This window comes from Pteronotus mesoamericanus, unplaced genomic scaffold, assembly GCF_021234165.1.
Source record: "Pteronotus mesoamericanus isolate MK-2021 breed Mesoamerican mustached bat unplaced genomic scaffold, CSHL_Meso_final contig_221, whole genome shotgun sequence".
Classification (NCBI taxonomy): domain Eukaryota; kingdom Metazoa; phylum Chordata; class Mammalia; order Chiroptera; family Mormoopidae; genus Pteronotus; species Pteronotus mesoamericanus.
This window is the reverse complement of record NW_026555092.1, coordinates 16,977,695-17,266,052: the sequence shown is the minus strand read 5'-3', so window position 1 is coordinate 17,266,052 and position 288,358 is coordinate 16,977,695. Positions and strand designations below refer to the sequence as shown.

General features: G+C 42.4%; 10 protein-coding genes across 13 annotated transcripts; 4 read left to right on the top strand and 6 right to left on the bottom strand.

Moving 5' to 3' along the window:
* Positions 1-2,514: 2,514 nt before the first annotated feature.
* Positions 2,515-11,594, bottom strand: CUNH1orf50 (chromosome unknown C1orf50 homolog). Its single transcript, XM_054572078.1, has 5 exons — positions 11,476-11,594; positions 11,242-11,357; positions 7,171-7,257; positions 6,520-6,651; positions 2,515-6,186 (listed from the first exon to the last, which is right to left on the bottom strand). The coding sequence occupies exons 1-5, from the start codon at positions 11,549-11,551 to the stop codon at positions 6,001-6,003; spliced, it is 597 nt and encodes a 198-aa protein (XP_054428053.1). The 5' UTR covers positions 11,552-11,594; the 3' UTR covers positions 2,515-6,000.
* A 193-nt stretch (positions 11,595-11,787) lies between these two features.
* On the top strand, positions 11,788-28,837 carry P3H1 (prolyl 3-hydroxylase 1). Its single transcript, XM_054572077.1, has 15 exons — positions 11,788-12,310; positions 15,080-15,232; positions 16,336-16,525; positions 16,742-16,873; positions 18,382-18,521; positions 22,860-22,949; positions 23,273-23,325; positions 23,499-23,620; positions 25,321-25,448; positions 25,584-25,679; positions 26,148-26,298; positions 26,947-27,064; positions 27,506-27,581; positions 27,823-27,963; positions 28,364-28,837. Exons 1-15 carry the CDS (start codon positions 11,840-11,842, stop codon positions 28,517-28,519), a joined length of 2,217 nt encoding a protein of 738 aa, XP_054428052.1. The 5' UTR covers positions 11,788-11,839; the 3' UTR covers positions 28,520-28,837.
* Positions 28,838-34,476: 5,639 nt separating this feature from the next.
* On the top strand, positions 34,477-39,253 carry CLDN19 (claudin 19). The gene is made up of 5 exons (XM_054571595.1): positions 34,477-34,724; positions 35,888-36,052; positions 36,151-36,235; positions 37,925-38,077; positions 38,780-39,253. The coding sequence occupies exons 1-5, from the start codon at positions 34,502-34,504 to the stop codon at positions 38,826-38,828; spliced, it is 675 nt and encodes a 224-aa protein (XP_054427570.1). The 5' UTR covers positions 34,477-34,501; the 3' UTR covers positions 38,829-39,253.
* Positions 39,254-54,239: 14,986 nt separating this feature from the next.
* Positions 54,240-75,123, bottom strand: YBX1 (Y-box binding protein 1). Of its 2 annotated transcripts, XM_054572075.1 has the most exons (8): positions 74,803-75,122; positions 74,056-74,119; positions 61,643-61,676; positions 59,155-59,244; positions 58,551-58,853; positions 58,181-58,263; positions 54,919-55,184; positions 54,240-54,289 (listed from the first exon to the last, which is right to left on the bottom strand). In XM_054572075.1, the coding sequence occupies exons 1-7, from the start codon at positions 74,966-74,968 to the stop codon at positions 54,950-54,952; spliced, it is 975 nt and encodes a 324-aa protein (XP_054428050.1). In that variant the 5' UTR covers positions 74,969-75,122; the 3' UTR covers positions 54,240-54,289; positions 54,919-54,949. The 2 variants fall into 2 exon arrangements, with proteins under 2 accessions (XP_054428050.1, XP_054428051.1); XM_054572076.1 differs by lacking the exon at positions 59,155-59,244 and having other exon boundaries at positions 74,803-75,123.
* Positions 75,124-78,797: 3,674 nt separating this feature from the next.
* On the bottom strand, positions 78,798-97,741 carry PPIH (peptidylprolyl isomerase H). Its single transcript, XM_054572074.1, has 10 exons — positions 97,653-97,741; positions 97,228-97,292; positions 96,879-96,902; positions 96,566-96,610; positions 96,261-96,303; positions 93,282-93,374; positions 89,913-90,000; positions 89,369-89,409; positions 88,479-88,568; positions 78,798-79,988 (listed from the first exon to the last, which is right to left on the bottom strand). Exons 1-9 carry the CDS (start codon positions 97,716-97,718, stop codon positions 88,500-88,502), a joined length of 534 nt encoding a protein of 177 aa, XP_054428049.1. The 5' UTR covers positions 97,719-97,741; the 3' UTR covers positions 78,798-79,988; positions 88,479-88,499.
* A 4,770-nt stretch (positions 97,742-102,511) lies between these two features.
* On the bottom strand, positions 102,512-189,276 carry CCDC30 (coiled-coil domain containing 30). The gene is given in 15 exon segments (XM_054572073.1): positions 102,512-102,626; positions 102,628-102,757; positions 103,106-103,173; positions 104,983-105,097; positions 106,977-107,113; positions 110,621-110,762; positions 123,260-123,372; positions 129,552-129,714; positions 140,813-140,967; positions 143,933-144,142; positions 146,882-147,061; positions 171,362-171,477; positions 173,883-173,954; positions 177,475-177,628; positions 189,111-189,276. Coding segments are annotated over 15 exon segments (1,989 nt in total). The 5' UTR covers positions 189,273-189,276; the 3' UTR covers positions 102,512-102,554.
* A 4,422-nt stretch (positions 189,277-193,698) lies between these two features.
* On the top strand, positions 193,699-194,154 carry LOC129069084 (small nuclear ribonucleoprotein G-like). The gene has a single exon (XM_054571594.1). It carries the CDS (start codon positions 193,772-193,774, stop codon positions 193,958-193,960), a length of 189 nt encoding a protein of 62 aa, XP_054427569.1. The 5' UTR covers positions 193,699-193,771; the 3' UTR covers positions 193,961-194,154.
* A 15,602-nt stretch (positions 194,155-209,756) lies between these two features.
* Positions 209,757-214,056, bottom strand: PPCS (phosphopantothenoylcysteine synthetase). Of its 3 annotated transcripts, none has more exons than XM_054572070.1 (3): positions 213,229-213,760; positions 212,955-213,058; positions 209,757-211,009 (listed from the first exon to the last, which is right to left on the bottom strand). In XM_054572070.1, exons 1-3 carry the CDS (start codon positions 213,734-213,736, stop codon positions 210,686-210,688), a joined length of 936 nt encoding a protein of 311 aa, XP_054428045.1. In that variant the 5' UTR covers positions 213,737-213,760; the 3' UTR covers positions 209,757-210,685. The 3 variants fall into 3 exon arrangements, with proteins under 3 accessions (XP_054428045.1, XP_054428046.1, XP_054428047.1); XM_054572071.1 differs by lacking the exon at positions 213,229-213,760 and adding an exon at positions 213,802-214,056 and having other exon boundaries at positions 210,116-211,009; XM_054572072.1 differs by having other exon boundaries at positions 210,116-211,009; positions 213,674-213,708.
* Positions 214,057-214,296: 240 nt separating this feature from the next.
* Positions 214,297-241,349, top strand: ZMYND12 (zinc finger MYND-type containing 12). Its single transcript, XM_054572209.1, has 8 exons — positions 214,297-214,406; positions 223,324-223,465; positions 224,698-224,869; positions 232,324-232,493; positions 235,473-235,595; positions 236,574-236,685; positions 240,433-240,578; positions 241,221-241,349. The coding sequence occupies exons 1-8, from the start codon at positions 214,297-214,299 to the stop codon at positions 241,347-241,349; spliced, it is 1,104 nt and encodes a 367-aa protein (XP_054428184.1).
* Positions 241,350-255,912: 14,563 nt separating this feature from the next.
* On the bottom strand, positions 255,913-283,474 carry RIMKLA (ribosomal modification protein rimK like family member A). The gene is made up of 5 exons (XM_054571593.1): positions 283,312-283,474; positions 268,524-268,754; positions 265,293-265,379; positions 258,438-258,641; positions 255,913-256,403 (listed from the first exon to the last, which is right to left on the bottom strand). Exons 1-5 carry the CDS (start codon positions 283,472-283,474, stop codon positions 255,913-255,915), a joined length of 1,176 nt encoding a protein of 391 aa, XP_054427568.1.
* Positions 283,475-288,358: the final 4,884 nt, after the last annotated feature.

Below are 288,358 nucleotides of genomic sequence, written 5' to 3'. Positions count from 1 at the left end.
ACTGCACTCTCAAGAACTCAGGAAGCTGGGAGTCTGGTAGGGGACTCATGTGTAGGGACAATGAAGGCAGCATGGCAAGAATTAGGTTGGACAAAGGGATATCAGCTGCGGCAGGTGCAAAGAGAAAGAGGCTAAGTCTGGGGGAAGGTGTCTCTAATGTGCTATTTGTGGAGGATCTCTTCGATGAACAAAAGAGGGCGTCTTGGCAAAGGGAATTGCAGATGTGAAGGCACAGTGAGGAGGCTGGATCCCAGGGAGAAGGAGGGGGCCTCGAGGCAAGGCAGCAGGGAGGCCACAGTTGTGACTCGCCCTGTGTGCCCTTGAATTGCAGTCTGTGGGTGGGCAGTGATGTTTATTTTAGTAAAGCGGGTGTCTTGGTCAGGTAGGGTTGACAATGGAGGGTCTGAAAGGGAGAGACTGCAGAAGAGAAAACCAGGCATGAGGCTGGTGAGGAGATGTGAGCCAGCAGAACTGGCAGGGCACTGGGGCTATCTGAGGAAGGCGAGGGGAGACTTGAGTGTTCCCCGGTCAGTTCTCAGGAAAGGAAATAAATGGCCAAGCCGGTTGCTCGCCCAGAAACCCCGGGGCTGGCACTGGAGTGAGTGGCTCCAGGTGGAGCGGTACAGCAGGCGTGGGACACGGGGCACAGTCACTCTGGTTAGAGGCGCTCCCTCCTCAACACTCCCGCCCCCAGCCCACCCCTCTGCCCTCGAGGCCAACAGCCCCCAGGAACAGAGAGCCGGCCTCTAGAGCTGGTCCCCTAGGAATTGGAGCCGCCACTGCTCGGAGTGCACTCCTGGCTCTATTTGACCACGACCCACCCACGCAGACAGACTCAAGAAATGGATCCGGGGCTGGATGCCCACTCTTCGGAACAACTCCTTCCCCGGGGGCCTGGTCGCTGACAGCACTCGGGGGAGGGACACGCGCTGCCCTGCCCGGTCAGCTCACCTGGGAACAGGACATTCCTAGCTGGGGTGGGGGCCGCACTCCTTCCCTGCTTCCTGTGCAGGGGAGGGGGCCAGCCCTAGCGAGAGGCAGTGGCGCCGGTCCCAGGCCTCCTAGCCCTGGCTCTTAGCTCACAATCCCCGAGGCAAGGGAGGGGCAGGCGGGCGTTAGCTGACAAAAGAGGGGCCTCAATTTGCAGGGAAGCCCTAGGACTAGGTCTTGTAGTGGGCGTGGTGGGGCTGGGCGGGTCAGACAGGAGAGGTCTAGCCTCCCTCCCCGGAGTGGCGAAGGGTCTGGCAGGTGAAGAGCCCAGAGCGCACGGTGAACGGGAGTGGGCTGGAAGGGAGTTGGGGAGACAAGGCTGTAAAGGGATGGATGCCGGGCTCCAGGCTGTGAAGAATGAAAGCTCCGGGTGGGCAGGGCTTTGCTCTGTGCGGCTCACTATATGCCTATAAACGTTTAGGCATGTAGAAGTCCCCCTCACCCCAGTATCTGTTGGATGAAGGACAAGCTGAGTGATTTACACTCCGTCCTGAAAACAGTAAGTTTTAAATAGGAAAGCGACATGGTCAAGTTTGTTTTAGAAAGAACATTGTGGAAGCCATTGCGGGGAGGGGGAAGCCTCCGCAATATTGCCTGAGATGAAGGCGCAGGCTGGAGCAACGCTGTATTGTTGGTCAACAACGGAAGGAAATGGGAGGTAGCCCCACTAGGAGCCCTGGTGAGATGGAACCGCAAGGGCAGGGGCAAGGGATGAGAGGGAGAAGTCAAGAATCTGTCTTAAGGGGCCTAGTTTTGGCCACTGGATGAATAGTGTGCTACAGAAAGAAATTTGTTAGTATTGGGTAGGATCCCAGGCACCAGTTCTAAAACCCGCCCCACATTCTCCTACCTACCCTAATGCTAAGGCAGAACAGGGATAGCTTCCCGGACCCACAAAAACATGCAGAAGGAGGAGTGGAGATAGGAGCTCAGGTGACACTTGCCTCTCCTTGCAACCTAGAGGGGAAAGAACAGTAGTGTGTCCTGAGTGGCAACTAGTCACAGGGCACTGTGCTCAACGCTTTACAGATACTATCATTTACTGGATTTTCTGAAATGCCCCTGAGGTGTTAGCATCCCCATTCACCAGAAGAGAAAATAGGGGATTTGCTGATTTTATCAAGGGTTACACCATTAATAATTAGTGAAGCTGAGACCTGAATGCAGTCTGATACTCAAGTCAGATCTCGCGTGTCTGAGAAACTAAAAGGGAGAACAAAGGTGTGCTACAAGTCCAAGCCAAGAGTCAGATTGGCTCCTATCACTTGTTTCTCTTAATTTGACATGCCATGTAGACCGTTAAAAAGGTAAATTAAAAACTGTTGCATAATGATTACAACACTGGCTGTAACTTTTAATCAAGCTACATTCCAGCTCTAACATAGACCATGTGTAAATTTGAACGTTATTCTGTTCCTGAACCTATATTCTAATATATAAAATGAGATTATATGAAGTGCTTAGCACAGACTAAAAGCTCTATTAGTATTATTACATGATCATGCATTTGCTAGCCTGGGCATCCCCAAGGCTTCCTCCAGAAGAGGGAGAGAAGCAGGGGCAGCTAAGAAAGCCCCTCTTCTTCACCTGTCAGGTTCTAGCTTCTCCCCACTCTGGATGTCACAGGAAGTGAAGAACAAGAACAGGAAGGGTAGACTATCTACATTTGTGGTAACATGTTAGCCACTGGCTGTATCTTGTTCTTAAGCATTTAAAACATGGCTAGTCCAAATTGCAATGTGTTGTATGGGTAAAATACATGTTAGAATACCCTATTAAAAAACAAGAATTTAAAATATTTTTTAGTGTTGTTGAAATGTATTTTACATATACTGGGTTAAATAAAATGCATTAATGAAGTTACTGCCACCTGTTTCATTTTTTTAATGTAACTACTAAAAAAATTTAAAATCACACATGTGCCTCACGTTGTATTTCTACTAGCTACATTGACTGCGATCCTTTGCAGGCATAAGTGAAGAGCTCCAGGTGTCCACCCATCCATCATTAGAGTGTTTTTTATGTACCAGGCACTATCTTAGGTGCTAGGAATAGAGCAGTAAATAAGACGGACACCGTTTCTGTCCTATGGGAAAACACAGCCAGTAATGACTGGTTGTGGTAAGGGCTTCAGAAAACAGTCGGAAGTCATTTTGACGTGAGAGTTTGTATTTCTGACAGGGTCGTCAGTGAAGCAGTATTTGGGTAAGACCTAAATGGTGAGAAGATACACACCATGCAAAGATCTCAGGGGATATTCCAGGCAGAGGGAACAGCAAAAGTAAAGGCTCTGTAGCAAAAACAAGCTTCATGTGACAGAACAGAAGGGTCACTGGGCACATGGTGAGTACTGAGAATAGTAAATCACATATTACCTTGGCAAGAAGTTTGGACTTTATTCTACGTATAATGAGGAATTATTGGGTTGTTTTTATACAGAAGCGCTGTGACCTGCTTTATAATTTTAAAAGATGATGCTGACAGTCTCTGTGGAGAACGAAGGAGAGTGAGAGTAGAGGCAGGGAGCCAAGGCAGGAGGCTACGGCATCAGTCCAGGCCAGAAATGTCGGTGTCGTGGGCTAAGGGGTGGTGGTGGAGGTGGTCTGAAGCAGTCAAGATTTCTGATGTATTTGGAAGGCAAAGCTAACATGACTTGCTGATTGGGGTGGACAGAACGAACAGAATCGGGGATGGCTTAGGTCGATAGGTGCTGATGGAAACATGTAGAGAAAACTGGTGATGAAACAAGTTTTTGGGTAAAACCTAAGGCTTTTGTTTTGGACATGTTAAGCTTGTAATGACTTCAGGTAAGGCTTTTTCATGAGTGAGCCTGCACGAAACTTGAGGGAGAGCTCAGGGCTGGACATGCATGTGAGTCAGCAGCACATGGTGGTATTTAAAGTTAAGGGAGTGGATTAGATCACCTAGTAGAAAGGGAAGAGGGCCAAGGATTTGGACCAAAGCAGTTTACGTGTCAGGAGACTGAAAAGGTGCAATTGGTGAAGTAGGAGAAATGTAGATGGTAATTCCAAATCAAAATGAAGGAAAAAAACCTTTCAAGAAGGGAGTAGACAATTGAATCAACTGCTGCTTGGCACTACAAAAGTCTAACTGCTCCAGGCACTTAGGTGCTCTTTCCTCTCAAGTGCTGGCTCCTTAATAAACACTATATTGTGAAAGAGACAGGTGCTCAATGCTTATGAGTTGTGTGACCTTAGGTAAGATCAAGCTGATCTTTGCAGAATGGATTGGAGAAGGGAAAAAAAAGAGTTGCATGTTCAGGAGACCCACGTGGCAAGGAACTAAGGGCAGCCTCTGGCTAAGTCTGTTAGTAAATAAAGTCAACAACCTCAGTCCAACCCATGAGGAACTAAAATTCTGCCAACAACTTAAGTGAGCTTGGTAGTTGATCCTTCCTCAGTTGTGTCTTCAGGTGAGAACCGAGCCCTGGTCCTGACCAACGATTTGATTGCAGTCTTGTGAGAAACCTTGAAGTGGAGAACCTATCAAGTGTGCCTGAACCCAACCCACAGAAACTATGAAGTAATAAATGTATGTTGTTTTAAGCCACCAAGTTTGTGATCTATACAGCAATACATAATTAATAAAGCACCCATTAAAAATGTATCATTACCAGGCAGGTCAGAAGCTTCTGAAAACCTGGGGATCTTTCTGTAGCCAGAATCAACCACTATACCACCAGAGTGCGTGCGTCCCAAAGGCTTTTGCAGCTGACTCCATAGAGATCCTCTTGTGAAATGAAGTGATCAAGTTTATCACCTGGGTGACCTTGTCAGGTTCTAGGTTCTAGCACCAAATGCTCACAAGGAGTACATCACTTAAGGAAAGGCCAGGAAAAAGAAGGTGGTGTTAAGGTTTACCAAGCAGATCAGCACGGGGAACATCCATCCCCAGAATGGAACTTGGGCAACTGTGGTTCCGAGTACACACCTCCCCTTTTACAGCATGCTGTGATGGATTATAGGGCACTGAAGGAAGTAGTGCCATTATGCTATACAGTTAATTCCACTGAATAAACAGGAAGTGAGATAGAGTCCCACAGGTGTCCAGTCAGGTTCAGAACTACAGTAACTCAACCAAAAAGTCTGTTACGTTCTGGAATAATTCAGGACAAAATGAGTTTCAATCTGACTTAACTCATACTCAACAGGTTGGCTATTTTTCTTGTTCCTCCCCCACTGCTCTATTCTCTTTTCCACAATATTTTAAACTTTCCATTTAAATGGATTTGTCTTGCTGCAGAGGCCTGAACTCTGAATCTCTTCCTCAGTGAAGCTATAGAGTGGCTTATATGATGGTTAGTAGCAGCCTCCAAGATCTCTTCCAAGTCTAAAACTTGGTGAGTTTAGATGCCAGCTCTCCCACAACCTGGCCATTGCTGCTTCCTCAGATTCTCTAGTTGCTCTAGCGAGGCAGGAAGAGCAGAGGGGGGAGCGAAACCTCACCAACAGTGCAGAAATACCAGAATCACTCACTCTGTAGTGCAGCCAAGTTGGTTATCCTCCTCCATTACCCAATATTTTTGTTCCCAGATGAATTTGAAATTGAAGTTGTATCAACTGTTAAGTAGTCTAAACCCAATCTTAAAGACTAATTACAAAAAAAAAAAAAAAAAATTTAAAACAGTTCCCTCTGGTAATCCTTGCCAACCTTTTCACAGGAAAAAGAAACTCTTCTTTCTCCAATGCTCTGACTTACAAGCACAGAGGGAGACAAAAGAGAAGGTAGGTACACTGGTCAGTATGCTGAAACTGACTGGCTGGGTATCTGTGACCCAAAGAAGATCCTGAAAAAGACTGATGTGATTCATTACCACCCCAACTGAAACTAAAAATGACAGCACTACAGTCACACACGGCCTCTCTGCAAGAAGTTCATGATTCACCTACACACCTTCAATTCTCATGCCATCTCCCATCAAGGCAGAGAATGGGGGTAACAAGGAGGTGGCACGTCCTTGCCATGAGAATTGTTTGTCAGAGTCTGTTCTCAATGAGTCAGTCCCTGGAAGTTGGGGTCAGGACTTGGAGGCAGGGCCACTGGTTGGCTTAGCAACTTGTCCACTATGCTGATTTTGGCATCTTGCTTCTCAATGTCCTCATATGGAGTCCAGGACAAGTCATGCTGTAGCTTGTAGGCACCAAGGAAGTCATGTGGACAACTTGCTCCCCATTCCTAGAGAAGGCAAAGGAGTCAGTTCTGATTAGGACAAGATATAAAGACATTTCTTAATTATGCCACAAATTTCTTTTTTGGCTTTTCACTTCAGAACAGTCAGAATCATCCTGGAAAGCATTACATCAGACATCAGATTCCTCCCTTAACAGAGATAATGGCTGTGAAATAACTTAAGCACATGTATATTTTTCAGAGTCATATCCAGGCTCACATCACCTCCCATTTTCTTGGAAACCATTTACCAACCCCTATGCCTACATAATCACACACACACGCCAAAAATTTCTCAAAGCCTAGAGTAGATGTTTGTGCAAAATTAAATGTTCTCACCTTTGGAGAAATAATAGAAAAATACTGCTGACCACTATCTCGTTTATAAAGGTAGTAAATGTTGCCAGGTTTTTTCACTATATTACAAGCTGCATGGTGCAAGTCAGCATCTCTGCGAGCATCTTCTAATACCTAAGAACCACAGAGAGGTAACAAATTAGGTATTGAAGGTAAGAGGCACTCATATTCATTGATGAACCCATCTGAAATCTAGAAACTGTTCAATGCTTAGGATCTTGCTTTCTCCCCCATAGCAATAAATCACTGCTGACAGCCAAATGATTCTGAAGACACAAAAATTAGACTATAACTTTACTATGTTTTAAAAATTCCTTTAGAACAATTATATTTAAAAATGTTACGTATTACTGGCTTTGGTGGTTTTTGAAGTTCTTCCCTACCTTTCTGAAGTAAGTATATTACTTTTATAACTGAAAATATATTTTCCCCTCAAAATGCTTTACCTCACTGAACTTTCTCCTAGTGAAAAAACTTAGCTTATACTTAACCACTTGGGCTTATTCTATTTCACGCAGTACCTCTCTATTTCTAGGACGTACTGGCGACAAGCTAAAATGATTATAAGCAAATTCAGTCAATCCTATAAACTAAATGAAGAAAATGAAGGCCAACCTAAAAGCCATGACTTACCTTCCTGGCTTGTTCTTGCAAATGTTGGATTTGCTCAGCTATCACTGTCAGCTTGTTGGTGGCATTTGCTCGGACAAATTCATCAGCCTAAAGGTGAGAGAAAACTGAACTGTGGGTAGAAAAAGGGTCAGATTTCTGCGATGCTTTTAGTTAGATCCCCGTGTGAAGAGTTACGTCAGTATCTTTGCTTGTGCCTAAAACATTCTTCCCATCCTCACCATTCCCCCATGAACTCCCATTCATCTCAAAGCGCAGCTCAAACAGCACTGCTTATGAGAGGCGAACCCTGATAGGACCGCGCACCACAGGATTCAGTGCTCCTTCTTTCCTCCTTCCCATAGCTTCCTACCCTTGTCACTCTATGTTCTAGTCACACTGAACTTCTCCGGTCCACCAACATACTCTATTCCGTCTTGCTACCAGATACATTGATTATGCCCTCTTCTCCATCAGATACATTTTTCCTTTTGCTCTTTATTCCTCAGGTCTCCATTTATTTTCTCATGTTTAAACATTTCTGAAATCAGGGATGTTTTACAATGAAAATCCAGACACTTGTGATAGACCTCTTATCACCCGTTATATAGGAATCTAGCTATATGCAGAAAGTTTCTGTTAACATGACCATTATTTGAGTTGAACTTATAATTACATTATAACTGTTACTTAAAATGTATTTTAAAAGATTTTGCTATGGCTTAGATCTGAAAGTTATAATGTATACACAAGACTACCTGTCATTGCTAAAAATGTAACTGAAGGCAAGGGAAATTGCTTAAAATAAATCAAATCAAGTTGAAAGCTAGGAAAGATGATGTGACCAACTGATGTATTGGCAAGGTTATCACTCAGGCATCAGAGATCTGTCAAAAACTTTCAGCTTACTTTCAAGAACAGTTGATTCCTTAACAATTAAGTTAAGGAAAAAAAATTAGGAGGTTAAAATTGAACTAATTTGCTGGTTAGTTGAGGGAGATTAAGATAAAAGTCAGGTATAAGCCAGTGTTACAAGTGAACAGGAAAAATTGAATAAGTTGAGTCAATCATTTATCTGTTCCACAAATATGTATTTTACAACCACTGTATGTAAGACATCATGCTCAGCACTGGATACACTGGCAAAAATGAGAAAGAGGTCCTTACCTTCATCAAGATTACGATCTAATGCAACTGTCCTTTAGAATATAAAGCAAGTTGCATACGTAATTTTAATTTTCTTATAGCCGTGTTAAAAGTAAAAATAAGTAAACTGAATTTTAATAATATATTTTATTTAATCCAATATATCAAAAGCATTATCACATCAACATATATTTTAAAAATTGTTGAGATATATTACATTTCATATTAAGTATATATTTTATACTCACAGCCTATATCAATATGGATGCTAAATTTTCATTGGAAATACTTGATCTATATTTAGACTTCAAAAAATTTACAGCTGAGTCAATTCACATATTCAAATTGTTCCAAATATACTTAAGTCTCCAATAATTATCAGGTTTTAACCTTTCGTTAAAATTACATAAAATTTAAAATTCAGTTTCTCAGTTGCACTAACCATACATTCCCAAGAGCTCCACAGCCATTTGTAGCTAGTGGCTACCATATTATATGCAGAGCCCTAGTGAGTAATACAGATACCAAAAAGAAAGATAATTAAAAATAATATTATACGTACTTGGAACAATGACACAGTATTAAGAAGGAAACAGCCATAATTATGTAGTAGAAACAAATTAAAGAAAACCAATTAATGAAGTAACTGGTTTAATAACAGGGAGTGGTATCCAAGTGCAGAAGCATTCAAATTAATACTGACATTTAGATGGGGTAGGGTATAGTCTTCTACAGACTAAAGGCCCCACTGAGGCTGTGACGCTGACCTGGGTCTGAGTGAAAGGAAAGGGCCAGCCATGCAAAAAACTGGAGAAGTTTCCAGGCATTTTTTAAAGATGTTATTTATTTATTTTCAGAGAGAGAGGTCTGGGGGGAGAGAGAGAGGGAGAGAAACACTGATTTGCTGCCTCTCGAGCATCCCCAACCAGGGCCCGACGCTGGCTGCCCTGACTGGGAATTGAACGAGTGACTTTTCTGTTTGTAGGACAATCCCCAACCCACTGAGCTACACCAGTCAGGGCAGCCTCCAGGCATTTCTGAAGCTACTGCTACCGAAGAAGAGTAGTTAGTGGTGGTGGGGTGGGGCAAGGTGTAAAAAAAAAAAAAAAAGGGCAGGGCCCAGATCATGGCCATAGCAAAAAAATCTGCATTTTGTTCTAAGGATAGCGAGGCACCTTACAGACACAATGAAAGAGTAAGTGGTTTCTAGAACTAAAGTAGTTCCTTTTTCTTAAGGTGGTGGCAGCAAATCTATTCCTTGTAAACATAAGGACCTAATTAGAACAGAGACGAGAGTACCTATGATTACTAAGCACAAAATCTGGCCTCAATCGTTGAGATCCTTTACATATATTATGATTTAATTCTCATTAACACCTGATGAAGTTGGAGATGGTAACTCCACTTTCTCATTTTCACCTCAGAAAGGTGAAGCAACCTGTCCAAGGTTTCACAGCTAACAGAGATTTAAACACAGATCAATCTGATTGCAAATTTCAGAGCTTTCTGAACACACATTAATACGTATAACACATGTCAGAGGTCAGTCCTGCTGGAAAGCACATTTCAGTACACAGGCAGTGAATACGCTCGCTTCACCTTGTCTCTAGAGTGTTTCTTCTTCAGAGTCTCAAAGAATGAAGGCATGGGGGAAATGGAGGCAGCACAATAACGGATCCTTTATATTTCACTACAAAAACTGTTTCTTCTTTCTTTCTTTGAGGCCATTGCAACAAACACGGTGGTTACTCAGTAACCCATGAAAATGTTTGCCTAAAATTTGGCCCTGGAAGCCTCCCTCCCAAAGAGTGATCTGATTAAACAGACACATGACATTCTTCTAACCCATGAAAGTTTTCCTTTGCCCCCCACCTCTCTAGGAAATAGAAGGCACAAGATTTGAATTAAAGGAGCTTTCCTAAACATTTGAATATTTTTTTAATCAAAAAAACTGAAGTACAGAGATGTTTATGCGAGAATTTTAGCACATTAATTATTAAATATCTTGAGCAAAATAAAGACCTTTGAACATAATCAAGGCTAAATGTGACAGCGTATACAAGGGTTAGTGGGTACCATGAGCTTTAAAGCTGCAGGGACCAGTACAAATGGAAAAGCGTTCTATAACTCAAAGTCTTGGTAAGAGATTAGATGGAATTTGGTTTTTCGGAGCTTTAGCTCTAGGAGCTCTCCTGGTTCAAACTCTGCATTTTATAAAGAAGTTGAGGTCCAGAGAAAAGTAATTTGCCTCCAGCCACAGTGCAAGTTAATATCAAAAGTAGGATTAAAGCTCATGTGTCCACATTCCAGTGCTTTTTCTGTTTATTTCACATTTTCTTCTTATGTTATTTCTTTTAGCAATCAATGTCTAAGCACTAGGCTTGTCCAACCAATACTGTGTCCAATGAATGAGGGCAAACTTAAAGAGTCCTTGCCCCTGTAGAAGATGTTAAGTTCTAAAAGCTCTCAGGTCACAAATATCTTAGAGAAAACAGTTTTAAGTGGACTATCCATCCCTGCAGAATATGCGTAAGAGATCTTGAAACTGCCCCGGAAACTTCCCTTCACGTGTCAAATAAGAATAGCTTCTGCACTGCCTACCTCATAGGGCTGTCCTAAGGCCCAAATGAAATAATCAATATTAACATTGCTGTGCAAACCTTCCCACGAATGAAGATTATGGACACTCAAATTGCAGCTGAAGAAGCCTTTGGTCTCAGATCAGAGTTCGAGTTAGGCCATTGACGCGCAATGACAATCAGTTTTTCCCTTGTGTAAAACGGAGACAGGAGCAAATGCTACCCCACACTTAGTGGCCGTGACATCCAAGGCGTAAGACACAAGAACAAATGCTACCCCACAGCAAATGGCTGTGAGATCCGAGCCGTAAGACGCAGGGCCGAACGTGAACGAACACGGTTATTTACCTCCCCAGCCGCGCCTCCTCACCTTCTGCACCTGCTCTGCGAGCGCCACGAGGTCTAAGGGGTCCCCGGCCCGGTGGGTGTGGTAGGGACTCACTAGGGCCACGCCGCCGGGGGTCGGGGTGAGCTCCACCAGGGCTCCTGCGACACACACCCAGGAACACAGGCCGTGAGGGCCCGCCCTCAGCCTCCCGCGGAGCCCGGCAGACTAGTTGCCCCGTGAATCCCTCTTTCCCCTTTTGACTCCCGCCCGGCGTACCTCCCCGATCTGTTGCTGACTGAACTTGGTTTTCACGGACTCCCTCAGTCGGCCCGGGCAGTTCAGCGTCGTCCATGTTTGCGCCTGACCTACCCACCACCCCAGCGACGGAAGAGCATGCGCACAAAGGCTCATGGGCGGAGATTCCGTGTTCCCTGGCCAGTGCGCGTCGGAGCTGAGTAGGTCGGAGGCGGGGCTCCGGCCTATGCACAGGGGCGGAGTCCATGCAAGCCTACAGTATCAGCAGCCCCTAGCTTGGGAGGCGGGGCTTCACTCGGGGGCGGGCACGGGGCGGAGCTTCCAGGGGGTGGGGCTCCGGTCTCCGTGGCGGGTGGCGAGCAACCCGGTTAGGTCCGAGGAGGTGATGGCGGCACGCTTGCTGAAGCTGCTAACAGGACTGCTGGCAGTCGCTGTCGCTGCCGCTGCCTCCCGGGCCCATGTCGAGTCCGAGGCAGTGTGGGACTTGTCGGCGCCGGATCTGCTCTTCGCCGAGGGGACCGCGGCCTACGCGCGAGGGGATTGGCCCGGGGTGGTACTGAGCATGGAGAGGGCGCTGCGCTCGCGGGCCGCCCTGCGCGCCCTCCGCCTGCGCTGCCGCACCCGGTGTGCCGCCGATTTCCCGTGGGAGCTGGACCCACAATCGGCCCCTAGCCTGATGCAGGCCTCGGGCGCCGCCGCCCTGCACGATCTGCGCTTCTTCGGGGGCCTGCTGCGCCGCGCAGCCTGTCTGCGCCGCTGCTTAGGTCCGCCGGCCGCCCACTCTCTCAGCGAGGAGCTGGAGTTGGAGTTTCACAAGCGGAGCCCCTACAACTACCTGCAGGTCGCCTATTTCAAGGTGCAGACCTGTCCTGGCCGGGGTTCTTCTGGGCGGGGTTGAAGGCGACCCAGGGGAACTTGGGAAGCCTGGGAAGTGTCCGTGGAGAGGGAAGATGGTCTCTTGGCCCGGGAGCTCTCCTCGGACCCCGGGAGAGCAAGGACCCTGTCAAGAGACCTGCCTCACCCGCTTCGCCTAATCAGACGGTAACCCCAAAGGTCCAGCCTAGGCATCCACCAGGCAAAACTTGGCCTGTGTTTCCCTGAAGGACCACCTAAAGGGAAATAAAGCGGCAGCTTGGGTCTCTCATCCTGATCTCAATGTGAGTGTCCGAGTGAGAAGCTAGGACCTTTCTACACTATCTTCCTTCCGGTTCGTTTTTCAGTGATGCTTTTCCTGCTGCCCGAGTGCCTAAGCTTTCTTTCAGGACGTGAGGTTGCCACGTCGCCAGTAGGGGCGGTCTGGCCCCTCCCTGTGGGGGACCCTCTGTCTCGTCTATCAGGTTTCCAAAGAAAAGGAGTAATTTTAGGAATGCCAGAGTGCCTTAAATTCAAGTGTATTCATGGATTTGGAGTGCTCCTGGCATGCTTGATGATGATGATGAAGATGATAGCACATATTTGCAGGCACTACGTATTTAGAATACCTTTGCCCAGACCCTGGCAATATCCTCTAAGGTAGGTACTATTATTAGCCTCATTTCATTGGGTAAAAAAAGAAGAAAGCTGTGCTGCACACCTGCAATATTCGTAGTTTAACAGGCCTTCAATTCAACATAAAGGGAGACTTAGAAAATCTTGAGTATCTCAGACTTCCACCTCTCAAGTATTTTGTGTACACGGTTCTGCCCCATTCCTCCTCCTTACTCAGAAGACTACTGGGCTGGAAACCAAAATAATTGGGCTGTCTTTGCTCATGTCACCTAACAGCACTTTTTACAATTCTTTGACAAACGTTTATTGAATACCTCCTACGTTCCAGTTCTTGTACAGGTAATTAAAGTGCTGGACTTCATGGTTTTTTGTTCATCTTGCTTTGCTGTCAAGAATCACTATAATGAGGGCTACTAAAAGGTGTGTACCTAGGGCTGTGGTTGCACAAAGGAGGGAGAATCTAGCTTTGTCTCAGAAATTAGAGAAACTTAAAAGAAGAAGTGACATTTGAAGCTGATTCTAGATATTGCTAGTCTTCTAGAGCAAGGATGGCCATTCCAGGTAGAGGGAGGCCAGACTGGAAAGAGACCTGTAGGCTTCAGGGAGCCATCATTAAATTGTTTTAAAACGTTAACTAACCCTGGAAGCCATGTGGATCAAGCCTCGGAAGGAGAAAGTGGTGGCAGGACGAACCATTAGGAGATGAGTGCAGTTGTTCCTATGAGAGAAGGAAACTGGCTGCCTCAGTGCTTAGGGCTGAGGGTAGAGAGAGGAGTGAGATGAGGGGAACAGAGAAAGCAAGAGCAATTCCGAAAGATGAGAAAGAGAATAAATCCATAGAAGGAATGTATGAGAGAGTGTAGTTTTATAATTAAGGAAACTGAGGTACAGAGCTGGGAATTATTGACTTTGGGTCACAGTCAAGGCTGACTCCTTGTTTAGTGTGCATTTACTAGTAGCAGTGATCAGAAAAGAAAAATTTCTAGCATGTTAATATGCTAAGATTTACATTTTTTGAGCATTTACTATGTGCCCAGCACCATGTGTTAGAAGCTGTATGTATATTATCTGGTTTAACCTTCCCAACAAGGCTATGAGGTAGTGCTGTCTCCAGATGCCAGATTAGGGAACTGATCTGTAACCTTTAATTTGTCTAAAGCCCCAGTAAGTGAATAATTAAACCTAGGTTTAGCCCTGCCTAAGTAGCTCATTAGGTTGGAGGGTCGTCCCAATACGCCAAGTTTTCGAGTTCAATCCCCTGTTAGGGTACATACAAGAATCAACTAGTGAATGTATAAAGAGGTGGAACAGCAAATCGATGTGTGTGTCTCTCTCTCCCCTCCCCACTCACTCTAAAATCAATAAATTTTAAAAAAAGCAAACCCTAGATTTATCACTGGTTCGTCTGACATCAAAGCCTATTAATTAATCATTAGATCATCAGTGATTTCTTTTGGATTTTACATATGAACCTGTGTAACTTTAATATGCTAGAGACCATTGCTATGAGCATTATTGGGGGCTGTAGCACATTTGCCCCCACTCAGATATCTGTATGGCAATTTACTTTAACCTCATGAGTCAGAAAAATGCCATGTCTGGATTGTATAAGAGCTTAGAATTTTTCAGCCACCCATCTTTTCCTTGAATGTGTCAAACACTTACTTTTATGCAAAAAAAAAAAAAAAAAATTTCTATGCAAATTCTTAGGCATGATCTAGTTAACTGCTTTCTTCCCTAACCCTAAATCCTTAAAGCCTTAGATTTTCTTCAGCTTAGTCAATATATCTGAATCTTGAGAATATATATTTGGGCACTTCTGTAGTGTTCTCCCTGTAATACAACCTTTATTTTAAAGCATAAAGTTTACATTGCTGAAGCATTACCTCCTGTAATTTGGGGAGCCCCTAAGCCTGATTTGGGAAGTAGCTGAAAATCTGCCCAGGGCCCTGTGTTCTTAATCTCTTGTATATACGTAGTTCTTGCCATAGGTGTGTTTTCTGGGGCAGGCAGGGGCTGGCACACTGAATGGGAGGCTCAGGAAGGCTGGGATTTCCTGTTTACTGTGGACTGCACATTTGGACACAAACCTTCAGGACTGGGATGTAAGAATCACGTTCTTGTGCTTCATTCATAGATAAATAAGTTGGAGAAAGCCGTAGCAGCAGCGCACACTTTCTTCGTGGGCAATCCTGAGCACATGGAGATGCGTCAGAACCTAGACTATTACCAGACCATGTCTGGAGTGAAGGAGGCCGACTTCCAGGACCTTGAGGCCAAACCTCATATGGTGAAAAACTTTATCCCCTTATTAAAAGTGGCGCTAGGGTTGTTTTCTGATTACAGAAGTAATATATGTTCATTGTACACCATTAGAGCAATGCTGCTAAGTGTAAAACAGAAGGTAGTAATTTATAATATTGCCACCTTAGAAAAACCAGTAGTTGATATTTTGGCCTGTAGTTTAAGTTTTCTGTGTAATTTTTAAACATAATTTGAAGTCATATTCTGTGTGTATTTTTCCATCATCCTTTTTGAACGAACATTATATCATGAGCCTTTTCTCGTGTCTTTAAATTTTCTTTTAAAACACATTTTTTAATGGCTGCATGATGTCCATCTTATACATAGATTGTATTAATTCACTAGTCACAGTGTTTTGGTTGTGTGTGCAGGTTTTGCTTTTTACTGCAATAAGTGGTACAGTATTCCTGAACGTTCTGGTTTGATTGGGTTGGCAGGAAAATTATGTATTCCATAAGAGATGTCTGTAATGATATAGCATTTTTATAAAGAGCTTATGTTCTCTTAAGGTTTAATAGTTTAAAAATAGAGACATTCATATTAGAAACAATATCAGAATAACTTTTATATGTAAATCGTGTACACATAGTACATTACACACTACACACAGTCTTGAGGAGGGTGTTGTTTGTTTTTTAGTGATTCTGTGACAAATGAACATGGTTATTGTCCACGAGAATGAGAGCTGTGTCCCACAGACAGCAAAAGCAAAGTCTGCAATCAGCTGCTTGCAACCGCCCCAAATCGTTCTTTACCGCTGGAAAGATTGCTCTCATCACCACAGGCCACATTCTAAAGTTTAAGAGTTAAATTTTTTTCATTAAACTTTTATTTTGGAAAGCGTAGCCCTGACAGAAAAGTGAAGCAAATTACAATGAACTGGCACGTCTTTCATCTAGATCTAGTTAAATGTTTTTAATTTTCAAAAGAAGCAAATCAAGACCACTTACAAAAGCCTTCCAGTGCGTAGCAGCCACCCTTTCCATCCGTCACCTGAGAGGAGCAGGCTTGGACACGCTTGTGAAGGTGGCGGGGGACAAGGAGTGGGCTGTGTGTGGCCTGCGTTTGAGTACTCCTTCCTCCCAGTAGGACGAGTTCCGACTGGGAGTGCGACTCTACTCAGAGGAGCAGCCGCAGGAAGCCGTGCCCCACCTAGAGGCAGCCCTCCGGGAGTACTTTGTGGCGGACGAGGAGTGCCGGGCCCTCTGCGAAGGACCCTACGACTATGACGGCTACAACTACCTCGAGTACAACGCAGACCTCTTCCAGGCCATCACAGGTGCGCGGCTCAGAGCCCAGTCCGCGGCCGGGCCTGTCCGAGCGTTAAGGACAATGTCGTGATAACACCCACACAGCGTCTTCAACCTCACTTCTACATTTCTTAAATCTGGGAATCTGAATTGAAATTGGTTCCATTAGAATCTGTTCATCTTAACCAGAATTTGAATCCTGAAGATTGGCCTTATGGTTATTCCCCCTTTTTGGTTCTTTTCAGATCATTACATCCAGGTTCTCAGCTGTAAGCAGAGCTGTGTCACTGAGCTGGCTTCCCACCCAAGTCGAGAGAAGCCCTTTGAAGACTTCCTCCCATCACATTATAATTATCTGCAGTTTGCCTACTATAACAGTAAGGCCGACTTTCCTCTTTCTTTGCTGCTTTTAAGTAAGAAGACAAAAGCAAGATAGGCAGGGATCGTGGCCACTATGCTTCAACTCATGGCTTCTGTCTGTGGCTCTGGAAGGCACCATGCCAGGTGACCCCTGGGTGCTTTGTCACAAGCCACTGACCAAGGAAGCTGATATCAGCAGCCTGAAATGCCAGGAGAGGGAGACTCTAGCACCACTCTCTTGTCCCTTCTATGACGTGTAACCTAATTTTGCATCTGAGTTAAGTTACAGCAAAGGCTAGGGTGTACTCCCATCTAAACCAGCCATAGGATATTTCTCAGCCCTTCTCCCTTGTATAGTACTGATGCTGTGGGTGAGGGAAGGGTGTCAGTATCCAGCAAAACAAGTCAACGGGTCTTTACTGAGTTCCTACTGTGTGCTAAGCATTACAGCATATTCATGAGCACACAGTATGTCCAGAAAGTATCCAGCCATGTACTATGTAAAGTAGAGACATTATTGAAGAAGATACAAGGTGCATTGTACATAGGACAATGATGCCTCAGTCCCCTTCCAAGTAGGCACCTTGGAACCTCACATAATTCTCCCAGTCGTTATCAGCTACCCCATCATATTTTCCTGAATCTCATTGATGGTTTGAGATCTCTTTCCTTTCAAAGGTGATTTTAGTTTTGGGAAAAGCCAGAAGTTGCAAGACACTAAATCTGGGTTGTAGGGGGGCTGTGTCACCTGGGTGATTTGATATTTCACAGAAAACTCTGCATGAGACGTGATGCGTGAGTGGGCGTGCTGTCGTGATGAAGCTGCCAATCACCGGTTGCCCATAGCTGCAGACTTATGAATTATCTGAGTAGTTTCCGTGGAGGAATGTTCAAGCTTAATGCAAAATCTGGTGCAGATTCATTGCTCTACTCGTTCAGTCATTTTGAATGCCATGGCCACACGGTACCCATGCTCACACATTGGCGTCGACAGCCCCTACTGACTAGTATAGTGAAGTCATCATTGTTCACACATGCACATTCCAGTCCACTCTCCTTGGCTGCCAGGTTACATCAACGTTGTGCAAACTGTTCTTGTTATATGAACAATGGCCAGACTTTTCCCAGACAGACCTTATATACAGTGTGTATAGTTGAGTTGAGGAGACTCTAACACATACCAACAAAGAGGCAATCTGCTATTGTAAGATCCATAGGGAGAGGAAGGTAGTGAGACGGGAATATTTCTGAAATTTGTCTAATTTTGAGGCCAGTGTTTTAATTACTTATGAATTTTTGAAAATGTGGGCACACAGAGGGTTCACATTCTTTTCTGTTTCAATATTAGACAGCCCTGAGGATATAGAGCACATTAAAATCAATGCTGTATTCTACATTTATATAACTTCTATTCTTCTTCTTCTCCTCTAATATCTCCCCCAAAATCTATGTTGAGAATGAACACTACTGGTTACTTGTACCTAGGATTAGACCCTTCTCAGCCATTTTTTATTTCACTTTACAGTTGGGAATTATACACAGGCTATTGAATGCGCCAAAACCTATCTCCTCTTCTTCCCCAACGATGAGGTGATGAACCAGAATCTGGCCTACTACACCGCCATGCTTGGAGAAGAACAAGCCAGGTCCATTGGCCCCCGTGAGGTGAGAGATTTGTATCATTTAGGGAAGCTGCCAGCAGAACCCAGACCCAAGGGCTGAGTGAGGTAGAGGAGGGGAGCTGGCACTGCTTGTGCTCAGTGGGGACAGTTCCCAGGAAGGTGGGAGTGCACTGAGCACTTGTCCCTGGGAGAGTAAGGGAGCACGGGAATGATCTGGGCCCAGAAGTGTGTTCTGAGTTGTCAAAGCAAAGCAGAATTGCAAAGCAGCATGTCTTTCCCTTTTTGACAAACCCCTCTACTTTGAGACTTGATGCCATTTGGTCAAGATTGATCATTTTTAACATCACACCCACTTTTTTTTCACACTCAAGCTTTCTGTCTCCATTTTCCTCCCCATCCCCTCTTTTTTCTGCCATTGTCTGATGTCTCCCTCTTTCAACAGTATTTCTACCCCCTAGAACATAAGGAGAAAAATGAAATGCACTGAAGTGTTAGTATGGTTGTTTCTGGGTAGTAGAATTATGGGTGATTTTTGTATTTTGCTCATTTGTATTTTCTAAATTCCCTGCAGTGGTTGGATATTACTTTTGTAATTAAAAATATGAAAAGTTGTCTGTTTCTAACTTAATGAAGAACTATACTATAAACCTCGATATTTGTACGTATGTCTTGCACAGACCCTAGACCTTTGCCTTCTTAAGCCCAGAGCAGTGAGGTGGCTTTGAAGTCACTGGTCTGTGCTCTGATCCTCGCTCTTCCACTTATGAGCCAGGGGATCTTTGGCATGTCATGGAGATCGTAGGCATGCTGCTTTGCCCCTCTGCATCTGCTTCACCCCCCTATAAAATCGGATTATGGTTCTTGCTCTGTCTTTAACACAGAATGAGTATGAGGGTCAAGTGAGATAGTAAGCTGACAGGCATGGCACTGGTGTGTACAATGTGTTTCATGGACGGGCGGCATCATGGGGGTCTTGCTCATGGAACACACGTAGCAGGTGGCCAGTTTCTTCACCTCTAAACTCAGCCACCTCCTAAAACAGGTGGCTTTCCACTGTGACCTTTAATCACCTCTGCCCTGCTGGCCTCTCCCAAATACCGTCTACAATGTATGAAAAAAATGGCTGTGACTTTGGACCAGTTTTTCATTTTGTCCAAAAAAATAGTAAAGAGCTACAATTACTCTAGAGGCCACTCAGTTGTTTATACAACAAATGCATTGGAGAAATATAGGGGGTGGGAAAGCAGGCTATACATTGGACTGTTCATTTAAGCAGCAATGGGACTGCTGGGGATTTACCTTGCAGCTGCACTGAGCAGGCGTGCAAAGGTAAATGTGCACAGGTGTGCATCAGAGCATTGCTGCTGAAAGCAAAAAACTGGAAACAGGCTAATTGCTGTCAGTTTGGGGACTGATTAAATAATGCTACATTCATTCAATGACCTACAAGACAACTGTTTTATTGTATGAGTAGATTACTGTGTTCCAATATGAAATTGTCTCCATGATATGATTTTTTAAAAAGATTTTTATTTATTTATTTTTAGAGAAGGGAAGGAAGGGAGAAAGAAAGGGAGAGAAACATCAATGTGTGGTTGCCTCTCGGGCGCCCCCCACCAGGGACCTGGCCAGCAGCCCAGGCATGTGCTCTGACCAGGGAGTCAAACCAGCAATGCTTTGGTTCACAGGCTGGCACTCAGTCCACAGAGCCACACCAGCCATTATATCATGCCATTATATCAGGGCATGATATAATTTTAGATAAGGAAAAAAAGATATGTTAAGTATATAAATATAAATAATTGATATATTTTAGTAAGTCCTATTTATGATTTTTTTGAAACACACATATTGGCTTTAAATTTTAAATTACAAACTTGCGGTACAGACAGGTAAAAAACTGTTCATCAGGATCACCCCTGAGGCATGGGCCTGCAGGTCAGGGGTGCAAAGGTGAACTAAACATTTCTTTTTATGGCTGTTGACACTTTGTGGATTTCTTTTAGCTATATATGTATTACTTTCATGTCTTTTTGATTAGGGCATTGATTATACAGAAAGATATATAATCTAAAATTTATAGAAGAGTTTTGTGCAAATAATAGTAGACAGTGAGTACAAACTTTCGTGGAAGAAAAGTAGTCAACTGGCGAGTAGGGAAGGCGTCACAAGAGCAGTGTTGACATTTGGCTTTAAAAGCCCTCAGTAGGTGAATGAAGCAGGAAAGGTCCTTTTAGACAGAGAACAGCATGTACAAACAACATGGACTGTTGTCCCATCCTAATGAAAGATGATACTGGGGAGTTACAGGAGAGGAAGCCCCAGGTGGGTCAGATTTTGAAGGGCCTTGAGTGCCCCACTAGGGTGTCTCAGCATGGGAAGGTGCTGGAAGCAGGTGATCGGCTGGAGGCTACCGTGGTGGTGTGGGGGACAGTCGCCAAGGCCTGAGTAAGGCAGTGGCCAGAAGACGGGACGAGGTGGAAGTAGGAGATGGAATTGGCAGAATGTGGGGGGCGTTTTCACTCCTCCCTCCTTTTCCTGTCTAATTAGGCAGCAAGTTCCCGCTTGGGAGACACACGCATGGTGCTGCTCACCTAGCTCAGGAACACACCGGGCAGCAGGAGGCTTGCCTCAGAGGTCTCCTGGCCTACTGCCCCTCCAGGCCAGGGTGGCTAAATTTTCTCTGGTCCCTGGGAGAAGGAGGGAGATGACGAGGCAATAACAGCCTTCCCATTCTGGCTGTTGCGGCGCTTACTATTGAAAATAACCACCCTTCAAATGTATGTGGCATCATAGAGCTTACAAAATTCTTTCACAGCTTTTATTTTATTTGATTCTCAGAACAACTCAGTGAGGTGCGGCCACCCACCTACCCTGAAGAAAAATACAAAGGTTCTTCCTAGCTCTGGAATCCTGGCATTCCAATAGAAATAACCATCTGACCATCCCAACCGTCCTCTCCCACGGGGAGACGGGCTACCTTGCAGTTGCCCACGTTGGCCGCTAGATGGTGATCATCTGGATTTGAGATAATGCTTCTCCCAGTCTCTTTGTCTTGCTGAGGAACACCTTTTTTTTCTCCCGCCCCCCCTTGATGGTCATATTAGTGAGTCAGGGCTAGAGAGGAAAATGAGCTCATGTGGTCAGCCTGCCATTTTTAACTAGAACTTTTCTTCTAGAAGGAAGTAACTAGCATTTGTTGAGCCAAGCACTATGCTGGGTGGTGTCCATGCATCATCTCTTCTAGTCATTGTAGCCACCCTGTGAGGTGGGTGCTGTTCTGCCCATTTTAGAGATGAGGACATGTAGCAGCGAGGACATGAGTGAACTCGCACAGTGGCCTGTGACGGGTAATGGTGACTGGAATCTCTGTTCCCCTGCTCGATCCCAGTGCTGGCACAGTTCCGGACACAGAGCTGATACTCAACAAATCAGTGCTGAGGGAATAAATGCTAGCAGGGGGAAGTGCTCCCTCGCAGCCCCATGGAACCGTTGGGAGGGCTGGATGAGGTAACATCCCTAGCCTGGTGTCTAGCACCTGGTAAAGGAAGCAGTCGCCTAAACTCTGTAGGAGAAAATTCCCATCTTCCTCCTGGGTAAATATAATAGATGGGATAGGACTCATTGACACCATTAACATTTTCCTTACTGCCCTCATCTTTTATTTCAACTGATGATGTCTTCTTTTTCTTTTCCTCCCTCTGCTGCTTGGAGACTAGCAGGGCACCTAGGGAAAGATGTGACCCCGAAGGTACTTAGTTTCCCAGCCCTGGGTAAGCCCTACCTGTGAGCACTTGTGGGAAGGGCCAGGTACCCCAGCTGCTCTTGCTACAGCCACACATCTATCCCGAGTCTGAGGGGAGGCAGTGTCTCCTAAAATGGGTTGTATATCTCCCCCCCCACCCGCTGCACCTCAGTGTCTTCGTCTATAGAATGAGGATAATAGTATCAATCTCAAACGTGGCTGTAAAGAGTCAGTGAAAAACAATCAAGTCACCTAAGCCGGAGCTTTCCTTTCTGAGGGTTAATTAAACTGCAGACGTCAAGAAGGAACTCTCCTTTGAGAAATAGTTCCACACCTCCCGGGAATCATCATATTTTCTATCTTGGAGACGAATGGGGGTCTCCAGGGAGGAAGGCGGCTTTTTCCCTTCAAAGGAAGCCTGGCCATGCGACCCTCAGAGGTTTTGCTTGAGCCAGGCAAGAGGAACCCTTGAGCACAGAAGCGAGACGTGTCCACGGCTGGGGAACAGACACACTAGTGACGGGGGAGAGGAGCCTCAGTTCCCACTGGGAGTGACACGTAGGATGCCGAGGTGGCACCCCCGAGAACTAACAGACAGGGCTAAGTTCCAGGACGTCTTCCACTTTGTTTCTCCAGAGTGCCCAGGAGTACCGACAGCGGAGCCTACTGGAGAAAGAACTGCTTTTCTTTGCTTATGATGTTTTTGGAATTCCCTTTGTTGATCCGGTGAGCCAGGGTGCAGGAGCTGGGGGGATGGGGAGTGTGAGCGGGCAAGGGATGGGGGTGAGTGGTGCACGGTGAGCCCGGGGAGAAAACTGTTGGGGGTGAGCCAAACATGGGATCTGTGAAACCTGTGGGTGAGAGAGAAAATGACACAGCAGAATTCTGGGCAGCTAGCTAGAGCGAAGGTTCAGAGACCTCTCACTTCCCCTCCTAAGACCAGACAGGTGATAAGGTGGATTCTCCTTTAGGCCGTATTCTATGCATCAAGACCTGGAAGAGTAAGTAGGTCAACCTGCACTGTTAATTTTTTCCTGACCTGTTTTTAGGATTCATGGACTCCAGAAGAAGTGATTCCCAAGAGATTACAAGAGAAACAGAAGTGAGGGCCTTGAAGAAACTGCATGCTTGGATCGGTCTGATGAAGCACTGAGGCTTCCTGAGCCCAGGCAGATGTGAACCCCTGGCAAGGGGCGGGCAGGTCCAGTCTGGGAAGCTGGGGTGGGAGCCAGGGCCAGCCCCAGAACACAGTCCTCAGAGCGGCTGTGCTCACAGGTCCGAACGGGAAACAGCCGTCCGCATCTCCCAGGAGATCGGAAACCTGATGAAGGAGATTGAGACCCTTGTGGAAGAGAAGACCAAGGAGTCGCTGGATGTGAGCCGGCTGACCCGGGAAGGTGAGAGCGCCGCGCTGGGGGCATCTGCGGCTGTCCCGGCGGCCCCAGGGCAGGTCCGCCCCACACTCACTGGGAAGCACCCCCGGCAGCACCGAGCTTGCCTCACGGTCTGAGCCCGCAGGGGTCAGGGCTGAATCTCGCCTCAATGTCCCTCCTAACGCACCAACAGGACTCCCACCTGGAAAGAGCACTGAGACTTGTTAAAGAAATTAGACTCTTGTGTCACAGTCACGCTAGTTTAATACATATTTCTAGGACAAAACTCAACCTGCCTCCTGCTTCCAGGCTGTTTTCTCCTGATTTCCATCATTCATCCTGTTATCAAGCCCCGGAATCTTCAGGTCTCCTTTGGTTCCTGCCCCCCGCCCCTCACCCGGTGCCATCCCCTCCAGTCCTCAAGGGCAGCCTCCCAGTTACCGCGCTGCTCTTTCTCCTCCCACCACAGCCTTTTCTCCCGTTGCCTCAAGCCTGCTTCAGGCCCCAGCACGTGCTGTCTGCGTTCTCTTTCCTCTTCCCATCTGTCCTTGCCCCTTCCCACATGGGGTCCAGATCAGCCTTCCAAACACAAGCACTCTGACCTTGTCTTCCCTGCTGGCCCCTTGCATGTTCTGCTCCCCTCACCCCTGCCCCGTTACACCCTCCCTTCACCCACGCTGGGCTGCTCCTGCCCCGCTCTCTGCTGACCCGTCTTGTTCATGCCTGTCCCTCCTAATCCACCTGCCGTCATCTCTGCCTGTGCAGCGTCTCAGATGCACCCTAGAAAACCTTCTTTGATCTCCCGGCCAGTTGGGACCCCCTCCCTTTTCCTGTTGAACTTGCAGAGCCCTTATTTATTTATTTATTTTTGTATTTTCACATCAACCTTATGCTGGTTATTTGTATAAATGTTGGAACAGGTGCTGTTTTCGGGTGTTAATGCCTTGCCTTGTCTAGCACAGTGCCTGGCACACTCGGTAAACAGATGGAGTGGGATTGAGTCTCTAATATGTCCCCAGCACAGACAGACACCATGAGACATAGAAGACACAGGTGTTGGCCTTTCCTCTACAGGTGCTGAAATTAACAGTGATTAATTTAACAAGATTAGCACGTGAAAAGAATTTGTCTGGACTTCCTTGTTTTCAGAGTGGTTTTAGTGTCATTTGTCCTGATTCTCTTAATGGCCTGGGAAGTGGGTTGGACAGATTATAAGATTCTCATATTAAATAGATGATGTTGATGATGGTGGTAGTGGTGGCGGCTAAGCTTTTGAGCTTTTGCTATGTGCCCAAGCATTGTGGAAAGCGTTTAACTTATTTTTCTTTATATCAAATGGACATCATATGAGGTAAATGCCATTGTACAGATGAGAAAATTAAGGCTCAGGGAGGTTAAGTAACTAGACAGTGTCACACAGCTCATTAACGCAGGAGTCAAACCCAGTTCTTTCAGATTCTGGAGCTCATGTTTTAGGGATGTGAAGGGCCAGAGAACCAGCACCTGTTTGGGGGTGAGCTAGGACTGGAACTTGGATCTCCTATCTTTCAGCTTCAAGTTTGGTCCTTTGGACTACCCTACCTGTGGAAGTGACCAGGTGGAGGGTTTCTCTGGTGAACAGGAACAAACTGGAGTTTCTATTCCTTACAGGGAAGCACTGTCTGAGGGAGAGTCTCTCGACAGAGTGGCACTGGATTGAGCCGGGTCTTGTCCTTGCTTTGCAGGTGGCCCGCTGCTCTACCAAGGCATCCGGCTCACCATGAACTCCAAGGTGTTGAATGGCTCCCAGCGGGTGGTGATGGATGGAGTCATCTCTGATGAGGAGTGCCGGGAGCTGCTGCGACTGAGCAATGTAAGGGAAGCCCAGTGACAACACCTTCTCCCGAAGGCTCCGCCTCCCCTGACTCAGTGCGGGGGCGGGGGGGGGGGGCAGCTGAGAAGAGGTGATCCACCGCCAAGGCCAACCACCCGTTTTGTGGGCTTGTAGGCAGCAGCTACTTCAGGAGATGGCTACCGGGGCCAAACCTCCCCACACACCCCCAACGAAAAGTTCTATGGCGTCACTGTCTTCAAAGCCCTCAAGGTAGAGTCAGTACTCAGCGTCCTAGGGCATGGAGAGGGCGGGGGAGGCCAGGCTTTGGGGAGGAGCTGGGGATGGTGGTAGGAAAGATTAAAGACGTCTGCCTGTCGACTTTCCAACTGCCACAGAAGGAGGGAAGATTACTGTAAGCTGAGTAATTGGAATTTTGGCTATTAGATCAAGAGTTATAAAATGAGTCAAGCATGGTAAGACCAATGCCCAAAGCTCTGAGAGTGCCTTCTGAAGAATGGCTGACTCCAGGGGTCTGTACTTCTGCGTGGCACGCGTGAACTGTTCTTAAAGAGAAGTGTGAGGGAAAGGGAAAGTGGACCGAAGGTGGGGTGTTGTGTGTGGGAAGCAGAGAGATTGCACCTTCGGTATAGGGATGAGGAGCGGGGCCTGGGGCCTCAGGGGTCCCTGCCGGCCCAGGGAGGGGCGTTCAGGGCAACTGACCACCAGTCTCCTTGGCAGCTGGGACAGGAAGGGAAAGTTCCTTTGCAAAGCGCCCACCTGTACTACAACGTGACGGAGAAAGTGCGGCGTGTCATGGAGTCCTACTTCCGCCTGGACACCCCCCTCTACTTCTCCTATTCCCACCTGGTGTGCCGCACTGCAATAGAAGGTGGGCCTCCTTCACCCCTGCAGCCTTCACAGAGCACGTGCTGTGCCCGAGCCCTGGCTGGACGCTGAGGACATGAAAAAGAACAGGATATGGTCCCTTTCATCCTTGTTGGGGAACCACCAATGTAAACATATGAGTGGCAACCCAGTGTGATAGTGCAGCGGAGGAAGTTACAGCCATTCTACCCAAGCAGCCAGGAGGGCTTTCTGGAGGAGGTGATGACCTTCGTGCAGGAGAAGAGGAGTGGCGGAGCGCACGGGGTTATGTGCAAGCCAGAGACAACAGCATGTGCAAAGGAGCTGAGGCACTGAGCAGGCCGGTAGTTAGTGGAACTAAGAAAGTTGCCATTCTGGAGAGTACAGTTAAAGGGGGGAGCAGTCAGTATGGGTGGTGAGGTCCTCAGCCAAATTATAGAGGGCTACATCCAAGGGTTTGTTTAGGCCAGTGATTGCCAACAATGGTGCTGGGCATACAGGTGATTCTGTCCTGACGCCTGGCTGACGTAGCTTAGCTCCAGACGCCCCCCCCATTCACTGGGCATCCCGATGGACCCAGACTCATTTTGGGAAGCGCGGCCCCCACGGCAATGGGAGAGCTGCAATGTCTCCTGAGGCGCCTCAGCGCTAACATGTGCTGCCTTGGTCCCAGAGGCACAGGCTGAGAGGAAGGACAGCAGCCACCCAGTCCACGTGGACAACTGCATCCTGAACGCCGAGGCCCTTGTGTGCATCAAGGAGCCCCCTGCCTACACCTTCCGGGACTACAGGTGCCAGCGCGCCCTCTGAGCCCCCCAGTGCTCTGCACTCCCCTCCCCCAACGCATGCAGACACACACACAGAGGTTTTGGAGCAGCTGTTCCCAGAGTCCAGCCCCTGTCCCCAGACCCTCTGGATGGGAAGTCAGACAATATGGAAATCGTTATAGTGTAGTGTGACAAGTAGGACAGTGAAAGGTGGACTCAGTACAGAAGTGCCCCAGAAATGGGTATGGTGGATTCTGGGCAGCAAGCGGGTAGGGTGGGAAGATTGGGAGTCATTTGTGAGGCTTCAGAGAAGGTTCTAGAAAGCTTTCTTCCTGTGAAAGCCCCCCCCCCACCGCCAGCTGCTGGCTGAGGGCTTGGAGATGAAGGCAGTGGGGCTGTGGGTTGTCTGGGGGGGCGGGAAGGGGAGGAGGAGGTCTGTGTCGAGATGCTCTGTGCCTTTCCCAGCGCCATTCTTTACCTGAATGGAGACTTCGATGGAGGGAACTTCTATTTCACTGAACTGGATGCCAAGACCGTAACGGTAAGTGTGCCTTGTCCCGCCCCTGATAGAAACGCAGGGCGGATAGGCAGTTTATCTTCCTGGTGGCCCACGCTCTGCTCCCCAAACCAGCGGGTCTCTGAGGTGTGTTGGTTGCTCCTCTGACTGGTCAGCTTTACTCTTCAGCTCTGGTCTTTGGGGAGCCACCCTTGATCGTAGACCCTAATGACCTGTGTGTCTTCTGAAGGCAGGTCACAGTCCTGTGTCCCCCTTTGACCCTCAGGCAGAAGTGCAGCCCCAATGTGGAAGGGCCGTGGGATTCTCCTCTGGCACCGAAAACCCTCATGGAGTGAAGGCCGTCACCAGGGGGCAGCGCTGTGCCATCGCCCTGTGGTTCACTTTGGACGCTCGACACAGCGAGAGGGTAAGAGCAGCTGGTGCCACAGGGACCCGGAGGGACCGCTGTTCTGCTTCTGCCTCCCCAGTCCCCTTGCCGATGGTTTAGGCGTAAAAGGCGCTCTGGGCTTGGGGGCTTGGGAGTCCAGAGAGACTCCATGTCATTGTGGTCACTTTGCCTATCCCCCCGGCCCTTCCTCCCTGCCTATAATGGGGCTCCAGGAGCAGGGGGGCCAAGGTGGGGAATGCCCCTGGTTCTTGGTTCCTCGTTGCGTGCCGCCTCAGCTGGCTTTGCCCAGAGAGCAGGACCTGTGGGGAAGGAGGTGCACTCGGAGGCCGCTGAGGAAGAGCCTTCTTGTTCTCCAGGAAGAGAGGTGGTGAGTACTGGTCCAAGGGCCTCTCTGAATAGCAGGGCTTTGTCCTTGCAGGACAGGGTACAGGCAGACGACCTGGTGACGATGCTCTTCAGCCCAGAAGAGATGGATCTCCCCCAGGAGCAGCCCCAGGAAGCACAGCAGGCCACCCGCCAACCTGCAGAGGAGTCTGTCTCCAGCAGGGAGTCAGGGCCCAGGGATGAGCTCTGACAGCTTCCGGCTCGCCGTGGACTGGTGATGAGACCCACTGTGGAAACTGCGTCCTGCGGCCTGGGCTGGCCAGCCGCTGGGGGCCATGGAGCAGCGGGGCGCTTACATCTGCTGTCCGGCAAGGGGACCTGCTCACAGCCATCCACACGGTGCCGCTGCTCTTGGAGTGGACATGGCAGGACGGCCTCCTACCCCGTGGGCCTGGCTGAGGGCTCAGGATGCAGGCTCAGAGCCACCACCGGGTGCCTGTACAGGCAGCCACGTGGCCGCAATACAGTATTTAAGTGTCTGTGTAGACAACCAAAGAATAAATGATTTGTGGGGTTTTTTACTCAGTAGTTTGTTCAGAGAATAGAAACATGCCCACCTGTCACAGAGGACTCACTTGATAAAAACAATTGCCCTGGGCAGGATGCAGATGTCAGCGCAGTGCAAGGAGGTCTGGCTCAGTACCCTGCTTAGCCACTTCTTGTGCAGCCTTGGGCCAGAACCGAACCTGGGGGACCTTGGAGTTATCACCTGTATAACGAGGATCATGGTACTCGCTCCGCCCAGTATGTGGGCAGTTGTGCGGCCCCGACGCAATATCGGATATGGCAGCACCTTATGAACCGGAATGCTCTGGGTGAATGGTAAGGATTATTATTAATCCTTCCCTGGCAAGGAGCAGCCGGTCAGCAGTGCTGTGGTGCGCCGGCCCCGTGTCAGCCACATGCGCCCTGGTCTGCTGCCTGGCCGCGGACCGCGTTCTCAGGGCCTCTGTGTGCAGGACAACACACACCTCTAGGAGACAGGGAAAGGGCAGAACTGGAGATGCAGCTCCTCCGGCCACAAGCCCCTCTCCTCGCCTGGTGGGGAGGCGCTGTGGGGCGGGGAGTGCCGCAGCGGGCGCCCAGTGCTCGCTCACTCAGCCGGCCAGTGGTTAGGGAGCACCAGGGGGACGTGGTCGCAAACAAAGCAAGCCCCCGCCCTCTGGAGCTTATTACATTTTAGTAGCGGAGATAGGTAAGAAAAGTGTGTGTGTGTAATCCTTTGAGACATAAAGGAGAGCAGGTGAGGCCCTGAGGAACGAGGAACGGCCGGGAGGCAAAGAGCAGCACAGAGCGGGTAAGAAGGCGGCAGCCATCAGCCAGACGCTCAGGACCTCGTCAGCCACTGTGAGCACTTGGGCTTTGCCTCAGTGAGACAGGAGCCCTTGGAGGGCTTGAGCACAGAGGTGGTGGCATCTGGCTTAGATTTGTGGAGAAAGGGCCCCGCGGGCAAGGATGGAGCCGAGGAACTGCTGCAGAAACCCCGGGGAGGGAAGGAGGTGGTGTGGATGAGGGGTCAGCGCTGAAGGCAGCAAGTGAGCTCAGGTGCTGGACCTGCCACAGTGGAGCCAACAGGAGTGGCTGGTGGGTTGGACTGCAAGCGAAAAAGGAGCATCCGGAAGGATTCCAGCCTAAGGCATCCCTCAGGAGGGATGGTGATGTGGAAACCAGGAGTTTGGTTTTGCACATGTTACGCTGAAGTTTGAGGAGCCCATTAGGTATCACATACCAAATAGAGAGTCAGATATGTAAGAGGAGTTGAAGGAGAGGCGGAGGTAGCCTGACTGGCGGGGGGGGGGGGGAGTCATGTGGTCTGGATGGTGTTCAAAGCCAGGAGACTGAGGTCAGTGTAGGCAGAGGAAGAGTCAGAAGACAGCTTGGTTGGAGGTGCCAGGGGCCAGAGGACAGTGGAATTGAGCAGAGTCATGAGCGAGGAACCCAAGAGGGATGGATGTGCTGGAAGCCGAGGAGAGGTGCGGGAGGGAGGGAGCAGCACTGTCAAATGCTGCTGAGAGGTTGAGCCAGGGAAGGACCAAGAATCCTCTTTGGGGTTTGGCAACACGGAGATCGGCGAGGACTTCAGCAAGCGATGTTTTGGTGAGGTGGTGCGGGCAAAAGGCTGCAGTGAGTCGGAGTGAGAAGGGAATACGTGGTGCTGGCGGGTACAGACAGGTCTTCTCAGGAGTGGGCTCTACACAGAACCAGAGAGATGAGCTGGAGGGAGATGTGCGGGGAAGGAATGGTTGTGTTTTTAAGCTGGGAGATAGCACCACGTGTGAGTATGCTCATGGGGATGATCCCACAGGGATGGTCCCCGTTCCTTTCATCATTGGTGATGCTGTGTCTTGTTTGGTGACTCACTCGCCCTATGGAGAGAGGACCACGTTAGTGGAAAGAGCATGAGCTTCGCCCATGTGCTGAGTGGGTGAGACTCTCACTTCAGCCATTCGGAGTTGCCATCACATGTTTCCCGCCCAGTAACCTGGGCTTATGGTCCTCCCTGGATGCACAAGAGTATTCATGAGAGGATGCTCATAAAGCAACTGGCATGATGCTTAGCACATAGTAGATACTCCTCATTACAGAAAACTGTACCTGCCTGGTTCTTGTCTTCCAGAAGTTTCCACATCAAGGCAAATGACCTTTCCCATTTCAATGTATGCTAACCACGTGGAGACAGCAGACTGTCTTAACAGAGCTCACAAAAGGCCAAATGTTTTCAAGAGCAACAGGATCAGGAAAAGTGCGTATAATTAGGGCGGGCAGGTCAGCTCAGATGCAGGAGGTGATGGCGGATTCCAGGCGGAGACGCAGCTGTGATTGCTCAATCTGTGTCTGTGACACGCAAGGGCACGTCAGCCATGGTGGGGGGGTTGTTCCAGCTGAAAAGACAGTACCCGCAGGGGCACGGGAGGCAGCTCAGCAAACACAGGGAAGATGTGGGCACAGACCGTAGTCTCAGGCACCCCAGGTAGTTGGCAGCGCTCTCAGCATGGGCACCGAGAGCCTGTGCTCAGGGTTGTTGGGGGTAGGAAAGGGCACCCCACCCTGAGAGAGGCGTGGGACACAGAAACGAGGCGGTCGTGGGGCTGTGAGGTGCTTACAGCCCGTCGGTCCTGTGGAAGGAGGCGAACAGCACACCAAGTGCTGCGAATGGAAATATGCAGAGCATTCCGAGATCCCAGCTCAGGGCGCCTGACCCGGCCTGGGCAGGCTGGACGGCTGAGGGCGGCCACCTTGCTGGCTGCGCTGCTTTCTAGCTGTGTGGCCTGAGGCAAGTCCTCTCCATTGCCAGCCCGTGGTTCTGCAGGGAAGTCACACTGCGCTGGGGGCAGTAAGACCAGCTCCACCTCCAGTATTGCAGGTGGTGGTGGCAGAGAATATGCCGGATGGCAACCGCCTGAGTCAGAACCTCCTGACCGTTGGTGGGGCAGGACCCAGGAAGGGCCTCCAGTGTCCCTCTGGAAGGGAGACAAAAACGTGGTCCTCATGCCAACCAGTCAGTGATCAACATGTATCTACGCAGTGCCCACTCTCTGCCAGGGACTCCAGCCAGGAGGTGGCAGTGAGTCTTCAGCCAGTCAGCCCACCCCACCTGGGAAGAGGGGGCACAAAGGGGAGACCCGGCCAGGGGCTAGTCTTGGGGACAGAGCTTTCATTTCTTCAGGCATATTATGTCTTCCAAAAGCACTTCTCACCCATTATTTGATCCCTGTAAATGGCGTCACGAACCAGACGGGACAGGTGGTATCGGCCCTGCTTTTCAGTTAAGGAACCAGGCCCAGAGAAGCTAAGAGACTTGCCTAATGTCACACAGCTTTCGGAGACGGAGGTAAAACTAGACCCCTACGCTTCTTGCAATGTATGTGAAAGCACTTTTCAGTGAAGTGTGACACCCCAGGGCAGCTTGTAGTTAGGTCTTGCCGGAGGCTGGGCCCTCCAGCGTGCCTGGGAGTCACTGGGCTGGGCGGCGCGAGGCGCCAGGGCGGTGGGGGCCCTGGGAGGAGGGCTCCGCCGGGTAGGGCTCTCCATCCAGCCCAGGAGCAGGACCTGGATCCCAAAAGGCTTTGGGACGGCAGTGGGTGAAGGCCACCCGAGGACACTTTGATAGAACAAACTCAAAACCTTCATTAACAAAGAGAAGGGATACCCAGAAGGGCTTCGGCGGGAGATGCGAGCGTCATTCTGGATCGCAAAGGTCTCTGGGTCCCCAGTGTGGGAGAGGCTCCGGGGGTGTCCGGGACGGAGGCTGGGGCACACATCCTGTCAGGCCTCAGAGCCTAGAGGCTTTTGTCCCAGGCAGCCACTCGTCCCCCCTGGCTCTCAGCTCCTGTAGTCGTCGGTGGAGAAGGTTGCAGGTGTGGTCTTGAGGGCCTGTGGGGCCCTGACACTCAGTTGCTGTGTGGCCTTGATACTAAAGCTCAGAGACATGCCCCAGGTGCCCAGTGGGTCCCCGGGAATGGCCACCCTTGACTCTGGCAACATCCTTTCACCCCTCAGGCCTGCTGATTCAGCATTGTCTGTGGTGGAAGAGGAAGCTGAACTCAGCACTGACCTCTACAACTGTTTAAACCCTCTGTTTGATTTTGGGGACCCACAGGCCTTCCCAAGTACACGGATCTGTGCGGTTCTGGCCCTGACAGCAGGAAGGGCCACAGGAGGCCCAGTGTGCAGAACTGCACACCAAACAGCACCCACCCCTGACCCTTCCGAGGGCTGGCTGTTCCCCCGGCTCCCACTGCCGGGAGCGCCAGGCCATACCAGGGGCCCACGCCTCGGGCGGGCGCACAGGGCAGCCATTGTCCCCGCAGGGCCTGGCACCCTCTCGTTTGCATAGCCATGTGAAGAATGCAAGGGTGCAGGCTGGGGACGTGCCCCTGTGGAGGGGGGCCGGGGCCACGGGGGAGGAAGCCGGGGTGGTCAACGGCAGAATCCTGCCTCCCCCCAGTGCAGTCCAGCAAAAGCAGGTGGCCCCTGGAAATGCGGGGGGCGGGCGGCTGGCAGGAGTGGGAGCAGGGTGGCGACATTCGCCCTGCACCCATGGCGAACGGAACGTGAGGGGATTGCTAATGAGGTCCAGGAGAGTTAAATATTCCCCGGCTCCTCTGGAGGGCTGAGCTGGGGTGGGAGAGAGAGGGGAAGGTGGGTGCGAGGAGGGTGAAGCCTGAACCCCAGGAATGTGCAGAGGCTACGGCTCCCTCCCCGCCAGGCTGTTCCTAAGCTGGGAGCCAGCGCTCAGTGCCTCGGCCCCAGCCGGAGCTGCAATGCTGGCCGGAGAGGGGATTAACGGGCTGAACCTGCTGCCTTCCTTCAGGCCGATGCCAGAGGCGCCCGCTATCTCCTGCCTCCCTGCGGGGCCCCTCACTGACCAGCAGCCAGGTCTGGCCCAGCCTTGATGGGGCCCCTCTTCTGCCCCCCTCAGACCTCGGACCCCACAGTGCATATTCCCTGGTCTGGCCGCCCCTGTCTTCGATACACGTGGCCCTCAGGCGCCCAGGACCCCCTCTCCCCAACACCCCTTCCCCAGCCCAGTGTCTCCTCCATATCTGGCCTCAAGGCCCTCTCCAAAAAGTCCTCCCTGATGTCCTACTCTAGTCTTACCTGCTGCAAACTGGAATTCCATTTCCCTTCTGTCCTACAGGCAGAGAGGACTGCAAGCCCCCAGGGTCAGTTCAGTCATGCAAGAGCAAAGTCCGTCATCTCAGGGTTGGGGCTTGGGGGGAATTAGGAGAATTTAGGCACTGGTACCAGATTCCTAAAGGGGTTTTCCTGGCAGAAAGGCCCTGAGGACAAGCAGAGTCGCCCCTTCCAGCCCCTCCCTTCTCCATCAGGGGGGCGGGCGTCAGGGGAGGTGGCCCCACCTGCTCCACGGCCAGCTCCCCACCCCCAGGGGGCTGAGCAGGAGTTTTGCTGGGACCTGTCCTGGCTTAGCTGGCTGCTGTGGGCGGGCCCCTGGCCTTGTCAGTGCCTAGGCCTCCCCCTGCATTCTAGAGCCCCAGCCACTGCCTTTGCTGCTGCTGTGGCTGGGCTGCCACCGCTCCTTTTCAGCCTCTTGCCACCGCTGCACTCCACCCCCGCCCAGCAGCTCGGCTAACTTGGCCATGCCCCTGGCTCCCCCAGGGACCCTGGCCCAGCCCTGAGCTCTGGGACCCCCAGCCCTCTCCCCTGGGCCATGGCCAACTCGGGCCTCCAGCTCCTGGGCTACTTCCTGGCCCTGGGTGGCTGGGTGGGCATCATCGCCAGTACAGCCCTCCCGCAGTGGAAGCAGTCCTCCTACGCGGGCGACGCCATCATCACCGCTGTAGGCCTCTACGAAGGGCTCTGGATGTCCTGTGCCTCCCAGAGCACCGGGCAGGTGCAGTGCAAGCTCTATGACTCGCTGCTCGCCCTGGAAGGTAGGCCTTGTGCTGGCTGGGTTGGGGGTGGGGGTGGGGGTGGGGGGGGTCGCGAGCAAGCTTTTACACAGTCCGCCATCTGCACGGGGCTCCACCCTTCAGCCCCCTGCCCCGTGCACTTATGATAATCTAGGTCAGCCCGGTGCCCCATAGCAGGCAGGGGCTCTAGGTTCTGGCAGCCTTGGGTTAGATCCTAGCCACTGACCCTCTCTGTGTTCCTGTATCTTCATGCGTAAACGGAGTACTATGGCTTTTACAGGCTGATGGGAGGGTCAGGTAAGATGAGTGCCTGACACCGGGAAAGGCTCAGTCAAGACCCTCCCCTCCACTTCTCCCCATGCTTTGCAGGCAGACATGCTTGTGAGCACATGCTGGCCCCGCTGGATAGAAAAGCATGCTGGCATGCAGGTGTATGTGCACACATGTATGCACACACATACACATGCATGTGCGCACACAGGTGCTCCGGCCCACAGGTTCCTCTTCTCTTCCTCCTGGGGTATGGAATTGAGCCTGGCAATTGGCTCATAAACAGGCACCACTGCGGTTCTGTTCATGGCTCAGGGCCCAGACACCCACCCTCTGCCCACAGCCCACAGGCCAGAGCCAGGCTGCCCCTGCCACGCTGATCCAGGAAGATCATCTGGCCTCCCTGAGCTCCCCCCGCGCCCCCACCCCCGGGCTCCCCCCACCCCAGCCCAGGGCTGACTCAAGCAGCAGGCACACGACTGCTATGGTGACTCACCTGGCAGAGGGGAAGATGACCAGAATCAGGGTAGCCAGCGGGGGTTGGCATCCTTGCCTGCGGGCCACCCGGGCTGAATTGGGCCTCGGCCGCCCTTAGTTCCTCTTTTTGCTGAAGATGCCTCTGCTGCCTGGGTGCAGAAGGACAGGCCCAGAAGGGGATCCCCAGCCAGAAAAGAGCTGATGAGAGAATTCAAACTGCCCCGTCACCACATGCCACCAAGAGGAGCCTGCAAGTGCGAGCGAGCGGTGGGGTTACACAGGGAAGCTCGGCTCCACGCGTGTTTCACTAACCCCATACCTGCCCAGGTGGCAGTCCAGGCGGAGTTTCCAGCTCCTGTTCCAGCCCCTCCCACCCTGGGCCTCCCCCATCCACCCACCTCCCCCACCGCCTGCTCAGTCCCTCCCGCCCCCCCCAGGTCACATCCAGTCAGCACGAGCCCTCATGGTGGTGGCCGTGCTCCTGGGCTTCGTAGCCATGGTCCTCAGCGTCGTCGGCATGAAGTGCACCCGGGTCGGAGACAGCAACCCCATCGCCAAGGGCCGCATTGCCATCTCTGGGGGCGCCCTCTTCCTCTTGGCAGGTGAGAGCCCTGGGCTGCTTCTACCAGCTTAGCCACAGCAGGGGGCCCCGCCCTGGTGGCCAACTGGGGGCAGGGCTGAGCACCCCCTCTGCCCTCAGGCCTCTGCACCTTGACCGCAGTCTCATGGTATGCTACGCTGGTGACTCAGGAGTTCTTCAACCCAAGCACACCTGTCAACGCCAGGTGAGTGCCGAAGCATGGCTCGGGCCAGGGGCGGGCTGGGCCTCCCTTTCCACGGCCCCTGGAGCCACTGGCCTTCATCCTGCAGGGTCCTCAGAAAGGGAAGCAGGGGACAGCCCCAGGTGCTGTCACTGAGAAGCTCTCTGGAGCAGGAAACCAGGCAGGGTGTGGCTGGGCCCGTGGAAGGAGCAGGAGGCCTGTGGAGGACGCCCCAGGAGCTAAGTGCCTCGCTCTGGGCTTAAATCCCAGCTCTGCAAGTGCTCACTGTGTGGCAGTGCTGGTTCCTTAGTCTTTCTGTGCCAGGTGTGCGCCCTGTAAAACCCAAGGACCCAGCCCACATGTGGTTGTGAGGGTGCGATGCGATGGGCAGGTAAGGGACTTGGCACAGTGCTGGGTCCTGGTGTGCGCCCGGCCAGGCCGAGCCGTTCTCTTCCTGCAGGAGGCGGCAGTTCCTTCGGGTGGGAAGGGGGTAGGTTAGGCTGGAGAAGAGAGAGCCTGGCAGCCAGAGGAAGCCTTTGTTCCCCAGCCCGGGTGGAAAGCAGCCGACCATCGCACCAGCCGTGGGGTAAAGAATGAGGGGGAAGGGGCAAGGCCAGAGAGGTACTGTTGCAAAGGCCTGGAACAGAGGGCTGGGGCCAGGGGCAGGCAGTGGGGAGTAGGTCAGAGATACTTAGAGGGCAGAGTGGTCAGGGCGTGTATGACCAGGGGCTTGGGGGCCGAAGAAGGGATTCTGTGAAGGGCGTGGGTCCCTGTGGCCCCTCCCTCACCTCTCAGCTCTGCCAGGCGCGGAAAATGGGACCTTCTCAACCTCAGACATCCCCACAGGCCTTGAGTGGGAAGGAGGGGAGGATAAGAAAAGAGATGCCTGGGCTTTTGCCTTTGGGAGGGCTCCCTGGAGGAGGTGGAGGAGTGGAAAGAAAAATGAGACCTCCGGTGTGCTGCCTGAGGCAGGCCGCTCTAGCCACGAAAACCTGCCAAGTGAGAGGCAGCTCAGCTTGGGGGTGCCAGGCTGGCTCTGCCCCTTCATCCCTTCAAAACTCCCCCAGGCCGCCTGGGCAGCAGGTCCTGTGCTGGGCTCTGGGGATACTGACAAATCGGGTGCTGTCTGCCCTCGAGGTCCTCCCCAGGGGGCTGAGCAAGCAGGGGACTGAATGGCCACCTATTGAGAGTCAGCGCCATTGGCCCCTGACCCTTCTGTGCAACCCTCCAAGGGGTAGTTTCTTAGCCGGGCCCTGAGGGCGGAGCACAGGAGGCACAGAGAGAAGACTTCCAGGAGGGGGCGCCTCGTGCAAAGGCACAGACATGGGGAGCCGCAGGGCACCGCAGGGGCGGGCGGGCGAGCTGGCCAGGAGTTCTGTGGGCCAGATGGTGATAGAAATGGCAAGGATTGCCCTGCTCTCCCCACAGGACTTGCGGGCCCTCCCACGCCCCTCCACTGACTGGCTGAGGAAAGGGGCCCCAGGTTGCACTGGGTCACTGTGTGTGGGGTCGACCTGCTGGAATGGGGGTGGAGGAAGGATGAGCATTCATCCCAGCTTATCCAGAGAGGCTGCTAAGACATGCGAGGGCCCCATCTCAGCTCCTCACACCCTGCCTGCCTCCTGCCAGGGCCGAGGCTAGGGAGCCCCCACTGAAGGCTGAGGCGGCCAGGGTGGCAGCCGCGCCTGATGACATCCTCCCTACCCCTTGCAGGTACGAGTTTGGCCCAGCTCTGTTCGTGGGCTGGGCCTCAGCCGGCCTGGCCATGCTGGGGGGTTCCTTCCTCTGCTGCACATGCCCGGAGCCCGAGAGAGTCAACAGCAACCCACAGCCCTACCGGCCGGGCCCCTCAGCTGCCGCCCGAGAGTACGTCTGAGCCCCAGCCCCAGCCAGCAGCCTTCCCCAGCACTCCACGGCCCCTGCAGTGCCCAGGGCAGGCCAGGAGGACAGAGGATGTCCCCTGAGCTCGGTTAGGGCGCTGAGCAGCTTGTTCCCAACATAGGAGTCCACCCATCGCTCTGAGAGAGGCCAGAGGCAGGACCTAGCCCACAGGGGCACTCACACGTCCCGGTGCACACACGCATCCAGGTGCAGGCGTGGGCCCGTCCACGCAGTCTCTTGGCACCTGTGTGTTTCTTTCACTGACGGCTTATTTACTCACTCAAGGGCTTCTTGAGTGTCTGCACTACGCTGGGCCCCGTGGACAAGACGGACCTTGGCTCCTTGCAGCCACCCCATGGAGGAGGCAGTGCTGGCAGGACACGTGTCCCCACATTACACCCAAGAAAACAGGTTCAGAAAGACCAAGAGGCTTGGCCCTACTGTCTCTGAGTTTAGGTCTCAGCTCTTTTGCCCGCCCAGCACTGCTGGACAGCCACACAGGGGGCCGGGCCAGGCCAGACCACACCCCTCCCTCCCTGGAATGGGCCCCAGGCAGGGCTGCCGTGAGGGCCCGTCTGACCCCACTGGTCGGTCCCTGGGCCTGGGCCCGAACCCCACAGCCCCTGCCCCTCTTTCCCCGACTGCTGCTCACCCCACTAACCAGCTCTCCTCTCTTTTGACTTTCAGACCAGTTCTTAAATTGTCTGCCTCCTCCAAGGCCCCTCTGGGGGTGTAATGTCCGGGTCCCCAGCCTGGCTCTGTCTCCCTGCCACACCTAGACTGTGTGTTTGGTCTTTTTTTGGAAAGAGAAGTGAACATCCAGCCCCAGTGTGGTGTCCTTTGATCTGTCCCTGGCATGGTCAGGGCGGGGGCTGCCCCAGGAAGTCAGAGCTGTTCCCTGGGGTTGTTGGGCATAAAGGAGGGGAGAGAGGTCCAGGGCGGGTTACACAGCAGGGCCAAGGCTGATCAGGACTCCTGCCCCCCACCGCCCCAGTGACCTGCGCAGTCTGGCCTTGGGTTGGCTCCAGGACCTCCTGGATGGGAGACCCCATCCTGAGGCCTGGCCCAGCACTGGGCTCCGGCCCCGGAGTCAGGGAGCCCTTGGCCTAAAGAGAGACACAATCCCACCCCGTTACTCAGCCTGCCCTGGGAGCCCCCCTGGGACCCCTCCCCACCCCGAGAGGGGAAAATCCCTGGGAGGCCCTCCAGCTGGGTTCTGGGGGTCAGAGCCAGCATGAGGCAGCACTGTAGGGTCGCTAAGGGGAGAGGGGCCTGGAGGAAGGCCACTGGGCCCCTCAGTCGTTAGGGGCATCCTGAGGAAGGTTGGAAGCCCCAAGCTCTGCTCCACCACAAAGCCGCTCCTTTTCTCCACCCACCGCTCCTCCTCTCCAGCCGCTGAGGCCCCGCTACATCCCTGCCCAAGAACCAGAGCAGGGAGGGAGCGGCCCGAGCCTGCCCGAGACAGTGGCCAGAGCTCCAGCCTCCCTCGGAGGTGCAGCCAGAGCTGGAGGGGCCTTTGGTCTTAAGGTACAGGTAACCATCCCCCTAGTCTGAAAGGGGGAGGGTCCTCAGATCGGTTCCTCCCCTCAGGCTCAGGCCTCTCCCCCTCAAATGCCCTTGCTGGACCCTGAGTCTCTCTCTGGCCCCTGCCTTCTCCCTCTCCCGCGGAAAGGGCTGAGCACGACTGTCCCTTGCCTTCCCCGTGCCCTCCTCAGCCAGCTTCGTCCCGGCTTCCTCCACCACCTTTCTGTGACCGCATCTCTCACCAAATGGCAAATCCCAAGGACAGACCTCAGCCTGCTCCCTGAGTTTGAGAGGTGGACTCCTCTGACAAGTGACTGTCGTGGAGGCTGCGGGGAAGGGAGGGAGGAGAGGAGAGAAGAGCTGCTATGGGACAATCCCTGAGGCGCCCTGGCCAGGCAGCTGCCACACAGCCAGGGGCCGCCTTGGGAATGGATGGCTGCTTCATGAGGCCCGGCCGGCCGCTGGACAGAGGGGGTACCTGGAGGGTGACCCTAAATGGGTTTACTGGACTCCTGGCCCTCGAGTCATGACTGAGAACTACGAAAGAGCCCGCCTGGGCGCCTGAGCTAAGACTCAGCGCTTCTTGCTTCTGGGTGCACATTCGAGACACCTGGGGAGCTGACTCCCGGGCTCCACCCCCGACATCCCCACTGAAACGGCCTCGGATGGGCCCGGCCTCTGCGTGCAGGCAGCTCCCGTGGGCCTGCAGTGTGTGGGCAGCACCTCTGTGAGCCTGAAAGTTGGGACCACATTTTTTTGCCACTCTGAGGGGGTCTCAGAGGGAGAAAGAAGAGGTGAGGAGTGGAAACACGAGAGGAAGCCCTGTCTCCCTCAGCCTTTCCTGAGACCAGGCTGTTCCACGAGAGTCCTGCCGTCTCCCAATAAATACACCCCTTTTTGAGGAAACAGTTCTGAGTTTGGCTTCTGTCACATACAGCCAAAAGAGCCCTGACAACACCGAATTTGGAAGCTGGGACCTGAGTATTGCGGTGGAGGCTCCTGTCACAGGTGCGACCTGAGCAGGTGCGATGGGGCCCGGAGGCTCGGCCTCCCTGTCCCGGGCTGGGGATTTGGCAGCCCCTGCTATTTGGTCGTGAAGCGGTTGGCCAGGAAACCGTGCGTCATTTCTTGCGGTCCAGGGTCTACCAGAGGTTTAGGACTGTTACCGAGCAAGGGCCCACTGCCCCACACACACAGAAGCCAAACTATGGCGCCAGCTTTTGAGAAAAGAAAGGAGCGTCATTTGCCAGTCAGCTGGCAAGGAGACAGGAGACACGGCTCTAATCTGTCCTCCTCAATCCAGGATACGGGCAGGATTTTAAGGGGTAGCAGTTGAGGGTTCATAACTATTTCACAAGTGTTACTGACAAGTGCTGTATCCAAGGGTTAAACTTTTGTTCTGGGTCTTGTTAGAAACAAGATGGAACCCGGTTCCGCAGGGCCCCCAGCAGGAGGATGTCGGGATAGAGTGTGCAGGCGGCTTGCTGAGGGCTTCAGGGACAGGCTGCGAGAGAGCCAAGCCCCATGCCCAGGGGCTGCCTGGCAGCAAGGCAGGACCAGCTTCAGTGTGATCCTTCCTGAAGGGAAGCCGGAGACGGGAGAGGCGGAGGGCCAGGTCACCACATACAACCCAGTTCACACACTGATGAACAGCGCAGTGGGAGGCTGGCAATGGGACAATGTCTGGGAGAAATCAGAGGGTTGGAAGCTGGGAGAGTTTGGAAGAATTTGGGAAACCTGATCCCCCAGGCCTCTGTTAAAGCAACCTCTCTCCTCAGGGTCACCTGGTCAACTTTGCAGACCTCAGGGCTGGGATCCTGTTTCCGGTCCCAGCCTCAAGGCTAAATAATAAGCAGGAGCCAAAGATGTGATCCTAAAGCTTCTGCCATTGTTTATTTGCCAGAATGAAACTGGCAGGTCCAAAAATATGGTTTGGGGAAGAAAAATAAAGGGTGCACTTGGCCCCTGAGGAAACCCAAGGAACTGAGGGGGTAGACCCATGGCCCTGGAGTAGCGGGCCGGGCACCCCTCTGTCGCTTGGCCCTGAGGATCTGGACATGACTGAGTAATAGGTGATGACCTGGGGTTACGGTTAATTCTGTGTTATAGGTATTGTTCATTTTGTGTGATAATGACCCCACGGTTATTTTTTAAAAACCCTTACCTGTTAGAAGTGCACACTGACATAATATAATGGCTGACTTTGTTTTAAAATATTCTAGGAACAAAAAGGTCAGGGGCAGGTAAAGTTATTTATAAGACTGGTAACTATTGGTACTTAGGGGTTCACTCTATTCTTCTCTCTGTGTCGGCATTCTCAAGTGAAACAAATAAAATGCTAAAAATCCCTCCAAGTTTGTCGAGTTGTACAATTTCATTACGATTGTGAAACATTGCAGATATGTCTTAATCAGGTGATAGGAGTTAACACCAGCAGTAATGGGAAAAAGTCAAAATTGTCCCTCAGTAGAATACATTGAGAAGAAAAACAGCCTCATTTATGTGATATTCCTGCTAGAGGTACATAAACTGAATCTACTTATGACAAGACAGGAAAATCTAAGTTGAGGTTATTCTACAAAATAACAACCTGGATTCTGCAAAACCATGCAAGTTGATGAAAGACAAAGAAAGGCTGAGAAGCTATTGCAGACTGAGGAGATCAGAGAGAGAGAATCAAGTGCTGTGAGTGATCCTGGATCGGATTCTGAACCTGGAACGGACATTCTTGGGACAACCAGTGAAATTTGCATGGTGTCTGTGGTTTAGATGGTGGTACTATGTCAACAGTAATTGCTTGAGCTTGATAGTTTACTGTGGTTTTGTAGAACCACAAACTTTCTTTATATGTTAGGAAATACAGACTGAAGTAGTAAGAGGATAATGAGGTATCAGAAAAAACCTTCCTAGGTACACATGAAAGCAAGGCGAGTATTTGCAGTATAATATTAATTAAGCAATCTGAGTGAAAGGCATGCAGGTATTCTTTGAACTAATCTGGCATTTTTTCTCTGAAGTTTGAGATTATTTCAAAAACAGAAAGTTCTCTTAAAAAGTCTAAAGAAAAGGCTAGAATACTGAGAAGCTGCTCCTTTCAGAGGGCACTTGAAAATCCAGGCGAATGTAGGAAAATCCAGGCGAAAAATGGAGCTGGGAAGGAAAGCTTTGGGTTCACCTAGCATGACAATTTAAAAAATCTTTATTTCACCCTCCTTTTTAAAAAAAGGTTTTATTTATTTATTTTTAGAGAGAGGGCAAGGGAGGGAGAAAAAGAGGGAGAGAAACAGTGATGTGGTGATGTGATGTGCAAGGGATATTTTGATCGGTTGCCCCTTACATGCCCCTAACTGGGGACCTGGCCCACCACCCAGGCATGTGCCCTGACCAGGAATCGAATAAGCGACATTTTGGTTCGCAGGCCAGTGCTCAGTCCACTCAGCCACACCAGCCAAGACTATTTCGCCCTCATTTTTGAAAGCTCTTTTCACTGGGTATAGAATTCTGGGTTGACCCCCCAAACCCACCCTGTTTTTAGGAGTTTATAAATGTCATCCCAGTGTCTTCTAGCTTTCATAGGATTCAAATGAAATGTCTGCCATTGTTTATCCCGACTGGTATGGCTCAGTGCAGGGCTCCCAGCCCCCGGGCCATGGACTGACACCCGTCTGTGTGGCCCGTCAGGAACCGGGCCACACAGCAGCAGGTGAGCGGTAGGCGAGTGGGCGAAGCTGCACGCACATTACTGCCTGAGCTCCACCTCCTGCCTCCCCCTACCCTGCCACTCCCATCCATGGAAAAATTGTCTTCCACGAAACTGGTCCCTGGTGCCAAAAAAGTTGGGGACTGCTGGCTCAGTGGATTGAGCGCTGGCCTGCGAACCAATCTGCTGATCGTTCGTTTCCTGGTCAGGGCACATGCCTGGGTTGCAGGCCAGGTCCCCATTTGGGAGCATGTGAGAAGCAACCGATCGATGTTTCTCCCCGTCTCTTGCTCCCTTCCTTCCCCTCTCTCTAAAAATAAATAAATAAAATATTTAAAAAAAGAGAGAAAAGTCTGCTATGATTCTTATTCCGGTTCCTTTTCCTGCCCCTCTGGTTGCCTTTCAAATATCCTCCATCTTTTTTTTGGTTTTGAGTTCATTCTATTTGGGGTTTCCTGAGCTCCCCACACCTGTGATGCCCTATCTTTCACTGAGTTTGGGAAATTTTCAGCCATTTTTCTCAAATATTTCTGCGGCTACACTTTCTCTGTCTTCTTCGACTACTTCAATTACACACGTGGTATCATCTCACTATTCTTAAATATCGTGTTCTGTTTTACTTTTTCCATGTTTTTCTCTGTGATTTCTACTGATCTTTCATCAAGTTCACGAGCTCTTTCTTCTGCTGTGTCCCCATCTGATAAGCCCGTCTGAGCCATTTCTCATTTCTGGCGGTGGCAGGCTGCTGCTTCCAGCGCCTGGCTGGACACCTGGAATCCAGTTTGTCTTAGTGTCCAGAGCCGCAGCATCCAACAGCCCCCGCATGCCTGCACTACAGAGGGAGCCTCTTTCTCTGATCTTGCCCCTTCCCAGCAGTAGTTTGCCATCATTTGCTTTATGGCTCAGGGCTCATGCTGGTGGCCCGGGAGTTTTCTCAGTTCTCCCGCTCCAGCCTTGGCTGTAGCCAGGCCCTGTGCACCTGAACCTCAGGGGCGGGGCCTTCTCCTCCCTCACAGTTTCTGAACTCAGAGTAATGACGGTGGGTCTTGGGTGGGAGTGTTTCTCGTCCTCGCGTCAGGTAGCAGTCGCACCTGTTCCTATCAATGCAGGAACCTAGTCCTGTGTGGGTTTCCTGCTTTCTCCTCGTGGCAGGCAGCTTTGCCTTCTACCCCACCTCGGCGGCAGGCCAACTTTTTGGGGGACTTACCTATTTGCCTTTAATTCCTTTTGTATCTCTACTATTCCAAATGGGGTCATTTCTTCTGCTCGTTAGTGCAAGTCTGCTGCTTGTGAGTGCTCTTTGTTTTTTTGTTTCAAAATGCCTTTTTCCACCTTCATGCTCTGTGTACAGAATCCTCTGTTGGCAATATTTTCTTTCAGATAACTGGAGATATCATTTCGTTGCTTCCTGGCACCCATTGTTATTGTTGAGAACGCGAACATCAGCTTAAATGTCACTCCTTTGAAAGTAATTTTTTTTCCTGGTTCTTTGTAATATTTTCTCTTTTTAAAAATTGTGGTACCATTATTGATGTTTTTAGATACGGATTTCTTTGTAAAAATTTTTTAGATTTTACTTATTTCTAGATAGAGGGGAAGGGAAGGAGAAAGAGGAGAGAAACATCAATGCACAAGAGATATGTCGATTGGTTGCCTCTCGCACACCCCCAGCTGGGGACCAAGCCCACAACCCAGGCATGTGCCCCAACTGGGAATCAAACCAGCAACCCTTCAGTTCTCAGCCAGCACTCAATCCACTGAGCCACACCACCGAGGGCTATTAACATCTTTAAGACAGTGATTTTAAAATCTTTGTCTAGTGGATCAGTCACAAGGTCTTTCTCAGGGACAGTTTCTATTGATTTATTTGTTCTTTTGAATGGGACACATTTCCATTTTTCTTTGCATGTCTTGTGGTATTTGTTGTTATTGTAGTATTTTTTTTTAAGTGGTCATCTGAACCCTGGCTGGTGTAGCTCAATGGGTTGAGTGTTGGCCTGCAAACCAAAAGGTCAGTGGTTCAATTCCCAGCCAGGGCACATGCCTGGATTGTGGGCCAGGTCCTGAGTTGGAGGTGGGCAGGAGGCAACCAATGTTTCTCTCGCACATTGATGTTTCTTTCCGTCTCTTCCTCCCTCCCCTCTCTCTAAAAATGAAATAAAATCTTTTTTAAAAACTTGGTCATTTGACCTAACAATATGGTAACTTTGGAAATCAAATTTTCTCTCTTCCCTAGGGTTGCTGCCATTTTTTGTTGTTGTTTTCATTGCTCTAGGCTGTCTCTATGCCAAGCATCAGCATAAGGTTTAAGTTCAAGGTCTTTGCAGGTTTTATCTGAACCTGTGACCTTCCTTGCATGTGTCCAGTGAGTTTCTAGTTTCCTCCACATATGTGGTTGCTTTAATTGTTCTCTAGTCATTAATATCCTGCTTCCAAAAAGAGGAAAAGATTAAAATAAGTGGGGTGCAGGGAGGCACCAGACCTTGATATCCCCTGGAATTCCCTTCAGCTGGAGGAGAGAGAAGCAGCGACGGGGGCGGGTGCAACAACAATGGTTGCTGCCTCTGTGCCTGCACCTGCTTGATCGGAAGCAGCAGTAAACAGCCAGAACACAGATCCCTATTATTTGGAGGACGGGGTCCTTACTGCCCGCTCTGGCTCCTCAAGTTATGCGCAAGGCTCTAGGAACATGTACACAGCTGCCTTCCACAGGGGTGGGCCGCACTGGGGAGGAGTAGCTGCTGTGGCGCTAAGAGCTGAAATTCCCAGCATTAACCTCCATTTGCCATCTAAGCCTTCTCTGGAATGTTGCAAGCCTTCAACAGACTGTAGGGTTTCAGAACAGCCACAGCCGACCCATCTGGCCAGTGTCCTTGTTGTCTGGGTTGCGGAACAGATTCCTGGTGCTTCATACTCAGCTTTCTTCCCAGAATCTTTTCTCACTTCCTCACTTTTTAATCATTTTTTTAAAAAGATTTTATTTATTTATTTTTAGAGAGGAGAAAGGAGGAAGAGAGGGAGAGAAACACTGATATGCTAGAGATACATCAATTGGTTGCCTCTCACATGCCCCCAACTGGGGACCTGGCCTGCAGCCCAGGCATGTGCCCCGACTGGGAATCAAACCAGTGACCTTTTGGTTTGCAGGCCGGTTCTCAATCCACTGAGCCACACCAGCCACGGCCAGAACTTTTTTTTTTAAAAGATTTTATATTTAGACAGAGGGGAGGGGAGGAAGAAAGAGCGGGAGAGAAACATCAACGTGTGGTTGCCTCTTGAGCGCCCCCTACCGGAGACCTGGCCCACAATCCAGGCATGTGCCCTGACCGGAAGTAGAACCTGTGACCCTTTTGGTTCGCAGACCAGTGCTCAATCCACTGAGCCACACCAGCCAGGGCCTTTTTAATGATTTTTCATGTTACTGTGTCCTCCAAGCAGTAGACTCCCAAATGAGACTAATGTGAGGGAAAATGGGGCAGGAGCTTGGAGATCCATCAGATAGTCCCTGAGTGAAGGAGTATCAATGGAAGCATCCTAGACCACCACGCAGTCTAAAGAAAATTTGGCGAAGTCATCAAGGGAGTCCCTGAGCCAAAGTCGGCTGTCAGAGGAGACCCGTGTCAGAGGAAGACTGCTCTGAGTCGCTGCCAGGCTCACTGATTGACTTGGAAGCCCTTGGGGAGTGCGGCCTCAGGGCAAGCATAGTGGTAGATTTCAGCGCAAAGCACCTTGGTTTATTTATATTCCCTGTCATCAGAGGTCTGCAAGCCACATTCTCGTGGCCATCACACTTTCAGTTTACAATTTTCACAGCTATTTTCACAGTTGGTTTTACAATATTCCTGTAACAATAACAGCCAAGATTAAAGGAGCACTAATAAAATGTCAGGTATTACTGTCTAACGGATTTTCACTTAATCTTCATGAGAACTTTAGGAAATTGGTACTATTTGAATCTCTATTTTAAAGTTAATATAAAATGCTCATTCTCAGGCTCCTCTCCTGCATTTGGATTAGGCAATGTGATGGTGGGACCCAGGAATCTCTTGCTTCTTCTGTCGATGGTCCATAGGCCATCCCTTGAGAAATACTTCAATGTTCCAAACTGACTTCTATGTGAGCTGGAAGGTGGGATTTCACTGTCAGGATTAGAACTTAGGTTTTGACTTCAAATCACCTTCCTTCCTGGTGCCTCAAAATAATCTATTAAAATTAAATTTTATGCGCAGGGTAAAATGAAGCATTTTGTTGTACCGTACTCCTAAAGCTGTCTTCTTAGTCGACACCTTCTCCCTCCCCTTATTCACACATCTCCTCATCCTGAAAAACCCCTCCCTCAATGTATCTACCTCTAGAGTGGCCCAAACTCCCATGTTGCCAAGGGCAGTCTTTTCATTCCAGTATAATTGATAATCACATCTCTTTCATTCTCACGAACACCCAATTTGGCTAATACATAAATCAATACGGTCACAGTAACATATCTGCCCTTCCAGCAACAGCCCACTTCATTCCACTTAACCTATCTGTTGAGCTTCCACTCTGCACACTTTCAGCCCTGTTGGACATAGCAACAATGAACAAAACATACAAAATTCCTTTACCTTTTAGCAAAGAGACAGACTAAAGTAAATGTAGATTAGCAGCTGAGGAGAGGCCCTATGGAGAAAAATCAAGCTGGGTAAGGAGGTTGGGAGACCTGGGTGTGCGGAAGAGCCGCTACATTAAACAGAGAGGTCAAGGAAGGCCAGAGCAGTCAGAGACCTGAGAGGTCTGAGGGAGACAGCCATTTCGTTCTCTGGGGAAGCCGTCTTCCTGTCAAGAGGGAGAAACATGTTAAAGGCCTTGAGGTGGGATTGTGCCTGGACCATTCTGAGGAAAAGGCCGCGAGGACGGAGTGGAGTAAACCAGGGGAGAGCAGTATGGGAACAGGACAGTGGGGCACATTGTGAACATGACACTGAAAGCCTCTGGAGGGTTTTGAGCAGAGAAGTGACCCAAATTCTGACATGGTTTTTAAGACACCTGGCTGCTGTGTTAACTGACTGCAGGAGAAGGGTGGGGGTGGGAAGAAAGGTTGCAGGGACTCACCTAGGAGGCTGCTCCGATAACCAGGCGAGTCCTGGCTGGTGTGACTCAGTGCACAGGGTGCCAGCCTGCAGACGGGAAGGTCCCCGGTTGGATTCCCAGTTGGGGCACATGCAAGAGGCAACCAACCACATCGCTGTTTCTCTCTCTCCCTCCCTTCCTCTCTCTCTAAAAGTAAATAAAATCTTAATTTAAAAAATCACAAAAAATAATCCAGGTGAGATGATGTGATTGGAAGCGGTCATAAGTGGACGGATTCTGGATGTTTCAAAGGCAGAATCAGAATCAACAGGATTTGCAGACTCTGTGCATGTGGAGTGTCAGAGTAAGTGAGATGACTGACAGGCTGGGCTGGGACCCGGCAGGACGGACTGACTGTCCCGCGGTGGGGCCAGCAGCCCACCTCCCTCCCCCACGGGCTGCCGTCTGGGGCCCACCCCCACATCCTCACAGGCCTGCTCTCACCAGTCGTCTCTTTGGTGCTGTTCAGCTTCCACCTTCTTGGCACTCTCGGCTTTGATGCCAGCTGAACCATTTCTACTTTGTTCTTTAGGATTCTATGATGTCCACCTTTCTGGATTTAATACATCATTTTCTGGTCATCAGTTTTATGGCCTTGGCCTTGATCCAAAAGTTTGGGCCTCTACTCTCTGCTCTTCACAGATGCTCCTTCAGTAATGGGACTTCATCCATGACCATGGCTTTCCACAGCCGCCTACTGAGTGCCGAACATGCAGCTTCAACCTATACCCTACTCAGTTGCAAATCCGCTTCCTGCATCCTTCCCATGGATGCTCCAAAGGCACCTCAAACTCCATGTACCTAAAACTAAACAGACCCTTCCCCCGCGTTTGCATTGTCTGTTCCAGCAGATGGTACTGTTTGCATCAATACTCTGTAACATGCTGGGTTCTCCCCTTTCTCATCCCTCCATTCACCTAGTCACCTAGATCTGTCAACTTCATTTCTGAAAACATCTCAAATTGGACCTCCTTTCATCCTGCTGTTATCTGTGGTCCAGGTCTCATTATTTATATGGACTTCTGCAACAATGACCAAATTGGTCACTTCTGATCAAATTATTATTATTTTTTGCCCAGAGTAATCTTGTTGAAGTGAAAAGCATTCTATTTTTAAAAAATCCAGCTCAAGGTGGTGTGGTTCAGTAAATTGAGCACCAGCCTGTGAACCAAAGGGTCACAGGTTTGATTCCCAGTGTAGGGCACATGCCTGGTGTGGGCCAGGCCCCCAGCAGGGGGCGTGCGAAAGGCAACCACACATTTGATGTTTCTATCCCTCTTTCTCTCCCTTTTCCTCTCTAAAAAAATAAATAAAATCTTAAAAAAGAAAAAGGAAACCAAGGGAAAAAGGAAATTAAAAATATATATATATATAAATATATAAAAATAAGAATCCAGATTCCTGATCACCAGCTCCTGAGCCCAGACAGAATTCAAGTGCAAGGCTGTACAGCTAGTTGCCCTAAGCCTGTAAGAGGTGATAAAACATCACTCCAGCAGGTGTTTCAGTCTACTCACTTCTCTGGTATCACGGACAGTCTTTATAAGCAGAGAGCCAGATTGAAAGGATGTAAGTGGCCCTCCTCCACCTGTTCCGAGCAGGGAGAGGCAGAGTTCCAAGACTGCTCCTTCCCAGTCACAAGCCAGCCTCACAGGTCCCTCCTCCAGCAGAACCGCAGGACTGATGTTTTTCTTCTCCTAACCCAAGTACCACGGTGCCCTGTGTGGGGCTAGGTTTCCCGGTTCACCGCTGCCACTTCTAAAGCATCTTCCTCCGTTTTAAGGCCTCAACAACTCCAACTGCTTAGAAGCCTGCACCTTCAGACTCAATGTTACTGAGCAGCATTCCTTGAAGATTTTAATTTCAGGGTTGTCACACCTCCTTCTACCCTCACTTGTGGCAACCTCAGTGCCCACAGAGAGGAGATCCTTTGAATGCCATTGTTTGACTACTTCCAGTAGGGTCTCTCTTCTGTCTTCCACTCACATGAAAATAGCCCACATATCATTACCAGCAACTGTTCAAAGTTAAGCATGCCAGTCTATGACCAGCGCCTCCTATTCTTCCCACACCCTTAAACTAGCACTTCTAGTCAATTAAGAACACTTGCCAACTCTGGGACCAATACCAGTCACCAGAGAACCACATGCTTATTTGCTTTGACTAATCCGGACCCATTCCTGTCAACTCTAACCCTACACTCACTTTCAATACTTTTGTTCTCTTCTTCCTCTGAAGTCAGCTGGCAATGGCCTTATTAACCTCCCCCCACCCCACCTGCTGGCAGTTCTATTTCCCTGATACTTGTTTTCCCATTCCCTAAGACAACTATTTCAGTCATATACCACACAATGTTCATCCACGACAGTCCCGTAAGACTAGAAAGGAGCTCAATTTCCTCTACGAAATGGAAGGGTATGTGGCTCAGGAACTTTTTCCACTGGGATAACTATCTGCAGCACTTGGCACTAGATTCCATCACTCATAGGACCTCAATTATCAGTGCCCAGGTGACATCCCAGTCATTGATCTGTTTCAGCAGAGGAGCCTGTCCCCTCAGCACTACAGCCCTCCCAGCTCTACCTTGATGGTCTTCAGGGTACGTTGCTGTAATTCTCTGTTGGAAGACCTCGGATCCTGTGGAAGGACACAGGTCCACAGGAGCTGCCTTAGCAAGTGTTAAGTGCCACTGCCACGTTAGTAAAAGGTTTCTGTGGCCGTGTGGAGCCAGCCTGTCCCTCCCTGTACTTTGGAAATATTTTTTGGTTTTAATAGTTGGGGTAATGAAGCAAAAAAATTTCCTACGTCAAAACACCAAGTTGTCAGTTCCACACCCTCACCGTGAAAACACTCCCTCCCTTTTTTATGCTTCCCACCAAGTTCTTTTCTCTCTTGCTCCAATGCGCAGTAGCCGAAACCACATTGCTACAACAGCCCCCTATGTTCCTCTCTCCCCATCTTCGTTATTCCTCCTGACCCTAAGGCCAAGTTTTGCTCTCTCCTTAGTCACTATCACGGTGAGTTATCCCTTGCCCCGTTTGTCTTTGGTACTTCCAATCAATCCAGCTGACATCCCTGTTCACGGAGCAGCACGGATAGCCTTGACATGCTGTTTCTGGCCCTGTTAGAAAACAAGCAGGGGGATGGCTTGGGGACAGTGTCTACAAAACCTACAGTAGTGTTCAGCAATGTCCAAGACTTTACTCACCATTCTGGCTCACCCAGAGCAACTTCCAGTTCAGCAAGCTCCATTCCTAGTAAACACACTACATGAATGTGCCACATTTAACCTTTTATATCACGTTTTTACTGTACCTTTTGTTTACTTACCATTGTGTTGCACTGCCTACAATATTCTGTACAGGTTTGTAGCCTAGAAGCGGTAGGTAGGTTTGGTAAGTGCACTCTGATGTTCACAAGATGAAGTCACCTAAAAATGTACTTCTCAGAACACATACTCGTGGCTGGTGACACATTCCTGTACATCTTTTTCTCTTCTAACTTCCAACGTCTCTTAAGATTCACCAAGATTCTTTTAAATTTACCAAACTTAAATCAACAGACGAATTGACATTCTCAATATCCATGAACATAAAAGCCTTAATCTTTAATAAATCCTCACCCAAGGACACATTTATTTAGAAAGGGGGAGAGACATTAATCTGGTTGCCTCCTGTACACCTCTCAACCAGGGATTAAACGCACAACCCAGGTATGTGTCCTGGCGGGGAATTGAACCTACCACCTTTTGTGGTGTATAGGATGATGCTCTAATTAGTGGAGCCACAGGCCAGGGCCAGCCACTTCTGTCTTCAATACTTTTGCTTCCTCCTAGATTTTGAAAATACTATATAGTCCTAAATCCATTTCCTTGATACTGCCATGGTTTTTACTAGCTACTACTACAAAAGTTTTAGCCATTTACTGATAGATTATCCATTAATTTGACTGCAAATACTTGGTTTCTGTTAACAAGTATCACTGATCCATGACTTTTCCTTTCCACTCACTGTATTTCGCTGTACTGCCTAGGCCCACCAATATGACCAATAGACACCATCAATGTCCTCACACCTTCAAGGGTAACAGGATATACCATATGCCGGATAATATGGTACCTATGGTGCCTACTTCTCATCATTAAAGGCTGCAGAACCAGGCTCAAGGTCTGCCCAAAGTGAAGAGGCAAAGCTGCCAGCTAAGCCACTGCTGCTCTTGTTGCAAAGCATGGCTTCCACCCTCCTAACTGCCGATTTCTCCAAAGTCTTACGCTGGTGCTCATCTCCTTGGCTGACCAATGTTGTGAACGTGGCCTTCTGGCCACAAGATGAATGCATCCTCTGGGTCCTCCTAAGGTTGTCAGAGCTAGCTAATCCTTACCCAAGGTGAAGGAATTCATAGAAGTGCTGAGCAACAGCACACACACACGGAAAGAGGCCCTGGCTGGTGTGGCTCAGTTGGTTGGTGTTGTCCCGTACACCAAAAGTCATGAATTTAGTTCCCAGCCAGAGCACATGCCTAGGTTGCTTGTTTGGTCCCTGGCTGGGGTGTGCACAAGAGGTAACCAATGTTCTTCTCCCTCTCTCTAAAACCAATAAGCATGTCTCAGGATGAAGATTTAAAAAAAAAAAAAAAAAAAAAAGGTAGTTTTGTGTCTAACACTGGCAAGAGGATTATCACAAAAACCTTCCATTGTACTCTCGCCAGCACAGCATTTCCCCAAGACCAGGAGTTGGCCCCAGGTTTGGAATCAGAGTTTCAGAGTGTTGAATGGTAGGTCACAGCTTAGCCCACTGAGGTATTATTTCCCCACTTTATTCGCAGTCCCCTAGAACCAAAATATTAGAGCACTGCCAACCTTGAGCACATTCTGCCAAGGGGAACCACCACCTGGATTCACGCAGCACTGCAGGACGCCTGGATGTGCCAAGCTAGCCTGTTCTATATCCCCATCATCTTTTGCCCTGCCCCCCCCCCCCAAGCTGGCCAAGGATGATTCAGGGTCTCTTAACAGTAGCCACCAATTGTTTCATAAAGGTGCATTTAAGACATCATAAAAAACATAGCCAAAACAGGCTTAGGTTAAAAGGAGTGAAGACCGCAAAATCAACTTCCCTGACCTCCAGCTTCTTTAGCAGCCTTCTCATCAGCATTACGTTATTTGTTGTTACTGCCTCCTCTGACTACTCAAATGAGCAGCGTTTGAGTTTACTAAGCTCATCAGGCCCTAAGGCAGACACTGGTAACTCTAAGGTGCGTATCTAACTGGCACTGAAATAACTCTCCCACAGGAACAGAAGTTGCTAGAGCATGACCTGGCTCCTTTACCACAGCCTCCCAGCAAAAGGAACTTACAAAAAAGAAAATGACCAGACTACCACAGCAAATTATTTTGTGATTTTTAGTATGTGCCTACATTAAGCTAAGGGTACTATTAAGGACTTACAAACCAAAATAAAACAAGACAGAAATTTACACAAAGACAATTATTTAAGACCTTTATTAACAGGTGCTTGCAGTTTGTTGACTTTTTTGAAAAAATCAAGTTGTAAACTTTTATTACAAATTAAAAATGAGGTTCTTAAAAATCTCAACTTGACCAGATATGAAACAATTTAAAAACCTTTAAAGGTGTATTGAGAAAAACCAGGCTTATTTTTTTTTAAAAAACACGTTTGTCATTACCAAAAAGAGACGTCTTTAGATAAAAATAATAAAAACCCCATGCTGCATAGATAATGCAGATAGTTCTAGTCATCTGGTCAACGGGCAAAAAGCAAGCACTTAAGGTCTTCAGCTCCAATCTTTTGTTCATTTCTTATTGCTGGAATTTCATATTCATTTCTTCTTGTTGGATGACTAAACTGTAAAAGGAAAAGAAAAAAAATTATCTTGTATAATTCACTGCAATGTTCTTTCAACATACCTGATGGCTTCAGATGACACTAACTAAGCAAGGAGGGCATTCACACACCTCCAACTGTTTACCCCAGCACAGTGACTTACAACAGGGGTGGACACTGCTGTCCCTACGTGGTTACTTGGAGGTTTCGGCATGACCTTTGCCACCTCCAAAATACAAAGGGGTAAAATCCAAAAGCATCAATGGCTAAAAAATGCTAATTCCAACAATTACAAACCTCTCAGTATCACAATAAAGAAGGACTATCTTACTTTTGAAATTGATGTCAAAGTTGCCACTTTCCCCCAAGAGGCTATACTGGTCATCCTGATCTAGGCTATTAATTCTAGTAGCCACCCCACTTCTTTTTAAAAAGGCACAATAACACAATGTATAACACACTTCTTAGGCCAAGGCTAACAAGACTTTTCTCAACTGGTGAAATCACAGAATACGTTCAGAAAAGTTTGAAAAAGCCCTAAAATATTTTAGATAACAATGTGAAATGGGTTTTTCTCTTGCATTAATGAACACTACTCTTGACTGCTCAGAGGCCAGAAGGTCACTTAAGGTTAATTTAGGTTAACTCACCCGGATGATGGTAGAGATGGTAAGCCGGCATTTACTCAGCCCCGCCCTGCTCAGCCTCGGGAGCGGACGAATTCTCAGCTGGTGGATCGGCTGCTTTTGTCTCTTTGCCATCTTGTGGTTTAGGGTTTTCTGGGCGTCTGCGTCGGTAATTGAAGTTGCGGCGGTACCGACGTTGAGGTGGCTGCTGACCTTGGGTCTCATCTCCTTGATTTTCCTTATCTTCTTCATTGCCGTCCTCTCTAGGCTGTCTTTGGCGAGGAGGGCCCCTGGAATAAACATTGTGCAAGCCTGCAATGATGAAACTTCTTTCTTTAAACCACCCGCTAATGTAACACCATTAACGGGTTCTTTCTGTTTATTAAGTCGTCTGCAAGCAGTTTAGCAAAAACAAGAACAAATGTGATTTACATCTCATAAACTGAGTGAAGACTTTGTATAATACTTGGAGAAGTGTAAACTTATATTTTCTTTTTTTAAAGCTGGGGACAGGGAAGCAGGAAGAGCCTAGGACAGAAAAAGCAAGACAGGGACTACGTGAGGAAATGAGCCCAGGCTGGGCTGTTCTGACTCATTATGAAGTCAGAGAAAAGGGGGTCTTGGGGACAGGTTCAGGGGGTGAGCCCTGAACAAGCTGCCACTGCCCACTGCTACCTGGTGCAAGTCTCATGGGGACCCTTAAGAGTTTAGGAGATGCCCACCTGTTGGGAAGAATGGAGGGAAAAGGGAAAAGGCCTGGGTGTGTTCTTAGGAGGGAGAGCACACTGGAAGATGGGTATTTAAAACTGGTTTTTGGACTAGCAAACTTTTACCAATAGTTTAATCTATTTCAAAATTAACCATGAAAAGACTTCAAGAGTGGCACAAATATAACAGCTGATGTCATTTTATAACATTTTAAATGAGCTCTATAGTAACCATGTTTGGGAACAAATGCTACTTAACCTTTATAGATGAACACTAGCTTAAAGGCAGGAAATCAAAACCAAAAAGATGCTCTCCTCATATAAATGAAAATATAATCATTGAGGACAGGTATGCAATTCCACTTCATACCCACTAGGATAGCCATGATCAAAAAGCCAAAAAATAACCAAGGTTAGTGAAGGTGTGGAGAAATTAGCTTTAAAAAAAGGGGCAAACAATCCAACTGTGTATCCACTGATCAGTGGAGAACCAAACAAAAAAAGATAGCCACAGAACAAAATATAACTGGCCATAAAAAGAAATGCTACATGCTACAACATGGTCTGTAAGTACAGGCTAAGTGAAAAAAGTCAAATATATCAGGACTACAGACAACAATACCCGGACTTTCAATCGTCCAAGACATGGATTTCTTTTGACAGTGATTACAAATGTTGACAAGTGATGTTTTCTTGGTCTTCTCCTCCATCCACACTGAGCACCCCACAAAGTCCCAGGAACACCAAGATTATTATCATGCCTTTGGTACATACATTCTGGTAACTATGGACTTTAATTCCCATTTAGAGTTCTACATTCCATTTTCTACCTCTAAATCCCCCAATCCCCCATCTACTTCTCCCAACCACTCCTTCCTTTCCTGAAACCCTTTAAACCTATCTACCTATAAACACACCCATGGTCTTTGGCAAAACTGCTGTGGCTTTCCCATGCAGCCTTCAAATGGTGGCCGTCTCACCCCACCACTGTGGCTTCTAAGTTAATTCTCCCCATTTCTGTCTAAAACCCCATGGCTTCAAATTTCATGTTAGGCGCCGTTCCCTTTGTGATCCTTTTCCTGCTGTAGTTATGACAGACCCAAGTAACCTTGGCTTTTACTCTTTACCTCCCATCCTGTTTTCTCAATTTTAAGCATTCCACCATCCAATCACTTCTTCCTACTTTCCCAGTTTATTTCTTCTTGTTCTCCCATCCTTTATTTCCACTAGGATCTATAATCCAGTGGATCCTATCACCTATGTCCCTAACTCTCCCTTAACCTTTTTCTCTCTTTACCCAATACAAAGTCCACCATTAATCATTATAACCAACCCCAAGCCTAGTTACCTTCATTTGGATAAACAAATACTACACAAATCCAACTCTGCCAAATCTGCACCTGTTGTCCAAAATGGCTAGAAAAACATAACCATGCTGGCAGGCCCACTTTAAATTTGTAATCACTATTCTATTGTTTGATTCCATGTTTCTTCTAGAGATACTTTAACATCTTTGACCCTAACTCCCCAAACCTTCTCTTACTTCTCCTTCTGACTCTACTAATATATTAGTGCCCATGTACTCTGGGCTTCTTATGCATGAAACACTCATGATTCCTAGCAAAAGACCAATCTCCTACTTGAGTATACTGCCTGTTAGTTTTAGAAATCACATTTGGAGACTTAACCGTTACACCATTTTATTCTACCACTTTAACACCAGCAATATTGCTTCAAAGTGTACTACAATTTGTGTATTAAACATGTCTGGCTGATGGAGCTCCTCCCCAATTACTCTATACTCTAATATTTAAACACCTGTTAAAAAGGATTTTCTTCCTAATACCCGAGTAGGTAGGTTGGTCATTCAAGTCTGAAACTGGGTTTCTTTCCCGCAAAATACAGATTTAAAAAAAGAAAAAGATTTTTAGAGAGAGGGGAAAAGAAAGGAGGAAGAGGGGATGAGAACCACAAATGTGAGAGAAAATCATCTATCAGTTGCCTCTCCTATGTGCCCCAACCAGGGACCAAACCATGAACACTTCACTTTGCAGGATGAGCGCAAACAAGTGAACCACACTGGGTCAGGGCCCACTAACAAAAAGAGTACATACTTAAATTGAGGAATTATTAATGAAAAATTATGCCATCTCCAGAGGTAAAACTCTCAATTCTTCATTTATGGTACAATACAGGTCAGATACTCCTCATACTTGAAAGGTAATGTTCACCTTTACCCTTCTCCCTACCAAAGAAGGTCTTTAAGATAAATACAGTTTAAACTGTTTTCTTAACCTATTCAAGAACAGAACATTTGAAGCTCTATACCCTCATTACAGAGAAGAAAAAACAAACACCCCCAAAACAAATAAGATCCCAATCCTGTAGAGCAGACCCCATCTACAGCAGGGGGGGCAGAGGAGGGAGAGTGAAGATGCGAAGAACAGTCTCAAAGATAACTGACTTCAGGTTCACCTTAGACATCTGACTAAAGAAAATGTGAAGTATTATTCAAAAACACTACAGGAGAAGCACAAGCCCTAAAATATGCTTGGAAATTTTGAAAATAAAACTCATACCTGCGAAATCGTGGTCTGTAGCCCCGATACATATTCTGTCTCACTGGTCTACCTTGTTCTCCCGCACCCTGGTTGTCAGCACCCTGAAAGGACAATGGACGACCAAGCCAACTGGGTCAGTACTGGATCAAAAACCCAACAAGACATATCCAAAGTCTTAAGGTAGGGTTAAAAAATGAAATTATCTAGTAACTGTGACTATGCCATCGATTAGTTATTAATCCTTTTGGTTCTTACTAGGAATTAAAAAGTACCTCCCATTATGATTAATACAGGCCCATACAGGGAAAACACCAAGGGCCTAAAACGCAGTCCTACCATAAGTTATTGTATGCTATTGTTGATCCTTTTACTTTTCCACAAAACTTACCTCCATCACTTCTCCCTGCACAGGAGGGTTGGAATATTGTGGTCGACGCCCATAGGGTCTCCGCATGTAGTAAGGTGGGAACCGTCGCCTGCGGTAGGGCCGGCGCTGTTGGGCCTGGCCTTCAGGAGCACTCTCCGATCCCTCATTCTTTTCCCCACTCTCACTATTCTGGTAATTCTGCTGGTAATTGCGTGGAGGACCCCTGCGACGTGGATAGCGTCTATAATGGTTACGGTCTGCTGCATATTTACTGCCTTGCACCGGAACTCCACCAGGGCCTGTAACATTTGCTGCCTCCGCACCCTACAAAAAGTCATCATATATATTGACAGTGACAATGGAATTAAGCACATTAAATAAAATTTACACAAAGCAAATAAAAAAAGGGTCTGTGGCCAGGGGTGCATAGAAATGATTAGGTATTAGTTCCTCACTGTTCTGATGAGATTGCCCTCTAACTGCAGCCAGCACATTAGGCTTGATGCACCTGTGTTCATGTGGTCACCTGACCCATCCATCCACATTAGAGCCACCATCCTAACGGATGAGATCTCCAAAATATTTCCACACTGAAGTCAAACCTTTACACAAAAAGCATCCTCACCTTTTCTCCTTCAACAACATCAAACTCCACAGTCTCTCCATCTCCTACACTGCGAAGGTACTTCCTGGGGTTATTCTTCTTTATGGCAGTCTAGTAATATCACATTCCAAAAATAGATTAACAGGGGATAATAATGTGCTTTTTCATTTAAAATGTACCAGAGTCAATATTATTTTAGCTTCTATATATTCACTTAAAATTAACTTTAAATAACACCAAACCATCAATATAAATATACAGAAACAGGGACCAATGCTACCCCCAACCTCAACCAAAATACTCCAGAGTCTTACAAGGTCCCAACATTTTACCACAATTTTCCAAACTAAAACAAGTAATTTAACACTCAAGACACAATATATGCATTTTTAAATGCTTTAGCAAAAGCACTGTATGTTGCTTTGAACGAAATGAGGACATCAATCTATCCCCCAAAGACTGCACTTAGTAGTAGACGCTAGCCCACCCAGGGCCAGTTTAGATGACAGGCGAGTTTAGTTTTGCATGCTTCAAAGTTGACCAAACCAACTTTGCCCTGTGTTACCATAGCAAACTCAATTACAGATGTCAACCCAAATCCTTTCAAACCTGCCTGTGATAATACTTCGATGGGATGTAATTCACTTTTTGTGTTATCTGACTACATGGGACAATTGGGTTATTACCATCCCCACAATGCATCTCACCTTTCTTTGTTCTCCAGACTGCTATGACAAAGTAAAAGGGGAAGAATAACACCTCACATCTGTGGGTAATACTTCCACAAAGTTCCTTCACACGTTACCTATTACTCTCATTACTACATGATGTGAGGTATTAGTACTCGTTTAACAGATAAAACAGGCTTTAAAGTTAGGTGACTTGCCCAAGGTCACAGAGATAATTAGTGGCAGAGTGTAGACTTTTCTAAATCCAGGTCTTAGGACTCCAAATCCCATGTTCATTCTACTACATCACAGCAGTATCAGTACAGGATCATTCATGCATTTCCATTCCAAAGGAGGGAGGACAACCAACAATCCGAAGCTAATTAAGCTAAGTTGCCCGGAACTGCAGTCTCCTTGATACATCACTATGACCTGAGCAGCCAAAGTCCCACAGAAACAAGTAAATGTTGAAACCACTTCCAAAAGAGAACATATTGGTGACACCTTGTGGTTCAGAACAAGTGGGTGACACACAATCAGCCAAATAAATGATCTCATCTGTCATCTAAACTGTCACAAAGTTTTCGTACCTTTCATGTATAGCCAACTCTAAATTACCTGCAGTCATAGGGGATAGCAGAAGTATGGATAATTAAAATCCCTAAACTCTTATTTCAGTCAGCACCTTCAACACCCTCCCCAATCTGCCCCCAACCTTTTAGTGTTGCTAACAGGCAGCAAGACTGAGAAATCTTGCTGTCTCTTAGTCCTAAGTCCGCATTTTTGAACATGCAAAAGAGAAGGAACAGCTAAAAGTTGGCATTCAATTTTATAAAACAAATACTTGTTTTAAAATAACATTTTGCCTGAGCAGCCCTGTATTTGTATTTAGAATTTAAATGTTTCTATACTTATCATTGATCCTGTGATTATCTGATAGGGCTTTGGATGTACCAGAAATTGATCTGGCTTCCCCCTTGATTGCCAGTGAATGCTTTATAGGACACTTCAAGAGAGCTACAAAGCACCAACCTTCTAAGGCAGCCCTTCTTAAGTATGTTGCCAGGTTCACACTGGCTTGAAAAAAAAGGATATGTATGGAAATTGGCTTGTTAACAAAAGTCCTTAATGCTCAAGTATTTTCCAAAATATTTTCATTAAATGGCACTTGAGAAAGTTCAGCATGTAGACCCTACCCAGTTTGTTTTTTCCCTCTCAAAACACTGAAGTCAATTGAAAAGTTATTTCAAGTTCCCAATCTGCCACATTGCCCCTTCATTTAGCCTTAAACCAGGCGAGGATTTCTATAATTTCCAAGCCAGCCAAAACTCTCCAAAGGTAAAAACATATCTTACCCACTCAGTGCTTCAGGAAAAAAATGAAAGGAACCATGTTACTTTGCTAGTTTTCTAGGATTCATTTCAAATTAATGTCTTCAGCTTTGTCCTATTCCCCCCTTCATGATTATTGTGTTTTCCTTACCATAAAGGCAAACCTAACGGCATCCGAAAACAACTTATAGTTCAAAGTTTAGGTTAATGGAGGTTTATTGCTCATCTGAAATTAGGTTTAAAAATTGAGTGTAATGGGTTGAGCAATTCAACATTTTAAACTATTAAACTATTAAAAAATACCAATTTGAAACATCTATCTTAAGTGAATTGCCAGTACATTTATACATTCAAGCATGCTAGAACTCTTACTATAGGAATTAAAGACATTGCTTGGTGGTTGGATTTAAAATGCTTTTTGCAAGGAACAATAGTTGAAAAGACAACCACCTTCCCCCTACTTCTCAAAAGCCTCTAGCCAGAAGCATTAACATCCACACAAGCACCCACCTGGTGTACAAATACATCTTCCTTGGTGTCATTCCTGCAAGACAAAGAACCAAGTTGAACAAGTTAAAAATGGAATAAATTTCATGTTGCCAAAGATTAAGAATACACTGAGTCTTTTATGCATCTCCCGCCCCTTTTTCCTATTAGAGACCTTTGGGCTCCCAACTGGCCATATTAAAAATGAAACAAAACAATAAAATAACAAGCCACTATGATTTCTGCTTTAAAGACTAGGCAGTTGCCAACAGTTAACTTTATCACCTGTAGGATAAAACAAAGTCTAAGACACCAAAATGTGACCTATTAAGCCATGCAGAGGGTAGAAGTGACTAGCAACATGTATTATCACTCCTCATCCTACTAAACATTACCAATGTTCTAGCACACTCCACTCACCTCTAGAGCACGGTTACTAGCTTAAATAAGAGACCACAAATGTATTTCCACCCATTAATTACTAGCTTCCTTCTTTCTCCCTTCATCCTCAATCATTTCCTCTTCACCATTTCCTATTCCCAAGTCTCCTTGAGGTCATAAAAATGACCACTAAGAATCCCACAGAACGTACAACACTAGGAGCAAATCCTAATGTAAACTATCGATTACAGTAGATAATGATGCGTCCATGGAGATTCATCAACTTTGGTACAGGATGGTGGGGGACTTTGTGCACCTGTGGGCATGGGGTACACAGGAACTCTTGCTTTTAGCTCAATATTTTCTGAAAAATAAGGTATTAATTAAAAAAACACCATAATGAATCACAAGTATGGACATCAATATCCACATCATTCACATGACCAGCATTATACTGGAGAACTAAGCAGATAAAGGTGAATACAATTTTTAACTAGCACACACAACACTTTTGCTTCATTTTACATCAATCATTAGTCTAGTCAGTCTACTGACAGGCTTTTAGGTAGAAGACTGTGACATGATACAAATTATTGGATATTAAAATCCAATGGCTGCTATTATGAAAAGCCAAGAGGTGCCCAGTTAGTTCCAAAAGCTACTCCAGAACTCTAGGCCAGAACTGATGGAGGCCTGGACACAACAAAGTGTATTTGATGTGTCTTGAGGTAAAATGGGAAAACTTTGTGGATAAAAAGATGTTAGAAGCAAGAGGGAAGTGGAGAATTACTTGTGTTTTTTAGCTTGGGGGTTGGGGTTAAGGTGATGACACTATAAACAGGAAGAACCATCAGAAGCGAAATCCGGTAGTTCTAGTGCTGAATTACAAAAGGAACAAAAGTTACAAGGAACTAGACTGACTCACTGACTGACTGTTGGCTCTTTGTTGCTTCATGGAGCAGAGCATACACCCAAGAATCCACACAGCCTGGAGTATCATTAATATGAGGATATATTTAATTTATGGAAACAGGACAATTTTAAATCTTTAAAACAAACAAAATGCACACACAAACTGCAAAAGCTACTCAAAGTATATGACTGAAAACTGACCTTAAAAGCTAGTTGAATACTAGGGACACTAGGGAATTAATGGCTGGTTATAATGTCCATCTATGAACAGTTTCCGTAGCCATCACTAATTACTTTTCGTGTCCAATGATGGATTTTCAATCCCTAAGGTTATATGTGGACTAACAACAACAAAAAACTGGTAGAAGAATTTAGGAAGAGAGAAATAGGAAGTTGGGCAAAGTCTAGAAGAATGATCCTCAACAGGGGCACTACTGGCCATCACAAGGCATTTAAAATTGTTCCAAAGACTGGGGGCACTATTTGCATTATGGGTGAAGAGTGTCAGCCTTCTGGATGACTTGGTAAATAAGCATATGGTATTCTACTTGACTTTCATAAAAGCAAACTTATTATTTGATTTTTGAACCCAGTGTTTTTTACTTTTAATATACATCAAATTTACTAACTATGCAACCTCCATGGAGAGGAATTTTTTTTTTTAAAGTTGCCGATAATGCTGCTACTGTGTCTGGGTAGCCAATACAGTGCTCCTTTTATCAATCCATTATTTGTGGTAGCAATGACTATTCATCATGTCTCCTAATGAAGCTGGGAAGTACTTCTAGACCAACACATTACACATTGAAATAAAAATAATAGTTTACCTATGAATTTTACTTCGGTGTTGTAGGAGAAATATTTACAACTTTACCAAAACTACTTATCTAATGAGGGCAATTTTTAAAAAAATAGTACAAGGTGGCTCTCCACTCCTCCCAATCAAGACAGCTGCAACCCTGAGACATGATGGTGAAGGTCAAAGTGAATAGATTTGTCTGTACTGGGTGCCTTATTACTAAGGGCTTCTTTTAACCCTGGCCAAGTGGATATTGCCGCTATCAATGGCCCCTTATTGACCTCAACTACATGGTCTACACATTCTAGTATGATTTTACCCGAAGTTAGTTCAAAGGCAGTCAAGGCAGAGAACAGGAAGCTTGTCACTAACAGAAAGTCCATCTCCATCTTCCAGGAGATCCCACCAACATGAAATGGGGCAATGCTGGTGCTCAATTATGCTGGTTTCCACTAGTGTCTTCACTACCTTGGAGAAGGCTGGGGCTCACTTGAAGGGTGGAGCCAAGAGGGTCACCCATCACCTTTGCTCCTTCTGTAGATGCTCCCATGTTTATGATGGGTATGAAACAACAGAAATATAACAACTCCCTCAAGGTTGTTAGCAATGCCTTCTGTACCACCAAATGCTTGGCTTGCCCGGGCAAGGTCACTGATGACAAATCTGCCATTGTGGAGGGACCCATGACCACAGCCCTCTATGCCATCACTGCCACCCAAAAGACTACAGATGGTCCCCCTGGGAAGCTATGGTGTGATGGCCAAGGAGCTGCCCAAATTATCCCTGAGATGAATTAGGAAGCTCACTGGCATGGCCTTCTGTGTCCCCACCCCCAATGTGTCAGTTGCAGATCCCACCTGCCACCTGAAGAGAGCTGTTAAATACGACATGAAGAAGGCAGGGTAAATCAATCCCTGTTCAAGGCACCTGCAAGAATCAACCAATGAATGCATAAATAAATGGAACAAAGTGACAAGGGGGTGGTTGGGGGCAAGAAGGTGGTAAAGCAGGTTTCAGGAGGGGCCGAGGGAAGAAGAGGGTTATGTTGTTGCTGATGTGTGATACGTACTATGTAGGTAGGCCTACAATAGTTGCCATCTATATCGAAGGAACATACAGATATTTTTGTCATTACCTAAGTACAGTATAATGCTATTTGTATAGCATTTACTTTGTACAGTCATGCGTTGCTTAACAGGGATACATTCTGAGGAATGTGTCATTAGGTGAGTCTGTCGTGCAGAGAGCACTTACACAAACCTGTACAAGATGTTACTACAGGCAACTGTAAACACAGTGTTAAGTATTTGTGTATGTATACACAGAAAAGGTACAGATAAAGGTACAGATAATATGGTATAAAAGATTAAAAAAAAGCTACACCTGCATAGGGCACTTACCACAGATAGTATAGGACTGGAAGCTGCTCTGGGTGAGGTGGTGAGTGAATGTGAAGGCCTAGGGCATTACTGTACACTACTATATATTTTATAAACATTGTACACTCAGGCTACACTAATTTTAAAATATTATTCTTTCTTCAATAATTAACCTTAGCTTACTGTAACCTTCTCTATAAATTTTTAATCCTTTAATTTTAACTTAATTAAGTTGGCTTTTTATAACACTTAGCTTAACATAAAAACCTTTTTTATGTCCTTATAAGCTTTTTTGTTTAAAAAAATTTTAAAGCCTTTAAACTTTCATGTTAAAAATCAAGACATAAACACACACACAATTAGATCGGGCCTACACAGGGTCATGATCAACACTGTGGTCTTCCACCCCACATCTTGCCTCACTGGGAGGTCTTTCAGGGTAACTCACAGCACAGAGCTGTTGTCATCTGTCACCTTGTACGATAACTAAGCCTTCTTAATGGAATACCTTCTGAAGTACCTGCCTGAGGCTCTTCTTGAGGAGGTGTCACTCTTCAGAAATTTGTCTATGGTTTCTTTCTTCATCTTAGATTTGCTTGTAAGCAGATAATGCACGATGAACATTACTATTAATGAAAATCTTTTGGTGTTGGGATCCATGTTTTCAAACTTTTTAACAAGCTTATTGAGGTCTACAAAAGCTTCTGCTAAACAGTTCACTGTGAATTTTCTTGGGGGAAGGGTTTTTTCCTTTTACAGTTTTTAATTTTCTCTCACCTCTTCTTCATCTGAGTGTTCCTGTTTTAGCTCCAGCAACTCGTTAGTCAACTCCTCGGGAACCACATCTAGGAGCACCTCAATGTCATCCTCACCCACACCCAGGTTTAAAATTGTTTGCCATCTCAACCACAGTCTTGTTGACTTTTGCAACCTTCGCGCTAAAATGCTACGACAATTACAAAGACACTAGGCAATAGGACCTGAGCATCCTCAGGATTTCAGTATCTGCAGTTTGTGTGCGCGTGCTAAAACCACGCCCCCACGAATACTTGGACCACTCTGTGTAGAAACCAATACAGCTTCACAAATGATGTCATGTCAGAAAACAGTGTTCATTTATCCTAGCCTACTAGGAAATATAGTATAGCTCCCCTCACAAAGTATCCCTTCTGCAGAGAAAATATTAAATGGAAAATTCCAGAAATAAACAATCCGTAAGTTTTAAATTATGCACTGTTCTGAGTAGTGTGATGAAATCTTGAGCGATCCACTCCATCCCATCTATTATCTGAATTGTTCTCTTTTGTCCAGCATCTCTGCAGTGTATATGCTACCCATTAGTCAGTCAGTCACCTAGTAGTTGACTCGGTTACCAGACTGACTGCTGCGGTATCACACACAGTGTGTGTGTTCAGGTAAGCCGTATTCTACTTAAGCATGGTCCCAAAATGCAAGAGTAGTGATGCTGGTAATTTGAGTGTACCGAAGAGAATCTGTAAAGTGCTTCCTTCAAGTGTAAAGGTATGTATGTATAACTGGGGGGAAGAGGTATGTATAGGCTTCTGAGACTTCAAGCATCCACTGGGGAACTTGGAATATATTCCCCACAGATTAGGGAGGGGAGGGGAGAGGGAATTACTGCGCCATGACCAAAGTCTATCTGGATTTTTACAGAGAAATTTAACAGCAAAAATTTCAGTTTTTAGCCCTGGCTGGTGTGGCTCAGTGGATTGAGCGCTGGCCTACAAACTGAAAAGTCTGCTGGTTCAATTCCCAGTTAGGGCACATACCTGGGTTGTGGGCCAGGTTCCCAGTTGGAAGCTTGTGAAAGGCAACTGATGTTACTCTCCCTTTCTTAAAAAGTAAATAAAATCTTTAAAAAAAATTTTTTTTAGCCAAGACAGAATACTATGGTTTAGATGCATTAAATCAATCTAGTTTCAACTTGCTAAATGACTACCCAGAAATTATAGCTAACAGAAAATCTGATTTTTAGTCCTCATTCCACTATTAACAGTTGTGTAACTTGGAAAACCACCTACTCCTCAATGGATCTTCTTCTTCACCTGCAAAATGGGAAAAACTAAATGAGATACACAACAGCTTACATAACTGAGGGCTTAAATTCCAGAAACTGTGAGCCAAGTGCTTCAACTATCTGTATTATTCAATCCTCACAATCCTGAGGTAGTGTGCTATTATTATCCAGCATTCTACAAATGAGGAAAATGAAGTATGTGGCCTTCTACTCACAATAGTAAAGTTCAGTTGTTCACCCCTCATTTATATAGTAATACTGGGGAAAAAAATGCATGCTGTGGCCACTAGGGATCTCGCTGAAGGGGGTAAAAGCAATTAAAATAAGATGACCAAAATGGCTAATCAAAAAGCATGCTTTAACCTTTCACCATCTTTAATGTAATGGGGAGGGAATGCAGACACTCCTAGCACCTTACCTTATGATATATCCTGAGAACCTAGAGGCACACTCCTGACTTTGCCATACTTTACTGAGGGTGGAAGGTTGCGGACAGAGCAGACTAGTTTATGAGCTACTCCCCACTGGTGGCAAATGAGTCACTGAAGACAAGAGGCAGTCATTCTTTCATCTAGCCCACAGCATACCACAGGAACACGGTAGGCGCTCAATAAAATGTTTAAAATATTTGAGTGCCTACTATTTACTTAACACTAGCCAGCTTTTCAGGTTAAAATGTAATTACTATCACTCTTTACTTTTCTAAATTCAATTTTTTCACCGTATCATTCACGCTTATTAGTTTTTCCTCTAATCTGCCACAAGTCACTAGGCCAACAATGAAAGGAGAGCAAGTCTGCCCTGGTTGGTGTGGCTCAGTGGATTGAGCACTGGCCTGCAAACCAAAGGGTCGCCTCTTCAATCCCCAGTCAAGGCACCTATCTAGGTTGCAGGCCAGGTCCCCAGTTGGGGGCACGCGAGAGGAAACCACGCAATGATGTTTCTCTCCCTCTCCTCATCTCTAAAAATAAATAAAATCTTAAGAAAAATAAATTTCTAAAAAGGAAAGGACAACAAGTCCAAAAGCCTTATCCATTTTTTTTAATAAAGTCAAGTACTTGTGTTAGCTAGCTAGCTAGGCACTGTGCTAAGCACCAGAAATAAAAATAAGACATGGCCCCATCCTTAATGATTTCAATCCAGAGGGCCACCAGCCATTCAATCCAATGCTGGAGCTGAATTATCACATGTGGTGTCCTATATACTATAATATGCTAAGCCATTCTAATCAAATGAAGCATGACAGAGGTCTTTACTAGAACCACTGAAAGCCAAGGTTGGAATGTTGGCTATCCCATTCCTAACTACATGATCTTGGGCAAGCTGCCTTATTTGTAAAGTGGGGATTTTACATTTATAAGTATTTGCTAATTATTTAAAAACCTAGTAAAGGCCATGCTATAATCGAACCTAAGCTCCTGGTCCATACTGCTGCCACCTGAAATAATTTTACTTGTAGCCAGTTTCTAGAACTGCTGTCCAATGAAAACACACTACAAACCAAATATCTAAGTTCGTTTTCCAGTAGCCATAATAAAAAGTTAAAGCAGGAAAAATTAATTTTTGTCACTTTAACAGAGTCAACAAAAAAAAAAAGTGGAAGTATGTTATGTTTCTATTTTCATACCAACTTTTTATAATCTGGTATGTATTTTACACTTATTGCTATTATATTCAATGGCACACTATTCCAACAGTGTCATTCTATATACCACACATCAGTCATCCCATTCTCCCGCAGCGAGTGTACTCTTTGCTGTATACTTCTACTCCATCTCTTTTGTTAATAAGGCCATTAGTTACTACCGAAAAATATGGTCATCAGAGTTTTGTTTTTTAAATCTACCTAAAATAGCACAGAATTGTCACAATCAGTAAATAAGGACGCAGTACTGACTTCAAGAATAAAGGAGCCACATGAAGAGCAAGAGCCTGAAGGAGACTGGGTTGGGGTGGGGTGGGCGGGTGAGGAAGCAGGGGTAGATAGAAAATAGAAGTATCTCAAATAGTTCCTAATGTACCACAATGAAAGTAAAAACCATGTAGCCACCATTAAACTTCTATACTACTAAATCTATCCAAATTTAAAAGGGCAGGCTATCCTAAAAGATTCAGAAAACATTTTTGGGGGGGCCCATTCACAGCACTGGTTGAAATGAGACCTACCACACAAGCTCATCTAGCCACAACTAAATGCTCTTATCTTGTTGCAGGTTACCACACCAAGCCAATTGTAACAACCTAATTTGCCCAACTACATCAATTAATTTATAACCCTTTGGTTACAAAAACATACTCCAGGATTCATCTCTGTATGCTCTACAATCCAAAGTATCCAGACACCAATTTCCAAGTCCTGCAGATGACTGTAACATCACATATCCCACTTACTGTTTTATTTGTTCTCCATTAAATAAACACTCCACACCACACACCCAGCAGAGGCACTCCTATTTCCTGCATCATCTTTACTATTCTGCCGGCCTTAGGTGAGCTAGACTGCACATGCTTCCAAGGGCTAAGATTTGGAGAGTAAAACTCAGGAGTTTTGGAAACTCAGCAGTTTAACCAGCACCAGGAAAAAAGAATGTGGGATACACTAGTTCTCTATGCTACATTTTAAGATGAAAAGATTTTACATATCAGTGACTTGGTGAACACTGAATGATTTCTGGTCAGCTCCATTCAGATCAGTGGCTAACATATCCATATCCAGGATATAAATCAATCCTGAAGTGCTCTGTATACAAGTCGTTGCCAGAAAAGCCCCAGTTCTGAAAAGCCCCATATACAGTGTTTTAAGACATGGCTTGAGAACTACTTAAGTATCTTTTTATGCATCCCCACCCCCAAAATCCCTTCCTTAGCAACACACCACCAAGTCTTTAAGCCTTCCCTAGTGCCACACAGCATTTAGTGAATTACGTTATAGACTACCAATGACTTCTATGGCTTAGAGCTAGATCTCACTGTATGATCAAGTTAGCATCAGTCTCACTTTAACAGACCAAGAGTCTTGGCAGTCATCTTTTCCACAGGTTTACACACTCTTAAAATTAAGAATTGTATTTTAGGCTTTGTGGAGTCACAGACTTTTTAAAAAATCCATTCTTAGCTTGCATGCCCTACAAAATCAATAAAACATGATTCAGGAGTGAAATAAAAGTCTGATGTTCTCCCCTTTAATTTTCCAGTATTAGCTATTAAGCAAGTCCTTTAATTTGTAAAGTCAATCTCTACGCTAAACTGGTACTATTATAGCAATCCCTAGTGAAAAGTAGAAAGCTTTTCAAATCTGAGAACTAGTAGTCAGCACACAGGAGCTCCAGTGACATGCTAGAGATCACTTTGGAGTCTTTCAATAGTTAAGGATAGCCACCCTAAGAAATAACCTGTAACTATGTGGACAATAACCAAATTGAGGGTGACTAGGGTCTATTTTCAGAGATAGTTTAACAGTAGTCAGTGAACACAAACTCCAGAATCAGAAAATTCAGTTCAAAGCCCAGCTCTGCCAATTTCTAGCTAGTCCCTTTCTGGGGCAAGTTTTCCCAACCTCTCTGTGCCTCAGAATGGTATTGTATCTCAAAGGTTTGAGGGTTATATGAATTGGTTCATTGGGATTTAAATAGGTTGTCAGTTCTTGACAAACATTAGTTACCTTTATTTATCATCATTGTATAAAGGAAGTCACCTTCAGTTATACACACATGAAACCCCCAGAAAGGAACATCCCCCAACCCCTATAAGGGAGACCAAACCTGACAGCCTACACTAAAGGTGTATGTAAAGAGGAACAGAAGGAAACAAAACCTGATAGGCTGTGGAAGAGAATGTACGCCTCATTTAAAGGTGTATTACTGTAATAATATTCATGGCCAGCTGAATTTTTATTTACTTGGGATGGAACTATAGTACCTAAGGCTAAAATTCAGATCTTATAAACAACCATTCTGGATATTTTTGGTGCTATCTCCTAAATTTTAAATGCCAGTAATTAATTACAATTCTTTTTTAAGACACTGTATGGTCCAAACAAAACACCTGGGGGAAGATTAGCTACTAGGTCACCAGTTTGTGACCTCTGCTTTATTCAAGTCTGCTCCAAATTCCTCGCCTACCATAAAACTTTAGAATGATTTCATTTAACATTTTAAATACTTTAGAAGACAGAAAAGTACTCCTACTGTAGTCATTATAAAAGATGCATGTCCCACTGAAATGTAGTTACTGGTTCATGCCAACTTTTTACAAGTTTGGTGAGCATGATCAATTCACAGCAGCTGGACGCAAAAGACAAATCAAACTTCTCTAGTTTAAAATAGCAGAGACTGGAATCCTGAAACCAGTGATCCCTGTGGCATTCTTTTAATGACACCATCAACAGTTTTGAATTAGGTTTTTCATAACAAAATGAAAAATAATCTTGGGTTTAATAAGCCCCTCTTGTCACAATGATCTTTCGCACACAAAACTCAGCACACAAAAAATTAATAATGAACTTCTCAGAAGAACAGGAACCGCCAGGAAAAAAAACCCTTTCACCAATAATTCTAACAAAGCTGTATCAATAATTACAATGCAGAATAATTTAGCTTGACATAAATGTTTACCACACAAACAAAAAAATACACATCTTAAAAAAACACATCAAATCTCTTTATTTTAATTATGAAAATCTTAAGAACGCAGAACATACAATCATAGAACCCGAAAGTTAAAATTAAAGTCACGGCAATTATCCCAAACACTGCCATATTCTCCGTAACAGAGAAACCGTACCTGTGTATCTCACACCCCCCCACCCCCTACTGGCCAGGTGTCTCCAGGCATATCTACATACTGACCTGAACCAACTGTCAGCTTCAAGAACTTTAGATTCTCGAAACATACATTTCCCCGTAATCAAGGAAAAACCTCTCCTGGACTTAATTGTAGTCAGATTTTACAGTGTACTATTCAAAAGTCTTAGAGTCACTGAAATGACCAATTTAGAAATACAAAGCACATTTGAATTAGTTACTTTGACAAAATAGTAGAGGTTTGGACAGTCCAAACAAAAGATCATCAAAAACCAATTTAACTTGCCCCGGAGGATGACCAATTGAATTGACTGTGAGTCAGAACAGAAACATATAAGCAATGGCATCTCATAAAATAAAAATTTAGAAATGTAAAGAACTACTTCCATCTTGGGTATCAATTGTTCACTTCAAAAATACCACCTATGTCCATTTAACAAAATACAACCAAACAGAAGGCACATGCTACAATTTTTAAACACATACACACTACAACCTAACCACTGAAAAGGCTGCAAATAACAGTCCCTTCTACTGTGATATCCTGTGATAACAATGAGTCAAGGTTAAAAGCAATGTTTTTCAAGGTATAACCCACAAACCATAACCACCTAGAGTCCTTGTTTAAAAATGTACCCCAGATCCAATGAATCCAAGCTGGGATGGAGAGCTCGGGCATTTGCACCCTTTCAAAGTACCTTAAGCACACAAATTCAAAAACCACTGCTTAGGGTTTAAGCCCTTCAGATGATATAACATTAACTGAAATGCTAACAAATTCAGAGATCAATCAACCAGAAAGGGGTCAATTATAAGCACCAAAGCATTCCCTTCCTTCCTAGCTACCCATTATCAAGAAAACCGATGAAAAATGTAGCCTTGGTCTGTCAAGAAGGCAGACAGTGTTTAGGACAGATGGAAAATTCCTAAAGGTTTTGGAAGAAACAAAACATTTCCCCAAAATTGCAAACGTGGAAAACAGACCATCAGTGCTTATAATTTCTTTTACTCTCCCCAAAATACTTTATAGTTGAGTAATGACCTGTTTTTCATCAGCCAATTATGTCTATCTTTAAGCTTGATCTTCCCCATTTCACAAACATTCGGTATTACTTCTTGAGTTCTTTTAAACCTTCAGCTGTTTAATGCCTTCCAAAGTACGGATGTAAGGAAATGCTGAGGCGACTGCCGCACACCTGCGAGGCCAGTACTCCCCGCGCTCCCGTGCACGACACCCCTGCGCAGCGCTGCCCGCCTTGGCAGCCATCTTGGATATGATGCCCTGCTCACAGGGGAGACGCGAGAGCTGCCAGCGACCAGCACTCACCGCCCTGCTGCCGCAGACCCCGCCGAGGCGCGTTCCTAGAGAGGCGGTCTGTACCTTCGCCTTCGAATGCGAAGAAAACTGCTGTCGCGAGCGAAGGCCACTCTAATAAGATACAACAGAACCTTGAATAAAATTGACCTAATAGGTCTGATTTTGGGACAAGGGAGTAGAACTACTAAGTACTGAGGAAGGCAAGGGCCATTTTATTCCAGGAGTTACTTACTCTATGAGCAAATGAAAACAACTCTTGTTGTCAAAGCAGTCCTAATATGAAATTCATCTAAGGCATTCAAGACAGCGCATGCTGAAACGTTAAACAAAGGCAATATAACCTTAGTCAAGATGACCAGACCTCGTGCATTTGCACTGATTGTTAAATCATGTTACCTTCAAATGTTAACAAGGAGTAATAACCTATACACTAATCAATGGGTCCCATTGATTTCAAATACCAGTTTCAATAACGTATAAAATGATGACAAGCATAAATACGTACCGGGTCCAAGTCTAACAGATTTATACTAGATCCCAGTCTCATCAGTTTGCCCTGTTAGGAAATGGCCCACTCATTCCACTCACTTTTAAATTACACTGTACCATACAACCCTTTTAAGTTAGCTTTAAATTAATATTTAGTCACAAAATAAAGACGATCTCTAGATTCACTGATCCCTTCAGTCATCAAGGAAAACAAAAACCCCACTACCACCACACCAGGAGCAGCCACCTAGGCATGCTTAAACAATCCCAAGCCTGCGGCTTGGAGCAGAGCGTGCAGGAGGTAGGACGGTCAGCTCACCTGTTGATGAAACCATATCCGTTTCTTACATTGAACCATTTTACTGTTCCCAAAACCTTCGTTGCTGGAAGAGGGGAAAAAAAAAAAACCCATGATTACCAGACATCCTTTCTCTAAAACCGCCACGCATCAGCATCCGGTCCCTCGTGCGCTTCCCGGCGGCGGTCCGCGGCCACCTGACAGTTTTTCCTTTAGAGCCCGCTCCCGCACCCACCGTGCCTCCGCGGTCCACGTGGGTGACCTCGAGGCCGCCACAGTCAGGGGCGCGGGCCTAAGTTGGGCGCTCGCGGAGACAGCAGGCGGCGGCTGCGGGGCGCAGAGCACGTGAGGGAAGGGGAAGCCGCCCGGCCCACTCTGGCCTGCGTAGGCGGCGAGCCGCGCCCTCAGGGTACACGCGGAAGGGAGCGGGTGGGGGACGGAACAACGGCTTGCGGGCCCCAGCACACGCGGCCCGCAGGGAGGGCGGGACCCCGCCGCACACGCGGTCGGTGGCGCGCGGCCGCCCGGGGGGGAGGGGCGCGCGGCCACGCGGGGCCCAGGGGCGCGGGAGGCGGCGCGCGTGCGCCTACCGGGCACGCGGACCAGGCGGGCCGGCGTCCGCGAGGGCGCAGGCCTGGGGGAGGGGCAGTCGCGCGCCTCCGAGTCGGTCCCCGCCGGCCGCGCGCCCGCCGGCTCGCCCCGCTTCGGGTAACGGTTCCGCCGCCAGGTTTTCCTAGGGCCCCACCCCTATCCCCGTCCGGCCCTCACCGATGACCTTCTTGTCCCCGCCGGCAGGCGCCGCCGATGTGAGGCCGCCCGGGCCGCCGCTCCCTGCGCCGCTGCCCGTGGTGCCGGGCTTGGTGTCGGCAGCGCTGAGGGTGGGGGCGGCGGGGGGGGCGGCAGGCGGCTGCTGGGTCTCGGCCTCGCTGCTCATGGTTGCGGTGATGGTGACTGGGGCCGGCTGCGGCAGCTGCGGCTCCTCCCGGGGTGTGATGGTAACTAGGCCGGCGGCGGCGGTGGGGCTGCTCAGGGCTCTCTGGGGTCCGCTCTCCGCTCCCGCTACCGATCGAACTAGCGAGAATGGCGGGACGGGCGGGATAAGCCCTGCGATCGACCCGCCCTAAGCATCGTTCACTGGTCAGGAGTGCTGTCAATCTAGCCACCTGACCCTAAATCCTGACTTGTATTGGCTAATACTTTATTACTCCTCTACTTTCATTGGCTCTTAGGCGGCTAATTCGGTCGACCTACAACCGTTCCTGCCTCCGCCGCCGCCATAGAGACCGGAACTAGAATTAGAGTAGAGTCACCACGAGAACCATAGAGTACTCCAGAGGACGGGCAGAGAGAACGTGACTTTCACGAGGCTGTAGCATGGTCGCGCAGGCCATGCATTCAGAGTTGTGTCCTGGTCGTAGGAAAGGCACGACCAAATGCCTGAGCTGGGATTGCCCAGTCACTGCAGGGCCTGGAAGGGGGCTGGCCGACACCTTAGCCCCACGTAGAGAGGGCCCCCCCCCACCTTCCATGCTCCAAATATGGTCCTTGTGACCTCAGATCATTACTGCGGATAGAGTCGTATTTTCTACAATGGCCGTGTACTGGCGGTACAACGGAGGGGTTTTGAAAGAGACATAAACGTATATATTCAAGGACCGTCTGTTTTCGGTGGAGCAGTCACCTTGGAGGGACCACGCAGGCTCTCCTGCAGCCCCTACTCGGCATATTTAGGGCGGAGGGCGGGGTGTACTCCATGGAGACCTGCCTTCCCATCCATTTTACCAGGCACGTTAAGGACCGTCTTGTTAAGCATTCACGTCTTTTTGTATTGGCCACAAATCAGATTTAACTTCAAAGCACGTTTATTGAGCAAGCTAGGCATTTTTTAAATTGCATTTCATTCTTACAATAGCCACGTGAAATAGGGATTACTATCCATGTTTCACAAACGATTTATAATTGAGGCTGCCACATGGTGTAGCTGAAATCCTCCACCTTCATTCCTTCTTTATTAAGCGTCTACGATCTTCTGGGGATGGACTAGTTCGCCAGTTTCTGCCTTGCTAAGTTCAGGCTAGGGATGAAAGCAGAAATTTCAACACCCAACAGTACAGCGTTGCAAAATCACAGAGCATTTTCGGGGGTGGAAATGGAGAAGGTGGAATGATGACTCCAGGCACATGAGGTTTATGTAAAAGCCTAGAGGCTAGAAGAGATGGGGTCTGGTAAGCAAGTAAAAAGCAAGTTGTTCAGTAAAACTAGAATGAAGATATTGGATTGTAGAGGTAGGCAGGATCAAATTAGGGATATGTGATTTGAAATTTATCCTAAGGGTTATAGTGAGAAGGGTAATTTAGAGTTCTAAGTAGGGAGTGAGATAATTTTTAAAAAATGCCTACTTAGTGGAGAGTGGGTTGTAGAAGGGCAAAAATGGAAGTAGGGAAAACAGGAAGCTAGTACAGTAGTCCTCGCCCCATTAGTGTCATCTAGGCCTGTCAATTACACTTGATAAAGGCCTCCCTGAAGCTGTCCCAAAAATCTCTGATCTCTTCATTCCTTCTGCCACTGCTCTAGTGTAGGCCATCATCTATTGCTTAGAGCAGAAGTAGGCAAAATTTTTCTGTAAGGGCTGGATAATAAATATTTTAAGCTTTACAGGCCAGACGATCTTTCAACTACTCAACTGTACAGCCTAAAAGTAGTCATAGACAATCAATAAACAAGGAAATCTGTGTTCCAAATAACTTTATTTATACACACTAAAATTTGAATTTAATATAATTTTTATGACACAAAATATTCTTTAATTTTTTTCAACTAAACATTTAAAATATTTTATTTACTTATTTTTAGATAGAGGGGAAGGGAAGGGGAAAAAGAGGGAAACATTGATCCGTTGCTTCTTGCCCCAGCCAGGAGGAACCTGCAACCCAGGTGTGTACACTGACCAAGAATCAAACCAGTGACCTTTTGCTTTGTGGGATGATGCCCAACCAAATGAACCACATTGGTCAGGGCTCAACTACTTAAACATCTAAAAACCACTATATTCTTAGCTCACGAGCCATAGGACACTAGAGAGTGAGATGTCCTGCCAACTGCAGTTTGCTGACTCGTGGTTTAGAGCACTGCTGTGGCCTCCTGGCCAATCTCTCTACTACTTTCTTACTCTAATAGTCTCCACCACAACATCCAGCCTGTTCTTTAGAAAACATCTATTTGAGCATGACACTGTCTCATTTAAAATCTTTCAGTGATTATTCAAATTCCTTAATGTGGTTTATAAGACTGCTTACATGTCTCTGAACTCACCTCCCACTCTTCACATTCCTTGTCCAAGCTTCCTGGTGATAGTTTAGCCATTGCTTCCTTTGGGCTGTCACTTGCTGTTCCCTCTGTTTGTAACACTCTGCATTTCTCATTTTTCCTTTGCCTGCTTAACTCTTCATCCTGTGGCACTTATCTCAGATGTTACTAGGTTGAGAGACCTTCCTATCCTGACACTGTATTGTACTAATTAAAATTTCCCAGCCTGACCATGAATTCCTGGAGCACCTAGCATAGTACCTGAGACACAATATCTTAATAAACTTGTTAAATGAGTAAAAAATGGCCTGGAGAAGGAACTACGGGAAGAAGAGAGGTTGTCAGGGCAGCTGCAGCAACGTGTATGGAGGGAAGTAGGCGGAGTCTAGAGCTGCTGGTCTTCCATTCCAGCTCTGTCAGATGATTTTTGACTGCTAAAAAAAAAGTTTTCCTCAAAAGGCAGTTCTGCCAACACTGAAGTCATTTGAAAGTGTGCTCCATAGTTTTGAGAGCTTTTTTTCAATGTAGAGTTACAAAGACAACAAAACAATGGCAACAGCACCTCTGAGAATAACTGAGCAACATCCCCTATGTAACTGGTTTGAAGAGATGGCTTCTCCAGCAGAAATCTAAATTCTGTAACATTTGCCTTTAAAATGTTACTTAAAAGGAGCATTACTTACTCACCCAATTACTTCACTAAGCGCTCTCATGTTTAGTGGACATAAAGAGTTATTTTCTACTAGTTTTCTTATAGCCATCTCTCTACTACTGCAGAGGTGCTCTGAAGCACTGGAGGATAAACCATTCATGCCAAGATTCATCTCCTATTCCAAAGTGGGAGCTCCTCACTCTGCAGTTCTGCTAGTCCCCTGGCCCCACTGAGAGCTCACACCACCCAGCATGGTGACAACAGTTCAGACAACTCCAGAGCAACTCCTATCTAAGCGATATGAAAGGCAAGAAAGGGGGTTTGCTCCAAGAATCTCCTTTGCAAAATGACTCTCCTCTTGTCCTCCATCTCTCACAGACTCTGGCCCAAGAACACAGTTCCCTCTTCCTGGAAAGCCCTCTCCACCCTTATCTCCTGGCTAATTCTGACCTGTCAATACTTACCTGAAATGGCACCTCTTTTTCTTGTGCCTTCTCTCCACTCTGCTCCCACAGCATCTTGTACGGGCCCTCATCATTCACGCAACAAATGTTTATTGAGAACTGACCAGGTTCTAGATGCTTACCTCTTTGAGGTGCTGGGGACAAAGCAGTAAAACAAAACAAGCGGACCAAATTTCCTGCCCTCGTATGGGCTTACATTCTAACACTCACTACAAAACTGCGCCTACCTCCTGTCACAAGCACAGGCCACATCTCATTCATCTTTGCAGCTCCAGTGTCCTGGACAGAGACCAGCATAGAATGCAGGTGCCAAGTACAACCAACTCCAATCAAATGGCCCCTCACAAGAATAGCAGCTCAGGATCCCAGCCAATCATCATTCTTTCTGTCTCTTTATAATTCCACCCCGTATAGTTACTTGATCACAGTTCTTTTTCCATTGTGTTCCCTGAATGTTTACTCAGCTATAGAGTTGCGAATATCTGTAAGTGCCTTGTATATTTCACCATCTCCCTTGTCCTGCCAGTACACTGAAATGGCACTTCTAACCAGGTTCTATTCTGCCAGAGTTCAGTTCTCTGTTATCTCTGCAGCAGCAGTCTGCTGCCAGTAGTTATGAGTCGTCCTATCCCTGAGGCAGGAGAAAAGAGGAATGGGAGAACTTAGACACTGCCTCATGAAAGAAACACCAGGGAGCTCTTCACCTCTTGAACACTGTACTCTGTGGGAACTTTTTATATTGGGTTATTCCCTTTCAAAACTAACATTTGCAAGGTATGTTACTATTTACAAGTTCACATCCATTCTCTTTGACCCTTTCAACAATGCTATGAAGTAGATAGGTATTATTATCCCCATTTTATAGATGAGGGAACGGGGGATTTGAAAGGGGCAGTGAACTCCTCAGGACCTCAACTGTTTAAAAAAAAAGAATGACCCAAGGTTCAAGCCAAGGTTTTTAACTAAATTATTCCCATTCTGTCATGATCAAGATACATTCTACCTAATGGTCTCCCATCCAAAAATATCCCAAGTTTGTGACCCTCTTCCCACAGGTTTCAGAACTAACCAAACTGAACCTACTAGGAACATCCTCAGAATAGATCGGCCCTGGGCTTTGCCTTCTCTGCTCAATCAGCTTGAACCTAAGAGGCGACTGCTACAACTACTTGTAAATTTGAGGCATCAACTATATACAGCCAGGCTTTGGCTCTGGTCCACACTGGCCTTGCATTGGGAGAGCCAGTCCTCCTAGCTGAAGCTAAGGTGTGAGGAGACAGGCTATCATTATAGTAACAACACACATACAAGAACAAAACCCCCCCAAAAAAACAAACAAAAAAAAACCACCTTTATTTACAGTTGAAAAACATGGAAAATCTTGGATTCTGAATCTGTGATACTTCCAAAGTCTCTTGATCAAACAGGTCAACAGCAGGCCAGGAAGCAAACACAGGGGCCAATGCAGGTTATCTTACTCAAGAGCATCACCCAGAGAAGGGGCAGGCCTACACTGGCAGAGATGTGGAGGTCTGTGAAGGAAGAGACAAACAGCTCAGAGGACTGGAAGTGGACTTTCGATGGGACAACATGCCCACCTCTACACTCCTGATCCTCTTTTCCCAAAAGAGAAAAACTGGTCTGATTCTTCACAGGCCAGACCTTAGGTTCTCCAGAGCAAAGTTGAAAAGTATATTACACAAGAACCAAGAAGAAAAAAAACTAATATACCACCAAGCATATTATCTCATTATTTACCCTTTATAACTCTGTGCAGTATACATCATACAGTTAAGCAAAAGGGAAAACCGGGATCCCAAGAGGTTTAATGGTTTGACAGTGATGAGACTTTCTGATATGCTGGCTCGAAAGCATGTCTTTTTGGGAGAGGAAGGAAGAGAAAACACCGATGCAAGAGAGAAGCATCTTGTATGTGCCCGGACCAAGGGTCGCTTGATCCCTCACCCTGACCAGGGATCAAACCTGCAACCTAGGTATGTGCCCTGACTGGAAATCAAACTCGTGACCTTTTGGTAACAGGACGATGCTCCAACCAACTGAGCCACACTGGCCAGGGCACAGGTATCTTTCTTCGCCAGACCTTGTGGCACTCCGTGGAGGTGCAGAAAAAAGAGCAAGTCTTTTACTTGCAGGTTTTGGTCCCAGAGTATAGAGAAAGGAAATTTCACACCCTCTGTTCATGGCCTTGGAGTTAGCTCTATTGAAGAACATGTAGGGTACACTCAGATACTATACTGTCCCCCTCACTACAAATGTGGCCACACCCCTCTTCCTCCAGAGGACAGGGAGCCCTGGTATCATGCTGAGGCTCAAACAGAAGTTTAACTCTGGCCCCTAATGCAGAATGTGCAAAAATGAATAAAAGCACTTTATAAGCTGCATGCCGCTCCAGGACCTAAGCTCTGTCATAGACCGGGCACTGTGTTTGTCAGCGTGGTCCCTGTCTTGAGTTCTCGGTCTAGAGAAAACCAGGAAAATGCATTTGTGTGAAATGTTGTAATGGAGAGATGAATCAAGTACAGGGAGCTCACAGGAGGGGACCACGCACTGCCTAGGCCAGGGAGGAGATGGAAGAACCAGGGAACGATTCGAAGTGATGTTAGCCACATGTTCCCAGGAGGCACTGGGAGGAGCTAGGGTTAAAGTGCAATACATTACTCAAGTGTCTACGATGATGCTGGTGTAAAGAAATCTTCTGCACTGCCAGTCTAATAAAGGCATAGCACATACAATGGCGTACACTGATAATAAAAACTACGTTACTGCTTTATGTATTCACTATGCTATACTTTTTAATGTCAGAGTGTACTCTTTCTACCCAGAAAAGTTTGCTGTAGACTTTTTTTGCTGCAGAGCAATGCCTGCAACCTCTACTCATGGTAACTGCCCTATACAGGTGTGCCAGTGGCCCATGATGGCTACGGATGCAGCCCAACACAAAATCGTGAATTTACTCAAAATCTTTTTTTTGCTCATCAGTTTTCATTAGTATTTGTTTATTTAATGTGTGGCTCAAGACAACTCTTTTTCTTCCAGTGCGGCTTGGAGATGCCAAAAGGTTGGACACCCCTGTATATGCTGTATTTTTAATGTACTTTTTCCATGCTTAGATATGTTTGGTACATAAATACTTATGTGTTGCAACTGCCTACAGTATTCAGTACAGTACACGCTATACAGGCATGCAGCCGAGGAGCAATAGACTACACCACACTGTTTAGGTGCGTAGTAGGCTATACCATTTAGGTTTGTGCAAGTATACTCTGTGATGTCTGCACAACAAAATCACCTACTGACACGTTTCTTAGAATGTATCCCTGTTGGTAAGCAATGTGTGACCGGACTGGATTGTACTGGAATGGAGTCAGACTTTCTCCTCCCCCCTCCCTTTTTAGCTGGCAGAGCTTCTGACTTTGGGGGCAGGGAACAGTGTCACACACACAACAGGAATGCAAATAATCTCTAGTGCTCCCAAGACCCATGTTTTGATGTGGAACCTCCTTTCTCTTGCCCGGACTGCTGCAGTGGACACCTTACTTGCCTCCACTTCATCCTCCACGTTGCTGAAAAATTCAGCTTCTGAGAAAATTCAATCATAATGTTCTCCTGCTCAAAATCCTTCTGTGGCTCCAATTGGCTTGGTTCTTTATGGAAGATCAGGCCCCCTTTTGAGAATTTCAGAGGCACAATGGACTCTGACTCCAGGGAGGAAAAAAATGTACATACCCCATCCCCATCCGCAGGATAACATATGAACTCCTCAGCCTATACTGGTTCTCACAACTGGCCCTGCCCTCCGCCAACCTCACCTCTTTTGGTCTGTTTTTCCTACCTTCCTGCTTTGGCCATATTGAATTATTTGCAATTTCCCATACACTTCCTGCTGTTTCCTGCTTGTGTGCTCTGCTCATGCCCTTCCCTCTGCCTAGAATGCCTTCCCCAGTTTCAGCCACCTGACAAGTTATTCTTTCATGTACTAAGCTGGGGCATCATCTCTTTCACAGTCTTCCCAAAGCATGCCAGTCAGACACAGGCATTCACGCTTTCCTTACTTCATCCTAAAACCCCTAGGCCAGGGCTTTCTTGTACTGTATCTGTAAGTTTCCCAAGAGACTGTGAGTTCCTTGAAGGCAGGAACTGGGCTTTTCAAATTTGTAGCCTCATATGCAGCATGGGACCCATCTTTTTAAAAAAACTTATTTTTCAATTATCGTTGACAAACAATATTATATTACTTTCAGGCATACAGCATAGTGATTAGACGTTTACATACCTTAGGAAGTTAATCACTTAGGTAATTAATTAGGGCTGAGTTGTGGAACAAAGGCCTAGCCCATGTGCCACCAACATGTCTTTCATAATTATTCTCTGCAGGCATCTATTGCATCTACGGGTAATCCCAGAATGGGGAATACTGTTTCCTAAACCTCAGCCATTCCAAATAGCACCTCAGAACTGCTGCCATATCCACCATCCACAGGCATAATTAATTTTTAACCTAATCACTATTTGAACTTGAATGATGCCTCATTATAAGCTATAATACTTGTGAAATTATGTGTTATGCTAATTACATATTTTTTCCTCAGATGCAAATGTTAATATAAACTCTCCAGGGGAGGGATCTGGGAATTAATAGGTTTAACAAATGCCCCCAAGTGATTCTTCTCCTTTGGGATACAGCAAACTAAAGAAAGTTCTCTACTGCTTGCCACAAATGCCAGGTTTGGGGATCACAGGGAGGTGAGCAGCCGTTCAGACCTGCAGCGCTGCCTGAGCCAACGGCCACTCCCTTTACCAAGAGACTCTCAGGCTTTTAAAATAGAGATTCCACCAGCACCCAGGTGATTAGAAGTAGCAAAGAACATAGTTCAGACTACGGCAGGGGATTCCTGAGGGCTGAGGCTCCTTTATGCATCCAAATTTATCATAAAAGGCTTTTACAGGACCCTGAGATAAAACCAAGGTTTCTACATCTAGCACTGTACAGAAAACTTCATTTTCACTAAAACCAAAGTCAAGCCTTAAGGCAAAACACAAGAGTTCTAAAAGGAAATGCTTCATAGGGAGGTACAGTTGATTAAGTGACCCCCACCTACCTTCCATCTCCTTCCTACCTCCTTCCATTTTCAGGGCCTGGGCACAAGGTCTCAAGTGCATCATTAGGTGATATCTTGATTTGAATACAGTGGATTCCTGCTAGACCAGTGCCACAAAGAGATCATCTCCTCCTAGGTCTTTCTGATTAGAATAGGGTGGATTCTCAATTTAAAAGCAGATTGTTATTCCCATGTAGCCTTGCCACTCAAAGTTAGCAACAGCGTCACCTGAGAGCTGGTTAGAAATACAAAATCTCAGGCCCCATCCAGATCCATTGAAGCAGAAACAGCATTTTAACAAGATCTCCTTTTGATTCATATGTGTTAAAGTTTGAGAAATGCTGCTCAACAGGGTTTGACAACATCGTCTATACTGGCTGTCAACCATTATTCTGCCCCAAACGAACTGAGGGATCTGAAACACTCCTGTAGGAATTAGAGATGCTGTAACTTCACAGCTGGAAAGAAGAGGGAGGGGGTGGTACCTGCTCCCTGAGGAATTAATCTCCTCTTTCCTTACTTTCTCCCAAATGACATTACTCAGGAACTCAAGGTGTGGCTCCCATCTCTGGAACTCCTTTAGGTCCCAGTGCCATGTAGATTCCCTAACATCTTAAAACCTATGATGGGGACCTTAGGTAAAATAAAATGAGATAATTCAAGTAAAACTCCTAGCTCAATATTTGAGCATAAGAAGTATTCAATAAGTAATAACTGCTTTTATCGTTCCCAAGTATTAGCTATGAATTCAATTCTGAGCAAGTCAGGGCTAGGAGTCTGAATTGCCAATACCACCGGTGGGTCCTTAAATTTAAGTACTCAATTGTCACCTGTGGCTGGAAGGTACCATCACAGCACAGCTATAAAACATTCCCCCATCACAGAAAGGACTATCTACTCGTCGATTCTGGTCTAGAGGGCCTCTGGAACATTGAATGATGGCCCCCATGAAACTTGTTCTGCTCAGGCTGCAGGCTGAGGAGAGGGGGCTTTCATGCGGGCAAAGGTGTATGTGGTCTTTGCTGGTACTGGGTGAGGAGGGGAAGGCTGATGATCGCCACCCTTGGAAACCAATCCCCCCAACAGTGATTTCTAGTAACTTTTTGTAAGGGACTCAGAAAAATATAGATGAGAGGTCCTAAATATAAAGAATTTATTTTTTTATCTTCTTTATTTTTTTTTAATCTTCTGTCCTCTGGTAGTGATCAATGGTCAATCTTTAGAAGGAAAAGGACCTATGGATTCAACTTTAGTTACAGCAAAGAAATAAGGGAGAAAGGGAGGGAATGGCCAGCAGCTATTCAAGGGGGACTACAGGTTGAGCCCTAGGGGCCCCCAAACCTAGCAGAATGGGGAGCTTAGTTGTCAACTGGGCCTGAAAAGGGACCATCTGGTTGGACAAGAGAGAGGTCCGTGTGAAGCTTCCGGCACACACTTGTGCATTCCTGCCTCAGCATTTGCTCACACCAGTTCCCTGCCTGAAATGCCTGACATTCTCTCTCTCTATTAACTTGTGTAATAAAATTTTACTGAATGCCTGTAAGTGCCAGATGCTGTGAACACAAAGTAAGTTACAGATAGAGGTATAAACAGTCATTAAAGTGGTCTGGAACTTGTCTAGAACTCCATTTAGGAAAAAAGACAGAATTGAGAAAAATATATTCTAAGATAATTTTGTAAGTATACAAATAAAACTAAAAAAAAATTAGCAAAAATACAGAAGACATTAGGATCTAAAGTAGTAAGGACCTTCTTAAACAAGATAAAACACAAAAGCCGCAAGGGAAAGACTGATATTTTTACCTCATCAAAATTAGAACTTCTGTTTAACAAAGGATATAACCAAAGTTCAGATAAGCAACGCACTGCTTATTTTTTGTTAAAATACATTCTGGAGAAAATAGTCAGAACACATAAAGAACTAAGACTTCTGCAGAAAATAGTCACAACTTATAAAAAACTAAGGCTCAGAATGTATAACTATTCACACCATTAAGAAAAAGGGAAAATAGCCCTGGCCAGTGTGGCTCAGTGGATTGATCACCAGCCTGTGAACTGAAGGGCCGCCAGTTTGATTCGTCAGGGCACATGCCTGGGTTGTGGGCCAGGTCCCCAGTTGGGGGGGTGTGAGAGGCAACTGATTGATGCGTCGATGTTTCTCTTGCACACCTGCACATCGATGTTTCTTCCCTCGCCTTTCTCCCTCCCTTCCCCTCTCTGTGAAAATAAAAATAAATCCTTTTAAAAAAAGAAAAAGGAAAAATACTATATGCTACAAACATCTTACAGAATACTATGTCAGTTTTGTTTTAATCCTCATCCAAGGATATGTTTATTGATTTTAGAGAGAAAGGGAAAAAAAGAGAGAGAAACATCGATGTGAAAGAAACATCAATTGGAGGCCTCCTCCATGAGCCCCAACCAGGCGTGAACCCTGCAACTTTTCGGTATATGGTGATGACGCTCTAATCAACTGAGCCATCTGGCCACGGCAGTTTTTTGGTTTTTGGGTTTTTTTTTTTAAGGATTTCAAGGATTTTTTAAGGATTTTTTTAAAGGATTATTTACTTTTAGAGAAAGGGGAAGGGAGTGAGAATAAGAGGGAGAGAAACATATGAGAGAAATATCCATCAGTTGCCTCTCACATGCCTCCAACTGGGGACCTGGCTCACAACCCAGGCATGTGCCCTGATTGGGAATCAAACCGGCGACCCTTTAATTCTCAGGCCGGTGCTCAATCCACTGAGCCACATCAGTCAGACCTTTTTTTTTTTTTTCAATTAGGTAGTTTTACTTGAACAGAGGAGAAAAAGTCTTGAAGACATAATGCCAAATGGAAACACGATGAATAATATACAGGGTCCGGCACAGATAACGCCCCCTTTTTATTACAAAATCTTTTATTAAAAAATCATAAGCATGTAATTCTGTAACATAACAATATCACACTCAAGCACACCATATGACATTTTAGGTGAGATGTTCAAATTAAAAGTACAAATTATTACACCCACATTATTACCTTACCAACCACACTCAAGCAGGTGTTACTTCTGCCGGACCCTGTAGTATGATAACTTTTAGAAAAAACAAAACCTCCCAAAATTAGGTAAAGAAAAGGCCCTGAAGGATACATATCAAACTGATAAAGTTACCTCTTAGGACAGGAGTGAGACTGAGGCTGCAGTAATGCCAAGGGGGAGTCGGACTTTCACTTTAACTGTTTTGTGTGAAAATGTGTACGATATTACCGTATTTTGCCATGTATCATGCACTCCCGTGTATAATGCGCACCCATGTTTTTTGCCCAAACTTTCAGGGGAAAAAAATCTTTTGTTTTAATTTTTTATTTCAATTATTTATTTATTTATATTTAGAAACAAAACTGATTATCATATTCCAGAGTATTATTTTGCATAAGGATATCATTATTGCTTTCTAGAGTTATACTTTTAATGCATAAGCATAAATAAAAGAATTAAAAACATTTATATAGATATGGAATTAATATTACTCATGTATAGTGCACATTCTTATTTTTCCTTCAAAAACTTGGACAAAAAAATGCACATTATATATGGCAAAATATAGTATATAATGTTATTAAATAACTAACCAAAGGAAATATGTGAACCTAGACTGGATGACTTTTCCTAGAGCTATAGTTATTTTGTGAATAACTGGGGGAGTTTGAACATGCATAGTGGATATTATTGTGGTTATGCAGGATGTTCTTGTTTTTAGGAGTTACTTGCTGAAGTATTTATGGGTAAAGTGTTAAAAAGCCTTTAGCTTTCAAATGGGAAAGAAATGAAGGGAAAGGAAGGAAGGAAAGAAGGAGGATAAGAAGGAAGGTAGGAAGGAAAGCAGGAGAATGAAGAGGAGGGGAATGTGAAAGGAGGGAAGAAGGAAAGAAAAAAAACAAATGTCAAAGCAAAATGCTAAAATAAGAATGTTAACCTGGGTGAATGTATATGCGTGTTGAATGTCCTATTCTTCCAACTTTTTTGCAGGTGTGAAAATTAGAGAGGAAGAGAGAAAGTCACCACCATTTTAGCTGGAAATGATCAATTTCTCCCTTCAATGCTTATGACAATTAGCAATATCACTCATATTACTAGTGATAACCTCTCAGAACGCGTCTTATTCCCCATAAGCTCCTGAAAGGTATAGACATCCTTCAATTTTTTGCCCCTCTCTGCATGCCTAGCATGATGCCCAGCACAGAGTAGGCAGTGGCAAGAATGGGTAGGTGGTGTGCCCTGGCTGGCATGGCTCAGTGGATAGAGCACTAGCCTGTGGACCAAAAGGTTGCTGGTTCGATTCCCAGTCAGTGCACATCCCTGGGTTGCAGGCCAGGTCCCCAGTTGGAGGTGTGTGAGAGGCAACCAATGGCTGTTTCTCTCCTTCTCTTTGCCCTCTCTCTAAATACATTAAAAAAAAAAAAAAAAAAAAGAATGGGTAGGGAAGCTGGCAAATACGGTCAGGAAGAACTGCCCTATCAGTTCTGATAAGAAGCATGACAGGTCTCTCCTGGCTGCTCAGGCGGACCCAGCAGGGAGTCACCCAGAGCTGTGGCTGTGTCTCTCTACTGGGACTACAGTATGAGAAGGCTGTCAGAAACTGCCTGAGGGCTTTCAGGCTGATATTTCGTAAACCACAAAGTGGCAGAAAAGTCACATGCCCTAATAACCCTTTTGATCCTTACAATGACCCTAGGAGAGAGGTACCATCTCCATTTGACAGATGAGGAAACAGGCTCAGAGATGGGAAGTGACTTCTGCTAGGTCACCAAGAGAGCAAACGGGCTCAATCCCATGTCTTCAGTCTAGGGTGCTTTCTGCTAGACCATGCTGCCTTCTCTGGGGTCACTCCTACCCCGGAAGAGAAAGACACACTTACCTGCTTCAGTCTTGCTCTGGACTACATCTCCCCGCACTGTGAGATCACCACAGGCAGCTTGGGCTTATTGTTGGGGCCTGTGGGGACATTCTAAGACAGAAAGCACAGTGGAAATTCATGTACTCAGACACACACTCCCCAAACATTTACTGATGTCCGCCAGCCCCTGGGTCAAGGACTGACGGATCAGGGGCTGATATGACGACAGTCCACGCCCTAGCAGATAGGTAAAACACATACTATAGATCAAAAATAAGATGTACATTAAAAATATCAAAGCTATGATATGTAACAATGTAATAAGTTATAATAAAGTATATACAGGGCAGAGGAGGCAACTAAATGTTGCTTAAAGAGGTCAGGGAAGGGCCTCTTTCACAGAACACAGAACAGAAGGTTACTTGAACTAGACCGAGGATAAACGGGAAGGAGGAGAAGAAAGGAGAAGAGCACTCCAGGCAGAGGACACAGCGTGACCAAAGGCTCAGGGGCAAGAAGGGACAAGAGGCAGTGATGTGAAAGAAAAGCTAGGAGCCCGATGCGACTGGGGCATGGAGGCAGCCGTGGCAGCAGGGGCCGGGGAGAGGCAGGCAGGCGACCGGCCATGCAGGATCCTGAATGCAGTGCTGAGTGGGATGTTATCAAGTAGGTGGAGGGGCCACCCCAGGCCATAGCTCAGTGTGCACTAAAGAGGCTAATCATAGGCCAAGAACACTCGGGAGGCATGTGGCCTCTCCTCCCTTCCCTTGAGGAAGTCCATGTATTGGAGGCAATGAACGAAGACTGGGCCTAACAAATGAAGCCCACTCAGGATTCTCTCACTCTGACCCCAGTCAGGCAGGACCAGACCAGCGTGGCTGAGAACAAGAGGAAATGAAAACAGGACTCACCTCAATCTTTCTCATCACCAGAAGTCCGTCAATGATTTTTCCTGCAGGAAGAGTGTGAGATGGATTTTACTATTCTCATTTGCATAGCATTTTTCAGCTTCCAGTGCTCATTCTCACACCATTAACTCATTTGATCTTCATACCAATTTCAGGAAATTGAGATTCAATAGAGGTGAAATGACTTGGATCCAAAGTCACAGGTGGTACACCAAGTAGCAGAAGTAGGGCTCGAACCTAGATCTGAGCGATTGCGAAGCCCCACTGCACCATGCTGCCTGTGTGGTATTTCTCAAGTGCTATCACCCTGGGTTTTTCCCCCGCTACATACATACCACCCAAGTGGTTATATACTTTATTAGATGGCCCCTTTGTCCTTCCACAGATCTTCCCCACCTCCCACCACTTCCACCTCCACCTCCTTGTAGTAGCACAGAGTAGTTAAACTAGTCAGGCACTCTTGGCATGAGAGTGCACGGAGTGGCTCCTTCAGAAATCCCACTTTGGGTGAATGGGGCCAAAGCCACGGGACAGGAGTGGGACTCACCAAACACTACATGCTTCCCATCCAGCCAATCACACTTAGAACAGGTGATGAAGAACTGGCAGCCATTTGTACTGGGACCACTGTTTGCCTGATGGAAACCAAATATACCTGCAATGAGTTTTCCTGGCCATGCTGGCTGAAGAGCAAGATTCCCCAAAGAGCCCATGACCCTAATTCCTCCACTCTTCCAGCAAAACCAACTGAGCATTTATTATGAGCCAGGGCCTAAGCCAGCACCCAAGGATACAGACAAGAGCGGGACATACAACCTCTGACCTCAAGGAACTAGATCCTTACTAAATGTACATTTCTCCCACAGTGTGAAATTTTTATAATGGGAACAACTGTTTATGGGACCTGATTTGCTGTGTTTAGTCCAATACTAGTTGTAACTGAATTACAATTGCAGATCAGCTACTAGGTGAGGAAAGGTCCGCTGTCTATGCCATAGGCTGTTTTGTTTGAATGGTTCTGTACTATTACAATGGTAATTTAAAAAAATTTAAGAAGGTGCAAGTTGCTAGTGCTAGGATAGAAAAAAAGACTATATTTATTCAAAGACATTTGCTTTTTACTGGTACACCCAAATCCTGTTATTGAATTTTATGGAAAAAGTATTTTTAAAAATAGAGAATCTGAAACTTTCTAGCCATATCCCTTCCCTTTTCCTCCCTTTAAATTGTTCTCACATCATTATATTTTATAACGCATTATAAAAGAACAGGATATATTTACAGTGCAGAGTGATACTTTGTACAGAGACATTTGACCTCCATATGAAGTGTGCTTTTGTCCATTATACACTGAGACCCCGAAACTGCCTTCACTGTATTAAATCCAGACTTTTGGATATCAGCAAACCCAAGTTTCAGCAGCGCTGTCTTACGTCAATGTCTGCGTAACTATGCATCTATTACGACATACTTCCCTTATTTTGGAAAAATATGAGTAGAAAATTGAATACTATAAATACATTAAAGACACTGTCTAAGGGTAAGCTCTAATTAGGGAATTCATATTATACTTTAGAAATTCCCCGTGTAAGATGAGGTTATTTCTGGTATTTGTACATGTACTCAGAAACATCTCCTATATGAAAATAAGGCATTTTCTGGGCCAGTCAGAATAGGCCCACACTTTGGAACGAAGGATAGGCTTCCCAGGGGTCCCAATTCATCCTTCCTATCTATCTGTCTACCTATCTACCTACCTATCCATCCATCCATCCATCCAATCTAGTTTTCTACTCTACGTCCAAATATTTATTAGCAAGTAGGCAGGAAAACAGCTGCACGACATGTGTTTGTAGCTCAGGGACACTGCCTGCCCTTAGCCACTCCTTTCTTCATTCTTCGCAGTAGTCTAACTTACTGGCTGAGACAGTCAGCTCTGGATTTCTGGAGCCAGATGACCTAGCCTGAGTCCCAGCTCCACCTCTACGTGCCCTGAGTTTCGTCACATCACTAGATCATAACCTCAACATAACCTCTCTGTGCCTCTGTTTCCTCATTTGTACCTATCTTAGAGATGTTGAGGAGCTTCAAAAAATTAATGCAGATAACGTGCTTGTTGAATAAGTGCTCAATAAATGTTACCCATTATTCTGAATATCTTCCAGTCATTCAATATCTGCTCAACATTTTTCTATATCATATATAAGGGTTAGAGATCAATGAGACCCGGTCCCTGCCCTTGAGGAACACATGATTTAGTGGAGATAGAAGCACAAACAATTTTGCTACAAAATATGTGACAGCCCCACTCAACCAGTGTCAACAGCCCAACTCAACCAGCTTGAAGGGAGCAAAGACCAAGGCTTCCTTCCATTTTTCTGACTCCTCCACATATGCCAACACAGCTGCATGCACTTAGAGGGGTTGTAATCTCCTGGAGAAGATCCAAGTCAGCCTAAGCCACTTCTCCGCCCTTCACCTGCACTTCCCCAGCCTGACTTTCCTACGAGGGGGCGTATACACTGTTTGTACTGGGAGTCTCGCTCAGTTATTATGGCAGCCTCCTAAACGGTTTCTCCGCCCCGCCTCTCCATTCCCACGCGCCACTCACACTGCAGCTCACTCACACTGCAGCTCGGGCTTTTGTTCTAAAACACAAAGTTGATCAACTCTCCTCAAAAAGTGTGCGGCTCTCCGTAACCTATGAAAGAAAGTCCACAAACCTCATCCTTATTCTGCCACTTAAGCCCTTCAGGAGCCAGACAAGCTGCCTCTCCGGTGGTCTCTTGCTGGTCACTCCGCTGCGGCTGCCACTCGCGTCCTATGTTCTCAGCACCTGCCTCACATTCTGTCTCTTGACTATGCCACGTGCCGTCTGGTACAGAATCCTTTCAAAAGCTCCAGTGTCCCCTCCTCTGTGAAGCAGCCTTGCCCAACCCCCAGCAGCAATTGTTCTCATTCCGTGGGGCCCTCACGGGATTCTTACATACAGTAAGGTGCCCGTAACCTGACACATTGACGGCATGGGCTACACCATACTAGACATTGTTATTTTGCATTAGTGATACCCCCATTAGATGTTAAGTGACACAAGGACAGGAATCAGGTCTTATGCTTTACCATGAAGCCCGGAATGGAGTGGATATAAACAAACCTTTACGTGACGACTGCCTGAGTAGATCAGTGGTGGAGTGGACGAGTGGGACAGAGAATGTGCACATAAATATTGGATCTGGGGGAGTGAGAGGTGGGCACTGGCAGGAGGCAATGGCTGATGAGCAGGAGGGAGAAAGTTAGAGAGGGAGAGAGAAGCAAGGTGGGAGGGGTCAGGGAAAACAAGGAGAGGCGTGAGAGGTGAAAAAGGGGAAGTGAAGGGGGGATGGGCATGCCGGAGAGTGGGGGGAGGGGTAGATGAGGGGTTTTAAGTGAGGTGGGCGGAGGGGCTGTGAAAGGGGAGTGGCCTGTGCGAATGGGGGTTATAAACGGCAGGGGAGTCCGAGGACAAGGGGGCAGGAGTGAGCACTGCCTGGTGAGCGAATGAAAGGAGGTGGCCCACCCAGAGGGGGTGTGAGTAGATGGGCTCCCAGAGGGTCCTAGCAAGCAAGCTGCGAGCCAGTGATCAGGGGTCCTGAAAGCACACCTGGAGGCATTCGGAGCAGCAAGGCCAAATGCTCAGCCACATGCCTTGGCTCAAAGAGAAGGCAGAAAACACATAGCAGAGTTCAGTTTTAGTTCCCCTTCCCAACAAAACCAAACCAGGCTGAAGAAAAAGGTGGGCATAACAGAGGTGAGTCCTGGGCTGAGCAAAAGAAAAGCATTTGCCTTCATCCAAAGAGACAGCATTGGGCCTCAAAGAGGAGCCCAGAAACCAGCTGGCGATAAATCTAACTCAACATGTTGACTGGACCTCACTTACCATGGAGAGCAGGCCTGGGGCTGAGTGTCTAAGTTTAAAATTTTCATCTGCAAATGGTCCCCGGTATATACTGGCAACTCCAGTACCATCTCCCTGAGCAGAGAGAAGGGAAATGTTAGCAACAGGCAAGTGCTGGGCCCCCCAGAGGCCAGAAAAAGACAGCGGCTGCATCTGAAGTGTAGCTTCTTCAGAGTGCACTCTTGTCGGTCACTTTGGGAGTCACACCTCTTTGACCCTATCCTGAAGTCGAAGCAAGCCCCATCCAAGGCACCTGTAGCCCTCAAACTGGCCAGGTCTTCTCACCGACTGGATAAAAGAGGTCACTGCTGGGCCTCTAGAAAGATAGGTTAAGACGCAAAGTAGGGTACAGTACAGTGACCACAGATGTAATCCTTGCCATCCCCAAACTCTACACCTGCAGTCACATAAAAGTGTCCTCCTAATTGACTATTACCCCATGCCTTCTCCCAAACTATGTGGGCAGGTGAGCTGCTGGAAATCTAGTGTGCACCACGTGATACCACCCTCCTGGCCAAAATGATTTGTCCAGGGGAGGACTCTAATTTCTGAATAAACCTAGGGGACAGAGAAGTTACATTATTCTCTGTAATCGCACTACCTATTGCTCTCCAGAAGCCAGAGTAGGGAAAATGACAAATTAATTTTCAGGGCAAACAATGGAAAGCAACTTAAATTTTCAACAATAGTGGGTAGGTCAAATAAATTCATGGTTTATTCATCATGGAATATTAGGTAGTTATTAGAAAAAGTGTTTTGGAAAGAGACTTAACAAGAAGGGAAAATGTAGACAGTTATTAAATACAAAAAAATTAAAATATATGCATGATCTGCCTGGCTGGTGTGGCTGGCTCAATAGATTGAGCGCTGACCTGCAAACCAAAATGTTGCTGGTTTGATTCCCCGTCAGGGCACATTCCCATATTGCAGGATGGGTCCCCAGCTCTGGGCAAATGGGAGGCAGCCGGTTGATCGATGTATCTCTTGCACATCGATGTGTCTCTCCCTTTCTTTCTCCCTCTCTTCCCCACCTCTAAAAATAAATAAATAAAATCTTTAAAAAAAATCAAAACATATGTATGATTTAAGTCTGTTAAAAGTTGTATTTGACACACATACACTTGCAAAGACTGGCAGCTGTAAATTAAACTGACAGGAGTTATTCCTTGGGAGATGACATATTTCATTTTTTGCCCTTTTCTTTTACAAAACAAAAAGCCCTTGCTGGTGTAATTCAGTGGACTGAGTGCCGGCCTGAGAATTGAAAAAGTCACTGGTTTGATTCCCAATCAGGGCACATGCCTGGGCTTCAGGTCAGGTCCCCAGACGGGGGGCGTCCAAGAGGCAACCGATCTGTATCTTTCGCACATCGATGTTTCTCTCCCTCCCTTCTCCCCTCTTAAAAAATAAATAAATAAAAAGAAAACCAAATATTATTAAAACAAACAAATATTCTTGGTTCAACTTTAGAAGGTCTCAAATCCTGCTTCTCCTGCCTCTTGCTCGTTCCATTTTTAGTTCTGTAAAGGCGGCTGTGCCCTGTTGCTTCACTGATACTCGGCCTCTGGCTGACCAGCTATTGTCTGACCCTGGGGCTTTCAGCAAGTGACTGAGTGTTCCTGGCAATGACCAGTAAGAAGTTGATCCTGTTCCTGCTAAGTCAATATGGCACTACAGGAGCCTCTGGGAAGAAAGAAAAGAAGGCAGAGAATGGCTTCTCAGCCCTCCTTACCCACTAACAAAAAAGTTCATGGTCACCCCAAGACCTACTACCATCAGTAGTGGCCAGGGGTTGCCAACTTAAATGCCTGTGGGTGCAGATGACATAAACAAAGGAAGTAGGTGGTGGGGACTATGGTGAAAAGGCAAGGGCACACCTTGTCTAAAAGGAGCAGGTACTTGATTCTAACCAATTGTCACTGCATGAGAAACACAGGCCTAGTACAATCCCATTCTTTAGAGAGGAAACAAAACTCCAGAATTTTTTTGGTGAAAATTACGTTTTACATCATCATAAAGATGAAACAAAACATCTGAAAGACTGATTTGGCCTAAGATCTGTCACGTTGTAACCTTACCTAGATAGCAAAGAGAGAGCTCTTTAAAAACTCTAAGGTCAGGGGACCCTGGCTGGTGTGGCTCAGGGGATTGAGTGCTGGCCTGAGAACCAGGGGTTTGCTGGTTTGATTCTCGGTCAGAACACATGCCTGGGTTGCAGGCCAGGTTGCCAGTTGGGGGCATGTGAGAGGCAACTGATCGATGTATCTCTCACACATCGATGTTTCTATCCCTCTCTTTCTCCTTCCCTTCCCCCTCTCTCTAAAAATAAATAAATAAAATCTTTAGAAAATAAAAATAAAAACTCTAAGGTCAGGGGAATAGTAGAAGACTTAATATGGGGAACACACACAGACTTTAACAAGAAAGTTATGCTTAGTAGTGAGACTATTCCACCGGGCTCTTCCCATGAATAGAGAAAACATCCCTCCAGAATTATCTACCTCTCTTGCTAATTCCTTGTATACTAATCAACTTGTGATTAAAAACTCAGCTTTTCGGGTACTGTGATACCAGAATTGGAAAGGACAATGGAGCATAAGCATTCAGCTCACTGGAAAGGGACTTACTACTCTTTAGTTAAAACAAACCGCATCTGATTTCTAGCTAAGTTTCATGTAACCAGTTCATTTGGACCTGTCATGGGTCCTCTACAGGTATGCCAGAAAAGTTCCATTTCCGGCCCTATCAGGCTGAGATTTGGAAGTGAGTGACTCAGTCAAAGTGATGATGTGCGTCATGTAGTGGTACAGAGTGTAGAAGCCAGCGGGCACTCAAGGGCATTCCCATCCCCATCTCCTCCCCCATCAAGCCTGGCTATTGTTCCCAGGCCTTAGGACTGGGTCCCTATAGTAAAAATAGTAACAGCAACAATAACACTTTGACAGGAAAGGTACTACTTACATTAACAAAATCTCCACCCTGAATCATGAAATCCTTTATGACCCTGAAACAGAGAACAAAGGATTCTGAGATAACACTCTGGTTTAGAAAAACATCGATTTAGTCATTGTAGTTTAGATTAACGTAATTTCAAAATACAATGTTTATCACTTTGGCTTTTAAGAAATCTTCAAATCAATCCCTGAGTTCACAAAAACATCCCTTCTCAAGATCTAAGAATTATCCTGTGGTTTTATTTTCCCCTACAGACTAATCCTCCAAGGAAGTAATTCTAAAAGACCAAGATGGTTTGCCTTGGCCCTTACCTGTGGAAAGTGCTTCCTTTGTATCCTATAGGAACCCCATCTTTCCTATAATCAAAAAGGAAGAGATTGCATTGATGACAGGTAACAATAGGCCTTTCTAGTTTACCACGTATACAAGCCAAAGTAACTCTCCTAAAGAGGACCAGGAGAAGAGAGATAGATAAAGAAGGCAAACGAATACCTTCAGGGTATTATGTTCTATTACTGCCACCAGCAATCATTCAAGGTCTATGGTGGTCCCCCAATACCCTCATAGCAGCCCCAGGACACCCCTCAGGAGCAAGCAGATAAGTCAACCACATCTGAGACTGACCTGAATTCTCCAGTGCAGAACTGCCTGGAAAAAAAAAAAAAAAAAAAAAGAATGAAGGACTCAGTCACCATGACAGCACAGCTGTGAGCTTCCTTGACCTCCAGAGGGGACAGCACAGACACTGCAAACAGCAAGCCCACCAACCAGCCAGCCAGGCGTCCAGGCCCCCAGGCATTCAGATTAACAATATAATTTGACATGGAAGAGTCAGTATGGGACTGTTCAGGCAGAGAGATACCCAGAAGAATCAGATCTCAAAGACAGTGAGTGGACGGAGAGAGAGAGGCTAACGATTCCACAGGATGAGTTCTGGTTTGGTTAATCCGGCAGAGCCGGAGTATATCCTTACCTAAAATTCTCGGCTGTCTTAGGCACAACGTCTGCAAAGAGCTCGATCTTCATACGGCCAACTTCCTGCAACCGGCGAGAGAGGGTCAGAAAGCCCCCTCCAGGACCGTGAAGGCCTCACGGAGCAGGGACCTGAAGGGCTGATCCCTCCCTCCCACAAGCACTTGATCTCCCCCGCCTCCGCCTCCGTACCCCATCCTTTCGCTCTGTCTAGACCCTTCCACTTGCGGGGCGCTAGGATGGGCGGTAGGAGAAGCAAGACCCCTCAGTCTACTCCCTCTCACCACGCCCCACAGGTCTGCAGGTTCTGGTCCAAACTCATTTTCTGGCTTCCCGAGCCCGCTATCCGTGGGCGGGTGAGTCCTGCCTGCTTGAACCAGTGCAGTTTCCCTTCGGTGCATGGCTGGGTGGCTTGCTGGACCTCACCTGACCGCCAATGCTGACATCAAAGAACACCACGGGGTTGACAGGGCTTGAATTTGCCACCGCCATGGCTCCGACCCGGAAGCAGAAGTCGGAGAACGAGGTTCCGGCGACGGTCCCCGGGTAGGGTCTCCCGCGCAGGCGCGGGAAGAGCCGACAGACACCGAGCCCCGCCCCCGGAGACTCCGCCCTCAGTGCAGTCTGCTTGTTGGTTTCCGCGCGGAAACTGGGAGCTGCTCCTGTGGCCGGGAATTCGGTCGTGACCGTGAGAACGCCCGCAAGCTCTCAGTTCGGTTGACTCTCCCGGGAGACGAGGATGGGGAGATGGGACGGGGGCAGCAGACGGGAGTTGCAGGTGGAGGAGATAGGAATACCTGGGCCCTTTTGTTGTTGTTGTTCAGAATGAATGGGCATCCCACTCACGTGGCTACACTAAGTACAAATTATTCTCGCTTAGGCTAGGGAGTTTGTACTAGGCATTCTCCACCATTCTTGTCAGCTCTTGAGCTAAGATCTGAACCATCACACTGTTGCTTCTTATCCTTGCCCGCTAGTCTGTTAGCCCCAGAGGGCAGGAGCTCTGTTCATCCTCTGAGCTTAGAACAGCCAGGCAAGTAAGGTGTGCTCAGCAAATACTTGAAGTCAGTACACTACAATTTTTGTTCCAGTTCTGCCACAGGCTTCCATTTTAGTCGCTTCCAATTCATTTCCAGCAGAGTAGCTAGAGCTTTTAAAATAAATCTGCTTATAAACCGCTCCTGGCTTCCAGTGTTGAGAATAAAATCCAATTCCTTACTTACTGGCGCCTACATCGCATTATCTGGCTGCCTCACCTTGGCCAAATCTTATATTACTGGGTTGGCCAAAAAGTCTGTTTAGTTTTTTGTAAAAAAAAAAGACACATTTTTCATTTTTGCCAATAACTATAGATTTGGATATTTTGAGTATGTCGGCTCTCTCCTGCTATTGGCTTCTAGTAGGTAGAGTCCAGGGGTGCTGCTAAACATTTTCCAGTGCAAAAGACAGCCCCACAGCAAAGAATTATTTGGCCAAAATGACAATAGTACCAAGAAACTTCACAAACCACTTTTGACACATTCAATCAGTAACAGCACCTTCTCCATATACTGCACAAATCTTTTATTTTTTGCATTTCAGTTGTGTTTTTACCTTTCTCAAAATAATAAAGCATAATATGCCAAAAATGTTGCATGTTTTCTGCCATCTTCAGTAGTAAAATGGCTGTACAAAAATTCACCACTTTTGAAGTTTTTTAAAAATATATACTGATTGACAGCTGTCACAATACAATCTAATAAAATTGTTTCGAATGAAGTTAAAGACCACTAAGCACTACTAGAGATGTCTTACAGAAAAAACAAAACGAACGTTTTGGCTAATCCAATACCTGCCCTCAGTTACTATACTCTGGGCTCTCTGTTCCTCAGAGTCATGGATGGATACATCAATTCCCTCTTATCTGCGTTTTCACCCTCTTTTTAGTTGACTGCTGTCAACCCGCAGCCTGACAGTTGATACGATAACCAAGACATCTACTAAGTGACTAATGGGCAGGTAGCAAATAGGGTGTGACTATTAATTTATATTAAAAATAGTAAGTGAAAAATTCCAGAAATAAGTCATACGTTTTTAACTGCACACTCAAGATGTGAATCATCTCTTTGTCCAGCATATCCACACTATATACTACCTGCCGATTAGTCACTCAGAAGGTTAGTCACTCAGAAGGTGTCTTGGTTATCAGATCCACTGTCAGGGTATCACAGTGCTTGTGTTCGAGCTATGTCACAAGGCCTATGTCATTCACACTACTTCACCTCATCACATCGGCATTGTATTGTCTCACATCATTACAAGAATGGTGAGTGCAGCACAAGATGTTCTGAGACCACATTCACATAACTTTTATTACAGTATATTGTTAATTTTTTTTTCTGTGAAACTGCACGTTTACAAGTCAGGTGAAAAGGGCCCATGCCCCTGCCTCCCCCCACTGCTCCCACCCGTCACAATCCCAACCTGCCCTCAGTCCTGCCCAGATCTTTGACGGGCGGGCTTCCTGCTGACAGTCTTGTGAAATCCTGATGATGTTGGAGGTCTTCAGGGCCAAGGATGGGGCAGCGGTGATTCTACGTCCCCCTCGTACCTGCATTTTTGCAACCTCCCTCCTCTGCTACCCTCATGATTTTGGACTGAGGAAAAAAAAGATACCTGATATCTGGGGAAAGTGAGGGAGATACATACGCAAGCACCCCAACCCATGCTTATTTCAGAATGACCCCCTCCTCATTCTTCCCCTCCAATCTGCAAATAGTAGTTAAAAAAAAATTAAAGACATGTCACGGGAAGGTGGCATTTTCTCAAAATTACTGCAACCAGCCCTGCCCAAGAAGCGTGGGAAGAGGGAGGCGGGGCCAGCCACACGCCTCCAGCAGCCTCCACACCGAATGCAGCGGGAAGCTGCCTGGGCAAGCCAAGAGTCCTGGGATTTACAAGCAAAGGAGGACACCTAAGTTGATTTTAGGGGGGCAGGCTTGGTGCCCTGCTAAATGTAGTTCCTGATGGATAGGACTGGAGCCAGGTGGGCCGCTTTGCCAGTTCTGTGTGTTCCCCTCTCTCTTGTCATGACCCCTTTGGCTGTCACTGCTAATATGGGAAAGTGAGAAATTAAGAGAAAAATCATATTTTTATATTTTATAAAAATATCTACTTCCCAAACTAAAATAAAAATTAAGAACCAGAACAACAATAAAACCCAAAACCAAACAAATAATGGATCCCAGTGTTTCCTTTTCTTTAAAAAAAAAAAAACCTCAACCCTAAAACTGAGTCAACAATTTCCTAAAGTAGTAGAAACTCCCTCTGAGGTACATATCTGAGTCAGACACTCTTGTCCGCTGAGCTATTCTTTTGGTTTAAGATGAGCTGCATATGAGGTAATAAAGCCATCAGGAGGGGCCGGCGGTGGGAGGCAAGGGGGCATGGCCCAGGTCCTCTGTTCAGAAGTTGCGTCCCCATTACTATATTGTTATAATTGTTCTCTTTTATTATTACTGTTAGTGTCTTACTGTGCCTTATTTATCATAGGTGTGTATGTCTAGGAGAACACAGTGTAATTGTATACAGAGTTCGGTACCATTTGTGGTTTCAGGCAACCACTGGGGGTTTTGGACTGCATCCTCCTCAGATAAGGGAGACTTCCATACTCTCTTAAGGGCCTTGGTACTAGCTGTTAATTGTTTTTAATACTCTTCTAGATCTAAATGGGGGCGGGGAGCGCTCCTTGTAGTTCAGACGTCGGCTCATGTCACTCAGATGGGAACTCTGCACCCAATCTAAAGTAGCCCGCATCAGTGATTTATTCAGTTGCATCAGTGATTTACTTTCTTCACGCCACTCGTCATCCAAAATTATATGGTCAGTCTCTACACCTCACCCCCTGCCACACAAATGTAATAGCATATTAATTATGAAAGCAGAAAATTTGTCTGTTTTCACAGGTATGGCTACAGTGCCAACTACTGAACAGCACTTAGTAGGTATTCAATAAATGGAATCAGTGAATTGAGTGAAAGAAAGTGAGTGTGGGCAAGGTTCAGAGTCAGAGTGTGCATTCAGTATCATAGCTATTATTTCCTATATCCTTTGTCTTCAGTGGTCTGAGGAGGCAGGGTTGCACATAAAAGTTCAGTATGTCTCAACTTATGGGGTCTCTTTTATATGTTTTTCCCCCTCTTGCCTTGGCCTACCTCTCTCTTTCCAGCTGAAGATGAAGAAGGTAGAGAAGGAGAATAAGGAAGGAGAAGGGGAGGAAGGGATGAAGGATCATCAGTATAGTTTTATACCATCTATTTTAGAATACATTTTTTAACTGATAATATACAATGTTGATAAGACTGTAGAAAAACCAGTACACTCAAACTGCAATGAAAATAAATGAAGATATCTGTAATTTATTAAGCAGTTACTCAGTGCAAAATGCATGCTTCATTTCATTTGGTCCTCACAACCCTGTGAGATAGGAACTACTATTGTTCCCATTGTATGTGTCAGGAAATTGAGGCTTATAAGTTGACTGTAGAAACAATACCTTGACACAAAGCTATTTTAAAGCAATGAGACAAGTGTGTACCCAAACTATATAACATCTATACCCTTTGACCCAATTATGCCAATCTTGTGAATTTCTTTTCTGGATTAACTTAAGAGAAGAAAAGACCTAACTTCACAAAGACTTTCACTGCAGCATCATCTTTAAATAGTGAAAAAGTAGGAACAACTTGGATGTCAGATAAAATGAGAATTTATAGAACATCAACATAGAATATCACATGGCTATTGAAAGAATAATTATGGAGAGTTTAAATATGGGAGAATATTTTATGGTATATTAAATTAGAAATCAGACTATGAAAATACAATATAATAACCAATTACAATATATGAATTTGCATAAGAACCAAAAGGGAATAACTCCAAAAGGAAAATAGTAGTGTTAAGAATATCGGTTTATAGGTCAGGTTTTTTTTCTTTTTTAAATATTTGCTTTAATGTGATTACATTGTTTTTATTTTTTAAAAAAAGAAAATACCCATGAAAATAGGAAAGAATGCTGAACTAGCCATGTATGTGTTCTACGGAACATAAACCTAATTTAACCACCCTACCTAAGTCATTGATCAATACAAGGCATTTGAGGATATCAAACAGACTTGAGAAGTCCATTTTTGGATTTGGTTTAATGAATGTGTCAGCAATTTCCAAGACTCTTGGTTGATGTCCAGTGGGGAGTCTATCATTGCCCTTCTCCATGTCGTGTTCCGCCTTCACGCTCAAGCTGTAAGTTAGCAGCTTTGACCAGGCTAGTTTTAGACGTCAGTGATTTCATAGTTTTGACTTTTGGTCTTGTTCTTAGATGTGATGTGTCACCTTCAGAGAAGCCACATCTATGTGTGTGTCCAGCTTCAGAATTCTGTGCACAGTAGAGAGACTCGAGGGACCTGGGGTTTGCCACTGCCTCTTCTGACGTACGTTCTTTAATCTCTTACAGACTTCCAACGGACTCTACCAAACCTGTTCCAGAAAAACTAAAAAAGGACACGTGTGAGGGTTTCACGTGGATGGGGTCTCTGGGCCGCATTTTGGGGCTTACAGGGATAAGGCTCAATGGGATTTCAGTTTTCACAACTGTCAAATACAAAACAGCCAAATAAAATTACCTTGAATTTATGTTTATGGGTTATCTTCTACTGTGAGTCAGGATTCTGTCAAGAGTGGGGCTGAAGTAGTGGTGAGGGGAGAAGGAACTGGAAGGTTTAAATACTATATAAACAGAAAATTACCCCTAAATGCTATGCTTTCTCAAGTCAGCACTCACGACTGGTTAGGCAGCCATGACTCTTAGTCATACAGATGACTGTCTTGACTTTACTAACCTGGAGTTTGGTAGGGGCAAAATTTTATTCAGTACTTCATATTCAGAGATGCCACTAAATATTGTTTCCTAAAAGGAAAAAAAAAAGCATGAATTAAACAATTTTAATGATAAACCATTGGCATTGTGATCCTAGAACTATGCTTTACATATTTTTTTAAATCAAAAATGTAATGTTAGAAGGACTATCATTATTAAAAAAGAGAGGTAATAAATGCTGGTGAGGATGTGGAGAAAAGAGAACCCTTGGCCACTACTGGTGGGAATATAAATTGGTGCAGGTACTACAGAAAACAGTATGCAGTGTCCTCAAGAAATTAAAAATAGAACTACCATATGATCCAGCAACTTGACTTCTGGGTATTTATCTAAAGGAAACAAAATCACTATCCTGAAGACACTATCTGCACACCATGTTCATTGCAGCATTATTTACAATTGTAAATAATTTATAATTATTTACAAGACATGGAAGCAGCCCAAGCATCCAATATGGATGAATGGGTAAAGCAATTGTTACATACACACACAAACACACTCAAGATAGACTACTCTTCAGTCATAAAAGAGAAGGAAATCCTGCCATTTGTGACAACCTTCAGGACTATACACTAAGTGGAATAAGTCAGACAGAGAAAGACAAATACCATACAATCCCACTTATATGTGGAACCTAAAAGAACTCAAAGAAATGGAGTTTAAGATCTGTGGTTGCTAGAGGCAGAGGGTGGGAGAATTAGGTCAAGATGGCCAAAAGACACACACTTCCAGTTATAGGATAAATAAATTCTGGGGATGTAATGTATAACACGATGACTATTCTTAACAATGCTGTACATGTGTATATTTGAAAGTTGTTAAAGAGTTTTTTTAAAAATAATTTATTAATTTTTAGAGAGAGGGGAAGTGAGGTAGAAGGAGAGGGAGAGAAACATAGATGTGCAAGAGAAGCATCCATTGATTGCCTTTTGCACTCCTGCAACTGGGGACCTGGCCCAAAACCCAGGCATGTGACCTGACTAGGAGTCGAACTGATGACCTTTCAGTTCACAGGCCAGCACGCAGTCTACTGAGCCACGCCAGCCAGGGCTTAAAGGTTTCATGAGTAGGAAAAAAAATTTAGGTATCCTGGGAAGAAAATCTAGCCTGTGATACAAGCCAGGGAAGAAAGCAAGCAGCCTCTATGCTGGATTTAAAATGCAAATCCGGTCACTGAGGTTCTTCTCACTGACTCACTCACCAACCAGACTCTTGACCTTGTCTGAACCTATACTACTTGTCTACTTGGATTTTTGTAACATAATTGCTTTTTTTTTTTCTGACTCAGATATTCTCCTTATGCTTGACTCCTTGCCAGACCAGACTAGCTTCATTTTACTTCTCTGAACTTCAGATTTGCTCCTCTCTCAGATTGGGCTGGAATAACACATGGCAAACAGGGTTGTTGAGAATGAGACTTACGTGTGAAAACATTTAATAGTCATTTATTCTCAAATATTTATGGATCTCCTGTGCACAGATACAATGACACATGAGATACGATCCTGCCCTCCAGGGTCTCACGGCTGAGTTGATTAGATAGAGAAGTAAAAAGGCAATGACAACATAGTGTGTTTAGGAAGAAGTTATGAGGATACACAAATTGCTTTAGGATCACATAGAAGAATGTTTAATAAAAGATGACCCAATGAAGAGCAAAGCTGCCAAGGGCAGACTCAGGGTTACTGCCCTGGTGTGCAGCCCATGAACGTCTTTGCCACAGTCTGCCATGAGGCCAAGTTCAGGCTACAGCTATAAGAAGAAGACAAAGGGGAGAGAGAGTTGAGCCATCTTAACCCTAAACTTCATATTAAACACCTAAGAGGAAACACATCTTACCTCTCCTCTGCAAATCTGGATGCTTCTTACAGTGCGCTCTAAGAGGCCAACCTGTTCTGTGAGCCGGAGACTGTTTTCCTGTAACTGCTTATTTTCTTTATCCAGGAAGAGTACTCTAGTAAGAATGGGATAAATTAGAGGAATGACTAAAAATTTCTACATTATTACTAAAAACTCAAAACTATGTTCCACTTCCCACTAGCTCTGGGTCTTAGCCCACTGTCCACATTTTAGAACCAACTTTAGTAGACCAAATAAGCTACTGGCCTGTACATAGGCATTGAATACCTACTGTGAGCAGAGGCATACTATGCGCAAGAGAATGAAAGGAATAGTTCTAGACCCTCGAGTCGCTTAAGGAAGGGTATGATCCCATTTAGGGGTGGAGCTGAAAAAAGAGACAGTGCATCCCTTCAAATACAGCAGCCACCAAGCCTACATCTGAGTCTGACCTCGCCCCGTCATCCCATCCTTTAGCAGCCGCAGCAACCACTCTACTGAGCACTTCCCACTTAGGTACGTAACCTAGCCACACAGAAAGCACTTCAAAATTTTCATGAAGTAGCTCGTTTAATGCTCATAACAACCCCATAAAATAGATATTGTTATGAAGCCTGTTTTACAGGTGAGGAAACTGAAGCTCGGAAAGGGGAAAGTAACTTGTGTAAGAAGATAAAATCAGAAAGTTGTGGAGCTGGGATGCGAACCCAGAACTTTCGGATTTCTAAAGCCTGAGCGCCTAACTGCTAGGCCAGCCCACTCTCCAGGGCTACAGTTTATACGGGACATGTCACAGCACAATAGTTTTGATCTGAGGTTAGTGTTTGAGCTCTGGTTCTGCCACTTACTAGCTGTGTGACCTTGGCAAATTACTAAATCAGAGCCTGTTTCCTCATCTGTAAAATGAGGAAACATCCTGTAGAAGAAACTTATTCTAAGGATAACATAAGCCAAATTCTGGTGACCAGTGCGCACCTTTAGGAGGCCAAGACAGGAGCATTATGAACGTTGAGGCGAGGGTACTGAGTCCATTGCACCAAGACTGCCTGAAGCAGTGACATAGTCTCATAAGGGCAATGAATTACACAGAATATATTAAAGGAGAGATACATAGTAAAAGATAATCGGAGATCTTCCAGGCCTGCCTGGAGGAGCATGTACCCAAATCAGTGGGAAGGAAAGTTCCAGGCTGCTTGGCAGATCTCTCCCCAGACCGCAGTGCCGTGAGTCGAGGACCAGGCTGCTGAGGTTCGTATGCTCCCGTGACACTCACGAGGCTGGGCGAGCTCCCTAACCAACCTGGACCTCAGCTTCTCACCCATAAACTAAGGCTGTGATAGTGTCTCCCGCCTGGGATTGGTGTGAAAATTAAATGGGTATAGACAGAGAGAGCTTAGAACAGTGCCTAAGACATAGTAAGTGCTCGAAAAAGTCTTAATTACTACAGGTATTATTGGTGATACTGTCTGTTAATATCAACCCACTCTCCTTGCTCTAATTCTGTTCTCTGAGAAAACTTTTGATTATAATTAAAGTTTCCTATAGAGGAGACAATGTTGTGCTGGCTGATGTGTGAATTCTTACCTGCTGGGAATATTTCTTCTTATAAATTTATGCACTGGGCTTTGTGAATTTAAGTCCCTAATGTGAACCTGACTCTCTCTTGGTCTACCTTGGTTCCATAGGTATAAAATGATAAAAATGAGTGTCAACACACACAGTGACGGGCCAAAATGAGCCCAGCCGGGTCCTCAATGAGGCAATGCCACCATGAAAGAGCCCACTGAGGTGGCCAGCCTGCCTTCTCCATGATATTTTTCTCTCTAATTCCACAACTTCTACCACTTGTGTGAACTGCTGAAAACAGTGGGTGGCAGAGTAGCGGTTAGGAGAGAGGCTGCAAACTCAAAGGACAGCCTCTGGAACCGTGTCTTTGTTAAGGGAGAAGCATCTCATCTGGAGCTCACTGGCACCTCTGGCAGGGCTACACCTACCTGTGCTGGACGGAAGATATGACACATTTGTTGTCATGGAGCAATTTTTCTTGCTCCACGAGCTGCTCCAGAAGTTTTCTATTTTCCAGGAGCAGGCTATCGTTTTGGGCCATGACCTGGTCCTGGAATGTCTTCTCCTAGGGATAAAAGCCAAAGCCCCCTAATTACCATGGCAAGAGAAACAACAAATTTAAGAACACCAACCTGTTTATAACTCTGATAGCAAATTTCCCTTCTTTCTTTCTCTCCTCTCATCCAGGCTGTTTTCACCTGTTTGCTGACATTGTCAGCTAGATTGTCCTTCTATATATTTTGGTTACTTACGTCATGTCCTTTGTATGGATATTCACTCATTCTTTTGGGTTAACATTTAAAAGTACCTGGGCCCTCAACTTCTAGTAAGGTCCCAATGATCTCATCTGTATTCAAACTCTGTAAGTATCAAATCACTGACAAACACAACTGAATTATTTGAAGCTCTATACTGAAATACATTTATTTCATAATACATTTCCATATGCTTTGTAGTTATAGTCTTTTGTAAGGCAAAGAGAGGGAAATGGGATTTCAGCCCCCTGACTTGGCACCTGGTGTCAGGATCTCAGTTGGCTTAGCAGGCCAAGCATTTCAGCCAGGCACTGACTGTATTCTTGCAATGACGATGCTAAAACAGTTTCTAGCTGGATGCTATGTTTCATTTTCTACCCACAATTCCCTCTGAATGCAATAGCTAGTGAAGTTACAGCTAAAATGACAAAGGAGTGTACTTTGTGAAAAAATACACTAACATTCTTATAGTGAGTCAGTAGATATTAGGAAATATCAACTGTTGTTGAAGAGTTCAGAAGTTCAAAATTGCTGAATTCTCCTTCTCATTTCACTGGTGATGTGTCAACAGCAGCAGGCAAGTGCTTTCACCTTTTCCTGTGTGCTCCTCACCTGCCAGTGGGGAGGGCGTGGGGGCGGAGAACGGCCCCTGGCAGAGGGGGGATCATAGGGTTAAGAGAGGCCATCTTCTTTCTTTCTTTGAAACAATATACTGCTATAGAGCATTCAGAAAAGACTGCCTATATATGTGGAATCTCAAATTAAAAACAAACAAACAAAAAAAACCCCCAGACTCAGATACAGAGAACAAATGGTGGTTGCCAGAGACAAGGGATGGAGGACGGGCAAAATGATGAAGGGAGTCATAAGGTACAAAGCTCCGGTCATAAAATAAATAAGTCATGGGGATGTAATGTACATCATGGAGACTATAATGAATAATACTATATTTTATATTTGAAAGTTGCTAAGAGAGCAAGTTTTTAAAAGTTCTTATCACACGAAAAAAATAATACCATTTATGGTAATGGGTGTTAACTAGACTTATTGTGGGGACTATTTTGTACTATATACAAAATACGGAGTCATTACGTTGTATGACTAAAACTAATAAAATTTTATATGTCAATTATATCTCAAAAAAAGGAAGAAAGAAAGAGACTGTCCACCAAAGAGTTACAAGGAAGGAGATTACATTATGTTCTGAAACAAACCATTCCAGGCTTTAACGTCTTTCATCGAGGGCCCTTCCATGTCCAACAATAGTCTCCCCTGATATTATTTAAATACATTTATGGTAAGGATTGCAAATGGAAAGAGCCATCCCACAAGTAATACTCTATGCAGTTAGAACTAGATTAGAAAGGAAATTGAATAGGGCAGGCAACTGACACACCTTGTCCTTTGGAAATACCATATTTCTTTGAACCGCAAAATAAGGACAAAAAACTGCTCTAATAAGGATAAAATATTTGGGGAAATTTGGTTTGGATGGTCACAACAGTCAGAACTCAACTGGCTCACTGTATATAGGGAAAACTGGAGAATGAAGCCACACAAAACAAAACAAAACTTGCATTATCTTCTGGAGACATGGAGCTTCATGAGCCCAGCTTTCTCATGCTCGGGGCTCTGGTCCGTAGGCTCTAAAATAAGTAAAATCTGAACCACCAGGTTTGTACCACTGAGGGTCTTTTCTAAGCTATCTCCAATTCTAGTAACAATTTCTCTTGTGAACTATGCATCTACTGATGAACATGCTTTTAAGAGATTTTATACCAAAAAGAAGGTTACAGAAATTTATGTGCCAGAAACCACTTCAGGCATTTCATATTTTAATCTTCACAAAAGCATGGTGAAGTAGGGATTTATTTCTCCTATTTCATGGATGAGGAAAATGATACACAGGTACTATTAAGTGGCAGGGCTAGATTTTCGCATTTCAGTCTGTCTAAAACCAAAGCCCACAGTACACTTAATGGCAGTGAGCAAAAGGTCCAATTACTCTTAGTTTCTGCTTATTTTTGATCTTCAATATCTTTCATGGAGACCGGTGATTCTTTGGGTAGACGTATTCATTTCCTAAGTCTGCCATAACAAATTACTACACATTGGGAGGATTAAAACAACAGGAATTAATTTTTCTCACAGTTTGGAGGCTAGAAATCTAAAATCAAAATGCTGGGTCCTGGCTGGGTAGCTCAGTTGGTTACAGAGCTGCCACAATACACCAAGGTTGTGGTTCAATCCCCCGTCAGGGCACATAGGAGCATCAACCAATGAATGCATAAATAAATATAACAACAGATCAGTGTTTCTCTCTCTCTAAAAGAAATAAAATCAATAAATAAAAATTTAAAAAAATTGTTGGTAGGGTAAGTTTCTTTTGGGGACTCTGAGGGAAAATTTGTTCTATGCCCCTTTTCTAGCTGGTGTGGCTAGCAGTGCTTGGGATCCCTTGGCTTGTAGCCTCAGCACTCCAATCTCTGCCTCCACTGTCACACGGCCTCCCTCCCCTGGGTATGCCTGTGTCTTCTCTTTTCATAAGGATGCTGGTCATATTGGATTTAGACAGAGATCACTAAATTGTGTGTAGTCAAGGGATTCTTAACCTGGAGTTCCATAATAGCCCATGGAACAACTGTATAGAAACGAGTACTTTAGGAGTGAGGGCAGAGTTTTCAAAATTCTGAAATGGGCTAGGGATTTCAAGAAGGAAAAACATTCCTGGCTGCGTTAGCTGCTCTCCATTTTGAACTTACGTAGTTTAATAATCTCAACACCATTCTGCCTTGTATTCTACCCATGTGTAGACACACACACCAGTAAGTCAAAATGGCAATAGGCAAACAAACAAACAAACCATGGCTATTTAGAAATAAGCTTGAAGGCACTAGCTGATAAAGGAATAGGGATCATCTATATTCACTGCCATTTAAAACTGACAGAAGTTTGAGGCTAAATGAGGGCTTATAAAAAGTAGGAATGAGTTACTGATGGTGTTTTGGAAATCTTTGTTGAAGGGTGTTTAAGAAAAGATATTTTCACTTGAAGGCAAGACACTAATTATAAGCTGGCAGTGTAGAATATATTCAGTGTCCAGTTTGGTTTGGCATCAATCAGTCTGAGTCTTAAATCCTTTATGGCAGGGCCTAAACAATTACCCACAGTGAAAAAAGGTGCAAAGAAATAAGGTGCATAGCACATGAACAACGTGCTAGGGAGAGGCCACAAATAAGTTTTAAAAACGAGTGGGGTTTCTCCAGATGACTGACCATCAACATCATCAGTGAGCTCTTCACCTTTTTATTTCTCACCTTTTCTAATTTTTGCCGCAGTATTCCTATTTCATCTTCAAGTAGTTTAATTCTTTTATCGCGTAGCTCTACTTCATGTGTGAAACGACTCTTGACTCTGTGAAGCTTGGCTTTGTGATGATGACATTTTTTATTATAGTTTCTGTAAAAATAAATTTAAATACAGGCATATCTGAACACTGAAAATTTATTTTGCTTCCTCCATATGCACCTTTCTTGGATTTCCTCTTCTTGTTTTGGCAGGGCCTGGCACCAGACGGGGATAACCTCCTAAAGAACACCAGCTTTGAGTCTCTGCCAGGGACTCAAGTCTCTGGCCTATCTTGGTCTTGAGCTGATGGGTGTAGTGTAGCTTTAGCAAGCAAGTTTTATTTTGGAAACTCCTTGACTTCTGATCTCTGCTCCACTGCTTCAGTCATTAATTTCAAGTTTTCTGTTTCTTAGCTATACCCTTGTATAGTAATAGAAACCACTTCAATCTTGTCTATTTTCCAGATAACTGGGTCAGCTCTCAGTCCTTGCCTTGAGTCTGGACGTCCAAATGCCAGTTCTATACAGCCTGAGACTCTTATCCTGCTTCTGACATAAATCTGACTTACTGCCAATAGCACATGAAAAGATGCTCAACATTATTAGCTATTAATAAAATGCAAATGAAAACTACAATGAGATATAACTTCACATCCACTAGGATGTCTAAAATTAAAAAAAAAGAGTGCTGATGAGGATATGGAGAGATTGGAGCTCTCATACACTGTTGGTAGGAATGTCAAGTGGTACAGCCTCTTTGGAAAAAGCCTGGTAGTTCCTGAAATGGTTAAACAAAGAGCCGTATGACCCAGCAATTCAACTCCCAGAGGAATTCCAAGAGAAATGAAAACATATGTCCACACAAAAACTTGTATATAGTCCTGGCTGGTGTGGCTCTGTGGATGGAGTGCCGGCCCTGCATTCAAGGGGTCACTGGTGGTTTGATTCCCAGTCTGGGCACATGCCTGGGGTGTGGGCCAGGTCCCCAGGAGGGGGTGTGAGGGAGGCAGCCACACATTGATGTTTCCCTCCCTCTCTCTCTCCTTTCTCCTCTTTCTAAAACTAAATAAGTAAAATCTTAAAAAAAAAAGAAGTCTTTAAAAAAAACCCCTTGAATATGAATATATGAATGTTCACTGTAGAACTATTCACAATAGCCAAAAGGTGGAAACAACCCACATTTCCGTCAGCTGATGAATAGATAAACGAAATGTGGTGTATACATACAATGGAATATGGTTTAGCCTTAAAAAGGAAATTTTGAAGAAGATGGCAGCCATGTAGGTGGAAACTGAGTCCATTTGCTCTTGCCCCCAACCCGGATACTTGGCTGATCTTCTGAAAAATAAACTGAACATTCAACAGAATCTTAGCTGATACGAAGTTTCAAAGCCAAGGAGTACAGAAGATGCTTCACGACAGGAGGTAAGGGGATTTTATATAGGCTGAAGGGGAAATACCCCATGTGTGGCACCTGCCGCCACAGAGAGCCTGGTCAGAGATCACAGCTTTGCGGCTCCTGCCCCTCCCAGATCAGAGGACCCCCAGACCCAGGCCGGCAGTGACCTGGATACACAAAGTTGAGGAGATTCAGGCTACACAGACACAGGCACACAGCAAGCAACACACCCACAGCTGCAGCAGCGAATGCCAACTGGGAGAGTGCCGGAGAGGGAGAGGGGTTCTATCTGCACCTGGGTTGGGTGGAGGAGGCAGGCCACAGCCAGCTGTGACTGTGAGAGACTTGGCTTTTCAGAGAGGCGGTGTGTACAGAAATCCAGACAGTGACTCGATGCTGCAGTGGGAGTGCCTGGAGAGACTTTTTTAAAAGGGAAGCTGAGGTGTGCTGGACAGGGACCCCACATGCAGCTGCCCTGTCAGCAAGGGGAAAGGATTGAAGGTGTGGTTTGCTTCCTCCCACTCAGTGCAACTGGGCAGAGAGATCAGGAAGGTGCACAGCAAGGGGATTTCTCAGCTCCAGCCTGAAACAGCTGGCAGGGTGGAGGCTGCACTGAAGCCGTACAGAGTGGAGAGTTAAGGACTCTTGTCTGCTTCAAGGGCAATAGGCTGGGAACCAGACGGGCAGGAGTTGAGCACCCAAGACTGTTTACAGCTGGACAGATCCCCCTCCCTGGTGGAGATCCAACCTCCAGGAAGGGAAGGACACAGCCCCCACCTCCTGCAGGACTGAAAGCACCACCAACAGGGAAGATCTTCAAAACAGGCTGGACAGGCTCAACAACCCACTGCAGGGTGCATATCCACAAGAGAAAGACAGAAAGAGAAACATCTAAAGGACCCATTTTGAACTTCTCCCAGGGAGACAAAATACACTGGTTCCTAGGGCCCTATTCCACTGAGGCCAGCAAAGCAGGGAGATCAGAAATTGGAGCAGCAAGGAATAATTAGGGTCCCACCCAGCCTCGACTTGTACACAGAGCTGCCATCAGCACCAAGCAGGAAAGAGCTGGCCCTCTAACACAAATTGGCACCTCCCTTGACGTGGACAGCTAGTTCATCATAAGATACACATTACTGGAAATAAGCTGGGACAGGCCAAGACAGGCAGTGCTGGGGCAAGGGGCACACACCTATGGTTTTCCCAGAAGCCTGAACAGCCCCTCCCAAGGGAGACCCAGGCCTCCCATCCTCCCAATCACAACAGAAGCCCCCTCTAAAGGCAGCTGAAGGTAACACAGGCGGTGCTGCCACAAGTTGGGTGATCCACCCCGGGACCTTGAGCTGATAAAAAGCCAGAGGTGGATCCAGAAAGAGAAGACAGAAGGCAAACACCAAACTGCTGAGATGAAGTGTATGTCATTCTTTTTTAGAATTTCTGTTTTACTCTTCCTTTCACATAGCTTTTTAATATCTCCTCTCTTGCTTCAGTTGTATTCCAACTAATTCACTATGCTTTGTCTTTTATTTTTTTACTCTTTTTATTGAGATCTTATATTATGTATTTTACTGCTATTTCAAATCTCACATTGTACCCTTCCCTTGTCTTACTCAATTTTGCCTTCTACCTGCTCTTTCTTATTTCCATTGTAAATTTTATTTTTCCTCATTCTATGCCTTGTTCCTATTTCTTACTCTTAACTATTTCTCCTCCTTCTATCCTCTCAAAAGCATTCTTCCTTCCTTTAGTCAGCTCACATTCTTTTTCCCCACCTTATAATCTTATTTTCTTTCCACCTTTATAAATTGTGGCTATTATTTATGAATTATGGTAAAATAATTATACTTTATAAATTATGGTTATTGATGTTCTTCTTCAACTGTATACCTATTTGCTCACTTTTTAAAGATTTCAGATCTCATAGGTCACTCCCCACCATCTTACTCCATTTTGCCTTCCTCCAGCCCTCACTTATTTGAGTTTGGAATTTTAATTTTTTCCCTTTCTTAGCCTGGATTCTATTGCTCTTATTATTTCTCCTCCCCCTATCCTCTCAAAATCATTTTTCTTTACTGTAGACATCTCATATTCTCTTTTCTCTTTCACAGAATATTCTTGTTCTCTTTCCACCTTTATCAATTTTTACTCAGCTATTGTTGTTATTGACCTTGCTGTGTTTTTTCTGCAATTTTGTTCCCTTTGGTCCACTACCTTTTACATTTTATTTCAAATCTCATATTATATTCTTCCCTTTTCTTGCTCCATTTTGCCATCAACTCTTCCTGTTTTACTTATGTTTTAAATTTTATTTTCTTCCTTTCTTCTCCTTGTTTCTATTCCCTACACTTATTGTTTCTCCTCCCTCTTCCCACTAAAATAATTTTCCTCTCCTTTAGTCACCTCATATTCCCTTTTTCCAATCTTATAATATTCTTAATTGCTTTATATCTTTATTAATATTTGCTCATTTGCTGTCAATATTGCTGATGTGATAGGGGGATATTCTTGCTGGCATGGGGTTGGTTTTCTGGGTAGTATTGCTTTGTTGACCAGCACATGTACAATAGCATACAAGATGTGGCAGGAGTTGTGACTCCCAGTCAGCCAGCCAGAAGGGAGAGCCCACGAACAAATGAGCCATCAATAATCAAAGCCCAAGTAAAACAAGAGAGCCCGCGTAAACTGAATAAAAGGCAAACTTAGAGCATCCAGATCAGGAGATGAAAGAGACTGTACCACTGAGTCCCACAGAACTCCTACCACAGAAGTCCACCCCACAAAGACAGGCAGGCAAAGGAGAGCAACGTGAGGTGCAGAAACAAACAAAAAGAGTCACCTAAAATGGGGAGACAAAGAAATAACCCCTAATTGAATGGAAAGGAGGAGTCCCCAGAAAAAAAGCTAAAAGAAATTGAGGCAAGCAATATATTAGACATAGAATTCAAAATAATGGTTATAAGGATGTTCAAGGAGCTCAGTGAGAACTATAAGGCACATTATGGAAGCTACAAGGAACTTAGTGGGAACTATAGCAGCATGAAAAAGGACATAGAAACTATGGATAAGTCAGGAAGACATGAAGAATACAATATCTGAAATGAAAAATACACTAGAATGAATTAAAATCAGGCTAGATGAAGCAGAGGACTGAATCAGCAAGCTGGAAGACAAGGTAGGAAGAAATACCCATTCAGAGCAACAAAACAAAAAAGACTCAGAAAGAACAATAATAGTTAAGGGAGCTTTAGGACAACATGAAACATAACATTCGCATGATAGGAATATCAGAAGGAGATAAAAGGGGGTAAGGGATAGAAAACCTGTTTGAGAAAATAATGACAGAAAATTTCCCTAATTTGGTATGGGAAAAAGTCACACAAGTTCAGGAAGCACGGAGGGTCCCAATAAAGATGAACCCAAAGAGGCCTATTCCAAGACACATCATAATTAAAATGGCAAATTTTAAAGACAAAGAGAGAATCTTAAAGGCAGCACGGGAGAAATAGCTAGCTACTTACAAGAGAGCCCTGATAAGCTTATCAGATGATTTCTCAACAGAAAAACTACAAGCCAGAAGGGATTGGCATGAAATGTTCCAGGTAATGAAAGCAAGGACCTACAACCAAGGCTATTCTATCCAGCCAGGCTCTTGTTTAAAGTGGAAGGTGAAATAAAGAGCTTCCTAGACAAAAAAAGGCTACAAGAGTACATCTCCATAAAGCCAGCACTGCAAGAGATGCTAAAGGGACTGCTAAAAAAAGGAGAGAGAGAAATGAGAAACACAGGTACAGAAAAAGATGTCAGTGAATAAGTACCTATCCATAATAACCTTAAACATAGGTGGATTAAATGCCCCAATCGAAAGACATAGGGTAGCTGAATGGATAAAAAAACATGACCTGAATATACAGTCTACATGAGACCCACCTCAGAACAAAAGATCTCCACAGGCTGAAAGTGAAGGGATGGAAAAAAATATTTCAAGCAAACAGACACAGAAAGAAAAGTTGGAGTAAGGGAAGAGTCCAACAGGAGGATATGCACCCAACACAGGAGCACCTAAATATATAAAGAAAATCTTAGAACACTTCAAGATAGATACTGACAACACCACAGCCATTGTAGGGGATTTTAACACCGCAGTGTCAGCAATGGATAGATCTTCCAAACAAAGAATCAACAAGGATATTGGGGCGCTGAACAACCCTCTAAATCAAATGGACTCAATTGATATATAAAGAACCATTCACCTTAGAGAAGCAAAATATATATTCTTCTCAAATACATATGGAACATTTTCAAAGATAGACCACATGGTATGACACAAAACAAGCCTCAACAAATTCAAGAAAATTGAAATCATATCAAGCATGTGCTTAGATCACAATTGATTGAAACTAGAAACCAACCTCAAGGAAAAAACTCAAAAACATTCAAATACATGGAGACTGAATAACATGTTATTAAATAATGAATGGTTCAACAATGAGATCAAAGAGGAAATAAAAAAGTATCTGGAAACAAATGAAAATGAACACACAACAGTTCAAAACCTATGGGACACAGCAAAAGCAGTCCTGAGAGGGAAGTTCATAGCAATACAGGCTTACCTAAAGAAGATAGAAAAACCTCAAATAAACAACCTAACCCTACATCTATAATAAACAAAGCCCAGAGAGAGTAAAAGGAAAGAAATAATCAAGATCAGGGCAGAATTAAACAGCATAGAGGCTAAAAGAACAATTCAAAGGATCGATAAATCCAGGAGCTTGTTCTTGAAAAGATAAGCAAAATTGACAAAACTTTAACCAGACTCATCAAGAAAAAAAGAGAGGACCCACATAAATAAAATCAGAAATGAAAGGGGAAAAATTACAATTGATACCACAGAAATACAAAGGATTGTAAGAAATTACTATGAACAACTATATGCTAAGAAATCCGACAACCTGGGTGAAATGGACAAATTTCTAAAAACATACAAACGTCCAAAGCTGAATGAAGAAGGAGAAAGCCTGAACAGACCAATAACAACTAGTGAAATTGAAGCAGTAATAAAAAAACTCCTAGCATACAAAAGCCTGGGGCCAGATGGCTTCAAACGTAAATTTAATGAACATTTAAAGAACAACTAACTCCTATCCTTCTCAAACTACTTCAAAAAAAATTCAAGAAGAGAAAAGACTCCCAAACTCTCTTTACAAGGCCAGTATTATCCTAATCCCAAAACCAGGTAAAGACACAACAAAGAAAGAAAACTACAGGCCACTATCTTTGGTGAACATAGATGCTAAAATCCTAAACAAAATACTGGCAATCCGAATTCAGAAACACATTAAAAAGTTCATACGCCATTATCAAGTGGGATTTATCCCAGGGATCCAAGGATGATACAATATTTGCAAATCAATAAATGTAATACACCACATTAATAAAATGTAGGACAAAAATCACATGATTTTATCAATAGATGCTGAAAAAGTATTTGACAAAATCCAGCACCAATTTATGATAAAAACACTCACCAATTTATGATAAAAAGTGGGAATAGAGGGAGCATACCTCAAGCCATATATGAGAAACCTGAAACCAACATTATAATCAACAGGCAACAACTAAAAGCTTTCTTCTTCAGATCAGAAACAAGACAAGGGTGTCCACTTTCACCACACAGCTTCAGGATAACATTGGGAGTTTTAACCACAGTGATCAGACAAGAAAAAAAAAATTAAAAGGCATCCAAATTGGAAAGGAGAAAGTAAAACTGTCATCATTTGCAGACAATATATTAGTGTACATGGAAAACCCTATAATCTCCACCAAAAAACTACTCGACCTAATAAGTGAATTTGACAAAATAGTAGGATACGAAGTCAATATTCAGAAATCAATGGCGTTTTTGTACACCAACAATGAAATATTAGAAACAGAAACTAGGGGGAAAAAATTCCATTTACTACAGCAACAAGAAAAATAAAGTACCTAGGAATAAATTTAACCAAGGAGGTAAAAGATCTGTACTTGAAAAACTCTGGAACACTGAGGAAAAAAATTGAGGAAGATACAAAGAAATGGAAGCATATACTCTGTTCATGGATTGGAAGAATAAACATCATTAAAATGTCCATACTACCCAAAGCAATGTATAGATTCAATGCAATTCCTATTAAAAATACCAATGGCATATTTCACAGATCTAGAACAAATATTCCAAAAATTCATATGGAACAAAAAAAGACCCCAATTACTTTCTCAAGCAATCTTGAGAAAGAAGAACAAAGTAGAAAGGATCACAATACTTGATATCAAACTATACTAGAAGGCCACTGTAATCATAACAGTCTGATACTGGCATAAGAACAAACACATAGACCAATGGAACACAACAGAGAACCCAGAAACAAACCCAAGTCTCTCTGGTCAATTAATATTTGACAAATGGGGCAGAAGCATACAATGGAATAAAAATAGCCTCTTCAATAAATGATGTTGGGAGAAGTGGGCTGGTACATGCAAAAAAATGAAACTAGACCACCAACTTACACCATTAGCTAGAATAAACTCAAAATGGATAAAAGGCTTAAAAATAAGTCATGACACCATAAAAGTCCTAGAGGAAAAACATAGGCAGGAAAATTTCAGATATCCCACGTAGCAATATTTTTGCCAATATATCTGCTAGGGCAAGGGAAATAAAAGAAAAAAATAAACAAATAGAACTACATCAAACTAAAAATCTTCTTCACAGCTAAAGAAACCATTATCAAAATAAAAAGGGAACTTACTGTATGGTAGAACATATTCACCAATGATGTATCAGACACGGGTTTGATCTCCAAAATATATAAAGAACTCATATGACTCAACAGGAAGCAGGAAGACAATCTAATTGAAAAATGATCAAAGGCTCTGAATAGACACTTTTTCAAGGAGGACACACAGATGGCCCATAGACATATGGAAAGATGCTCTACAACACTAGACATCAGAGAGATGCAAATTAAAATCACAGTGAGATAGCATCTCACACCTGTCAGAATGGCCATGATTACTAAATCAATAAACAACAAGTGCTGGTGAGGATGGGAAGAAAACGGAACCCTAGTGCACTGTCGGTGGGAATGCAGACTAGTGCAGCCACTGTGGAAAACAGTATGGAATCTCCTTAGAAAACTAAAAATGGAACTGCCTTTGACCCAGTGATTCTGCTTCTGGGAATATACCCTAAGAATACTGAATCACCAATTCAAAAGAACCTATGCACCCCAATGTTCATAGCAGTGCTATCTGCAATGCCCAAGTGCTGGAAACAGCTTAAGCGCTCATCAGTAAGGGAGTGGGTCAAAAAACTGTGGTACATTTACACAATGGAATACTACACAGCAGAAAGAAAGGAGGAACTCCTACCTTTTGCAACAGCATTGATAGAACTGGAGAATATTACCAAGTGAAACAAGCCAGTCAGTGAAAGACAAATACCATATGATTTTACCTATAAGAGGAACCTAATGAACAAAATAAACTAATGAACAGAATAGAACCACAGGCAGGGAAGCATGGTACATACTGAAAGTGACCAAACGGAAGGGGGGAGGGGGGTAATGGTGGAAAGAAAGGGAAGAGACTGGTCAAAGAACATGTATGAATGACCCATGGACATGGACAACAGTGCGGGAATAAACTGTGGGAGTGGGGGGTGGGGGTGGGGTGGGTGGAGGGGGGCAAAGAGGGAAAAACTGAGACAACTGTAATAGAACAACAATAAAAATGATTTTAAAAAGGAAAGTTTGACAAATGCTAAATTATAGAAAATTTGGGAAAAAATTCCAACTTCCAATATGATCGCTACTATAATACTGTTGTATTTCCTTTTAGTCTTTTTGTAAGCATCTTTTGCTTAAATATTACCTGCATTAAAAATTTTATCTTATGCTCTTTTCATTGATTATGTCATAATCATTTTTACATGCTGTTTTCTAGTTTTTATAGCAACCACTTTTTTCAGTTGTAACATGTTCCTCGAATGTATTATACTTGACCTAACTAGCTCATACTGCTTGAGGTTCAGGCCTCTTCCTGCAATGTTATGCATGGTCTGAAGAGTATGTTGGTGCAGTACAAGTGAGGACTTAGAGCCTTCTCTTGCCATTGCTGGCTCACTGTTTGGCACACCGGTTGGTTTGGTCAGTTCCGTTGGCCAACCTGCCTGAAGAACATGTGGCTTTGTTAACTACTAGTACTACGAGGCAGCACAGTACTGAAGTTCTAAAATTCAGGGACAGATTTTTGCTTATGTTTAAGTAAAACTAGATGGTATTTCTATTATTTTTACTTCAAAGAGGCACAGAATTTGTTCCTCTGGAAGGCTCGTTGGGAAAACATGGAAAAAATGAGTATTGCCTGTAAAGGTCAGGACTGAGATCAGGGGGGTGGAAACAAAAACGAGCCTAGAGTTTTGACAGTCCCTTCCATTTGCATTCCTAAAGCTGTCGTTTTCAACCCTGTGTGCGCATCAGAATCACAAGGGGAAGCTCTCAGCAGAACATTGGTCCCTGAGCCTTATCTGAAGAGGATGATTTCATTCATGTATATCGGGGCCCAGGCATACGCAGCTAGGGTTAGGATCTGCTGCCTGGGAGGGGGTGGGGGGCAGGAGATACGGACCACTACCAACGGGCAGCAGGGAACTTGAAGGGGTAAAGAAAATGCTCTGTGTCGTGACGGAAGTGGTGGTTACGTCGGTGCACACATTTGTCGAAACTCACCAAATTGTCCATTTAAAATCTGTGTGTTTATTATAATTAAGTTACACCTCCATTGGAACAAAGGATACTGGGAAAATTCCATCAATAGCACCCAGCGCTCATATGGATTACTGTTACGTAATGATGGCAGGACATTTTGAGAGGCTGCTTCTGAATGTTTGTCAATTCATTTGAAGATCCAGGATACCGGCTTTTTAACCAGTAATTCAACTTCTGAGAATGTTTTCTATAAAAATAACTTTTTAAATGAAAACATATATATACCAAACTTCTTTGTGTTATTTTGAATAAAAATTCAATCATAGATCAGCAAGTAATTTTTAACTAAACTAGGACTGTGCTGTGAGGGTTAACTCCTGCAGGTCTAGAACTGCCCTGAGCAGCTTTGCTAAACTTCTTGCTTGGCACTGACCACTGGTCAAGGGACGAAAATGCTGAGTATAACTGTGCTGCTTTATAACACAGGTCCAAGTCACTTCACAACAGTTTGCACCAGCTGGCCAGCCCTGTTTATTGATAACAATGAGACTGATGGTTTGCACTTAGTCTCAGGGAGACCCCAGGAAGGCTCTGCTCTTGAGGCTGGTTACGTAGCAGAGGTGTGCTTACAAGACCAGCAGAATATTTTTAAAAATCTCAGTTGAGATTCAAGTTTGGGATCCCTGACTGTGAGGTGTTTAGTGCATGTCTGTGGTTCTTGACCCGAGAGAGGAGGTGCGTCCAGGCACAGCCCTCATGCAGGGAGGGGCTCGGAGGCCCCGAACTGCTCTGCATTGTCTGCTGTGAGACAGCCACGGGCCCTGGTACGTATCCTGACTCTGGTTCTGTCACCGCATTGTGTCCTTCTCCTGCAGTGAGCTGTCCATCTGTAAGCACTGGGGTTCTGCTAGTCTTTGTTAGCACTCAAACACAGTTAGTGCAAGGGCATATCAACTTTATGAAGTATTATTGTTTATAAAAATAAGCAAATTCAAAGACTGTAGCAACAGAGCACAATGCTTATGAAATGATATTGAAAGAATATAAAATTATATCTAAGCTATGACAGTAAAATTATAAAACTATGAAACTATGTTTAGTGACAGAGAACAAGGAGTAAACACAGGATGGATTCTGGGTGTTTTTTTTTATATTAAAAAATCTGCATTGCTGTTTCATTATCTGTGAAATGAATAAGAAAATGTAACTCCCTAAAGATCAAATGTAATTTTACCTTTGAGGATTGATATTGACCTGACATATATGAGTATTATACATTATATATGTATTATACACTAGATTCAGTATTAATTCATTTGGCAAGCATTGTGGCATTTTATATACTCCAGATCTAGCAATTCATTCCCTCTAATGTAGAAAGAGCACTGCATAGGTTATCGAAGGATGGAATTCTAGTCTAAGATTTGTAAGCAGCATGAACTGAACCACATATACTCCCTTGACCATGATTTCTACATTTCTCAGCGATAGGATGGTCAGAGCAAGATAATGAATAGTAATGACTCCGAAAAATACTCTCTGCTAGACAGTAGTAAACAATGGTTTTTAAGTCATAATCATTAACATCATCAAGATAGTAGGTAAACATAAAAAAGAGTAAGAAACTTAGTAGGTAAGAACATAAAAGAATAAGAAATTTTAAGTTATAAAGGAATAAAAAAGAAAATTACAGAGCTGGGAGCAGAGAGTTTGGTAATGGAGAAAAAAAGAAAAATGAATAGATATAATAATAGCTATGTGCTAGACACTGTTCTAAGAAAGCACTTTACAACATACATTTATTCATTTAATTCTCACAGCAACTTTACAAGTACTGTTGTTTTGCTCACTTTAAAGATGAGGGACCTCAGACACACAGAGTTGACATAACTCACCCAAGGTCATACAATTTTTAGTTTCTAGTAGAACCAAGATTTGAACCCAAGCAGTACGGCTCCAGAGTCCACAGTTGAACTGCTGTGCTACATTCCAGAGAGGAGGGGAGCAGGAGGAATACGATGGAATAATGACCAGGAGATGGAATGAAAGAGCAGGAAGTTCAGGAACACAATTTTTTATTGAGCACCTACTATATACCAGGGACTATGGAGAAAAAGATGAGTGAGATGGTGGCCCATGACCCTGAGAAGCTTACCGTATGGTGAGGAAGACAGGTAGTAAATCACATTATTTCAAAACAACATGGCAAGTTCTGAAATGAGTACCGAGAGGCACGTACAAGAACAAACACTTCTCGCAGCCCAGGCTGGTGGTGTCAAGAAAGGCTCCTTAGAGAAGGTGACTACTAGCCTAAGAAACATGAGTTGAAATGAAGAGTCGAAAGGAGGAGAGGGTGGTCCAGGCTGAGGAAAGCAGTGAGGGGGAAAAAGCCTGAAGGCAAGTGAGAAGGGTGTGTTTGGGGAAAAGCAAAAGTTTCCCTTCCAAAGAGAACTTGCTTTTGTTTACCTCACATAGGCATCAAACTGCTTCAAAAATTTCCCATATTCTTTATGTAGAGCTTCCTTCTCCTGCTGCAACCCAGACACCTTCTCTGACAATTCCTGGTTGCTCTTGAGACACTGAAAAACATGTTTTAAAATGAGAATATTCTGTGCTGAATAAAGGTATGATGTGCATGGAATGTAAATTGACAAAGCCTTTCTGCTTCTGACACCATCGTAGCTTCCGATGATTTCTGCTCCTCCAGGTTTCCTGAAAGCTAGCAGCTCTTTTCCTGGACTTTTGCTCCAACAGCCTCCCCAGTAGTTTTGCAAGCCTCTAATTCCCTATATAAAAAGTCTTCCAGCTTGAAGTACATAAAATGAAAACTGTTTCCTGATCTAACCCTGACTAATAACGTATCTGCTTTTAGAAATGGCTCCAGTGAAAAGATTCTTAAAAGATGGGAAGCTCAAGACTGGTTATCTGCCCTGGCTGGTGTGGCTCAGTGGATCGAGTGCTGGCCTGAGAACTGAAAGATCACCTGTTCGAGTACCAGTCAGGGCACATGCCTGGGTTGTGGGCCAGGTCCCCAGTTGGGGGCATGCAAGAGGCGACCATGTATCTCTCACAATCGATGTTTCTCTCCCTCTCTTTCTCCCTCTATTTTCCCTCTCTCTTAAAAAGAAAAAAGAAAAAAGCTTGCTTATCTGACCAGGTTAGATTTAAATGCAATCTGATCTTGTCACTAGTACTAGATATCCATGCCATAAGAGTTGATTAAATTATAACTTATAGTTGCCTGTCATGAAGTACTTTGGGAGACTACATGTCTGGTACAAAGAATGTTATAGCAGAATTGAGAAATACAAGAAGTTTGGGATGGGCTAGCCATATCTGAGCATGTCAATGAGCTTTCAAGGAGATAATGTCCAACTTGGGGATTTAATTATTGGAAAAAGGCAGTCAGAGACTCAGAGAGCCTCTATAGTACTCTGAAAAAACCTCTTCTATTTCTCTCTTTTTTTAGATTTTATTTATTTACTTTTAGAGAGAGGGGAAGGGAGGGAGAGAAACATCAATGTGTGAGAGATACATCAATCTGTTGATTCTTGCACGCCCCTAGCTGAGGACCTTGTCCGCAACCCAGGCCTGTGCCCTGACTGAAAATCCAACTGGCAAACTTTCAGTTCACAGGCTGGCTCTCAATCCACTGAGCCACACCAGCCAGGGCAAACTTCTTCTCTCTTGTAGGCAGCAGGTAAATGTATCCAAAAACTAATCCCAAATTTCATCAAGTAGGTTGCAGAATTGACTTCATAGCCTTGCCAGGTCTCTTATGTGAAAAATAATGCTTTGTCTGGGATTGCATGTAATTCTGAGAATTGGGAATGGGTGCATCTGAGAGGATTTGAAAGCCTTTGAGCACTCTGGACTTCCAAATTCTAATGAGTCTCTCTCATCTGCACAAATAGTCCCTTCTCAGCTCTCAGGAGGTTGACTACTCTTGCCTTGGGCTCTGTGTTGAAGCACCTGAGACAGTTATCCTGTAAGAGGATGCCTATTGTTCTCAAGACCCACCTGTACACTACTGCTCATTGGCTCCCATCCTGTAACTAGAGTCAGATCCCATCACATCCTGGGGAAGAGAGGTTGAGAACAGGGACTGATCTGGGAGGACTACCCTATTGAAAAAAATGAAAATATTTTGCCAAATTAAATTGGCAGAAACCTGAGGAATGTATGTGAGAATGTATTTGTAGGGTGTTACACTACAAAGAAAGGAATATAATATTGACTAGGCTGAATTTATTGATACGGATGCACTTACTAGGGATTCAGGATGTAATGTGTTTAACTTGGACATCTACAGTGACTTCAATAGTTTGCTTGGTTGATTGATGAAATTTGGACTCCACAATGGTCTATGTCAAATGACATTAAGATGCTATACTGTTTTTACATAAGACAACGGAAGAAATCCAAAGGTTTAAGTGGATTTCTTTAAGTGCTCTTATAATGCTATCCTGCTAAGGATGACAGTAGTAGGTACCAACATTAAAAGGGATCCCTGATTTTAATGGAGATAATGATAATATAGTGTCAGAGGTCAAGTGGCAATATTTAACCCCCAGGTGGGCACTATCACTGTTATTAGATAGTAGGGCCAGAGATATAACTAAATGATTTGACTTGCAACAACCTTTAGTTGTGGTTAATTGCTCACAGTGATTTTAGGACTAAAATAGATGGGCAACCCTTTAAAGTTACGTAAGGAAGGGAAGGAAGGAGGGGAGGGAAAGAGAAGGAGGGAGAGAGAAAGAGCGGGAGAGAGGAAGTGAGGGAGGAAGGGAGAACGGAGAAAAAAAAAAAAAAGGAAGGAAGAAAGGGAGGGAGGAAGGGAGGGAGGGAGGAAGACAGAGCCCCTGAGTCTGGTAAACAGAGGTCAAGTTTGAATGACAAAGTAGAGTAATGGCCTCTTACTCAATCCCCGGACATGAGCCAGTTCAGAGACCCAGAGTTGTTTGAATGATGGGAATGCCAGGTTGTCTTCATGGAAAACCCTGTGATACAGTATGTGATACAAATACATAATCTTCTCCCAAGTTTTCCTCAAAGAGACCTGTGGCCTTTTTCAAGGTGACTGGGCATTGAGAAAGGGACTTTGATAGACATTTGTGGAATTACAGTGCAGTGATTCTGAGTCAGCACTAATATTTGGGACCCAAAATGGCATGGATATTCCCAGTTCAGAGTGGGGGCTTAATGAAGTAAGGTGAAAAATGGAATTTAAACTTACAATGTGTCTTAAGAGTACAATTGCACTGATTCATTGGCTCAGCACATGTCTCCCAGTGGGCCTACTGGATTTGTGAATCCCCCCCAGTGGTTATTTGTCCAATTCTTGAATGCAGTCAGAAGAGACCACTCGGAATAGCAGATGCTCCACGTTGGCTTTCTGACCTGAGGAATGAGGGCTATTGATGGTAGTAAAAGCCAAGTGTTTGGAGTGCCTCTTCAGATTCTAGAACCAACTTATACTACATTTGCTCCCTCAACCCATTTATCAAGGCTGTGAGCTTTGGTGGCATCCAAAGCAAGACAAAGATATGCAGCTGGGCCAGGCTGCAGTGCAAACTGCTTTTCCACCTGGGCTTTATGACTCAGCAAATCCAAAGATCCTGCAAGTTTTGCTGGTGGATAAGGACACTATACAAAGCCCTTGGCAAGCTTGATGCGATAGTTCAACCTTAGGATTTGGGAGTGAAGGCACTCCTCCTCCCGTAACAGCTACTCACTTTTAAGGAAGGTTCTTGCTTGTGACGCAGCCCTGGTGCAGACTGAATACTTAGCCATGAGACATCAAGTGATCGAGTAACATGAGCTGAAATTAGGCATTATATTATTCACCAAGCCATGAAGTTGGGCATGTGCAGTAGCACTCCATCCTCAAGTGGAAGTGCTATGTAAGATACAGGACCTGAGCAGGTGCTAAAGGTACAAAGTTGCGTGAGCAAGTGGTACTAACTTTGACTACGTTATCACCTCTCTTAACCCATCCTATGGCCTCGTGGGGAGTTCCCTGTGACCAGTGAACTGAGGAAGAATATATTCAGGCCTAATTTACACATGGTTCTGTACCATATGCTGCAACCACTTGAAATAGGGCTGCTGCAACATTATAGCCCTACTGGGGGGTGGCTCTTATGAACAGTGGGAAGGGAAATCTTGTTGGGCAAAGTTTGTGTTCACTTTGCCTGGAAAGAGAGATGGCCAGAGGCATGAACCTAAACTAATTCACAGAAAGTGTTTAATAGTTTGGACAGATGATCTGAAATTTAGAAAGAATCATATTGGAGGACTGGTGAAAAAGAGGTCTAGGAAAGGGATCTAGAACTACAAATGCTGCCCAACACAATTTTTTGCAATGATGGAAATGTTCCATAGCTGGACTCTCCAATATGGTATAGTAGTCACTAGTCACACACACATGGCTACCGAGCACCTGAAATGTGGCTAGTGCATCTCAGGAACTGAATTTTTAATTTTACTCTCTCTTTCTAATTAATTTAAATTTAAATAACCATGTGTGGCTAGTTGACAATATTGGAGAGCACAGGCTGAGACTGTGAAAGCACATGTTTTACATATTTTTGCTCACCAGAGGGCATCCGCAGGAGAGAGGGCTCTCAACAATCAGGTGAAAAAAATGGTACATTCTGTAGATGTCAACCTCTTTGATCAGCACCCATTTGCTTGCCTAGTGGGCTCCTGTACGAAGTACATGGTGGCAGGAATATATTTTACAAGGGGTCACCAGTGCTAATCCACTCAACTTGCAAAAAGCAATGATCCGTGTTGAGCAACTGTTATGGAATCATCCACTACAGGTTTATTACAGGCAGACTTGTTACGCCAGACCCCTTACATCATGGAAAGAACAACAATTTGTCCTCAGTGGAATAGATGCTTATTTTAGATACGCATTTACTTTCTCTGTCCATAATGCTATTGCCAGAACCATTATCTGTGGTCTTTCCACTCAACATTGCTTCTGACCAAGAATATCATTTTACAGTAAGATTAGGTGAAACAAAGGCTCATATAAATGTCATTGGTCTTACCATGTATCTTTTGGGGTTAGATGATTCTTATAACATGATATATAAACTGTTTTTTAAAAAGATTTTACTTATTTATTTTTAGAGGGAGGGAAAGGGAGGGAGGAAGAGGGAGAAAAACATCAGTGCGAGAGATGTTGATTGGTTGCCTCTAACATGCCCTCAGCTGGGCACCTGGCCCACAACACAGGCATGTGCCCCGACTGGGAATCAAACCAGTGACCTTTTGGTTTGCAGGCTAGTGCTTAGTTCACTGAGCCATATCAGCCAGGGCAACCTTTTTTTTTAAATTTTCACCTGAGGGTACTTTTTTTAAAAAAACTGACTTTCTTTTGCAGAGGGGAGAAAAAGAGAGGGAGAGAAACACTGATTTGAGAAACATCAATTGGTTGCCTCCCATATGTGCCCCCATGGGGATAGAGCCTGCAACTTAGGTATGTGCTCTGACCTGGAATCAAACCTGCAACTTTTTGGTACCTGGGACAACGCTTCAACCAACTCAGCCGCCTGGCCAGGGCACATGATGTATATACGTTTAACCAGTTATTAATAGTGTATGATGCCATTTCTCTCACAGCCAAAATAGTTGGAAAGAAACCAAGAGATGGAAGTGGGAATGCCTTCTCACACATTTGGGAATGGTAGAATGTGTATTATTGAATTTTTGGTAGTTAACTTTGTAATTAAGTTTTAATTACAGTGTGCCCATGAAAAAGCAGCAATTAACATTATTCCCAGCCCTGGCCAGTTTGGCTCAGTTGGTTGAAGCATCCACCTGTAACCAATGTTGTGGGTTTGATTCCTGGTCAGTCTGCATACCTAGGCTGGAGGTTCAAGCCCTGGTCCTGGTGTGTACAATACCTGATTCAGGCACCGGCAGGAGGTGACCAATCAATGTTTCTCCTCCCTCTCTCTCTAAAAAGCAATGAAAAAGCATCCTCAGGTGAGAATTTAAAAAAACCAAAACATATTATCCCCAAATGATCATAAATACTGATGAAACCTGGAGAGGTTAAGTGTGTTTCTCTCCACTTATATGAGTGGCAGTGTATCATATAGGTGGAGCATGATATTCCTTTTGTTGTTTGTTATTGTATTTAAATATGGATAAAGGGTTTATATGGATGTTAACTGTATAAGTGGACTGTGCTGTTGCTCAACAGGACCCTACTTTTCTAAGCTCTTCTCGGTGCTGCAAAGTTGGAAGTCTGAAAACTATTTCCCAGACTCCCTCGACAGCAGAGCTCCAGTTTACCTTGTGCAAATCAGAGGCACTTGCACATGGTCTGGAAGGCGTGGTGAAGGAAAAGGCACTGCGCTCCTCTAACACTAGCAGGTGGATGAATGCACAGTCAGCAGATGAGACCTTCCTAGGGGTTTCACGAAGAGTTCCTGCAAATCCCCCACCTAGGTGCTGCAGGAGTTGGCTCCAGCGATTTCTGAACTTCTGCATTAATTGAAAGCCAGCAGCAGTTCTTTCTGACCTTCTACTTACCCTAACTCTCCCTTCCAACAGTTTTATAAGCATGTTATTTCCTGTGTTAGATCCTTTCTTGCTTGAAACACGTAAAGCAAATTCTACTTTCCTGACTGAACCCTGGCTAAACTAATGGGTAAAGTGCTAGGCGCTCAATAATTATTAGCAATCGTCCTATGGGAACTGGAAAACTGAGAAGCATGTTCATTTACTCTCTTACCTCATCAGATTTTCCTTTTTCATTTTCCAGTTGTTTAAGTTGGGCCTCTTGTTGGTGAATTCTGTATTGTTGCTGAGAATTGGTTATTTCCAGTATATTCTCTTTATCCTGCAAGATCTTCACTTTCTTTTGTAGTTCATTTATATCCTGATCTAGGAGGTTCCTGAGGGAAATTAATGTACATTAAATCACACTGTGAATTGCAAAGCTTTGCAAATAAAACTCTTTGAGATAAAATTGTTATATCCTCACAGAGGAGTTTTTTTGGTTCAGTGAGGTAGGTTATGTATCCATAAGATAAAGGGACCAACAGAGGGAACATCTTCTGTGACAGAAACTTTTCTTTTCCCTCCCCTCCCCTCCTCTCTCTCTTTTTCTCTCTCAAAACCCTATGAAGGAGAAATAACTTTCCCCATTTCACAGGGGAAGCTGTGGCAGAGAGTTTTAATTAACCTGCTCAAGGTCACACAGCTAGAACAAGACGGAGATAAGGCTCTAATCCTGAATTGCATGTCCCTTCTACTCTCCCTCACTGCTTTACAAGTTGAGTCCCTTGATCTTCTTGGTTCAGTATGGGGTTGTTAGTTACAAACACCATCAATACTAATATACACATGTTACCACTTCTGTAGCTGAATCATGAATGAACCTGTGTTTGATGAGTGTTAAAAAAGAAGTTAACAGGTCAAAAATGGAGTCACTTGTGCTAAGCCCCATGTCAGCAAATCAAGATTTAAGTAGTTTTGGCATCTCCCAGGAATGTGACCTTTAATCGGTCAACCTGAAACTACCTGGTCAGCGCTAGTGAGGTAATCTGCTTGATGGACCCCTCACACTTACCCAGAGGGTGGTGACCCTGCCTAAAATACTCTACTCTTTGCTAGAAACTTCCTTTCCTCTCAAACCCCTTCTGCCTATAAAAGTCTTCCATTTTTGCACAGCTCCTTGGAGCTCCTTTCTCTTTGCTAGACGGGATTATGCCCAACTCATGAATTGTTGAATAAAGCCAATTAAGTCCTCCAATTTAGTCAGCTGAATTTTGTTTTTTAACATGAGGAAATTTACCCTCTTCCAAAAGGGCCATGAATATATAAGTCCTTCAGAGGGAGTCTTATCAAACTACAATTTGTAGAAAGAGTTTCTGAGGAATTCAGACATGGGTGTTTGGAATTAGAAGGTTTATGTAGACAAATAATTATGATGATGATAATGTTAATATAGCACTGGTGGGCAAAATACTCACCTGCATGCTAGGTCACTAAAATACTGATATTGGGCAAATAATTTTGCTCTGACTTATTTTTTATCAGGAACCAATGGATTCTTGGGAAAGATTTATATTTGAAACATAGGGCTCAGATCTTTCGACCTCTAGTTCTTCTCTTGTTTCTGGATGTTAACTGCAGGCTTTCCAAGGACGGTTGTAGATTACCTTCTACCATTCACATCTACCACTGCACCAACATCTCCCTTTTCAACTCTTACTTCATTTAATTCATTATGTACATAAGCAATTTCTTACTATCACTATTTCTTCTTTTTTGATACCATTCTGTGTTTCTGATCCAAAGACTAGACCAAGAGACAAGTCTTGCAGCTGAAAAGGAAGTTTTAATCTTCTAGAACTAAAAAACCTTGCGTGATCTGACATAAAATTTAGGAGTTAGGAACTGAGGTTGAAAAGTAGGAAGTCAAAATTTAAAAAGCAACTTATAAATACGTTAGAAATTAATTTCTATATTATATGTAGAACTGCACAATGAAAAGATGAACAAAGCAGTTCTGCCAGGGAACAAATGAGGAATTCAGTAGATTGATGAGACTCCTTGTCTCCCTAATAGCCTTAATGTCTCTATCAATCCATCCTACATATGGCAAACGGTGCTCTCTCTAAATTGCAATCTAATCATATCATTCTCTCTGCTTAAATTCCTCAGTGGTTCCCCATTACTTTTAAGATCAAATTCAAACTCTTAAATATGGCTTTTTAGCCACTAGTATCATTTTAGCTTACCTTTCTAGCCTCATTTTCTTGCCACTCCTCGTACCCACAAACATTTTATTCCAAGCCGAATGAACTTATGTTCACTTCTTGAAACAAGTCATCTTCTATACTGATTCGTCCTCTGCACCTCAATTTTTTCCCCGTCTCCTTCTTCCAGGCCTTCATTTGCCTAATATTCTCTGCTTAGCATTCCCATACCAACTGCTTCACTCTCAGCTTAAATACCTTTTTCTTGAGGAAGGCTTTCTTGAGCTCTACAGATCAGACTAGACATCCTTACTATGTGCTATCACAGCATCCTAAACTTCTCTCAGTATAACATATATTTCATTGCAGTTGCACAGTCTTATGTAGGATATTCTTTATAGTGAAACTAGGGGTCCTGAGTTAGTGTGTGATTTGTATTTAATATGTAGCCCCAGCACTCTATTCAGTTTCTTCACAGCACGTCCTGTCTCATTAGCCCTTTCCCTTACTAGCCATTAATGCCCTGAGGCAGCCAGCAACAACGGCCAAGCCTTCACTAAGGACCACAAGGTATGGGTTTCTGTCAAGCGAAAGATACTATCTTGACCTCAATTATGTCTCAGCTCCTTGGCCTTAAGGTGGAACAACCTCCTGGCTACTTTTCCATGAAACCAGACAAAGGGACACTAGAGCAGTCCTGCAGAAATGCTTTATTGCCCATACCACACCTCCTACCAATGAGTTCCCCACACGACCCGGAACCCCAATCTATGGTGTCTTGTAATTCAGCCCTATATAATACGTAACCTACATGCCATCGGGGAGTTCGAGCTTTTGAGCATTGGTTTCCCATTCTCTGGGGTGGTGCCATTTATAATAAAATAGCCAATATTTCTTCTATTGCAATGCTTGGTGTTTAGTGTTTGGCTCTGCTAGTGCTGGGTGGATGAATTCTTTCTATTCAATACTAATAGCATCATTTATAAAGCAAAAATGTCTTAAAAACATTTTACATAAATAAGGATATATCTATGTAACAGGATGCTATACAACTGTTTAAAAGGATACTATGAAATTATAAAGTAATAATAGAAAAATAGCTGGAAAATCCCAAAATATTTAGAGATTAAACATAGTTCTAAAAAATTAATTTGTCAAAAAAGAAGTCTCAAGAAATTAAAAAATACTTTGAATTAATGAAAATGAAAGTACAACTTATAAAATTTGTGAGATGCAGCAAGAACAGTGCTCAGGAGAAATTTATAGCATTAAATACAAATATTATAAAAGAAGAAAGATAGAAAATCAATAATCTAAGCTTCCACCTTAGGAAAGCTAGAAAGAGCCCTGGATGGTGTGGCTCAGTGGATTGAATGCCAGCCTGTGGACCAAAGATTCTCTGGTTTGATTCCCAGTCAGGACACATGCCTGGGTTGCGGGCCAGGTCCCCAGTAGAGGGCACACAAGAGGCAACCACACATTGATGTTTCTTTCTCTCCCTCTTTCTCCTTCCCTTCCCCGCCCTCTAAAAATAAATAAATCTTTTTTTTTAAAAAAAGGAAAACTGGAGAAAGAGACCAATATAACAATATAAGCCTAAATAAAGCAGAATAAAAGAAATAAGAAAAATTAGAGCAGAAACCCATGAAATGAAAAACAGGAAAACAATAGAGAAACTATGAAATTAAAGCTGATTCTCTGAAAAGATCAATAAAATTAATAAACCTCTAACCAGGCTAACCAAGAAACAGAAGGCATAAGTTACTAATATCAAAATGAAAGAGGGATCATCACTACTATCAGGGAGAAAAAGTTTTTCTCTCTACCTTTTAGATTCTTCTGGCTGGTCCAATAATCAAATTGACATGAGAGATTAGCAGGAGAAAAACAAATTAAAGTTTAATAACACATATACTTCCTGTATAGATGGGAGAGATACAGAAACACTGAATAACTCACCCACATGACAAAAGCCTTCACCTTTACCTTCAGCTAAAGACAAAAGACATGGTGAGGGTGTGGAGTCAGTTCCGGGAGTTTACCAGGAAAAGTGCAATAAACAAACATCATATTAGTGTGCAGATTTAAGCCCATACTTTGTCCATTGATAACAATTTCTAGAGAGATTCTCCTTTTCTGGTACAGTGAGAGAAACGCCCTTACAAATGTAAATGTCCTTGTACAAAGGGTAACTTCTACTTGCTTTTCAGAGGTTCTCCCTTGTCTTTTGTTTCTTAAAATTAACCAGCCTAAATAAAATAATCACTATCCCAAAGAGACATATTTTGAAGTGGCAAACTCTGCTCCCCTCCACTACTGATTGTCAGGGCAAAGGAATATTAGGAACAACTCTATGCCCACAAATTTGATAACTTAGAAGGAATGGACTGATTCCTTGAAAGACACAATCTACTAAACTTACGCAAGGAGCAACAGATAATCTGAATAGGACTTTATCTATGAAAGAAATTGAATGGATATTTAATAACCTTCCAAAAAATACAGCACTGGCCCCATATGATTTCCCTGGTGAATTCTACCAAACATTGAAGGAAGAAATGATACCAGTTACCTACAGCTCTCTTCCAGAAAAGCTGAAGAGCGGACACTTTCTAAGTAGTTGTAATAAACAGCATTACACTAATACCAAAACCAGATAAGGACATTATAAAAAGGAAAATTACAGATCATTATCTCCCATGAACAAGTCCAAACTCCTTAATGTGGTTAGTTATGATACAGAGAGATCCAATCAGATCACCGGGGAGAAGTAGGGCGGGGTCGTAGGAGGAGTTTGCCGGGACAATGGTAGACAGTCCAGGACGGGATTGGCTGAGAAGCTGAATACCTCCGGGGGGCACGGAAATAAAAAGAGGGCTGGCTCTCTGGCTCCTGGGGCTCTGTGGCCCCTGGGCTCTCTTTCCTCTGGGCTACCTGGGTGATGGTGCTGCAGCTGCCTGTGTTTCCCAAAGGACAGTATTTTGGGAAGGAACTCCAGCACGGCCTAGGACCTGGCTGGCCTGCAAGAAGAATGTGGCAGGTTTGCTCTTTGGGTGTTCTAGAGGGAACGGCTTGGCAGAAGTCTACCATTCTTCCAAAATTGTGTAACTTTTGCATCTTATCTTGTTTTAGTCAATCTTGTACAAATGAGGTCACTAAAAACAGGGGGAAATGATAGGAGAATCCAGGTGTTAAGAGTTTAGCTTTAATTGGTAGGCCTAAGTGACTAATTCTTGTGGAAGGCTGTTATTCCAGAATTGTAAAGCTTTTGAATAAAGACTCCTTTCCTTTATCACTAAACCTCTGCCTCTGGAATTTTGCCTAGAGGGAGGCAGTGGGCAGTGGGACCCCACTTGGTGTTTGGTAAGAGTTAGGCTCATCATGCTCAGGCCTAGCTAACCTTCCTAGTTTCTTTCTTTTTTGCCACTCCCCTTATCCACAAATGTTGTGTTCTAGTTAAAATGACTATTTCTCCCTTCACTGAAGATGAGGGTGCTGATAATGACAACAGTAACAATAATATCAAATATTGCAAGAACAACAATAACAACATCTTGGCCAGGAATTCTGTCCACGCAAGTTTTTGATTAGAGTGGGTTACAAGAGATGTATCTGTGCAAGATCTGGACTGCAGGAGTGAAGCATTTTGTTTATTTTTGGTAAGTTGCAACACGTGCTTCTGTAGCTCATACATTTTGCCACTTTGCTGCTCATCTCAGGCTGAGGCAACAGCAAGCTTGCAACCGCTTCCCCTCCACTCAGATCCTCCTTCACCTTCTTCATCTCCTGGGCCAGGTGTCTGTTTAGCTCCTTGGTGAGGGAGACCAGCTACCCCTGTAGGATGCCTACTTAAACAAGGTTGGAGGCAGTGAGAACTGACATGGGATCCAGTCCATCCTGAGGTGCTCCTGAATTCCAGCCTACCATTGCTCTCCTTCACTATACCCATCTTCGCTTCCTTGTTACGGAAAGCCAGACTCAAGACACGATTCAGGGAACGGAGTAAGCCTTTATTCACACGTGCGGGCTCAGAGGAGGCAGTCTCCAAATTCTGAGCCCCGAATCGGGGTTAGATAGGGGTTTATAAGCCCTAGCATTCCAGCAGGAAATGGATGGGCTTCCCAGGTGGCGGAAGGGATTAGCATTCAGGTGGGAGATTGATGAGATTGATGTGCTACCCAGGCGGGGGAAGGGATGTGAAAACGGGCTACAGGAACAGATAAGCAATGATTAACAGTTAACCTGGGAGGGGTCTCTGGCTAGGCTGCTCCTCTTAAGTCATCTTGCCCTTATCATCCTGACTATGTCCCCTGCAAACTTCAAGCTCCAGTATAAGATGCAAAGATGACAGTTTCACAGGTTATGTAATCTCTTCCCACAACTGCATAAGATCAAATCCCCGTAATCAATGGCTTATTAAATATATTTTCCTACTGATTCTGAGGCAGGATAGTAAGAAGCTAGGAAAGTTCCTTGGCAAGTAGAATGGGGAAACAGACCAACAGCTGATTCCAATTGGCCTTTTCCAGCACCCTGACTCACCTGCTTCCTCCTCCCTTGCAGACCACTCCCTTAAGTATTAAGCCCTCAAGACAATGAGGTTCTGATCAGCAACAAATAATTTCAGAATAGCCTCAGGTCTGTTGACCACAGAGACAGAGTTTTGGTCAAACTAGAGAAAACAAGCAGGCCTCAGCTGTGTGTACGAAAAAGGGCCAGGTACTAAATGTGACAAGCTCAGGGGAGGCCTGTGTGACAGCCTTACAAACTCAAAGGACTAAAGCAACAGCACGGGATGGTCAGAAAATAAAACTTTTTACCTAAAAGTAGTTTATGGCAGGTAGTCTTGCCCTAGGCTAGAATCTCTCCTGACAATAGTCAATCTTTACCTTAAGCGAGCCTATTGTCTTTTTGCATCTATGATAACATACCTTTGGAATGTCAAGGTAACTTCCCTTTTCCAGATTGCTCAGGGAACCACAACCACGGGAGAGCAGAGACCACAAACCCTCATTGCAATCGTTACCATGTTAATTATTGTTAACTGTCCTGTACCCACCTGTGTAAAAGAAGTATTTGTCTCTCATTACTTTTTATCCAACCCCAGATGTTTCCCTGCTCTGCTTTCTCCTGTCTCCCTAATCTATCACCAATGGATTTCATGTGATCCACTTACGTTGCCTCTTTTGATTGTAATGTATAAAATAAGGTGCAAAGCTGCCATTTTCTCAAATCACTGAGGTTTTGCTTCCCAGAAATTGTTGTCAGTTTGGCTCAAATAAACTCATAAAGATTCTCTACAGGTTTGAATGTCTCTTACATTGACAGTTACGTTTCAGCTCCAGGCCCAGAAAAGCTGCAAAACCAGGGAAGTGGCACCATGGCTGACATCAGGGCCAGATGCACTGACTAATGACCCCCTGCCCTAGTGCCAACCAATCAGTAGAGATCACGACCCTGACCCTACATGCTCATTTTGATGAATCAACCTATTAAAGGCCACATCTGGAAAGCTGATGAATATTGTATTATACACTCCTCTAAGACCTCCCCTAAAATTCCTGCATTCAGAAAACAGATAAAGGCCCATTAAGATGAAGGACCCAGCCCACGGGCACACCGCTCTCTGCTCTCTCAGTCTCTCGCTCTCCTCCCCCACCCCGTCCCCCATCCCCTTGGAGCATACCTGTGCATATTTTTGCTTTTCTTTTCCCTAAGCTTCAAAGGTTCCCAGGAGACTTGCAACCAGGGGAGCGCTTTGTCCTAGACTAGCCCTCGAACCTGTCTCCAAGGGCCCTTCTTCTGCCTCTGTAACCTTCCTTCCTGGCTCCACACAGCCACAGCTTAGCCGGCTCACTTCTGCCTCTGTGACCTTCCTTCCAAAGGGCCAAGGCAGCTCTGCCTAGGCTTACTCCTGTTGCTATGATCTTGCCTCTCGTATCTTAAACCCTTCCTTTGTATTACTGTCCCCACCTTTAGTAAGTGTACTCTCAACATCACCAAGACTTGTATTGTGAAATCATCCCTGCATGAAGTCAAGATCGAAAGCCAACATTGCTGCTAGTAGTTCTATTTCTCTGATTGAACCCTGACTGGTTCAGGTGCTTATTATGTGCCAGACGCTGATAGAAGCTAATTGCTTATGATTCATTTAATTTACACAATGATCCTATGAGGTAGCTATTGCCAGGCACTGAGAGGATAAGAAACTTGTCCAAGATTATGCAGCTGCTAAGTGGCTAATAAGATAACCATGTTATATTATTAGGTGATAAATGCAAATTCCAAAGTAATATATTTAAAATGACTCAACTTTTGTTAACAAAACAAGAATAAAAATATATGCATATGCATAGAGAAAAATCAGAAATATGTAGCTGAAGGCTAGAATTCTGAAGAACTTATGCTTTTTATTTGTTATATTTGAAACTTCAAGAGCTCAGACTGGTGTGGCTCTGTTGCCTGGCATTCCCACAAAGCATAGGTTGCCAGTTCAATCCCCTGTCAGGATACATGCTTGGGTTGTGGGTTTGGTCCTTGGTCAGGGCACATAAGAGAGGCAAATGATAGATGTTTCTCTCTCACATCGATGACTCCCTCTCATTTCCCCTCCCTTCTCCTCTCTCTAAAAAGAAATAAATATACAAACTCTTTTTGAAAAAAAAGTCATAATGAATAGTTAAAATTACAATTTTGCAAGCCAGAATTTATCTCAAGGAAATAATAAAAGATATGCACAAAAATTTGGCTATGGGGATATATATTATGTCATGTTTGCTATAGTAAGAAGCTGGGGGAAAAAATGTGAATGTCCAACAGTAAAGAACTGATTAAATAAATTATGGTATATTATAATAATCTAAAAGATTTAATAGCAAGTAAACAGATCATAACATTTTAAGTGAAAAAGGAGTTTACAATCTAAATATCTAAATTGGGGTTACTTTTGTCTAGGTTACAAAACCATGTATACTAATGGTCCCCTTTTTGTGGAAAAGAATTTTCCTACGTGTTGCATTTCCCTCTGCTTTAAGTATTACTTCTATGTGTATCTTGTCAGCCAATCTTCACTAAAAAATGTATAGAACTGGTATTACTACTCCCACTTCAGAGAGAAGAAACCAAGCTTCAAGAAAGTTAAATATTCCTTTTCCTTGTTCAATTCTTTAATTACATCTTTTGTTTTTTACAAAACTTCACAGTTTCCTTACACTGGATTCTTCTTAATCCTAATTGCTGAAGTTCTTGGGGGTTATAATTCTGGTGTTCCTACTTTCTGCTGACTTTCTTTCGTGGTAGCCAGTCTCCTTGTGTTAGCTGGTGATTTTTGATTGCCAGTGTATACAGTGGTGCCTTGATACTCATTAACTCGCTCCCATGAGTGGCAAGCAAGTGACAACTGATGAAGTATTTTCTCTTGCCCTGCGGTGTCATAACTCATACAAGTTCTAGCAAGAGCAATGAGTGGCAAGCAACTGCAGAGTGCTGAAACTTTTTTTTCTCATCAAAATACAACAAGTACCAGGTTTGGCAAGTTCTGAAGCCAAGGAGTGCCGAGGTACCACTGTGTTTGATTAAGCTTAACATATGGGAATCCTTAATATCTAAACTGAGGTTGCTTTCCTCCAGAGATAATTTGGGGACTGCCTACTGGGGAATACTTAAGTTCCTTCAAGATTTGCAGCTAAGTACTAGAGTCTATAGTACTTCAGCTATCCTACCTTGTGGCAAACTTCCTTAGCTTTGTCTCCAGAACCCATGGGTTGATGCTGATGTAGACATTGTTATTTGCCTCTTGACTTGACTTGGGAGTTTGTTTACCATTCATCATTTTTGTTTACCTCATTGTGAGCAATGCTTTAAAAGGTATATTTATTTATTTATCCCGCCCCCACATATTTAGCTTTTTATTATTTTACATAGTAGCTCTAACAGTAACAAGGTGGAGTCCTAAATCAGTAATGTGTAAAGAGATCCCATTTTCTTCCTTCCCTTTCCTTCCTCTTTCTCTTTCTTTCTTTTATCCATTCATCCACTGATGGACACTTAAATTGTTTCCATATCTTGTCTATTGTGAATAATGTGGCAATAAACATGGGAGTGCGGATATCTTTTTGATAAGGCTAACTATGTCCTGTCAGAGAAACAGAAATTCTGAAAATGATTACAACCATGTAGTCCGTGGTTGTTTTCTCTTTACTGGATTAGCAATTTATCTCCAAACTTTTTTAAAAAATCCTGTTTATTCTATTACAGTTGTCTCAATTTTTCCCCCTTTGCCCTCCTCCACCCATCCCTCTGCCCTGCTCCCACTCCCACAGTCAATTCCCACACTGTTGTCCACATCCATGGGTCATTCATGCATGTTCTTTGTTTAGTCCCTTCTCCTTCTTTCCACCATTGTCCTCGTTCCCTATCCCCTTTGGTTACTTAAAAGGTATGTTTATTGTAGTTCATTCAGGATCGACTTGTGCAATAACAGGAGGATTGCTTGCCATCCTGCCAGAAATGACAGTGAGACAACTATTTTTCTGCTATACCTCACTGAGTGAATTCATTATTCATTTGTACGTTCATTGATTCACTCACTCAAACGTTCTTTCATTCACTAAATATTGACTGTGTACCTACTGAGTGTCAAGCCCTGTGCTAGAGCTTTTAACTGGAGCTGAAAGTAAGTTTCTGGCTTCATAGCATATGTGGGTGTCTGTATATCTTTTCAATGGCTAAAACCATAATTTTCTCTAAAAATATGTCACTCTGAGTGCCATAGAAGTAAGAAGCATCAGTTACTGGAGTTTAGTGCATCTGAGAAGGTAATTTAAATGAGATCCCAATAATAATCCTAATAATTTTAGAAAAAATATGATAGCTCTTATCTGGTAGCACCTTGTTGATGATTAAGATGCCTGTAAAGTGGTTGGAATTTCGTTGAAGAAAATCTGCTGATCAATACAAAACACCAACTTCATTCTACTCTGCATTTTATGCCAATCACATTAGAGTTAGAAAAGCAAAGCCCAGAGTATACTATTCCCTAAGCCATCTAGTCTTTCCAGAAAATTGACGGGCGTACCGTGTGTCCCAGAACAACAAGAAATAATCCCTGCCCTAAGACTCCCACATTCTAGTGTGAAAGGCAAACAAGAAAATAAATAATTAGCAGAGAGCATGATAAGTCAGATGCATAAGAAGTGTGTGAGTTTACTCCAGTGGGTGCAGAGGGGACCACCGGTGAATTGGGGTGCGTGAACTCAGCTGAGGAAACTGACCTCTGTGCTCCACTTACCTCTTCTGCTGTTCTTCCTGATATTGTTGCTTTATTTTATCTTTATTTTCTATGGCTTCTTTTATCCTTTCCTCTAGTTGCTTCTTTTCCAAAATACACACATCTGTGAGACAGACTTTTTGAGCATGTTCTAATTTCTGCTGCAGATCCGAAATCTTGAATAAAAGAAGTTTGTAAATAAAACTTTAAGGTTTTAGGTTCCATGGTGGACCTATCTTTTTAAATTATGTTTTATTGATAATGCTACTACAGTTGTCCCAATTTTTCCCCACTTTGACCTATTTTTCAATTAGGAAAATACCATATAAATAGCAAACACAGTAACGCTGCCATACAAATCTGATCTAAAGTAAAGTGTGTAGCTAGATTTATTTTAATTTTAAAAACAAATTATTTAGCTTTTGCAATATGTAATACCTTTACACAGCTGTGTGTAAACAGAGCTGTATAGTGAAAAGTCCCCCTTCTGCCCCAACCTGTCTTCTTCCACCAAAGAGGTGAGCACTGATATTAGTTGCTTGTATACCCTTTCCGAGGTTTATTTATACATGTTTAAACAAATATTAAATAGTCTTCCCCCGCCCCCGCCACAGATACTTCTTACACAAATGATGGCATATTATTATGTGCCTGGCTTTTTAAAATAAAAATACACTCAGTGAGGCAGGGGAGAGTAATGGGGGAAAAATGGGGACAACTCTAATTGAACAACAATAAAAAATTTTAAAAATACACTCAGTGAGTTTTCCATATTATAAGTATATACACAGTTGTCTTTCACAGCCATATGTCATTCCACTGTAAGAATATACCATAACTTTTTAAACTAACCTCCTACTGATGAACATTTAGGTAAATTCCAATATTTTGCTACTATAAACAATGTCTCTAGAACAACTTACGAGGTGTGTGGATTTGCCAGGGCAAATGTTATTATTTGTTTGTTTGGTTGGAAAGGCCAAACTGTCTCCATAGGTATTAGGCCAATTCACACTTCTGCCAGCAGTGTGTGAGGAGCACCTGGCTTCCCCACCGTGTGAATACACTCATGAACATCAAAGTCAAGGTCTCTTACAAACCAAGGCCCAATTAGCGTATTGCTTAGCACCAGTAATAGGTTCTTTAACACCCTGGTGACACCAAAAATAAGATTTATGAATTTGACAGAAGGACACATAATTTTATTTTAGAATTTAGGAAAATTTGTACCTGTCACAAATTTAGATTAAAAGTGTCATTAAAATTTTTTGTTAGAGAAATAGCCATTTAAATTGTTTACTTATTTTTTATAAGCGTTTCGCTGTCTAAATTTGTGACTGGTGCATAATTAATGTTCAATAAATATTTGTTGAATGACTAGATTCCAGCAGAAGAGCTGTTCTCCCTCCGTTGTATTTATCGACACCACATTCTCCACGTCTCACGAAAGCCAGGAGGAGAGGCGAAGATGCGGAGAGATTCAGGGCCATGGCCGAGGCCAGGCCCAGTTCCTCTGAGTTGCCCCACTGAGCTCTGCTTAGGGGAAATGCTTGCTTAAAGATATTCCGTCTTTAAGTAAGTATCGCAGATGAAAGTATCACCCCATTGGCTTCTCTGTCAAGGACATATGCCAAACTTTCGAACCCGTCACCCAATTTAAGAAAGAGAACATTTCCAAGATTTGTGAAGTCCACTCTGTGACCCTTGCCAATTATACCCCTTTCCCTGTTCCACCTGAGAAAGTTAGTATCTTGAATTTTGTGTTAATCATTTCTTTGCTTTTTCTTTTAACAGTACATATCTCTATATGACATAGTTTTCATTTGGTACTATTTTGACCTTTGTATCAGTGGAATCATATTGTGTTTTTGGTGACCTGGTTTTTATTCAATATTATATTGAACTACAGCATGTAGCTGTAATTCATTCATTTTTACTGTTGTATGTATGCTGTTGTGTAAATACACAATTTATTTGTTCAATCTCATGTCAATGGGCATCTGGGTTCTTTCCAATTTTCTGCTTTTTAAAACAACGTTACCATGAAAATGACTGAATTCCTGCCTCCTGATACTTATTATTCGCAGTATAATTGTTTCCCTAGTGTTTATGCCTAGTAGTAGAAGTGTTGGGTTATATAGCATATACATCTGTAACTCCACTAGAAGCAATGCCAAACTGCTTTCCAAAGTGTTTATACCGATTTATTCTTCCAACTGCAGTCAGTATATGAGTTCCTGTTGCCTAAAATCCTCACCGATATTTAGTACTGTCTAAATTTTAAAATTTTGCTCATCTTTATCAATTACTTTTTAATGGAGTAATACATACATGCAGTAAAGTGTACATATCTTAAGCATACTCAGTAAAATTTTACTTACATAACCACGTCCCAGACCCAGATATAGAACTACTTCTAACAACACAGAAGATTCCCTCACTCCCCTCCCAGTTAACAGCCCTCATAGAGACAGCCATTATCTGACACCAGAGCTTAGTTTCGTCTATTCTTAAACTTCATATAAATGATATTACACAGTATGAACTCTTTTGTGCTGGTTTCTTTAGCCCAACATTAGGCATTTGGATTTAATTCCAATTGCTGTCATCTACTTCTTGATGTTAGTTTTATGTATATATAGTTTGTGAAAGTGACTTATTTTTTATATAAAATTTGACTCAGACAAACCTACAGGTCAAAATGTGCAACCGTTACATACTACTGCCACCTGGTGTTAGACAATCTAAAATGCAGGGGCAATATTTCAAAACGGATCATTTCACAACACATATTCTTCCGAAAATTACAAAATAAAAATCATGTAAACGCCAACCCACATGAGAGGAGAATAAACCTTTTAAAATTTGAATGTATAAAAAAAGTCATTTGATCTCAGTACTTTAACTTACTGCTTTAATGAAATACCTTTATAAGTTCATGTGGTTTAAAAAAAAAAAACCAAGAGCTACTGGAACTGTAGGAGCAGGTGAAGTCAAAGGGAGGAAAGCCTGGGAGAGTAAAGAAAAACCCTAGAAGTCTATCAAGTTTGCACCATATATTTGTCTTAAAATCCTTTGGGAAAGAGGATTTTTTCGGTAGTGGTATTCAGCGCGTTACTGACTAAGGGTGAGGATAATTACCTTTTCCTCTGCATCAGCAACTTTGGATTTCTCCTGAGCCAGCTTTTCCTGCAGGCTGTTCTGTGATTTAATGCTCTGAGCCTGTGTAAGTACTTCCAGCTCCAGTTCCTTGATTTTCTGCTGACAGTGCTTCCACTCTGCTGAGGGGGAAGAGCACCTCCTAGCACTGTCTAATAACTTCTGCTGGGCTTGCTGTAGTTCAATTTTGATCTACAGGTGGGGAATAAATAAGAGTGATGGCAATGAGCAGGGAGTGAACGTCAACGTGAGCCAGAAGCAGCAGCTTTCAAAGGAATGCCGTCCCCCCAGAGCTGATAAGCACCAATGTCATGTGGTTGATTACCTCTCTGGAGCTGCCATGTGTTAGGAAGGTTTGCCAAGGTCTATCTCACCAGATGGCAGCTGGACAAAGGGATTTTCCTGAGTTTCTATACATGTGTGGACTGAACGTTTTCCATCCTTTTTTTCCTATCACTTCAAGCTGGCTTTTGTTCCCACTGCTCCGTGAAGCTGCCAAGGGCATTATTGTCAAAGCACATCCCGTGGACGGTTGACCTCTTGGGGTCACTCCCCCTGCTCACAAAGTTCTCCTCGTCTCTTGGAGTTTCTGATGCCAAACTCCCCTGATTTTCACTTGCCTCTCTTCTGTGCCTTCTTGGTCTCTTCTGCAGACTGTCCTAATGCTGCCCAACTTTTAAATGCTATGGGATTAAACTAGGCCTTGAGAGTCGTTTGTTCTCCCTTTTGGTTCATTCCCATGATTTAAAACACCATCTTTATGCCAAGTAACAGCCCAAGTGAAACTCCTTGATTCTGCCCATCTCTCCAAAACTGTTTTCCTCTCAGTCTCCCTGATTATAGCAAATGATGCCACCATCTCACCTCCAGTTCAGGCCAGTAACCTGAGAGCTGTCCTTGAGTTTTCCTTTTCCATCATGAGCCCGTTCAGCGCGAGCTGTCACTCAGCCTCCACACAGATCTTGCCTCAATCCATTCGTGCCGTCTGTGTCACCCTCCTGGTCTAGATCATCATCGTCTCCAGCCCTGGCCCCAGCAACAGCTTTGACACGGGTCTTGCCATTTCCATTTTTACTCCCTTCTAATCTGTTCTCTGCACAGCAGCCAAAGTGTTCTTTTTAAAACGTAAATTTGAACTACTTGACTCCCTTCCTTAACTGTTTCATGGCTTCCCATCACTCCGGGGACAGATGTCAGCAGCTTGCCTGGCCTTGTATGATCTGGCCCTTGCTGACCTCTTTAAAACCATCTTGTCATTCCCCCTTCTCCCGCTGATCTCCTGTCATGCCCGTTTCTATTTAGAGTTTCCAACACAGCAGACTCCACCCTTTACTCTGCTAGGAATGCTTTCTCTTTCCCCTCCTCATGGTACGGTTGGTTCCTGTCTATTCTTCAGGTCTTAGCTTAAACGCCACTTGGTAAGAGAAAAATTTCATGATCATTGAACCTGAAGAGGTCTTCTGACTCCTTACTTATTACACCACATTTATTTCCTTCATAGAACTTATCACAATCTAAATTAAACATGTTTATCTACTTGTTTACATCCTCCTTCCCCACTCTAAATTCCCAGCAGGGACCATGTGTTTTATTCATTTCTCAGTATCCAAGGCCTGTCAAAGTGCCGAAAGTAGATAATTAACATGTACTGAACAAATAAATGAACGAAAGACATTCTAAGGAATATTAGAACATGATAAATGGACATACTATGAAGGACTCACAGACAAAAATGCTGAGATAGAATTTAGGTTGTGCATAGCAGAATTTCCTGGGCTCAATGATTTTCAGCTGAATTAATAGGCATTATAACTATAATTTCCTCCACGTGTGATTACTGTGGATTAACCATCCTGAGTTTATCAAGTGAATCTAAACGTCAATAATGTTCAACCTCTCTGAGCATCAGTTTCTTCATCTGTAATGTGGGGACTACTGCTTACCTGATAAAATAGTTGGGAAGCTACATTAAATAAAACAAAGCAAGGAAAGTATCAAGGCTACGGCCAAATAGGTGACAGCGGATGCAAGTTAACTGCTGTTCTTCAAGAATCACATGTAGATTATCTACTGTATTTGACACAGAACTGAGGCAGATGCTACTGTAGGTATTATGTATTGGTTAGGCTTTCCTATCTGTGAAGCAGCTGAGATTGAGATTGGTATTTTACCCCATTTAGAGACGAAAAAGCTGCATCTCAAAAATATTTGGCAAATAATAGAACCACGGTGTGATGCCCTCGTGTCAGAAAGAAGAACAACTTTGCCCTCCTATGCATTAGACCATGCTGCAGTTATTTGTTTCAACCAGTAATAACAGATACATCTATCAGGGATAAATAAGTCAAAGAGATAGAATGAGGGCAGAACAACCAGGGTGTGGGGCTCAGGTCACTGAAATTTACTTAGTGCTAAAATTTTAGGTAAAAATTTCAAAAGATTGTGTAATTTTAAAACTTTTCATATTTACAGGCTGACAACATACATGTCCCTTTAGCAGCAGTGAAACAATTGAGCTGTCGACCTAACTGATAAGGAAAAGTTAAAGGAATAAGATAACCAGAGAGCTCACATTGTCCACCCATCTGTGGACACTGTCATGAATTATAAAGTTGAGAAATTTTTAAAATCTTTTCCTGAGGTTATGTTTATTGATTTGAGAGAGAGAGAAACAGAGAGAGAGGGAGACAGAGAGAGAGAAACATCAATGTGAGAGACAAACATCAATCGGCTGCCTCCCCTACATGCCCCGACTCGGGGGATTGAACCTGCAACCTAGGTATGTGCCCTGACCAGGAATCGAATCTGCAGCCTTTGGGTGTATGAGACGATGCTCTGCCAGGGCTAAGGCTAGAACTTTCGATTCATTTTTCCCCAGGGCCAATTGAGTGATTGAGACTTGTCAATACAGGATGTGTCCACCAGACCTACCTTAATGCTTTCTTCCTGAAGTAAGCTGTTATGTTGCTTTAAGTCCACGTTCTTTCCCCGCTCATATCGAAGCTCTTTTTCAGCTGAGTTGCATAGAGTCTGGAGCCGGTGCAAATTCTGGCGAAGTTGTTGTACTTCCTCTTGGTGCTGGTATTTCAGTTTTTCTTCAGATGACGGATTCTAGGACCAACATTTTAAAAGAGAAATGTGGACAATTTGAAAGAGTATTGGTAAGACATGGGTTCCAGCTGTCAGAACCAGAATTATCAGCATATGATTTTTCACGTTTTTGGAGTTGGCTTATCTACAACAAACTGCTCTTTTATATTTATATTCATATAATTTAACTCCCATTATATTAGAGTAAAAATATCAAAGGAATTATGTAAACAATAGCAGTTAATATAGACAATTAACTTTCTTATTTTTCATATCAGTGAAGGGGAACAGAGCACGGACAATTTTAGGGTAAAAATCAGGCCTCTCCAGAGCAATAAAACTCCATGACCAGAAGAGAAGCCATTAGGGTTTTCTCACAGGTAGGCACACACAAGTGTGCTGAGTGGATAAAGAATTCAAGCTTATCCCACTCACTAGATAAGATATACTACATATCTCCTCAGGCAAGGGAAACAAAAGAAAAAAATAAACAAATGGAACTACATCAAACTAAAAAGCTTTTGTATAGCAAAGGAAACCATCGACAAAATGAAAATACAACCTACTGAATAGGAGAACATATTTGTCAATGATACATATGATAAGAGGTTAGTACCCAAAATTTATAAAGAACTCATACAACTTAACACCAAAAAAACAAACCAATTAAAAACTGGGCAAAGGACCTGAATAGACACTTCTCCAAGAGGACATACAGACATATGAAAAGATGCTCAATGTCACCGATCATCAGAGAAATGCAAATTAAGCCACAATAAGATACCATATCACACCTGTCAGAATGGCTATCATCAATAAATCTAGAAACAAATGTTGGCGAAGACGTGGAGAACAGGGAATCCTCGTGCACTGTTGGTGGGAATGCAAATTGATGCAGCCACTGTGGAAAACAGTACGGAGGGTCCTCAAATAATTAAAAATGGAACTGTTTATAACCTGGTAATTCCACTTCTGGATATATATATGTAACCTCTCTAAAGCCTCAGTTTCCTCATCTATAAAATGGAAACAATAATAGTCCCACCTCATTGTATTCCTTAACGTACAAGTCATATACAGGTTGTTTAGTGTAGTGCTTAGAACATAGTAAATATTCAATAATGTTATTTTAAAAACCATGAAGCTAGGTTTTAAACCTACAAAACTGAGATGTTCATTGTGGTTCCAACTTGCTTCAAGAATATTGGGAAAGTAATAGCTAGAATTCAACTATCACAACCTTACCTGGAACAATGCTGAACAGCAGAAACTAAGCCCCCAAAGGCCATCAGCAGCCACAAATACATATGTAAAATAGAGCTCACATACTTATAAAAGAGGCTCTCACGGTTCTTTTTCTATGTATTTATAATATGTAAGCATTCTTTAAAGTTGGGTATCTGGTCTCATCTTATAGTTGCTTAAATTTGCACATTATGGGATTAAGAAGACACACCACACATGGATAGCCGCTAGATACTAGACACCGTAATCTGACAATGGGGGTGCAGACCACAAAACTACACACACACACAAGGATTAAAAGAACAACCTATAGTCATCGGTAGGTCAAAGAAACAGAAGAGGTTCTGAAATTATCGCTCTACAGCTCACTGCAAGAAAAAAAAAATCTGTCTAAAATGTATTTTCTTCCTTGTCTGCTTAAAGAAGTAAATGAAACAGTGTGCACCACACTGCTTTGGAAATGTAGAGTTCAAAATACAAATATTTTCTTTCTTTCCCAAGAGGCCCACACCCATCTTGTTTATTGCTGTGTGTACCTTACATACCACATAGAAACTGCCACATCATAAAAACTCTATTAATAGTTGAGTCAATAAGAGCCACTTAAACTTCTTTCAAACAAGTCAAAGTCATTATTATGGAAGATAATTACTGAAATAAGCAAGAATTCAGTGAAACCTTAAGCAGCTGTGTGGTATATAGGAATATTTTCCCTTTTACAAAGTGGCTATTTTCCAATATTTCTCATAGAATTTTTGTATGTATGTGTGTGTGTATATATATACACTATATATATATATATATATACACTATATATATATAGTCAATGAAAGTATCAAGACTTGCATCAGCTGTCACCTATTTGGCTGTATCTATTCTTGATACTTTCATTGCTTTGTTTTATGTAATGTAGCTTCCCAACTATTTTATCAGATAAGCAGTTGTCCCCATAGCACAGATGAAGAAACTGATGCTCAGGGAGGTTGAACATTATTGACTCTAAATCCCATTATTCTAAAAGTATGCTGGTCACTTTGAGCTCATAAGCAAAGGCTTTATAATCTTTGTGACCACGGTATTTATCCTCTGCCCAGGCTTCCTGCAGTGGAAACTGTCCAATACAGGGGCTGCCTGGGAGATGTCCAATTAACCTCTTTGTGACTATTTGAGGTCATACTTCCTTTTGGTCTCCTAAACAAATTCAGGAACTCCTTTCTCTTTCAAATGTATGTGACTCTCCTTTCAAGTATATACAGGGCTAGGCAAAAGCAGGTTTACAGCTGTGAGTACGTGAAACACAGAGCTAATAAAGCTATTGTAGTAAGCATAGCCCATGTGACTTTTCCATCAAACAACTGTACGCCTCTTTTTGCCCACCCCCACATTTTCCTTGTTTAGTGTGATCTGCCTGGTTTTCAAACGCTATATCTGAATTTCTTTTCAAATATATTTTTGACTTCCTTTATTGCTACTCTTCCTTTTTTTCTAAATGTATAGGTGAACCACTTTTCAAATGTATATTATCAGTCTTTTGAATTTGGTTTACTTACAAGTACAACGGCCTCCCTTTGTGGATCTCAAAATAGTTGCCAAAAAGGCATGTGTAGGGAAATCTTATTTTGTGCAAGAAGGAACCTGTAAAACTGAGGCATAAGAACTGAAGTGTGGCTGTGAAGTGAAGTCACTCCCTTCATTTTTCCTGGAGGCAGATCTCTGGTAAATAGCAAAAGCCATATTTAAAACAATTCCATATCTGTGGTCTTTTCCCTCCAAAACAAAGTATTTTGTATATCAAAACTAGGTACCTGGAGTAGAAAACATGGCACAGATCCATCCTCCCACTCCCTATCCTACCATCCAGGGCAGACAGCAACAATTAATCAGCATTTCCTTGCTGTTGAGCCTCAATATAGCCTAAGAACGCTTTACAATAAAATCATCTGATGGGCTCAGTTCAAATTTTGGTTGCTATTTTATATCATTCAGACTGTGGCTATGATATTGTTCAACAAATACATATTTAATGATGATATAAAAATTATGTTTGTAGCCACAGCTGATTGGAGGAAGTGGCCCCAGTCAGAGCATGTGTTTACGGCACCTACCTCAGTGCTCCCAGAGCTCTGAGACTGAAGGAGGCTCTGATTTATGTGGCTCAGTTCTCCTCTAAGCCTCACAGCTTTCTTAGGCTTCAAGGTCAATTGCTGTTCTTCACTTCCCATATCTCGGTTCTGTTGCAAGTCTTCCTCTTTCTGCCTCTCTCTTGGAAAAGTGCCCTCCTCTACTGACTCCTCTGGAATTTCCTTCTGCTCATTCTCTCCTAGTTCCGGACTTGGTGCAAATATAACAATAAAAAACTATCAAAATGCTCATTCTACTAGCAGAATATGGAAGAAAAAAAAATCTACCAGTGAAGAAAGTACTGCAAGCAAGATTTTCAGCTTGAATTCTATAGCACATCAGTTATCTTATTCTTATAATGTAATCTTAAAAACAAATAAGTGAAGGGACTAAAGCAAAAACAAAAACAACACTCATGGACACAGAAAACAGTATGGTGATTACCAGAGGCAAAGCGGACGGGGAGAGGTAGAAGCGGGTAACGGGGGAATAAATGGTAATGGGAGGAGACTTGACTTGGGGTGGTGAACACACACTACAATATACAGATGATGTATCAGAGAATTGTACACCTGAAACCTATATAATTTTATTAACCAATGTCACCCCAGTAAATTTGATTTTAAAAAATTAGTCTTTTTTTTTTTTTTTTTTTTACTCACACTCAGGGAAATGACCTATCAGAAACTTTTGTCTACCTGCAAACAAGCAGTTTAAGTGAGTTTTCCACTTTTAGTATGGCATTGGGCAAAGACAGGGTTTATAAAGGTTAAAAAAAAATCACTCAAGAGGCACTAGGCACTTTGCCAGGCTCTAGGGCTACAACAGAATATAATCCCTGTCCCAAGAAGTTTACAATTTAGTGAGAAATACTAGTAAGGAAACAATTGATTAGATTAAATAACTAAGTAATCTAAGGATAAGTAGGCAAAAGCTAGGCAAATGTAAAGGAAGGGGTGTGTACATACTTGTGTGTGTGTATGTATGTATGATATATTAGGGAGGGGGATGTTGATATAGATGAGAACAGGGAAAAATAAGGTATTCCAGGAAGACTTTAATAAATAAGATGGGTAAAAGCCCAGAGGCAAAAGAGAGAAAGATCATTTAGATGCCTTATGGAAGAGGATCAGTTGAGAGGCTCTTGTAATTACCCATGTAATAAGCAACAGTGACTAGAATAGGATGGTGAACTTTAAGGAAGAAATGGATTCTAGAGATATTTAGAACATAGTATTGGTAAGATTTATCATTGACTGGCTGTGGCAGGTGATGGAGAAGAAGGGATTATGGGTGATACCTGGATTTCTGACTGGAGCAAATGATACCTGGATGGTAAAGCACAAGCGGGGAAAGTGGAAATAGGTGGTAGGAATGCTTGTGGTGAAGATACAGGTACAGGAGAAGGTGAGCAGAAACCTTGAGACTGGATGAGATGAGCCAAGGGAGAAAGTGAGAGCAGGAGGCATTACAGATAGAAGCTTAAAGACTTGTAAGAAACAAGGGTGGGAATGGAGGCCTGAAGAGGAGGCTGAGAAGTCAGAGAGGGAGGAGGGAAACCAAGAGACTGTGAGCCACAGAAACCAAGGGGAGGAAATGTACCTTTAATGGTGAGAGACTGTAGATGAAAAGTAGAGTAAATACACACATGCCAGTTTTACTTTTAGTTCCTTAATCTTCCATTTGTTTCAGGCACCTTGGAGCCTAGCACAGCATGCTTCACCAGTTATAGTTGGTGCTCAGATTCTCAAGGCAATTTGGCAATACAGATTGAGAGTCACAAATATTCAGACTCTTTGAGTGAATAATTACACACCAATTAAATTACTGCAATAAAATCATCCATAAGAAGAAAATAATTGGAGTTTTAATACTCATAGCCATGCTATTTAAAGTAGTAATTAAATGGAAACACAGAAGAAAAAACTATGGCCCCATCCCCACCCATGTCAGCCAAGGTCAGGTTGGGGGCCTACACTTCCACCTTCACCAGGCTGTCATGAGGCACCCACACTCCCCCTCTGTGGTGGTGTCTGAGGCCAAAAGGGAGCAGGAACTTTCATCCCTGTCAGGCAGTAACAGACACGGGGAGTGTGAACTTTCACCTCCATCTAGCAATGAGGAGACCACCTTCTCCCTTTCCACTGAGGTAGTGTCAGAGGAGACCTAGTGGAGAATCAGGACTTTTGCCACTGTCCAGCATAACAAGGCCACCTCTATCTACCCTCTTCATGACATCCCACAGGCCAAGTGTGGAGCAGTAACCTGGCATTCCTCCGACTCACAGTCAGATACTGCTCTGGCATAGTGGGAAGTAGAAACTCCTACCCTCACCAGAAGTAATTAGGAACACCTTTTTCCTTGGGTGTCCATGGAGACTAAGTGTGGAACCTGGACTTCTACCCCTACTCTGGGGTGGTAGTGAGACAGCAACTCCTCTACTTCCCCTGTCAGAGTGGGATCAGAAGAAGCCAAACTAAATGAAAATTTCAGAACTAAAAAATACAATAACCAAAAGTTTAAAACTCAATGAATGGAATCAAAAACAAAATGGAGAGGGCAGAGAAAGAATCAGTGAACCTGAAGGCAGAACGATAGACATTACCCAAGCTGAACAACAAAGAGATACACTGAAAAAGAAAGAGAAGAAAAAGAACAGTACCTCTGGGAATTGTGGGACTACACAAAAGACCTAAGGCTTGTGTCATTGGATCCTGGAGTGAGAGGAGAATAAGGAAGGGCTAGATAAATGCCTGAAGAAATAGTGACTACAAAGTTCTCAAGGCATAAATATACAGATTCAAGAAGCTGAGTAATCTGCAAACAGGGTAAACCTTAAGAAATGCATACCAAAACACATCACTGTCAACTTTCTGAAAACAAAAGACAAAAAGAATGAAAGCAGTAAGAAACACTATCTTAACTATAGAGGAAAATAATTCAAATGGAAGTGGACTTCTCATCAGAAACTATAAAGACCAGAAGGAAGTGGCATAACGTTGCTCAAGTGTTGAAAAAAAAAAAAATCTGTCAACCCAGAATCCTATACCCAGTGAAAAATAACCTTCAGGAATAAAATTGAAATAAGACATTCTCACATGAATGTAAACTAAGAGAATCTCTCACCAGCAGACCAACTCTAAAAAAATGGCGAAAGGAAATTCTCTATACCCAAAGGAAATAGTAAAAGGAGGAGTCTTGGAACATCAGGAAGTAAGAAAGCACCAAAAGAGTAAAAATATGGATATATACAATACACTTCCTTTTCCATTTAAGTTTTCTAAATTCTGTATGATAGTTGAAGCAAAATTTGTAACACTGTCTCATGCGGTTCTTAATGTATGTAGAGAAAAAAATTCGGACAATTGTATTATAAATGGGGGAGAAAAAAGGGACATAAAGGGAGATAAGGTCTCTACATTTCACTCAAACTGGTAAAATAATGTTACATGTCTCCATAAAATAGAATACCTAAATAAACCACTGATAAAACTATATAAAGACATACACTCAAAAACACGATAGATACTTAAAATGAAATTCTAAAAAATGTTGAAGCTACCCACAGAAAGGTATAAAATAGAGAACAGATACCAACAGCAGAGAAAACAAACAGGAAAGCAAAAAAGAAAAAATGGCAGAACTAACCCTAACATATTAATAACTACATTATGCGTAAATGTTATAAATACACTATTTAAAAGACAGATTAGCAGAACGGACTGAAAAGGTTCTCAAACAATGATCAAATACAATGTTAAACAGCAGAGAACAAAACTCTCTGCAGATTTTCATCTTAATTACGTAAAAAAAAAGCATATATGTTTATGTGTACAGAAAAGAAAGACAAAGAAAATTTAGGATGTTAACATCTCTCTATGGTGGGAACAATGTGTCATTATAATCTCCTTATATTTTTTCTTGCTTTAAAAATTTTCCATAAAAAGCATATGTTTAGTTTTAAAAGCAGGAAAAGGTTTTAAAATGTAACACTATATTAGAAGACAAACTCTTTGGGTGATGCTTGCTTGTAAATATTAATAATTTTTGCACACATCATTTGGAATTGAATGTCAAATTACTGCGGGGGGTCAGGGAGGGAAAAGGTGGGGGGAGGTAGAAGAGGGTATGGGGAAGATAAATGGTAATGGAAAAATAAAATAAATTATTGTAATGACCAAGCCAAATAAAATATACCCCCCAAATAATTAATGTGATATGGGATTTTCTCAGTTTACCCGAGTTCCTCTCTCTCTTCCTTTGGGCTTTGATTCTCTACTTCCAAAACTGGTACTTTAGACACGAGATCTTTACAGATATTTTCTCTTGTAATTAAATTAGCAGCTGCAGTATTTGTCCCTAAAGTAAAATGATTTAATTGTTCAAATTCTTGTGCAAGCTTCAAGACCTGTGAAGTTAAGTAAAAGGACAAATATTCTATTTTGCATATTCTTTCGTATAACTGTGAGAAAATACATTGGTTCCATTAAATGATTAAATAGTTATTGCCTTAAGCAATAGAAATTGACATCCTACTTGTAGTTGTTATATAGTCTAATCTATTTTACCACAGGCATAAGGGTGATAAATCCATGGTTTTGAAAATAAAACATTATTTTTGGTCTCTGGAGTTGGCTTCTCGGGGTTTTGTTCTATCTTTTAGCAAGAAAAAAATGTTTTCTATAGAATTTTACATTATTATTATACAATTTTGTTCTCAAGTTTTTAATGTACTTCATTGATTCCTAAAAGCAGTAATATATTGCTACAAAAAACATTAGAGAGAATATTATATGTACATTACCGGTACAAATTTCCAGTCTGATCCTATGTGTTTGAAAATGTTTGAATGTGTAAAGGCTCCTAGACTGCAGTGGCGGTTCTCAAACCTTAGCATATAACAGCATCCATCATCTGAGTTATTTAAACATGTAGTCTCACGTTGCTGCTCCAGCTCCAAATGCACAGTCAGTGGTCTGGGCTGGAAATTGGGGGTTTGCATTTGGCCTCCCAGGTAATTCTGATGTTGGTGGGTGCTCTGAGAGTCACTGCTCTGCTGTGTGATTTGGCAAAACATTTGTTTTCGATTTCTTTTTTGTTGTTGTTCTTTTTTTTATTTTCGGAAAAACATATTCCTGTCCTCAAAAGTCGCTCTTTATAAAATGAACAATACCTCCAGAAGGCAGAAAAAAGAGTGAGCAAGGTATAGTTCTAAGAATGGAAAACATTCCCATCAAAGGATTGCACTAAAACTAAGACAACAACCTGTCTGACTCCCATTCTGAGCCCGTCTGAAAAAGCAGTTTCTACAGCAGCTGTGTTTGATTCTAAGAACATGATGAATGTAATTCTAAAGATTAATTTAAGTTACTTTAAGAGATTCCTTTGTTTTGTTTCTAGGCCTTTTTACTTCTCTGAAGAGAAACTACAGTGTGTGATACAGACTTTAATTTCATAAGCCCATATAATCTCATGCAAACTATAACCTCGCCAGGGGAGAGTGTGGGTCTTGAACCTGGGCCTTAGGGGATGGGAAGACATGGATAGGTAAGAGGTCATAACACATTTAAAGCATTTTAAGCATGGGCAATATAGTCAAAGGCACTGGTGTGACACTGAATATAGGGTATTTGAGCAGAAGTAAGGAGAATGGTCTTACTGGAATAGGGGCTACAAAATGAGGAGCTGAGGAAATAAGGTAAGATTGAGGGAAGGGGTCACTTTCTGAGGGGACTTGAAAGAGAAGACTTCTTAATAGGCTTGCTTTACTTCTGTAAGCAGAAAAAAAAGATTTCAAAATACTACTTAATAATTTTTTACGGTCAATGTAAAAATTTAAACATTACAGATAATACATTTTAGTTTCTTAAGAAAGCCAAAAGAAATTTAAATTTGATATTAGAGTAAACTGAGAACTGCAAATTGGTGATAGCCTAGTAGGTGGGACTCCAGAAATTGCACGGCAGGCAACCTCTCCGTGCAGTGTTGCGCTGGTCTGGCAGCCATTTTTGTACTTGGGGAACAAACTGGGGTCAGGATATTTAAATGTTTTCCTAATTCTAAGTATGAGCCTAATTTCAGTATAACAGAAACGATGTATTGACTCTAAGTTTTAAAGTCAAAGATATTTAAGTAAACTTTTATTTGTTTATAATTTGGTAAAATACCCCTAACATAAAATTTATCATCTTAACCATTTTTAAGTATATAGCTCAGTGGTATTATACACATTTACACTGTTGGGTAACTATCACCACCATCCATCCTATTACTGCTTTTATCTTGTAAAACAAAATCTACACCTATTAAACAACAACACCCCTTTCTTCCCTCTCCCTCTCCCCGGCAACCACCATTATACTTTCTGTCTTTATGATTTTGACTGCTCTAAAAATCTTACTTAAGTGAAATCACACAGTATTTGTCTTTTTGCGATTCGTCTATTTCACTTCCCATAATGTCCTCAAGGTTCATCCATGTTATAGCATATTGCAGAATTTCCTGTTTTTAAGACTGAATAATATCCCATTGCATGTATGTACCACAATTTGCTTCTCCATTCATCTACTGATGGATACTTGGGTTGTTTCCACATTTTAGATGTTGTGATTATGCAGCTATGAACACAGTTGTACAAATACCTTTTTGAGATTCTGCTTTTAATTCTTTCGGGTGTATGTCCAAAAGTGGAATTGCTGTATTATATGATAATTTTATTTTTAAGTAAACCTTTTACTTTATAGTATGTGTTCCAAAAATTAAGCCATTAGGAACCTGATTTAATGTTAAAAAAAAATAGGCCGATCTTAAGAGTGAAGTACTGGCTGAAGTCTGAATATTTATTCTAAAATTCAGCTTGATTTATAACTCACACTATATGGTAACTTATTTTATAATAATAAAAGAAACTCCAAGTCATCTCTTACTGAAAATTAATTTCCTTTTATCTAATTCTCATAAATGATATGTCATATATCAAACATTTAAATACTAAATAATTTAGTCTCACCTTTGTTTCTAATTCAGAATTCTCTCTTTGTAGAAGATTATATGCAATTAAAAAATCATCTTCTGCTGCCTCTGGAAGACTTTGAATTTCATTATAAAGATATGTAAGTTCTGACTTTGATTTTTGCAATTCCTAATGAAGAAACGAAGATATTTAGTAGAATAAAATAAGACCTTCCCCATAAAAGGTTTACTATATCTAAAAAGGAATCTTTGAAATAATTCTGATAAATTTCTTATTTTAAAAACAGGCATGGGCAAAACTAGGTTTACAGTTTTGAGTATGCAAAACAGAGTTAATAAGACTATTGTGATAATCATAACATGCATGTCTTTTTCTATACAAATGACTGTAAACTTACTTTGCCAACCCCTGTATTTCAACCTACACTCTGGCAGCATGCCCCTCTCTTAGTAATTGAAATAAAGCTCACTTAAATCAGTTAATTAGACTGAACATTCTTAATTTGTATGATTCACAGGTTGAAAGCCTGGATTTTGAGAGTCATTCTTGCTTTATGCAAGGCTTGTATAGAGGTAAATTCCTCAGCAATTCCAGCATTAGTTACAGTACTTGTTTTCAAATGCATCCTTTTAAAAAGTTGCCTTTTGTAGAACAATGTGTGACATGGTTTACCTTCAATCTTGTGACAACCCATGATGTAGGGTTATTGAAACTGAAGCTCACAGAACTTAAGTGACATGTTTAAATTCACATAGCCTGGAAGTGTTCTTAACTATAAAATATGCTACCTTACCTAATAAAGTATATTCAGTGGCCTAATCAACTAAGGTTTCCTCTAATCCTCTGGGTTGTTTTGTGTTTTTTTTTTTCCCCATGAGAGAAAATACTTTATTTAGATGTAGGATTTTAAAATCAAACTTCTACATTGATGACATGAATATGCAGTGTTTGATTGGTGGATGACTGGGGCCTGAGAGTCAGCTTGTCATGCTTTATGAAGGGAACAGGTGACATAAAATTTACTTCAGTAGAGGATCTACTTTATACTGAAATCAGAGGAGGGAGAATGTTGATGAGGAAGGCACTGGGCAACAAGGAGAGAAGGTACGGAGTGAACACCCAAAACCACCAGAAGAGGACAAGTGGTATCAATTTCCTACCTGATTTCATGGAAAATTCCCACAGGTCAGCAGAATGGGATTTGGGAAAATCCATCAGCTGACATCCACCCTGTGAACTAACAGTTACTGTCCTCCACACTGGTAATCTAAACTTCCATGAACTCACTTCTACGTCTCTCTTCCAAAGATAGTCTGGTTATGTCTCCTGATAGAGCTTTCCAAGACAGCGGGACAAGTGGTTAAAGGGAGATGCAAGTCCCTGGCTCGATGGCCACCATAATCATCACCTAGTTCTGAAATGGCTCTTATTAGCTCATGTTGGGCCTCAGCTTGGGGAAATAGTCACAATTATTACTAATAGAAATATATATTCTATAGCTATAAGTTATTTTAAAATCAAAATAAGTGATAACATGGAATCCTTACATTAGAAATGTAAAATCAGGAAGATAATATCCTAAATGGCCAAATACCTCACTTTCAACTTCCAAAGCCTTCTGTACAGTATTAATATCTGATGTCAATTGCTCTCCCCCTCCTCTGTCTTCTGACAACTCACTTTTGAATATTTTGAGTTTTTCTCGGCTCATTTTCAATATCTGCAAAATGATTTTTTACATAATTAATCCTATATATAATAATGTTTCCTATAAATTCTAATAATATTTTTCTGCCTAATTCAATTATAAAGTCATCTAGGGCAGACAGAAAGCTGGGAAAAGTAGTGTACAGTACTACAGCTGATAAGATACATTTTTCTCTCTAAGCCTATTTTCTCAACAATAAAATGGAGCTCATACTTGTCCTACGTACATTTTAGCCATCAGGATAAGAGTAAAATATGATTTTGAAAGTATTTTGTAAATTTTAAGGATTCACCAAATATAAGGCATTGCTGAAATCTTACCAAATTGATAATAACAATTGCAAAAATGTTACCAGTTACTATTTACTTAGGGCTTAACATATGTCAGACATTATGGTAAATGCTTTACATGGATTATCTCATTCTGTTTTCCTAGGATTCCTATGAGATTGGAACTGTTAGTATATTATTTTAACAGAGAACACAGGTGAGGCTCACATATATCATGCAATTTGCCCAAGGTCACACTGGGATTCAAACCAACTCCAATTTACAAGCTCGTTTTATTTCATTTTTATTGAGTTATAATTGACATATAACATTATATTAGTTTCAGGTACAACATAATTCAATATTTGTACATTTTGCTAAAATGATCACCCATTATGACCCCCTAAGTATGGGAGTTAACACCCATTGCCATACACAGTTAAAAAAATTTTGTTGCCCTTGTGATTAAGAACTTTCAAGATCCGCTCTCCTAGCTATTTCCAAATACGCAACCCAATATCATTACCTGTAGTCTCCATGCTGTGCACTGCATCCCCCTGACGTACTCATTTTATCACTGCAAGCTTGAATCTTTTGACCCCTTTCACCCATTCCCCTCTCACCGGCCCCCCTGTTGCCTCAGGCAAACACCAATCCGTTCTCTACATCCATGGCCGAGCTTTTCCTTTGTTTTTTAGATTCCACATATAAGTGAGGCCATGCAGTATCTGATTTATTTCACTTAATGCCTTCAAGTTCCATTCATGTTGTAAATGGCAAGATTTCATTTTTGTATGGATGGCTAATATTACACTGGAGATATAGATCACATTTTCTTTATCCACTCATCTGTCAATGAACATTTAGGTTCTTTCACTATCTTGTAAATAATGTGGCAACAAACACGGGGGGGGGGCATATATCTTTTCAAGTTAGTATTTTCATTTTCTTTGCATGAACACCCAGAAGTGGAATTGCTGGATCATATGGTAGTTCTACTTTTAACTTCTTGAGGAACCTCCATACTGTTTTCCACAGTGGCTGCACTAACTTAACATTACCTACCAACACTGCACAAGGGTTCCCTTTTCTCCATCTCCTCACCAACACTTGTTATTTATTGTGTTTTTGATAATAGCCATTATAACAGGTGTGAGGTGATAGCTTATTGTGGTTTTGATTTTCATTTCCCTGTTGACTGGTGATGTTGAGCATCTTTTAATGTACTGGTTGGCCATCTGTTTGTCTTCTTTGGAAAAATGTGTATTTAGATGCTTTGCCCATTTTAAAATCAGATTGTTTGTTTTTTCCTATTGAATTGTATGAATTCTTTATATATTTTGTATATTTAACCCCTTATCAGATATATGATTTGCATATATTTTCTCATATTTGGTTGGTTTCCTTTTCATTGTGTTGATGGTTTCCTTTGCTGTGCAGAAGTTTTCTAGTTTGATTAGTCCCACTTGTTTATTTTTTGGTGAGAGATCCAAAAAATTATCACCAAGACCAGCCAAGGAGTTTATCACCCATGTTTTCTTTTTTGGAGTTCTATCGTTTTAGGTTGTAAGTTCAAATCTTTAATCCGTTTTGAGTTTTTGCATATTGCTGTCCAGTTTTCCCAACACAATTACTGAAAAGACTTTCCTTTACCAATTGTATATTCTTTAAAAAATATTTTATTGCTCATGCTGTTACAGTTGTTCCAACTTTCCCTCTTTGCCCCCCTCCAGCCAGCATCCCCCACTCCCTCTGACAATCCCCTCCACCTTAGTTGATGCTCATGGGTCATGCATATAAGTTCTTTGGCCTCTCCGTTTCCTGTACTGTTCTTAACATCCACCTGCCTATTCTGTTATTACCAATTCGTAGTTTTTAATCCCTGCACCTTTTTCCCCCTCCCTCCTCCCAACTGGTGACCATCCAAATAATCTCCATATCTATGATTCTGTTTCTGTTCTGCTTGTTTGCATAGTTTGTTTTTTAGATACAGTTGTTGATAGTTTTGACTTTATTGCCATTTTAATGTTCATAGTTTTGATCTTTTTCTTCAATAAATCCCTTTAACATTTCATATAATAATGGCTTGGTGATGATGAACTCTTGGTAGCTTTACCTTGAATTCAAGGTAGCTTTACCTTGTCTGGGAAGCACTTTATCTACCCTTCCATTCTAAATGACAGCTTTCCTAGATAGAGTAATACTATTGATTATCCATGCTTTACCATATGTCTAATATCAATAAAACAGAAAGAGCAATCCCAAACTGATGAGGTGGAAAGAAAGAGGAACACTACGGGGAAAATGGATGCTGAAACTCGCGTAACTTTTACAAATCCTCCTGTCCCGTGTAATGGACAAGAGACCTAGTTAAGAGTCATGCTGACTTCCTAGCAGCAGTGTGCATGTACACAGGGAAGGATATACTTTTTCCCTGGGGCAGCTTCGTCATCCTCACCAGCCACCATCGCAGTGGTGAACATTTCTGCTCATCCACACGTGACAGGCTGGCACATCCAACACTCAAGGCAAGAGTCTCCTTAGCCCTACCCGTACACCATCTGAGATGCCTCAGCACAAAGTGCAAGAAACATTTCAAATCAAAAATGAAAACTCCCCTCATTTCTTTTGTGTTTTCTCAGTATAAGAATGTCATGTATTTTAAGGTTCTAACTTTAAAAATAACACTTCAAAAGAATATATATTTGAAATTTACCATAGTTATGGCATACTAAATATAGTTAAGTATTTAGGCAATTTATGTACTATAGGCAGCCAAAATTTAAAACAGAAAACCACAGGAAAGACATAGCAAATAATTTGAGATATGAGCAAGGGGATATAGAGACCTGTGAGTAGCTAAAGGGAGCCTACCTCACCTGTCAGTCGGCAGTAAACAAGGAGGACGACTAATGGGCTTGCTGGAGAATGGCCTCATTGGCATGGGGTAGCGGCCAACAATTCTGGAGAACTGCGAAACAGTTTGGAATTTTCCACTGTCAACGTTCTGCTATCTGAAAGGTAGGGACCATCTAGTGCTCTGAACCAAGCTATACCTCCCAGGCACAGTATGACAAGTGTTACTGCCGTCCCCGCTGTGGGCTTGCATTGTGCTCACAGGCACAAAGGAGATGGCGAATGCAGGCCCTGCAGAGTGGGGGTCCCCAACCCCCAGTGCCGGTCCTCCGCCTGTTAGGAACCCAGCTGCGAGCCAAGGTCACGTAAGCTCTGCCTCCTGCCCCACTCTGTTCTCCACAAAACCAATCTGTCCTGCCAAAAAGGTTGGGGACCGCTGCTGTAGAGAGCAAAATACTGTGCAGTCATCACCTCCAGAAAGAGATAATTTATATGCTCGGGGCTGGGCATGCCATAACCCCTACGAACTATAATAAATCCCTAATATAAATTATCACAGGAGTTGGCATGTTGTAGTAAATGAGTTCTAGGGCCATACAAAACTGGATCAACTCCTGGCTCTTGCCTTTGGTCAAGTTCCTGTAAGTTCTCTCAAATATGAGACAAATATTCCTACTTCCCTTAGAAAAGGCTGTTATAGGAATTACACAAGATTATGTTTATAAAACACCTAGAATAGATCGTGGCATATGACAGATGGTCAAAATATTGTGGCTATTATTCCTGCCAGGTGCCTAACATTTCTTGTATTTTAAGCATTTCCTCTAAGAATAGGCATACTAGCAGCAATAAGATGGTCTGTTTAATATTAAGTCTGTCTGCAAATAGAAATGGGTAAGGAACACAGTCATATCTTGAGGAATCTGCTTGATTTAAGGGAGCAGCTTTCTTACTTATTTGTCCTTTTTAAGTCACAGGACTCCCCCATCTCATTTGTTTTCAAAATAACTCTTGTCAGGAAGCTGTCTATGGAGTGCCCAGAAGTGGAGGCTTCTGTGGTTCTTGTGGAGGTAGAAGACCTAGAGATTTGCATGTGTGGAACAACAAGGATCCCTGAAAATCAAAGAGGCAAAAACATGTGTTTTGTAATCAGTTTAAATTTGGAATTTTGCCTTCCATTTTAACAAGTTTGTGATCTTGGGTCTCTCATCTATAAAGCAGGGTGAAGAGTATCTACCTCCCAGAATTCCTGTTGACGTTTAATGAATTATGTCAAACCTCTAGCAGAAAGTCATGAAAGACTATAGGTGCTCAAATCTTAGTCTCCATTCTCTTACTTCCTTTTTGTAGGAAAAAGAAAATAGTCAGAGATAAGGAATGACTGCATGAGGTAACCGAGGGCCTTTAAAGCTGAAGATCCAGGCCAAGGAGAGCATGGCCCCAGGTCAAGATCTGGAAACCAGTTCCTTACCTACTGTTTACAGCACTTGGTTCATTTAATTCCTCTGCTGAGAATGATCCTTTTAGTTAATGCTTATTGCTACCACGTAGCCAAGCTGCTAAACATGACAAAGGAAGCTTAAGGTTTTTTCTTCAACAGAGATCAAGAGAGAACTTTGAAGGCAAAAATCTATTTAGCGATGTCCTCTTTCCTCAAGAAATGACTTTAAAAGATCATTTAACTATTATTGATTACTTATCCACTGAGTACCTTTGCTAGGTTTAAAGACTTCTAAACATCTTTAAAGAGAAGAAACATTTATTTATGATGTTCCTCATTAGCTCATTCCAGCTGGCTCTATGTGGGATAAAATAAGGAGAAGGGTCATTGAAAGTTGATATAAAGCCTTATCATTTTAGAAAACCACGAGTATTTCAAGTCTTGATGACACAGAAGAGAAAACTGGTTTATAACACAACCTAACAATACTCTCTTAAACAACCAATGGATCAAAGAAGAAATCACAAGAGAAATTAGGAAACACTCAGAGACAAATGAAAATGAAAGCACAACATACTAAAACTTACAAGGTGCAATGAAAGCAGTGTTAAGAGGGAAATGTACAGCTATACATGCTTACATTAGAGAACAAGAACAATCTCAAATTAACAACCTAAATTTATAATTTAAGAAATTAGAAAAAGAACAACAAACTAAATCCAAAGGTAGCAGAAAGGAATAATAAAGGTTAGAGCTGAGATAAATAAAATATAGGGAAACATAAAAAAAAAAATCAGTAAAACGAAAAGTTGGTTCTTTGAAAAGATCAATAAAAATTGACAATCCTTTAGCTAATATGACTAAGAAGAAAAGAGAGAATATACAAATCACTAAAATAAGAATGGAAAGTGAGAACATTATTACTGATTCTGTAAGAATGTAGAATGATGAGAGCACTCTGAATAACTGTATATCAAAAACTGGGTAACCTAGAAGAAATGAACAAATTCCTAGAAACATAAAACCAACAAAGACTGAATCACAAAATTTGAATAAACCGAGAACTAGTAAGGATATTAAATCTTTCTTTCTGATGTATTTTCTGAGGAGATAAAGCTTTCCCTATAGTTTATATTTCTTTCTGCACTCTCACCACAATCACTTTTAAGGTCCATATTTATACCAATAATCTCTTCAAGTCAATTTAGACTTTTTCTATGTAGCATCTCAAAATTATTCCAGCCTCTACACTTAACACAGTTCCCAGGGCACTTCTACAGTTTTAGATACCTGTTATAGAAGCGACTTACTTTCTGGTACCAAAATTTGTATTAGTTTCCTTGGGCTGCCATAACGAAGTACTACAACCCAGGTGGCTGAAAACAAAAGCAATTTATTCTCTAATAGTTCTAGAAGCTAAAACTCTGAAATCTCAAGGTGTCAGCAGGACCATGTTTCCTTTGAGACTCTGGGTAGAATCTCTCCTTGCGTCTTCCTACCTTCTAGTGGGGGCTATCATTCTTTGTGTTCTTGGTTTGCAGCTATATTACTCTAATCTCTGCCTCTGTTATCACATGGCACTGCCTGTGTGTCTCTATCTTTACATGGCATTTCATCTTCTTATAAGTACACCAGTCATTAGGAGTGCATCATAATGACCTCATTCTAACCGGACTGCACTTGCAAAGACCCAATTTTCAAATAGGGGACATTCACAGGCCCTGGGGGTTAGTTTAACATATCTGGGAGGTAGCACAATTTAGTTTATAAGAGAGACTAATGAACAGAATACATAAAGAGCTCTTGCAGCTCAACAATAAAAAGACAAGACTCCAATAAAAATTGTCAAAGAATTTGAAAGACATTTTCCAAAGAAGATATATAAATGGTCAATAAATACATGAAAAGATGCTCAATGTCAATGGTCATTCAGGAAATGCAAATCAAAAGTACATCAAGATAGTATTTCACACTCAAGAGAATGGCTATAATAAAGAAGATAGAATATATGGTGGTGAAGGTGTGGAAGAACTGGAACTTTCATACACTGCTGATAGGAATGCCAAATGGTGCAACTCCTATGGAAAACAGCCTGGCAGTTCTTCAAAGGATAAAAGATAGTGTTAACATATAACCCAAATATTTCACTCCTAGGTACATTCCAAGACAAATGAAAACATGTCCATACAAAAGTCTGTACACGAATGTCCATAGCAGCATTACTCATAATAGCCACAAAGTGGAAACTAGCAAATGTCTATGAACTGATGAATGGAAAAACAAAATGTGGTATATATTAACAGAACAGAATATTATTCTGCCACAGAAAGGGATAAAGTACTGATTCATGCTACAATATGGTTGCATTTTGAAAACACTATTCTAAGTGAAATAAGCCGGATGAAAAAGACATGTATTACATGATTGCATTTATATGAAGTGTACAGGATAGGCAAATTCATTGAGACAGAGAGTAGGATAGTGGTTGCCAGGAGGCTGGGGGTCTGAGTAATGGAAAATGGCTATTAATGGTAAGAGTTTTCTTTTTAGGATGGTGAAAATATTCTAGAATTAAATAAATATTCTAGAATTGCACAACTTCGTGTAATTTTTTATACTAAAAATCACTGATCTGTATACTTTAAAAGGGTGAATTTTATAGTGTGCAAATTATATTTTTATTTTTAAAAATAAATTTAATTACATATATGTAAGTTCTGTGTGCTGAAAACTATATAACATTGCCAGTATAAACCAAAGAAGACCCAACTAAATGGAAAAATAGGTAATGTTTACACATTGGAGTGCTCAATATTGTTAAAATATAAATTTTCCCTAAATGGATCTAAAAATTTAATGCAATCCCAATGAAAATTCTGGTAGGCATATTTGTCAAAGTTGAGAAGCTGTTTCTAAAATGTATATGTGAATGCAAAAGACCTAGAACAGCCAAGATAACTTTGAAAAAGAAAAACAAAGTTGGAGATGGTTTCTTTCTGACTTCAAGATTTAAAATACAGCATAATATATTCCTAAGAACAAACATACAGTTAAATGGAACAGAATAGACTTCAGAAATAGAACTGCACAACTGATTTTTAATAAAGGTGCCAAAGTAATTCAATAAGGACCTAACTGTCTTTTCAACAAATGATTCTGGAATAACCAGATATACATTTGGAAATAAATAAATCTCAATCCTTACCTCACACCATATACAAAATTATGATTTGATGGATCATAAACCTAAATGTAGAAGCTAAAACTATAAAACCTTTAGAGGACAGGAAAAATATTTTGTGACCTTGCTGTAGACAAAGATTTCTTAGATAGGCTTTTTGTGTCCTATCATAAAATTATAAAAGAACAGTGATGAATCCGTCTCCATCAAATTTTCAAAACAACTACTCTTCATAAAACCCTGTTAAGAAAATCATACAGTAAAAGAAAATATTTGAAATACATATATCTAATGAAGGACTGGTATTCAAAATATATAAAGCATTCCTACAACTCAATATAAAAAATACATATAACAATTAAAAATGAACAAAACATATGAACAGAGGTTTCACAAAAGAATGTACACAAATGGCCAAACGGGCACATCAAAACATACTCATTGTCATTACTGTGGAAAGTCAAATTAAAAAAACAGAGATACAACTACATGTTTCCTAGAATTTAAAAGATTGACAAAAACAACGTTGGTGAAGATAGGGTGCAACTAAAAGTTCCATACTATTGTTGGTAGGAATGTAAAACAGTACAACTTATTTGAAAACTAGTCTGGAAGTTTCTTATAAAATTAAACACATACTTACTCTATGACTTGGTTAATCCCACAGCTAGGTATTTATCCAAGCGTAAAAAACTGATATATGAGTATTAGCAGCAGCTTTATTCATGGCAGTCAAAACATGGAAACAACCTGATTGTCTATAAACCAATGGTTGAATAAACAATTTATAGTATATCCATATGTAGGAATATCACTCAACAATATAAAAAATGAACTAGTAATGTAGGAAGAACTAGTAATGTAGGAAATGGATAAATCTCAAAAGCAATGTAAGTGAAAGAAGCCAAATATAAAAGAGTATATACTGGATGATTCTATGTATTTGAAATTCAAGAAAGTTACGATACTAGAAAATGGTGAAGTTGGGAGTATCGACAGCAAAGGGGGAGGGAAATTTTTAGGCTAATGAATATGTTTTCTTCCTTTTAAAAAAATTAATTAATTATTTCTTTTTTAGAGAGAGGGAAAGAAAGGGAGGAAGAGAGGGAGAGAAACCTTGATATGAGAGAAAAATGTCGATCAGATCAGTTGCTTCTCTCACATGCCCCAATGGGGGACCGAACCTGCAAACTAGGCATATGCTCTGGAAATCACATCAGAGACCTTTTGCTTTGTGGGATGATGCTCAACCAATTGAGCTACACTGGTCAGGGCTGTTTTCTTTCTTGATGGCAGTGGTTGTGATTATACAGATGGATGCATTTGTCAAAGTTTATTAAACTCAACTCTTAAAATATGTATGTTTATATTGTAGTAAATATTTCAATAAAGTTAATTTTATAAAAGAAATACAAATAACTTTTAAATATATGACTATGTTCAATCTCACTAAAGCAGATAAATAAAAATTAAAACTACATTGAGACACTCATTCTCATCTAACATTTAGCAATAATACAAAAGTTTTACAATACATTCAGTTGATGAATTCTTTCGGAAACTGGTTTTCTCATACATTGCTGATGGGAGAGGAAAAAGGTACAGTTTCCACTCAATAGTATCTGGCAAATAGTATATACCAAAATTACAAATGCACTAACATCTAACCCCACAATCTCATTTCTGTGCTTCTATCCTACAGAAACACTTTCATATACTATATGCAAAGGACTAGAAACAACCCAAGTGTCCATCAACATGAGACTGGTTAAATAAATTATAGTACATACATACAACAGAATGCTAAACTGCTCTAAAGAATGAGGAAGATCTCTGTGATATGGAACAATCTCCAGGAGCATTTTAGTACAAAAAAAAAAAGGAGGAAACCAAGAAAGGAGAAAATCTGAATAAATATTCAAATAGCTTATATTTAAATAAATAAATAATAGAAGGATAAAGAAGAAACTAATAAAATTGGTTACTAGTAAATCAACTTGCTTTAAATTAGAGCAACACTGGATTCTTTGGGAATAATTTTGGTAAAAATTACTGAAGTTCTGTCTGGAAATTCTTTCTTTCCTTTTCTCCTTCCTTCCTTCACTCTCTCCTTGCTGTTCTGCAAAAATGAATTATTTACCTATGAGGGGATTTTGGAAGACAGGAAGGTTGCTAGTCCCTTGGCTGAAATCAAGAAATCCTGTGGTTATAGTTTCCCTAATACCTAAAAGGTCTGGAATATAGGGCCCAGGGAGTTACAATAAAAAGAAACTCAGTGAATGAGATGCCTCAGTAACAAGGGATGTCACTTATGTAAGTATGTAAGAGGAAAGGCTGCCCCCTAAAACCAGTCTCACTCCTTGATCTGAATGTCTAAAATAGCCCTATGTAAAACACATCGGCTCTTGCTTCAGTTCGTCTTGTGTTTGATCATTGATCACTTTGCCCACTACTTCAGGGACTGTTCATGCTGAAAAGACTAGACACCAAACACACGGAAGCCAGGTAACAACTACCCACTTCCCAACCACTGACTGATTCTACAAATCAACTCCATTTTGATGATTAAAGATACCCTAGTTGGTTGCAGCTTTGTAAAGTTCTTTTCTTAAAAGAGAAAACCCATTATATTCTTCATATTAATTGTTCCCTGTGGGGAAGAAATGAACAGAAACACCGCCTCTCTATCTCAATTTCTTCCTCAACTCTAATGGCTGAGCAATAGAAAATGACAGGCAATAAGAACAGAGTAGCAAGTGATCAACACCAACTGCTCTGGTACACTCTGTAAACTTGTGACTCTCTTAAAAATTAGAAATCAGAAAGAAGAGAACTTTAAAATACCTGTACTTTCTGCTCAGCACCCACAGTTCTTTCAGGGGAGTGGTTTCCAAGTTGCTTACTCTCTTGAGATTCACGAATCTCTCCTTTAAGCTTTTCAACCTTAAACACAGAAGTGTTTTAAATACAAAAGTTGGAAGGGTGGGGGAGTTGTTTTGTTTTCAAAATATACATTGTTTGTGTAAAACTTTCAAACAACATATAGGTATATAGAGTAAAAAGTGCTCTTTTCCTTCTCATACCCTTACCCCAGTAATCCCTTTCCCCTTCCCAGAAGTAATACTGTTTACAGTATACCCTTCCTGAAGTTTATCTCCCATGTATGTATGTATACATATATATCAAACATAAATATATATCAGTATTGGATATATAAATTTACAAACACAACTTGAACAGTCTTTTTTATTCATTCTTTCTAATGATTACAGTTTTAAATTATGAAAAAATATACATAACACAGAATTTGCCACGTTGACCATTTTTAAGTGTGCCGTCCATCTGCATTAATCACACTCGCATTACCCTGCAACCGGCACCACTGTCCATCTTCAGAATTTTTTTCATCTTGCAAAACTGAAACTCTAGACCCATTAAACAATAACTCCTTATTCTGCCCTTTCCACAGTCCCTAGCAGCCACCATTCAATTTTGACTCCTGTAGGAACCCCATATAAGTGACATCATCTACTATTTGCCTTTTTGGTGGCTTGCTTATTTCAATGAGCATAATGTCTTCAAGATTCATTCACGGTGTAGCATATGTCAGGATCTCCTTCCTTTTCAAGGCTGAATAATATTCCATTGTATGTTTATCCACTCAGCTGTCAATAAATACTTGGGTTGTTTCAACCTTTCGGCAATTGTGAATAATACTGCTATTAACGTGAATATACAAATATCTGTTAAAGTCCCTTTTTTCAGTTCTTCACAATTGCCGAAATGCTGAGTATATACCCAGAAGCAGAACTGCTGGATTGTATGGTAGTTCTATATTTACTTTTTAAAGAAGTTGCCATACTGTTTTCCACAGTGGCGGTACCATTTTACATTCTCACCAGTGCAGCAGGGTTTCAATGTCTCCACGTCATCATCAATGTCTGTTTTCTGTTGTTTTAATAATAGCCATCCTAATGGGTATTTATTCATTCTTGCAACAAAATTTTTTGAGCACCCAGCATATATGCCAGGCACTGTGTTAGAGACACTACAGATAATGATTGTGAAATGAATATAAACTAAAATTTAAGGGATGTATAATATATTCAGGACTTGGAAGTACATATTATAAATCGACTGCTAAGGAGAAATGGTTAAAAAATGTAACACAACTAAGAGTATAGTATTAATAATGTCAAACATATCCAGTATAATAGAGTAATAATTTCTATTGGTAAGTGTGTTGAGTGTAAACTATTATCTAAGTCCCTATTAAAAAGAAGAGATCATAAATTGCCACAATAGCGGTAAGATTACTGTTTAGCATAGGTAGTTAAAATGTATAAAATACAAATACTGATAGAATGCATCCAAGTCAAAGTATGGCATTTTCCTAGGATGCTAGAGCCACCAGTATCCATCCTCAATAATGACCAACAGATGGGTATCTTTATTGTTCTTCTACTGGATTGTTATTCTATACACACTTAAAATAATTCTAAGAACAAACTAAATTAAACAACTTACCACTTCTCCAAGCATTTTTTTTTCTGAGTCAAGGGATCGAACCCGAGTTCTTAAAGCCAGAATTTCCTCATTCAATCTCTGATTACGTTCCTTTGCTTTCTTTAGGTCAATTGATTCTAAAACAGAGAAGAATGCACTCTATTCAACTGGAGCAAAGTTTTAATTTGGGGGCATTAACTCTAAAAACTGAAGAAGTGCTACTTCCTGAATTTCTTGTCATATCTCTGAATTCAACGTCTAGCCTTAGAATATTTGACCAACGTAACGAAACAGAACAGAATGTTTTTTTAATATCTCACACCAAGACTAATGAATTGGATTTTTGTGTGTAGGGATTCCAGCAATAGAGATTTTTCCAGGACCTGGAATTTTAAAACAGTTGTGCCTACCTTCTAAAAGTTAAATGGTTTTAAAAAATGACCTTCCTGGCTTCCTGATGACCCTGTCTCTCTTACACACCTCACACGCTCCTAGATACTTCTCATCTAGTCATTAACAGCAAGTGCCCCACAGATGGCTGTGGTAGTGAGTTAGGAACAGTGAAAGAACACATTTTCTCTGTGAAAGCAAGTTAATTTATCAAAGCCATCTCTCTGCCTCTAGCAACACTGGCATTAAAGCGGTACTCCATTCTCAGCTTAGTACCTAACAGTTTTTTTATCCCCTGTGCAAACATGATGTTTTCTTTTATTTATTTTTTCCACAGACGTTTTTTTCTTTTTTTTATTGTTCAGATACATTTGTCTCCATTTTCCTGCGACCCCGTTCCCCTGCCCCACCCACCCCCACCTCCCACCCTCAGTCCTTTCCCACTTTGGCTTTGTCCGTGAGTCCTTTATACATGTTCCTTGACTTGACCCTTCCCCTTTTCCCCGTTACCTCCTTCCTTCTCATTACTGTCGGTTTGTTTTTTCTTTCAATGTTGCTGGTTATATTTTTCTTGCTTGTTTGTTTTGTTGATTAAGTTCTACTTATAGGTGAGATCATATGGTATTTGTCTTTCACTGCACCTAATGTTAAGACCTGCTCTTTCTGGCACTCACGGAAGTTTCAATAATACAAACTTGTTCCTTGCAACTTTTCTGAATTTGTAGCTGTTTCTTTTTAGCTACTTTCCACTTGTTTCTCTCTTTTTTTTCGCTGCTTTAAAGTCTTTGTTTTCCTTCTTCATTGCCTGTTTTGCATTTAACTTGTATTAATTTTTCCTTCTTCACTTTCTTTTACCTTGCTACACTCGTTTTTCCTCCTTAGTATGTAAATTTTTTAAATATGAAAAATGCCAAAGACACATCAAAAAGAAAATAAATCATTCACAATCCCTACATAATATATATTCACATTCATATATAGTCAAAGTTCACTGAACTGAATAAACACTTAAGATATGTAGAATATCTTAAAACTGAGGAAGTGCTACTTCCTGACTTACATGAGAAAATGCAAACAAGGTTTGTTCTACCTTTGGTCTATGCAATTTTTAAAAATTTAAATAATGTTATATATACTGTCTGTGATGTTACTATCTACAACATTACCACTTGTAAATATGGCATGGATATATTGACAGGACAATCTTTATAAAGTCATTTTTAATTTCATATTTGGAACTACTTTTAATTGAGGTATAATTATATACTAAATAACATATGTATCTTAAGTCTTCAGTTCAATGAACTTTGACAATTTTATTTACCTCTGAACTTCCACCCAAAAAGAGAAAGAACCTTTCTTTCCATCACCCCACAAAATTTCCTCACATCCTTTTCAGTCTGTTCTTTACTCCTACCTACCCTCACTTCCTGATTTCTATCATCATGGGCTTGTTTTGCTTGTTTTTGGTTTTCATATAAATGGAAAATTTTTTAAAGATTTTATTTACTCATTTTTAGAGAGAGGGGAAGGAAGGGAGAAAGAGGGGGTGAGAAACATCAATGTGTGGTTGCCTCCTGCGTGCCCCTCACTGGGGACCTGGCTTGCAACCCTGGTATGTGCCTTGACTGGGAATCAAACCAGCGACCTTTTAGTTCTCAGGCATGTACTCAGTCCACTAAGCCACAAGAGCCAGGGCAGGAATCTTATAATATACATATTTTTTTGTGTCAGGCTTGTTTCGGTCAATATATATTTTTGGGATTTATCTGTGTTATATCAATAACTTGATCTCTTTTATCCTTTAGTCCATCTTATTAATGTACCACAATTTGTTTTTCCATTCCTTCATTTTGTTCTACATAGTATGCCACTGTCTAAATGCACTAATTCACTTAACCTCACCGTGACTCAGTTTATCTGTGAAAATGGAATAATAATACTTAATATTTGGAATTGTTGTGAGGATTAGAGATAATCCATGTCAAGTGCCTCATGGAGAAGTAATAGTAATAGAAACTGTAGTAGAATTAGTAATAATAGCAGCAGTAGTGCTATTATTATAATTATTAAATAATATTTTAAAATATTGTTTAATGTTATATTATTGTGTACTATATTATTATTAAATATATCTGCTAAAGTGACTCACCATTTTCTTTCAGCTTTATCAAATTTTCTTTAAGTTCCTCAATTTCTAGTTGAGCCTTCTCAAGAGCAGAATCTAAAAGAAAAAAAAAACCCACAGGGTGAGGCAAAAGTAGGTTTACAATTGTTCATATGGAAAATAATAAAATAATTAATAAATAATAATATAAGAATAAACTCTGCGTTTCTCATACTCACAAACTGTAACCTACTTTTGCCAACCCCTGCATTTGTATACAGAACAAATGGTTAGTATAATAATCAAATTTCAAATAACTGGTGGGCCTCCTATAACATCAGGATGAAAAATCTCCCAGAAGTAAAAGACTAACACAACTCTTACAAGAGATCATTCCTAATAACAAAGAAAAGGTGCATGGGACAAAATCTAGAGAAAATCAGGCACAAGCTATTTAAAAGTTTTCTAGTGGAATCACACAGGATGTGCTTAATTTCTCCAGAAAAAAAAATTGACAATATGTGTGAAATGTCTACCAGGAAAATCCCTTGCAGACCCAGTGTCCAAGGTTTTTAAAGGAGATTAGTCACACATACGTGTACATCTCCTGCCTAGCAGGAGCTTCCAACCTTTTGGCATCTCCAGGACACACTGGAAGAAGAAGAGTTGTCTTGGGCCACCCATTAAATACAGAAACACTACCGAAAACTGATGAGCAAAAAAGAAAAGGTTTTAAATAAATTTATGGTTTTGTGTTGGGCCACATTCATAGCCATCCACGGCTGCATGTGGCCCGCGGGCCACGGGTTAGACATCCCTGATTAGAACATACTAAAATTCCAGGCTCTCAGAACAGAAGGCAGGCAGGATTTCAGCATAAATTGCACTGTTTGTATAAACTGCTTAGGCACAGTGAGACACTATTACATCTGCTATATTAAAGGACTTGCTAATTTAGCTTCCCAACAGTCTACTCCCAATGTACTCACTGCGGAGATAGCTTTCAGTTAATAGGTTATCTACCAGACCTACCGGCTGCTGATGGAACAGGGTGCCGTGTGATTGTGTTCTGTTGTGTCCAAATGAAACTGAGTAATGGGTGCGCTGCTTTTCCTTTCCCCTTCCATAATGCAAGCGGCAAAGATAGTGTCTCACACAGCGAAATCTCTTTTCTTTTTTTAAAAAATTGGGTTTTGGGGGTATAATTTGTATACAATAAAATTCATCCTTTTAAGTATATAGTTTGACAATTACATACAAGGGTGTACCCAGCAATCCAGTTAGGGTATAGAACAATTCTATTTTCTAAAAAGTTAATTTGTATTCTGTTTAAAATGCATTCTTCAAAAAATATGAAGCCTCCTGATTTTTTCTTTGTTTATAATCTCACAATCAATTGGGCAGAATCATTATTATTTTATACATATAAAATTCTTTAGATGTGACCTTAAGGTAATTCATAAATTGCATTTGAAAAGAATAAGTCTAATGTCTTTAATAATTACAAATTATAAATATAGAAAGGAGACAAAAAATTTTAAACTTTATACTAAAATAAATTATAGATAAAGCAAAGACTAAAATATAAACAGCAAAACCATAAAAGCACTAAAAAAAAAAAGAAACCTGGGGTGAACATTTTCAATAACATAGTGATGTAGAAAAGGCTTTACACATGAAAACTGAGAAGCTGTGAAGAGTATCTCTGTTAAATCTGACCTGATAAATATAGGTGTTTCTATATGGCAAAAAACCCAGCATCACATTTATAACCAACATAAAGCTCATATCTAAAATATATAAAGAACTCCTGCCCTGGCTGCTGTGGCTCAGTGGGTTGAGCACTGGCCTGTGAACCAACAGGTTGCCTGTTTGATTCCCTGTCTGGGCACAGGCCTGGGTTGCAGGGCAGGACCCCAGTTGGGGACACAAAAGAAGCAACTGATCAATGTTTCTCGTGCACTCTTTCTCTCCCTCTCTTTCTCTCTCCCTTCTTTTCTCTCTAAAAAACAAATAAATACAATATTTTAAAGAATAAAAATATAAAGAACTATTATAAATTAATAAAACAAACATACAAGCCAATAGAAAAAAATACATGCGACTTGAGCAGGAACTTCACAAAGTAGTATCTCCAAATGAGCATCAACAAACATTTTTCAACTTGATTAGCCATTAGGGAAATGCAAATAAAAGCCACAATTAAATACCACTACACACTCATCAGAAAAGGTAGTTAATAAGACTGACAATATCAGGGATTTACAAGGAATGTAGAACAAGCAAAATCTCACATACAACTGAAGAGAGCTCAAATTAATACAACTATTTGGAAGACAGTATAGCAGTAATCTACCAAAGTAGAGCATCCTTATAACCTGTTGACCTAACAATTCTACTCTTAGGTATGTCACAGTTAGAAATGTGTAGATAAGTACAAAAATATCCGTAGCAGCACTACTCATAATGGACCACAACTAGAAATATCATAAATGTCCAACAGTATAAAGAATAAATAAGTTATAGTGTGTTTATTCAATGGAATACTGTATAAACAGCAAAAGTGAATGAATGCTGCTACAGTCAACAACATGAATGAATCTCACAAACATAAGATTGAACAAAGAAACAACTAAAGAACGTGTGGTGTCCATAGTCAAACCTAAGAAATAGCGTTGAAAGTCAAGGTAGTGGTTACTTTTGGGGAGCAGAGAGGGTATAGACATAGGGAGAAGGAACAAAGGGGGCTTCTGGGGTGCTGAGGATTTCTTGCTGAGTGGTATATACTTAAGAGTTGTGCACTTTGCCCTCACCAGTGTGGCTCAGTTGGCTGGGCATCGTCCCGCAGAATGAAAGGTCACTGATCCAAGACCTAGTCAGGGCATATGCCTGGGTTGTGGGTTTGGTCCCTGGACAGGGCTCACAAGAGGTAACCAATCAATGTCTCTCTCTCACATTGGTGTTTCTCTCCCTTTCTTTCTCCCTACCTTCCCTCTCTCTAAAATAAATAAATAAATAAATAGAAAAAAATCTCTTGCCTACGCTTTAATAAAAATTTAATTACTAAAGAAAATGAGGCTCTTTATCAGACTTTGTTCTACCCAGCAAAGATATCATTTAGAATTGAAGGGGAGATTAAGATCTTCTCAGACAAAAAAAAAAAGTTCATCATCATCAAGCCATTATTGTATGAAGTATTAAAGAGACTTAATAAAAAGATCAAAACTATGAAAAATAAAATGGCAATAAATACATATCTCTCAACAATTGAACCTAAAAAACAAACTAAGCAAAAAAGAACAGAAATAGAACCATGGGTACAGTGAGCGTTTCCATGGTTGCCAGGTGGGAGGTGGGTGTGGGGGAGTTGGGTGAAGAGGCGAGGGGATTAAGAAGTACAAATTGGTAGTGACAGAATAGCCATAGGGATGTAAAGTACAGGACAGGAAATGGAGTGGCCAAAGAACTTACACAGATGACCCATGGACATGAACGATGGTGTGGGGATTGCCCGAGGGAGTGGGGGGCTGGGTGGAGGGGGCAAAGGGGGAAAATCGGGACAACTGGAATAGCATAATCCACAAAATATAATTTAGAAAAACATGGCCAGAAATGTTCTTCTGTAACCACAGCTTACCTAATTTACTCTGTTCCTTCTCATTCCCTTGCAGTTCATCAGCGAGCCTTCGGATTTCTTCATGGGCCATCCGTAACCTCTTTGCCATTTGTTCCACATCTCTCTCTATGCAGTTTTGTGAGGCTTTATCTTTTTCTATGTTTTTATTATGGAACTAAAATAAAAGTGGTTAGTAATAAAACAAAAAGTAAGTGTACATGTATGACATTGCACTATTTCATAAATGTTTAAAAACCAATAAAGTGATATAATATTTCATTTCTGTGCATCTTTTCAATAAGTGGAACCTTATAAAATTGGGGATATTTTATTATTTTTGACCTATAAACATGCCTGTAGTTTGTGTGTTCTTGACTTTGTGTAGGAAAGATTTCACAATACAAGTCCGGGTGATTTTGATAGTGCGTTTATTAACGCTGGTAACAGTAAACAAAGAAAAGGTTTAGGGCAGAAGAAGTAACACGAGGGAGCCTAGGCGGTGCCCTGCTCTGGCTCCCTAGGAAAGTTACAGGTAAGGAGTAAGCTAAGGTGGGGATGCTGTTAACTCCTGGAAAGGTCAATGACAGGTTGGACCAAAGCAGGGCTGCTTGTATCTCATCATGAAGTCAGAGAAAACGGGGGCCCTGGAGACAGGATCAGTGGGAAAGCCTGAGTCAAGTTGCTGCTGCTGCCCCCTGCTCCCCTGGCGGCAAGTCTCCCTGGGACCCTTAGAGTTAGGAAACCCGTAAAAGGTTCATGCCCAGGAAGGGGCACTGGGATGCTCTGTAGTGAGCCCACCCTGAGTCTTTGTCCTGAGGGCTTTTTGTCTTTTTTCTGCGGGTGAGAAACTTAGGGGAGGGTTTCAACAGATTATTCATCAGCTGCGCAGGTGTATTTTTATATACCTGTCAAAATGAGCTCATAGCAGGATTTGGGGGAATATTCTTTGGTCCACTATACTGTTTTACTTTTATCTTGAGTCTGTCTGGCTTTTAATGGGGTTTTTGTTATTTGTTCCCCTGACTTCATCTATCCTTGGGTTTAGCTGGCACAAATGACATTAACTGGGTCTCTATTCTCTATGTCCCAGACCAGGGAGATTTAAGTTTTGTATTCTTTGGTTAAGGAGAAAACGTATAAAACATTCACTCTCAAGTGTCCTTGGTTAGGGGAGATAAGATCTTGCGATTCACCAGCTGGCTGTAAGTTGCTCAAACTGTTTGGCTTTGTTTAATTTTCTTGTCTGAGTTTCCTCATTCCACTTGCCTAGGAATTTTCCTAGCTTTTTACTATCTTACTTCAAACTGATTATATTTAAAATGCTATGCTTTACTATGGAAGAGGCGGGCAGACTGGATGGAAGGGAGTAATGGGGGAAAAACTGGGACAACTCTAATAGCAAAATCAATAAAATATTTTAAAAGAAAAATAAATAAAATAATGTGCTCTACATTTTAAAGGACTCCTCAAAAGAGGCACTCCAAACATATTTGGAAAGATGTACTGTCCCAACGTGATTTTTCAAAGGATGTAATACACATTGGGTAAATTTTGATACATTCAATACAAATCAGCTGTGGTGAAAGGGTAATTGATTTTTCTCCTTCTAAAACTGTTGTGATGTTTAAACTACTTTTATGCATAGTTTGATAATTTTTATAGCAGCAATATATACATTTTAATATAATAAAATATTTCCAAGGGAGAGCTAACTTGCAATTAGGTAGTACAATTAAATAAAGGAATATATATATATATATATATATATATATATATATATATTCACCTCTCAGAATTTTCCTCAGAATTTGACTGCTGCCCAGTTTTTTAAAATTTATTTTTATTGTTTACTCTATTACAGTTGTTTCCCCTTTTTCTCTGTTTCCCCACCACCATCCATCCCACCCTCTCCTCTCCCTACATCAATCCCCATGTTATTTTCCATGTCCATGGGTTGTACATAAATGTTCTTTGGTTAATCCCTTCACCATCTTTCATCCTTCTGGCAGCTGTCAGTCTGCTTCATGTTTCTAAGCCTCTGTTACTATTTTGCTGATTAGACTATTTCATTTGTTAGTTTGTTGTGTTCATTAGATTACACATATAAGTGAGAACATGTGATATTTGTCTTTCACTGTCTGGCTTAGGTCACTTAGCATAATATTCTCCAGGTCCATCCATGCTGTTGCAAAATGTAAGAGTTTTCTTCTTTCTTACTGCTGCGTAGTATTCCATTGTGTAAATGTACCACAGGGTTTTCTGACCACTCATCTACTGATGGGCACTTTGGCTGTTTCCAAATCTTGGCTATTGTAAATAATGCTGCAATGAACATAGAGGTGCTTATATTCTTTTGAATTGGTGTTTTGGGTTTCTTCAGATAAATTCCCAGAAATGGAATAGCTAAATCTTAACTTTTATGACAACATGGATGGACCTGGAGAATATTATGCTAAGTGAAATAAGCCAGTCAGAGCAAAACAAACACCATATGATTTCACTTAGATGTGCCATCTAAGGCACAAAATAAAAACAGACCCATAGATACAGAAAATAGACTAACAGCTATCAGAGGGGAAAGGGGTTAGGGGGAAAATATGAAGGGATTAGCAAAAAAAAAAAAAACTCATAGAAAGACAACAGTATAGTGATTACAAGAGGGAAAGGGGGGGTGGAGGAGGTATAAGAGGTTAAGTGGGGGTAAATTGTGACGGAAAGAGACTTGACTTTGGGTGGTGAACACACAGTACAATATATAGATGATGTATTGTAGAATGGTACAGCTGAAAACTATATAATTTTATTAACCAATGTTACCCCCAATAAGTTCAATAAAAATTAAATAAGTTATGCAAATGTAATATACAGCGTGGTAGCTAGAGTTAATATTCTATATTACATATCTGTAAGTTGCTAAGAGTAGATCTTAAAAGTTCTTATCACAAAGAAAAAAACCTCTGTAACTACATATGGTGACACAAACTAACTAGACTTATTGTGGTGGTCATTTTTCAATATATACTGATATCAAATGATTATGCTGTACACATGAAACTAATAAAATGTTGTATGTCAATTACACCTCAATTAAAAGTAAACAACATGGAAAAACCCCATGTTTTATAAAAAAATTGCCAAAATTGATTCTTTGTATATCATGTCCAGAAACAAGCAAAACTAAACTACTGAATATATTGTTTAGAAATGCATACCTTAGTGGGGAGAAAGAGTGTTGTGATCAGAAAAGTGTACAAAGGAAGCTTAGCAATGCTGTGTTCCTGACAGGACCTCTGGTCAGGTGGCTGTTTGCTCTAGAATTGTTAAGCTGTACTTGTTTTGTCATTATTCTGCATATACATTATATTTCACAATAAAAAATTTTAAACTCTGATTATTTCTGTCATTAAATGTCATCTCTTCATTCTGTTATCCAACAATAAAGTGATTAAATAAATTTTGATACATCCATTCAAGAGTATATATGTTGTAAAAAATGACTAAGGCAAATCTATCTGCACTAACACAGAAAGTAAAAACAATATGCATAATAGAATATAATTTGTATTTAAATGGATAAAAATTTTCTAGAAGGATATATAAAAAATTGTCGACAGTGGAAGCGTAAGAATATGGAGCTAAGAATTTGGGAGAGAAGAAAATTCATTTTTCATTCAATTTTATAGTGCTTGAATCATTTTTACTATGTGCTTGGATTAAGTCATAAAAACCAATGAATTAAAAATAAATGTTAAGTAAAATATAGTTAGTATATAGATCAGGGCTTGTAATATTCCTTGGGCTTCCAAATCATCATATGTGACCCCATTTTGGTTGGAATGACTCTCTCCTCTACTTTATGCACAGGTAAATTCAACATTAGCCTATGCAAAATATAACTAGGGAGGCAAGGAAATTTTTACAAGCTATATTTCATATTATATAGTTTATAATAACAAAAACCTTTCAAGTATTTGTTTTAGTTCTTTCTGTCCATTAGTGGGAAAACTATGATCTAACAGTGACAGGGTAGATAGCCTTAGAGTCATCCAAGACTTGACCCTCACAACCAATTTGTTTTATAGATTCAATCTCCTTAATAACTCCTTAGTTCACCCTCCCTTCTATAGTTCTACTCTAGGCCTCGTTTTTGGTTCTCATTATTTAATTAATAATTATATAACTTGCTCTGAAATCCCAGCTTCCAATCTGGCCCTTATCCAATCCAGCCCTCAACTGTGGCCAGAGAGTTTTTTTCTAAAACACAAATCAGATCATGTAACTCACCTCTTAAAATCATTTAGTGACTCTTCAGACCATCTATAACAAGTCAGTCATTCATATATTCAAATATTTTTATTCTTCTAGTATCTTCCAGTACCATTTCTGGTTAATGAGTCCAAACTCATTAGCATATGAGTCTCACATGATGTGGTTTCTGAGATCTCCAACCACTTTTCTCAGCATTCACTCAGAGAAACTAGTATGAACTGTACAATATTTTCCTGCCAGAAATGCCTTTCCCTGCCAGAAATGCCTTTCCCTGCATTTTCATCTAGGTAACACCTATTCACCTTTCAAAATACCACTCAGTATCACCTCCTCTGGAAGCCTTTTTACTATTCTGTCAAACTCAGCCACTCTTCTGAGTTTTCCTAGCTTTCTTTTTTCTTGTGAAATACTTTTTTTTTCAAATATTTTATTGTTTATGCTGTTAAGAGTTGTGCCAATTTTCTCTTTGTCTCCCTCCACCCAGCCCATCCCCCATCCCCAGTCAATCCCCACACCGTTGTCCATGTCCATGAGTCATAAATATGTTCTTTGACTAATCCCTTCACCTTTTTTCACAGTCCCCACCTTCCCCCTCCTCTCTGACAGTTGTCAGTCTGTCCCATGTTTCTATGCCTCTGATTCTATTTTGGTTGTTAAGTTTGTTTTGTTCACTAAATTCCACTTATAACTGAGATCATTTGGTATTTGTCTTTCATTGACTAGCTTACTTCACTTAGCATAATAGTCTCCAGTTCCATCCATGCTGTCACAAAAGGAAAGAATTCCTTCTTTTTCTACTGCTGCATAGTATTCCATTGTGTAAATGCACCCCAGCCTTTTTATCCATTCATCTACTGATGGGCACTTAGGCTGCTTCCAGATCTCAGCTAGCGTATAATAAATAATATTGCTATGAAATAGGGGTTAATATATTCTTTTGAATTTGTGTTTCAGGATTCTTAGGATATATACCCAGCAGTGGGATCACTGGGTCAAAATGCAGTTCCATTTTTAACTTTTGAGGAAACTCCACACCTTTTTCCACACTGACTGCACCAGTCTGCATTCTCACCAACAGTGCACTGGGGTTCCCTTTTCTCCACAACCTCGCCAGCACTTGTTGTTTGTTGGTTTATTAATAATAGCCACTTTGGCGTGTGTGAGGTGATATCTCATTGTGGTTTTAATTTGCATCGCTCTGATGGTTAGTGATGCTAAACATTTTTTCATAGGTATATAGGTCATATGTATGTCTTCCTTGGAGAAGTGTCTATTCAGGTCCTTTGCCCATTTTTAATTGGATTGTTTGTCTTCCTGATGTTGAGTCATATGAGTTCTTCATATATTTTGGAGATTAAACCCTTGTTCAATATATCATTGACAAATATGTTCTCCCATATAGTGGGTTCCCTTTTCAATTTGATGATGGTTTCTTTAGCTGTGCAGGATCTTTTTAATTTGATGCAGTCCAGTTTGTTTATTTTTTTCCTTGTTTATCTTGTTTCCCTGCCCAAGCAGATATATCAGCAAAAATACTGCTACATGAGATATCTGAAATTTTACTGCCTATGCTTTCCTCTAGGATTTTTATGGGCTTGTGACTCATATGTAAGTCTTTTATCCATTTTGAGTTTATTCTGGTGTTTTGTGTAAGTTGATGGCCTACTGTCACTTTTTTGCAGGTACTACTGCAGTTCTCCCAACCATTTATTGAAGCGACTGTCTTTTCTCCATCTCATGCTCTTATCTCCTTTTTCAAATATTGACCACAAAGCCATGAGTTTATTTCCAGCTCTGTATTTTGTTCCATTGATTTATGTGCCTGTTCTTATGCCAGTACCAGACTGTTTGATTACTTGGCCATATAGTATAGTTTGATATCAGGTATTGTGATTCCTCCAACTTTGTTCTTTTTCAAGATGGCTGAGGCTATTTGGGGTCTTTTTGGTTCCATACAAAGTTTTGGACATTTGTTTTATATGTGTAAATTATGCCATTGGTATTTTAATAGGAATTGCATAGATTCTATAGATTGCTTTGGGTAGTATGACATTTTAATGATGTTAATTCTTCCAATCCATGACACTTCCACTTATTTGTAGCTTCCTCAGTTTATTTCTCATGTCTATAATTTTCTGAGTATAGTTTTCTGAGTTAACCAAGGAGCTTTTACCTCCCTGGTTAAACTTATTCCTATGTATCTTTTTGTTGTTGTTGTGTTGCAATAGTAAATGGGTTGTTTTCTTAGTTTTTCTTTTCTAGTATTTCATTATTGGTGTATTAAAATGTCATCAATTTTTGAATATTAATTTTATATCCTGCAACTTTGCCAAATTCATTTATTAGGTCTAGTAGTTTTTTGGTGGAGCCTATAGTGTTTTCTATGTACAATATCACGCTGTCTGTGAATAATGACAGTTTTACTTCCTCCTTTCCAATTTGGATGCCTTTTATTTCTTCCTCTTATCTGATCACTGTGGCTAGGACTTCCAGTACTATGCTGAATAAGAGTGGTAACAGCAGACATCCCTGTCTTGTTCCTGCTCTTAAAAGAAACGCTTTTAGTTTTTGCCCATTGAGTATGATGTTGTAGGTTTTTTGCATATGGCCTTTATTGTGTGAGGTATGATCCCTCTATTTCCATTTTGCTGAGAGTTTTTATCATAAATGGGTGCTAGATTTTATCAAATGCTTTTTCAGCCTCTATTAATATGATCATGTGATTTTTATCTTTCATTTTGTTTATGCAATGCTTCACATTTATTGATTTACAAATATTGTTATCAACCTTGCATCCCTAAGATAAACCCCACTTGATCCTGGTGTATGATCTTTTTGATGTACTGCTGGATTTAGTTTGCTAATATTTTGTTGAGGATTTTAGCTTCTACCTTCATCTGGGATATTGGCCTGTAGTTTACTTTCTATGCTGTGTCTTTTCTTGGTTTTAGAATTAGGATAATACCGGCCTCTTATACAGAGCTTAAAGGTCTTCCATCTTCTTGAATTTTCTGGAATAGTTTGAGAAGGATAGGTGTTAGTTCTTCTTTGAATGATTGGTAAAACTCACCTGTGAAGCCATCTGGACCAGGAATTTTGTTTGCCAGGAATTTTTTGATTACTGCTTCAATTTCATTATTTGTTATCAGTCTATTCAAGAATTCTACTTCTTCCTGATTCAGTTTTGAAAGAACATATGTTTCTAGAAATGTATCCATTTTGCCCAGTTTGTCCAATTTCTTGGCATATAGTATTTCCTTACAATCCTTTGTATTTCTGTGTATATCTGTTGTTACTTCTCTTTCTTTTCTGATTTTATGAATTTGGGTCCTCTTTTTTTCTTGGTAAGTCTGGTTAAAGCTTCATCAATTTTTTCTTTTCAATGAACTAGCTCCTGAATTCATTGATCTTTTGAATTGTTTTTTAAGTCTCTATGTCATTTATTTCCACTCTGACCTTGATCATTTCCTTCCTTCTACTCACCCTGGGCTTTGTTTTATCTTCTTGTTAGATTGATCCCTTTAGTATTATGTAGTGACCTTCTTTGTCTCTTGTTGTAGCCTTTGTTTGGAAGTCTATTTTGTCAATATATAAATTGCTATCCCATATTTTTTTCATCTCCATTTGCATGGAATGTATTTTTCCATCCCTTCACTTTCAGTTTGTGTAAATTTCTTGTTCTGTGGTGGGTCTCTTGTAGACAATATATATATGGGCCATGTTTTCTTATCCATTCAGCTACCCTATGCCTTTTGATTGGAGCACTTAATCCATTTACATTTATGGTTTTTATTTATAGGGACTTATTCATTGCAATTTTATTCCTTGATACCTATGTTCCTCTCTATTTCTTCTTTGTAAAGCAGTCCCTTTAACATCTCTTGCAATGCTGGCTGGTGTTAATGAACTCCTTTAGCCCTTTTTTTTTTTTTGGAGGGGGGGGTGTCTGGGAAACTCTTTATTTTGCTTTCAATTTTAAATGGTAGCCTTGCTGTATAGAGTCGTCTTGGTTGCAGATCCTTGCTTTTCATTACTTTGAATACTTTATGCCAATATTTTCCTGCCAGAAATGCCTTTCCCTGCATTTTCATCTAGGTAACACCTATTCACCTTTCAAAATACAACTCAGCATCACCTCCTCTGGAAGCCTTCAATCTTTTCTATTGAGAAATCAGCTGACAGTCTTGCTGGAACTCCCTTGTAGGTAACTATTTTCTCTTGCTGCCTTTAAGATTCTCTCTTTGTCTTTAAACTATGCCATTTTAATTATGATGTGCCTTGGTGTGGGTCTCCTTGGATTCATCTTGATTGGGACTGTGCTTCCTGAACTCATGTGACTTTTTCCTTCACCAGGTTAGGGAAGTTTTCTGTCATTATTTTTTCAAACAGGTTTTCTATCCCTTGCTCACTTTCTTCTCCTTCTGGTATCCCTATGATGTGGAAATTGTTGTCTCATGTTGTCCTAAAGTCCCCTTAAGCCCTTCTTGTTCTTTTTAAGTCTTTTTTCTTTTTGTTACTCTGATTGGGTGTTTTTTCGACCTTGTCTTCCAAACCACTGATTCAATCTTCTGCCTTATCTAGCTTGCTTTTAATTCATTCCAGTGCATTCTTTATTTCAGATATTGCATTCTTCATTTCCAACTGGTTCTTATTTATAGTTTCTATGTCCTTTTCCATGCTAATGTAGTTCCTACTAAATTCCTTGTAGTTTCCACCAAGTTCCTTGAGCATTCTTATAAACATTACTTTGAACTCTGTCTGATAAATTGCTTGCCTCAATTTCATTTAGCTCTTTTTCTTGGGATTCCACCTTTTCTTTCATTTGTGGGTTGTTTCTTTGTCTCCCCCATTTGATCTGGCACTTTTTGTTTGTTTCTATGTGTTAGATAGATCTGTTTTGACTCCCTAGGTTCATGGAGTCACCTTGTGAGGTAGAAGTCCTATGGGACTCAATGGTGCCATCTCCTTGATCTCCTGAGGTGGATTCTCTAGGAATGACCCTTGTGTGGGTTATCTGGGCTCTCCTATTATATTTGGCATTTGATTGTTGTTGGCCCATTTGTTGGTGCCAACTCCAGCTGGCTGACTGCAAGGCACAACTCCCACCACATCTTGTGTGCTGTTGTACAGGTGCTGACAGACCAAAAAGCAGAACCAAAAGCAAAAAAAAAAAAGTCTCTAGCAATAACAACAAAATCAACAATACAGCAAAGAATAATAAAAGTAGAAGGAGAAATAGAATAGTAAAATAAAAATAAAAATACAAGAAGACCAAAGAAAATGATTATGAGAAGAGAGAAGGAAGAGAAACAATAAGGGTAAGGAAGAGAAGGAGGGAATATTTTAAAAAAAAAAAAAAAGGAAGGGAAAGAATAAAAAATAAGAAAAGGAAAAATGGAGTAAGAAAAGGGAAGAGTAAAATGACATATAAAAGAAAAATATTAAAAAATTGAAGAAAAAGAAAAAATAATAAAAAGGCTATGAAAAAGAAAAAAATAACAAAAAATAAATAAAAGAATGAAGTGGAATCCGTCTCAGTAGAGTTTAGGGCTTGCATGCTGGGTTCTCCCTTTGGATACAGCTCTGATGTTGTCTGAAGCTGGTATAAGCCAATGTCAGATGCTGTCCACGTGTAGCCTTCAGCGGCCTGTTCAAATCTACAAGAAATCTGCAGTTTGTGGCTGTCTTGGGCTTGGCTGTGCCTGGAATGAGTCAGCTTCACTGCAAGCCTGGCTTTTTATCACAACAGGGCCCAGGGGTGGGTCAGGAAGTAGCCAAAGATACCACAAGATCTGTCTCCACTCGTCTCTTGCCCGCTGTCATTCTTAGTCTAGCCACTGATCTGTCTGACAGGGCTTCTGGTGGAGTCAGGCGAATTGGACCCTTGGATCTCCTGAGGGAGGTGCCCTTCATACTTCAGGGAAGACAGTGGGTGTTTCCCTGTCCCGACACCACACATCTGAGTCTGTCCCAGATTATTTCCCTGAACTTAACAGGATGGAGCACCTAGTAGGAAAGTGGGTAGGGCTTCCAGAGCCCAGTGTTTGGGTCTGCCAGAAACCAGGAGGGTGTTTCTATGGCTCTCCCATGAGGGGAAAGCACCAGTTTGGTTCCTGGAAAAGTGTATGAAATGACTCTGCCCTAAAGCCAGTCTCTGACAACCTCTGAGTCTGCCTCTGTTGCTGTCTCCTCAGCAAGGGTTAAGATACAGGGTAGGGGAAAGTAAGAAAAAAAAGACACAGGGTGGGGTGAGCAGGATTCCAGAGGGTGGGCTGAGCAGTTTCCCACAGGGTGGGGTAATTGTTTTTCACCTGGGAGGGGCTTGCTCTTCTTAAGAAAAATGGCTGCTGCAGTAGTGAGGTATGCCCCGGCAAAGCCATTCCCCCACGTCTCTCCCCAAAGTCTCCCACTCCAGACTCTACTCAGGTGATGCCAGTCCACACTGCTCACCCTCCGTCCAACCCCAAGGGAGTGGCTAAGAACGAGAAACCTGTGCTTTGACCCCCTAGGGAAAAAAATAGTATCTCTGTCTCCAATGGGTTCCGCCTCTCCTTGGCACTTTCACTGCGGGATGCTATGTGGGCAGCTGATCCCGGCACTGGTGTTCAGTGCTTGGGAGCCTGGCCTTGGTCCAGGCTTTACTCCTCTCAGGGGGAAGCTCCCCAGCCGCGCCATACGTTGACCTGTTGCTGGTGGGAGTGGTGCCAGCTCCTTTCGCATTCCCACCCTTGCTACCAGTCCTGAGGTGGTTTCTGCTTGGTTAAGAGTCTCCTCTTCAGGTAGTCTTTGGTTGTTTATTTCAGGTGGCTGTTCCACTCTTCGTTTTGTTCCAGTTTGGTTCTGGATGGTGGTGCAAGAAAGAGCCTCCTACTCCGCCACGATCCTTCTCCTAGATTCAAGTTTTCTGAGCTTTCTGTGCCTTCCTTTCTCATAGAACTTTCCATGCTGAACTACAATGGCTGGTTTATTCCTTTCCCTCATTGGCTTGTAAGTTCCTTGCAGTCCAGATCATGTCTACATGTTTAATTTCACTTTGTTTCTACATTCACTAGCAGGAACATGTCAAGTTCTCAATAAATAATAACAATAATGGTAATTAATGTGTGAGGTACTACTCTACAGCTTTATATATATTAAGTTATTTCATTTTCATGATCATCTTGTAGAGTAGTTAAGTTGATCCCAGGTTTTATAGGTGAGAAAATCAAGGCTCACAAAAGTTAACTAACTTCCTCAAGGACAAAGGAAGACCACCCAACCTAAAGCCTATATTTTTAAGTACTGTTAGGACTGGCTTTCTGATATTTTAATGAATGAATGATTAAATGAACAAATGCATTTTAGAACTGACTGCCTCCTATTCAATTATCTAGTTAATTTTAGAATACCTGGGGAAATTCTTTTTGTAGATTGCTGCTCACACATCTTTGTGACTCTGGCTTTGAGTCCCCAAGTTCCAGTGTACTCAAGGGTTTACTTTTCTCCACCCGTAAGTATGTAATCTGTTCACTGGGGCTACTCAGAGCTATTTCAGAGCCTTCTTGATACATTTCTTCAACGTCCTTTATTTGCGCTTCTGTTAGGGAGAAATAACAGAAACAAACTTAAAAGAAGTGCAGGTAAATAACTACTCTATAAGATGTTAAATTAGTTCTCAATTAGATAACAAATTAATTTTAAAAGTAAACTATAATAATACTACTACACTTCTCCCCATCTCTCCAGGGTGTTTGCAAACTTTCAATATTATAACATAAAAAGTAGTGGGAAAAGTTCTCAAAAGGAGTAGACATTCTTGCTACTTGCAGTTTAAAATTTATTCTTGTATAACTTTAAAATTTGTTTTATTGAATGCTTACTATATGGAAGGTATTATACTAAGTATCTGAGATAAATTTATCTTAGCTAATCCTTAAAAAAACCCAATGAGGTAGGAATTATGCTTTTATGAAAGGAAGACTCAGACACCAAGAATCCAGATACATTGCCCAAGGTCACTCAACTAATCCTGCCACAATTCTTGGTGATTTCAATATTCTAGTGCCCTGCCTTGTCAGTCCTTTCACCGGCTAACTTCTGAAGATCCAGTCCTCTTCCCTACCTTGGCCACCTACTCCATACTATTTCCCTAGGCATTTTCATTAGCCATAACTGGGGCCTCTTCCTAGTCTCAACTGCAAGCACCCTATTCTCCAATTATTCCTTCCTATGTACTTCCAGTAGCACGATTTCAACAAGTTTTCAACCATACTAAAAACTATAATCCATCGACTTTAAGCACTTTTCCATGTTCCTTACCCCACTCCCATTCTCATTTAGTTCCTTACCCAGCTTAGATTCTATAGTATATCATTATAATCACTCCCCTGAAAACATTCATAACTCCCTTGCCCCTGTTTCCTTCTGTTATATTTGGTTGGCAAAACTCCAATATGTTTAAATCCAACTCTCCACCTCTTTTGCGTCTTACTGCAGAAGCTGAATGTGGCTGGATGAAACTGCACAGCCAGTGCTGACGGATTTTACGTTAAATTCATGTCTTCTGATCTCAAGCAAACTCCTACTTCTGCCTAGTAATGCTCTTGCATTTCCTTGGTCCTCTCTCTCTCTAATTCTCTACAGACATAGACCATTATTTCATTCCTTTTCCTCCTCAAATCTCCAATACCTCTTTTCCCATCCTCACTCTCTGCTGAATACCCTGCCTCTTATTTCACTGAGAAAAGAGAAGCACTCAGAACATTCACAAACTGCTTTTACTAAATCTGCCAACTCCCACATACTCTTCCCTCTTGTGAGACTTAATGTACATATCTTTGCTCCTAAATCTAGCCCCTTCCCTTGTACACTGGATCCCATTCCCTCTTATCTCAAAGATAATACTCTTCCAATTGACTCCTCTCTCTATTGTTTCATCAAGCTTTCTTTCCAGCTAAGCATTATAATCATCTTAGAGACATGCTACATGTCCCACTAAAAACAACAAAAACAAATTTAAAAAATCTCCCTTCAACCTTACTGCCCCCTCCAGCTTCTGTACCATTTATTCATTCTTCTGTACAGAACAACTTCAAGAAAGAATTGATCATACCCGTGTCCCCCCTTCCTCTCATACCACTCCAATCAGGCTTTCATATCCACTACTCGACAGAAACAGCTCTCATCAAAGTACTAACGACTTCCATGGCCAAATTTAATGGTCCACTGTGTGTCCTCATTCCACCTAGCCTACAAATGGTATTTGACCCAGTTGGTCACATCCTTTTCTTAAAACACTTTTGTCATTTCTCTTCTGAGACACCACACTCTGCTGGTTTTCCTCCTATTTCAAGTGCCACTCTTTCTCAGGCTCCTTTGCTGATTTCTCATCTTTCTAACCTCTAAATACTAGAATAAGCCAGCCCTGAATCTTCTTTCCTCCTTTTCTCTCCCTAGGTTAGGTCCTATAATCCCAAGGCTTTAAGTATTAGCTAGGTGCTGATAACTTCCAAATTTACATCTCAATTGCACTGAATTGCAAATATGTACATAATTGTCTACTTGACATTTCCATCTGGATGTCTAATATAGATCTCAGAATTTACACGTCCAAAAAGCAATCTGTCTCCCCTACATGTGACTGCCCATATTCTCCCCATCTGAATAGTTAGGAGCTCCACTATTCTAACTGCTCAAACCAAAAAGCTTTGGGCCACCAGTGATTTCCTGCTTTTCTCCCACCCAATGTTAAATCCATTATCAAATTATGTTATCTCTGCCTTCAAAAGATAATCCTTTATATAAGCATTTCTGATGTGACTGACAAGTATTCGTAAGAACAACTTTTATTTGTAAAATTGTTCACTAAAAATAATAGAGCTTATTGAAAAACATTCTACAGACCATTCACAACCTTTGTCATTGTGTAACCGGAGTGCTAGAAAAGACATTAAAAATTACAATAATTATATTGGTAGATTTAAAGAGATAGGTCAAATTCCTAAAAAATAAAGGAATACTATAGTAAATATGAAATTGTTTTTTAAAACACAATCAAGCATGCTTTAGGGAGTTGATTCTGCAGTTATGGAAATCAAGTCAGAATACTCAAAGATTAGGGATATCTTTGCAATGAGCACTTCCAAGGCAAAAACATATGGCCAAACTGAGTCCGAAAAATTGTGGGATGAGTGGAAAAATTGTGGGGAGAAACTTCAAGGCTTGCTGGTAGCCCAAATAATTAACATGCTAGGAAAAATTATATATAAACTTCCACCTTATAATGACATCTTTCTCCTATTTACCAATTCTTTGTGAGCGAATTTACACTGGCAGAAAGATGTACAGTATGTTCTGCTTCTGGCAATGAGCCCTGAACAAACCTCCTGCTGAGAGTAACCAAAAATGCTAGAAGAGGAGAAATTGATTTGAGAGTTTAAAACTCCCACTTCTCTATTCTCTGGTTATTGAATAAAGCCTATGCTGTGAACAGTCAAAAAAAAAAAAAAAAAAAGAAATAATAATAGAAATAATGCTAAAAGAAATTAAAGAAAACTCTTAAAATGCATCCACTATATGAACAAAAATAGAATGCAAACTTTTAAACAGCAGGAGAAAACTCAATATATCCAATGGAAAAACAAGAAAGGGAAAAATTAAAAAAAAAAAAAAGAAACAAGACCATGGAAACATGTCCTATGATTAACTCACCCTCCCCTGTACCTGAGCCACAATAAAGAAAAAACTTCTATCAACAAACCCTCATAAAGTAAAGTTCTAAAGTGAAAAAAAGGAAAACGATCCCAAATGAAATATCTGAGATGCAAGGAAAAATACTGAGCAAAGAAATAAGAAATGTGTGGTAAATATAATCATTGATCACATACAATACTACTAATTTGTGGAGCCAAACAACGTAGAAAAATAACATAAAGGATCCTATCTGTATCTTCCCTTACAGCTTTAAAGTGCTTATTAAATATTTCCTGAGTCCTTTCTATGCTAGGCGTTTATAAGGCAGGCGCTGCGGGGAACACAGAAACCACAATGAGGCTAGGACCTGATCTCTGCCCCAGGGAAGCTGGCACAGGCGATTATGACACCTGTGGTAAGTGTTGTAGTAGACGTTGAAGGAAGTAACCATTCTGCGCTCTTTCACATTTCAGAGTATTTCAGAATACATACCTTAAAAAGGCAGGCAGAAAATACATCTTAAACATTACATGTACTTTTGTAATGTGGAGAACATGTAGTATTTTTCCCCTTCCTTCTACTTTTATACATTTCTCAAACTTTCTAATTGTCACATATTAATTTTTATAATTAAAATTAGATTTTTACAAAAAGAGAAATTACCCTGTTTGAGTTGGAGCTCTTTAAACTCATGTCTAAGATGTTTGTTTTCCTTTTCATAACCATGAGAAAGTGCTTCTCTTCCCTCTGGTAAATTAGAGACATGGTTTGTATAACTTCCCACCTAAAAAGAAAATAATACATTTGTTTACTCTTACTCCATGGTTCATATTTTAACCCATATTAAAAGTCTATTAAGTTAAAGAGCCATTAAGAGATCACCATACCAATGGTCTACAATCTGGGAAATAAACAGAAAACTCAGCCCTTCTTAGTGTGTGTCTCTTTCTCTAAACAGTGATCCTAGGTTATCAGACACCACTTCCCATAGATATGATGGCATGTAACCACACATTTTATGAGACAGTCACTATTTCTAATATTTTTACCATTAACATATCAGGTTTCAAATCAAATCTTCTTATGTATGGTTTAGGAAACATGGTCATGATACCCATGAACAGTGAAAAATCTACACAATTATGTTTATACTCCTACTCTAAACTGATTGCGATGTCTGAAATGTTAATAGGAGAGTCTATTGAAATAAATTATTGGGTATTCTTTAAAAATAGTTTCTGGTTAATATGGCAGCTTCACATGAGGTACTTTTATATGGCTAATAACAGATTGAAAGTTAAACTCTAGGCCTACCGTGGGAGCGTAAGAGGCTAAGAATTTCTTTCGGAGGTATCTTTGAGCTCGCTGAACAGACACTATGAGCAAAGCTCACCCTCCTGAACTAAAAAAATTTATGGACAAGAATTTATCATTGAAATTAAATGGTGGCAGGCATGTCCAAGGAATATTGCAGGGATTTGATCCCTTTATGAACCTTGTGATAGATGAATGTGTGGAGATGACAACAAGTGGACAACAGAATAATATTGGAATGGTGGTAATATGAGGCAAGAGTATCATCATGTTAGAAGCCTTGGGACAAGTATAAAGAATGGCTGTGTTCACCAGAGAAATCAGCGTGCTTCTACGTCTCCTCTCCACACCTCCTGTTTTACTACAATATGAAAATCGAGTCTTGTACATTTTCACATTGAACTTTTGTTAAATAAACTTGGGTATTGGTCAAAAAAAAAAAACAAAGCTAACTACCATATTTTTGCCATGTATAATGTGAGCCCACATTTTTGGCCCAAGTGTTCAGGGAAAAAAATTTTAATTCAATTATTTATTTACTTATATTTAGAAACAAAACAGATTATCATATTCCAGGGCATTATTTTGCATACAGATATTGTTGTTGCTTTCTAGAGTTACATTTTTAACACATTAAGCATAAATAAAATAATTAAAAACATTTATAAAAAATACGGAATTAGTACTACCCATGTATAATGCGCATCCTTATTTTTCCCTCAAAAATTGGGGCAAAAAAGTGCACATGGTACACAGCAAAATATGGTGTATGCTCCAGGAACTAATGTGCTAAAGACATCAAATGCCAGGTGGGGCAAAAGTAGGTTTACAGTTGTGAGTCCATGAAAGAGTTTTTATTCTTGTATTATTTATGATTGTATTATTTTTCATACCAACAATTGTAAACCTACTTCTGCCCCACCCTGTACTTGATTTTCACCACAACTCTATGGGACTATAATCCTCCCCTTTATAGGCGAGGAAGCAGGCTGAGACAGGCTAAGACATTTGTCTTGTCATGCAAGGAATACGAGGAAGAGCTAAACTGCACAATCACGTAGGCCAGAATGCTTAGAAGTGGACTACCGAAATAACCGAATTGTATTTTGCTGAATTGTTTTGAATCCTATCGGACAACTCCTCAGAATATGAATAAAAAGCTGAGTGTTAGCTCTGGCTGTTGTAGCTCAGTTGGTTGGAGGGTCGGCCCATAAACCAAAAAGTTATGGATTCGATTCCAGTCAGGGCACATACCTAGGTTGGGGTTCAGTCCCTGGTCAGGGCATGTCTGAGAGGCAACTGATTGGTGTTTCTCTCTCTGTCCTTCCCTTCCCCTCTCTACAAGTCAATAAGCATGTCCCAGGTGAGGATGATTTTTTAAAAAAGCTGAATGTTATAGAAGGAAAACAGGATTGCAGTCTAGCTTTATAGCTTCCTGGTAAGCTTCAGTTTCCTCCTCTTTAAAATGGCACGAAGAATAATACCTATTTCTAATGATAATAACTACAATTTATGAAATACTTGTTAGGTGTCAAGTAGGCATGCGAAAGGTTTGTTCACAGTCCCTGGTAAACCTCAGAAATACCTTTGAGCAAACTATTATTATTTTCAAGCTTAAAAAAATCAAGTTACTTGCCCAAGGTTATACGGACAGTTCTAAAGGCAATTTTTCACCTCCATCTGTCTCATGTTAAAGTTCATGATCATTAGATGTATTAACGCTCTACAGCTTTTGTTCCAAAGGAGGTGCATTCCTCTTTAAAGAGTTTGGAAATCAGATTGCCTTCTAAGAGTTAAATTTTAAAATCAACAAGTTATCCATCTGAACTGAGATGTGGAAACAGAGCAGAGTGATGATTCCTAAGCAGCCTGAGAGAATTAAATCATTCAAAGAAAGAATATGTCAGAAAATAGGTTGATCAGTATTGGGACATCAAAGATAGAGAGTCAAAAGATGCCATTATTTACTCACCTAAGGGCTAGATACTCTGGTCCTAGGATATAACAGGTCTAGAAAAAACGGCAGATATAGATAGCCCTATTGTGTAAATAGGACTATCATAGCTGGTATGACAAAATTTTAGAATCATCTGTTCACCAAGTAAACATGATTAAAATGTGGCTTCCCATCCTATGTAGTGCGCCTGTAGGGAGAGAATGCATCAGGCCGCAGGACATGTGTGATTCGTTCCTCTGGCAATTATATTTCTTATTGTTAATTAATAGGCTGGTGTCTATTTCTCTAAAAAAATTCTCTATGAGTTTAGTTAATACAACAGTACCTTTGAGAAGCAGATCCACTTAGATTTCTAAACCAAAAAGGAAGAGTTGGCTGAAACAAGGAAGAATTTACCAAGAAAATGAAAGCCACTAGGAACAGACCTATCTGAATGTTTGACCAGTAATCCTGTACCTGTCCTCTACTGGATATCAGTGCAGACTGTTGAAATACAGGGTCCAGCACAAATAATGCCCCTTTTTTATTACAAAATCATAAGAGTATAATTCTGTAACATAACAATATCACCCTCAAGCACACCATATGGCATTTTAGGTGAAATGTTCAAATTAAAACTATAAATTATTATACCCATATTATTACCCTACCAACCACACTCAAGCAGGCATTACTTCTGCCAACCCTATATTTCATGAAAAAAAAGTACACATGAGCGCTTTGCAAACTCCACCATGATATTCAAATGTTGGTTTTTAATGTGTTAATTTAATGGACAATGAACAAAACCACAGGTATCTTAAAGTTTTATGTTATGAGTTCTTACTTCTTCATGTTTTCCATGTCCTTCACTGAAAGTTCTTCTAGATTTCTGGAAGCAGTCCTCAGCATGTCTCACTGTACTGGAATAGGTACCAGATGAAATAGAGCTGTCCTTTTGTGGTAGCATGAGGTTCAGTTCTTTTTCAAGATGGTGAAGTATGTCATCTAATTGAACTTCTGCCTTGATAGAAAAGAGAGGCATGTGTATGTACACACACACACACACACACACACACACACACATACACACAAAGCTGAGCATGCCAAAAATCTGATATGTATATACAGGGTTAGGCAAAAGTAGGTTAATAATAATAAATAATACAATACTTAATAAATATACAAGAATTCTGTTTCACATACTCACAACTGTAAACCTACTTTTGCCCACACTTGTATGCATAATTGTTGTTATCCAGTTTTAATGAGCACTTATATCAAATAGCAAACACCACACACAGAAGTCAAAGCTTTGAACAGCTGTATGTCTTCTAAAATAAAAGACAACATGACATATATAATGCAAATGTATGATAGAGTGCTTTTACCAATACAAGATTTTCTGTCTGCCCAGTTTTGAAGTTTGCAATTCAATAATCTGAAAATCTCCCAAAGGCCCCTTGCAATGTTATAAATTCCAAAGAAGCCTTTGTTCCCTCTAGTGAGTATTTGGAAATAAAAGGACTTCTCTGGAAGCCAGAGAGGCCACTAATTCTATACTATCAATGAATTATTTTGCTTGCAGTGTATGTCTTACCATTTTTTAATGACTTCTAAGTCATTCAGCCTGCTCCTAAAACTTCAGTTCTAAGCCTGCCATCCATATTGTCTTTAATATTTTTAAGTTGAAAGTAGTTGTGCTACCATACGGTGGGTAAAAGATAAATATCTGCTGACTGAAGAAGTGGTATTGGTGTTACCAGGGCCATTATGCATGGCTTGCTGTTGTACTCAAACAAAACTTTTAACCAAGTCGATCTTAACCAAATTGTAGTTTATAAGAGTAATTATTATTATACTGCAACTAGTCTACATAATTATTGGGTTGGCCAAAAAGTCTGTCTAGTTTTTTCTGTAAAATAAAAGACACTTTTAATTTTCACCAATAACTTTAGAGATCTGGATATTTTAAGTATGTTGGCTATCTCCCGCATGGTATAATGTTGATTGTTCTCAATTAATGTCTCGACTTGATGGCTATCAACTTCAACTGGTCTACCCGACCACGGAGCATTGTACAGCGAGAAATCTCCAGCACAAAACTTCACAAACCACTTCTGACATGTTCAATCAGTCGCAGCACGTTCTCCATACACAGCACAAATCTTTTCTTGCATTTCCAGTCATGTTTTTATCTTCTTGAAATAGTAAAGCATAATATGCCAAAAATGTTGCTTATTTTCTTCCACCTTCAATATTAAAGTGGCTGCACAAAAATTCATCAATTTGGGTTACGTTTCTTTTTAAATGCGCACTGACATGACAGCTGTCACCATACAATCTAACAAAATTGTTTCAAACAAAGTTAAAGACAATTAAGCACTAGTAGAGCCATCTTACAGAAAACAAACCAAACTTTTTGGCCAACGCAATATACTGGTTTGTTTTTTTAACAGCAAAACTAGATTTTTATTATTTTTCTCCTTTCTTGCTGTTTTCTAGAGTCATTATTTTCACATCGACACTTTTTGTGGAAAATACATAGAATTTTAATTACCATCTGATATTCACACTGAAAGGAAAAAGGAACCATTGCTGAATCTTTGTACCCCCATGTGTCCTCCTCATGACTTACAGCTAAAAATGTTCTCATGCTTTTCCCTATCCCACCCTTATTGTCCGGTCCCCACTCATACCTTCCTTCTCCCTACAAGTTCTCTGAGAGCTATTCAGTTACTTGTGGTTTGGTCCTGGGTATCAGATTGCCAAAGACACTAGGAACATATCCTTATAAGGCCTATTTCGTAATATGGAAAAGTGTTTATATGATGATGATAAAAATGTAAAAGTATTACAACTACTTGAAAACCAGACACACAAACACTGGAAGCAAATATATCAAAATGTTAATGCAAGTTGTGATAAACAGACAAGATTGTGAGCCATTAGATAATAAATGTTAGAATTATTACAAGTCCTGCACTATGGGTTGCTTTCCCCCAGAGAGTAGCATCATTCCTCCCTCCATACTGTAGGGGTGAAGTAGGAGAGTCTCAAAGGAAGTTGAAAGGAAAAGGGGGTTGAGGATATTGAGAATACCTTTGGATCCTTGGCTTCTGGGAGATTTGGAGGTATTAGAGGTGAGCAGGAATTAAGAAGAGGGGGCTTGTGGGTCAGGGGGACAGTGTAGGCCGCAGGTCAAGCTCCAAGCGCATGATTCATCCAACCTCCCAGAACAGACCGCCCTCCCAAAGCCAGCGATCTTTAATCTCCATTCTATTTAGTTACCCATCCCCATAGCTACATCTGAGCCTTTGTCATAATCTGAACTACTGCTGAAATCCTGCAATCCTAAACTCCAAATGTCCCACTCTGACCATCACTTTTTGTACTTCCTGCTCTGTGTGTGTGTGTGGTGTGTGTGCAGTAAATAAATGAAACCTAATACTTACCATTTTAATCATTCTTAAGTGTAGAATTCATCCCCTTTTCCACAAAAATAAGACATCTAATTTTTTGGCCAGTCACACAGCTGCCTATCTTAATGTTAGATACAGCCTTGTGCCAAGTTCTGAGCAATGAGATGTAAATGGAATTGTGTGACACCTCTAGGAAGTGTTCTTGAAGGAACAGAACGCCCTCTTTCTCATTCCTTCCTCCTTTCCACTGGCTGAATTTCAGACAAGATAGCTGAAGTCTGAGCAGCCATCCTGGACGCCATGAGGTAGAAGCAACATGCGCTGTGATGTCAGCCATTAGGTTGATATACTATCATGAGAGAAGAAATCTGAGTCTCTAACTCTTTCAAGATGCTGCCCTGTCAGTCCTGGACTGCTTTCTTCTTGACTTTTATGTGAGAGAAATAAATGTCTACCTTTATAAATGCATTACTATTTTGAGCTTTCTGAATCTCACAGCCAGTCAATTCTAACTACTAAAGGAGGGTTACTAAAAGAATAAGATACAAGGGCACATGCTGCAAATGAAACATGGCTACCTTGGAATTGGAATTGGAACTGGACAGCCATTGCTAGTCTAACTGAACCTATGAGGTCCTTCATCTCCAGGTTTCTCTGTGAATCAGCCCTTATTAAATTGCTTCTTTACATGGCTGGACCGCCTCTGCTTGCTCATCAGCAGAAGTGCAAACAGCCATTCAGATTCTAAATGTATTACTTTTCAGATTAAGTCATTTCCATTCTTTTTCTTAGTTCAAATTTGTCAAAAAGAGACAATTATCTGTTGCTCACCTAATGAATTGTGCCCCCCTCTCTAAAGCTGTATAATCCTCATTCAATCAATTGTGGCTGGAATGGATAAGCAGTAGTACAAATACGGCCACCAAAGCAAGGATTTGTGGAGAGGTACAAATTCCAGAAAGAGGATGTAGGCTAGGAAGGCAATATAAAATGAGCCTATTATTTAAGACTAATTCATATCCATTGTCTAGTGAACTCAGTTTGAACAATTCGCTCTTCTCTTACACCTGTTCCTACATCTGTACTCCACAGTTAATAAAATCATCATCAGTAGTTTCCCAAGGCCCTGGCCAGATAGCACAGCTGGTTAAATCATTGTCCCAATACTCCAATGTTGCAGGTTTGATCCCCGGTGAGGGCACATACAAGAATCAATCAATGAATGCATAAATAAGGGGAACAATAAATCAATGTTTCTCTCTCTTCTTTTCCATATTTTATATATATTAAATTTTTATATATAAATTTTCCCAAGCCAGAAAACTGGGAGTCATACTTGATTCCTGATTTATATCATTCTGATGCCCCAGTCCCTGAATTGAAGACTCTACCTCTTCTTATCATTTTCTAATTCACCTGCTTCATGTCTATAGTTGCTGTCTTAATTCAGGCTCTCCTCACTGTTTGCCCAGTTTAGTGTAATAGCATCCTTAACTGATTTCCCCGCTGCCAAACTGGCTCCCACCTAGTCCGTATTCCACAGAGCTCTCAGACTGTCTTTCTGAATGCAAATCACTTGCTGTTTAACATTCCCATTGCTTTCAGGGAGAGTTCAAACCCCTTAACTTGGCACCTGAGATTCTTCAAAATCTGGTTCCTGCCTGTTTCTCTAGTCTTATCTTCCACACCTTGAAATTAACTCTTCATACAGTATATTTATCGAATCTCTATTATACTGCTTATATTTCCATGACTTTGAACATTTGAATTACTCTGTCTGTTCTTCTATGACATCCCAGAACTAACGCTTATTGAGACCCAATGGTTGAGTAAACAGAGAATTCTAAAAAATCAGATCTTGAGGTAATATAAATCTAGTCTTTGAATTATAAATGCTCTGAAATTTACACTGTGCCTAAACTGCCCACACAACAAGGTATGCAAACATACTATTCTCTACAAAGTAGATACTGAATAAAATGCTCATTAAGTATCTTAGAAGTCCACCCTTTGGAAAGAAGCACATCCTATGTTTTGGGGCCTTCAGAAACTTCTAGATGTAAAGAATGAAGTGGTAAAGCTGTCAAAGCAAACTGACCCCAACACAAAGAATTTTAGGTGAGAAGAGGGCAAGGAGAAAGGGTGAAGTTATTTCTACCTGTCCTGATTTTTCCTATACAGCAGGTGCCTTCCAGGGACCAGGACCACACCTCATGCTACACCATATCTCCTAGCTTTGAGCAAAGGATGAGCTTTGAATCCCATAGTCTTTCAGAGACACTAGAGAACAAAGTTAATAGCATGGCCACGAAAACTTAAATACTGGCCAGAACGGTATGACACAGTGGGTTGGACATTATTCCACAAACCAAAATGTTGCCAGTTCAATTCCTGGTTAGGGAACATGCCCGGGTTGGGGGCCAGGTCCCCAGCTAGGGGTATGTGAAGGGCAACCGATCAATCGATTGATGTTTCTCTCATACATTGATGTTTCTCTTCCTCTTTCTTCCTCCTTTCCCCTCTCTCTAAAAATAAATAAAAAAATAAATAGCCTTTTTTAAAAAACCCTGAAACATCCAGTTATTTACCCTAACCCTTCCTTCTACACAAATATAATTTAAAACTTACAGACATCTTGAATATAATATGGAATACATGGTTTCCTCCTTTTCATTCCTCAAACAAATGAGAAAAATAATATTTAAGTTAAAAACAATATATCAATGTTTACATGCTTAAAATATAAAAGTGAAAAAGAAAGGCAAAATATACCCTGTAATTATAACTAAACACAAGATGTATAAAAATGTACACAAGAGCACTGACAGGTGTGGCTCAGCTGGTTGGCTATTGTTCAGCAAAGCAAAAAGTCAGGGGTTCAATTCCCAGTCAGAGCACATGCCTGTTGTGGGTTGTGGGTTCAGTCCCCAGTCAAGACATGTATGAGAGGCAGCTGTTCGATGTTTCTCTCTCACATCGATTCTTCTCTCCCTCTTTCTCTGTCCCTTTCCCTCTCTCTCTTAAAAAAAGAATGTATACATGTCCCTGGCCAGATGGTTGGAATGTGGTCCCGTACACCAAAAAGTTTGAGGGTTCAATCCCCAGGAAAGGTGTGCACGGGAGGCAACCTATCAAGGTTTCTCTTTCACATCAATGTTTCTCTCTCTCTCCTCTAAAATCTATAAACATGTCTTTGGATGAGGATTTTAAGAAAATGTACACATATGGGCAAGGGGTGTCGTAACAGAACAAATGAGCTGTTGACATTAGGACAGGGTTTCTAAACCTCAGCACTACTCATATTTTGGGCTGGCTAATTCTTTGGTGGGAGGGGATCTTCTGCGCATAGCGGGAAGTAGAGCAATATCCCAGTACTCTGTCAACTAGATGCCATTAACATATCCCCAGTTGTGACAACTAAAAATGTCTCTATACACTGTCAAATGTCTCCTGAAAGGCAAAACCGCACCCCAGGTTTGGAACTTGTGTTAGGGTGAGAGAAAAAAAAATGTTTAATTATGTTAACATGGCCACAATGATGTTCATTCAGAATATACATATAGGGAGAAGAAATATACAATATAGCATGTATACATGCTAGTTGAGTGACTTTGAGCAAGTTAAAAATAATATATAGCATCTAACAGCCCCTTTTTTCAAGAGTTAGAATTTATTCAGTTCCCATTTAATGCAAAATAAGAACAATAACAACAACAACAACAAAGACCCTGAAAAAACTACAGAACTTATTTTTCTTTTCCAATCTATTACAGAAGAGAAAGCTGAATTTTGCAGTATTTAGAAAACTGACCTGGCATCAAGCATGAAATATCACAAATAACTGCTGTAATTGGCCTGAGAAATAAAAGCATCCATACCATTCTAGCCCCAAAATGCCTGCTAAAAATGTACACTTTGCAGATCTTCACAATAGATTTACATTATACCCTGAATACCAAAAGAAGTAGAAAGACCAGATAAGGAACACACACTTTAAAACAAATAAAGTTTTCTGAGATAAAATACAATTGCATTGGATATAGATAAATCTTACTCTATTTTTAAGGCCTTCTGTTCCAGCCTTTTTTAGGATCAAGTTTGCCCTCTGCCACATATTTGTTTACAATCACCCCTCATTGTTTTTCTTTCTTGGCCACATTACAAAGAATGTGTTCTGATCAAGAAACGGACATGAAGAAAAGGCAGAAGAGCTGTTTCAAGCATCTTCTTTCCAAAAATTCTATCACATCATGGTGTTGGGTTCAAATGTGCTTAAGGTTGGAATCCTGTTACATGATCATTTTGAATGATCTTTCACATACATGAATATATCACTAAAATGTATGCCTAACAAAGCATTCACTTAAGCAAGGAACAATATTTCTTTATATAAACCTGAGATGGGCCCAAAACTGCTTTTTGCTTTTCCCCCCCTTCCTTTTCAAAACACACTAGGCTTGCAGTAATTTAGGCTTGTATTTACCAATGTGTGCTTCTCCATGCTAGTTTCTATTTTACCTAAGAGAGAAAACTTGCCATCGTGCAGAGAAACATAGAAAAATATTCTAAACGAATCCAAGGCTGGAGAATGTGAAATATTTAGCAACCCAAAGCATTGTAGCAGAAAAACAGAAGGGGGTCTGTAGATGAGAGAGGTGGTGGAGACGAATGGATATTGAGTAAGGTGCAGCGTGGACAAGAAAGGGTGAAAATGGCTGTGGAAGAAGCAGGATGAAGAAACTGGCGCTCAGGGTGATGAAAGTGAAGGCATAAGGTTAACTGACTTGATGACGTCTTGAGGTTGAGGATTCAAAGGGTTTCCAAGCTCCAACGGGAATTATGTGAGGTCCTGCATGGCGAACGTAGGGCAACAAAGCAGAAAACCGCAGTTCTTTGTTCACAGCCCGGGAAAGCCGTGGCTCCGTGGACTTTGTTAATGTTCGGGGGCTTCAGACGCAGTCGTCTGTGCAAGGGTGAGTCTTCGTCAGTAAAGAGAGAAAAAATCCCGCCTCACTGGGAGTGTTCTAAGCCCTCTCTAAATAAGAGCGGCAGCCTAGTTATAAATGCCTGTGGCTTTGAGTCCCAGAAACGGGCGAATCCTTCAAGCAGAATCACTCCAGCCCGTGGCTAAAAACGCCGAGTCAGGGCAGAGGCTTTCCCCCGTAGTCTCGGGCCATTCTGGGGAGAGAGGCGGTAAACGCCTAGAATGGTGAAAAAGGGCCGAGAATAGGTGCTTTCCTCCTTGGAGCTGAAACGGAAACCTCAGGAAGCAGGCCAAAAACTGTCTTTCGGAGAGTGCGGTAACGGTCCCGAGTCACTTCGCTCCTTCGCCGCTCGACAGCGAGATGCAGGTGCCTGTAGAGCCCAGGGAGTCATAGCAACCGTGCCAGCCGCAGAGACGCCAAGGCGTCCTTCCGGCGGGAACCATAGAAACGACGCGCCCCATTGGCTCAGGCGCTGTTTTTCTTGCAGACACCATCTTTACGATACACACCATTGGCCTTTGCATTGAGGGGCGGGACTTTTCCGGCAAGAACGAGGTCTGACTTCTTTCTTAGGCTTTGTAGTAACCATGGTAACGCCGTTGCGTTAGTTTGCAACTTGGAGGATACTTTTTATCGCCAGGCATTTATAATTCTCAAATAGCTTCTCTCCAGGCCTTACCTAGAGCCCTGGCATAATAACGTCGGAATTAGAAGTAACTTCAGTCTTAAAAGGGAGTTACGAATTTTAGGCCTAGATCTGTAACTAAACCACCCGGGGCATCTAAAACCACGTTTTGGACCTATTATTGTAAAAATGAAAGCGGACTGGATTAGAATTATCCTTAAGAAGTCCTAAGCACTGAATTTCGGTTTAGGTGATCCGTTCCTCCACCTATGTAATACAAAATAAAAACTTATAAATGACACAAAATTTAACATAAGCTCAGTCTGTATCAACTTCATTTAAATGCTTTTATTGCGATTGTACTTAATTCATCAAAGTTCGGTTTTACTCATGTTCAGGGGGCCCTTGCTTTTCTGGTATCCCAAACACGTACTTAACATTTCTTAGTATTACTCTAGTTTCACATACGATCCATTCCAAAGCTCTGCCAGTTCTACATGCATTATCTGGATGGATTTTATCCCTTACTTTCTACAGCTGCTTCAATCTCTCCTTCCGGCACCACAGCCCTTGTAAGTTTGTTTGTTTTTTCTAATTTAAAATGCTCACCACCATCACCTCAAGATCACTTAACTCCTGCTTATCAGTTCAAGTGTCATTTCCTCGGGGAAACATTCCTTAGTTCTCCAATCTAAATCAAATTCTTTCTCATGTGCTATTCGACTCATGTTCCTTTTATCTTTCTTTGCTCACTTCCATTTGCTGTTTAAAACAAACAAACAAGAAAACCTCTTGGAATTTTATTATGTGTAAATACCGTTTAAGTGCTCAGAATGGAAACTAAAGAGAATTGCAAAACACTTTACATAATTCTATTAGGAAAGTGGTGGCTGTTTCAAGCATAACAAAACAGGGTAGGAAATGGTTTCCAAGGGAAGTAATAACTCTGGTAAAAACAAACATTAAGATCACTTCCAGTTTTTTTAAAATTAAATTTATTAGGGTGACATTGGTTAATAAAATTGTTTCAGGGATACAATTCTATAATATGTCATTTGTATATTGCATTGTGTATTCACCACTCTAAGTCTCCTTCCATCACTATTTATCCCCACTTTATCTTCTTCTACTTCCCTCTACCCCCTTTTTCCTCTGGAAATCATCATACTGGGTTTTTTTGTTGTTGTTGTTTGTTTTTGCTTAATTCTCCCACCTTTTCCACCCAGCCCCCATACTCCCTCCCCTTTGACAGCTGATCACTTCCAGTTTTAATTCTACTTATCCCCATTGTATATTCAAAGATGATGACAGTCATCATCCACATAAAGCCAGATGTAGGGGGAAAAAAATCAACATTTTAATTCCTATCCCTTCAGTACTGCAGCCTGTTGCTATTGAGGTTTTGTCCATTGGACCTAAAGTTAATTAAAAATTTTTGTTCAGTGGGTCTGCTGCTTCCAGAACAGTCCTGATTACTACAGTTATGTTTCCTCTGCTCAAGGTCACACTTCCTGATTTAATGAATCATTTCTGTGCATCTTGGCACTTTTTTAAAAATTGTATTTTATTGATTATGCTATTACAGTTGTTCTGACTTTTCTCCCTTTGCCCTCTCCACCCAGCACCCGCCCGCCACTCCCTCAGGCAATTCCCTCATCATTGTTCATGTCCATAGGTCATGCATGTAAGTTCTTTGGCCACTCCATTTCCTATACTGTACTTTACATCCCCATGATATTCTGTAACTACCAATTTGTACATCTTAACCCCTCACCTCTTCACTCATTCCCCTACACCCACCTCCCACCGACAATCATCAAACTCTCTCTGAGACCATGATTCTGTTTGTTCTTCTTGTTTGCTTAGTTTGTTTTTTAGATTCAACTGTTGACAGGTATGTATTTATTGCCATTCTATTGTTCATACTTTTGATCTTCTTCTTTTTCTTAAATACATCCCTTTAATACTTCATACAATAATGGCTTGGTGATGATGAACTCCTTTAGTTTGTTTGTTTCTTTGTTTTTCCTGGGAAGCTCTTTACCTGCCCTTTGATTCTAAATGGTATCTTTGCTGGGTAGAGAAATCTTGGCTGTAGTCCCTGCTTTTCATGACTTTGAATATTTCTTGCCAAACCCTTCTAGCCTGCAAAGTTTCTTTTGAGTCATCAGCTGACAGCCTTAGGGGAACCATCCTGTAGGTAACTAACTTCTTTTCTCTGGCTGCTTTTAAGGCTGTCTCTTTATCTTTAACGTTTGGCATTTTAATGATGATGTGTCTTGGAGTTGGCCTCTTTGCATCCATTTTATTTTGGACTCTGTGCTTCCTGGACTTGCATGTCTATTTCCTTTACCAAATTAGGGAAGTTTTCTTCCATTATTTTTTCAAATAGATTTCCAGTTTCTTGCTCTTTCTCGTCTCCATCTAGCACCACTATGATGCAGATGTCGGACCTTTTAAAGTTGTCCCAGAGGCTGCTTATACTATCCTCATTTTTTTGGATTCTCTTTTTCTTCTTGTTCTGATTGGTTGTTTTTTGCTTCCTTATGTTCCAAATCATTGATCTGATTCTTAGCTTCATCCACTCTACTCTTGTTTCCCTGTAAGTTGTTATTTCCATTAGCATATCCTTCATTTCTGAGTGGATCTTTTTTATGCTGTTGAGGTCCTCACTAGGTTCCTTGAACATCCTTTTAACCAGTGTTTTGAATTCTGCATCTGATAGATTGCTTATTTCCATTTTGCTTGGTTCTTTTTCTGGAGTCTTGATCTGTTCTTTCATTTGGGCCATGTTTCGTTGTCTCCTCCTTTTGGCAACCTCCCTGTATTTGTTTCTATGTATTAGGTAAAGCTGCTGTGACTCCCTGTCTAGCTTAATATAGTAAGTGTCCAGTAGGGTCCATTGGCACAGCCCCCCATTTCACTCAAGCTGGGTACTGGAGGTGCACCCTTTGTGTGGGTTGAGTACCCCTTCCTCTTGTAGTTGAGCCATGATTGCTGTTGGCAGGTAAATGGGGAGGTATTTGCCTAGCCCAGTTAGCTGCCAGGACTGGCTGTGACTGCTGACTACCAACCTCCACCCTCTGTGGAGGATCAGCTGTGTAGGGGCAGGGTGATGGTGCTCCACTGTGGTCTGTAGCTGTCCACTTGGTGAGCAAGTTCTGGGGTTTCTCAGGTGGTGGAGGCCAAGATCAGAACCCCCCGCCCCGTGTTCTGGCCAGGCCCACCCTGCCTGAGCTATAAAGCAACCTGAGATGGCTGCTACTTGCGCTGGGCTTGGAGATTCCCAGGCAAAGCCAAACTCTGAGTATATGCTGGCTGCTGCTAGTGCCAGGCCTTGGACCACTTAAGTTGTACAGGGGTTGAAGACTCATTGAGGCCAGCTGTTGCTTGTTTGAGAGGATTCAGGGAGTTGTGAAACATGAGCCAAGACCAGCTCATAGGGAAAAGTCACTGTTAAGAGCTTGGATGGGCCTGAAAGTTGGGTGGGATGGAGTCTTAGGGTATCTCCAGGGCAGGGCAAACAGTGTTAGCCTGTTGATGAGTCTCAGATATGGCACCCACCTGCTGACTCTGTGGCTCTGTGGGTGGAGGGTTCTGAAAAGGAACAATGACCTCTGCTCACCTTGATGCCAGACACTTCACTTCCTTTCTGTATAGCATTGGTGCCTTTCAAGCTGTGGCCCCAATGCTGGAGCTCAGATGGAGTGAGTCTGAGTAGGTGAGCCCATGTGTGGGTTCAAGAGGAACTGCTTGGGGCTCTAGAAGTTTCTCCCACCAACTTAATCCCCACTGGTTTTTGCAGCCAGTTATGGGGACTTACCTTCCTGGCATTGGACCCCTGGGCTGGGGGGCCTGGTGTGGGGCTGGGACTCCTCAATCCCAAAATATCGCTCCTAAATTTTGGGACCAGCCTGTTCTGCATCTGTACCCCTCCTACCAGTCTGGATGGATGTGATATCTTTAATTCTGTAGTTGTCAAGACGTCTATTCAACTCTATTTTTGACGGTTCTGAGTGATGGTTGTTCTATATTTTAGTTGTAATTTTGATGTCGTGCAGAGGCAAGCCATTTGTCTACGCTGCTGCCCTCTTGACCAGAAGTCTGCATCTTGGCACTTCTGTTCAAATCTTTTCATCTAAGTTTTATTGTACCTCTATTATCAGTCAGACACATTGGGCGACCCTTCCCAATAACTTCATGAAACATCATAAATTGCATTTTAAATAAAATATTTGTGTACAGTACAGTACATGCTTCTACCTAGTTATTAATGAGTTTTCCAAATTGTGCTATGAGCCATTCTACAAATCATTTAGCAGGTTTTTCTGGACTACTCTGCTTGTACACTACCTACTCAAAGCTCAGGACAGAAGAGCTTTGAAAACTGATGGTAGAACTCAAGAGTTGGGATATTTTAGTTTTAGTTAATAGTTAATGCATGTGAAAAGCTATTTTTTCAGGAACTGAAGGTACTGGCCACCCTGACTCCAGACCACAAGCAATTTGACCTTTGTGCTCCAGAAAAAGACAATAAGCAATCAAGATGGTATCTTTGTGTTACAGGTAGACATCCCACTGCCCAGTAAACAGATAAAGGAAATCACCCAAGACACAGGACCCAGAGAGAAAATCATTGGTCAATGGATGACAAGGATGTTAGGAAAATTGCTGGACTGCAGCTTTTATCTGATAAACCTCTTTATTGAATTCCAAGCCCCTTACCTACACTTTTTTCCCCCTTGAATTCCAAATCCCTTGTCTACACTTTTTCCTCCTTATAAAAAAGGTGGCTTCAAAGGAAATGTAAGACTGTCTATTAGGGTATATAACCTACTGTCTTCTCAGATCGCTGGCCATCTGAATAAACCTTCCATAAAGATTCAATCCGTCTCTGCTCATTGGTTCTGGTAGTGACAGACATCACGAACAGTGACTTTTCTGGTTTCAAAACTTCTGAAGGATTCAGGGATGGAGCAGAGCACCTGCCTAACTTTGCCTAGCTAAGTGAAGAAAACAATAATTGCAATCATTTATTGAGTGTGAATTATGTGCCAAGCTCCAGATAAATGCTTTATCTTCAGTTTTATTTAATCCTCACTACAAATGGCATTGTTTTGCAGATTATCCCCATTTTAAAGATGAGGAAACTGAAATTAAGTCAGGTGTCTAAGTTTACAGAGCTAATAGGTGGTACAGCTGGAGAAGTCATAAACCTAAGATGATTCCAAAGCCCATGTTCTTTACCACACTGTAATGCTTCCCTCAGGGTAGAGATTACCAATCGGCCCTGGCCTGGCTCCAGGTGGAACCCCAGGTTGTTTCCCTAAAAAGCAGTTCTGAAATATTTGAAAGGTAAAAGCAAGCAAAAAAGTAAACTAGGGGGAAGCTCATCATTCCCCAGGCAATCTATCTTCAGGGAGGTGTCCTTCTCTCCTAATCCCATCTTTGATAAATCCCCAAAGAACAAAATCCTCTCCATTGTGTCAACTTTTGGGCACACACTTTATTGCACTTAATTTTTTTAATATATCCATTTCCCAAACTAGACATATTTTTTTAATCTTCATAATTATCAAGGCCTATCACATAGTAGGCATTAACAACTATTTTTATCTTCAAAGCATGGCCTTCATGAATACATATCCATTTTATAATATGAAGATGGTTGATATTCAGGCCCCACATGTATATTTTAAAGAGTAGAATTCCCAGGAAGCTCTTTTTTAAAGGGTGAGAAACAACTCATGTTCATTTTCAAAAGCAAGGTGACATTCAGGCAAGTGTGTCAGGTGGGCTGGTCATAACTGCTTTGCTTTTGTTTTCGTTTTTAGTTAAGTATGAAGTGACTTTTGAAAGACAAATAGCAAACCATATTTGCCTGCACACCACTCACTGCTTTTTCCCTTCATTTTCTGTCTTTATGAAAGCAGAGGGTTTATTCTAGTTCTCACCATCTTTAAGAGCCCTGGTCCACTGAACAATTTTTGATCCTGTAATTTCTGATCCTTCAGTTGTTGTCTTGTATAAAAGCTGTGTGTCGAGATTGAAGATCATCCACTATCTTCTCTTCTATCTCGATGCCTTTTTCTATTTCTTCCTCTGATAGCAATAACTTAGTTTCTGAACCTTTGGTTATAATAACCACAAAGGACCGTCGTGACTCAAGGATATTAGCCACCACCACTTGATGTCGATAAACTTCCAAAGCATTCCGTGCACGATCAATTAAGATGGAGGGATTAGTCTCCAACTTAAAGGAAATTATAAATGCTTTGGGAGCCCAGTCTTTAACCAAAGGAGAAAGCATTTTTGGCACCATCTTCATTGTTATCTGTGTTGGGGGGTGGAAAAAAAAGCTTCATAAGCAAATGAAGGTCACTACCTACCTGGTCAACCTCATGGGAAACTAAGGAAGCAGGGGCTCAGATTCTGACTATGTCAGTTTAAGTGCGATTTCTCACTGTCAAACTTTTCAAATTGTACTAAATGCTTAGCTTAAAATGCTTAGCTTACTTCTGTAAGGTTTGTAAAAATGTCTATCTTGAAGACTTCATACATATTCTCGAGCAAACCATGTCTTATGAATCAGCCCTACTCTGCCACCCTCGTAACCATTAACAGAACTCCAAAGAACAGCATTACACTTTCTCAAATGTCTCCCTTTATTTTTTTTAAGCCAAACCCTTAAATAAATACATACAATAATTTATTCATGCCAAAGTTACCTTGGCAGAAGCTCAAATAAATTTGGTTTTTTCAGCTTAGCTTAAAATATTTCTTGTACTAGTAGAATGGCTATTCAATTCCATTTAAAAATTGTCACTTGTAACACATCTTAGCACTTAGGGCTGGTTTTATTTTCATTTGATCAAAACTTCTACTCTACCATTCTCAATCACTACCAAAGGGAATGTTGAATTGTCCTGTATACTTCCAAGATACAACTAAAAAATACAAGATAAACTAAAGCTCCAAGAATTTAAATAACATGAAATCACTAATCATCAGCTTTTCCCTTCAAAAATCTAGAAAGTGTGATAGGGATCATATACTCGTTCTCAATTTAATTTTTCCTCTTACCTTTTATCACTACCTAACATAGTATGCATTTGACTTACTGTCTCTTCTGCAGAGTACGAGCAACACAAAGGCACAGTATCTTTTTTTCCCATGCTTTACCTCTGGGTGCTACAATATTGCCTGGCATATAGTAGGTACTTAATAAATATTTGCTAAAGAAACAAATGAACTATCCTACAAAGTCGGTGAGCGTCCCATATAGAGTTTCTCCAATTTAAATTCCATTTGTATCATCCAATAAATCACTAAGGTCTCCCTCAGGCTACAAGAAGCCAGATCATCTCACATCTCAATCACACTATTACACTCACCATACCCTCCTTAAACTACAGCAACCCCACCCCCCAAGCTAATCAACACACACCCTTCTCTAGTTTACCTTTCCTGCTGATGTCAGAATGTTCTCAAAAAAACAAAAAAACCAAAAACAACTTTATCTTTCTTCTACTTGCTTTCTTTGGTTCCACAGGATAAAAAAAATCCAAGCTCCTTAAGAAAGAACAGGTCTTCTGTGAAGTAAACTGTCTCTTCTGCCCTCCATTCCCAACACTCTCCCTGCTCTCCAGTCCTATCAAACTTCGGTTCATAGTCACTGCCCCGTGTCCAAACTTCTATTGTGTACTCTATCTGGAATGACCTTCCCCACTTGGTCTGGTATAGCCTCTGCTCATCTTTTGTAAAAGAAGATTTTTATTTATTTATTTTTAAAGAGAGGAACAAAGAGCGAAAGAGAGGGGTAGAATCATCAATGTGTATCCACCTGTCGTCTCTCGAATGCCCCCCAACCGGGGACCTGTCCTGTAATCTGGGCATGTGCCCCAACCAAAATCGAGCTGATGACCTATCAGTTGGCTCAACCCACTGAGCCACACCAGCCAGTGCCTGCACATCTTTTAAAACTCAGTTCACTTCATGAATGCCTTCCTTGACCTCCCCAAGAGTCACTTACCCCATGTTCTGACTTCATTTTGTCCGTACCTCTAACAGAACATTTATCATACTGTACTGTAATTATGTCTATGTCCAGTTCCTTCACTAGACTGTGAGCTCCTTGAGGGAAGGCGGTGTCTTACTCATCTCTGTAACCCTAGTGCCTAGCACATATGAAATGCAGAAAGGCCATCTCCAGATCAAGAGGGAATTAACCCAAGACTGGTTACAGCGGATCAGATCTCTAGAATAAAAGCGCCCATCACCTGCAGTGGGCCCCCAGATGACTGGATCTTGTGTTCAGGCATTTCAGAGACAGGAACATAGAAATCTGACACGGCCGCAGCCAGGTAAAACATCGCAGAAGGGCCTGCAAAGAGAAGCACAGGGTGTAATAAATCGGAGAGGTGTTTGGAAACAGTTCCTTTTCAACTCAGGCTGCCCTGCTGTGAGACCGGGGGGTAATAAGGGTGTAAAGGGTATATGCCTGGGGAGAAAGGCTCTGCCTCCCGGTAGTCGATTTACTCCTAAGGCACACACCTAGCGGGTTGAGCGCCTGGGCCGCAGCCTGCAAAAGATGCAAATAGTCCGCCAAAGTGGTGAACTCCACCGCCAGGAAGGTGCCGGCAGCCGCAGCCTCCTGGTAGCTCCGCAGAGCAGCTGCAAAGCCAGGAAGTGCATTCTCCTCAACCTCCAGTCTCAGTAAGCCCGAAGTGGCTGGACTGGAGGGCCGCAGAGCCGACAGCCAGGTTTGGGGAGGGAAGCGGTGGGCAAAGGGAAACGCAGAGCGAGCGCGGTAGAGGAACAGAACCCCATAGCCTGCAGCCAGGAAGGCCTCGGCCGAGGTTGCCCCGCGCCGCCCGCTGCTGAAGTTGTCCAGGAAACGCACTGGCCGAGCTTCGAGCGGGACCTTGGTGCCGCCGGACGTTACTAACACTACCCGTTTTCCCTGCGCGCCCAGCCTGGAGGCGAAATGAGCCATAACCTCGGCCGAGCGCGCAGCACCGGCGGGCTGGGGAAAATCAGCAACCAGGTCCGCTTCCGCCATGAGTCCCAGGACTCCCCCGCGCCTGCGCACACTCCAGCGCCGCCTGCGCCTTGTCCCCTACCCACCTGGTTTACGCGCCGCCGCAGTACGAGGGGGAGGAGGATCGCTATCCCACGTTGGGTGGCAGCTACGGATCTCCGTGTCTGGAAATACATGCTGGTTTTGCCCCACAGCCCGGAGAAACTGACAGTGAGCGGACGGGAGTTGCGTGGGCAGGCATCTGGAAGGGTCCCGTTTGCCGTTTCCTAGTTTGGGTAAAGAAGTGGCCATGTTTGATCCTTACCGGCTACCATATAGACCTTTCTGCACTTGAATTCCGCTGGCGCAAGATTGCTCATTTAACCTTTCGGTTGGGACGGGTGCGTTTGTGTTTGCGTACCTGGGTTGGGGCGTGGGCGTGTGTGGGCGCGTAACCCCACACACTTCAGATGCTAGTCAAGCCGCGCCCCTCGCTCTTGAAATCCTGGGAATACGATTGCCCCGTGGTGATCACGTGACACCGGCGTCCAGAGCTTTGTTGCCAGGCAACCGTCCTAGAGCCTGACACAGCTGGCTGCAAAATGAACGTGATCTACCCACTGGCTGTGCCCAAGGGGCGCCGGCTCTGCTGTGAAGTGTGCGAAGCTCCAGCCGAGCGGGTGTGCACGGCCTGCACAGTCACTTATTACTGGTAGGCCCTGAAATGTGGCCCCTAGGCACCTCCACTCTCTCCCAATCACCCGTCTGGGCCTAGGTTCTCGTCAGGAGGTTTAAAGACAGGACCCTAAGACTTCTGTGGTTTGCTTTCGTCCTCTTTTACCTAGTCGTTCATCAGCAGATGTTTTGTTAGCGCCTACTGTTATGCTATGCGTTGTTATAGGTGCTGAAGTCACTGAGGGAACTCGGCAGACCGTGTCCCTCGAAGAGCTAACAACATAATTGAATGCGACAGATGTGTTAAAAAAAAAAAATGCACACAGAAAACAAGATAGTTTCAGAGAGTGATAAATGTTATAAGGACAAAGGAAATGTGATGGGAGGTTGGGCAGACTGCCTCTCTGAGGATAAACTATGATCTAAACGTAAAGTACGAGCATCCTGCCATAAAAATGGCTGGAGGAAGAGTGGTACAGTAAGGCTCTCGGGGAGGAAAGACTTGCATGTGTTTGAGGACTAGAAGGAAGGCTAGTTTGGTGCACAGTCAAGACAGTGAGGGTTTGGGTAAGGTCGTGCTGCATGAGACCAGTTTTCATTTAATCAGTGTAACATCCCTTAACCCTTTGCTTTAGGTTAGACCCTATTTGGAACCTGAGATAAAACAGCTAGGTTACTGACTTCCAGAAACCCAGGTCAGAGCAGACGAGTTTGTTTAAAAATGAAAGTCGTTACAGTACACCGTCCATGACAAGTGCTGCCACTCAGGGGGTGCTACTCTCTGGGAAGCATTGTGATTAGCCAGTATCTGGAAGGGTTCTCTGAAGAAGTAACATTTGAGCTGAGTCTTGAAAAGTTAGTAGGAAATTGCTAGGTGAATGAACAATGAAGAAGGAAGGGTAGGGCATTCCTCACATCCAGGACTGGCTGAAGAGTGAGAGAACAGTTGATTGAGAGCTGGGTAGAGAAGGTAGTAGTGGAGGGAGCAGTCACTGGTTTTTAAATTGCAGTCCAGGACCCTGTAGCAGATCTTGAATAAGAACTAGTATTTTAAGAAAATAATAGAATAAAAATTATCACAGTAATCTTACTTTAGTTGTCTCTAGAAGCTTTACTGTTTTTATGTGGCTATGTGTGTTCATACTGGTAAAATGTATTTCGTATTATAATTTAGTTTTTAAAAAAAAAGGTTTGAAAATCATTCTGATAGGTAGGAGTAGGAGTTTAACCCAAGAAGATCCAGGTTAGGGCCAAACAGAGACATGATCTCAAAGCGTTTGGAATTTACCCTCTGGAAAGTCATTGATGATTTTGGCATGTTCTCATTTGTGTTAAGGTAACAAGAAGCAGTGTGGGAGATACTGATAGACTGGAAGGTAGACACTAGAGGCTGCATAATTGAGTGAGAAGTTGCAGTGCTTCTTCCTTCAGGCTGAGTTAGGCGTTCATCCTCCTTGTTCTCACAGCATTCTACATGTCCCCTATCCTAGCATCTAAGACATGGTTTGAAATCAGGTGTCCTATGGTTTATATTCCTCACTAGGCTGTGTGCCCCATGAAGGCAAGGATGGCATCTGTGTTTAGGTTGCTGCAACTTGATTGCATTTAGAATACAAGTCAGAATTTGTGACGGAAACTGCAAAGTCCTGGTTACCTCTCTACCTTCACTTCCCACCACACCCACCCCTTCTTTTCCTTGATGTAGTTTGAAAGACTTTCTTTTAGTTCTTTAGTTCTAATTTAGTCCTTTTCTTTCTACATTTCTTTGCTCTCTGCTGGGAACCTCCCCTTCATCCATGAATCTTCCTATTCCCTTTCATCCTTCAGTTCTCAGAAATGTTATTTCTTAAAAGAGATTTTCTAGAAAACTCAATCTAAGTACTCTCTCATTTTTCTTTCTCACATTTTTTTCACTTTGCCTGTACTTTTATATTTTTTTGTTTACTTATTTAATGTCTGTGTCTTTTCCTAGACCTAGTACCCACACATACTGGGCACTCAGTGATCATTTGTTGAATAAATGAACTTCTGAATGGATAATAAACCTATTAATCGGGGAAAGGAACACAGAGAAGGTGGTAAATGACAGATTAGGTTGGGGACACAGTTTGAGGGGCCTTCAGGCCACTTGGGAGAAATGGCTGGGAAACAACCTTAAGCACAGGCCTGGCACCCCTTTGCCTAATATGAGCATCCATCCATCTCTTCCCCCTCATCTCTTGACCTCTTCCCCATCCCCCTTCATCTCTCTAGCCAGAAGCAATTACTTCTTCCAGTCAACTCCTTTTGAAGTTACTTTGTACTGCACAGACAACTTTTATTTTCCTTAATTTTATTTCTTGGCAAGCATGTTATTTCAATTTTATTATGCTCCGTTACAATAGGATATTATGTGGAATATGTGTAGAAGGACTGTCATATGTATGCTATCTTTTGATCTGTTTCAGGCCTATCTGTGTATGCCCCACAATCTCCAGCAAAGTGTCTTAAAATAGTTGAAACTAAATATTTGATGAATGCATGAATGAATAAATGATCATTTCCTATGCCCTTATCCTCCATTATTTTCTTCCTCTTTTTCCCTTGCTTTTAATTCTCCTTAATGTCTTCTCTTCTTTTTACCCCCTTTTTTCTCCAGATTTCTATATCATTGTGTCCTGGAGATTTTGAGATTTTTCTATAAAATAAAACTCAGGGCATATTTCAAAATTGGGGCTTTACCACCCCCTTCTTCATAGGGTTTTCATGGTTGAATGTAAAACATCCAGCACTGTGCCTGGGACCAAGTTGGCACTCAAAATTTATTTATTTATTTATTTATTTATTTATTTATTCTCATCTCAATTTTTAAGAGCATGAAAGACAGTCAGGTTGAATTTGTGAAAGTTTTTGTTTTGGCAAAAGAATTTTTCCTGAGTATAAATGTAATTTATGCTCATTGCAGAAAACTTGAAGATACAGAAATTAAAGGAGGAAAAAATAAATCTATAATCCCACAACCCACAAATTAATAACCTGATATTTTGGTGAATTTTCTAATATTCTTTTCCTATTAATCCATTTAATGTATATACTATGTGTAATCTCATGCATATCTTTTTATATTGTTTCCAGGGAGTAGAACACTTTTTTAAAAAAGGAATTTTATAAAAGTATACAACTAAAACATTACAGACAGGTAAAAGAAGCTTCAGCAAATCATAGCATAAAGATAAGAATAATTTGCAATAATTTTTCTTTTTATTTAACATATGGGGCACAAATTAAAATGTCTTCATTGGCTGGGAAGAGAAAACAAACAATAAAGTGATATTCAATAGCAGGAAGCAGTAGGATCTGTGGTGAACTGGAGAATTAATGCCCTGCTCAAAGATATTCAAACTCAGTTTAAAAACATGATAATGGCCAAACAAAACATGTCTGGCTTACCAGCTCCTTGATTGTGAGCACTGATTGAAAATATATTTTTCAACTCCTTTTTTATGTATGGCCCCGATCTAGGGGATGAGACAGATGAACAGGGAAAGAGCTCACAAATATATAAATGACTCTCACTTTATTTAGAAAGGTAGGATAGGTCAAATGCTCTCAGTGAAACAAAAAAGTTCAGGTAGCTAAGTAAGCTAATATTTTCATTGCTCACACAATTATTCAACAAGCCCCTAATTAATAAATACCCTGTGGAACTCAACTATTTTTATATCCTGACTTTTGAGTGCTTTTATTGATTTGTTTACCATAATTGTCTATCAAAAAAAAAAAAACCTTAAAAAGGCTTTATGTCATCTCTCTGATAACAGTACCAGTTTATAAAGAAAATACTTTATTGCATTTCTATTGTCCCAGGAGGAAGAAAAGAGAAAGAGTGTTATGTGTTATTGTCTATGATTGCTTTCATGCTACAAGAGAAGCTTTGAGTAGTTGAAACAGAGACCATATAATCCTCAAAGACTAAGCTATTTACTGTCTGGCCCTTTATAGAAAATTTTACTGACCCCTGCTCTAGATTATTGTTACCTATTTTGGAATATGTGTAAATGGAACCAAACAGTTAACTTTTTCACTTTTAAGTAAAAACGTGTAATGGACAATAGAAATGCAAAAACCGATGATTATATGCATCTGTCAACAATCTTAAAATACCTGAAGCAGCTATGTGTCAACTTTACCTAATTTTTTAAAAGAAGGTGAATATGCAAAAAATACATGAAACAATAACTGTCATAATTGAAGGGAGAAATAAACAATTCAGTAATAATAGTTGGACACTTCAGTATCCCACTTTCAATAATGAATGGAACAACTAGTCCAAAGATCAGCAAGAAACTATAAGACCTGAACAACAGTATAAACTAACTAGACCTAATAGACATCTATAGAACACCATCCAACAACAGCAGAATGCACATTCTTCTCAAGTGCATATGGAACATTATCCAGGAGAGACCATATGTTAGAGTGTAAAAACAAGTCTCAAATTTGTAAGGATTGAAATCATACAAAGTATGTTCTCCAACCACAGTTGAATAAAATTAGTAATTAATAACAAGGAAATTTGGGAGATTTACAAATGTATGGAAATAATACACTCTTAAATAACCAATAGGTTAAAAAGAAATCATAAGAGAAATTGGGAAATGCTTTGAGGTTAAAAGAAAACAAAAACACAGCATAGTAAAACTTATAGGATGAGTGAAAGCAGTACTCAGAGGGAAATCTATAGCTGTAACACTCAGTAAAAAAGAAGGAAAACTTCCTTCAAATCAATAACCTAGACTTCCACTTTAAGAAACTAGAAAAAGAAGAGCAAACTCAATCCAAAGCTAACGGAAGGAAGGAGATGGTAAAGATGAGGCATAAAAAAGTGAAATAGAGAAAAGAAAAACAATAGAATCAACAAAACCAAAAGCTAGTCCTTTTTAAAAAATCAACAAAATTGACAAATCTTTAGCTAGATTGACCAAGAAGACTCAGATTACTAAAGTCAGAAATGAAAGTGAGACCATTGCTACCAACTTTGCAGAAGTAAGAGATTATAAGAGAATACTGTGTATATTGTATGCCAACAAATTAGATAACCTGGATAAAAAGACACTAACTCAAGAAAAAATAGAATATTTATAATAACTAAAAAGATTTAGCTAGTAATCAAAAAACTTCCCCCAAAGAAAAGGCCAGGACTAGATATCTTCACTGATGAATTTTATCATATGTTTAAATAAGAATTAATGATTCTTCCCAAACTCTTCAAAAAATAAAAGAAGAAGGAATAACTCCCTAGTTATTTTATGTGACCAGCACTACCCTGATACCAAAACCAGACAAAGACATCACAAGAAAACTACAGGCCAATATCCCTTATGAATGATGACACAAAAGTACTCAACAAAATACTAGCAAACCAAATCCAACAGCTTATAAAAAGGATTATACATGATGACCAACTAGGACTTCTAGGATTTTAAAGTTGGTTCAACATATAAATATAAATCAATATAATATACAATCTTAATAGAATTAAAAGACAAAATCCATGTAACCATCTCAATAGATGCAGAAAAAATATTTGATAAAATTCAACACCCTTTGTGATAAAAAAAAAAAGGCAGCAAACCAAAACACTTAACCAACTAGGAATATAAAGAAAATTCTGTAACTTGGTAAAGGACATCTATAAAAAACCTATAGAAAAACACACAGCTAACATCATACTTAGTGGTCAAAGACTACAAGTATTCCCTGTAAAATCAAGAATGAGACAAAAAATGTTGCTTTCACCACATTTATTCAACATTGTACTAGAGGGTCTAGTTGGGGCAGTTAGAAAAGACAATGAAATAAAAGGCAACCAGCTTGGAAAAGAAAGAGTAAAAGTTCCTCTATTTACAGCTGACATGATCTCATAGTGAAAATACTAAAGAACCCACACCAAAAAAAAAAAAAACAACAAAACAAAACCAAAAACCCCTAGAACTAACAATTCAATACAGCAAGGTTACAGGATTGCCATGCAAAAATCAGTTGCATTTCTATATGCTAGCAATGAACAGTCTGAAAGTGAAATTAAGAAACCCATTCCAAATAAACTAATAAAAAAAAATGAAAATCATTGCATTTAGAAGAGCATCGAAAGAGGGAGAGGATGAATTTAACCAAAGGAGTACAGATTTATATACTCAAAACTATGAAATATTTTTGGGAGAAATTAAAGAAGACTTAAATAAATGGAATGGTATTCATAGAGTGAAAGAGTTAATACTATTAAGATAGCAACACTTCCCAAATTGATCTACAGATTCAATGCAATCCCTATCAAAAATACAACTGCCATTTTTTCAGAAATGGACACACTGATCCTAAAATTCATATGAAAACACAAAGGACCCAGAATAGCCAAAACAGTCTTGAAAAAGAACAAAGTTGGAGAACTCATACTTCTCTACTTAAAAATTTACTACAAAGCTACAGTAATGAAGCTTTGGTTCTGACTTAAGGATAAGACATGCAAATCAGTGGTAGAATTGAAAGTCCAACAATAAACACATACATCTATGGTCAAGTGATTTTCAAGAAGTTTGTCAAGACCAATCATTTGGGAAAAGAATCATTCCTTCCATATGGTGGCAGCATAAGTGGGTAACTACATGCAAACGGGTGAATTTTGACCCCTGTCTTATCCCATATGCAAGAAAGACCTAAATGTAAGAGCTAAAAACATAAAACTTTTAGAAGGAAACATAGTTGTAAATCTGTGTGATCTTGGATTAAGCAACAGTTCTTAGATATGACACCATGAGCACAAGAAAACAAAAAAAACATAGGTTGGATACCATCAACATTAAAAATTTTAGTGCATCAGAAAATACTAAGAAAAAAGGGAGAAGATAGCTCACGAATGAGGGAAAATATTTGCAAATTATATATCTGATAAGGATCTGGAATCCACAATATGTAAAGAACACTTAAAACTTAACAGTAAGTAGACAAAAAGCCCTATTAAAACATGGGCAAAGGATTTGAATAAACATTTCTCCAAAGATATACAAAAGGCCAGTAAGCACCTGAAAAGATGACCAGCATTATTAGTCACTGAAAAAAAAAAAGTTCAACATTATTAGTCATTGGGGAACTGCAAAATAAAACCATGACAAGATACCACTTCACACACACCAGGATGATTATAATAAAAAAGACAATAACAGGTGTTGGTTAGGAAGTAAAGAAAATGGGACCCTCATATACTGTTGGTTAGAATGTGAAATGGTACGGTTTCCATGGAAAACAGTTTGACAGTCCTCAAAAATTTAAACATATAGTTATTACATGGCCTAGCCATTCCATTCTTAGGTATCTACCCAAGAAAACATTTGTTCATACAAAAGCTTAAACATTAATGTTCATAGCAGCAATATTCATAATAGGCAAAAAATGGAAACAAATGTTCACCAACTAATGAATGGATAAATAAGAAGTGGTATATCCATATACTAGAATATTATTCAGTCATAAAAAGGAATAATATAGATGCATGCTTTGACATGCATGAACCTTGAAAATATGCTATACAAAACAAGGTAGACACAAAAGGTCATATGTTGTCTGTTTCCATTTTTATGCAATGTCCAGAACAGGCAAATACATAAAGAAAGTAGACTAGAGGTTCTAAGCATTACATGAGTGGAGGGAAGAATGAGAGTGACTACTAGAGTGAATGGAGTTTCTGGGCTATGAAAATGTCATGAGATTAGATATGGTGATGGTTATAAGATCTTGTGAATGACTATTTCTTTGTTTATTGTCTTTTTTTAGAGGAAGAGAAAGGAAAAGAGAGAAAAACACCAATTTGTTCTTCCACCTATCTCTGTATTCATTGGTTGGTTCCTGTATGTGCCTTGATTAGGCGTTGAACCTGCAGCCTTAGCGTATTGGGATGATCTCTAACCAACAGAGATATCTGGCCAGGGCTGTGAATATATAAACACTGAACTGTACAGTTTAATTTGTAAATTTTATGGCAAGTGAACTGTAGATCAATTTTTAAATGTTAAAAAAAACCATGATTGGAGGAAGGGTGAGATTTAGGTAATGGATTTGGGAGTCATTTGCAGAAGCAATTATTTAAGGAATGGGAGTGGATACTCTGTAGGAGTGTGCTCAAGTGAATTTTTCTTTTTGCAGCGATGCAAATGTTCTACATCTGTGCTGTCTCATTGAGTGTTTCAAAATACTAGATATGCATGTAAAACTGTCAGAAAAACTATATACCAAGCTCACAGGGCTTCCTTTAGAGAGCTAAAAAACAACTGGCTTTGGAGTACAGGCTTAGAGTCACTACTTCCTCTCTTGACACATCTGCTTCTTTACCTTTGAAACAGTAATAACAGATTTTGTTCTGTTTTCAAAAGTTAGTTGGTTACATGCAAGAGCACCTGCTGCACCGCTGGGGTTGGGAGGCATTCACGGCGCATTCCATGTGAAGGCCCCCCCAGGAGCACAGAAGACAATGCGGCGCTCCCACACTCATGAAACAGGGTGGCACTGGTTATAGGAAAGTGTCTCCCAGGGCCTCATCAAATGTAAATTCCTTTCTCTTTCCAAAGAAAAAGACCCTCAAATCCCTCAGCTGCAGAGTTCAGGTATGTTGAAAATGACCTTAGAACAATGTAGAATTAAAGCTGTCTTTGTTGTTATTAAGACAGAACACCGACCACATCCCCAGCATGAACCTGTGCCTGCAGAAAGAACACCCTTCACCACCCCTCCCCACTGCAACATCATTTTTCCACCATCCAGTAATCACATAACCGTAAAGAGATTGGTGTCAAAATGGCTTTGGGCCCTCTGTCTGGTTTGTGTTGGGCTCACTTTTCTAGTTTCTAGGGTTAGGCCAAGAGTAGAGCCAATCAAATCTTAGGCCTAAAGTGAGGATATGAAGTGCATGTTTTTATTGTCAGTGGTGCGGTTCATCAGAAAGCTGACTGGGACAGCATCCATGAGAAGATCTGTCAGCTCCTGATTCCACTGCGCACTTCCATGCCCTTCTACAACTCAGAGGAGGAGCGGCAGCACGGCCTCCAGCAGCTGCAGCGGCGGCAGGTAGGCCCACGGGACATTTGCAGAGGGAGCGAGACTGCCCAGCCGGAAGGGTGCCCTGGGTCCCGATCACTCACCCATAACCTCTGTGAGGGCACAGACCTGGGTTTTATGTCTTTATGTCCTCATAGAGAGTCAGTTGTTCTCCACATACTTACTGAATATCTGCTGAATTAATCTCCTTGGGCCACCATAACAAAACACCATAGACTGGGCAGCTTAAACAACAGAAATTTATCTTCTCACAGTTCTGGAAGCCAGAAGTCCTAGACCAGCCATAGGTGTTGGCAAGTTTGGCATCTTCTGAGGCCTCTGTCCTTGGCTTACAGGTGGCTGCCTTGCCATGTCCTCACATGGTCTTTCCTCTCTGTACACGTATCCTTGGTGTCTCTTTGTGTGTCCAAATTTCTTCTTATAAGGCCACCAGTCAGATTGGATTAGGGGCCATCTTAAAGGGCTCATTTTAACTTAATCATCTATTTAAAGGCCCTATCTCCAATTGCAGTCACATTCTGAGGTGCTAGGGTTTAGGGCTTCAACATACGAATTTGGGGGGGACAGAATTCAGTCATAATACCCAAATGTGTCAAGTACTGTGATAACAGCCTAGGTGCATAGTAGGAAGTCAATGATGTATGAATATATAAAGGAGTGAATAAATAAAGGATATTAAGAAAACTATTATGGCATTGATAGCATCTCATTTTTTCTAAAAAAAAAAAACATAGTACTTTATAAGCCATAAATCTCAAATACACCAGATTCATCAATTTTAGTGTTGTGACGCTTTGAGAGTGGCCTTAGAACAATGCAGAGTTAAAGTTGTTTCTTAGCTAAGCAGAGTAGCACCAGAAGGAAAATTCTCTTAAAATTAACTCAAATAGAAAAGCAGAAAATTTTAGGTTGCCCTGAAGCATGACAGCTTTGTTAAACTAAAATTTTATTATACATAGAAGAATAATATACATTTAACAAGTTCATTTTGAGAACACATTCATGCCAAGTACTGAACTAAGATGAAAATACACTTGTTCTTGGACCTTAAGAGCTCACAGTCCAGAGTTTGCCTTTTTGTATCACCTGTTTTGGGTCTCGAGTCTGCCTTCATATAGGCACTTTCACTGTGTGCCCTCAGCTAGTTCAATAGGTGTTGGCTTTATCTCCAGGTGTATGTATATCCACCTTTGTCTTTTACCTTTATGGTGTCTCAGACGGTCTAGTTTTCTCTTCCACAGAAGCATTTGATTGAATTCTGCTACACCGTAGCCCAGAAATATCTTTTTGAAGGAAAACATGAAGACGCTGTTCCAGCAGCTTTGCATTCTCTTCGCTTCCGCATGAATGTGTATGGCCTGAGTTCAGTAGAGCTTGTGCCCGCCTACCTGCTGTTGGCCGAGGCCAGCCTTGGTAAGTGGAACTGACTTGAGGCCCCTTGGAATCAAGAAGTGCTCTACTGGGTCATCTCAGTAGGCAAGGGGTCTAGCTTTGGCAGTGGTACCAAGACACCTTTTATTGGAAGGGCAGGATTGCTGAAAATTTGGGCACAAGGTGGGAAAGGAGATGCCATGGACTTTTGGGTACAAGTGACAGAAATCCAGTCTAGCTGGCCTAAGCAAAAGGAAGAAATCTGTTAGGATGCTGGGCTGTCCTAAGGGAACTGGAGCTTCATGAGGTACTAGAATCAGAATGCTATTACACACTAAGGATGGCACTCTCCGTTTCTCTTTCTGGGGCCTGTCTCTTGCCTCTGCATCTCCATATCTGCTTTATTTTCCATCTCAGCAGACCAGATTTTTCTACTCTATGCTTACTGCAGAAGACATCTACCCCAGAATGTCAGGTGTAGCTGAATTTACATGTCTTCCAGTTCAAGGTGGGTAATAGAAACTAATTAGCATCTCATTTCCAATTTTAAAGTCCTAAAGAGAAAATTGTGTTGACTCAGCTTGAGGGTGATATTTGTCCACCTTTATCTGCCTTTGTGTCAGGGTCACACAGTTCAAACAGAAATATAGGAACCTGCTCCTATAGATGAGAGGCAGTTTTGAGAGTAGGGAGCATAGACTTGGCAGACGTCCCACATGATGGTTGCAACAAGAGAAAAATTAGCATTTTTGAGGGGAATGAACACTTTTGAGTATCTACAATATTTTAGGTACTGTGCTGCTATGTTTTACATATTAATAGCCACTTTAAAAAAAAACAAACTTAAAAAAATAAAACTGTTGGGAATACAGTACAAAGAACTCTTTTTCCTGAGCCATCTGTCTGAGAGTAAGCTCCTCACCTGATGCCCTCTGCCTTGAACATTTCAGTGTGAATTTCCTGCGAAGATGTTCCCCTTTGTAGTCACAATTCAACCATCATCTACCATCATCTACTATCATCTACTAAGCAGACCACGTTTACATTTCTCCAATTGTTCCAATATCATCTTTATAGCAAAAGGATACAGTTCAGAATTATGCTTCTCATTTTATTACCATGTGTCTTTAGTCTCCTTCATTTTGGAATAGTTTCTCAATCTTCCTTTGATGTCTGAGACTTTGATATTTTTAAATATTAAAGTCTAATTATTTCATAAAATGTCTCTCAATTTAATGTCCCATCAGTTTCTCTGATGTTGCCTCATGACTAAATTCAGGTGATGTATCTTTGGCAGGAATATCATAGAAGTGATGATGTGGTCTCATCCCATCCTATAAATTGGCACATGTTTTCAATTTATTCCATTACTGATGTTCATTTAAGTTACTTCATTAAGGTGATACCTGCCAGGCTTCTTCTGTGTAAAGTTACTCTTTCCATTCTTTGCAATTAATAAGTAGTTTATGGAGAGGTATTTTGAAACGATGTAACGATCCCATTCCTCATTAAATTTTCAATGTCTTCATTAATTTATTTATTTACATCAGTATAGACTTTTGGTTTCTTGTATTTTTTTTTCCCCAAGTGGGTTATCATCTGTTACTATCATTAATTTGATGCTCCACTGTCCCCGATTTGGCAAGTGGCAGCCTATTCAAGCTGGTTTTGACAAATCCACTTTGTTCTTTGATCACTTTCTTGCTTTCTCAAACATACTTCCAAGGAGCCTTGATTTCTTTTAGTGAAATACGGGATTCAGAAGCCAAGAGCTGTGCACTAGATGTATGCACTGCTATTGGAGTATGGCTGCTGCCAGGCCTTCTCAATGTACAGATTTAGGGAGTATGTGTAAATATAAAAATGTGTATACATATATGTACATATTACATTTATATTTATTTTTATATATCTATATATCTATCTCAATATATACAAGGTGGGCAAAAGTAGGTTAATAATAATAATAAATGGTAATACAAGAATAAACTCTGAGTTTCACGTACTCACAACTGTAGGCCTAATTTTGCCCATCCCTGCGTATATGGCTATGGGTTCATACCAGTTTACCAGATCCAGTCCCGTGCCACCACAGGGTTTATTCTGGTTTGCTCCCATTCCATATTTGTCGTCCTCTTCTCTGGCAGTGAGGATGCTGGCTTCCTTTCTCATGAATATATTTTCATACTTAGTCAGTACCCCTTCTGTGAACCCATCTCCCATCTCCAGCCCTGCCCTTCCTCCTTGCAAGATGCTCTCCTCTCCCTCCGTGGGCTGACTCGTTTCCAGGCTACCTCTTCCTCAGGGATCCCCTCCTCACTGGCTTGGGTTCTGACTCCCAGACCACTTAACTGGGAGTCAGAATGTCCTGCTTATCCCACTTAGGTCTGACTCCCCATTCTGGATTATCCCTCCTCCAAAACTCTCGGGAAGAGCACTGGACAAGGAAACACAGCCCAGGTTCTGTTTATTTCTGACACTGATTGGCTGTGGGAGTTTGGAAGTCACCCTGGCCTACGTCTCATCGTCTGTCATTCGGACGATTGCCTGCCAACTGGTTTCTGCACATGTCTGGCCTCCCTCCAATTTGGCTTCCACACAAAACGTGATCAAGTCACTCCACTATAAAGACCAAATTCCTAAAGCAACCTAGGACGCCCTGCTCGGTCCAGCCTTTATGAATTCTTTCACTCACCTCATCTCACATTCTTTTCTCTCTCCATTTTAAATTACACTAGCCGTCTTTTCTTTTTTTAATTAAAAAAATTTGATTTTAGAGAAAGCAGAAGGGAGGGAGAAAGAGAGGTAGAGAAATATTGATGTGAGAGAGAAACATCAGTTGGTTGCTTTCCATATGCGCCCCCCCATGGGGGGCCAAACCCACAACCCAGTCATGTGCCCTGACCAGGAATCAAACCTGCAACCTTTTACTTTGTAGTGACAGTGCCCAACCAACTAAGCCACACAGGCCAGATCTTCTTTGGATTCCTTTTTTTTTAAGGTTTTATTTTTTTATTTTCAGAGAGGGGAACAGATGGAGAAACAGGGAGAGAAACATCAATGTGTGGTTGTCTCTTGAGTGCCCCCTACTGGAGACCTAGCCCGCAACCCAGGCATGTGCCCTGACTGGGAATCTAACCAGTGACCCTTTGGTTCGCAGGCTGGTGCTCAGTCCACTGAGCCACACCAGCCAGGGCTTCTTTGGATTCTTCAGAGGCACTATGATGCATCCTTGTTCTGAAGGCTCTTCTCTAGCCACTGTTTTCACTTTTCCCCAACTCCCTTTCTCCTAGCTAACTCCTATTCATCCTTCAGGTCTCAAGTGTTACCACTCCCTTGTCTAGAAGCCTTTCCCAAGTCCCCGGCCTGGGTCAGAAAACTTTCTTTTTTCTGGGTACTTCAATAATAGTTGTAAATTCATTGATGAGATTATTGAGAACTGGAACTGCATCTATTCTTATTTGTCATAGTGTCTTCACACCCAGAACAGTACTGACTGCAGAGAAGGTACTCAAAAGCCCCTCCCACAATACCCGATACTACCTAAATAGTGGGCTGTATCTAAGCATTTGTTGAATCTGAGTCCTCTTGACAAGATTGTTTTGAGAATTATAAATGAGTTTGTATGTAATGAACAAGAAAGTGGTTTGCAAGCTGGAAAGTTCTGTCTAAATGGAATGTTTAGTATAACTTCCACAGTCATTGATTTGAAACCTTGACAACATTTCTGAAAGTCTTAAATAAGTCACATCCCTTGTGCACATGCCTCTTTCCCATTTTAGAGATTCCTCCAGACTGGGGTGGGAAAGATAACAAGTATTAAGCCTTTTTTAAAGTAACACTTTGGAATCAAAATCAACTAGAAATGATATTTTCAATAACACTTCAAAGAAGAGCTGCCTTGCTCATCTTCCCCGACTGTTGTTAGTGCTTTGGAGCCAGAAAAAACTGGGTTCAAATTCTAGCTCTTTTTTTCACTGGTTGGGTGATTCCAAGCATCAAGCTCTTTCTTACTTTAGGGCTCTCTTGCATACTGGTCCTTCTGACTGGAATACTCTTTTTCTCCTTATGCACGGCTGGCTTCTTTTCAGGACATGCATCTTCTTAAATGTCACCTTCTCAGAGAGCTGTCTCCTAATCATCCAATTAAAGTATTATAGGTTTCTCCCTGCTTTCTTTTATCACTGTGTTCTCTTCATTTCCTTCATAGCACCTCATTTTTTATTAGTTCATTGTGTACCTACTTCATTTTATTATATAAGCTCCTTGAGGTTAGAGATCATGTCAGTTATATTCAGTAATATATACTCAGTAAATTAGAGGAATATGTGGTTGGATGAATGAAGTTTCCGCTTCCATAAATTGCTCCTCGGATACTTATTTCATAGGGTTGTCAGCAGACAAATCACAGGTGCAATGGCCTAGCATTGTTCTCGGCAAAGAGCAGGTGCTCAGGAAATGCGGATCCCCTTTTTCCTCCTGAGTATCTCACAGCCACACCTTGGAATCATCTTTAACTACTTTATTCTGTAGTTGTTTACTTTCATCACAAAGTCATGCATAACCTTCCCCCTTATGTCTCTCAGATCGGCCACTAACCCAGTGTCAGCCTACGGTCTTGCCCTTCAGGTTAGTGTCACTGCTCCTTAATTGACTCTCCTTTCTCTATTCCATATAACATTAAAATCGCCCTTTAGGATAATCTCAATTCCTCTGTCACTTTCACCTCTTTACTGCCTCCACTCCATCCCCACGCCTCGCCAGGCAGCGCTATGTGTAAGAGGGCGTGCCTATACTTTCCCTCTCCAGTTGAAACAGCCCATTCCTTTGACCTCACTATATCCCACTCTCTGCATTTACAGCCTCATAGTTGGAGGTTTTTTCCCAAGTGTTCCTGTTCCTCTGGGACTGATTCTTCTTCAGATGCTCGTTCAGCTTGGCCTTGGGTACATCCTTTTTTGGCGTTGCATCCTTGAGTGAGATTGAGACAAAGAAAATTTAAAATTTCTAGTATGTGGCAATGCCCTCTACCAACTTTTTCCCCATCTAAACAGTCTTAGCTAAGAATCATTTGCTTCTTTAAATTTGAAAGAACCTCAGTCTAAAGCTTTTATTTTAGAGACAAAACCCAGATGGAAGATATGACTTGCCATGAGCCAGATTCATGGGCGTAGGCCTCTTGCTTCTAATCTAGAATTTTCCCACTTTAGTTTCCCATGTTAGTTTGAGCTTCGGTCAAGCAAAGTTACTTGCTTCCTCTTGTAGACTGCTTCTTCTTCACCTCTCCTTTAAATCAAATGACTTACAGGACAAATGATTACAACTAGAATAAAATAATGCTTACATGTGAACTAGGCCTGGGAGGAAGGACAGAGGACAGAAGGTTGCCTTATGAGCGGTTTATGTCGTTGTCACTTGACCCTTTTTGGTGTCATTTCTGCTGCAGCATCCCTCGCATGAAATACGTCACACCCGGAGCGTGCCTCCTGCTCTGCAGAGGCTGTCACCAACAAGCTCCCTAGGAAGCGAGCTGGCAGGCAGGCAGGCAGCTGTTATGCATTTTTACAGCTAAACAAAAAGTCTTCGATGTCAACAGTATAAGAATATTAGAGGCCCTGGCCAGGTATCTCAGTTGGTTAGAGTGTCATTCTGGTACACCAAGGTTGTCGGTTCGATCCCCAGTCAGGACACATATAAGAATCAATCAATGAATGCATAAATAAAGTAGAACAACAACAATGTTTCCTACCCCCCCTTCTCTCTCAAATCAATAAATTAAAAAAAATAGAAATAAAGAGGACCTTTACTTAGTAACCGTGTGCTGTCCATTCTAGCTCCTAAATGTCACTTCCTGTCTGTTCCATCTTCATTCACTGCCTTAGCTCAGGCTCTTACCAGTGCTTGCCTGAAGTATTTCAAAAGACTTCTAATGAGTCTTCCACTTTTCTTCCACCCCTCTGGTTCCCCCTCCACATTGGCTCCAAAAGAGCCTCCTAAATCTAAATCTAATTCTCTCTTCCATTCTGAAAGCCCTCTAATTTTTATCCACATGCCTCAAGCTCTTTAATGCAATTTACTAAAGACTCCATAATCTTTCCCTTGCCTACCTCTTTGGCCTCATTTCTTGCCACTCTATCCCTTAACACTTTTGTGCCCTAGCGTCACAGACAAATACAGAGTTTCCCAAATATGGCATACTATTTCATACATCCATACCTTTGCATATGTGTTACCTCTGCCTAAGATGCTCTCCTTCCTGTATGTGGAAACCTTTTATTTATTCTCAAAACCTAGCTCAGACTTTCCTGATTGTCATAGTTTGGCTGCCATAGACTGGATGGTTTAAACAATAACCATTTATTTTATTTCTCAGTTGCGGAGGCTGAAAGTACAAGATCAGGGTACCAGCAGCTTTGGTGTCTGGTGAGAGTCTGTTTCCTGGCTTCTAGACAACCAAATTTTTGCTGTGTCCTCACATAGCTAAGAAAGATGAACTTCCTGTGTCTCTTTCTATAAAGGGGCTAATAAGGAGTCCATTCAAATGACCTAATTACCTCCCAAAGACCCTACCGCCGAATACCATCACTTTGGGAATTAGGACTTCAACACATGAATCTTGGGGGGACACAACATTCAGTCCAAAGCAATGACCATGCCTCTCCCCACTCCAGTGTTTTTGTCCATTTTATTCATGAAATGAAACAGTTTGTACTTTTCCACCACTTCCAAACCTTATGATGTTACCATTATTGCAGTTATACTATTTTAGAAATATATTTGTTTTCATGTCTCATATTCATTCCCCCGACCCAACCGTATATTTTTTTCAAAGGTAATGGTTTTGATTGATCTTTGGATCCCCATCATTCAACATAAACCCTGGTACATACATATACATGTAATTCATGTACCATAAAATCCACTCTTTCAAAGTATAATTCAGTGGTTTTATTATAATCAGAAGGTTGTGCAACAATCACTACATTTAATTCCAGAACATTTTAGTAAATCCAGAAGGGAGCCCCATATCCCCATGAGCAGTCACACCCCACCCCCCCGTATCCGCACGGCCTGGGCACCACTAATCTGCCTTCTGTTTCCATGGACTGGTCTAGCCTGAATATTTCATGTAAATGGAGTCATACAATATGTAGCCTTTTGTGTCTGGCTTCTTTTACTTAGCATAATGTTTTCAAGGTTCTCCCATGTTGTAGCATGTGTCAGTGCTTCAGTCGTTTCCATAACTAATATGCCACTCATGGATATGGACAGACCATGTTTTGCATTCTATTCATCGCTTGATGGACATTCGAATTGTTTCTATTTTGGGGGGTACTATTATGATTAGGCTGCTACGAGCCTTCATGAACAAGCTTTTGTGTTAGTAAATATCTGAGTTAATGAGTAAAGGAATGAATGCATAATGACATATTTCATCATGTGTTTTCTGGCTAGGATATGAATTATATATAATCTTCTTTCTTTCTTTTGGACAGGTCTGGGCCGGATTGTCCAAGCTGAGGAATATCTATCCCAAGCCCAGTGGACAGTCCTCAAATCAACTGAATGTCCTTATGCCACCCACTCTTTACTGCATCGGAACCTGGGACTTCTCTTTATGGCTAAGGAAAACTATGAAGAAGCCCGCTATCATCTGGCCAATGATGTAAACAATCTAAATTATAACACCTGAGTGTTTCTGAGACCAGCTCTGTTCAGTTGTTTTGGTTTTTTTTTAAGCTGAGCATTTCCCTATAACTCTTTTGTCTACTACTGACTGTTTGGTGGGGTATTAGCAAGAACACAATTTTAGCATACTGAGCTCAAGCCTTGGCCAGGTCACATCATTTCCCTAAGCCTCCATTTCTCTGGAGATGAGAAAAGGGTGCAGAACAGTACACTGGTTAAGAGAAAGCCTTTAGCCCTGGCTGGTGTGGCTCAGTGGATTGAGCACCAGCCTGCGAACCAAAGTGTTGCTGGTTTGATTCCCAGTCAGGGCACATGCCTGGGTTGTGGTCCCGGTCCCCAGTAAGGGGTGTGTGAGAGGAACCACACATTATTGCTTCTCTCCCTCTCTTTTTCCCTTGCTTCCCCTCTGTCTAAAAATAAATAAATAAAATCTTTAAAAGAAAGAAGAAGAAGAAGAACTTTACTTCTAGTCCCAGCTCAGTAGTTTGACCAGCCACATAACCTTGGACAAATTATTTAATCTCTTTCAAATTATAAAATGGTCTCTACCTCATTGGATCATTGCAGAGATAAATAATGGGATAATAGGCATGCAGCACTTTGGCTATTATTTTTATAAATAACATCAGTGTGTCTGCTTCAGGATGTGGTTATTAAATTTCAATGAGCTGGTGGTATTTGAAAGTGCTTTATATATAAACTATAAAACTCTGTACAAATGCTAGATAAGATGATGAAAGTGATGACTGAGTGGTTCTTCCAAAATTTCTGAGGTTTCTATTAGGATTTCCGTATTGGGCAATATTACCAGAGATAACAGTTCCGAGCCTGAAATCTGGATGAGGTTAGCATCAGACTGCAGTCTTCATGCAAGCTGAAGCCTCTCTGCTGGGTAACCCTCCCTCTGGTTGGCTGCCACTGCACAGTTCCCATAAATCCAATGGAAACATTCTTTTTTTTTTTTTATTGATTTTTTTCCCGAGAGACAGAGAGGAAGTGAGAAAGAGCAAAAGAGAGAAACATTGACTTGTTGTTCCATTTATTTATGCATTCACGGGTTGCTTCTTGTATGTGCCCTGACCAGGGATCAAACCTGCAAGCTTGGTGTATCAGGACAATGCTCTAACCAACCGAGTAGCCAGCCAAGCACTCAGTGGAAACATTCTTGTGCCGATTAGCCTCCATATCCCCTCCCTCTCTGCCCTACTCTGCCCTGGGAGGCTGACCTCTGTGGACTCTACAACCTGGACTCCATTGCTCTGGCTTCAGTTGTGTTTGGAGAGTGAGGGGCATGGCGGGGGATTGGAGGCTGGGAGGAGAGAGAGGTCGGGGTATTTATTCTCCCTGCTGCCTTTCTTTCCCACCTCAGTCTGGCAGGGACATTGTCGCTCTGTGGTCACAACTCCTGGCAGGTACCTTCTTCCGTGGTTCTAGCTCTAACTGAGCGCTGGTAACCCTGTTTCCTCCCCTTGCTTTTTTGAGGAGTCAGGATGATAATTTCTTGCTGTCTATAATCCCCAGTGCTTCTCTAGTTTTTGTTGGTTCCTTAACCCTTCCATGTCTCTGTAAATAATTCTTTTAATTAAACTGTCTTCAGGAAATAATTTTGGGGGTGCATACATTTCCACCCATGAGCCTGACTAATGCACTTCTGCATCTGTGTTTCTCCACACAGACATAGTCTACACCCTCTGACAAGTGAAGCAGAGGCTAATTCTGTCTTGGGCCATACTATTATGAATTAGATCAAGCTCAGATTCCTCAGTCTAGTTTTTTTTAAAAAGCACAGTTTTATTGACATGCACCATAAAATTCACCGACCTTAATTAAGTGTACAGTTCAATGATTTTTTTTTTTTAGGAAGCTTAAGAGTTGTGCAGCCATCAGCACAATCCAGTTTTACAACATTTTTATCACCCAAACAGATCCCTCATACCTATTTTCAGTCACTTCTCTTTCCCACTCCCAGCCCCAGGCAGCTACTTTCTGTTTGTCTAGATTTGCGTTTCCTAGACATTCAATATGAATAGATTGGCATGTGGTTTTCTGCATCCGACTACTTTCACTTAGCATAATTATTTGGAGATTCATCCATGTTGCTGTGTGTATCAATATTTCATTTCTTTTATTGCTGATTAGTCGTCCATCATCTGAAACTACCACAATTTGTTGAGCCGTTCATCAGTGAAAGGACATTTGGGTTGTTTCTATTTTTTGGCTATTGTGAATTATGCTGCTAAAGAATGTTTTTATACTAGTCTTTGTGCAGACACATGTTTTCATTTTCTTGGGCATATACCTAAGAGTGGAATTGTTGAGTCACGCAGTAAACTATGTGTTTAACTTTTCGAGAACTGCCAAACTGTTTTCCACAGAGGCCACATCGTTTTATTTTCATACCAGCAGTGTATGAGGGTTCCGTTTTCTCCATGTTCTTGACAATACTTGTATTCTGCCTTTTTGTTTAGAGCCATTCTAGTGTGTAAGAAGTGGTATCTCACTTCTTGTGCCATTAGCCATTGGTATGTGTTCTTAGAGATCTGTCTATTCAGATCTTTGCCCGTTTTTTTAAAAATTTATTTTTATTGTATTTTTTCCATTACCATTTATCACCCTTACATCCCCTCCCCCCAGCAGTCACCACACTGTTGTCCATGTCCATGGGTCCTTTATCCTTTTCGCTCCACCCCTTTACCCCCTAAACACCCCTGAGAACTCTCAGTCTGCTCTCTTGTCTATGAGTCTGTTTCTCTTCTGCTTGTTTAGTTTTTTCATTAGATTCCACTTATGAGTGAAATCATATGGTATCTGTCTTTCTCTGACTGGATTTGCCCATTTTTGATTGTGCTGTTGTAGAAGTTCTTTATATATTGTACATACAAGTCTTTTCTTTTTTAACTCAGATATATGATTTGCAAAGAGAACTCAAGCACTCTCCTTCTTCCTTCTGCTATAGATTTATTTTGCTAGTTGTGCGTTTGGAACAGAGAACATCAGGACCTCAGGAGGCTACTTTCACCTGGCTAATATCTTCTATGGCCTTAATAAGATGGACCTGGCAGACACACTGTACACCAAGGTGCACTGGGGAATATGGGGGCTGAGCCATTACACTTAGACCTTGTATCTTACAACTGGTGACGAATCATTCATGAGCAATTTGAAGCACAGGGAGATAAAGTGACTTGCCCAAGTTTACATAGTCTGAGTTATGATATATTCCAATTTTCTTTCTTCCTGTTTCTCCACTACCAAAATAGACCAATCCTTAGAATCCATGGGACGATTGACAAGTAATAAGTGATGGATCAATAAGAACCAACCCCCTCCAAATAGATTGCCATATGCTTTGTCACACCCATGGGACTAAGATAATGTGGTCATATATTGAGGTATGTGACAGGGAAGGAGATGAGGTTTTTAAGGGAATATTATTGCTAAAAGATCATATGAAGGGATCAAAAGATACAGATACACTTTAAAATTTCCACCTGTACATGTGAAAGATTTTAAACTGTTTCTAATGTGTTAAAATGTTGGTTATATTCATAGAGTGACACCTCACTTGGTAAGAAACCATTTCTGTGTGTGATATAGGCTCTCATGCTGTGACTGTTTGTTTGCATTTTAGACCCACTTGGAGGAAGAGGCATCGTGGTGTAGCTGAAAGGGAAGAAGCTTCAGGGTCAGACAGGCTTGAATTTAATTCCTGGCTGTGCCACACGATGGCTCTTACCAAAAGTCAAGTGTGATTTTAACGTCTCTGAGCCTCTGTTTATTTCCCTGTAAAATGGGAATAATAAGACTATACCTTAATTGAGTGTTGTGAGGATGTAAAGGTTTAGTTACATGTCCTCAACAAATGGTAGCCATTGTTATTAGACCCCACCGGGGCTGTCTGCAGATCAATCACATGCCCTTTGCAGCCCAACGCTTGTCACACTCACTTTGGCTGGGCCTGTTTGGACTCCTAGGTTTCCCCCTGCTGCCCTCTCAGCTGGTGGTCCAATAGCTAAGACCTGGGCTGCTTGTCTGATGGCATCTTCTTTCCCAACAGGTCTCTGAGATCTGGAATAAATATTTGAACAATCACTATCAAGTCCTCTCACAGGCTCGCATCCAACAAATAGATTTATTGGGCAAACGATTTGAGACTGACACTGGCTTGGGTAAGTGGCAGTTCAGACTAGGAAGCAGAGCAGTGACTTCCTCTCAATCCCTGGGCCTCATCCCGAACAGAGAGAGCTGCTGTGCCTGTCGTGGAGCACATGCCACCTCCCCCATTAGGCTTCTGGGGAAACTGCAACAGGGGATCAAAGGGATTTTACCAGAATTCAGATTCCTAGCATCACAAACAGCCTTTCAAGGGACAGAGTTAGAGGGAAAAAGACCCTGCCAGAGCCCCCTGTGATTTTTGTAGAGCATCCATTTCTCATGTGTTATCCCTCTAAGGTACATAAGCCTAGGCAGACTCAACACAGAAGTCCCATTACGCATTTGTCCTGATGCCTTAGCCTCTTCCTTTGCCAGACTGTGAGCTCCTCAGTGGCAGCAGTGAGTCTGATTCATCTCACCATTTGCAGGCTCAGCAAACGGCTGAGTGTGGAGTAGCACTGAACAGTATCATTCCCTTTGAGATAACAAAGAGACGGAGGATCTAGTTTGTGCTAAAAAAAAACAAAAACAAAAAACAACAGCACTGAAAGGAAAAGAAACCAACAGAGACAAGAGGGAAGGAGAGAGGGAGGGCGGGGGAAAAGGAAGGGAAGGGGAGAGTCAAGGAGCATGTAGCAAGGACTCATGGACAAAACCAAAGGGGAAGAGTTGAGGGAGGGAGGGAGGGAGGGAGAGAGGGGGCAAGGGAAAGTGGTGGGGGGTAGGCAGAGACAAATGTATTTGAAAAAATAAATAAATTTAAAAAAATTTAAAAAAAAGACATACAGTATAGTTGGTGAGACACAGCCTATTCGAAGTACCAACAGAAAATTTCCATGAGTACAAATTATATTATAAGCCTAACCCCAGAACAAAGAGGTGACAATAGTGTTAAAGAAGGAAGACTTCTCACAGGAGACGTTTTGAGTTAAGGTTTAAAAAATTAGTAACTTTACTGAGCTTTCTCTTATGGTAAAAGTGTTCATGTTAAAGCAGAAAACTTGGAAATCATAGATATCCAAAGATAGCCAACCTTAACATTGTGGTGCATATCCTTTTTGTCTTTTTCTCTAAGCTTAACACAGTAAGTCTTTACTTAGTATCTTTGATAGGTTCTTAGCAACTGTGACTTTAGCAAAATAATGTATAATGAAACCAGTTTAGGCTAATTGATATAAATAAGAGTTAAGTCCTTACAGCATATTTCTGGTAACAAAAACATCACCAAACTCCTAAATAAAGACCCAAAACACTTCTAATGTTTTTAAAATATATTTTATTGATTATGCTATTACAGTTGTTCAAATTTTTCCCTCTTTGCCCCCCTCTGCCTGGTAACCCCATTCCCTCCAGCAATCCCCCCCCACCTTAGTTCATATCTTTGGGTCATGCATGTAAGTTCTTTGGCCTCTCCATTTCCTATACTATTCATAACATCCCCCTGTCTATTTTGTACCCAGCACTTATGCTTCTCAATCCCTGTACCTTTTCCCTTACCCCATTCTACCCCTCCCTCCTCCCAATTGATAACCCTCCAAATGATCTCCATATGTATTACTCTGCTCCTGTTCTGGTTGTTTGCTTAGGTTTATTTATTTTTTTTTTCATTCAGCTGTTGATAGTTGTGAATGTTTTGCCATTTTAATGTTCATAGTTTTGATCTTTTTCTGAAATAAGTCCCTTTAACATTTCATGTAGTAATGGCTTGGTGATGATGAATTCCTTTAGCTTTACCTTGTCTTGGAAGCACTTTATCTTCCCTTCCATTCTACATGATAGCTTTGCTGGATAGAGTAATCTTGGTTGTAGGTCCTTGCTTTTCATCACTTTGAATATTTCTTGCTAGTCCCTTCTAGCCTGCAAAGTTTCTTTTGAGAAATCAGCTGACAGTCTTATGGGAACTCCCCTATAGGCAACTAACTGCTTTTCTCTTGCTGCTTTTAAGATTCTCTCTTTAACCTTTGTTATTTTAATAATGATGTGTCTTGGTGTGGTCCTCTTTGGGTCCATCTTGTTTGGGACCCCCTGTGCTTCCTGGACTTCTATGTTTATTTCCTTCACCAAATTAGGGAAGTTTTCTTTCATTATTTTTTCAAATAGGTTTTCAATTTCTTGCTCTTCCTCTTCTCTTTCTGGCATCCCTGTGATTTGGATGTTGGTACGTTTGCAGATGTCCCAGAGGCAGCTCATACTATGCTCGTTTTTTTTAAATTCTTTTTTTTTTTCCTTGCTGTTCTGGTTGGGTGTTTATTTCTTCCTTATGTTCTAAATTGTTGATTTAACTCCTGGTTTTATCCTATCCACTGTTGGTTCTATGTAGATTTTTTCTTTATTTCACTTAGTGTAAACTTCATCTCTTCCTGGGTCTTTTTTTATTTTGTGGCCATACTCAATGAGTTCTTTGAGAATCCTGATCACAAGTGTTCTGAACTCTACATCTGATAGGTTCGTTATCTCCATTTCATATAGTTCTTTTTGGGGGGTTTTGTTCTGTTCTTTCATTTGGGCCGTATTTCTTTGTCTCCTGAATTTGGCAGCCTCCCTGTGTTTATTTCTGTGTATTAGGTAGAGCTGCTTTGACTCCCTCTCTTAGTAATGTAGCCCATCTGGATGAATGTGGCTTCTTTAAGTCCTTGGTTGTCACACTTCCATATAGCTCGATTTTCTGTTGGTTCTGGGTCTTTTTTGTTTTGAGATCTAGTTGTAATTCTTTCTGTGGTTGTGCGAGGAGGCAAAGCTTGTTTACCTACATCTCCATCTTGACCAGAAGTCCCAATACTTCTAATATTAAACATTAAAATAATTGTCAGCTATACATATATTTAAGACAGATAAATAAAAACAAGTAATATTCCAACTCAACAAGTCTTTTCCGACTCACGTATTCTAGTTCAAGGTTACAGGTGCCTGGAGTTCATCCTGGCAGCTCAGAGCACAGGGTGGGCACCCCCGCTGGACAGGACTTCCTTTCATTGCAGGGTCACTTACATACACACCCACACTCACCCAGACAGGACAATTTAGACACACGAATAGCCTAATGTGCTCATCTTTGGGATGTGGGAGGAAGACTGAGGACTAGGAGAAAACCTGCTCAGATACGAGCCATCTGCACAGAGAGAGTGGCTCCAGCTGGGAATCATTTTTCCCCTCATCAATGTTATAGTGAAACAATGTTGAACAAAAACAATGTTATTCCGGACTTGCTATACTCAAAAATTGCTTTTAAGTATCTGGCCCATAAGAGCTCATAGTAAGTCAATAAATGGTGACTGAAATAGAATCAAAAACTTCTGGGGGATGTTGTAAGCAGAAAGGCTGTTCCTTAAGCATCTTTGGATTGGAGGAAGAATTAAGATGCTGCAGCTGCAAGAAACCCTGCTCCCCGCTCCTGCTATAGAGTGGAGGCTGAGTTGTGCCCAAGGAATCCCACTGTGACAAATCCCCTGAGAGATCTAGTTCAGGACTCAGAAAGTAGAAAACCTTAGCAACGTTAGGACAGAGAAGTGTTTTTTAGGTTACTCTGATAATGACATGCCTGACAAAGCTAGGGAGCAGCCTGGAACTGTGGGACTTCCAGCTTTCCACGTGGCAGCAGTCCTCCAGGTGAAGAACTTACTGTGGTCCTTTCTGCATCCCGAGATGTCCCTAGGAGGAGGCTTCAGGAGGCCAGGTGCCGTCACAGCTCAGTGCTTACCCGTGAGAGAAGACTCAGCCGTCCCCTTAGGACCTGTGTCTTCTTTCCTCCCTTTCCATTGCAGATGAAGCGCAGGAAGCGGAAGCCATTCGGATCCTGACTTCAATCTTGAATATTCGAGAGTCTACATCTGACAAAGCTCCCCAAAAAACTGTGTTTGTCCTGAAAATCCTGGCCATGCTTTACTACCTGATGATGAATTCTTCAAAGGCAAGTTTCCCTAGAAAAGCAGCCTGTCTGAAAGGGAGGTAGAAAGTCCTCTAGTTGAAGCCAGCTGTGCACTGCCCAACTGCACTAGCTTTTGCCCTAAGAGTAAGGCCCCGCTCCAGAAAAGTTCATATGCTCGGGACTTGATTCATCGGTTGGGTCTAGCCTGCATAATGGAAACTGGATTTTCTTCCCATAAGAGGGCCTCCCCAGGGTTGCATAGGTAAATGGGGGCTGGGGCAGTGCTAGGAAGCCTGCAGGGCAGGAGGGCTCTGGGGGGGTTCTTGCAGAAATGGAGTAGTAGCTCTGACTACACTCAGTGAGTTCCCCGAGGATGGCATTTTACTTGTGGCACCTGTCATTTCTCTGCCTCCCAGTGTTGGCTCAAAAGGCCCTAATTCAAATCCTACAAAGATCTCACTTTGCTGAGGGGTACTTAGTTTGTCAAGCCAGCTGCTTTTCCTGGTGCCCCCTGCCCCAGCCAGCACACGTGTGGCTGGCTGTAAGGATCCAACAAGAGCTCAGGGGCTGGTGTGAAAAGCTGATGGGTCCTTTTCCTTGTTTCTGTGACTGAACACAAGTGGGGCTTCCCACTGTAATACTTCCCTGTGACGACTTCCTTTTCTCCCTGCAATTCTATTCCAGGCACGAGAATATGCTGTGAGAGCCTTCAATCTAGTTAAAGAAAAACAGCTCAGTGTCCAAGAACAAAACACCATTCAAGAATTACTAAGTCTCATCTCAGCTGAAGAAGCTCAGCCCCTTACTAAGTGACCCATGGGTTCTGCATCGGGTCTAATTCAAGGGACTGTTGAACATCTACTATATCCCAGCCTAGCACAACTGCTTTATGATTCCATGAATTGCTGAAGTTCTACCCTGTCCCCTGTGACTTCATGCAAACTGTATTTTTATTCTTGCATAGCACATGCAATGGAATATAGAACTTTAGGCATAGAAATCAGTAAAAGCTGTTTATCATGACCTTTGCACTTGGTTTATCATGACTCTGTATAGCTTTTGAGTAATGTGCTGTCAGCTCACTAGTATGGTATTTGTAATTAAACTGCAAATATTTTATCATATTTCCCAGAAGTCTCCCAGTGATGCATGTTCCATAGATCTTTGCCCCCCAAAAAGGGGGTAGGGAATAAACTATATTGGAGCAAAGTTTCCCTATTCTACTGGAATTAAATTAGCATTAATATGAGGTAGTTTGTGATTAAAATGTCCATTGTAATGTTTAGAGCAATCACTAAGAAAATTACTCTAAAAATTGTTAAAATCAACAAAGGAATTAAAATATACTATAAAAGATCCACTTAATGCAAAAGAAGGCAGTAAAGGAGAAATGGACAAAAAGGACATGAGATATATAGAAAACAAATAGCAAAATGCATATATAAATCATAGGTCTTTGCCAGCGAAGGCCCAGGGCTTTGCCAGGAGCCCCAGTACAGACTGGCTGAGATACCATTCCAGGTGGATGTCTTTCTCTTCCTAGACAATGATTTGAAGCAGATGTGGGCCATCTACACTGTCTAGGGGAGAAACACTCTGAAAGGCCCCCTGTGATGCAGAGGACAGGGTACAGGCCTTGGAGTGAGATGTACCTGGGTTCAAATCCCAAGTCTCTCACTTAATAGCTTTGTGACCTTGATCTCCTCGTAACCTCATTCATTATTGTAAAATTGCCTAGATGTGGCCATGGCTGTATCAGCTTGTCCCCTGGATGACCATGGTCACTTAGTGTGACACACTTTTTTTTTTTTAGCTCCAGGCTTGTCAAACAGCCTACCCAATAGCACACCTGGGTAGCTTTGCATCCAGGAAGAGGATATGCAAGTCAAGGGCATGTTGGAGAGTTTTATGTTCCTCACTGTAAATTCATTCATTCATACGTAATGCAAATAGGTCAGATAGATCACCCTACCCTTTAACAAAGAACAAAACCCAAGGTAAAATCTGCTGGGAACCCCTTCCATAACTTTGGGCATTCTTATGCTTCTCTAAGATGCATTTGAAGTCCCAGGCCCTGCCTTTTCTACCAGCCATCCCTCACTCCGATTTTCAGCTTCAGCTGCATTCTCACTCTCCACTGCTCATGTTGTAGTTGTTTTTCTTTTTTTATCTCTTTTGAGGCACAACACTTTCCTTCTTAATTCTCACCCACAACCTCAAATGCCAATTAGCTCTTTCAAGTAGATGTTTAGTGAAGATTTGTGTGGGTGGAGGGGTGCAGAGGAGGATCAACAACTCTTAGCAGATAATTTAAAAGACAGTATCATACCTTCCCTATTCTGTTACCATCCTTTAAAGTGCATTTCATTAAACTTCAGTTCTTTCCTTTACCATATTCATTGCCCTTCTCCCTTTTCCCCCCTCCATTATCTCTTCTCTGTTCTCTCTTCCCCTGAATTCTTGTTCATGAGTCCTTCCCCACTGAGTAAATTTATGAAATTTTTTATTGTTAAAATTAAACTGTTTAAATTTAGTATTCCTATTGACTGATTGTCCTCGACATAATGTTGTAGTAACTTAATTTTCAGTCTTTCTGCTTTTCTAACACGTATATAGGCTATAAATTCTCCCCCAAATATTGCTTTAGTTGATTCCACATATTTTAAGTTGCAGCATTTTAATTGTCATTTTGTTCTAAATATGTCTTAATTTTTAAGACTCGTGTCATTTAGAGGTATGATTTTTATTTTCTGAAAGAAGGTGACTTCTTTATTGTTGACTTCTAGCTTAATTTTATTGAGGTCATAAAATACGCTGTGTACAGTTGACTTTTAGAAATTGGTTGAGATTTTCTTTATGGTTTTCTTTATGGCTGAGGATATGGTCAATGTTCATAAGTGATTTGTGCGGGCTAGAAAAGAATGGAGTTATAGGTCACAGTGTCCTGTATATATACACTAGGTCACACTTGTTCATATTGTCAAATCTTGCATATCCTTGCTGAATTTTTTGTTTAAGTCTGAGAGAGGCATGCAAAGGTCATTCAATATGATTGTGTATGCATCTATTTCTCCTAGTTCTGTCAATTTTTGCTTTACATAAGTTGAGGCTTTGTTATTAGGCAAGTACAAATTCAAATGTTATATTTTACTGATTAAATATAAAGAATTAAATTTTTATATCTTGTAGTACGAAGTGCTTCTCTTTAACTCCAGTAATGCTTTTGACCTTAGAGTCTGTTTCGGTTTCATAGCGGCATAGCTACGCCCATCTGCTCTCGGCTGGGTTGCTTGATCAGTGAGGCATCATCACTTATCCCTGCTTCAGAGGGTAAGCTAAGAACTACAACTCCCAGGACGCCTTTCCTTTCATGATTCTGGATGAAATTCAGCCAATGAGGGGCCAATGACTCAAGATTTGGATGCTGGATGAGGAGCAGCCATTAATCTTCCTGAGAATCACCCACTGTTGCTTTCTTGAAAGCAGATTTCCTGTAAAGACAGCTTGCTGACTTTTGCTCCCTGGTCTTTATGACCCATCCATTTCAAAGGCTGGAGAAGCCTCTAATTCCCTGGATTAAACGAATGTCTTTACTCAACATGCCTACAGAGGCTTCTGTTTTCCCTGACTAAACCCTTGATATCTCTCGTTGCAAACTTCTGCCTTCAAACTTGTATCCTTATGTTTTGGATGTATCTTTTGTAAAAATAATATAATTAGGTATTTTTATAGCTGTTTTTTTAATTTTAGTTTTAACTCATTTTTTTAACTTATTTTTATTGAGTTTATTGGGATGACGTTGGTTAACAAAACCATGCAGCTTTCAAGCGCACGCTGCGTCTCCAGCGCACTGCTGCGTCTCCAGCGCACTGCATCGTGCGCCCGTTGCCCAAAGCCACGTCTCTTTCATCCCCATTCATCCCCCCTTTGCCCTCTTCCACCTCCCCTCCCCCCAGTTGTAATTTTTAAAGAATCATTTTGTCCATTTATATTTCATTTATATGGTAAAGTTTGGGGTTTAAATTTATGATATTGTTGTATGCCTTCTATTTGTCCTGCATGTTCTATTTCCCCTTTTCTTTCAGATTGATTATATATATTTTTCTCATTCCATTTTCTCTCCTGCCTGCTAATTTGTAACTTACACAATATATCATGTTTCTATTATTTTAGTATTCAGCCTAGAAATCCAGATATTCATATCTAACATATCAAAGTCTGAAGTTATTCAGAATGTTTACTCTCATTCTGGACATACAAAATATTTAAAACTTAACTCCATTTACTTTCCTCTAACATATATTATTACTGTTATTTATTTCAAATATATCTTAAACCCACAAGTCATAATTATTATTTTATAAAGTAGTCATATTCTTTCTTGCTTTGCACACCTTCTATCTGGGCTTATAGTACTAATAAATCCTTTAATATTTCCTACAATGAGGGTTTGCTGATGGCAAATTTTTAGATTTTCTTTCATTAATCTAAAAATTTTATTTTTGCCCTCATTTTTTGACTCTTCAGTGAAATGTATTTCATTTTCATACATCATACAGTGATGCAGGGCATGTCTAAATACTGAAGATCTCAATGAAATGTGGTTTACTTGGCCCAAAAAGGTATATAGAGGTTGAAGAGCCTGAGAGATAACAATGTCTCTTACCTTCCCACCACGTAACCACACTTTTCCTAAGCTGCTTCAGCAGAGTTTGCAGGTGTGGAGCTGAGGTATCATCCTTGAAAGGCCTAAATTCTTACTACTAGCAAGTACATATGCAATGTTACAAATTATATCATGTTGTCTCTGAACCTGTATCTAGCAAAAACTCACTCTGAGTGGTTGTTCTGCATTCCCACTAAATAACATATTATCATTGCTTAGCTCTGGACCTGTGCTGTGCAATAGGTCCTCACATAACCAAGATTAGACCCAAACTGCTCTACCACCAGTAGGTCCCATTACAGGATACAGGGTGAGGTGTCCCTGTAAACATAATGGCTCCATGAAGTACAACATCCCTCAAGAACAATAGGTCACACAAAACAAACATTTGGCAGGGTAAATGCTTCCAGAAAGACAATGAAGCATCACTTAAGTGACAAATCATGCCATCATTTTGTTTGATAGAAAAAGTATGTGTTTCCTGATACCAAAATTGATGTGATGGAAATAAATATGTTATTTTATATGTATGCATACACATATTTTCAATAGTTAATAAATGCTTAAACAGCAGCAGATTTTAAAAGCATATAAGTAAGTTGATTATTAAGACCAGGATATAAAACCAAGATGCTATATTATAAACCTTGTCCCTTGCTTGCAAACCTTTGTAAGGATTGTAAATCTTCCAGAACATGTTAACAAAGAAAGAAAAAAATTTTTCTCAAAAAATTATCGTTAATAGTTTGAAAGTCGAGTTTCATCACAAGAGACAAAATTGGAGGTAGGGGATGAGAAAGATAGTAGCCAAAAATGACTACCAGAATTTTTCCTTTTTCTGGCTTGAGCATGCTGCTGGCCTTTGCACTCAGGTGAGGAGGCACTGGGAGAAGAGTGAGCTTGCAGGGGAAAGACAAGAATGCGAATCCAGACTGGCGCATGGAGAGTCTGAGATATTTATGAGACATTTGAGAAGAGATGGAAAGGTAGGCAACTGAACATGCAATCTGTCATTAAGCAGCTCGGGTTTGAAAGATTTATTTAAGCGTATCATGTAGATGGCAATTAGTACTGTGGAAATGCAGAAAATCACCGGGGAAGAGAAGAGAGCCTAAGGTGATGCCTTGAAACTGAAGGTCTAACGGAGAGGAGGTGAACCCAGCAGGGGAGGCAGACATAATTTCAGATTTATGCAGAATATTCATGCAAAGACTTCCCACATACCTTTCACCCAGATTCCCTAAATGTTAACAGTTTACTGCATTTGCATTATCACTTTCTCTCTATGGATGCCCATTAATATGAATCATTTGAAAGTAAGTGGTAGATGTTTTGCTCCTTTGTCCCTCAGTATTTAATATGTATTTCCTAAAAACAAGGACGCCCTCCTACATAGTCTCATAATCATCCAGATCAGGAACTTAACATTGATATGATGCTATCAGATAATAAAATACAGACTTTATTCAGATTTTACCGATTGCCTTAGCAACGTTTTTTATAGCAAAAGCAAATCCCTGAGCACCCAGTGCACTCAGCTGCCAGGTCCCTTTCGTCAGAGGAGAGCCTTCCGACGTGACACAGTGTGCTGCTGCTCATATGTTTGCTGATTTACCCAGGAGAAATTCATCCAGTTTTATACCCAATGAAGATGCTAAGGCCCTCTGGGAGATCTAAAGAGCTGTGACTCACTGACGAGAGTACAGGGGATTGGGGCTGGTGGAAGGACAGTCATTCTTGGGAGAAGCTTGTTCCCTGATTTAGGAAGCCCCTGCAGTGAAAGACACAGCTGCAGGGAAAGCAGTGCAGTGGGGACCCACGTGACAGCCAGGTGGGGGCCAGCCGTATAGAAGCTGCACAAGTCCCAGAGGAAGACCACAGGACTCTTTGGTTCGCAGGCTGGCCCTCAATCCACTGAGCCACACCAGCCAGGACTTCCCTTTCAAAGTACCTCCTGCCCAGCCACACACACTGGTCTACCATGTGGCTACATGCAGCTCTTTTTGAGACAACCGGGGAAATTTGAATATGGACTGGTAATTAGATGGTATCAAGGCATTTTTCTTCATTTTGTTATCTGTGGTAAAGGCTTAAGGAAATGTCCTTTTTAAAAAGAGATGCATACTGACATACGCAGGGGAGAAAAGACACAGCATGTGGGATTTGCTTTAAAATGCTTAAGAAAAAGAAATACATGATTCAGCTCTGGTTGGTGTGGCTCAGTGGACTGAGCGCCAGCCTGCAAATCAAAGGGTCACCAGTTCTATTCCCAGTCAGGGCACATGCCAGGGTTTCAGGCCAGGTCCCCAGTAGGGGGTGCTCGAGAGGCAACCACATACTGATATTTCTTTCCCTCTCTTTCTCCCTCCCTTCCCCTCTCTAAAAATAAATAAATAAAAAAAAATTTTTTTTTTAAAGAAATACATGCTTTAAAATTAGTAGTCTTCGTAATTTTAAAATCTGGGGAACTTACTAAATTATTCTCTCTACTTTTGTCTACTTTGGAGATTTTCATATAAAATAAAAAAGGAGCATAGGTCACATCCCCCTGGTGTTTGGGTTGAATGATGGGACATCGTAGCACACCCCCAAATCATTCTGGGCTGTGACAAACATTATCCCCATGACTCTGCTAACTCAGCTTGGGCTCCCTCCCCTCACAAGCTGAAGAACAGCCTTAGTTCCAGGGTCCCAGACCTGTGCTGACCCGAGTTAGTTCCTAAAGGTCTTATCACTGTTTCTCCTAGTTAGTTCCTAAAGGTCTTATCACTGCATGAAATGTCATGCAAACACAAGTCCCGATGGCTCAGCCCAACCTGTCAGAGTTCTTTGGGTGGGTACACAGATTCTTTCAGTCCCCTGGGGCTCTTACTGCACCCTGCAGCAATTTTTAATGGCTTTCAGCTCTCACTTGCTATTTGAATCTTAATTCACATGTCAGTCCAGGAAAGCATGCTGAGCAGACCCATGACAAGCTCATACCATCTGCATTAGTATTTTCCTCCATCATCTTGACAGTTGAGAGTTGGCCATATTACAATTCAGAAGGCACTCTGTGTTTGAAAGGAAAATTATGGTTTTTCAGAATGCAGCTGGTGTGCAAGTGAATAGGATGAAGTTTCTATGAAGCTTTTTATTTTATGATATGAATATAATAAAATGAGGATTCAGCATGTGATTCTACTTTAAAAGAACAACCAAAAGACACAGAATTTTGGGGACAAAGGCAGACAAAGCATTCTGTTCTACAGTAATAATTTTAATAAAAAGCAAAAAGAGCAAAACAATCATTTATAAATGATTTCTTCTCTGTTGGAGAAGTGGACAATGTTATTGCTGTATAAATTACTTGGAAATGAGCTCTTTTGGTGCCTAGTTAATATACAATTTTTACAGCACATTTTTCAGTTTGCCAGTGAGGCAGGAAAAACTACAATTCACTTCAGGAGAGAACTTAGTTAAGGTACGGTCCACAGGTGGGACAGAACCTGGCAAATTACTCCGTAAGTTTAGGAGCAAACTAAACAGACTTTTCACATGTGAAAAACAGGGGCAAGACAACACAAGCAGAGAAGGAGTGTTTTCAAGTGTCCTTTTACTTCAAGTCAGTTTTGTGCATTATATTAGGACACCTGCTTCTGAGAAATACATTGCACATGCTACCTGCCTGGAAACTAGATGTTTCAGTGCTTATGTGTATTGATTTTTTTTAAATTATATTTTATTGATTATGCTATTGCAGTTGTCCTCAGTTTCTTTCTTGGTCACCCAGTGGCCGTGGTGTGCTGATAAATGTTTAACAACCAACTCTCCAGGGGAGTAACTTGATATGCAGTATTTCCCCTTCTCTGTGGGGTAAATACTGCCACCTTGGCTGATTTCAGGCTACCAACGTGACATCACTGAACAACAGGGTTGGGAAGAGATGCACACAGCACACCGTTATACAGTATCTCCACCACAGAAATACAATAGATGTCAATAACCTCAAGAGCGTAGATCGTAAAATGTACTAAAATAATTAGAAAGTGATGACTTTTGAGCATTAACATATACCTTTAATATTGTATATTTAATCATAGGTTTTTATAATTTATTGATCATTTTTAATGATGGCTGTGTTTAACAACCAGCTCATAAAATTCCTGGAAATGTAACAGTCTGTTCTCGGGCTGGTACGAGCCAGCTCCAGCACACTACTGGTATTCTGGGCACCTCCAGGTGGGACTGAACAAACCAGCTACCTGCCTAGTCCTGCCTTCACCAAGACCTGTGTTAGTTCTGCAGAGTAATTAAAAGCCCCAGCTCTCCCCTTACCAGAGATCGCAGTTCTTCCTCAACAGGAGATTCCGTACCACTCAGCAGAACTGGAGCTGCTTCATGGGCTAGCTCCCTCTGATCTCAGAGCTGTCATCCCTGCCGAGTCCAGATGGTGCTGCTGGACTGTTGGAGTTGCCTGAGCAGACCCCCGGCCTTCTGCCCTCTCCTCACCCTCTGTTTGACAGATTTAATTCAAGGCCCTGGCACCTCCTCCTTCCATTTGATGCAAAGCCAGCAAACCTAATACAGGAAGAGCCAAAGAAACCAGGTGCTAAATCACCCACGGTCAGGCTGCTCACCAGCTTTCCAGCCTCCCAGTGGTTGGAGGCGGCTATTCCTCCAGGACTTTTCTAAGCCAAATATACCCCTTCTACCTTACACTATAGCGTTGTATAATCTCAAGGATGGATGGGACCGTCCGATCATTAAGCCTAGACCACAGCATGCCTGAGCAGCCGCCAGCCCTCTCCACCCTCCCCAGCCTCTCTTTTTTCCAGCTGTAAAGCTGCTGTCTGCGGGCTTTTATCCCTTGGCCTTGAGCCATGACCCACAGGCAGGAGCTGTCTGATAGCTGACGGTGGAGGAAGCCAGAGGAAAGGAACCTGCTGAAAGCCAGGCATATGGTTAAGTGCTTTACATCCACGATTGTGTTTATCGCATTTATAGGTGATGAAACAAAAGTTTAGCAAGATTGAGTGACCTTCCCCCGGTCACAGAAGCTCTAAGTTAATGAGTCAGGATTTGAACTGGGGCTGTCTAGCTCAAACTGGCACCATTCCCATCAGTCCATGTTGCCTTCCAGAAAGTGTGACGACTCTGACAGCTAGCGGTGACTGTGGCTGTTGTGATGACTTGGCTCCTGTAGTGGGAATGAAAAATGTATCACCTTAAGAGATGACACTCACGTTTCCTTCAAGGAGGAAGCCGTCTTTGTTCAGGAAAATGCCTTTAATAAGCCACCCACGGCAGAAAGCGCAATCATGAAGGGTGTTGGCTGGAATCAAATTAAGGAAAGGAACAGCGACACGGCTGTACCTAACATAAATGGATTTGGTTTATCCCAAGAAGGGAGACAAGTAGCATGTGGAGTGGCAGGTGAGTGGGTTCCTCTATAGTGTATCACAAGAGCGTCTTATGAATGTGGGTGCCGTGTCTGCATTGCTGGAACATCCTCCACTTCCTCCCACATCATTGAAACACACAGGCACATGTGCAAGCACACACATCGATTCATTTGAATTTTGGTGTGTGTGGAAATGGGGGAGGGAACCGAGTTTCATGTCTCAGCTGACACAGCATACGGATGACACATCACTGTTGCTTGAAATGAGGTAGCAGAAGTCTGGACTTAGGAGTGACTGCCCAAATATAAGTCCCTTAGAAATCACAGAGATCCAAAGGCCCAGTTAGCACACTTGTCTGGATCTTGGGGGTGGGGGCAGAAGGTCCCCAGTTGATAATCTGGGCTACAACAAGGAAGACCGCACCTGGTGGCTGGCTGCAAGGGGGACGCACTGTGGAACGGGAAGTGGAGGAAAACCTTAGGTGTGGCTGAGGGCACCTAGAACTTGTGCTTCAGTCAGGATTCCCCCTCAGGTGTGCCTGATGGGAGAAGTTTGAGACCTTCAAGCCCTTGGCCTCCGCAGAGGCCCAAGAGATCTGCACAAACCCAAAACATTTCACAGTGAGGGAACGTGAACCACCTGGGGGCCAAGGAAGGCTCCAGCCAGCTGTGAAGCAGCCTTCTCCTCACATCCCATCACTGGAGGATTGTGGGGCTAGGTGGCCTTAGGTGGCCTAAGGAGGGCACAGGCCATGCGCCGGCTGGCAGCCTGGAAACCTCATATATGCCTTTGGGGCTCTCACCTAAATGCCATCCCAGAGCTGAAGGCTTCTCAGTGGGCACATCAACCCCAGCTTGAAGGTGTTTTAATCCAGAGCAGAGCTCAGCAGAAGGGGAATGGGCAGAGGGAAGGTCCAGGAGGGAAGCCAGTGCTAGACGCCATGGAAGATTAGAGCCACCTCTGAAAGCATGCCGAATTGGCTGGGAGTCAGACTGCCTGGGTCCCAGCCTTGCAGCTGACTAAAGTGACCTTGGCTTCTGGGATTCAGATCTCTCATCTCTAAAATGCACTGGCCTCCAGAATGCTATTACTCCTGTGGCCTCAAGTCTGGCTCAATAGGTGACTTTCTTAGCGTTGCCTTGGAGCCTTGGTGGACAGGAAATGGCGGAGCAAGACTACTGAACTGGGCTGGGATGCTGGCACCAGGCCCAGCATAGTGCTTCATTCTGGCACGGGAGCCGCACCTGGAGGAGGAAATGGAAAGGCTTGAAGGAACGGTTTTGTATTCTGCTGTGTGAAGGGAGAGGTGCAAGGTCCAATCATAGACCTGGAATGGAAGTATAATATAGTTTTAAGAAAGGATTAAAACAATATATTCCTGAGATGGATCGTCTTTCAGATAAGAACAAATTTTAACACCATGATCTCATCTTGAGTCTCAGAGGCAGTTAAAAACAGCACCACGTTTCCTATTAGGCTTCAGCAGCAGATCTAAGAACACTACCTTCAAGGACCATGACAAGGATGGCTGTTGAAAGGGCTCCTCTCAAAACATCTGCATAGACTGACAGCAAATAGAAGGCTCACCTCCAGGTGCATAAGAAAGTGATAAGCTGATGTGTCCTGTTTTACTGACTTGAGATTCACTCTCTGAAATGACCATAAACCCATCTCCGAGAGCTGTGGCTCTGGACTTCCCCACACAGGTTATTCTGGTCCATTCGCTTCTGGGAGGGCCAGATATTACTTGGATGATCTTGGAAGCACCAGCTGCCTGCTTCAGCCTCCCACTGATTCACATTCGGAGTGCTCTCACGACTAGCATCTGCCAGGCCCTTAAAGAAGGGATCAGGCATGTCTCTCCCATTTCAACAGAGGGAGATGGGAACCCATGTGTCTTATTTACACAGAATAATTTCAACAGACCCGTACCTCTTATCAACACATTTTCATGATTCTTTCATTAAAACCCACAGAAGAGCCATTTCTTTCTCCTTCCCACTAGGATTCCAAATGATCCCAATTTCTTCTCTCTCACTGGAATGTCATAGAACTATCCCAGACATTTCTCCTTCCTTTCCCTCTTCACCTCATGCCCAACTGTCATGGAATGCCCTCTTAGCTGGGAGCAATGAGTCTGTCACTGTGACACTAGTAGCTTATCATCCGCTTACATTGCTTATCAGATCCTAAAGACCTAAAGCCCCAAATCCACATCCTGGCAACCCCATACCAATCATCAATCAGACAGATAGCATAAAGACATTTTTCCCAATACAGAATCATATATATTCTGAGTGACTGAGCTTTTGGCATTCAAGTTTTGACCAGTTTCAAGATGCTATTACTAGGTAATGGGAAGACCGTACACAGACACTGCAGTTTATGTTACAGAAGACAGACTGTTAGTTGGTATACAAGAGTCAAGAGTTTCAGGTTATATATGGTAACACTCAGAAGGCTGCTTGAACACATTGCGAGCCTTACTCCTTTCAGGTCGTAAAGCCTCTGAGAAACTGCATCCTCTTTTTAGGGCCTCTACCCCTGCTGAGTGTGCTAATGCCTAGAATTCATGGCCTCTTTCTTTCTTAACTCAGAGGAGGGGTGATGAACAACTGCTATAAAATCAGATGCGGGAGGTATTCTTCCACCACCTCCCACATAATGCAGTCTCATGAATGAACTCTAACTTCAAAGTATCCTCAAGAGGTAAACCGAACAGCCATCTTCCCTACCTGAAGGACTGAAAACTGGAGGCACAAGGACCACCTGACTGTACAAGTTCAATCAGCTGTGTGAGGGGAGAGCCAGAACCAGGATCTGGCTCTGCGCCCATGCTCCTTCCAGCAGGCCTTGTGGGGCGCTGTGACAAGTGTGGCCCAGCCACCTGACTGAGGCTGAGTCTACAGCCAGTGGAGAAAACCCTGGAGTAGGGGGCTGTGGTCCGGCTGTGGTCCAGCTGTGGTCCAGCTGTGATCCAGCTTTCTCTGCTCCCAGATAGGGCAAGGTTCCAAGTGATGCCCATGACTACAGATGTCACTAACAGCTGGAAAAGGAGCCCCCTTGGACAAATCTGGACACAGTCTCCGGCTGCTCTGTTTAGGATGTGGCCCATTAGCATGCTTGTAGATAAAGTGAGGAGGCAGTACTTACACTAAACAGCTAGATTGACTGAATGCAGCTTCCAGAAGGCCATCCCCTGGTTCTGATGCTGATATAGAAAGCATCTGGCCATGTCCAGAGAGGACAGACCTAGAGCTATCCTCCTAAACCTCTCCTGAGTGGTAAACATAAGATACATGTCTTGACCTATACAAAGGGGAAGTATCACCATTTTCAACTCTATAGGGTATATTACTAGAGTTACAGTGTAGGGACATGCACCTCATCCTGGACTGTGTAGCGTGGCATCTCCATTCCACAGTGCTGAACATTTTCCAATCGTACAACCATTACAGGGTGAGGTCTGATTTTAGCCACACTGTTTTAAAAACCAATTTCTATTTAAATGCATTGTGAAAAAAATGGAATTGTTTGACCTTATACACATTTTACCTTTACAGCAGAATCAGTACAGGAGTTTATAATCCCAAATGGGTGTTGTTGCCTTTAAAGTAGTCACCTTGGAGAGCTGTATGTTTAGTCTAGTGAAGCTGACCATTCTCAGAACATTTCTAGAACCATCCTTGAAAACTGTCTCCTAATAATGTTGTTAAACCTTTGTCCTTAAGGGTAGATTTATTTTTCAACAGATGGTTTTTTTTCATAGCCGGAGAGCATTAGAAGATAAATCTGATAAATAAAATGGGTGATGGAGCTTAGGACTACCTCTGAGGGGTGATGCAAAAAACAAGACCTGACTACAAGCGTGTAAGCCTTCTTTCCTTGCATCGTTTCAAAGATAACTCCCAACAGGACTTCTATGTGTTCTTGGCACATGCAACATCGCAGCTCAAGAGTATGGTCCTCTAAGGAAACAACCCTGATTATGGTAACTCTTGAGTGCATATGATTGGGTGTATTTGGTTGAAAAGGTAGCCTTCCTCATTTTCAGTCATACTTTGTAGAACCGAAGTGGAACACTCCGTTTCCATGGAAGGGAAGGCCCATCATCTACCGCCTGAAGAGCTGAAATGGAAAGCACTTGGTGTCATGTCTACATTATCTAACTCCCCCCAAAATGTGCAATGAGTACGTCCTGATACTTGAGTCTCCCCAGTTTAGAAAAATGGGTAAGGACCGGTCTCTGGAACCTGGATTAGTCTAGAATGGCAAGGGGATTGGAGTGTGTTTCCAATGGCTGTATCTACCTAATAAGCCCATAATACCAACTCATACAAAAAAACCTCCTACAGCTAAGCCGTACACAAAGCGTCAGTAGAGGAGGGGGGAAATGATTATCCTCCAGTAGCTTTCCATGATATAAACCAATGGCTTCTGGATGACAAGGGGAAATTGTCCACTGAAAAGAAAGTCCATGGTGTTTGGTTCTAGTGCACGCTTAAGAAAGTGTGTGGCCACTAGCTCATTGGAGTGCATTTTCAGCTGAGGCCAAAGGCAGCAAAGGTGCAAGAGGCTGCTGGGGCTGGCGTTAGTTGAAGCAGGGTCTGCAAATTCGGAGTGGCAAAGCAATTTGTAGAACGCCCCAGTTACAGAGCAGGACATTTGCCAACCAGTGATGTTGAAGATCATTCAATTTTACTTTCGACAAAGTGCTTCATTGAAAATGCTAATGAGGAAGTTCCCTAGAACACCATATCCTGAGTGTCATAGAAATATGGTCAAAATGGTGATTGATGGGGAACAGAGATCGATCCTCTAATTACTATTCACACTGTGTATTCTCCAAGCATCTCCCTTTCTCTCCCTCACACACATGCGCGCGCACACACACACTCTCTCTTAATGAAAAGCACGTAACTGCAGTCATATTCCACCTCTTCTGCACACACCTCCATCCAGTGGTTGCTTTTGAGTACGGTATTTCCAGGAGCCTTTATGAGTTAATGGGCTCTATTGCTAAAAGCAGAAGCAGTAGCACAGAGTCAGCGCCTTAAAATAAGTAGTGATATCCAAGTGCTTGCAGCAGACCTCGCTCCAAATTGATCAGCCAGGACGTTGTTCTTGGTGAGTGTTTTTAGATTAGTCTTCGTAAAACCACAAAGCTAGGCCATTTGCTTAAATCATCGTTAGAAAGAATGCTGAGTGCCCAGATGGGATTTCTAGTTTCTGTGCAAATGAAATCTCATTAGCCCAGATTTTATTCATTCAAAACTACTAGGAAAGCAGTAGGATTTGGTTTAGATGCTGCCAAAAAAGCAGGAATTCACTTCAGTTTTAATTCGGAAGCAATCCTGTTGTTAATGTTGTAGCTGGGTTCCGGCAGCGTGGGCGGCGGCGGCCCCGTTGTGCTTGCGGAGGAACCCCGGACCTCGCCCAGTTCAGGCTCGCTCTCACTGGAGGTAGACCCGTTGTTGATGGTGTAGATGCTGTCTGCAACTCCCTGAGCTGAAGCACAGCCGTCTGGCTCTTTCTTCTCCCTGGGACTAGACAGTCCTGGGAGTACGGCCATCTTCCCAGTCTGCATATTTGGCAGCAAGGACATGGCATAGTCTGCAATGATCCCGCCCACGTCTAAGTTGCACGCCTGGTCGAAGGCGAGGAAACCAACATTGGCGTTTGCCTCACACACCACAAAGGAGCCGTCGTCCATGATGAGGAGATCAATGCCACAGAAGTCCATGCCCAGGATGTTGGACACCTGAATGGCCAGCTGCTTGCCCTGTTCTGTCAGCGGGCACATGACGCCCACACCACCTGTTGGGGAAGCACAGTCATGTAATGATGACGTCAGACACTGACTGACAAGTCAAATGACCTTCCTGGAAGGAGAAGGGGAAATGCTGCTGAAGGGCAGTGAGCGGGGCATGTTCATTAGTCAAGGTCTGGATGAAAATCAGGACACCCTTTGGGAAAACAATATGGTCATTTCTTATCTGGAGTCTTAAAAATGCTTGTATCCTCTGACCCAGTCATTCTACTAAGGAAATAATCTTATGTAATAGAGAAAAAGCTTGGTGCAGACAGATGTTGATGGCAGTTATTTAAAATACTGAAAAACCACTGTGCCTGGAACACAGCAGGCTCAACAGATATCTGCTGATGAATAAATGAAAAATTATAATCGAAGTATCTCACAATGGAGAAAAACAACATATTTTGCAACCATTAATAATAACTCTCATGGAGAGCACTATTTCCTTATGATCCCAGAGGAAAATGTGTAGGATTAAAGACTGTACAGTATAAACATAACTATGCAAAAGGCTATTATTAGGAAAAAGGATGGGAAGGAATGATACCAAAATGTTAACATTAGTTGTCTCTAGATGGTGACATTAAGGACACCTTTTCATTTGACTTTGCTATATTTTCCAAGTTTTCTACTTTGAGAATATATCCCTTTAATAATTAGGAAAAAACCCCAGAATTAACTTATTATTTTTTAAGTAGAGAGAGATGGGGAGGTTTGTGAGATAAAATCCTACACCAAGGCCAGAAAGAGCATGATCACTCTTATTTGTTAAAAAGCTAAGACCTCAAATTGAATTGTCTCCTTCAGTTCCTAGAAACACTTATGACTGGTATTTTCAGGACCAATAACTAGTCTTTACTCTCACACTGTCCTTCCCCCACCTATTACACTGAAAAGGCTATAAAAACAGCTCAGCAGGAAAAGTAACACGGATAAACTACAGAACCATGTGGTTCCTTGTTAGAGAGTATTTTCTTTAAGGTGACTAAAAAAGACAAAACAGTAACATATACTGTGGAACAGCACATGATTATCATGAAAATTAAATGAGATAATATGTTAGGTACTTAGTACTGTGGCAACCTGTGCCTTGAATTTGTTCCTGTCACACCACTTTATCACATTATCTTACCCTGATTTGTTTATGTGTCTTTTCCTTTACTGGACCACAAACTACTGGAGGGCAAGGATCCTCTCATTATTGGCTGCACTTTCAACATCTGCCAGACAGAGCCTGCTCACGGAAACTGTTCAACCAGTGTTAATGAAAGAAAGGTGAAATCAATGCCTCAGCCTGTTTCTTAGCCACTAGACTTGGGACACTCATCTGGAGATTTAGGAAATAAAAACTATAGGGTTGCTTTTTTTTTTTCATATTACCAACATACAAATTCATTTAATGAGGTTTTCAATAGCCTTCTGTGTTGGGGACAAGAATTCACAGCCTTCCTGGAACATCTTCATTCACTATAAGAAAACAAGCTTTATCAATTGGTTCATGGGGTGGGGTTTGCATTTGACCCAAACATAAACTGTAGCTCTCTAACATCATGCATATAAGGAAAACATATTTTTTTATTTGTAATATAAAAGCGGAACATGCTCTGCCTCCTGCCAGGGCCTCAGTTTGGGCCCTCACTACTCCTGCCTGAGCTGTCATAGCAGCTTCCACAGGCGTCTCCTCACCTCCTGTCTTAAGCCTTCAATCCATCCTCCACCTCGATGTCAGTTTTCCTCAAACAGCCTGACTGCTAAGTCCTAACACTTACAGGACAGGGTTCAAACCTCAGTGTCTTGACACCCCTGGCCTGACCTCTGTCACAGCACATACACCCATGTGTCCCCCCCTTGGACTGCTTGTTGCCAGAGGAAAGGGCTTGTTTCTAATTCTTAGCTGTTGATCCTGGCCCCTAGCACAGGGCCTGACAAGATAGGAGAGACTGGCACACATTTACTGAATGAGTCCAAACATCCTAAGGAAGAATCTCAGTGGCCTCCTGTAATTAATGAGCAGACTCTGGGCTTTGATAACTTACCCAGAGAGCAGTTGCTCTGCATCCGTCCGTCTGTGGAGCAGCGGAGCATCGAGCCTATCACCTGGCCCCCAACCACCACCACCCGAATATCTTTTCCGTGTGACTCCTTCACATACTTCTGGAACAGGTAGGGCACATCATGGCGGATCAGATGGCAGATGTCTGAGAGGTGATGTTTATCTCTTGCAAGAAAAACAGCTTTTCCTTTAAGAAGAAAGACAAAGAACAAGAGAAGGAGTGAGAGAAGCTTCTCAACCCTGTCCTTGCCAGCCTATCTTCCAGTCCCTTTGCCATCAGCTCTTTCTGAACTCGCCTCACTGTGGTCCATTTCACTTCTCTGACTAGCCTTTATCTTCTTATCGAATGACTATGAACCTTATTTTTTCCTCATTTTACTCAGGTCTTAATAATGTTGACAGTCTCCCCCTACCACCACTTTTTTTTCAAAATGAAATAATAATGTATTCCAGAAATACAGAGAAGGATCAAAATAAAATCCTACGGATCTGGTCAATTCAGTTCCAACACAGTTAGTTATTAGCATCTCTTATCACCCTGAGGATGGGGATTAGGCAGGGTCCATGTCTAACTCATTTTTTTAAATCCCCCAAACCTCAAACTGGACTTGATACACAAAGCAGCTGTCAGCGTTTACAGAAAATAATAGAACATACTTCCCAGGAATCCCCAAATAGATGGAGAGAGATCCAAGAAAGATAACTACAACACAACATGATATCACACTGAGGTCTATGAAAAATGCTATGGGATTTCAAGAGGGAGCCACTGACAGACATACTTCCTTTTAAATATAAGAAACTAATTATTTGACAATACCTATTAATTCTAAAAGGAACAATCTACACATCTATTGATCTCTTGGGAAAGCATTCCTTTCTGCTTGAATGACCAGTGCTTCTGTAATTATCTGGCAACTGCTTTCCATTCGCATATTAGCTAACAGGGGTTCCTGATAGGTTTGCTCTACAAATCTCACAGGAGCCTACCCAAGCTGAGCATTCTTGTTAGCAAATTTGGGATGGTTCTCCCAAGATTTATAAAAGTATCTTAAAAGGAGTGAGATCTTCCTGAAGTCTAAGAAAAAATGATGGGCATCAGGCCCTAGTGGCAAAGACCAGAAGTGTGTCTCCAAAACATTGGACATTTGGCACCAGGAGATCTGGCATCTGGCAGCAGAGGACTGGGGCACAGGCACAGGCACTGGGGGTTCTCTGGACATTAGGGAGGATTTCCAGTGGAGATGGGGGCTAGTGATAGAGACTTGATCCTTGGTTCCTGGCACAGAGGTTCTAACATGGGGTTTAGTCTTTGGTTAATACAAGAGCCACGGTGTTAAGGCAAGGGGGAAAGGAGGAGGTGTGAGGGAAGGCACTAAGATTAGTAAATCTATGATGTATCACTGTTTTTTATTGTTTCATTTACACTTCATACTAACCTCGTGAAGCCAACAGGACAAATATAGCTATTTTTATTTTATAAATTAAGATAATAAGGGTCTACAGGATTAGTCACTTTCTCAAAGGCACAGGGTACACCAGCCCACTGCCTTCTTTAAATTTTTTTCTATATACCAGAGGCTAACAATGGCTGTGACTTTGTTTACTCCTTATCCATTTTCCCTAAGATACTATGTGTTACACTAATAATGGACGATCTGAAAATCAAATTAAGAACACAGTTCTATTTACAACAGTATTAAAAGGAATAAATATGTAGGAATATATTTAATCAGAGAAGTATAATTCTTATACATGAAAACTACAAAACATTTCTGAAGGCACCCCATGTTCAGGAATTGAAAGACTTAATATCACTAAGATGATAATAATCAGATGATAATAATCTTCAAACTGATTTAGAGATTCGATGCATTCTCTACCAAAATTCCAACTTCCTTTTTTTGCAGAAATTGACAAGGTGATCCTAAAATTCATATAGAAATGCAAGGGACCCCAAATAGCCAACACAATCTTGAAAAAGGACAAAGTTGCAGGACTCACAATTCTCAATTTCAAAACTTACTATTAGGTTACAATAATCAAGACAGTGTGGCCTGTAGATCAATGTAATAGAATTGAGAGTTCAAAATAAACCCTCACATATTGTTAGGTGATCTTTGATAAGAGTTCCAAGAACATTGAATGGGGGAAAGAATAGTTTTTTTCAACAAATGATACTGGAAAAACTGGATATCCACATGCAACAGAATGAAGTTGGACTCCTGCATCAAACCATATACAAAAGTGAATTCAAAATGGGTCAAAAACCCAAAGGGCTAAAACTATAAAACTCTTAGAGGGACACGTAGGTGTAAATTTGTGTGGCCTTGCATTAGGCAAGCACAAAAATGACATCAAAAGCACAAGTAACCAATGAAAAAATGGGATTTCATCAAAAGCAAAAACTTTTGTACATCAAAGGACACTGTCAAGAAAGTGAAAAACTTCTGGCTAAGATGGAGGCATAGGCAGACATGCTTTGCCTCATTGCACAATCATAAGAAGGAACACAACTCACCTCAAAACAAAAAACCAGAACTGCCAGAAAATCAAACTGTATGGAAGTCTATACTTTAAGGATTTAAGGTCTTCTTTAAGGATCTAAAGAAGAAATATTCATCCAGATGGGTAGGAGGGGCGGCGACGGGGAGCCGGGGTGGAGAGGACATGGTGTGGGGGCGGCAAGGCAGCGGCAGGGCGGCCGGTAGAAATGGCGGTCCCACCTTCGTGTGTGGTGGATAAAATCCAGGAGGGACATCAGGGGAGAGAGCAATCCCAGCCCCAGGCCAGACCACACAGCCCAGGGTCCCAGTGTAGGGGAAATAAAGCCTCATAACTTTGGCTGTAAAAACCAGTGGGGGTTGGGGCAGCGGAAGAAACTGCCAGTCTCTCAAGAGAGTCCATTGAAAGGGTCAGCACAGTCCTTGAACGTACACAAACCCATCCACTCTGGGAACCACCACCAGGGCAACAGCTGGAAGGGCGCTTGTTGAATTCGTGAAGTGGGTGAAATGACTGGAAATTGGGCAAGGGCTGAGCAAGCAGCACTGTTCCTTTCCCTACTCATCCCCCACATACAGCACCACAAAGCAGCAAAGCAGATTGCCCTGCCATGGCGAATACCTAAGGATCTGACCCTTACAACGTAGCAGGTGAGCCAAGACAAGGAGTCAAAGCAGCTCTACCTAATACACAGAAACAAACACAGCGAGGCTGCCAAATTCAGGAGACAAAGAAATACGGCCCAAATGACAGAATAAAACAAAACTCCAGAAAAAGAACTAAGTGAAACAGAGATAGCCAACCTATCAGATGCACAGTTCAAAACACTGGTGATCAGGATGCTCAGAGAACTCATTCAGTATGGCCAACACATAAGGGAAGAAATGAAGTCTACACTAAGTAAAATAAAGAAAAATCCACAGGGAATCACCAGTGAAGGGAAGGAAGCTGGGATTCAAATAAATGATTTGGAACATAAGGAAGAAATAAACAGTCAACCAGAACAGAATGAATAAACAAGAATTCCAAAAAAAAAAAAAAAAAAAAAAAAAAAAAGAAAGAAAAGAAAGAGGAGAGAATTAGAATAATCTGGGACATCTCCAAAAGTGCCAACATCCAAATAATCATAGGGATGCCAGAAAGAGAGGAGAAAGAGCAAGAAATTGAAAACTTATCTGAAAAAATAATGAAAGAAAGCTTTCCTAATTTGGCAAAGAAAATAGCCATACAAGTCTAGGAAGTACAGAGGGCCCCAAACAAGTTGGACCCAAAGAGGACCACACCAAAACGCATCATAATTAAAATGCCAAAGGTTAAAGATAGAGAGAGAACCTTAAAAGCAGCAAGAGAAAAAGAGAGAATTACCTACAAAGGAATTCCCAAAGACTATCAGCTGATTTCTCAAAAGAAACTTTGCAGGCAAGAAGGGACTGGCAAGAAAAATTCAAAGTCATGAAAAGCAAGGACCTATAACCAAGATTACTCTATCCAGCAAAGCTAACATTTAGAATGGAAGGGCAGATAAAGTGCTTCCCAGGCAAGATAAAGCTAAAGGAGTTCATCATCACCAAGACCCTATTCTATGAAATGTTAAAGGGCCTTATTTAAGAAAAAGAAGACAAAACTATGAACATTAAAATGACAACAAACTCACAACTATCAACAACTGAACCTAAACACAAAAACAAGAACTAAGTAAACAACTAGAACAGGAACATAATCATAGATATGGAGATCATATGGAGAATTATCAGTGAGGAGGAGGGAGGGGGAAAAGGGACAGAGATTAAGAAGCATTATTGGTAGGTGCAAAACGGACAGGAGGAGGTTAAGAACAGTATAGGAAAAGGAGAAGCCGAGGAACTTACATGCACAACCCATGGACATGAACTAAGGGGAGACTGTTAGAGGGAACTGGGGTACCAGGCAGAGAGGAGCAAAGGGGGAAAATTGGGACAACTGTAATAGCATAATCAATAAAATATACTTTAAAAAAAAGGAAGCGGAAAGACAAGCTACAGAGTAGGGAAAAAAACATGTTTAAATTATATGTCTGATAGGGTATAATAGCCTGAACATATAAATAACTCTTAAAAATTCAACAATAAAAAGGCAAATAATCCAACTGAAAATTGGATCTGAATAGACATTTCTCCAAAAAAATATACAAATGGCCAATGAGCATATGAAGATATTCAACATCATTAGTCATTAGGGAAACATAAATAAAAACTACAATAAGATACCACATTATATCCACTAAGATGGCTATCATGAAAGAAAGAAAGAAAGAAAGAAAGAAAGAAAGAAAGAAAGAAAGAAAGAAAGAAAGAAAGAAAGAAAGAAAGAAAGACAGAGGGAGGGAGGAAGGGAGGGAGGGAGGGAAAGAAGTTCCTTGCCCTGGGAAAGGGCAGTTGGGATCGACCCCTACTAGGTATGGGGTTTCTTTTTGTGGTGGAAATGTCCTGAAATTAGATAATGGAGATGGTTGTACACAAGAGTGAATATACAAAAATCCACTGAATTGTACTCTTCAAAATAGTGATTTTTAAAATGTGAATTATATCTTAATTTTTGAAATGTTAAAAAGCACTATGTATTCTATTTAATTCCTTATTGTCTGTCTTACCTTTCTACAATGTGAGCTCCTTGAGGGCAGGAAGTTTTGTTCCTTACTGTATTCTCTAGAATAGTGTCTGGTACTTTGTAGGTACTCAATAAATATCAGATGAATTTTATGTTATATATATTTTACCACAATTTAAAAAAAAACCTAGCTGAGAGACATTGCATTTTAGCACTGCCCCCCATCTGAACAGTATTAAGAACCCGAGCTTGCCACCCACACTCATTTTTCTTACTCCTCAACAGGACCCCTCTATGCTCACAGGTTGCTTGGCTCACATCTGCTTCTGTTTGTTTGCTTAACTCACTTCCTCCAGTTCAAATTCTGCACTTCAGCTAAAGTCCCTTTTTCTTCCCAATGAAGCTTTCCCTGTCTCATGACACAGTAGGCTGTCCCCGTGCTCAGCTCAAGCAGGTGCGTTGATATGCCCGCTGCAGCGGCATCACGCTGCGACGCCACCGTCTCCGCTCTTCACATCGGAGCTCCTTGAGGGTGGTGACTGTCTAGTTCCATTTCTACTGCACAGTCCCTGTGTCACAGGAATTGCTCATTATGTGTCTGTTTAGGGTACCTCCTTCTCACCCCAGATGCCCTGGACATTTATGTACGCCATCTGGGTAACACCATGAAGTACCCGCTCACAGACTGTAGGAGGACTGCTTTCCTCTGCATCTGTCCTCGTCAGCACTTACTGAGTCCCTAACTGTGCACTGAGCACTTGATAGGTCTTACAGAGACAGAGGTGCACAGGACCTGGTTCCCACCCCCGAGCAGCTCACAGTCAAGAACGGGAAGAGGCATAACCTATAACTGTCGTCAAGTGTAGTACTGTGCTAGAATCACGGACAAAGTGCCATGGAAACATGAAGGGAAGAACAATTCATTTTGTCTGGAAGGGCAGGAAGGAGACCAGAGATGCAGAGGGAAGAGAAATGGCATCTGGAGCTGGCCTTAAAGGGAGAGCAGAGCCCTGGACAGAGTGGCTCCAATGGCTGGGTGTTGTCCTGCAGACCACAACGTCATGGGTTTGATTCCTGGTCAGGACACATGCTTGGGTTGAGGGTTCAGTCCCCAGTTGGGCGTGTGCAGTAGGAAACCAATTGATGTTTCTCACATCGATGCTCCTCTCCCTCTTTCTCCCTCCCTTCCTCTCTATCAATAAAAGAAAAAAAATTAAAAAAAGAAACAAGGAGCAGAAGTTCACTAGAGGGCAGAGGAAGACAGCATTCCCAGCAGAGGTTCCCAAGAGGAAAACACATGGCTTCTGAAAGAGAACCAGTCTGGAGTGGATAGGAGAGAGTCACGTGGACAGAGAAGCTGCAAAGGAAGGTGGAGGCTCTTCGTCCAGGCCCGTCAGTGCCGGGAGGAGGAATATGGACTTTGCCTAATAGGCAGCACAGGCTCTTGAGATGGTTTATCAACAGGGAGTGAAAAGAATTTATCTGTTTCAGAGAATTACTCCCCACAAGGAACAGAGGATGCACTGGCAGTGGAGTTAGGGAAACCAGAGTCAGCCGGGGCTCTGACGCCATCGTCCAGGGAAGGGTCTGGAAGGGAGGGGACAGCAAGGAAGGGACAGAGGTAATGACTACACTGAGAGCTCGTCAAGGGAGAGCTCTGCTTCTCCCAGCAGTGCTTCTGCCGGGCCTGATGGGGGTCTTATCAGCAGAGCCGAGGCCCTAAAGGAAGCCCAGACACAGCACTGACCCTGGTGTCCTCGTGTGCTCTTCACCACGACCGGGTAGCCCAGGGGCTCAGCTTCATCGATCATCTTTGAAAAGTCTTCATGGCCACCTGCCAAGAGAAGGTGAAAGTCAGAGAAGGCGAGGCTGATGGTTGGGAGCAGGCAGCCTGACACGGCTCCCTGTGTGGGACTTCTTTCAAGGCCTCCTGCCTCTCTGAGGAAAGCCATTTGAACCCATGCAATCCGACCGGCATGCACTGTGCACCTGTAACACAAAAGGTGGGCGCAGACAGACAAGGAAACCAACAGTTACCGAGGACTTTGATGTGCCAAAGGCTTCACATGCTCTAGTTCATGTGATCCTCATCACAACCCCATAGGCTGGGTAGGCACGATTCCCTTGAAAATGGCTGCTGTAGGCAGGAGTCTAAGATGGCTCTGAAGATTCCTACCTGCTGGTGTGCGCACCTGTATAATCCCCTCTCTTGAGTGCGGGAGGGGCCAATAAATATGATGGGATATCATTTCTGTGATTATGTCTACATTCAGTTCGCCAAGAGCGGATGATTCATGGTAGGCGTGGCCTAAGGGGGTGAGTCCTTCAAAAGAAGGTGAGGCGTCAGAGACTCTCCTGCTGGCCCTGAAGGAGCAAACGGCCATGTTGTAGAGAAGGTCATGTGGTAGGGATAGTGGGCTCTCTCGAGGAGCTGAGAATGGCCCTCAGTTGATAGCCAGCAGGAAAGGGGGAACCCCAGTTCCTACAACTGCAAGGAATTAAATACCAACACCCTCCGAGCTTGGAAGACCCCAGAGCCCAGGTGAGATCATAGCCCCTTGATTTCAGTCTGGTGAGACCTGAGGCAAGAACCCAGCTATGTTGTGGCTGCACTTCTGAGCTACAGAAACTGTGAGAAAATAAGTAGGCATTATTTTAAGCCACTAGGTGTTTGGCAGTTTGTTATATAGCGATAGAAATCCAATACTGAAAGCAACCGAGCCTGGGGATTTGTCTCATCCAAAGTTAAGGCATGACACACAAGCCTAAATTGGCTGCACTATACTCCTTTAAGTCTTAATTTTAAAATCACGAATAATAGTGTGTATTAAAATCTTCCTAAATTGTTTTTACAAACTGCACTAGTTTCCTATACCTTTGCACCTTTGGGGGACCACTATTCTGCCTGCAGTTCATCAATGTTTGCAAAGCAAAATACCCTGGAATATTAATATCTGTTTTGTTCACAAAAGTGCTAATGATTTTTTTTAAATGAAGAGGCATTATAGATAATCAGGGGCATCTTCAAAAAGATGTTTTATAAGAAAGTAACTCCCAACTTCCTGACACCTGCTGCTGAATTTAACTCCTCTCTGGCCATCCTCTGTCCCTTCTCTTCTGCTACAGTGAAAGAGGGGTCTTTCTACCCTCAGGCCACCCCTGCACCTGGGCTCTGGACCCCTTTCCCTCTCACCTCCTCAGGAATCTTGCACCATTAAGTGTCCCTTTCTTGGCTGTACCTTCAACCTCCCTGTTCCTAATTCCAAAACCATTTTAAACATACTCAGTTCTCTCCCATCCTAAACAAATAAAAACCCCGTTCCTTGACCCTGCCTCATCCCTTAACTACAATTTTGTATCCTTACAATCAAGCTACTTGAACAGGTTTCTGTTCCCTCCCTTCCCATTCATTTTCGCATCCTTGACAATTTGGAGTCTCTCCCCATTACTATACTGAAGCTGTATTCATTAAACTACCTGTTGCTAAACCCAACACACATGTCTCAGTGCCGACGGTACTTGTCCTTTGAGAATCAGTCAACACTTTTCATTACACCAGCCTTCCTGGAATCCCTTTCACTTCTCACCTCTCCAGCTGCTTCTACTTAGTCTCTTGTACCGGTTCCTCTTCCTTTACCCATTTCCTAAAGGAGTCCCTCTTAAAACCTCTTTTAATGTGTTTGATTTTTTTTTTATTGTGGTAAAGTATATATAACATAAAATTTATCATTTTAACCACTGTAGGTGTACAGTTCAGCCTTCTTCATTCTACATAGTCCCCCTCCCTGAGTAATCCTGTCCATTCTTGTGACTTCACTAAACATAATAATGGCTTCCAATTCCACTTCCCTAGCCTACACCTCTCTCAGGAGCTCCGGGTCCATTTATCTGCTGCCTACTGAATATTTTTACTTGCATCTACTATAGACACTTCAAAGAGAACGTGTCCCAAACTGAAATCATCCCTCCCCCCAAATCCCTCACCCCACTACCCATCAACCTGTTTCTCCCATGTTTTTAGTCTCAGTGAGTGTTTGCTTTCACATCTGGTTGTCCAAACCAGACCCCAGAGTCACTCTTGATTCCTCTCCATACTCCTCCTATCCAATCCACCAACATGTCCTGCTATTTCTATTTCCTTTATAATTCCTGAATCTGTTGACTCATCTTCATTCTTACTATGGCCACTTTTGTTTAGATCATCATTGCTCTTGAATGGTTTAAAAAGACAACCACTACACATCTTGTCTCTGCTTCTGTCTAATTCCTTCTTCACAGTGTCACCAAAGTGATATTCTGAACTCTGATCAGGCCACCTCCTTGCTTAAAGCCCAATAACTTTCTGTTAGTCTCAGGATTAACTCTAATCTCCCCGCATGCACTGTATATGGCTACTTATTATCCTTTTAGCCTTATGTCTCAACTCTATCTCCCTTATGTTCTACCAACTACTCAAAATACCTCCAACTGGTCATGCTCTCTGCTTAGACTACTCCCCTGCTTCTCTTTCCCCTACCCCGCTTTAGCTAGATAACTTCAGCTTCGTTTAGATATTATTTCTTTTGGGAAGCCTTCCTCAATATCTTCTAAACTCATGAGGAGTTCTCCTATGTATTCTCTTACCACCTCACACTAACTCTTCTCATTAGCACTTAGAACAGTGCACTGAACTTGCCTGTGGACTTGCTGTCCTCTGCCTCTGACGAACTGGAATGCCTTGAGGCTACAGTCCAATGTCTAGCATGGTGGTTGACACATAGTGTGTACCAGATACATGTTTAACAAGTGAGTTACAGAGAGAAGGGAACAAAGGCATTTCAGACAGAGTGGTTGACCATGATAAAGACTCAAGACGTTGAATCACCTAAGATGAACAGCTCCATATGGAAAACCAAGACACTCAAGGGCTGCTAGGGAGAGAAAACATAAAGATGCCACCGGGAAAGGTAAACTCCAGCCCTATTTCAAGGATGCTCACCATAGGAGAAGGTGTCTGGCATGGGGACCCCATGTCCAGCCAGCTCTTGGAATGTCCAGAATTTGTTGATGCAGTTCAAAATGCTCTGTGGGCGGTTGACTAAGCGGCAGCCCAACTTCTCCAGGTGTCGCAGGACCGTGATGTCACTGTCTGACTGCAGCGAGGGTGTGGACACGCGGACGAGCACCACATCCGGGAAGGTGGTGAGCGCCTTCTGGTTCAGCTGTAGGCCTGCAATCGAAGGACAACAGTGAGCTCTGCGCTTGCCACTGTCTAGTCCCACCAGAGGAACTGGTTCCAACAGACTCCTCGAGATGAAAGCTTGGCAAATGGCACTTGGATATCCTGTCGTAACAAGAAAGCTACAGTCAACTCTATTCTTCAAACATATGGGCGGAGCGTGATTATGAGGAAACACAAAAGAACAAACAGGGGGAAAAAGGCAGCATATCAAGAATAATCCACAGTAGAAGAATCTATAGGAGATAATATAATCCAGCACCTTCCTTCCCTATAGTACTAGTATTACTGCAAGTATAGAGGCTTAGGAGACTGGAGACTTAATGAAAAGGAAGCACTATAGCTCACTTAAGGGATCCGTACTACTTTTTTTAATGACTTAGCCATTAAAGTCTCTCTGAAATATTATGTAATATCATATTTTAAATGATTTTTAGCAATATAATGAATGCAAAAATGCCAACATTAAGTGAAGAAAACAGGGTACAAAATTATAAATACAATTTAGAAAAAGCTAAAAGGAAATATACCAACACTGTAACAGCAGGTAATGAGATTACATATGATTTCCTATTTTATAATCATCTGTTTTCCAAAATGTCTCCAGGTACACATTACATTCATAACAAAAAATCCTTAAAACTCAATCTATTAAAACATTTTTAAAAAAATCAGTTCAATATTAAAACTAGAAGGCATCCAAAGACAATTGATCCAGATAGCAAAAGGACTTGAACTTGTATTGCACTGGATAAACTGGGAGTATTAGTTTGAAGTGAGGACTCAGAGTGTGGTCTTCAAGTGTTTGTAGGGTGTCCCTGGAGAAGATCTATTTGGCTTGTGTCCTAGGACTCCAATGGATAGAGCTATCTATGAGCTATCTATGTCTGGCTACTTTTGTACTGCAAGCCCCTAGAACAGCGCCTGGTGCATGATAGGCACTTGATGTTTGTTGAATTGTACAGAAACTACAGGGAGATAGATTTGGGATCAACAAAAGGGATACTCTTCTAGTGCCTTAGGATGGAATGGGCAGGGGCTCACTGGTCACCTGAGGACGGCACAGAAAGAATGCAAGGGTCACATAAGCTCACAGCAGCCTGCTCAGTCTATTCCAACCTTGACATCCTATGGTTTGTATTACTGTATGAAGTTATCTAGGCATCTATGGTGCACCAAACTGCTGGGGATGGAATGAAATGGGATGTGTAGAATAATGAGAGCTGAGGTCAGGGAATAACTTCCTTTGCCTTAGTGAACCTTTAAGGAGTTTCCAAAACACTAAAGAAAAGCTTTGAAACACAGTGTGAGAGCCATCTTATAGGCTTTAACCTAAAGCGCCTTCTATTTCATAAGTGATATTCTGCACAGTCACATAAGTCCAAGAAAACAAAAGGTGCTAATGAAATTACTTTTCCTCCATTGGGGCATGAATAGTATTAATACAAAAACAACAAGCAAAATGAAATAAAACAAAAGCAAGCAAAACAAAAACACAAAAATACAGTATGGCTCTACCTTGCACAGTTTACCCCCATTTCTAGGAGATATTTTGCCAATTTGAAAAAGGGAGTAGGTGTAATCATTAAGAGAAATTGCTTTTAGTCCTTTTGCTGATAGTGTGAACTTGAGGAACTGGAATATAATTCTCATGGATGATTTATAAAGAGCATTCAGATTATCTTCACTTTGCCATCAGAAAACAGTACCATTTATATATGCCTTTTCCATGGCCACTTATAGGCCCTATGGGAAATAATATAAAAGGAGGAACAAAAGCGAGTCCTGTCTAGTATCTACAAAATTGACAGTAGAAGCAAGAAAAGTATTCATGTTGATGCAAATGGTGAGGAAATACAGAACATTCAGGGAAAAAGCAACAGCCCAGGACAACATTACATAACGCGATAATATATTTAAAAAATGCTTTGAAACTATAAAATGCTATACATAGCATGTAAGTGGCTAGCATTAGCATTGCACAGACATTCTACTAAGCAAGGTAGGACAATTGATGGAGATTTGTACCACCTGATGAGAAAAACGGCTTTGCAACAGAAAAGTGACCTAGAGAAATGAGAAGCAGCAGAAACGCCTGGCTTTTAGATCCCAACATGAGACCACAGACAGACAGTTACACTTCCAAATGCAAAGAAAAGAATTCAATCATTTCTGGAAATACCAACCACAAGTGGACAGAGACAGCTCAGCCTCAACAAGCAGATTCACATATACCTAGGAAGTCTTACCAGGACTTCATCTCTCTTCTCCAAAGGTAAATCTTTGGGCCTGGCTCATTCCAACTGAAGCCTTTAATAAATGAAGAATGGAATGGGTTAAAGTGCAGCTGAAATGGCTCTACCGAACAGTTAGGCAGGTCTGGGCTCTGACCTTGCTGGCTGTCCAGCTCTGTGCACGGGAGGGGGGAGGGCGGGGGGAAGTGACAGGTTTGGGGATACAGTGCTTATACAGCCGGCTGCTTCTCTGCCCACTGACACAGCTTCAGCATTCTTGCTGTGGGCAACTTCACTTGCCCCCCTGTTCACTCCCATCCTCTGCTGTCTAAACTTAGTTTATATCACCATTTCTAGAAGTAGTAGAGAAGAGGCTGCCACTCATTGGGGCTTCAGTGGGGACAGCAGTTCCACACAGGCATGGCCAAGGGAAACTTGGGTATAAGGCTGGCCCTTGGCAAACCTGTCAGTGAATTTTGAGACCTGCAACCACTGAAGTAATCACACTCCCACTCTTCATGAAATCTCTCTTCTTAGGAAAGGACCTGATAAACTTAACACAGGATGGACCTTAGTGTATCACCCTTCCCCAGGACTTCCTTAACATGTCCTCTATAAACAGGCTTCAAGCCAAGAGAATGAAGAGCTGATGCAAGACCTCAGGGAGAGCAGGGCTCTGCTTGTCTGCCAGTGAATAGAAGGAAACTCCTCCACAGCAAGAGGCTCATGCCCTCAAATCAAAAGGATTTCATAGGTGTAAGTGCACTAGTGCTCCCAGGCATCACCTTGAACTAGGGAGCAGGAAGAAGAGAACTAGTTGTTTTTGGAATATTTACTACTTAGCCTCAATAATATTTTCTCCACATTACTTCTAAAAAGAATAATCTACTTTCATGGGTAATTATGTTCTGATTTCCTTTTGAATCCTTTATTATTTATACTTGGAAATATTTTAATGTATTTTTAAAAAGACAGAAAATGTGTAACCTTGCCCAAAGAATTAAGCCTGTTTTCTAATCTATATATTGAGTTAAATGAGTTCTACAAAACTAGACTCCTGTATTTGTATGTACAACAGCAAAGAATGCACTTTATAATACTGAAAAATAGCTTTAGAAATAAGCAAATCATTATTGGAAAGTAGAACTCTAAAAATTAAAAACCATTCTCAAAAAGTTTTTTTAATTAAAAAATAAAATAAAAGTAAAAAGCTGTTCTTAATCATTCATATCCAAAAGGGAAGCAGCAGCAAGGATAATAAAAAGTGCAGTCATTCAGATCCGAACCTGGCTAGCACTTTTATTGAGCCTCTGTTGTGTTTTAGGTACTTTGCTAAGAACTTGCACATTTATGATCTCATTTAAATTAGAGATATCTTGGAAGATGGATCCCTGCAATAGGTCTGACTGTAAAAGGCTTTGCCTTTACACAGAACTGTTAAATATTAGGTTACCACACTCTCAACCTGTGCATGTACAGCACTAAATTATATGCACACACACACGTCCTTAGCTTCACAAAGAAAGCTTCAAAACTAAACTGGTTTTGGCTCTGGCTGGTGTGGCTCAGGGGGTTCAGCTCCAGCCTGTGAACCAAAATGTCATCAGTTTGATTCCCAGTCAGGGCACATGCCTGGGTTGTGAGCTAGATCCATAACTGGGGATGTACAGAGGCAACCGACTTGATGTTTCTCTCATATGTGAATGTTTCTCTCCCTCTTTCTCCCTTTCCCTCTCTCTAAAAAAATAAACAAAATCTTAAAACAAACAAACAAACAAACACTAAACTGGCTTCTAGTATGTCAGGGAAAAAAAAACCCTCATGTACAAAGCAAACAGCAGAAACAAGAAAATAGCAGGACACCGTAGCATGAGAGCAAGCAAGGACCTCAGTTACGATGGCTTTTAGAACCATTGTTAGCAGGATCAGGTAACAAGAGCGGCTGGTAGGGAAGCTCTGAAAGTTGTCAGAAAGGAATCAATAATATAAATAAAGTAAGTGGATAATCCATTAAGGGCTTCACATTATGTTGTGTTATGAGGGAGATGTGTCATCTGAAACATGATCTTGCTCATCTCACGTTCCAGGTTTTCCCTCGGCTCTTTTCTATCCTACCCTCAGCATTTTCTCTTAAGGAAGTTAATCTTCTCATAAGGAACCTATTTTTATTTTCATCAGGTAGATGCCATCGCCACTAGTCCTGCTTTTTTAAAGTTCTTTGTTACAATGCCCAAAGAAATCTCACCTCCACCTTATTAAAACCCACAGTTATTATGTGGTCACTTTTTCTTTCTACCAGCTGCTATTTTGAAGCCATTTAATTCAAGGCAACCTTTACTGAACTGTTGGAATGAGTCAGACACACTATTAAGCAGGCATACAAAGACGAGCCAGGTGGTCTTTGCCTACCAAGGGCGTATAGTTTCCTTATGGAGCTAGGTACATACACAAATATTCATTCATTCATTCATTCATTCACTCAACATACATTTACTGCTTGATGTACTTATTCATCCAATATTTACCTAGCATCTACTTTGGGCCAAGCCAATGTTAGTTTGGGTTTTCCCAGAAGCACTCCCAGAGATGAGGACTAAAGTGCAAGAGGCTTATTATTATGGTGGTTAATGTCAGGGAACACTGTTGGCGGAGTAGAGAAGAGTCAATAAACGGTGTGTTATCAAGTGAGCAAACACTTTGGCAACTGGGTCTTAGTCCTGCTGCACACCCCTCAGCCATCCCATTGAGGGGTGAGAGAGCTGGTGAGTTGGAATTTTTAATATACCAACTCAGTGTTTGCTGGAGAACTGCTCCAGGGGTGTGGTATTACATCCGTGGCCCTTCTGGTGTGCCGTGCCTCTGTAGGCTAAGTGGGCTCCTGTGACAGGAAAAGCCCTCAGACAGACACTTGGGTGCCGATGATTAGAAGTGGGACCCCATCCTGCCTTGGCTGGTGTGGCTCAACACAGGTTCCATTCCCACGTCAGGGGTACATGCCTGGGTTGTGCGCCAGGTCCCCAGTAGGGGGCGTGTGAGAGGCAACCACACATTGATGTTTCCTCTTCCTTCCCCTCTCTCTAAAAATGAATAAATAAAAATATTTTTTAAAAAAGAAGAAGTGGGACCTCATCAAATGATAAGGGCAAAAAGGACATGGGAGGGCCACTGATAGCTATGGAACAGGTGCCGTGTTAAGGGCTGGGGGTAGGGGTCGAGGTGTGTGAATGAAACAGACAATAGTCCCTGGAATCTAAGAAACACAACACACAGCTGTGAGGAATGCCATTGAGGTCTTCTGCAGAGCACGTGGGTGTTAAGGGTCATCAGTGTGGTTTGGGCCGCTGTGGGGAAAGGGAGCGACCTTTTACAACACAAGTGAGAAGTGCTGGAGGGAGCAGGGGATGATCACCTCTGAGGGGAATCAAGGGAGGCTGCAGAAAGATGTTGACTCATGGTGCCTCCGGGCTCAGAAGAAATGTGTAAAACTAATAAATGCATAACGTCTGCCTCTCAGAAACAAATCGATAGGAACAGCATGGCATCTTATAAGCACTGAGTTGAGGGATATCTCAGGGCTAACCTATTTTTAAAGGCATTTCAAGAAGTTGAGACAACATGAGATGAGAGACGATTATGGCAAAGTGGCCTCCAAGTCAGAGGCTTGATGTAATTTCTTGATGTCATTTAACAGCTTGGCAAGACACAAAAGTCTCTCTGGGGCTGTTTCCTCTTCTGTAAAATGGAAGGGTCCCAGAACTGGGAAACTACACCCTCCAAGCCCCACCCTCCCCTTATCTACCTCACCAACTGGATTTTTCTTGCAATCATGAGACTAACCTCATCAAGCCCTTCATCCCTTTAACATCAGTCACCCAAGGCTCCAGTCTCCACGCAATCCCCCTGTACTCTAAGCTGCACCTGGCTCTGATTCTGCCTTTCTACTCCCACCTGCCACTCCTTCCCATCTCCACTGTGCCCTTGGGGACTCAGTGGGCAGCAAATCCTTATCTTCAACCTTTGCAGTGGGTGTTCCTTCCACCTTCTTTTTCTGGGCCGCACTGAACCCCTCTCTCCCCAGTAACGCTGCCTCCCCAGCAGCTGTCCCCATCTGCGGCTGTTTTCTCTCCCTCACACTCGGAAATACTGGGCCGAGACGCAGGAGAGATGTGCTCCTTGCTCCTCTTTGTGACTTTGAGAACATTCTCCTTCTCTTCCCCCTAAAGTAGCCAGCCTGACTCATCAGACTGCACAACATCCCACGTGTGCAGGTCAGCTAAGGACCCCCGTCACTTCCCTCTGTCCTTGAAGCTCTAGCTCCTAATTCACCAATCCTCCCACATGTGACAGAGATCGGTGAGTTCAGTATCCACATGGAAATTCTCCGTATGCCCAGGCCTCTGTTTCTTGACCTCCTTGTCTCCAAGGGCCTCATCCCTACCCCACCTCAGCCACCCCTTCCAGTTACATTCTAGACTTTATACAGTGATCATAATTCCAATCTCCAACCACTGTCTCCTACTCTTCCAGCTTCTCCCTCTGGAGTATCCCAACTCCAGACACACTTGGACCCCACTGGGAACTACCACGCGTGGATACCGCATCTTTCCGCTGTCCTCACCCTCTTCATGGCCTTTTTCCCTCTTACCCTGTTTAAGTTCCATGGACAAGCACCATAACATAAACCTTCAATTCTCGTACCTGTTTCTTACTTGGCCAAGTCAGACTCGCTCCAACTTTCCTGTCCACTTTGCGTGCCCTCCTGGGCAACAGAACCTAACTGGTCTCGAAGGCGTCCTCATGGCTGTGTGGCAAGCAGTGTATTTCCCTAGTCCATTCACTCTCCCACAACCCTACACAACTACTTCACAATTTCTCTTCTTGCCCCAAACCTTACTACTCCCTCCCTCCTTCTCATTCTCACTCTTCTCATTTCGATGAGAAAAGCCGAAGCAATCAGAAAAGAATTTCTCTATAAGCTCCAACCATCACATCTACTTGTGTACCTGTATCTGGGCCATATAGGTTGCCACCTCTCTTATCATGGCTGAGGTATCCCTGCTCCCAGCTTAGGCCGACTCCCTCAAATGCACAACAGATCCCAACCGCTCTCATCCACTTAAGACACTGCTCCAGCAATTCACTTCTCTCCTATGTTGTCAGTTTCTCCCTTTCTATTGGATTACTCACACCAGCACACAAGATCATTTCTCCATTCTGGAGGAAAGGCCTCTCAAACCCATCTCCCTTTTGAGTCAAGCTTCAGCTCAGGTTGCTATAACTAAGTAGTACAGACCTGGGGGCATAAACACCAGACACTTAGTTCTCACAGTCCTAAGGGCTGGAAGTCTGCTATCAGGATGCCGGCATGGTTGAGCTCTGGTGAGAGCCCTGTTCCTAGTTTGCAGAGAAGACAGTTGCTTTCTTGCTGTGTCCTCACATGGCAGAGAGAGAGCAAGCTGTCAGGGCTCCTCTTATAAGGGCACTGATCCCATCAGAAGAACCCTACCCTCCTGACCTCATCTAAACCTAATTTCCTCCCAAAGGATCCATCTCCAAATATCATCACATCGGAGGTTGGGGCTTCAATACATAGATTTGGGAGGGAACACACTTTAGTCCATAGCAAACTATCAGCCCATTTTTCACCTTCCCTTTATAACAAAACTCCTAAGATTGTGTTTATTCACTGTTTCCGTTACTTCATTAAAACTGCCCTTACCAGGGTCGCCAATGCGAAATCCACATTGCTAAATCCAATGGTCAATTCTTATTCCTCATTTCACTTCGACTGCCAGCAATATTTGACACAGTCTCATTATGTCTTCTTCTTGAAATATCTTCTCCATTTGGCTCCCAGGATACCACACTCTCCTGGATTCCTTCATTTCCTTTACTCAGGATTCTTTGCTGCTTCCTCCTCTTCCTAATAACAAACATTGCGGTGAACCAGAGCTCAGTTCTTGGACCTGTTCTCTTTTCTATCCATAGGCACTCCCTTGATAGAGGTGTAAGGAGATATTTCTACTTTTGATATCTTTAGGCCAGGGCTTTCCCCTGAGTCCCACTCAGTATGATCAACTGCTTGCTTGACATTTCCACTTGGATGTTTAATGGGCACCACAGACTGACTCCTGATCCTCACCACCTGCTCAAACCGACTCCTCTCACATCCTGTCCGCATGAGAAAACGGCAAACTTTATTCTTCCAGCTCCTCAGGCTAAACATTTTACAGTCCCCCTTGACTGGCCTGTCCTGCACACCCAATATCTAATCCAGTAGGCAAACCCTGACAACTTTGCCTTCAATTTATAGCTGAAATCCGGTCACCTTTCACCTCGTCCCCTGACATCATTCTAGTCCAGCAATCTTTGTCTCTCACCTGAATTGTAGCAAACACTTGCTAAGCAACATGTCCTCTTCTGCCCTTGCTGCCATCAGTGTATTCTCAGCACTGTGCCCAGAAGGACCCTGTGCACATAAGTCAGGTCATGTCACCCCTCTGCTCAAAACCCCTCCGTGGTTCCAGAGTAAAAGTCAAAGTGCCCTTATGACCCACAAGGCCAACACACCGGCTCCCTCTGCATCCCCACCCCTCCGACCTCCTGTCCTGTTGCTTGCTCCCCAGATCACTTGGCTCTGGTCACATCGGCCTCCTTGCTGTTCCCTCTTGCCTAACCTACTCCCAGATGGCTAAATGGCTTGCTTCCTCACCTCTTTCAAGTCTTTACTTGAATCTGCTTCTGGGTGAGGACCACCTCAGCCATCCTATCCAAAACTGCAATCCACTCACCAAGTCCAGAGAAACATGCCATCCCCCTCCCCTACTTTTTTCCTCCTTAGTCCTTTCCACCAACATACCATATATTTTACTCACCTTGTTTTGATTTTACAATATCTTCCCCATCTAGAATGTAATCTCCGTGAGAGGCAGGAATTTCTGCCTGTTTTGTTCTGGTGCCCAGAACAATGTCTTACCCGGGGAAGGCAGTCAACAGATATTTGTTGACCGGCTGAATGAATGAGGTGGAGAGTGTCTGTTCGTACCGTCCACCTTCTTATCTCCAGTGCCTAGCACAGTGTCAGCACTCCATTTTTGTTGCATGAAATAAGTAAGTGAATAGGATTGTTGTGAAGATTAAGACACAAAGAAGATATTAAAGTATTCATAACAGAGTTATAGGAATGAAAAATCATTATTCCTCTTAGTACCTCAATGCAAAGTAACTTAAATTTAACACTTTCTCACAGTGGAGTCCTTGAGTTCCTTTTTAATAACGAAGGATCCCACAGCAGAATTACAGATGTGTTATAGGCTTTTGCTATAACAATATAAACCCCTAATGAGGTGGCGTGTCTTGGGGAAGCGAGGAAGGTGGCCGGGGAGGCGCTGGAGTGAGGTGAAGCCAGCACGGACACACCTGGATGTCAGTGGACTCCCTGCTGGTGGGGGGGGTGAAGAGGAGGTGTGGGTGGATAGGGATGACATGGGCCTCTCTGATGAGGACTCTGTCCCTTCCCCCAGGTGACCTAACAAATTTGGTGGAAGTGTTATGGCAGCAACAACAGGTGGTTCAGAAATCTATAAACAGGGCTTTGAATTCTACTAAGGATTCCAATCTATGGTTCTAGAACTCTTCCCAACACGATTCATGAGGGGTCCCTAAAAACTGCTAGAAACAGAAACGCAAAATATACACCCAACCCCCCATTCAGTCCTTGAGGTCAGCCCACAGAAACAAATGGGGACCCGCGGGGTATAAAGCATATCCATTCAGTGCTCATGTCACTTTGGAAACGTTACCTGTGAGGGGCTTCCCCCCACTCTCTGACCTATCCACTAGTGCTGCGTGGTAGTTTATTCAGATCCCAGGGTGTCAGGCCTGGGCCTTTAGTAGGGACTGATGTTAAAGCGGAGCTCTGAGCACGAAGGCCAGCATGGTACTCTTACTGCTACTGTCTTTTTGCACAGTAACAGGAGTCCATCCTACTCCGTGACTTTTGAATGGCTGCAGTAAGACCATTTCCTCATATAAATTTAGTTGGGCTTCCCCCGACCCAAACCTTTAAATCTTACTCACTTGATTGCAACCAAGAATCAAGGAAAAGTATCCCTGAACACCTTCATTTAAAGAACCTGACCTAGAACCTGCCTGATGGTCACCAGATTTTAGCTCTGAAGGTACGGGAAGGAATGCTGAATCATTCTGTTCTCAGACAAACTAAAATGTACTCTGATTTCCAGGTCAAACTTATCTTTTCTGTTTTGGTATCTGTCCATGAGTTTGTGACTATACTTGCTTTTTGGGACAGTTAATCGTAAAGACCTGTGGGTGGTCAAAGAATTTAATTTGCACTAATGACTCTGTCCTCATGAAATGGCTCATCACAAAAACATTTACACATCCAAGTGTGATCTCCCAAACACAGAAGCTAATTCCAGTAGAGTGTCATGTATTTTAAATTACCCTTTAAGTCACCTTACTCAGTCATCCAACAAACATTAACTGGAGACGATTATAGACAATACATTTGAGGAATCCCCAATCATTTGGTGGGAAAGAGAAGATAAACTTTGTAAATAGATAAATTACAATAAAATATGATGAATGCTATTTTAAAAGGTATGTGCAATGTTATTTGGCAGCAGATGAAAGGGAGAGACTGCTTGGGGGCAGGGTCAGAAGTTCAAGAAAGACTTTACAGAGATGAGTGACTTGAGCTGGATAGGAAGGACAAATAAAAGTTTACCGTGTGGGAGGGAGCCGGACCAGATGGGCATCTTAAGGCAATGCAAATTTCAGTGCAAGGGACAGGGCAAAGTCAGTGTAGGCTGATGCGTGGGATGGAGTGGAAGAGAGGAAACAGAAATTCTGGTTCTGCTAAGCCCTTATCGATGTTTATAAGAGTTACTATGTAAAAAGAACCTAGACCTGTGCCTAGCACACAATAGACACCATATAAAATATGCAGCAAAAATAAAATATGCTATATACTAATAGCCAATTGCTTTGGCTATTATTATGTGCATTATGGTGCCACAGTCACCATCATCTCATGCCCAGGGTGGAGAATAATTAATAAACATTTGTTGAATGAATGAATGAAGAATTTGAGGTTTCTAAAAGGAAATGAAGGTGGATATGATTCTCATAATGCTACATCCAGCAGAAAGGTGAAGGGCAAGTGTTCTCTACAGGATTGCTTCGGTCGCCTGAAGGCCATTCTAGTTTTTCCAATGGTCTCCCCGCTCAAATCTGTGCAGGGGAGGGAAGATTACTGGGTTAAAAATAATAATCATAAAACTTTGCATTTGCATAGCACTTTCAATTTACTTACATTATCTTTAAAATAACTATACTCTTTAAATGCATAACTACTCATCTCTTGTCTGAATCCTATTTCCAGATACAATCTGAAATTCTTTCTCTGGATTTGGGCCTCCACAAGCTCAGGAAAGAACTTAAGCAGCTGCCCGAGGCACTGCCTCCTTCATCGACCCATCTCTCCCGATCTCAAGAAGGAATAGAAAGAAACAGAGGTATGAAGATTTTGTAAAGGTGATACCTTAACTTCCTAGACTATAAAATTACTTTGCAAAGTCACTATCCAGCCACAATTTATTGTAATTCAATTTGTTTCAATGCCTCATCTACTGAGTACTGTAGGTTGCAGATGTCCCATAGCATACTTATTCCATATCACGGGGCTGGGAATTAGGACATCAAGTTTTTAACTGTGGGTCTGCTGCTAACTAGCTGGATGTCACTGAGCAAGTTATTTCATTTCTTTGATCATCAGATTCTTCATCTGTAAAATGAAGGGGCGAGGATGGATGATCTCAGAGTCCTTCCTGGCTCTCATATTCTACAATTCTGAAATGGTGAACAGCATCCATATCTCTATAACTATCTATTTCTGTATTTCAGAGCCAGTAAGTGCTAGAGTTTTTTTTCAAGAGGGATATTTTGGCTTAGCAAATTACCAAAGCTTCTCAATAGTTTGACTACAGAAGAAACTGGGAAATAGAGCCCATAATCTTTACTTACTCACAACTGTTTCAGTGCCTACTATGTACAAGGCACTATTCTAGCCACTATTACAGCACTGAACAAAGCAAACGAGCTCACTCTTCTCAGGGAACTCACTTCCTTGGGCTTTAATTAATCCGCCCCACAACAAATAAACCATTTTAATGCTTTTGATGGCAGAAGTAATGATCTCACAAGTTTGCTTTATGTGTTGTGATAAGTGTGTGGCTACCTCTAAACTAGCAAACAAATAAAAAAATGCATAAAAAAAATCCATGTTTTCAATTTCTCCATTGACCAGGCAAATAACTATGTAGATTTTCTTGTAGTTTAAAAAGAAGTAACTCCTGGTTCATGAATTAGTTGAAATATACATGAATTCAGTAAAATTTTAAGACACTTAACAAAAGAGTTTAAATGCTCCTTGCAGCTCTGGAATTTAATTTTATCTTTTTCCAGGGTTAATTCTTTAAAATGGGGTTTTAGATATAAAAGAGAGAGCATCTCCTTACTCTTTCACTGCATGTGTGATGAGTCTATAACAGGAACATGTGGAATTTTGGTTACTGTATCTAAAAAAGGCATCATTAGCTCTGTCCAGGTGGGTCAGTTGGTTGGAGCATCATCCCATACCAAAAGGTTACAGGTTCAATCCCCAATTGGGGCGTTATGGGAGACCAATCAATGTTTCTCTCTCTTTCTCTCTCTCTCTCTCTCTAAAAAGCAGTGAACATATCCTTGGGTGAGAGTTTAAACATTTTTTTAAAGGCATCATGACAAGCTGTAAAATAAACAAATAAAATGAAGTGCGAACCAACCAACCCTGGGGTTGAAAGATGTATGTAGTAGGTCTAGATCAGTAAAATAATCAAACCTTGGTTCTTAAACGTCTCCCACACTGAACAAGTTGCTCCTCGAACAGCTTTCGAGAATGAATTAAGTTTGAGAATTGAGGTTCCATTTAAAGTATGGTACTGACACAGAATTTCAGAGCTAGAGGAAACTCAGACCTTCATTTTATAAACTAGAAACCTGAGATCCAAAGACATAAAGTGACTTGGCCAAGGCAAAGCCATATACCTGTTAGCAGCAAAGCTAATAAGATTCCAGGTCTGCAGATTCCCTGCTCAGGAATTTAGTTCTCTATTAACTAACGGAGAGTTACAGCAAGTCAAGGATAGAGAGATGGTTGCACCGTTTACGGTTAACAGACTCTGTTTCAGATGAAATGTGAGACATCTAATATTTGTAGCATATTTGTCCAATAGGCTAAACAACCTGATATTACTTATGAAGGATTTAGATAAATTTTTGGATGAAACATCTAGGACAGATACATACTACTAAGAAACAGGTCATATTCAAAATCTCATTTGTAAGTAGTCAGTTTAGAATTTGGAATCCATTTCCCCACCAAAGAGAAGTAACAAATTATGAGCTATTTAAGCAAGAATGTTTGAAATGATACCAATGGTATCCCAAGAAGCACCCTCAATTGGACCCAAACACCTCTGAGTCCTAGACCCCCCTGAAGTGGCTGCAACCCCGGAGGGAATTCCTCAGCCATGGATCCCTAAGTCAGAGAGTGCTTGCTTAACCTTTGAGGTCAGGGTCACAGATCAAAACCATGTCTAACTCAAAAAAGTCTCTTGGACACAGCAGTGGAGAAACAAGTGAGACTAAAATGGTCTGTACCTGAAATCTTGGCTTTTCTGGAATCAGAATTCAACATTTTTAGGGTGGAGGATGAGCCTAAAGAAAACCCATCAAAGATCTACTCTCCCACTTTACACTCCAATCTTAGATTTCTCCCCATATGTAGGTTCCTAGTTTGGGAATAATGTTCTGTGTAATGCATTACTGACGCTTACACCTGCAAAAGTTTTAAAACACTCATCTTAATGGCAATTTTGTAAATATAACCTGGGTTTCTATAAATCTAAACTGACAGGGTATCGATGCAAGCAGAATTTGCAAATTTGGGGTTAGCAGCTTGATTTTCCTCGGACATCCAGGCGGCTTCAGGTAAATTTGAGTTCCTCCTAAAACAAAGTCCCCTAACTCCCGCTCTCAAATCTTGGCCTTAGGGCAGATGCCGGTGGTCAAAGAGGCTCTCAAGGTTAGGAGCTATCTCCAACCCAAAGAAGTCTCGCGGGGGAGAGCGGTTGGTTTTGGGGACCCCAAGGAGACTTGCCTGCGGGAGGCCCGGGGGCGCGCACCCATGGGCCAGCTCTTGGGGTCCCCAGAGCGCGCCTCTTCACCCTCCCGGGGCCCGCCTCACTCACCGAGGTGGCCGCCGACGACAGTGACGGCGATCTGGTCCATGAACACCGCTCGGAAGCGCACGTCCTGCTCGGAGCAGCGCTGCTGGAGGGCGCGCAGGATCTGCACCTGCGGGTAGTCCTCTCGGATGCGCCGGTCCGTCAGGAACCAGAGCTGGGAGCACATGGCGTCCAGGACAGAGGCGCCCAGCGGGCGCGGACCCCCTAGGCTCCCCGGGCCACTCGCTCTGGCTAGCAGGCGGTCGCGCGCCGCGCCTCCGCTCCCGCCGGTGCGCCAGGCGCCTCTGCAGCCCTGACCCAGCGAATCTGCCGGCCACTAAGCGCCGCCGCCAGCCGGGCCAGCCAATCAGCGCGCGGCGGCGGGCGCGGGCCGGCCGCGCGGCCAGCTGCAGAGGCTGCCTGCGGCGCCGGGGGAGGGGTGGCGGGGCCGGGGGCCTGCGGCTGCCGGGAGAGGGGATGCTGGCGGGGCTCGGGGCCCCGGAGGCCCCGGAAGCCGCGGGTGGGCGAAGGTGAGGCTGGCAGAGGGCATCCTGTCCTGGACCCCAGTGGGCGTGGCGCTGCCGACCGGGGTGGGGCGGCTGGAACGGGAGGGGCCGAACGGCGTCAGGGTGCGATGGAGCGGATGGCCCCACAGACTGACTGACGGTGCGCAGCAGGATGTGTCCCAGAAATCGCGAGCGTCGGGGGCTGGAGTGAACGGTGGCCCCCTGCAGAGGCCAGGCAGAGCCTCAGGGACGTCCCAAAGTGAACTCGAGCCTGGAGAAGGTCACCTAGTTAGGCCCCCGGCTGGACCCTCGCCTAGGGCTTCTCTCCCCAAATACTTGCCTGGAGCTGAAGGTGGGGATTGAAAGGGAGATGGATTTTAGCTGTCTCCCGCTCAGATAGTTTGAAGGTACAATTCTCAGGGTCTCAGATTGCCTTACACTGGACAGCCCCTCCTAGTTTGCAGCAGTTCTGGGCCTGTAGAACCTCAACGTGATGGATACGTATTTGAGACTCCTTTTTCAGTCAGATGGACCACTGGCTGGTCTTGCACCTCAGTCCATGCAACTGAGTCATCTTTAAACACTATCCTTGGCCCTAGCCAATTGCAAATTCTGCCTGCAAAGAACAATGTTTGAAGCCAGATTTTTCTTTATAAATAACTGCAAGACTGAGGTTAGCCATCTTTTGAGATTGCATTTGCTTTTCCAGCTCATTAAAATATGTGGGATGGGATTTTTTTTTTTTTTTTTGGCTTAGGAAAGCAGAGTGATTTCAAGGCAGGCCCAGCAATGACAGTTTAGAAAAGAGGTAAGCTATCCAAGTAAGATATAGGCTTCACTTTAAAGTAAATATAATGTAAATGCATGCATTTACCCACTACATGCCTTTGGAAAAGTTCTGTCTAAACAGAATTTCAAAATTTAATTCTTTTTCAAGCGATGTTAAATAAAGCCTTTTATGTTACAAAATTTTACAGCCCCCCCAACTATGAGTGTATTTTCTTAAAGTAATAGTAACCTAGTGCCCTATGGATTAGTAACTTGCAAAACTCTCTTTTAACCACAGATCTACTTGGACCATTTCCTTGATGTCCCAGTGTATGTATTTTCTTGACCCTGATGCTTCCTACTGAGCTTCTGCTGCATCATATGTTGGATGTCGATAAGATGATCAGAACCATAGTTTCCTGGAACGATAATTTGTATGTAAGAGTGAGTAGATTTAGAAATTGCTTATAACCTATTTTCATAGTCATCTACACAGACTAGAATGTTTATCATATACAAATGACTACCAAGATCCCCAAAATCCAGGCTGGAGGAGATCAGGACCTGAGGATCCAGATGGGATCATCACTTCCCCACAGTCTTTGCTCTCCCTCTCTAGGAGGTTGCCGCCACCTCTGATCTCCCTTTTCTAGGGTGGGTAATAAGTGAGCAGGTGACACAGTAATATACGCAGTTAGGAAACGGCTACATTTGTATAGGATAATGTTTTGTTATATTATCGAAATTCCTCAAGAACAGAGGCTCTACCCCAGAAATAGGATTATTTTCTAAAATGCATTACTTTATGTAATATTTCTCCATAAAAGACTTCCAAATTCAGGTTTAACCCTGACATCTCCTGAGCTTCAGGATTGTAAAAAGATGCTTCCTGCCATCACCTCAGTATCCCTAAAGCTAAACTCATTCTCTTCCCCTCCATTCCAGATTCAACTGTCTTAAACAATAAGGAAAATGTATTCTCTCATGTAACAAGAAATCTAAGGGTAGGACAACTCTAGAGTTCATTTAATGATTGTTAGCCATTCATGATTGTTTCTTACTCCTTGCTAGTGACTAATTTAGATGTGGGAGAGTGTAGGAAGCTTGAGAGCTTCTTAGATAGGTTTTCCTTGCTAATAAAAAAAAAGACACATGGGAACATTGTGTGTACGCATATGTCAGTTAAAACTGTGTCAGCCATTTTTAACTTTAGGAACACTGGCCTCAGGAGGTCAGAGTAGAAGGGTGGAAAGATTCTGGGTCCATGATAATGTTACTGACCCTGCAGAAAGAGAAGAGATGATCAGATTTGCAAAGCAGACTAGCTTTCCCCATCTAAGTGTGTCCTGAATGGACTCTGTGCTGACCCTACTCAGCAGGCAATATGGAGCAAAAGCACACAAGTGGCTATGTGACCTTTCAATCACTGCTGACTCCAACGACTGGTGAAAGGTGGACTGGGCTCTGACCAATCAGATTAACAATGAATGTCCTGGGCTCTGACCAATCAGATTAACAGCTCCTTTTTCTTTGGGAAGGGAACTAGTAAGAGGATAGAACAGAGAAGAAGGGAATTCCTCCCTATGCTCCCACATTCTCACTTAGGTTCTTTCTTAATCCATTAAGGGGAGGGGTACATAAGTGCCCTGCCAAACAAATGCATGTGCATGATCTATTTGCCTTTTTTAAAAATCTATACTGAAAGCCTCTCAAGGACAGGGGCCAATGCATTGTGCATCACCGGTTTTACATGGGATGAGTACTCAGGTATCTGCCAATAATGGTTATAACTGACATTTAAAAGACATCATTGACATTTCAGTTGACAAAATTGTGGTCAATTACAAATAAACTAGGTTTTTGTTACCTAGGATTCTGGGGCTGTAGTTCTCATCTTACTTCCAACCTTCACCGTATATTGGCACAAAAGGGTATTGAGATGTGGGTACAGACAGTGGAAAGAAAGTGAGTCTTCATAAATATTACATATGACCCCAAGGAAATGGATGTGCTAGGCATATAGAAGATCAAAATTCAATTGACCTCAATAAATTAGAGAAATGCTCATCAATATCAGGTTAAAATGCACTAGAATAAATGGAAAGTGGTACATTTAAGGAATAAAAGAATAATCACATGTGCGCAGATTCAAGAGAGAAAAATTGGCCATGCAGAAATGTGGCCAAGAAGACCTGATAGATGTGGCAAACCAATAGCAGAATTAATAGAAGAATTACAGATCTAGAAACAGAAGCCTGCGAAGATAAATTCATCTTCATTATCCCTGGAACCTAGCATGGTGCTTGGCACACAGTAGATATTAATAAATATTTATTTAAAAAAATGCGACTTTAACTTTGGTCAGATTGCCCATGCTATTCCCTTCCTCTGGAAACCCTTGCATAACCAATTCCTATCTACTCATCAAGACCCAACTCAAGGTTGGTAAAACAAAACGAGAAGATCCAACTAAAACACAACTTCTTCCATGTTATCTTCATTTTAGAGACAGATTCACCCTACTCTCAGGTAGTAGAAATCTCTCAATTTCTGAAGCTTCATAAGCAGTTAATAACTGCTAGCAATTATTATGCCAATAATGGGCACTAAGTAATTGGGTGAATTATGACAACCCAGTACATGTTTTTAAATTATAGAATTAAAGACTAGAGAAAAGTATTTGAAATTTTGGAATCATTAGTCATTGGCACTTACTCTCACTTTCCTTGCTCTAGTTTTTTCTATACTATGTGTAATTCAGCTACCCGCCCCCCCCCCACCTTGCCCTGCTTGTGTTCAAGCTCACACACCTTATGTCCTCTCAAACCAGGGTCTTAGTGAACAAGCAGAATTTACAGGAGGGGTCACATGATTTACATTGTATAGATTGCAGCAATTCACTTGGAAATCCCTCCTTACAATATGGCTCTTTTTCCCAGGTGCGCTCTCGCGCGCTCTCTCCCCTGCCCGCCCCACGCCCCCCCGTTCTGCCAATGGAGATCTCTTCCTCCCCACTCCTCAGCCTCCAGCCTTCCCAGAGCCCGTGCAGATTCCTCAGCCCTTCACTATTCAGAGGAATGCATTTTATTCCAGTTCCTACTTCCAAACCTGCATCCCTGACAAATAGCAAAACAGACAGTCTTTCAATTAAAGGACCCATCCTCTTCAGGAAATAGAAGGGGATTATAAAGAACTTTTCTCTTTTGTAAACATAATTAACAAAATCACTAAGTAGAATTTGTCAATGAAGTCTTCACTGGAAACTTGCTCTAGAGTCAGCTTTTGGAGATGACCATGGACAGAGCTTTGTAGGTCAGAGTGCAAGGAAGACATTCAGGTGGTTGCTAGTTGCTGTCCTGCTATGGATGAACTAGGCTCCCACAACCAGGTAGAAGTTTATAGTTTTCAAGGGGCTTTCCCTATCTCTCTTGTCTGCCGAATTGCTTACCTTGCTACCTGTCAGCCTTAACCTCACTCAGTTATAATCATTAAAGAGAGATGTTCGTCCCAGCCTTTCTTAGTTCCTTAGCCATTTCTGGCCAAATCAGGAATTATATCAGAAGCCTTGACACTATATTTTCTTTCCTCCCATATAGGGTTCAGGCTATGGTGCTGTAGCAAAGAGACCCCAAAAGATAGGAATGCAATGAGAAATTTATTTCTCCCTCATTTATAGTCCAGTAAGGAGGATGTCCAGGATGAAGAGGTAGCTGTGCACCGCTTGTTCGCTCCGGGGCCCAGGTTCCTTTCATCTTGGTGTGCCACTACTCCAGGGCGCAGCCATGGTGGCATGTTTG

What these genes read in the sequence shown, in the direction of transcription:
- LOC129069084 (XM_054571594.1), top strand. Translation starts at nt 193,772, where the DNA reads ATGAGCAAAGCTCACCCTCCTGAACTAAAAAAATTTATGGACAAGAAT.
- CLDN19 (XM_054571595.1), top strand. Translation starts at nt 34,502, where the DNA reads ATGGCCAACTCGGGCCTCCAGCTCCTGGGCTACTTCCTGGCCCTGGGT. An exon ending in CTCGCTGCTCGCCCTGGAAG is followed by an intron (nt 34,725 to 35,887) that starts GTAGGCCTTGTG and finishes CGCCCCCCCCAG; the next exon opens with GTCACATCCAGTCAGCACGA. An exon ending in AGCACACCTGTCAACGCCAG is followed by an intron (nt 36,236 to 37,924) that starts GTGAGTGCCGAA and finishes TACCCCTTGCAG; the next exon opens with GTACGAGTTTGGCCCAGCTC.
- RIMKLA (XM_054571593.1), bottom strand. Translation starts at nt 283,474, where the DNA reads ATGTGCTCCCAGCTCTGGTTCCTGACGGACCGGCGCATCCGAGAGGAC. An exon ending in GCCAGACACCTTCTCCTATG is followed by an intron (nt 265,380 to 268,523) that starts GTGAGCATCCTT and finishes TTCTCTTGGCAG; the next exon opens with GTGGCCATGAAGACTTTTCA. An exon ending in GAGCACACGAGGACACCAGG is followed by an intron (nt 258,642 to 265,292) that starts GTCAGTGCTGTG and finishes TTCTTCTTAAAG; the next exon opens with GAAAAGCTGTTTTTCTTGCA.
- YBX1 (XM_054572075.1), bottom strand. Translation starts at nt 74,968, where the DNA reads ATGAGCAGCGAGGCCGAGACCCAGCAGCCGCCTGCCGCCCCCCCCGCC. An exon ending in GGATATGGTTTCATCAACAG is followed by an intron (nt 61,677 to 74,055) that starts GTGAGCTGACCG and finishes TTTGTCTTGCAG; the next exon opens with GAATGACACCAAGGAAGATG. An exon ending in TACAGACCACGATTTCGCAG is followed by an intron (nt 55,185 to 58,180) that starts GTATGAGTTTTA and finishes TGTTTATTCCAG; the next exon opens with GGGCCCTCCTCGCCAAAGAC.
- CUNH1orf50 (XM_054572078.1), bottom strand. Translation starts at nt 11,551, where the DNA reads ATGGACGACGCTGAACTGCCCGGGCCGACTGAGGGAGTCCGTGAAAAC. An exon ending in GTCAGCAACAGATCGGGGAG is followed by an intron (nt 11,358 to 11,475) that starts GTACGCCGGGCG and finishes TGTGTGTCGCAG; the next exon opens with GAGCCCTGGTGGAGCTCACC. An exon ending in TCGCAGAGCAGGTGCAGAAG is followed by an intron (nt 7,258 to 11,241) that starts GTGAGGAGGCGC and finishes TCTCACCTTTAG; the next exon opens with GCTGATGAATTTGTCCGAGC.
- PPCS (XM_054572070.1), bottom strand. Translation starts at nt 213,736, where the DNA reads ATGGCGGAAGCGGACCTGGTTGCTGATTTTCCCCAGCCCGCCGGTGCT. An exon ending in CCAGGCGCTCAACCCGCTAG is followed by an intron (nt 213,059 to 213,228) that starts GTGTGTGCCTTA and finishes TTCTCTTTGCAG; the next exon opens with GCCCTTCTGCGATGTTTTAC. An exon ending in CATCTGGGGGCCCACTGCAG is followed by an intron (nt 211,010 to 212,954) that starts GTGATGGGCGCT and finishes CCCCCAACACAG; the next exon opens with ATAACAATGAAGATGGTGCC.
- P3H1 (XM_054572077.1), top strand. Translation starts at nt 11,840, where the DNA reads ATGGCGGCACGCTTGCTGAAGCTGCTAACAGGACTGCTGGCAGTCGCT. An exon ending in TACACCTTCCGGGACTACAG is followed by an intron (nt 27,065 to 27,505) that starts GTGCCAGCGCGC and finishes TGCCTTTCCCAG; the next exon opens with CGCCATTCTTTACCTGAATG. An exon ending in ACGCTCGACACAGCGAGAGG is followed by an intron (nt 27,964 to 28,363) that starts GTAAGAGCAGCT and finishes TTGTCCTTGCAG; the next exon opens with GACAGGGTACAGGCAGACGA.
- ZMYND12 (XM_054572209.1), top strand. Translation starts at nt 214,297, where the DNA reads ATGAACGTGATCTACCCACTGGCTGTGCCCAAGGGGCGCCGGCTCTGC. An exon ending in CAGACACACTGTACACCAAG is followed by an intron (nt 235,596 to 236,573) that starts GTGCACTGGGGA and finishes CTTTCCCAACAG; the next exon opens with GTCTCTGAGATCTGGAATAA. An exon ending in TGAGACTGACACTGGCTTGG is followed by an intron (nt 236,686 to 240,432) that starts GTAAGTGGCAGT and finishes TTTCCATTGCAG; the next exon opens with ATGAAGCGCAGGAAGCGGAA.
- PPIH (XM_054572074.1), bottom strand. Translation starts at nt 97,718, where the DNA reads ATGGCGGTGGCAAATTCAAGCCCTGTCAACCCCGTGGTGTTCTTTGAT. An exon ending in AGGGTGGAGATTTTGTTAAT is followed by an intron (nt 93,375 to 96,260) that starts GTAAGTAGTACC and finishes CTCTCTGCTCAG; the next exon opens with GGAGATGGTACTGGAGTTGC. An exon ending in CCCCAGGCCTGCTCTCCATG is followed by an intron (nt 90,001 to 93,281) that starts GTAAGTGAGGTC and finishes GGTTTCCATCAG; the next exon opens with GCAAACAGTGGTCCCAGTAC.